This window comes from Eretmochelys imbricata, chromosome 2, assembly GCF_965152235.1.
Source record: "Eretmochelys imbricata isolate rEreImb1 chromosome 2, rEreImb1.hap1, whole genome shotgun sequence".
NCBI classification, from domain to species: Eukaryota; Metazoa; Chordata; order Testudines; family Cheloniidae; genus Eretmochelys; species Eretmochelys imbricata.
The window spans coordinates 146,693,731-146,982,088 of record NC_135573.1 but is presented as its reverse complement, the minus strand read 5'-3'; the positions used below and the strand labels follow the sequence as shown (position 1 = coordinate 146,982,088).

The window sequence follows — 288,358 nt, the reverse complement described above, 5'->3', positions numbered from 1 at the left end:
TGTGGTGAGATTGTAAAAATTGCTAAAAAATGAGAAAGCAATTCCTCCTCAGGAATTTCTTCTAAGAAATCTCTCAAGGTGTCCTCGGACAAAGCCATTTAGCATGATAGCCCCTGATCATTCGCTAGGTATCGGTTCCTGCCAATCACTCAAGAGGAGACAGTTGTGACTGATGACCGCTAGTAAGTAAGTCCACGTTCGAGCATCCTCCAAAAGCCTTTCAGATTCGTTCCTGGCGATCTGTTAAGGATGGGCTCATGAAAATTCTGAAAGAGGAGAAATCACGTAGCGATTAGTGGGAGTCATTCCAGCTTCAGGTAATCATCCTCTATCGTCCCTTCACAGGTGGTGCTGGTGATTTGGAAGCACTCGGTTCGTGAACACGACTAAGAAGGAGAACCTCAGTCCTCATCAAGTCTTCTGAGACATTGGCATGGAATCACCCACGAAAAAGCCCAGAGGATTCTCTCCTGGCGATTTGGTAGCGATTGGTTCGTGAGCATTACGAAAAATCAGAGAGGGATTACTGCTCAGCGGTAGGAATTCGCAGCTCATGGATCCATCCTCCAAAGACCTTGTCGTTACACTCCTGGTCATTTGGTAGAGACAGTTTGTGTAAATTACTCACAATCAGACAATCACTACTAATGAGTGCTAGCGATTGATGTCTTATGCACTCTTCCTCTCATTGCCATTCGGATTCTCGCCTGACCAGGTGATAGAGAGCGGTTCGAGACTTACTCATAATGAGACTTCCTCATAATGAGACATTCATTTTTGACAAGTGCAAGTGACAAGTTCATCGTTGACAAGTCCTACTCATCAAGTCTCCAGCAGTCATCTTCCACCAAACGTTTCCCTTCCCGGCTGGGGAGTTGGAAGAAATCATTGCCCGAACGTTTCTGAAAGAGAGCAATCATCGTGCAAAAAGCCTTTCGGAGTCACTTCTAGTGAATTGCCAGTGATCGATTCATGGAAAGTCCAAAGGATGAGAAAGCAGTGACCGACCGGGGTAATCGCTCATTCCTCCTAATCTCATCCTCTCTCGTGCATTCAGATTCCCTCCTCGGAAGAAATGGGGCTGTGAATACTCCGACCAATGACAAGGAATTCCTCCTCTGGGTTTCTAGTAAATTTCTCTTGACGACACGCGGCATGTTCCTTCGGTGTATCCCCATGTCATTTGGCAGACACCGGTTCGTGAACATTTCCAAAAACGAGCAGGTTCTTGCTGATCACGGCTGGTAACTAACGCCATAGGGAATCAGCCTCCAAAATCCTTTCCGATTCTCTCCTGGCGATTTGGAGAACTAGCGGGTCGTGCAAAAGTGCTAGTCATGAGCAATTCATTCCTCCTCAGTCTCGTGATACTTTCTCATGCAATCATCCACCAGAAAGCCCATTGCAATCTCGCCTCCTCGTGAGGCGGAGATCGGTTCGTGAAAATGACTCGGAGTGGGAAACTCTGGATTGACAAGTGCTAGCGTAAAATCTCCAGCTTCCACCAAAATTTTCCGTTCTCTGCTGCTGAGGCGGAAGAAATCATTTGGTGAACACATCTCAGAAGGCGAACTTCATCATTGTTTTGTGTGCGGCTGACAACTTTCTCAAGGAATCTTCCTGCCAGCCCGTGGCAGGCTTGTTTGGTCATGTGGTGAGATTGTAAAAATTGCTAAAAAATGAGAAAGCAATTCCTCCTCAGGAATTTCTTCTAAGAAATCTCTCAAGGTGTCCTCGGACAAAGCCATTTAGCATTATAGCCCCTGATCATTCGCTAGGTATCGGTTCCTGCCAATCACTCAAGAGGAGACAGTTGTGACTGATGACCGCTAGTAAGTAAGTCCACGTTCGAGCATCCTCGAAAAGCCTTTCAGATTCGTTCCTGGCGATCTGTTAAGGATGGGCTCATGAAAATTCTGAAAGAGGAGAAATCACGTAGCGATTAGTGGGAGTCATTCCAGCTTCAGGTAATCATCCTCTATCGTCCCTTCACAGGTGGTGCTGGTGATTTGGAAGCACTCGGTTCGTGAACACGACTAAGAAGGAGAACCTCAGTCCTCATCAAGTCTTCTGAGACATTGGCATGGAATCACCCACGAAAAAGCCCAGAGGATTCTCTCCTGGCGATTTGGTAGCGATTGGTTCGTGAGCATTACGAAAAATCAGAGAGGGATTACTGCTCAGCGGTAGGAATTCGCAGCTCATGGATCCATCCTCCAAAGACCTTGTCGTTACACTCCTGGTCATTTGGTAGAGACAGTTTGTGTAAATTACTCACAATCAGACAATCACTACTAATGAGTGCTAGCGATTGATGTCTCATGCACTCTTCCTCTCATTGCCATTCGGATTCTCGCCTGACCAGGTGATAGAGAGCGGTTCGAGACTTACTCATAATGAGACTTCCTCATAATGAGACATTCATTTTTGACAAGTGCAAGTGACAAGTTCATCGTTGACAAGTCCTACTCATCAAGTCTCCAGCAGTCATCTTCCACCAAACGTTTCCCTTCCCGGCTGGGGAGTTGGAAGAAATCATTGCCCGAACGTTTCTGAAAGAGAGCAATCATCGTGCAAAAAGCCTTTCGGAGTCACTTCTAGTGAATTGCCAGTGATCGATTCATGGAAAGTCCAAAGGATGAGAAAGCAGTGACCGACCGGGGTAATCGCTCATTCCTCCTAATCTCATCCTCTCTCGTGCATTCAGATTCCCTCCTCGGAAGAAATGGGGCTGTGAATACTCCGACCAATGACAAGGAATTCCTCCTCTGGGTTTCTAGTAAATTTCTCTTGACGACACGCGGCATGTTCCTTCGGTGTATCCCCATGTCATTTGGCAGACACCGGTTCGTGAACATTTCCAAAAACGAGCAGGTTCTTGCTGATCACGGCTGGTAACTAACGCCATAGGGAATCAGCCTCCAAAATCCTTTCCGATTCTCTCCTGGCGATTTGGAGAACTAGCGGGTCGTGCAAAAGTGCTAGTCATGAGCAATTCATTCCTCCTCAGTCTCGTGATACTTTCTCATGCAATCATCCACCAGAAAGCCCATTGCAATCTCGCCTCCTCGTGAGGCGGAGATCGGTTCGTGAAAATGACTCGGAGTGGGAAACTCTGGATTGACAAGTGCTAGCGTAAAATCTCCAGCTTCCACCAAAATTTTCCGTTCTCTGCTGCTGAGGCGGAAGAAATCATTTGGTGAACACATCTCAGAAGGCGAACTTCATCATTGTTTTGTGTGCGGCTGACAACTTTCTCAAGGAATCTTCCTGCCAGCCCGTGGCAGGCTTGTTTGGTCATGTGGTGAGATTGTAAAAATTGCTAAAAAATGAGAAAGCAATTCCTCCTCAGGAATTTCTTCTAAGAAATCTCTCAAGGTGTCCTCGGACAAAGCCATTTAGCATTATAGCCCCTGATCATTCGCTAGGTATCGGTTACTGCCAATCACTCAAGAGGAGACAGTTGTGACTGATGACCGCTAGTAAGTAAGTCCACGTTCGAGCATCCTCCAAAAGCCTTTCAGATTCGTTCCTGGCGATCTGTTAAGGATGGGCTCATGAAAATTCTGAAAGAGGAGAAATCACGTAGCGATTAGTGGGAGTCATTCCAGCCTCAGGTAATCATCCTCTATCGTCCCTTCACAGGTGGTGCTGGTGATTTGGAAGCACTCGGTTCGTGAACACGACTAAGAAGGAGAACCTCAGTCCTCATCAACTCTTCTGAGACATTGGCATGGAATCACCCACGAAAAAGCCCAGAGGATTCTCTCCTGGTGATTTGGTAGCGATTGGTTCATGAGCATTACGAAAAATCAGAGAGAGATTACTGCTCAGCGGTAGGAATTCGCAGCTCATGGATCCATCCTCCAAAGACCTTGTCGCTACACTCCTGGTCGTTTGGTAGAGACAGTTTGTGTAAATTACTCACAATCAGACAATCACTACTAATGAGTGCTAGCGATTGATGTCTCATGCACTCTTCCTCTCATTGCCATTCGGATTCTAGCCTGACCAGGTGATAGAGAGCGGTTCGAGACTTACTCATAATGAGACATTCATTTTTGACAAGTGCAAGTGACAAGTTCATCGTTGACAAGTCCTAGTCATCAAGTCTCCAGCAATCATCTTCCACCAAACGTTTCCCTTCCCAGCTGGGGAGTTGGAAGAAATCATTGCCTGAACGTTTCTGAAAGAGAGCAATCATCGTGCAAAAAGCCTTTCGGATTCACTTCTAGTGAATTGCCAGTGATCGATTCATGGAAAGTCCAAAGGATGAGAAAGCAGTGACCGACCGGGGTAATCGCTCATTCCTCCTAATCTCATCCTCTCTCGTGCATTCAGATTCCCTCCTCGGAAGAAATGGGGCTGTGAATACTCCGACCAATGACAAGGAATTCCTCCTCTGGGTTTCTAGTAAATTTCTCTTGACGACACGCGGCATGTTCCTTCGGTGTATCCCCATGTCATTTGGCAGACACCGGTTCGTGAACATTTCCAAAAACGAGCAGGTTCTTGCTGATCACGGCTGGTAACTAACGCCATAGGGAATCAGCCTCCAAAATCCTTTCCGATTCTCTCCTGGCGATTTGGAGAACTAGCAGGTCGTGCAAAAGTGCTATTCATGAGCAATTCATTCCTCCTCAGTCTCGTGATACTTTCTCATGCAATCATCCACCAGAAAGCCCATTGCAATCTCGCCTCCTCGTGAGGCGGAGATCAGTTCGTGAAAATGACTCGGACTGGGAAACTCTGGATTGACAAGTGCTAGCGTAAAATCTCCAGCTTCCACCAAACTTTTCCGTTCTCTGCTGCTGAGTCGGAAGAAATCGTTTGGTGAACACGTCTCAGAAGGCGAACTTCATCATTGTTTTGTGTGCGGCTGACAACTTTCTCAAGGAATCTTCCTGCCAGCCCGTGGCAGGCTTGTTTGGTCATGTGGTGAGATTGTAAAAATTGCTAAAAAATGAGAAAGCAATTCCTCCTCAGGAATTTCTTCTAAGAAATCTCTCAAGGTGTCCTCGGACAAAGCCATTTAGCATGATAGCCCCTGATCATTCGCTAGGTATCGGTTCCTGCCAATCACTCAAGAGGAGACAGTTGTGACTGATGACCGCTAGTAAGTAAGTCCACGTTCGAGCATCCTCCAAAAGCCTTTCAGATTCGTTCCTGGCGATCTGTTAAGGATGGGCTCATGAAAATTCTGAAAGAGGAGAAATCACGTAGCGATTAGTGGGAGTCATTCCAGCTTCAGGTAATCATCCTCTATCGTCCCTTCACAGGTGGTGCTGGTGATTTGGAAGCACTCGGTTCGTGAACACGACTAAGAAGGAGAACCTCAGTCCTCATCAAGTCTTCTGAGACATTGGCATGGAATCACCCACGAAAAAGCCCAGAGGATTCTCTCCTGGCGATTTGGTAGCGATTGGTTCGTGAGCATTACGAAAAATCAGAGAGGGATTACTGCTCAGCGGTAGGAATTCGCAGCTCATGGATCCATCCTCCAAAGACCTTGTCGCTACACTCCTGGTCATTTGGTAGAGACAGTTTGTGTAAATTACTCACAATCAGACAATCACTACTAATGAGTGCTAGCGATTGATGTCTCATGCACTCTTCCTCTCATTGACATTCGGATTCTCGCCTGACCAGGTGATAGAGAGCGGTTCGAGACTTACTCATAATGAATGAGACTTACTCATAATGAGACATTCGTTTTTGACAAGTGCAAGTGACAAGTTCATCGTTGACAAGTCCTAGTCATCAAGTCTCCAGCAATCATCTTCCACCAAACGTTTCCCTTCCCGGCTGGGGAGTTGGAAGAAATCATTGCCTGAACGTTTCTGAAAGAGAGCAATCATCGTGCAAAAAGCCTTTCGGATTCACTTCTAGTGAATTGCCAGTGATGGATTCATGGAAAGTCCAACGGATGAGAAAGCAGTGACCAACCGGGGTAATCGCTCATTCCTCCTAATCTCATCCTCTCTCGTGCATTCAGATTCCCTCCTCGGAAGAAATGGGGCTGTGAATACTCCGACCAATGACAAGGAATTCCTCCTCTGGGTTTCTCGTAAATTTCTCTTGATGACACGCGGCATGTTCCTTCGGTGTATCCCCATGTCATTTGGCAGACACCGGTTCGTGAACATTTCCAAAAACGAGCAGGTTCTTGCTGATCACGGCTGGTAACTAACGCCATAGGGAATCAGCCTCCAAAATCCTTTCCGATTCTCTCCTGGCGATTTGGAGAACTAGCGGGTCTTGCAAAAGTGCTAGTCATGAGCAATTCATTCCTCCTCAGTCTCTTGATACTTTCTCATGCAATCATCCACCAGAAAGCCCATTGCAATCTCGCCTCCTCGTGAGGCGGAGATCGGTTCGTGAAAATGACTCGGACTGGGAAACTCTGGATTGACAAGTGCTAGCGTAAAATCTCCAGCTTCCACCAAACTTTTCCGTTCTCTGCTGCTGAGTCGGAAGAAATCGTTTGGTGAACACGTCTCAGAAGGCTAACTTCATCATTGTTTTGTGTGCGGCTGACAACTTTCTCAAGGAATCTTCCTGCCAGCCCGTGGCAGGCTTGTTTGGTCATGTGGTGAGATTTTAAAAATTACTAAAAAATGAGAAAGCAATTCCTCCTCAGGAATTTCTTCTAAGAAATCTCTCAAGGTGTCCTCGGAAAAAGCCATTTAGCATTATAGCCCCTGATCATTCGCTAGGTATCGGTTACTGCCAATCACTCAAGAGGAGACAGTTGTGACTGATGACCGCTAGTAAGTAAGTCCACGTTCGAGCATCCTCGAAAAGCCTTTCAGATTCGTTCCTGGCGATCTGTTAAGGATGGGCTCATGAAAATTCTGAAAGAGGAGAAATCACGTAGCGATTAGTGGGAGTCATTCCAGCTTCAGGTAATCATCCTCTATCGTCCCTTCACAGGTGGTGCTGGTGATTTGGAAGCACTCGGTTGGTCAACACGACTAAGAAGGAGAGCCTCAGTCCTCATCAAGTCTTCTGAGACATTGGCATGGAATCACCCACGAAAAAGCCCAGAGGATTCTCTCCTGGCGATTTGGTAGCGATTGGTTCGTGAGCATTACGAAAAATCAGAGAGGGATTACTGCTCAGCGGTAGGAATTCGCAGCTCATGGATCCATCCTCCAAAGACCTTGTCGCTACACTCCTGGTCATTTGGTAGAGACAGTTTGTGTAAATTACTCACAATCAGACAATCACTACTAATGAGTGCTAGCGATTGATGTCTCATGCACTCTTCCTCTCATTGACATTCGGATTCTCGCCTGACCAGGTGATAGAGAGCGGTTCGAGACTTACTCATAATGAGACTTACTCATAATGAGACATTCGTTTTTGACAAGTGCAAGTTATAAGTTCATCGTTGACAAGTCCTAGTCATCAAGTCTCCAGCAATCATCTTCCACCAAACGTTTCCCTTCCCGGCTGGGGACTTGGAAGAAATCATTGCCTGAACGTTTCTGAAAGAGAGCAATCATCGTGCAAAAAGCCTTTCGGATTCACTTCTAGTGAATTGCCAGTGATGGATTCATGGAAAGTCCAAAGGATGAGAAAGCAGTGACCGACCGGGGTAATCGCTCATTCCTCCTAATCTCATCCTCTCTCGTGCATTCAGATTCCCTCCTCGGAAGAAATGGGGCTGTGAATACTCCGACCAATGACAAGGAATTTCTCCTCTGGGTTTCTCGTAAATTTCTCTTGACGACACGCGGCATGTTCCTTCGGTGTATCCCCATGTCATTTGGCAGACACCGGTTCGTGAACATTTCCAATAACGAGCAGGTTCTTGCTGATCACGGCTGGTAACTAACGCCATAGGGAATCAGCCTCCAAAATCCTTTCCGATTCTCTCCTGGCGATTTGGACAACTAGCGGGTCGTGCAAAAGTGCTAGTCATGAGCAATTCATTCCTCCTCAGTCTCGTGATACTTTCTCATGCAATCATCCACCAGAAAGCCCATTGCAATCTCGCCTCCTCGTGAGGCAGAGATCGGTTCGTGAAAATGACTCGGACTGGGAAACTCTGGATTGACAAGTGCTAGCGTAAAATCTCCAGTTTCCACCAAACTTTTCCGTTCTCTGCTCCTGAGTCGGAAGAAATCGTTTGGTGAACACGTCTCAGAAGGCGAACTTCATCATTGTTTTGTGTGCGGCTGACAACTTTCTCCAGGAATCTTCCTGCCAGCCCGTGGCAGGCTTGTTTGGTCATGTGGTGAGATTGTAAAAATTACTAAAAAATGAGAAAGCAATTCCTCCTCAGGAATTTCTTCTAAGAAATCTCTCAAGGTGTCCTCGGACAAAGCCATTTAGCATTATAGCCCCTGATCATTCGCTAGGTATCGGTTACTGCCAATCACTCAAGAGGAGACAGTTGTGACTGATGACCGCTAGTAAGTAAGTCCACGTTCGAGCATCCTCGAAAAGCCTTTCAGATTCGTTCCTGGCGATCTGTTAAGGATGGGCTCATGAAAATTCTGAAAAAGGAGAAATCACGTAGCGATTAGTGGGAGTCATTCCAGCTTCAGGTAATCATCCTCTATCGTCCCTTCACAGGTGGTGCTGGTGATTTGGAAGCACTCGGTTCGTGAACATGACTAAGAAGGAGAACCTCAGTCCTCATCAAGTCTTCTGAGACATTGGCATGGAATCACCCACGAAAAAGCCGAAAAGGATTCTCTCCTGGCGATTTGGTAGCGATTGGTTCGTGAGCATTACGAAAAATCAGAGAGGGATTACTGCTCAGCGGTAGGAATTCGCAGCTCATGGATCCATCCTCCAAAGACCTTGTCGCTACACTCCTGGTCATTTGGTAGAGACAGTTTGTGTAAATTACTCACAATCAGACAATCACTACTAATGAGTGCTAGCGATTGATGTCTCATGCACTCTTCCTCTCATTGCCATTCAGATTCTCGCCTGACCAGGTCATAGAGAGTGGTTCGAGACTTACTCATAATGAATGAGACTTACTCATAATGAGACATTCGTTTTTGACAAGTGCAAGTGACAAGTTCATCGTTGACAAGTCCTAGTCATCAAGTCTCCAGCAATCATCTTCCACCAAACGTTTCCCTTCCCGGCTGGGGAGTTGGAAGAAATCATTGCCTGAACGTTTCTGAAAGAGAGCAATCATCGTGCAAAAAGCCTTTCGGATTCACTTCTAGTGAATTGCCAGTGATCGATTCATGGAAAGTCCAAAGGATGAGAAAGCAGTGACCGACCGGGGTAATCGCTCATTCCTCCTTTTCTCATCCTCTCTCGTGCATTCAGATTCCCTCCTCGGAAGAAATGGGGCTGTGAATACTCCGACCAATGACAAGGAATTCCTCCTCTGGGTTTCTCGTAAATTTCTCTTGACGACACGCGGCATGTTCCTTCGGTGTATCCCCATGTCATTTGGCAGACACCGGTTCGTGAACATTTCCAAAAACGAGCAGGTTCTTGCTGATCATGGCTGGTAACTAACGCCATAGGGAATCAGCCTCCAAAATCCTTTCCGATTCTCTCCTGGCGATTTGGAGAACTAGCGGGTCTTGCAAAAGTGCTAGTCATGAGCAATTCATTCCTCCTCAGTCTCTTGATACTTTCTCATGCAATCATCCACCAGAAAGCCCATTGCAATCTCGCCTCCTCGTGAGGCGGAGATCGGTTCGTGAAAATGACTCGGACTGGGAAACTCTGGATTGACAAGTGCTAGCGTAAAATCTCCAGCTTCCACCAAACTTTTCCGTTCTCTGCTCCTGAGTCGGAAGAAATCGTTTGGTGAACACGTCTCAGAAGGCGAACTTCATCATTGTTTTGTGTGCGGCTGACAACTTTCTCGAGGAATCTTCCTGCCAGCCCGTGGCAGGCTTGTTTGGTCATGTGGTGAGATTGTAAAAATTACTAAAAAATGAGAAAGCAATTCCTCCTCAGGAATTTCTTCTAAGAAATCTCTCAAGGTGTCCTCGGAAAAAGCCATTTAGCATTATAGCCCCTGATCATTCGCTAGGTATCGGTTCCTGCCAATCACTCAAGAGGAGACAGTTGTGACTGATGACCGCTAGTAAGTAAGTCCACGTTCGAGCATCCTCGAAAAGCCTTTCAGATTCGTTCCTGGCGATCTGTTAAGGATGGGCTCATGAAAATTCTGAAAGAGGAGAAATCACGTAGCGATTAGTGGGAGTCATTCCAGCTTCAGGTAATCATCCTCTATCGTCCCTTCACAGGTGGTTCTGGTGATTTGGAAGCACTCGGTTGGTGAACACGACTAAGAAGGAGAGCCTCAGTCCTCATCAAGTCTTCTGAGACATTGGCATGGAATCACCCACGAAAAAGCCCAGAGGATTCTCTCCTGGCGATTTGGTAGCGATTGGTTCGTGAGCATTACGAAAAATCAGAGAGGGATTACTGCTCAGCGGTAGGAATTCGCAGCTCATGGATCCATCCTCCAAAGACCTTGTCGCTACACTCCTGGTCATTTGGTAGAGACAGTTTGTGTAAATTACTCACAATCAGACAATCACTACTAATGAGTGCTAGCGATTGATGTCTCATGCACTCTTCCTCTCATTGACATTCGGATTCTCGCCTGACCAGGTGATAGAGAGCGGTTCGAGACTTACTCATAATGAATGAGACTTACTCATAATGAGACATTCGTTTTTGACAAGTGCAAGTGACAAGTTCATCGTTGACAAGTCCTAGTCATCAAGTCTCCAGCAATCATCTTCCACCAAACGTTTCCCTTCCCGGCTGGGGAGTTGGAAGAAATCATTGCCTGAACGTTTCTGAAAGAGAGCAATCATCGTGCAAAAAGCCTTTCGGATTCACTTCTAGTGAATTGCCAGTGATGGATTCATGGAAAGTCCAAAGGATGAGAAAGCAGTGACCGACCGGGGTAATCGCTCATTCCTCCTAATCTCATCCTCTCTCGTGCATTCAGATTCCCTCCTCGGAAGAAATGGGGCTGTGAATACTCCGACCAATGACAAGGAATTCCTCCTCTGGGTTTCTCGTAAATTTCTCTTGATGACACGCGGCATGTTCCTTCGGTGTATCCCCATGTCATTTGGCAGACACCGGTTCGTGAACATTTCCAAAAACGAGCAGGTTCTTGCTGATCACGGCTGATAACTAACGCCATAGGGAATCAGCCTCCAAAATCCTTTCCGATTCTCACCTGGCGATTTGGAGAACTAGCGGGTCGTGCAAAAGTGCTAGTCATGAGCAGTTCATTCCTCCTCAGTCTCGTGATACTTTCTCATGCAATCATCCACCAGAAAGCCCATTGCAATCTCGCCTCCTCGTGAGGCGGAGATAGGTTCGTGAAAATGACTCGGACTGGGAAACTCTGGATTGACAAGTGCTAGCGTAAAATCTCCAGCTTCCACAAAACTTTTCCATCCTCTGCTGCTGAGTCGGAAGAAATCGTTTGGTGAACACGTCTCAGAAGGCTAACTTCATCATTGTTTTGTGTGCGGCTGACAACTTTCTCAAGGAATCTTCCTGCCAGCCCGTGGCAGGCTTGTTTGGTCATGTGGTGAGATTGTAAAAATTACTAAAAAATGAGAAAGCAATTCCTCCTCAGGAATTTCTTCTAAGAAATCTCTCAAGGTGTCCTCGGAAAAAGCCATTTAGCATTATAGCCCCTGATCATTCGCTAGGTATCGGTTCCTGCCAATCACTCAAGAGGAGACAGTTGTGACTGATGACCGCTAGTAAGTAAGTCCACGTTCGAGCATCCTCGAAAAGCCTTTCAGATTCGTTCCTGGCGATATGTTAAGGATGGGCTCATGAAAATTCTGAAAGAGGAGAAATCACGTAGCGATTAGTGGGAGTCATTCCAGCTTCAGGTAATCATCCTCTATCGTCCCTTCACAGGTGGTGCTGGTGATTTGGAAGCACTCGGTTGGTGAACACGACTAAGAAGGAGAGCCTCAGTCCTCATCAAGTCTTCTGAGACATTGGCATGGAATCACCCACGAAAAAGCCCAGAGGATTCTCTCCTGGCGATTTGGTAGCGATTGGTTCGTGAGCATTACGAAAAATCAGAGAGGGATTACTGCTCAGCGGTAGGAATTCGCAGCTCATGGATCCATCCTCCAAAGACCTTGTCGCTACACTCCTGGTCATTTGGTAGAGACAGTTTGTGTAAATTACTCACAATCAGACAATCACTACTAATGAGTGCTAGCGATTGATGTCTCATGCACTCTTCCTCTCATTGCCATTCAGATTCTCGCCTGACCAGGTCATAGAGAGTGGTTCGAGACTTACTCATAATGAATGAGACTTACTCATAATGAGACATTCGTTTTTGACAAGTGCAAGTGACAAGTTCATCGTTGACAAGTCCTAGTCATCAAGTCTCCAGCTATCATCTTCCACCAAACGTTTCCCTTCCCGGCTGGGGAGTTGGAAGAAATCATTGCCTGAACGTTTCTGAAAGAGAGCAATCATCGTGCAAAAAGCCTTTCGGATTCACTTCTAGTGAATTGCCAGTGATGGATTCATGGAAAGTCCAAAGGATGAGAAAGCAGTGACCGACCGGGGTAATCGCTCATTCCTCCTAATCTCATCCTCTCTCGTGCATTCCGATTCCCTCCTCGGAAGAAATGGGGCTGTGAATACTCCGACCAATGACAAGGAATTCCTCCTCTGGGTTTCTCGTAAATTTCTCTTGACGACACGCGGCATGTTCCTTCGGTGTATCCCCATGTCATTTGGCAGACACCGGTTCGTGAACATTTCCAAAAACGAGCAGGTTCTTGCTGATCACGGCTGGTAACTAACGCCATAGGGAATCAGCCTCCAAAATCCTTTCCGATTCTCTCCTGGCGATTTGGAGAACTAGCGGGTCTTGCAAAAGTGCTAGTCATGAGCAATTCATTCCTCCTCAGTCTCGTGATACTTTCTCATGCAATCATCCACCAGAAAGCCCATTGCAATCTCGCCTCCTCGTGAGGCGGAGATAGGTTCGTGAAAATGACTCGGACTGGGAAACTCTGGATTGACAAGTGCTAGCGTAAAATCTCCAGCTTCCACAAAACTTTTCCATCCTCTGCTGCTGAGTCGGAAGAAATCGTTTGGTGAACACGTCTCAGAAGGCTAACTTCATCATTGTTTTGTGTGCGGCTGACAACTTTCTCAAGGAATCTTCCTGCCAGCCCGTGGCAGGCTTGTTTGGTCATGTGGTGAGATTGTAAAAATTACTAAAAAATGAGAAAGCAATTCCTCCTCAGGAATTTCTTCTAAGAAATCTCTCAAGGTGTCCTCGGAAAAAGCCATTTAGCATTATAGCCCCTGATCATTCGCTAGGTATCGGTTCCTGCCAATCACTCAAGAGGAGACAGTTGTGACTGATGACCGCTAGTAAGTAAGTCCACGTTCGAGCATCCTCAAAAAGCCTTTCAGATTCGTTCCTGGCGATATGTTAAGGATGGGCTCATGAAAATTCTGAAAGAGGAGAAATCACGTAGCGATTAGTGGGAGTCATTCCAGCTTCAGGTAATCATCCTCTATCGTCCCTTCACAGGTGGTGCTGGTGATTTGGAAGCACTCGGTTGGTGAACACGACTAAGAAGGAGAGCCTCAGTCCTCATCAAGTCTTCTGAGACATTGGCATGGAATCACCCACGAAAAAGCCCAGAGGATTCTCTCCTGGCGATTTGGTAGCGATTGGTTCGTGAGCATTACGAAAAATCAGAGAGGGATTACTGCTCAGCGGTAGGAATTCGCAGCTCATGGATCCATCCTCCAAAGACCTTGTCGCTACACTCCTGGTCATTTGGTAGAGACAGTTTGTGTAAATTACTCACAATCAGACAATCACTACTAATGAGTGCTAGCGATTGATGTCTCATGCACTCTTCCTCTCATTGCCATTCAGATTCTCGCCTGACCAGGTCATAGAGAGTGGTTCGAGACTTACTCATAATGAATGAGACTTACTCATAATGAGACATTCGTTTTTGACAAGTGCAAGTGACAAGTTCATCGTTGACAAGTCCTAGTCATCAAGTCTCCAGCAATCATCTTCCACCAAACGTTTCCCTTCCCGGCTGGGGAGTTGGAAGAAATCATTGCCTGAACGTTTCTGAAAGAGAGCAATCATCGTGCAAAAAGCCTTTCGGATTCACTTCTAGTGAATTGCCAGTGATGGATTCATGGAAAGTCCAAAGGATGAGAAAGCAGTGACCGACCGGGGTAATCGCTCATTCCTCCTAATCTCATCCTCTCTCGTGCATTCAGATTCCCTCCTCGGAAGAAATGGGGCTGTGAATACTCCGACCAATGACAAGGAATTCCTCCTCTGGGTTTCTCGTAAATTTCTCTTGACGACACGCGGCATGTTCCTTCGGTGTATCCCCATGTCATTTGGCAGACACCGGTTCGTGAACATTTACAAAAACGAGCAGGTTCTTGCTGATCACGGCTGGTAACTAACGCCATAGGGAATCAGCCTCCAAAATCCTTTCCGATTCTCTCCTGGCGATTTGGAGAACTAGCGGGTCGTGCAAAAGTGCTAGTCATGAGCAATTCATTCCTCCTCAGTCTCGTGATACTTTCTCATGCAATCATCCACCAGAAAGCCCATTGCAATCTCGCCTCCTCGTGAGGCGGAGATAGGTTCGTGAAAATGACTCGGACTGGGAAACTCTGGATTGACAAGTGCTAGCGTAAAATCTCCAGCTTCCACCAAACTTTTCCATCCTCTGCTGCTGAGTCGGAAGAAATCGTTTGGTGAACACGTCTCAGAAGGCGAACTTCATCATTGTTTTGTGTGCGGCTGACAACTTTCTCAAGGAATCTTCCTGCCAGCCCGTGGCAGGCTTGTTTGGTCATGTGGTGAGATTGTAAAAATTACTAAAAAATGAGAAAGCAATTCCTCCTCAGGAATTTCTTCTAAGAAATCTCTCAAGGTGTCCTCGGAAAAAGCCATTTAGCATTATAGCCCCTGATCATTCGCTAGGTATCGGTTCCTGCCAATCACTCAAGAGGAGACAGTTGTGACTGATGACCGCTAGTAAGTAAGTCCACGTTCGAGCATCCTCGAAAAGCCTTTCAGATTCGTTCCTGGCGATCTGTTAAGGATGGGCTCATGAAAATTCTGAAAGAGGAGAAATCACGTAGCGATTAGTGGGAGTCATTCCAGCTTCAGGTAATCATCCTCTATCGTCCCTTCACAGGTGGTGCTGGTGATTTGGAAGCACTCGGTTGGTGAACACGACTAAGAAGGAGAGCCTCAGTCCTCATCAAGTCTTCTGAGACATTGGCATGGAATCACCCACGAAAAAGCCCAGAGGATTCTCTCCTGGCGATTTGGTAGCGATTGGTTCGTGAGCATTACGAAAAATCAGAGAGGGATTACTGCTCAGCGGTAGGAATTCGCAGCTCATGGATCCATCCTCCAAAGACCTTGTCGCTACACTCCTGGTCATTTGGTAGAGACAGTTTGTGTAAATTACTCACAATCAGACAATCACTACTAATGAGTGCTAGCGATTGATGTCTCATGCACTCTTCCTCTCATTGCCATTCAGATTCTCGCCTGACCAGGTCATAGAGAGTGGTTCGAGACTTACTCATAATGAATGAGACTTACTCATAATGAGACATTCGTTTTTGACAAGTGCAAGTGACAAGTTCATCGTTGACAAGTCCTAGTCATCAAGTCTCCAGCAATCATCTTCCACCAAACGTTTCCCTTCCCGGCTGGGGAGTTGGAAGAAATCATTGCCTGAACGTTTCTGAAAGAGAGCAATCATCGTGCAAAAAGCCTTTCGGATTCACTTCTAGTGAATTGCCAGTGATGGATTCATGGAAAGTCCAAAGGATGAGAAAGCAGTGACCGACCGGGGTAATCGCTCATTCCTCCTAATCTCATCCTCTCTCGTGCATTCAGATTCCCTCCTCGGAAGAAATGGGGCTGTGAATACTCCGACCAATGACAAGGAATTCCTCCTCTGGGTTTCTCGTAAATTTCTCTTGACGACACGCGGCATGTTCCTTCGGTGTATCCCCATGTCATTTGGCAGACACCGGTTCGTGAACATTTCCAAAAACGAGCAGGTTCTTGCTGATCACGGCTGGTAACTAACGCCATAGGGAATCAGCCTCCAAAATCCTTTCCGATTCTCTCCTGGCGATTTGGAGAACTAGCGGGTCTTGCAAAAGTGCTAGTCATGAGCAATTCATTCCTCCTCAGTCTCGTGATACTTTCTCATGCAATCATCCACCAGAAAGCCCATTGCAATCTCGCCTCCTCGTGAGGCAGAGATAGGTTCGTGAAAATGACTCGGACTGGGAAACTCTGGATTGACAAGTGCTAGCGTAAAATCTCCAGCTTCCACAAAACTTTTCCATCCTCTGCTGCTGAGTCGGAAGAAATCGTTTGGTGAACACGTCTCAGAAGGCGAACTTCATCATTGTTTTGTGTGCGGCTGACAACTTTCTCAAGGAATCTTCCTGCCAGCCCGTGGCAGGCTTGTTTGGTCATGTGGTGAGATTGTAAAAATTACTAAAAAATGAGAAAGCAATTCCTCCTCAGGAATTTCTTCTAAGAAATCTCTCAAGGTGTCCTCGGAAAAAGCCATTTAGCATTATAGCCCCTGATCATTCGCTAGGTATCGGTTCCTGCCAATCACTCAAGAGCAGACAGTTGTGACTGATGACCGCTAGTAAGTAAGTCCACGTTCGAGCATCCTCGAAAAGCCTTTCAGATTCGTTCCTGGCGATCTGTTAAGGATGGGCTCATGAAAATTCTGAAAGAGGAGAAATCACGTAGCGATTAGTGGGAGTCATTCCAGCTTCAGGTAATCATCCTCTATCGTCCCTTCACAGGTGGTGCTGGTGATTTGGAAGCACTCGGTTGGTGAACACGACTAAGAAGGAGAGCCTCAGTCCTCATCAAGTCTTCTGAGACATTGGCATGGAATCACCCACGAAAAAGCCCAGAGGATTCTCTCCTGGCGATTTGGTAGCGATTGGTTCGTGAGCATTACGAAAAATCAGAGAGGGATTACTGCTCAGCGGTAGGAATTCACAGCTCATGGATCCATCCTCCAAAGACCTTGTCGCTACACTCCTGGTCATTTGGTAGAGACAGTTTGTGTAAATTACTCACAATCAGACAATCACTACTAATGAGTGCTAGCGATTGATGTCTCTTGCACTCTTCCTCTCATTGCCATTCAGATTCTCGCCTGACCAGGTGATAGAGAGTGGTTCGAGACTTACTCATAATGAATGAGACTTACTCATAATGAGACATTCGTTTTTGACAAGTGCAAGTGACAAGTTCATCGTTGACAAGTCCTAGTCATCAAGTCTCCAGCAATCATCTTCCACCAAACGTTTCCCTTCCCGGCTGGGGAGTTGGAAGAAATCATTGCCTGAACGTTTCTGAAAGAGAGCAATCATCGTGCAAAAAGCCTTTCGGATTCACTTCTAGTGAGTTGCCAGTGATCGATTCATGGAAAGTCCAAAGGATGAGAAAGCAGTGACCGACCGGGGTAATCGCTCATTCCTCCTAATCTCATCCTCTCTCGTGCATTCCGATTCCCTCCTCGGAAGAAATGGGGCTGTGAATACTCCGACCAATGACAAGGAATTCCTCCTCTGGGTTTCTAGTAAATTTCTCTTGACGACACGCGGCATGTTCCTTCGGTGTATCCCCATGTCATTTGGCAGACACCGGTTCGTGAACATTTCCAAAAACGAGCAGGTTCTTGCTGATCACGGCTGGTAACTAACGCCATAGGGAATCAGCCTCCAAAATCCTTTCCGATTCTCTCCTGGCGATTTGGAGAACTAGCGCGTCGTGCAAAAGTGCTAGTCATGAGCAATTCATTCCTCCTCAGTCTCGTGATACATTCTCATGCAATCATCCACCAGAAAGCCCATTGCAATCTCGCCTCCTCGTGAGGCGGAGATCGGTTCGTGAAAATGACTCGGACTGGGAAACTCTGGATTGACAAGTGCTAGCGTAAAATCTCCAGCTTCCACCAAACTTTTCCATCCTCTGCTGCTGAGTCGGAAGAAACCGTTTGGTGAACACGTCTCAGAAGGCGAACTTCATCATTGTTTTGTGTACGGCTGACAACTTTCTCAAGGAATCTTCCTGCCAGCCCGTGGCAGGCTTGTTTGGTCATGTGGTGAGATTGTAAAAATTACTAAAAAATGAGAAAGCAATTCCTCCTCAGGAATTTCTTCTAAGAAATCTCTCAAGGTGTCCACGGACAAAGGCATTTAGCATGATAGCCCCTGATCATTCGCTAGGTATCGGTTCCTGCCAATCACTCAAGAGGAGACAGTTGTGACTGATGACCGCTAGTAAGTAAGTGCATGTTCGAGCATCCTCCAAAAGCCTTTCAGATTCGTTCCTGGCGATCTGTTAAGGATGGGCTCATGAAAATTCTGAAAGAGGAGAAATCACGTAGCGATTAGTGGGAGTCATTCCAGCTTCAGGTAATCATCCTCTATCGTCCCTTCACAGGTGGTGCTGGTGATTTGGAAGCACTCGGTTGGTGAACACGACTAAGAAGGAGAACCTCAGTCCTCATCAAGTCTTCTGAGACATTGGCATGGAATCACCCACGAAAAAGCCCAGAGGATTCTCTCCTGGCGATTTGGTAGCGATTGGTTCGTGAGCATTACGAAAAATCAGAGAGGGATTACTGCTCAGCGGTAGGAATTTGCAGCTCATGGATCCATCCTCCAAAGACCTTGTCGCTACACTCCTGGTCATTTGGTAGAGACAGTTTGTGTAAATTACTCACAATCAGACAATCACTACTAATGAGTGCTAGCGATTGATGTCTCATGCACTCTTCCTCTCATTGCCATTCGGATTCTCGCCTGACCAGGTGATAGAGAGTGGTTCGAGACTTACTCATAATGAGACTTACTCATAATGAGACATTCGTTTTTGACAAGTGCAAGTGACAAGTTCATCGTTGACAAGTCCTAGTCATCAAGTCTCCAGCAATCATCTTCCACCAAACGTTTCCCTTCCCGGCTAGGGAGTTGGAAGAAATCATTGCCTGAACGTTTCTGAAAGAGAGCAATCATCGTGCAAAAAGCCTTTCGGAGTCACTTCTAGTGAATTGCAAGTGATCGATTCATGGAAAGTCCAAAGGATGAGAAAGCAGTGACCGACCGGGGTAATCGCTCATTCCTCCTAATCTCATCCTCTCTCGTGCATTCAGATTCCCTCCTCGGAAGAAATGGGGCTGTGAATACTCCGACCAATGACAAGGAATTCCTCCTCTGGGTTTCTAGTAAATTTCTCTTGACGACACGTGGCATGTTCCTTCGGTGTATCCCCATGTCATTTGGCAGACACCGGTTCGTGAACATTTCCAAAAACGAGCAGGTTCTTGCTGATCACGGCTGGTAACTAACGCCATAGGGAATCAGCCTCCAAAATCCTTTCCAATTCTCTCCTGGCGATTTGCAGAACTAGCGGGTCGTGCAAAAGTGCTAGTCATGAGCAATTCATTCCTCCTCAGTCTCGTGATACTTTCTCATGCAATCATCCACCAGAAAGCCCATTGCAATCTCGTCTCCTCGTGAGGCGGAGATCGGTTCGTGAAAATGACTCGGACTGGGAAACTCTGGATTGACAAGTGCTAGCGTAGAATCTCCAGCTTCCACCAAACTTTTCCGTTCTCTGCTGCTGAGTCGGAAGAAATCGTTTGGTGAACACGTCTCAGAAGGCGAACTTCATCATTGTTTTGTGTGCGGCTGACAACTTTCTCAAGGAATCTTCCTGCCAGCCCGTGGCAGGCTTGTTTGGTCATGTGGTGAGATTGTAAAAATTACTAAAAAATGAGAAAGCAATTCCTCCTCAGGAATTTCTTCTAAGAAATCTCTCAAGGTGTCCTCGGACAAAGCCATTTAACATGATAGCCCCTGATCATTCGCTAGGTATCGGTTCCTGCCAATCACTCAAGAGGAGACAGTAGTGACTGATGACCGCTAGTAAGTAAGTCCACGTTCGAGCATCCTCCAAAAGCCTTTCAGATTCGTTCCTGGCGATCTGTTAAGGATGGGCTCATGAAAATTCTGAAAGAGGAGAAATCACGTAGCGATTAGTGGGAGTCATTCCAGCTTCAGGTAATCATCCTCTATCGTCCCTTCACAGGTGGTGCTGGTGATTTGGAAGCACTCGGTTCGTGAACACGACTAAGAAGGAGAACCTCAGTCCTCATCAAGTCTTCTGAGACATTGGCATGGAATCACCCACGAAAAAGCCCAGAGGATTCTCTCCTGGCGATTTGGTAGCGATTGGTTCGTGAGCATTACGAAAAATCAGAGAGGGATTACTGCTCAGCGGTAGGAATTCGCAGCTCATGGATCCATCCTCCAAAGACCTTGTCGCTACACTCCTGGTCATTTGGTAGAGACAGTTTGTGTAAATTACTCACAATCAGACAATCACTACTAATGAGTGCTAGCGATTGATGTCTCATGCACTCTTCCTCTCATTGCCATTCGGATTCTCGCCTGACCAGGTGATAGAGAGCGGTTCGAGACTTACTCATAATGAATGAGACTTACTCATAATGAGACATTCGTTTTTGACAAGTGCAAGTGAAAAGTTCATCGTTGACAAGTCCTAGTCATCAAGTCTCCAGCAATCATCTTCCACCAAACGTTTCCCTTCCCGGCTGGGGAGTTGGAAGAAATCATTGCCTGAACGTTTCTGAAAGACAGCAATCATCGTGCAAAAAGCCTTTCGGATTCACTTCTAGTGAATTGCCAGTGATCGATACATGGAAAGTCCAAAGGATGAGAAAGCAGTGACCGACCGGGGTAATCGCTCATTCCTCCTAATCTCATCCTCTCTCGTGCATTCAGATTCCCTCCTCGGAAGAAATGGGGCTGTGAATACTCCGACCAATGACAAGGAATTCCTCCTCTGGGTTTCTAGTAAATTTCTCTTGACGACACGCGGCATGTTCCTTCGGTGTATCCCCATGTCATTTGGCAGACACCGGTTCGTGAACATTTCCAAAAACGAGCAGGTTCTTGCTGATCACGGCTGGTAACTAACGCCATAGGGAATCAGCCTCCAAAATCCTTTCCGATTCTCTCCTGGCGATTTGGAGAACTAGCGGGTCGTGCAAAAGTGCTAGTCATGAGCAATTCATTCCTCCTCAGTCTCGTGATACTTTCTCATGCAATCATCCACCAGAAAGCCCATTGCAATCTCGCCTCCTCGTGAGTCGGAGATCGGTTCGTGAAAATGACTCGGACTGGGAAACTCTGGATTGACAAGTGCTAGCGTAGAATCTCCAGCTTCCACCAAACTTTCCGTTCTCTGCTGCTGAGTCGGAAGAAATCGTTTGGTGAACACGTCTCAGAAGGCGAACTTCATCATTGTTTTGTGTGCGGCTGACAACTTTCTCAAGGAATCTTTCTGCCAGCCCGTGGCAGGCTTGTTTGGTCATGTGGTGAGATTGTAAAAATTACTAAAAAATGAGAAAGCAATTCCTCCTCAGGAATTTCTTCTAAGAAATCTCTCAAGGTGTCCTCGGACAAAGCCATTTAGCATGATAGCCCCTGATCATTCGCTAGGTATCGGTTCCTGCCAATCACTCAAGAGGAGACAGTAGTGACTGATGACCGCTAGTAAGTAAGTCCACGTTCGAGCATCCTCCAAAAGCCTTTCAGATTCGTTCCTGGCGATCTGTTAAGGATGGGCTCATGAAAATTCTGAAAGAGGAGAAATCACGTAGCGATTAGTGGGAGTCATTCCAGCTTCAGGTAATCATCCTCTATCGTCCCTTCACAGGTGGTGCTGGTGATTTGGAAGCACTCGGTTCGTGAACACGACTAAGAAGGAGAACCTCAGTCCTCATCAAGTCTTCTGAGACATTGGCATGGAATCACCCACGAAAAAGCCCACAGGATTCTCTCCTGGCGATTTGGTAGCGATTGGTTCGTGAGCATTACGAAAAATCAGAGAGGGATTACTGCTCAGCGGTAGGAATTCGCAGCTCATGGATCCATCCTCCAAAGACCTTGTCGCTACACTCCTGGTCATTTGGTAGAGACAGTTTGTGTAAATTACTCACAATCAGACAATCACTACTAATGAGTGCTAGCGATTGATGTCTCATGCACTCTTCCTCTCATTGCCATTCGGATTCTCGCCTGACCAGGTCATAGAGAGTGGTTCGAGACTTACTCATAATGAATGAGACTTACTCATAATGAGACATTCGTTTTTGACAAGTGCAAGTGACAAGTTCATCGTTGACAAGTCCTAGTCATCAAGTCTCCAGCAATCATCTTCCACCAAACGTTTCCCTTCCCGGCTGGGGAGTTGGAAGAAATCATTGCCTGAACGTTTCTGAAAGAGAGCAATCATCGTGCAAAAAGCCTTTCGGATTCACTTCTAGTGAATTGCCAGTGATCGATGCATGGAAAGTCCAAAGGATGAGAAAGCAGTGACCGACCGGGGTAATCGCTCATTCCTCCTAATCTCATCCTCTCTCGTGGATTCCGATTCCCTCCTCGGAAGAAATGGGGCTGTGAATACTCCGACCAATGACAAGGAATTCCTCCTCTGGGTTTCTAGTAAATTTCTCTTGACGACACGCGGCATGTTCCTTCGGTGTATCCCCATGTCATTTGGCAGACACCGGTTCGTGAACATTTCCAAAAACGAGCAGGTTCTTGCTGATCACGGCTGGTAACTAACGCCATAGGGAATCAGCCTCCAAAATCCTTTCCGATTCTCTCCTGGCGATTTGGAGAACTAGCGGGTCGTGCAAAAGTGCTAGTCATGAGCAATTCATTCCTCCTCAGTCTCGTGATACTTTCTCATGCAATCATCCACCAGAAAGCCCATTGCAATCTCGCCTCCTCGTGAGGCGGAGATCTGTTCGTGAAAATGACTCGGACTGGGAAACTCTGGATTGACAAGTGCTAGCGTAGAATCTCCAGCTTCCACCAAACTTTTCCGTTCTCTGCTGCTGAGTCGGAAGAAATCGTTTGGTGAACACGTCTCAGAAGGCGAACTTCATCATTGTTTTGTGTGCGGATGACAACTTTCTCAAGGAATCTTCCTGCCAGCCCGTGGCAGGCTTGTTTGGTCATGTGGTGAGATTGTAAAAATTACTAAAAAATGAGAAAGCAATTCCTCCTCAGGAATTTCTTCTAAGAAATCTCTCAAGGTGTCCTCGGACAAAGCCATTTAGCATGATAGCCCCTGATCATTCGCTAGGTATCGGTTCCTGCCAATCACTCAAGAGGAGACAGTAGTGACTGATGACCGCTAGTAAGTAAGTCCACGTTCGAGCATCCTCCAAAAGCCTTTCAGATTCGTTCCTGGCGATCTGTTAAGGATGGGCTCATGAAAATTCTGAAAGAGGAGAAATCACGTAGCGATTAGTGGGAGTCATTCCAGCTTCAGGTAATCATCCTCTATCGTCCCTTCACAGGTGGTGCTGGTGATTTGGAAGCACTCGGTTCGTGAACACGACTAAGAAGGAGAACCTCAGTCCTCATCAAGTCTTCTGAGACATTGGCATGGAATCACCCACGAAAAAGCCCACAGGATTCTCTCCTGGCGATTTGGTAGCGATTGGTTCGTGAGCATTACGAAAAATCAGAGAGGGATTACTGCTCAGCGGTAGGAATTCGCAGCTCATGGATCCATCCTCCAAAGACCTTGTCGCTACACTCCTGGTCATTTGGTAGAGACAGTTTGTGTAAATTACTCACAATCAGACAATCACTACTAATGAGTGCTAGCGATTGATGTCTCATGCACTCTTCCTCTCATTGCCATTCGGATTCTCGCCTGACCAGGTGATAGAGAGCGGTTCGAGACTTACTCCTAATGAATGAGACTTACTCATAATGAGACGTTCGTTTTTGACAAGTGCAAGTGACAAGTTCATCGTTGACAAGTCCTAGTCATCAAGTCTCCAGCAATCATCTTCCATCAAACGTTTCCCTTCCCGGCTGGGAAGATGGAAGACATCATTGCCTGAACGTTTCTGAAAGAGAGCAATCATCGTGCAAAAAGCCTTTCGGATTCACTTCTAGTGAATTGCCAGTGATCGATTCATGGAAAGTCCAAAGGATGAGAAAGCAGTGACCGACCGGGGTAATCGCTCATTCCTCCTAATCTCATCCTCTCTCGTGGATTCCGATTCCCTCCTCGGAAGAAATGGGGCTGTGAATACTCCGACCAATGACAAGGAATTCCTCCTCTGGGTTTCTAGTAAATTTCTCTTGACGACACGCAGCATGTTCCTTCGGTGTATCCCCATGTCATTTGGCAGACACCGGTTCGTGAACATTTCCAAAAACGAGCAGGTTCTTGCTGATCACGGCTGGTAACTAACGCCATAGGGAATCAGCCTCCAAAATCCTTTCCGATTCTCTCCTGGCGATTTGGAGAACTAGCGGGTCGTGCAAAAGTGCTAGTCATGAGCAATTCATTCCTCCTCAGTCTCGTGATACTTTCTCATGCAATCATCCACCAGAAAGCCCATTGCAATCTCGCCTCCTCGTGAGGCGGAGATCGGTTCGTGAAAATGACTCGGACTGGGAAACTCTGGATTGACAAGTGCTAGCGTAAAATCTCCAGCTTCCACCAAACTTTTCCGTTCTCTGCTGCTGAGTCGGAAGAAATCGTTTGGTGAACACGTCTCAGAAGGCGAACTTCATCATTGTTTTGTGTGCGGATGACAACTTTCTCAAGGAATCTTCCTGCCAGCCCGTGGCAGGCTTGTTTGGTCATGTGGTGAGATTGTAAAAATTACTAAAAAATGAGAAAGCAATTCCTCCTCAGGAATTTCTTCTAAGAAATCTCTCAAGGTGTCCTCGGACAAAGCCATTTAGCATGATAGCCCCTGATCATTCGCTAGGTATCGGTTCCTGCCAATCACTCAAGAGGAGACAGTTGTGACTGATGACCGCTAGTAAGTAAGTCCACGTTCGAGCATCCTCCAAAAGCCTTTCAGATTCGTTCCTGGCGATCTGTTAAGGATGGGCTCATGAAAATTCTGAAAGAGGAGAAATCACGTAGCGATTCGTGGGAGTCGTTCCAGCTTCAGGTAATCATCCTCTATCGTCCCTTCACAGTTGCTGCTGGTGATTTGGAAGCACTCGGTTCGTGAACACGACTAAGAAGGAGAACCTCAGTCCTCATCAAGTCTTCTGAGACATTGGCATGGAATCATCCACCAAAAAGCCCAGAGGATTCTCTCCTGGCGATTTGGTAGCGATTGGTTCTTGAGCATTACGAAAAATCACAGAGTGATTACTGCTCAGCGGTAGGAATTCGCAGCTCATGGACCCATCCTCCAAAGACCTTGTCGCTACACTCCTGGTCATTTGGTAGAGACAGTTTGTGTAAATTACTCACAATGAGACATTCACTACTAATGAGTGCTAGCGATTGGTGCTCCCCAGACCTCCTCCCCCACCCAAACTCCCTCCCAGAGCCTTGGGCAGGTGCATGTGGCGGGGGTGGAGTTTCGACAGGGGCGGGTTCTGGGTACCACGAAAATTTATACAGACCTACCACCCCTGACCCTGTCTTAACCATGAGCGCATGGCCACAGTACAGGGGAAGAGCCACAGAAGCAAGAGGGGGACTAGTGGCATAGTGTGCCTGGGGCGACACCTGTTTTTTGGTCTGTCTCAGCCTCCCCCAGCCTGCGATACCTGCCGCTCATGTAACCGGCCTTGCTTCAAAGCTGAAACTGAGAGGAAATTTTTCGCGGCCTCAGTTCTTCAGAGCTGCACGCGGGAAGGTGCCGCGACATCAGTTTCCTGCCTCAGCTCTTCCCTTGCCAGCTCTGTGTGCACGAGCCCCTACCCGGCACGAGCGCAAATGGAAACAACCACTCCCCGTGGCCTGATCCGCTGACTTGGGGAGTATTTTCCTTTGTACTGATGTCATGTGACTTTGTACCACATTTCACCAAATAAGTGCTCATGACAACTTTACTGGAGCTCCCAACTTTCCTGGCCCGTGGTCTCCCGTCTTTAAGAAAACCTTAAGTTACAAAAAGACACAAAAACAGGAATATACATTCCATTCAGCACAACTTATTTTATCAGCCATTGAACAAAACAGAATCTAACGCATACCTGACTCGATTGCTTACTAACTCTTTACAGGAGTTCTGACCTGCATTCCTGCTCTGGCCCAGGCAAAAGCATCACACAGACAGAGAGACCCTTTGTTCCCCCCCTCAGCTTTGAAAGTATCTGGTCTCCTCATTGGTCATTTTGGTCAGGTGCCAGTGAGGTTATCTTTAGCTTCTTAACCCTTTCCAAGTGAAAGGGTTTTTCCTCTGGCCAGGCGGAATCTAAAGGTGTTTACTCTTCCCTTTATATTCATGACAGGGGGTGTTGGTGAAATTCAGTGGGGGTGTAGGGAAATCCCTGCAGCCACTGGGGGAACTGGTGGTGGTGACTCCATCACAAAGGCTACCAAACATTTCCTTTTCTAACCACTATCTTTCAATTGCTTATGCTTTTGCCAGACTTCGAAGGCTTGAGCTGAAGCTTTCTGTTTGGTCTTAGGCTCAGGCATAGTTCTTTTGGAGAATATGGTGTTGGGTTGGGTCACAGAGACCCCCTTGAGACTGCCATCTGATGTGCTGAGACTACCTCTGATCCCATTTTCCCTGGAAGCAGTACCCAGTCTTTTTGAACCAGATACGCTAGCCTGCTGCAAACACAGACCCAGGTCTGAACCACATCTCCCAAAAGCTATAGGCTTAACTGAAAACAGCTTAAGAATTGCTCCTGTCTCCAGCACGCAGATACCCAGTTCCCAATGGGGTCCAAACCCGAAATAAATCCGTTTTATTCTGTATAAAGCTTATACAGGGTAAACTCATAAATTGTTTACCCTGTATAACACTGATAGAGAGATATGCACAGCTGTTTTCTCCCCCAGGTATTAATTACTTGCTCTGGGTTAATTAATAAGTAAAAAGTGATTTTATTAAATATAAAAAGTAGGATTTAAGTGGTTCCAAGTAATAACAGACAGAACAAAGTAAATTATCAAGCAAAATAAAACAAAAACATACAAGTCTAAGCCTAATAGAGTAGGAAACTAAATGCAGGTAAAGTTCACCCTCACAGATGTTCCAGTTTCACCCTCACAGATGTTCTTTCACAGACTAGACTCCTTCATAGTCTGGGTCCAGCAATCATTCACACAGCCCGTAGTTACTCTCATTTGTTCCACTTTCTTTCAGACATCTTTTTGGGGTGGAGAGGCTATTTTGAGCCAGCTGAAAACAAAATGGAGGGGTTTCCAGGGTCTTATATAGTCTTTCTCTTGTGGGTGGAAACCCCTTTGTTCTCCTGTGTAAAATCCCCTTGTTGCCGGCACCCAGTGCCGAGAGGCTGAACAACAGTTTGAGTTGGTTCGTTACCCGGTGTGCTACACCCAATAATCACAACGGGGTGGAGAAGCAGAAAAGTTTATTTGCAGCTGTAAAAAGGTACAGGAAGAATAAAATCTCAAATCCTGCACAACAGAGCAGGAATTTACACAGGCTTTTATACATCCTTTTTCCCAGCATACTTATCCAATAGCAAGCTGCCCCAAGTATCCATATAGCCAGCCAATCCAGTTCCCAGCTAGTTCCCTGATTCTCTGTATCATTTGTTAAACTATACATAAAGCTGCTTTATTCAGCATTGTTCTTCCATATCTCCCCTGTTTGGCCTTGCTTAGTTTCAGGCAGTCTGACTCTGCAACATATTGTTGCAGATTCTCAGCATAACTGCTGTGTGTGCCTCCAGGCGGGAGGGGCCAAGGACACTTGGGCCTAGTACGCAGAGCTGCTGTGAGTGCCTCCAGGCAGGAGGGGGGGGGCCAAGGACACCGGGGCCTAGTGCGAGGGAGCTTCATCAACACTCGTGGTCTTCCATCCCCTCGAGTTACCTAGTGGCCATGCCCCAGTGTTCCCAACAACTCCCCCCTTTGAGGACACTCAAAAGCCTTGGCTCTGAGTTTTCTCACTTGGGCTACTTATTTCTTTACAATATGACTTTGCATAAGCACTTTGTGATAGCCCTGAAGAGAATGACTTATTAACTTTTGCAAAAGGGCCCTGACACATGATACTGCACAGCATAATACCAGTAATACAAGCAATACAGGAAAGAGGATTTTCAATAGCAGGCTAAATAAACCACCAAGCCAAGACGACAAACCCCAGCCTGAAAACAAGGTTTGCAACCAATCGTGCTCTGGGGCAGTATAGGCAACCTGTGCTCCGGCTCGGGCATGGGCCTCAGCCTGTACCACCTTTTCATAGATCTCGTAACTGCTATCATTGACATATACACAACATCGGGGCCCGATGAGGGCACAAACCCCTCCTTGGGATGCCAAGAGATAGTCCAAAGCCAGCCTGTTTTGGAGGGAAAACGTCCTGAGCTGCTGTACCTCTTTATTTAATGTTTTTACTGCTGACCCTAAATCACTAACCGAGTCCTCTAACTCTAAGGCCACCTTCTCAAATACCATCTGCAGCCTTATAGTATAGCGGCCTATGCATGCCATGGCTGGCCCGGAAACCAGTGGCGCTATTCCCAGTACAGAGCACCCTACAAGCTTCTCGGTTGTGAGGGGATTCTTCATATTGCCCTCCAATGCCGTATTCAGTCTCCGCAGGGTCTTTTCTCATGACTCAACAGAGGTGTCTCGGGCATTTCTCATCTTTCCTTTGGGCAGTGTGGCAGTTATGGAAAGATGAGGAACTCCATGAGCTATATAACAGCTACCTGTCCAGTTGGCTGGCAGCACCTTGTAAGCCTTTTGGCCACATACAAAATAGTGACCCTGTAGGGCCCAGTAAGGACTGTTTCTTAAGGGGATTCCTGGGATATTTAAGGCTACTTTGGCTGCTTTTTTAAACAATTTACATGCCCCTAAGGGGGCATCCCATCCTCCTGATTGGGTACAAGTGGGGGCATTTCTAATTGTGCCGTTCAAATTACACTCGCCATAGGGACCACTACAAACCCACCATTGGCTTGCTACATTGGAGATATTAACTGGACAGCAAGTTACATTTCCAAACCCCTTTTTTTGTGGTAAGATTATTTGTGTTTCCCTAAAAGGGGAGGAACCATTACACCCACACTGTTGGCCTCCCCTGTTGGTCTTTATCCAATACCCATCAGCCCACTGTGTAATAACACAGGAGCTCTTTCCCACAGGATGCCCATAGTGATCAGATTGGTTTCGGGTAAAACATAATACTTCCTCAGTGCGTACGGCAACTGAATACTCCTGGTCCTGATAGGTGGCCTGCTGTAAAGAGGTCTTATTCCAGAACGGTGAGTCCGTTCTTTCCTGCTCTTTGGTGGTGGCTAATTCTGCTAGGGTCAAGGGCAGCATGTCAAGGGGCATTCCCGTTTTGGGGGATAGTGGAGTTGGAGCACATACCCAGCAATCAGTCTGGTTTGTTAAATTAGCAACATGGTGCGCAAGCAAAACAAAGGAGTTATGCTCCCGATATGCACAGTTTGGAAATACCAATACAGAGAATAACAATGTTACCCAATTAATTATGACCAGAGTCTTCCCAACCCTGGGTCTCCAGTATCTGGGTGGGCCCATTTTAGCATTAAAGTGCCCGCTATTTGTGTCTTTTAAACAGTAGTTTTAGCCCGAGATCGTCACTAGATGAGGAGTCAGCAAGTTGGACGGTCCACTGTCCTGCTGATGAGGGGGCGGTTACTGCCTTCAGACGAGAGTGATGGATCCAGTTCTTGTGTCCCTCGATCTTTGCCGCTGTATGGGAGATCAGCAGGACGCTATAGGGTCCTTTCCACTTTTCCTGGAGAGGCTCGTCTTTCCAGGTGTGAACAAGCACAGAGTCACCGGGCTGTAAGGAGTGAACGGGAGAGTCCAAGGGGAGAGGCTGGGAATCCTTGGTATACCTGTGAAGAGACAAGAGAACAGCAGACAGGGAACACATATACTGTGACAAAAAACCATTACCCAACTCCCATTCCCCTGACAGAACCGGGGTGCCATTCATAGGCCATGCCCTTCCAAACATAATTTCAAAGGGACTGAGCCCTAATCTACCCTTTGGGAGAACGCGGATACGGAGTAGGACGAGGGGCAAAGCATCAGGCCATCACAGTGAGGCTTCTTGGCACACTTTTGAGAGATGCCGTTTAAGGGTCTGATTGGTACGCTCCATTACCCCACTGGCTTGCGGTCTCCAGGGCGTATGGAGTTTCCGGGGGATCTGTAAGGCATGTGAGATGCTTTGAATGATTTTTGACGTGAAGTGTGTCCCGTTGTCAGATTCCATCCACAGGGGGAGTCCAAAGTGAGGAATGATCTCCTTAACAAACTTAAGGGCCACTGTTCTGGCAGTGCAGTTACGGCATGGGAAGTCTTCTGGCCATCCGCTGAACCGATCCACTATAACAAGGAGATATTTGAACCCTTGGGTCCGGGGAAACTCAGTAAAGTCTATTTGCCACACTTGTCCAGGGCCCGGAGTGGGTTCTAGGGCAGCTGGTGGCACAGGATGTCCCAGTCGGGGGTTATTCTTTTGGCAGACTAAGCAGTCCGCTTGTACCTGGGCAGCCAGGGGTCGGAGTCCGGAAGTGATAAAGTATTTTCCCATTAGTTGGATAAGTGCTTCCCTGCCAGCATGAGTGGTTTGATGTAGTTTCTGCAGCACTGGCCGGATTAGGCCCTTTGGTAAGAGGACCTTCCCTTCTGGGGAATGGAGCCATCCCTCCTTTCACAACAGCATAACCCGCCCTCCTTTGCCCATTTATTACAGTACTGCTACCATCAGTGTACCACTCATAATCTGCATTTGGGAGGGGTACATCCTTTAAATCCAGACGGCTGGAGTACTGGACATCTATGATCTCTAAACAGTCGTGTTTCTGTTCCTCTGTTTCTGGCAAGAGAGTGGCTGGGTTAAGGGAGGGGCAAGGCTGTAAGGTGACTTCAGAGTTCTCTAACAGCTTAGCCTGGTACCGAGCAATCCAAGCCTGGTTGAGCCAAAGCCCTCCCTTTGCATCCAATAAGGCTCGGACCATGTGGGGAGTATAGATTTGCATAACCCCTCCCAACGTTAGCTTCTCCGCTTCCTCAAGCAATAGGGCAGTAGCTGCGACCGCCTGTAAACATGCCGGCCAACCCTTTGCAACCTGATCCAATTGCTTAGAAAAATAAGCCACGGGACATCTCCATGCTCCTAACAGCTGTGTAAGCACTCCTAGGGCCACCCCCCTTCGTTCATGTACATACAACTGAAATGGCTTAGAGAGATCCGGCAGGTCCAGAGCTGGGGCTTCCATCAATTTTCTTTTCAGGATTTTAAATGCCCTATCAGCCTCTGGGGTCCAATAGAAAGGGTCATGATCTGCTCCTTTTACACAGTTGTACAGGGGTTTAGCCCACAGTCCAAACTCTGGGATCCATATCCTGCAAAAGCCTGCCATACCCAGAAATGCCCTGAGCCGCTTACAATTATTTGGAGAGGAACTTGACAGATAGATTCCTTTCTCTTTTTTTTCGCTTGAACGCTGACACTCCCCTTGCCTTAGCTGTAACCTGATCCCTCTCCACCTCAGACAACAGGGTTCTCAGGAGGATATTACAGTCGTCTCAATCGGCTTGTGACTACTGAGGCACCCCTCAAAGACTGAAATAAACCTGCTTGCGTTCTTTGAGAATTCCCCAGCCTGTGTTTTAAAAGCTGCTAAGTCTATTGGATTGAATGGCACATGGGTATACACTTGCATAGTGGTAGCCTGACGTCCGTCTGCCCCTGGGCAAGCCACAACAGTCTCGGTAAGCAAAGGATAGAGTCCCACCAAGGGGGCAATCTCTGTAACCCGAGGCATCCTACCCTTATACGGTGGGGGTGTGGGGGCCGAAGGGGACACTGGCTCTGCCATTATAGTGGGGGTGGGGGTCTGGGGACTAACATTAGCTGCTACTGAACCAGTCGGAGTCAGATTACAGCACTGTAAAATATCTGGTTGAGTACATAAAGTCAGAAACAAATGCGTCTACATATGTTCATTTCATTTCCTTGTTTTCTGACAGAACAGGAGTAACTGAAGGATCATGTTGTAATTAATTGACCCTCCTGGTGGCCACCACTCCTGGTCCTCTAGTTGATATTGAGGCCAGTCAACTGTACAGAATCGTTTTAATTGGCTCTTAGTCATCGGATCCGCACCAAATACCTTCCAGTTTGCTAGAATGCACTCTAGGGGCATACACCGTGCCCTAACCTCTGAGCTCTGTCCCTGTCCCATACCTACAGGGTAACTCTGGGCGTCCCCAGGTTCCAACAGAGCATATAATCCGGATTTTAAAAGGTTCCTACCTTATCCAAGGGACCGGTTCTTCACCGTGGCCTGCAGCTGCTCCTCCCCCATATCTAAGGGACCAGTTTTTCACCGCCGTCCACAACAGCTTCTCCACTATATGAGTGCATTGCACCGTTGTGCCCTCTGGGGTCGATCAAATCGCTTCTCCTCCGAGGCCCCCGATGAACTCACCGGTGCGCGCTGGGCGTCGGTTCTTGCCGCAATCCTCGACCTCCAGGAGGGGTCCGGGCAAGGCTAAATTGCAGCCTCGTCGCCCACCCAGGGATGCCAAAAGCTGTTGCTGGCACCCAGTGCCGAGAGGCTGAACAACAGCTTGAGTTGGTTCGTTACCCGGTGTGTTACACCCAATAATCACAACGGGGTGGAGAAGCAGAAAAGTTTATTTGCAGCTGCAAAAAGGTACAGGGAGAATAAAATCTCAAATCCTGCACAACAGAGCAGGAAGTTACACAGGCTTTTATACATCCTTTTTTCCCAGCATACTTATCCAATAGCAAGCTGCCCCAAATATCCATATAGCCAGCCAATCCAGTTCCCAGCTAGTTCCCCGATTCTCTGTATCATTTGTTAAACTATACATAAAGCTGCTTTATTCAGCATTGTTCTTCCATATCTCCCCTGTTTGGCCTTGCTTAGTTTCAGGCAGTCTGACTCTGCAACATATTGTTGCAGATTCTCAGCATAACTGCTGTGTGTGTCTCCAGGTGGGGGGCCGGGGGGGGGGCAAGGACACTTGGGCCTAGTTCGCAGAGCTGCTGCGAGTGCCTCCAGGCAGGAGGGGGGGGCCAAGGACACCGGGGCCTAGTATGAGGGGGCTTCATCGACACTCGTGGTCTTCCATCCCCTCGAGTTACCTAGTGGCCATGCCCCAGTGTTCCCAACACCCTCAACAAGATGGAGTTTTCAGTCACCTGGGCAAGTTACATGTCTATGAATGATTCAGCTTTTTGCAGGCCGATGCCATTGTTAGTTTGAACTTTCCCAGGAAAACTCAGATGTGGATTAGCATCTCCCAAAGTCCATTGTCAGTTAAGTGTCTTGATTGGGCACTTACTGGGAATAGTCCTTTCTCAAGAAGTTGACCAAATGCTTCACTGAAGCTACTTAGACTCAACCAAGTACATAGCGAATATTCATAACTTCGAATACAAAAATGATACACTCATACAGACAGCATAATCATAACCAGCAAACTACAACCTTCCCATACACAACCCACTTGGCCTCCTCTGAACAAGACCTGGTGCAACCATAGGCCCCTGGTTGCAACAATGATCTATACAGTCACAGTTTATGTCAATAACATCACAAGTATCACCAGGAATGTTTCAGCCACTTTGGAGAATGAGGTTAGGGAAGTAGGTAGTTTTTCTGATGTTAACCAATTTGTAAAGAGCTCCAGAGTTGGGTTAGAAACTTCAAAATTAGTGAGAGTCTTAAATTCAACATGGTTCCTTCTGCTTTCTCCATGAAAATCCTTTTGGCTATGTTACAAGACACAAAAATTTGAACATGCATAGGAGAGCTTGTTAGAGGTTTGCTACCAAAATTAACTTCTATTTATGCTGTCTTTCAGGAGCTCCTGCAGAAGATGCTAGTTGATATAAATGGCTTGTGCAGCCCTGCTGAAGTGGGGAGGGCTAAGGAGGAATGGTGCTCCGAGTGCAGGAGAACTTCATAGGCTTCTCTACAGCATTCACTCAGGAAGGAGATACAACAGCTCTCTCCAAACTTGTCTCATCTTATCCCAGACTAAATCTTCTCCCTAACACTACATGACAACCTTGGGCAGGTACAGACCACAGGCACCAGGTTCCTCCTTTCTTTGGGGTTGCTCAACCCCCTGCTCTGCCCCAGGCCCCGTCCCACCTCTTCCTGCCTCTGCTCCACACTAGGCCCTGACCCCACTCTACTGCTGCTCTGCCCCACTTCTTTCCTCCCAGTTCCTCCCCCTCCCCTGATCACCTCCCATCCCTGCTCCTCCTCTTGCCCCAGCACCACCTGCATGCTGTGGAACAGCTGATCACTGTGGGCAGGAGGTGCTGGGAGGGAGGGGGAGGAGCTAGTGCTAAGCACCCATTCATTTTTTTCCTGATATGCTGTCCCTTGGCTGTTTTATGTGCAGAACCCAAATCGTATCATCTCTGCAGGTGAGATAGGCAAAGGAATGCCTAGTTTCAGTATCCCACTGTGGCTATGACTGTAACAAGCAACTTGTTAGCTGTGGGAGCAACTTCACTACTTATCTGGCATTGTGCATGTCTACCAGCAGATACCTAGACTGCACGGCAACTTTAGGTGCCGACAGGTTTAGGTGGCAGCTGAGAAGGGGTTTGAGAATGTCATTGGCACCTAAATGATGGATGTAGGTGGCTAAAGGGGTTACAGATGTAAGTCCTTTTGTAGATCTAGCCCCTAGTTATCAAGGGACGCACATGGCGGGGGGTGCCTCTGGGCAGCGTGGGCACCCTGCAGCTCCCGGCCGCCGCCGTGCAATGGGGGTACCCTGCAACTCCAACCTACAGATAGCAGGGGACCCTACCTGCTACCTGTGAGATTGTTTTAATTACATGTATTTTTTGTTATTTAATTGTATAAATATTTAAATTATCATTTATATTTCTTTTCATGTCATTTTTTCTGGAAAACACAAATGTCAGTTGTAGGCAGGGGGAGCACTGAAGATGCTGTGCTTAGGGGCATGCAAGATATAAATCTGGCCTTGTCTGTCTTAGGTATCTAACTCCTGGAGAGGGTTCATGGCTCAGACTTCCAAGTGGAGGGAGGAGTCTAAGACCCAGATCAATGAGGGTTAGTTGCCTAAGTACCTTCTGAGGATCTGGGCTCAACATTGTAATGCCTAACTTTTAGCCATCTTGCCATGCAATGGAATCCCCTGCTGAGGGTTAGGCGCCCCAGGCTCTTCATACAATGCATGGGGCGGGGGAGTCAGTTGCCTAAGAATGAAATCCACAAAAGCCAGAATGCTAAGGGGGGAACCCACCTAAAATAGCTAATAGGATATCCAAAGTGAAGGGTGGTTCCTAAGCCCCACCCTTCAGAGGGAGTTGAATGCATAAGTGTGAGCCAGATGGAAGTGCCTGTCTTTTCTCAGCTGTGAACTTGGAGTTAGGCGCCTAAACCAATTCTCACAAAAAATGCAGGAAGAGCAGATCCCCCCCAACCTCCCTATTCTGTCCCTTTCAACATTTAGCCCAGTTGTTAGGGCAGTCTCCCAGGATCAATTCCCCTCTCTTCCTGAGTGGAAAAAGGATGTGAACTTGTTTCCCACCTCTCAGAAGAATGCCATAACCACTGGACAGTGGAGTATTCTGGGCCAGGTCTTTCTCAATCTCTCCTGTTGAAGCTGTTCCACTTTTTTATAACTAATTAAATATTCACGGAGAGGGAGAGTGACTGCACCCTAGTGGTTAGGGCACTCACCTGAGATATATGTTCTAATGCACCTGCTCCAATGCCTATTTAATTATTTATACACAGTGGAATAACTTTAACAGGAGAGGCTGAGACCCACCTGCCCCAGAAAACCCCCGAGCCCAGTAGTTACTGCTCCCTCATGGGAGATTGAAGACCGAAGTTCACATTTCTTCTCCACATCAAACAAAGGGAAAATTGATCCTGTGTATCCCACATCCCAGGTGAATGCCCTAACCCAGTGGTTCCCAAACTGGGGTTCGTGAGCCCCTGGGGGTTCACCAAATGTTACAGTGGTTTCTCGAGGAAAAAATTTCCCTAATGGCGGACAGAACTGTCCATAGGGGCCCCAGGCAGCACGGGGCCAGCAGCACGGAAATTTGGGACTTCCAAGAGCTAAGCAGATGAAAGCAAGCATATCTATCACACTGAGGAGCTTTAAACTTCAAGACTCCTTATACAAAATAGAAAGGGAGGTGGATATTTTTTGCTGTTTTTAAAATTAAATAGGCTGCTAGTGTTGTTTTCAAATTATTATGAAGAACAAGTTTAAGCTTTGTTGTAATGTGCATTGTTTGCCTGGACTGCTCAAGACCTGAATGCTTGTGTAGGAGGAACTCTTTGAGTTGGCTTCTTAAATACCTTCGTGCTGTTTCACATCTGATACTCCTTGATGAAACATAGGAGTCAGAGATGCCAGTACAGGAGGGCAACAAGGGTCACATGCCACCCCAACATTGGCACCCCCCCATGGGTCCCTCCCTTTTTTTTCCGGCAGCCCCCATGGACCCACACACACACACTTTTCCGGCAGTGTCCTCCCCCCCCAGACCCTGGGGTGTACAGGGGCTTCGCCCCTGCACCCCTTGTTTCTACTGGTGCCTCTGATAGGAGCCTTGTCTTATAACAGACTTAATCAAAAGTGATACAAGCTACAAGTGAGATCTTGGAAGAGTGTTGCCGTTTTCATAATGTAATAAAAATACTGTAACAATAAATAATAATTAATAAATAGTGTGTAATAAGCATGACATAAAAACAAATGTTATATTTCCAAGATCACTGCGTCTATCATTTGTGTTTAGATAAGGGAGAAAATCCCTGGACATATTCCTTTTTAGGAGGGGGTTCCTGAGACTTTTTAGTGAAAGGGATTCATGGGTTGTTAAAGTTTGGGAACCACTGCCCATTGGTTAGCAATGGTCTAAAAATTATAAAGGGGACACTTCGTCCAGCTGTTTTGTCATTGTTTAGGCATTCTGTGACACAAAATTATTACGCTTAATTCACCATTTTGGGCTTTTTTATCCTCCATATTGGTTCTCCTCCTTGTTGCCTTGTTGGCACTCTGTTGTTAACCCTTGTTGTTAATCTGATTGGGCGAGCCTGGGAAGATCTGCCTAGCAACCGAGATAGTGGCTGGAAACCTAGAAGAAAAATGGAAAGGGTCACCTGACCTCAGAAAAAATCTGCCCCTTGATAGAAGCGTACTTCAGGGCTCTGCACAGTACAAAGGGTGCTATCCGCCCCAGTGGCTGCCTGTGCTTGCCTTCAATTTCATCAAAGAAGATCAGAAGTAAGAAGATCCCACAATACCTGTTCCTGACACCTACTTTGTTCCTGTCACCTTCACTGTTGTCCTCGCTGTGGTTCCTATTTCATTGGTCTTGTGTGTTTCCCCTGGTTCCAGTTTCAGCTCCCTACAGTTTATGCGAAAGATTGGTGAAGTAAACTGTTTGCTTAATACCTTTTGTAACACACTTTTGTTAAGTCCTGGGTCTGGGCTTCATGCCTATTTGGGTGTTAACCACTAAGTGTTTTATAAGTGTTTTGTTTGTACCCTATTTCTTGTGTTATTTTTAAAGTGTTTGTTCACCTCCTCCCTCTGCCAGATAGAATTAGGACCTGCAGGCGTAGGTCAAGGGGTCAGAGCAGTGTGTCAGACTGCTGGCACCACGGGTTCAAATCATGTGTGTGCCAAAGTAGCCAGTGTCTCAGCCTCTCCTCAGAGGTGGCTCATCTCTCTTCCTCAATGTGTGTGAGTCTGTGTGTGTATTTGTTGATCTCCCACCCTCCCCTCTCCGCCAGGTAGAACTATTCTCTTCTGGGGTAGGTTAAGGGGTTGCAACAGTGGTTTCAGACTGCTGGTCTTGTGGGTTCAAATCATGTGTGTGCCGTAGTAGAAATCATCTTGGAATCTCTTCACAGGTGGCTCCTCTCCCTTCCTCAGTCTGTGTGTGTCTGTGTTTATTGACCTTCCTCCCTCCCACCTCTGCCAGTTAAGTTTAGGCCCTGCAGGCGTAGGTCAAGGAGTCAGAGCAGTTGGGCCAGGATGCCAGCCACACAGGATCCAATCATATGTGTGCCAGGGTAGCCATCGTCTCAGATTCTCCTTATGGGTGGCTCCTCTCCCTTTCTCAGTCTGTGTTTGTGTTTGTTGACCTCCCTCCCTCCCTTCCCGCTCTTCCAGGGGGAATTAGGCCCTGCAGGCATATGTCAAAGGGTCTCAGCAGTGGGGTCAGACAGCCAGCCTCATGGATGGCTCCTCTCCCTTCCTCAGTCTGTGTGTGTGTGTATTGACCTCCCTCCCTTCTCTGCCAGGTAGACCTGTCTGCAGGCATAGGTCAAAGGGTGGCAGCAGTGGGGTCAGGCTGCCAGACTTGCAGATTAAAATCATGCGCTTCCCACGATAGCCATTGTCTCAGAGAATAGTCATGGGTGGATCCTCACCCGTCCTCATTTGTGTGTGTGTGTTTGATGATCTACCTCTCTCCCTTGCCCCTCTGCCAGGTAGAACTAGGTTCTGCAGGCGTAGGTAAATAGGTCAAAGCAGTGTGGTTCAAATCGTCTGTGCGCTGAGGTAGCCATCGTCTCAGAATCTCCTCATGGGTGGCTCCTCTCCTTTCCTCATTGTGTATGTGTGTGTGTGTATTGACCTTCTTCCTTCTCTGCCCAGTAGAACTAGGCCATGTAGGTGTAGGTCAAGTGGTCACAGCAGTGAGGTCAGACTGCCAGCCTCGTGGGTTCAAATCATGTGTGTGCTGGGTTAGGCATCATCTCAGAATCTCCTCACCAGTGGCTCCTCTCCCTTCCTCAGCGTGTGTGTGTGTGTTTGTAAACCTCCCTCCCCACTCTGACAGGTAGAACTACAGCCTGCAGTCGTAGGTCAAGATGTCATAGAGGTGGGGTCAGGCTGCCGGCCTCACTACTTCAAATCATGTGTGCGCCAGGGTAGCCATTGTCTCAGAATCTCCTCACTCCCTTCCAAATTGTGTGTTGACTTCCCTGCCTCTTGCCCCCCTCTGCCAGGTAGAACTTGGCTCTGCAGGCATAAGCCAAGAAGCCGCAGCACTGGGTGCTGGCTGCTGGCCACGTGGATTCAAATCGTGTGTGTGCCAGGATAGCCATTGTCTCAGAATCTACTCATGGGTGGCTCCTCTCCCTTCCTCTGTGTGGGTGTGCGTGTGTTTGTTGACCTCCCTCACTTCCCCCTCTGCTAGGTAGAACTAGGCATACATCAGTGGGTCGCAGCAGTGCACTCAGTCTGCCGGCCTTGCGAGTTCAAATTGTCTGTGTGCCAAGGTAGCCATCATCTCACAGTCTCCTCACAGGTGGCTCCTCTCCCTTCCTCACAGCGTGTTTGTGTGTGTCTGTGTGCTTTTTGACTTCCCTCCATCCTGCCTCTCCTCTCTGCCAGGTCGTAGGTCAATGGGTCGCAGCACAGGGGTCAGGGTGCTGGCCTCTCGGGTTCAAATCATCTGTGCTGGGGTAACCATCATCTCTGAATCGCCTCAGGGGTTTCCTCTCCCTTCGTCTGTGTCTATGCTTGTTGACCTCCCTCACTGCCTCCCCCCACCCCGCCACCTCTGCCAGGTAGAACTATTCCTTGCCAGCGTAGGTTAAGTGGTTTCAGGCTGCCAGCCTCATGGGTTCAAATTGTTTGTGTGCCAGGGTAGCCATCATCTCAGAATCTCCTCACAGGTGGCTTCTCTCCCTTCCTCACTGTGTGTGTATGTGTGTGTGATGTTCCCCTCTGGTGTTATCTGGACCAGAGATCTGCTAGGTCCCTCCAATCCTTTACTCTGGAAGCCAGCCTTACCCTGCTCTGCTGTGAGAACCCCCACTCCTGGGCTGTTCACACACAGCCTCTGACATGTAAGATGCTCCTTGGATTATGCAACTGAATGACACTAGACAATATGTCTGGTCCCAGACACAACCGTAGGAGCCTCCATCTTGCAGTGTCCAGTTATCCCCGCTGAACACTGCAAGCTTATATGAGTTTGTTGATTTAACAAAGAAATTGATATGTACCAGGCTTGTTATCCCAAGGGAGTCTCTGGTACATTTCAAACCAAACGCACTGCTTCAGGTAGAATAAACAAACAGATTTATTAACTACAAGAATAGATTTTAAGTGATTATAAGTCAAAGCATAAGTCAAATTTGGTCAGATGAAATAAAAGCAGAACGCATTCTAAGCTGATCTTCACACTTTCAATGCCCTTACAAATTTAGATGCGTCTCACCACAGACTGGCTGGTTGGCCTTCAGTCTGGCTCTCCCCTTTGATCAGCACTTCAGTCACTTGGTGGTGATGTCTGTAGATGGAGGTGAAAGAGAGAGGAAGAGCATGGCAAACATCCCTCTCCCATGTTCTTTCTTCCCTCTTGGCTTCCCCCACCCTTCAGAGTCAGGTAAGCATGACCTCATCGCAGTCCCAAACTGACCAAAGGAAGGGAGATGACTCACTCGAGAGTCCAACAAATCCTTCTGTTGCTGCCTAGGCCAGCCTCCTTTGCTCCTGTGAGGCTGGGCTGGGTTTGTCCCAAACATGCCCTGATGAGGTGTGAACTGCCCCTGTACTTTTGGAGAGTTTTTGCTTTAAGCCATGACATTTTCAGCCTCATAACTATATACATTAAATTATAACCTAATAACATTTCTGTAACAACAATTACTATAACATCATTATAACAACAATGCTCAGTGCATCATGAGTCTTCCAAAGACACCTGATATGGCAACCTTTGCATTAGATACCACACAATTATATTATAAGGATGAACATGGGGGTGCTGGGTGTTCCCCTGGGGTACAGAAATCACACATCCCCCCTTAGTTTACTGCAAGAGGGTTAGTCACTGACAATCTCGAAGGCAGTTTGTGTTATGGTTCTTTTGGCATCCAGCCATTAAGGTCATGAGGTGGTGTGCCTCAGTTCCCCATTCACACACAGTAAAACAGGTTTTTTATGGTTTCTCTACTTTTATAAGCTTTACACCTGTTTACAGGTATTAACTGAAAAGTAGCATTATCATAAGGTTTAACATTAGTAACAAAATTCTTACCCCAAAATTTAACATTAATACCAAGATTTTTCTCACAGATGGGTGTTTACAAGTATCTCTATGGTAACACATCCTCTATTCAGGTAGTGTAGTATGAGGTAAGTTTGTTACTACCCATGGTGTCTTTTGATGCTGTCCCATGTAATCAGTCACTGGCTTTTCTTTCCCTCCAGTGTTTGCTTCTGTATGGGCTCTTAATTTAATCATGTTTCTGGCATTTTGAAATCTCAGGGTCTGGCAAGACAAGTGTTCAGGGGGATCCTGCACATTGGCTGGCTTTTCGGGAGCAGTCTCCCAACCCCAGGACTGTACATATGCAGACAATTCAGCTCCCCTTTTGGGGTTACCCTGTATCTCCCCCTCCCAGCACTGAGTCCTTCCCTGCCCCCTAGAGGGCTGTGATCTGTGCTCTCTGGGCTAGGTGTGTTTACCCTTTGATCAGATGCACTTTTTCCCAGCACCTGTTCCATAACTGCTTCCTGTCTCTCACCAGCCTGGGGGACAACACCCCCTTCTCTGTCAGTTGTGTCATTTGTGTTCTCACAAACTACCACCTGCCAATTTCCTGGTCTCAACTCCTTTGCTCTCACAGGCATTGGAGCTGCATCTTGATTTAAAGACACACAGTTGTTTTCCAAAAATTTATCAGAAATAGCACTCGGAAAAATTTTGACCTGGATTAGGGTACCTCTGCCACCACTTTCTCTATCCCTGAGAAGTCAGTTATGTGATTGCTCCCCTCCAGGAGGTCAGTCCTTCTCAAAATCTGGGTCACAGGCTGAGTGCTGTGAGATGCTAGCTCAGCCATCCTCCTAGTGTGCTGGGCATCCTGCCCCAAGTGACTAGTGAGGAGATATTCCTGTACCCCCACTATTCCTACCCCAGTTTCCTCCTCTGGGCCCCCTCCTAAGACACATTTGTCTGTGCTTCCTAGGAAGGGTTCTGTCTCTTGTTCAGCTAAAGCTCTGCCAACTAACAACTGGGACAGTTTCCTTAATCACTGACAACACTTCTCCTGCCTCTGCGCCTAAGGGCATGTTGCCTTCTGCTGGAAAGAAGCTAGTCTCAGCCCCTCCCATACTTGGAAGCATCCTGCTTCCCTGTGTTACATAGTCACAGGAATCCTCACCCACCTCAGTGGTTTCTGAGCTCCCCTGCCCCTTCTCTGGGCTCTCCTCTGGGACACATTTCCCTATGCTCCCTAGAGCCAGTTTTGCCTGTGGTTCAGGTGCAATCTGCAGGCAATTAACAACCTGGACAGTTCTCTCCCTGGCAGGCATTACACCCCCATCCCTTCCTGATGTGGTGTTGCCTCCAGCTGCAGTGCAGGAGTTGGTCTCAACCACCCTCCCACCTGGAAGCATGTGTCTTCCTGCACTGTAGAAGAATAAAGGAGACTCTCCCATTCTCTCAGCAGTTCCTGAGACCTTACCCTTTCCCTCGGGGTCCCAGAATGAAATTCAACCCTGCTGCAAGCAAGTACTTTAACTTGAGCTACACAGAAAAAAATCATTACCAAGAAGCAGGTCAACTAGGAGGTTTTCTATTACCCCCACAGTTAAAACACTTTCCAGATCTTCCCACACCACATGGATTTTAGCTAGTGATATGCGGAATCTGCTTTTGCCCACCCCGCACAATCTCTGCCATTTGGCCAGGTAGCTTACAGGCCTTTGGGACCACGCTCCGCTCAACCAGAGAGATCTGTGCCCCTGTATCCCTCTGCCCCAAGTATTCCCTGCCATCAATTTGGACTGCCTTAATGTGCTCCATATCTGGTTCTGCAGAGGCTAATCTCACAAACCAATATGATAGATTTCAATTGCTTGGGGGGTATCTGTGTTGAGGACAGCAGAACTAACATGAGCTATTGGTTGCCTGCTTCCTCGTAGCCCAGGGCGTTTATTCTTCTGGTGATCAGTGGAATTACGTTGATAGCACCTTTTGGGCTCTTCTGCTTTTACAGGAGATTTGGGATGAAGGTTAGCGGAATGTTTTTGGGTAAGAGAATGTTTAGGCTCAGAGTCATTTTTAGGTGCATGAACAAATTCACGAAGAGAGCTGTTGGTGAAAAAGGAAGTGGATTCTCAAGCAATTTTCTTTCCTGTATTTGATCATAAACTTATACTTTTGGTGCTTTCCCATGGAAAAGGAATTTGTTAAACTATATTTACTTGGAAAATCGTTTTTGGGAGAGAGATGCGTCAGTCATTTTTTTGATGAGGCATATTAGCAAAACATAGTACTTTTACTGAAACACGCTTTCCCAATGAGAAATAATACTCTTGAAAATGAGTATATTTTATGAGCCAATATTTTGGCAGAAAAATATCTTTTTTGTCTGAAAAGCTCATTTTTGTCCGCAAAGAAAATCTTGATGTTTTTGATCACAAAAAGTATAGGTGTTGCTAAAATCTGTTTTCCTTCGAATGAAACCTCTTTTCCCCAAGCTTCTTTGCTGCACAAAAATTTTTGGCTGGGGGGTAAAAATTTTGGTGAAAAGTTGGTTCTTTTCGACTAAAGGCGTCCTCAAAATAGTGATTGAATCATTTTCTACCAAAAATGGATTTTTCCACGAAAATATAATTTTACACTTTCCCTTTTCTTTGGCAAACACAGAATTATCAGATTTTCACTTTACCCATATTTTTCAGCGCAAATTTGTTCGTACACCTAAAAATCGCACTTGACAGCTTATTATTTATGTTTTCTTTTGAGCAATAGGTTTTTGGGGTAGATTTAGTTTGAATAGCTGATTATCTTTCCCCAAAGAATTTGATTATATTTTTGATCAAGTTTTGGCCAAAATGAGTTTTCCTTCGAATGCAAACTCTTTCCCCCAGGATTTCAACTGCCAAAATTATTTCTTGAAAGAAAAAATATAAATGTCATGAAAAATTAATTTATTCATGAAACACTTGATGAAAAATTGTTTTTCCGTCAGGAAAGAATTTTGGAGGATGAGTCCCTAGGATTCACTTCTCGTCATCTTGTACAGATCTGTTTGTGAAAAATAATCAAAGTGAGAAATTCATGATTGACAAGTACTAGAGAGAAAGTCATACCGCATCAGGTCTCCTGATATATTTCTCATGAAGTCATCCACCAAAAAAAAATTATATTATCTCTTGAGGACTTGGTAGAGATCGAGTAATTAATTACACATGGAATCATCCTCCAAAATCCTTTCCTGGTGATTTGGGGAATCATCCACGAAAAAGCCCATAAGGTGTATTCCTGATCGTTTGGTAGAGATCAATTGGTGAAAAGTACTAAAATTGAGACAAGTATTACTGATCATTCGTAGTAATTGACTCCATATGCAATCATCGTGCAAAAGCCTTTCGGATTCACTTCTAGTGAATTGCCAGTGATCAATTCATGGAAAGTCCAAAGGATGAGAAATCATTTACCAATTAGGGGTAGTCAGTCATTCCTCATGAAATCATCCTCTATAGTGCATTCAGATTCGCTCCTTGGAAGAAATCGGTTGTGAAAACTGCTAATAATGAGAAAGTAATTCCTCATCAGGGTTTCTAGGAAATTTCTTTTGAAGATACTCGATATAGTCATTAGGTATATCCCCATGTCATTTGGCAGATACCGGTCAGTGAAAATTTCTAGAAATGAGCCAGTTATTATTGGTCACGGCTGGTAATTATGCAATCATCCTCTAAAAGCCTTTCCGATTCTCTCCTGGTGATTTATTAGATATCTGTTTATGAAAGGTCTGAAAGATGAGAAATTATTTACTGATTGGGGTAGTCAGTCATTCATCATGTAATGATCCTCTGTTGTACTGTCAGATTCGCTCCTGGTGATTTGGAATAATCGGTTCGTGAATATTACTAATAATGAGACATTAATTCCTCATTCTGATACATTGTAATGGAATCCTCTATTAAAAGTCTACTAGGATTCTCGCCTGGTGATTTGGTAGAGATTGGTTCGTGAATAGTACTAAGAATCAGACATTTATTACTGATCACTGATAATAAATAGTACCTCCTGGAATCATCTTCCAAAGACCTTTTAGCTACACCCCTGGTTATTTGGTATAGTTTGTGTAAATTACTAACAATGAAACATTCATTTCTAAAGAGAGCTAGCGATTGCTGTCTCATGCAATCTTCTTTTAAAAGCAATTCGGATTCTCGCTGATCATTTGGTAGAGATCAGTTCTAGAAAATTACTCATGAGAAATTCATTTTTGACAAGTACTAGTGATAAATTTCTCTTAGAATCATTCACCAAAATGCTTTCGATCCTCTGATGGTAATTTGGAAGATTTCAGTTTGTGAAATATACTAAAAATGAGAAATTATTCATTGATGTGTGTGACAGATAAATTTGAGATGGAATCTCCCTGAAAGCCCCTAGGATTCACTTCTAGTCATATAAGGATCAGTTCCTGAAAATTACTCAATATGAGGAAGTCATTCCTCATCAATTTCTTGATATATTTATCATAAAATCATAAACTGAAAACCAGTTATATTATCTCTTGGGGATTTGGTTGAGATTGATTTGTAATCATTACTAGAAAATGAGAAAATAATGCCACATCAAGGTTTCTAATAAATTTCTTTTAAAGAGAGCTGACAAATTCATGAGGAGTGTTCCCATATCATTTGGTAGATATTAGTGCATGAAAATTACTAAAAATGAAACAGTTATTACTGATCACTGAACTTAACTCCATATGGAATCATCCTCCAAAATCCTTTTCAATTCTCTCCTGGTGATTTCGAAAAAAAATCGGTTCCTGAAATGTACTGAAAATGAGAAATTATTCATTGATGTGTGTCAGATAAATTTGAGATGGAATCTCCCTGAAAGCCCCTAGGATTCACTTCTCGTGATATGGTACAGTTTATTTCGTGAAAATTACTCAATTTGAGAAAGTCATTCCTCATCAGATCTCTTGCTATATTTCTCGTGGAATCATCCACATAAAAACCAATTATATTCTCTCTTGGGGATGTGATAGAGATCGATTCATGAAAATTACTAAAAATGAGACAGTTATTTCTGATCTATGCTAGTAATTAATTACACATGTAATCATCCTCGAAAATCCTTCCCTGGTGATTTGGAAAAAATTACAGTTCATGAAAATTACTAAGAATGAGAAATTCATTCTTCTTCAGTCTTCTGGGAAATTGCACATGGAATCATTCACCTGAAAACCAATTGCAGTATCTTGGTTATTTGATACAGATCGGTTCATGCATATTACTCAAAATGAGAAAATCATTATTTTCATGTACTTGTGATAAAGTCTCCAGCAATCATCTTCCAACAAACTTTTCCATTCTCTGCTTGCGATTTGGAAGTAATCGGTTCGTGAAAGTTTCTAAAAATGAGAAATTCATCATTGATGTATGCGATTAATTAATTTCTGAAGGAGAATGCTCATACGATTCACTTCTGGTTAAGTGGTGCAGCTCAGTTAGTGAAAATTACTAAAATAATGAGAAAGAAATTCTTCATCAGGGCTTCTAAGAAATTTCTCATGGAATCATCCGACAAAGCCATTAGGATTGTCCCCTGATCATTTGGTAGGTATCGTTTACTGAAAATTACTAAAAATGAGAAAGTTACTACTGATCACTGCTAGTAATTAATTCAACATGGAATGGTGGAATTACAGATAGTCTTAGGGTTGCTATGGATTTGTGCCCATGCCATGGTGTTTGCGTTCCTACAGCTAAGCCACTTGGATGCGGGATACTGTTTGCCTCTTTGGTAGACCACTTTGAATTAGGGTTATTGTTTCTGTCAGTAGCGCTCCCTGCCCGAAGTGTAGGGTTCCTATGGGTAGTGCCCTCCTCTCTAGGGTTAGGGGTACTGTGGATAGGCTACTTGGCATTAGGGTTAGTGGTTCTAAGGCTAGGACTTCTCTCTCTAGGCCATTTAAAAGGAGAATGGACAAACACCTGTCAGGGAGGATCTAGGTTTACTTGGTCCTGCCTCAGCGCAGGGGGCTGGACTTTTGTTCTTGAGGTCCCTTTCAGCCATACAGGTCTATGATTCTGTGTTGATTGGTATGAATTATATTGCCCTCTTTTAATTCTCTATCAATGAAATCCTCTATCATCCTCTCCCTTATCATCCCTCAGATGGATGTCAGGCTGAGAGGCCTATAATGACTCTGATCATCCCATTATACCCAATTTAATACCAGCTGCCAAGTAGACTTAGCTGAGAGAAGAGTACATGCTTCGGGAGGCGAGTGTCAGGCATACGTACACAATGGGCATTTGGTATTTCATGACCTGCACTTCTATACTACTGCTGCTGGCTGTAGAGAGAATTTTTTAAAAAGCCACTAAAACTCTATTTGAATCTCTCATTACAAGTTGCAACACTGACAGATCCTTGTGCCACACACCGGCAGCAAGCGTGATGGGTCTTTGCTATTTAGCATTTAGCCCTTTGGGTTTACTTCCATGTTTTTATGAAGTTTAATATCTTTTTAAATAAGGACGAAAGAGTGTGGCCCTGGCTGGCGCAGCCAGAACCAAGAGAATGGGGTGAGATTCTGGCTGTTTTTTGGTAATAAATAGCAGCTAAAAACTGCAGGAGAGGAACAAAAAGTTAAAAGACAGTACACCTCTGAAGCAAAGGGAGGGGGTGAAATGTACAAAAGAAGCAATGCCAGAAACACTGAGCCTTAAGATGGCTCTGAATAATCAAACTGTCACAATGTTAAACCTTGGGGTAAATGCTCGTGAGTAACCCTGTAAAATATGTATAATGTGTATGATTTGGGGGGGAAAATTTTAAGCATGCTAAAAATGGTAATTGAAATCAAAACTCTTGTTCAAAGGGCTCATGGCAATACTGTCTCTCAGCTTTTACCTGTGAATAAACTTAAAGTCTGGCATAGCAGACAAACCGTTACAAACCTGGTCTGTTGTACAAAAGGGGAAACTGAGGTACACCACTTCATGCATTTCATGGAATAACTCACTAGTCTGCCTATAGAACAAAACACAGGGTTGGGTATATGGAATCTGGGGGACAGTGGGGTAACCAAGAACTGATAAGCCAAAATATAAAACTTCAGCAGCAAATCAATGAGCTACTGGCACAGCAATTGTCTGTAATCGCAACGGGATGGTAGAGGGCAGCAGAGGTGAACCTGCGGCTAACTCAATGGACAAGAAACCTCATGACATGGGTGGATGATGGCTTCAAAAGGCTAACTTGGGAAGGGGAGGTGTGTATGGGAATACAAAATGCTCAACTAGGAGGCTAGCACCTGTGTAACAGTTACCATGGTACCTTGGCAGGGGATGGCAACTAAGGTGGTCCCCATGAGTCCTATGGAAATAATGAGACAGTGAGGAGCTCGCTGGGAACCACTTGTGGGATAGATGGGAAGGATGGAATGGTGTAAAATGGACAATAATTCAGTTAAGTAATAGTTTGTCCAGAGAAAATATTTGAAGGTGTCCCTCCCAATTGCCAGGGAGGGGCAGAATTAATGGCCTGTTGCCAATGGGAGCCATTTGGGGTGATGTATATGGGTTATGGGGTGTTTTGCTGGGAATGTACACAATACTAGGGGGCAAAATTACACCAGCACATGACCAAGTTACACACATCTACACCTTGCCATTGGGACTTTGGTACACAAATGGAACTGTGGCACTCATTGCTGTGAAAAATCAAACCAGCGCAATATTATCTGATTCCATACCAAGCGGTCAAGCTGGTTTGGACAATACCCCGTTTTTTGTGTGAATATCCAGTGGACTTATGATATGGACAAGAGCACATGAACACTGCCGAAGCAGCTCACTGCAACTGCCAACAACTGGACACATTTAAAATATACACTCCAGAATAGTGTTACAAGATCTTACCCCTGTCAAAGGAGGAGAAGCAGTGTTTCTGGTGGTGACCTGGATGTTGGACTATATTACAATGGTCAGGGCTCACAATATTACTGTGCATCATTATGGCTGTTGGCCTATTATTAAGTAACTGCTCTGCAGCATCAGAGCTGGGAATGGGACACTGGGAAACAAGGCTCTCTGGCGTCAGAGTTATGGTATACGTTTGCTGGAAATTAACCCCAATAAACATTGCATTGCCTGCATTTTGGACTTCTGGTCTTCTGCTTTCTGCCTATGAGACAAGAACCAGAGGAGAGGTTGAAGGGAAAGCCCTCTAACATTCTCCATGAGGTATTTCTGGAGATGAATTTCCTGCCCTTCTCTGGTATGGCTGGGGAACTATTGGCAGATACTGCACCTTGCCATGATGTGGGCTTTCCCAAGACAGTAGAGGCAGCGCTGGTGGTCGTTGCTGACTAAAAAGGACTAAGACGAAGACAGGAAGTGCTGAATTTGAAGCCCAGAGTTCTGGGCGTAGTCCAGTACCTGAGCGGGGAACAGGAGTGGTTTTCCCCCTAAGGGAGTAAATCTAAACACTAAGATCTATAAAACACTAACTACACTATAAACTATAACTCCTGCACAAAGTGTTAAAACTATTTACAGAGCTAAATCTAAAAAACAAACAAACAAAAAAAAAACGGTTGCCCACCTTTTGTAACTGTTGTTCTTTGAGATGTGTTGCTCATGTCCATTGCATTCTAGGTGCATGCGTGCCCACGTGCGCGGCCATTGGAGATTTTTGCCTTAGCAGTATCAGTAGGGCTGGCCGTGGCGCTGCCTTGAGTGCTGCGCCCATGCGCTGGTATATCAGGCACCACTGGTCCTACGCCCTCTTGGTTCCTTCAGCTCCGACAGAGGAATAGGAGAGCGGATAATGGAATGGACATTAGCAACACATCTTGAAGAATAACAGTTACAAAAGGTGGGTATTTTTCTTCTTCAAGTGCTTGCTCATGTTGATTTCATTCTAGGTGACTCACAAGCAGCATCAACGGAGGTGGGCTCAGACTTCACAGTCTTGCAGCTTGCAACACAGCTCTGCCAAAGCCAGCATTGTTTCGAGCTTCCTGGTCAGTGCATAATGCGATGCAAACGTGTGGACCGACGACGAGATAGCGGCCATACAGAGCTCTTGGATCGACACCTGTTCCAGGAAGGCTGCTGATAATGCGCCTGTGCCATTGTTGAGTGCGCTGTCACGCTTGCTGATGGGGGCATCCTTGCCAGCTCATAGCAGTGACAGATGCAGGCTGTAATCCAGGATGAGATTCTCTGGGCAGACACTGGATGACCTTTCATTCTGTTTGCCACTGCAACAAACAATTGCATTGATTTAAAGAACACCTTTGTTCTATCTATGTAGAATGCCAATGCCCTCCTGATCTCCAGGGTGTGAAGCCTGCGTTCCTCGTCAGACACATGGGACTCTGGAAAGAAGACCGATAAATATATGTCCTGGCCAGTATGAAACTGAGAAATGACCTTGGGTAGAAACGCCAGATGTGGGCGCAGCTGGACGTTCTTGTAGAAGACCGTATAGGGTGGCTCCAAGGTGAGCGCTCTGATCTCAGACACCCTGCAAGCTGACGTTATGGCAACCAGGAACGAAACCTTCCAGGAGAGAAGCAGGAGGGAGCAGGAAGCCAGAGGCTCAAAGGGAGGTCTCATGAGCCTTGACAGCACAAGATTCAGGACCTGGGGGGACTGGGTCCCGCACGTGTGGATAGAGGCACTCCAGCCCCTTCAAAAACCACACCATCATAGGATGGGCGAAGAAAAACCTGCCTTGGAACAGAAGATGAAATGCCAAAATGGCAGCCAGGTGAAACTTGATTGAAGAGAGGGACAACCCTTGGAGTTTGAGGTGTAGCAGATAATCCAATATGTCCTGCAGCTAGGCCTGCTTGGCCCTAAGACGCTGCTATGAGGCCCAGCACGTGAACCTTTTCCATTTAGCCAGGTAGGTTTCCTGGTGGAGGGTTTCCTGCTACCCAGCAAGACCTGTTGGACATGGGTCGAGCACGCCCGCTCATCCATGCTTAGCTGATGTTGATAAGGAGGACGAGATCATCCCACAGCCAGTGGCCCTGGGTGCTCAGCTTGCCCAGGCAGGTCCCCAAGCCCAGATCTGAAGCGTCGGAGACCAGGGTCAGCGATGGGATTGCGAAGGGAATTCCCTGCAGCACCAACTTGGAGTCCAACCACCAATGCAGGGAGGACGAGACATGGTTCGGCACCCTGACCACCCAGTCCAACCTGTGTCTGTTGGGGATATAGATCAAGGCCAGCCATACTTGCAGAGGTTGTAGATGGAGTCAAGCATGGGTGACCACGTACATGCACGCAGCCACGTGGCCCATCAGACATAGGCAGGTGTGGGACGTAGTGAGCGGGTGGTTCTTTAAATGGGAGATCAAGTCCGACATGGCCTGAATATGTGCTTCCGGAACGAAGGCTCTGGCTCCCGTGGAGTTGAGGATCGCCCTGATGAATTCTATGTGCTGGAAGGGCGTTAATGTGGACTTTTTTGTTTTATTAACAGGCCCAGATCATGGCAGGTGGAACTCACCAGATCAAGGCTCCTCTGTACCTGCACCCGAGACCTGCCCTTGATGAGCCAGTCATTGAGATATGGGAAAATCTGGACCCCTCAATGTGTCAGGTAAGCCACCACTGGTGCCATGCATTGTGAACATCCTTGGGGCCAAAGACAGGGCAGTGCCGTAAACTGAAAATGGCTCCCGCCCACTATGAAGAAGAGGAAATGCCTGTGACCCGGGAATATGGAAATGTGGACATAAGCATCCCGTAAATCGAGAGGATGATGGAGGCCAGGGAAACCATGTGGAACTTCAACTTCTTGAGAGACTTGTTGAGGCAATGGGAAGAACTGGGACTAGAACCCCTTCCCTTTCCTGTCCCGAGGAACCTCCTCTACCACCTCCAGCCACAGAAGTTTCTCAGCCTCCTGAACGAGAAATTGCTCATGAGAAGGGGAGGGGGATAGAGGGAGGGGTAGCCAAAAATTGCAGGGTATAGCCCAGATATACCGTGTCCAGTACCCAGCTGTCCGAGGTGACCCATGACCAGGCTGAACAGTAGCGAGGAAAGATGGTTGAGGAAAAGGAACAGTGGATCCGGGGATTGGCTCCAGACTGTTTTGCCAGGCCAGGCTGCGCAGGTGAGCAGGAGGTAGAAGGGCAAAGACGACTAAACCGAGTGCCTCTGTCCCTTTTTCTAGCAGACCCCAGACAAGGCCTTGGCGGCAGAGGCGGCTGGAACTGCTTATGAGCTGACTGCAGCATGTACATGCCCAGCGAGCAAAGGGTGGCTCTGGTGTCTTTCAGCCCATGCAGAATGTTCCCATTGAATGGGAGGTCTTGGATGACGATCTGCACCTCCTTGGGGAGTTTGGTGGTTTGAAGCCAGGAGCTGTGCCTCATTACCACCACAGACGCTACCACTCTAGCTGCCACGTCCGCCGCATCCCATGGCATTTGCAGGGAGAACCGGACCACCGCAGAGCCTTCCTGTACCAGAGTATCAAACTGTAGGGCCAAATCCTGCAGAAGGGACTCCTTAAACTTACGGAGGGAGTTCCATAAATTAAAGTTGTAATGGCCCAAGAGGGCCTGATGGTTCGCCACCTGAAACTGTAAACTGGCGAAATAATAAATTATCCTCCCACACAAATCCAGTCATTTGGCCTCTTTATTTTTTGGGGTTGACCTGGATTGTGCCTGCTTTTCTTTTTCATTGGCTGCTGAGATCAGCAGCGAGCCGGGGGAGAGTGGATATACAAGTATTCAAAACTTTTGGCTGGGACAAAGTATTTATTTTCAGCCCGTTTTGAGGTGGGAGGGATGGAGGAAGGGGTTTGCCAGATGGACGTGGCAATTTTGAGGACCCCGCCATGCACCAGTAGTGCGATGCAGGCCGAGGTAGAGGCCGAAAGGATGTTGAATAGGGTGTCCGTCAGCTCAGCCATCTCCTCCACTTACGGTCCCAAGTTCTCAGACACCCGATGAAGCACGGCCTGGTGATCATTAAAGGTCATCCGGTGGACTGGCTCTGGAGGGGCATGTGACTGCCTCATCTGAGGACAAAGGCTAGGACTGTACCGCAGGCAGGGGGCCTTTGTCCTCCTCCTTCGTGGGGGAGGGCGGCTTAGGAATGGGGTCACATCCTCCTCAGCCTCGGCTTCTGGGTGTGCTTCCTGCACCGAGCCTGGTGCCATCAGTGCTGCCAGCTGTTGCTCCGAGGCAGCAGCCGACGAGTGGAGCAATGGCTGCATAGCCATGACCGGAACTCCCCATGCGTTCCAAAAAGGTCACTGCATGGGCCACTGACCCGGCTGCCATTGCGCTGTTGCTGTTGTCTCTGTTGCCCAGTCGTGCTGTTGGTTTCTAGGCAAGGGGCTAAACCATCCCTCAGTACCGGAGGAACCACCTTCCAGGGACCACGGAGGGGCCGCAGATGCCTGGGTCTGCTTAGAGACCCACAGTTAACAGTGGAGACTGGTGTTGGTACTGGGGAGACCAGAGGCGGGACGGAGAATGCTCCCGCAGCATAGGTGAACTGGATCGGTGACGAGACGCAACCAACGGGGAAGCAATCGGTACTGGTAGTAAGGGGATCTACGCCTCCCTCTCGGTGGTAGACATCGAGATGATGGGGACCATGATCACAGTGCCGATGATCGCTGGGAAGCCCCAGATGATTTCGGTGGTGGATCTGGTGACTGGTGGTGTGGAGGTGGAGAGTGCGTCATTGCCTCGGGGATCAGTGGCACTCCACTGCTTTCTGAGGAGTTTTATTGGCTAACTTGCCCTCTGAAGGAGCCTTTGCTGAAGCCTGCAGCCCCTGCTGCGTCGGCGGCCTTTGGTTCCTTGATGCCACGGGCGTACGCAAGGGCATTGGTGCCGGCAGGGGATACTGCTCACAGGAGTCGGAGGAGGACCTTTCACGGGGCTAACGTCCCCAACAGGAGAAGGCCACGGGACTCTAGACTATAAGGATGTCCCTAGGCAGGTCTTTTGCCCGCTGCCACATGGTTCTTCTTTCCTGGCCCCAGGGAGCCTTGTTTCTCTTTTTCAGTACTGGCGACAGGGAATGGCGCTGAACGGAGCTTGGTGCTGGGGGTGTACTTCGCACTGATGCCAAGATGCTTGGTGAATCATGCCGAAACGGCTTGGAGGCCGGACAGAGGGCGGACTCTATCAGAAGAGCCCGGACTCTATCAGAAGAGCCCAGTCAAATGTCCAGCTCTTTCAGCTTACTGGGACAAAAGTTTTTGCAGATTCGGCACTTGTCTTTTACAAGTGCCTCCCCCAGCACTTGAGACAGCTGCTGTGGGAGTCACTAAAAGTCATAGGCCTGTTACAGTCTACGCAGGGCTTTAACCCCGAAGACTGGGTCATGCCCCGCTAGGGGCAAAGTCCCGTTGGGACTCTAACTACTAACAACTAAACACTTAACAGGTACTTAACACTAACTACTGAAGAATCAACTATATACAAAGCCTTAAGGCATGCAGTCCAAAGGAGAAAAAACCACTAGGCCTTGCTAAGCAAGGAAAAGCGTTCCGACTAATCACCACGGACAGTAAGAAGGAACTGAGAGGGAGTAGGGCTGACTGTGCTGGATATACCAGCGCACGGGCACAGCACTCAAGGGGGCACCATGGTCAGCCCTTCGGATAAATCTCTGACAACCATGCACATGGGTGCGCACACACCTAGAATGGAATCAACATGAGCAAGCACTTGAATAATCCTATTTTGTAGGATAAAGGTGAAGCTACAGACAGTGGAGGTTCCAACCCAGACCATGAGGCGGTGAGAAGGAACTGGAGAGTGAGTTGGTTGGCCTCCCCTTATCCTCTGGGTTGGAGGCACGAGATGAGCCAGGGCGCATGTGTAGACCAATGAATCATAGAATATCAGGGTTGGAAGGGACCTCAGGAGGTCATCTAGTCCAACCCCCTGCTCAAAGCAGGACCAATCCCCAATTAAATCATCCCAGACAGGGCTTTGTCAAGCCTGACCTTAAAAACTTCTAAGGAAGGAGATTCTACCACCTCCCTAGGTAACGCATTCCAGTGTTTCACCACCCTCCTAGTGAAAAAGTTTTTCCTAATATCCAACCTAAACCTCCCCCACTGCAACTTGAGACCATTACTCCTTGTCCTGTCCTCCTCTACCACTGAGAATAGTCTAGAACCATCCTCTCTGGAACCACCTCTCAGGTAGTTGAAAGCAGCTATCAAATCCCCCCTCATTCTTCTCTTCCGCAGACTAAACAATCCCAGTTCCCTCAGCCTCTCCTCATCAGTCATGTGTTCCAGACCCCTAATCATTTTTGTTGCCCTTCGCTGGACTCTCTCCAATTTATCCACATCCTTCTTGTAGTGTGGGGCCCAAAACTGGACACAGTACTCCAGATGAGGCCTCACCAATGCCGAATAGAGCGGGACGATCACGTCCCTCGATATGTTCGCTATGCCCCTACTTATACATCCCAAAATGCCATTGGCCTTCTTAGCAACAAGGGCACACTGCTGACTCATATCCAGCTTCTCATCCACTGTCACCCCTAGGTCCTTTTCCGCAGGACTGCTGCCTAGCCATTCGGTCCCTAGTCTGTAGCGGTGCAATGGTAACGACATTCAAATTTGCCGACTCTGGGCACATGGTGTGCATGCATAAACCACAGTGGAATACAATACGGGGGTCATCACTCAAAAAAGGATCACAGATTGTGAGACTTGTGATAAAATCTTGGAGTTAGCAAAAAATTATTCTTAAATGCTACATAAATAGCAGATAATCCCCTCTCTCCCCTCTCCTTTTGGTACGGAGCTCCCCCCCCCAAAGTGTTTGTTTAAAAATGTTGACATGGAGGAAGAAAACTGCACCTGACATTTTAGAATTTGAGGCAAGACCCCCCCCTCCTCCCCCGAGATGTTCCATTCAAATATTTGCCTCCCTACGGCATTTTAAGACCCTCCCAATATATGTATGCCCACCTAAAAGTTTTCAAACAACTACAAAGCATAGCAATTGAAACTTAATTTTATTACAGCTTTAGACAGTAAGTCACCTATTACACCACTAAACTTGAAAAGATTCAAGTGATATAGATATATAGCTGTCACCAAATAACTTATTAAAAGAGTGTTTTAGAGCAATGTTCTTTTGCTTACTTCATCATGAGGCACATATTGTAAAACTGCCACAAAACAGTGGTCTCCATAGCTAATTTACACAGCAAGGATTTTAGATTATGCACAGATTAATGTACATTAAGCACGGAATAATTGGAGCACTTCTTAACACATTAAACTATTGAACAGTTACACAGACCCAATGCCAAAATTCTACCTGTATTTTATATACAATAATTTAAAAACATTTGGTAAAGTTAATGTATTGTAACCAATTTGCTGTTCCTCAGAGTTTACTTCAAAGACAATCTGTTTATTGTAATGTACTCAATACAGAACAATTTACAAAATACAGTATTGTTCTGAGACCTGTGCAATGTAATTGACAGACCAAGGATGGAATACTGGCTCCACTGAAGTCAATGCCACTGACTTCACTCTTTTTTCTCTTAGATAAATAGACTAAGAGCCAACTCAGAATAAGAAGAAATACAAAATGGTATATTAGAACAGCATTCCCATTAGGCACACATATGCAGTAAAATGATCCAAAGCAAACCAGAAGGGAGAACACCACAATTAAATCTAGCCGAATTCATTTTTAAAGCTGGAAAATTATACTTTGGAAAAAACTTGTTTTGGTATTGTTTCCCCAGAGAAGTGTATGAATGATTTTTTTAATGGAACTATTACAATAAGAAATTTTCAATAAACATTTGTGTGTCAGTGATTTTTAAAAAGCTGTTGTATAGGCTTTGACCTCCTTGGTATTAAAATAGGCTTAGACATATGTGAATATTCACAACTGAGCAAACCTTTTGTTAGACATTTCATAAGGGGCATTATGATTAATCCGTATATATGAATTCACAATATTTATTAGTCTTATTTTGCAAACTGAAAATTCCCTATTCTTTTGATTAAAAGCTGGAAGTATTAAAAGATCTATTCAGAACCTGAACATCTTCTAGACTACTTCTCATCAGCCTCACATTTAAGTTGCAAATCATAATTTGTTAAAAATACCAAATAAAGTGCATGAACTAGACATACTGCTATGAAAACCTCATGCAAATTTCAAACAAGTATGTAGGTGATGTTTTAGCTATTTTAAATGAAGTCCTGTGTTAAAGTAAATTACTGTAGGGTCAAACTATGGGCCATACTGCAAACCCTCATTCAGTCATGCAGTGACACTGAAATAAATGAGACTCTTTCTCACATGTTAGGCCTACTTAGTTGTGTAAGTGTCTGCAAGATCACACTTCTAGAAAGATGCTGAGCAACCTATTCATCCACTGAAGTCAGCAGAAATTGAAAACATTAAGCACCTTGCAAGACTAGGGCTCAACTTGCTTAAGAATTTTGTGCACTGTCATGCCAAACCATAACAGCTAGTTCATTTAAGATTCATTCATTAAAAAAGGTTGATTTCTGTTCACCAAATGAAAGGAAAAAGGTAAAGAAAATTATTTTCATTGTATGTGAAACTCATTGTATGAAGACACTCACACACAAAAAAGATCAACAGTCCTTGACAGTGTTCTTTTAAGTGGGGAAAATGTATCTCAAACATTTAATTAGAAACATATTACATTGTGTTGTCATTTCCTAAATGAAATAAGTTTTGAACACATACATCAACAAAAAGCCATAAAAACTGTAACATCTTGACAATGTAGAATATTACAATTGTCTAAATCAATGTGTTGTGATACATACCCACCCGAAAATGAGCCTCTGTGGCTAATGGCCCTCAAAAGTTCCACAAGCTCTGTGGGACATGCAAACAGAGGCTGCCCCTGAGCACAAAGAGCTGCACAAAGAAATAACTTCTAGGCCTGTGTGCAGTCAGGAGGGGTGAGACAGACAGAGCATAGTGTGAGGAGTAAGGAGCTTATTAGCATAAGGGGCCAGATCCTCAACTTGGGTAAATTGTTGTAGCTCAAGTGAAGTCAATGGAGCTATAACAATTTACACTAGCTAAAGATCTGGTCCACTAGCATCTTCCCCAGAAAGGTCCTCAACTCTCCTTCCTCATGAGGACAACCATTAATGTGAAACAATCTGAAATCTAGGAGACTGTGTTGGCAACTGAATTGTGTAAAGAAATATATATATATATTAAAGCAATATATTTAAAGTGTAATGTGATCATTAAAAGGCTGTTTTCATTGAGAGGGATATAACATACCAGACTTTCTTATGAAGTTTTCAAGAATTGCTGCAAACTCAACCCATATTCCAACACAAGCCTAGCACAAACCTACTGCTCTAATCTTGTACTGAGGAAAAGATTAAACTAGCGAAGTCAGCAGTTTAATCCTAGACATATGATTCAATCTCTATGGAACATCAAAGCCATACGTGGGGTTCTGACTGTTCAAGAGTTTGAATTAATTTTTTTTTTCATTTTTACTTTAATCCCTCTATTTGGTTTAAATATACAAACTAAATAAAACACAAAGAAAACTAAACCATTATTCTTTTACTTAATAAAAACCCACGAACAAACAAACGACATTTTTCCTCCTCCACCTCAAGAACAAGAACTGGAAAGTACCAAAATCCTCAAATGCTAGCGAACATGAGATGCACTCCCCATTAGCAAGTGTCAGTGTGCTAAGCACTGGGAATATGTAACATATTGTAGAGTTGAGCTAAATTTTTAGTTTTATTCCATGTGTGAATAACTCAGATACTTCACTCCCAAATTCGATATATTTGCAATAGAAATGGAATGATTAAAATCACATGAAAACTCCTTGAAAATATATCCATTAGGATTATATGATAGCGATCTGTGATTTAATTGTTGTTTTTTAACAATATAGTTGGATCCCTCAGTATAAATCTTTGGAATGTTTGCCACTAATATCACTACCCCAATAGAATCAGTTTAATTACCAGTTTTTTCAGCTACAAATTAATGGATGAGCAGGTTCACATCATTAAAGATATTCTGATTCCAAACAAAAGAAAAATCTACCAGCCTGAGATGAAAAATACCTGCACCTGCAACTTATGTAAAAATATGCAAAGCAGCTGAATATTTGCAGTAAAATTTAAAATATCAGTTTCATTGATATAAAAAAATGATAAGCCATATTCTGGCTTTAGATGAACGCATGCAGTTCTCAGTGCATTCAATAAGAGCTGTGCACATCCATCTGAGATCAGAATTTGGCTTTTAAGAGCTTATCTTGCAATATTCAGAGCTCATATTTTAGTTAATTTCTAGACAAAGCTATTTTGCTCATAAACTTAACTGACCCATGCTTTTTTACTATTTTAAACTTTGAATATATTGAATAGTTAATCATTTAATTAGCCACAAAGCATCCTGCATGATAGATCTGTATCTTCACTTCCATTTTTCTAAATAATATTTTAAGATTGATCATTTCAGTCTTGGACATCAAAGTAGTCAATCGCTGGCTCCGCTTTTAATGTTTTCTGCAAGCCACTGTTTCCATTATTCCTGAAATTAAAACCATAAAATATTACAGAACACAACTCTCAGTTAAATGAAAGATACAGTTACATAAGACAGGATTACACACTGACTTTCTCAAACTAACAAACGGATACAAAAACACCATAACATCTCATGGTATATTATGCCATTGGACAGCAATATCAATAAACACCAGGCATTAGAAGTTACAAAGTTTTACAGAAATCAAATAAATCTTGTATTCACTCTAATGTACATTTCAGTGCCCACTGAACAAATAGCTTTTATTAACTGTGCTTTTCATAAATACTATTAGCAGCAATTCAGCCATTCCAACATTAAGATAGAATACCACAAGCAATTTATCTACAACACAATGAAATTTAGGTAATTTATTTTGCAAGTGAAAACTTTGTTACAGACAAGACAATGTTCTGAATATTGTCTTTTTCAGAAATATATGCAAAAAAGCAAAAGACTATCTCTGAAGTGAGGGATAGTTGCAGGTCAAGTTTCAGCTACATATAAAAACAAAGGATAAAAATGAGTGAAATCACGGACTGTGTAGTATAGATAATTATTCAAATATGCTATTTAACTGTCATCAGAAGACAGTCAAGGTATGTGAAGTAGTATCTTTTATTGGACCAAGTTCTGTTGGAGAGACACAAGCTTTTGAGCTTGTCCCCAACAGAAGATGGTCCAATAAAAGACATTTCCTCACCCACCTTGTCTCTCTAATACAGAAGTGGGCAAACTACAGCCCGTGGGACCGTCGTGCCTGGCCCCTGAGCTCCCAGCCGTGGAGGCTCGCCCCAGCCCCTCCCCCACTGTCCCCCCTTCCCTGCAGCCATGCTGCTGCGCGGGCAGCACAGCTTGCGCCCAACCCACCTCAGGCTTTCATATAAGCCTTCCTGCCGCTCTGAGCGGCAAGGTAAGGGGGTTGGGGGAAGGGGGGTTGGGTAAGGGGCAGGAGGTCCCGGGGGGCAGTCAGGGGACAGGGGGTGGTTGGATGGGGCGGAGACAGGAAGCAGGGGGGTTGGATGGGGGTGGGGTCCTGGGGAAACAGGGGGGGGGGGGTTGGGAGTGTGGATAGGGGTTGGGGCAGTCAGGGGACAGGGGGGTTGGATAGGGTTGGGAGGCCTGTCAGGGGGTGGGGGTGTGGATCGGTGTCAGGGCAGTCAGGGGACAAGGAGCGGGGGGGGGTTGGATAGGTGGGGGGTTCTGAGTGGGGCAGGAAGTGAGAGGGGGTGGGTGGGGGCCAGGCTGTTTGGGGAGGCACAGCCTTCCCTACCTGGCCCTCCATACCGTTTCACAACTCCGATGTGGCACTCGGGCCAAAAAGTTTGCCCACCCCTGCTCTAATATCCTGGGACCAACATGGCTACAATACCACTGCATATATCTGAAGACAGCGACATGAGGGCTTTCAAAAACTTCTTTGTTTCCAATAAAATTTCAATGTTTCAATATTAAATGAATGCTTTATTTACAAATAATTCTAATCCAGAGGTGAAGAATTTCAAACCTGGCCACCTAAAATTAAGCGCCTAAATATAAGCAGGCTGGTTTTTCAGGAGGTGCTAATTTCCAATGAATCCCACTGAAGTAAATGGGAGATGAAGGAGCTAAGCACCACTGAAAATCAGGTTACTTTTATATATGCTCTTAAGCATTGATTTAAGAGCCTTGTTTTAGGCATGCCTGCAGGTGGTTTAGGCTGGATTTTAATCTTGAATCAGTTAGTTTACATGCTGATGAACTGGATCTTCTCAAGGAATGAACTGCCTATTATCGTTAATTCATTTGTATTCTGGTAGTCCCTGAAAGCACCAAGCAGAATTAGGCCCCTATTCTGTTAGATACTGTCAAAATCTAGAACAGAAGACATTGCCTGCATGTAAAGCCTGTGGTTTCCCAATATCCTTTTAAGAGTGGTTTCAGAGTAGCAGCCGTGTTAGTCTGTATTCGCAAAAAGAAAAGGAGTACTTGTGGCACCTTAGAGACTAACAAATTTATTTGAGCATAAGCTTTCGTGAGCTACAGCTCACTTCTTCGGATGCATTCAGTGGAATGTGTGAAGAGTGTGAGCATCTTAAATCCAGATTCAGCAAAACATTTTGAGACCCAAAATTGAACAAATACAACTCGTGGTTGTGAAGCCCAGAATGTTAAAAGCCTATGCACACTCAAGGCCACTGTGTCTTACAAACACAGGAGCTGATATGTTAGATAAGACCATACAGCGAAAGAGTCTGGTATCTTGCCCCAGCAGCAGTCAGTACCCAAGGAATGTGAAGTCCCCACTTTTGCCCTCTTTGGCCACTATAGAGGAAACAATATTTAGTGACCCCCACAGACAATCATTATATGCCATGAACTAATTACCCATATCTCAGTTTGCAAAGAATAGTTAGAAATAGTTATAAAAGTATCCAGTCTTTTAAAAATCTAGCTACAGAATGTGTGTCTACCTCTTGCAACAATAAATTACACGGATTGACTATATAGCATAAGAGCAGTATTTATTTTTGCTGACAAAACTTATTCCCATTTTATTTCAATGAGTGACCCCCTATGCTCATTATGAGAAAGGTAGAGAGAAGGGTCAATTCAGTTAAATTTTAATTCTGAATAACTCCTTTCCATGTTAAATAGACACAGTCTCTGCAATTTTGGGAACTGTAACTAGGTAAACAGCTAAGATTTTTCACTGCTTTGATGCATTTTTCCCCCATTTACTCTATACCTTTCTTCTGATGAGGCAACCAAACTTGGACACAAGATTCATGTAGATTACATTTTTGTATAAAAGATCTTCTATCCCTTTCTACTGCTTCCATACATTCTATTTGTCTGTTTTTTAAAAAACTGCTGCAATGATGTGGGCGGACATGTTTAGTGAGCAAATACCTTTGATTTCTAGTTTTTTCCCTCCCAGAGGATCTTTGATGTTCAGAATGCATCAATATATACAAGATCTTTCAATAATTGTTTATTGCACCAAAGTAATAAATAATATGCCACATAGTGTAAACACAACAAAAACACTCATGTAACGTTTACTACTGCTCTTGATTAAAAACCAGAGTGGTATATACAGTCTCTAATGAATGTATTGAGTATGGCAATTCAAAACTGAGATGCCCTGACAAAATTGTGAGGGCTCTGGCCCTCATACTGTCACTTTATTAAACATTAACTTAACAAAAACATTTAAATAACTAAATAGTTCTTACTTATCTGTTTGTCTGTAGTGAGGAATAGGTGGTGGAGGCCTTGTCTGCATTTCCCTCTCTAGCACAGATGTTAGGGTATTACTTGGACAAACGGATTTCCCTCTAAAGGATGAGAATGTTGACAAATATTATTTGTGATGTTATTGTCTACATGTTTAAATAGAAAAATCATGCACTATATTAAAAAAATCAAGACAAATATTAAGATTTAAATCTAGTGTAAATGACAGTTTGAGACTTGAAGATCCAATGTTATCTCACAGCAAATCCAATACTGAGGTGTTAGAAGAGCTTCTAACACACTGTGACTCAAAGCAGCCCAGCATTCTGATTTAATGATTTTCTTCTTTGCCTAAAACAATCTACACACACACACACACACACACACACACAAGCACCATTTAAACTGAACAATGGAGACAGTAAATAGAGGAAATAGATTATTTTTCTTATTATAAATATGTCTTAACGTAAGAAGATACCCACTAGTCTGTAAGCTTTCAGGGTTGACTAGGCTAATAAAAGCCCATAGACAGTTCCCTGCAAAACATTCTTGGTGCTTGAACTGCTCCCTTTATGTGAGCCTGTAAAGTGGATCAAAGTGCAAACTTACAACACGTAAACCCTAAAACTACAAACGTGTTGTGACGTTGCACTCCATATGTTTTATGGAAATATGCTTATAAGTATGAATATGATATAACTGGAATATGCCTTAGGCAAAAGGTCTCTTGTATGGTATCATTACAAGGCTTATAATCTATTGATCATGTTCATCCTATTTGTATGCATGTATCATTTTTGTATTTGAAGCTAAAAATATAAAATATAATTCTGAGGTCCTATTGTAATTTTGCAAAGTGTGGGCCATTAATGGTGGTTTAGAATCTTGATGGTGCCCATTGACTAGGACAATTCGTTATAAATGGCTCTGTTTACTTGCAAGCCTTCCTATGTTCCTGGAGCCAGCCCAGGAAGAGTGGAGGCTGGGGTCTCACAGGACATGTGAACATGTCACCTGATACTGGAATCCATCTTAAACCTGGTGCTTTTCCATTTAGAAGGAGGGGTGGCGACCCAGAGAGACAAAAGATTCCCGCCTTGTGCCAAAGTTATAAAAGGGGGTGGAACAGGACAAAGGGGCTGTCAATCATGTGAACACCCCTGCTTTCCACCTAAGATGTTTGCTGGAACTAACAAAGAGTGTACTGGGGAAATGATTGGGCCCAGACTAGGAAGGAGTCTAGTCTGTGAAAGAAGCTTAGTGGAACATCTCTGAGGGTGAGATTTTACCTGTAATCAGTTTCTTAATATATTAGGCTTAGGCTTGAGTGTTTTTGCTTTATTTTGCTTGGTGTCTTACTTTGTTCTGTCTGTTATTACTTGAAACCACTTAAATCCTACTTTTTATACTTAATAAAATCACGTTTGTTTATTAGTAAACCCAGAGCAAGTGATTAACACCTGGGGGTGCAAACAGCTCTGCATCTCCCTCTATCAGTGTTATAGAGGGGGGACAATTTATGAATTGACCCTGTATAAGCTTTATACAGAGTAAAACGGATTTATTTGGGGTTTGGATCCCATTGGGAACTGGGTGTCTGGGTGCTGGAGATAACCAAAAACTGCTCAGCAGGTCACCTAAAACCTGCAGCTTTGGGGGTGTGGACCAGACCTAGGTCTGTGTTGCAGCAGGCTAGTGTGTCTGGCTCAACGAGGCAGGTTTCTGAAGTCCCAGGCAGGCAGGGAAAATGCGCTCAGAGGTAATTCCAGCATGTCAGGTGATAGCCCCAGGGGGGTCTCTGTGACTGAATCCGTCACACATGTATATACAAGGGTGGGAAAAATCCAGATGAGTGAATTTCCTGTTATGAGAAGTAGGAGTAAGCTGTCTTTCTCATATATACTACACTGGAGGACGATTGGAAAGCAGCAAGCAATATGACCAGAAAAAAGGGAGGGACAGCAGAGCTGAGACAGGACAAAAGAAAAATAGTGGATGGTATCTATAGACCAAAAGCAGTATCTGCTAAAAATGCAACATCGACTTTGTAGTCATGTCTGGTGAAGGAACAGAGATTTCCAAGTAGTCCATCTGCAGACTTCCTCATAAGAAACTTTCTTTTTGCCTAAAATGTGAATGCAGACTTCACTGAATGTGCTGAGGCTTTCAGGAGGAGTTTTTTTGGCTTACTTATATGCTTCTGATATAGCTGCCAAGATCCACTGACAATTTTGTTTTTTAAAGAGTTCAGATCTGTGATTTTTCCCATTATAAAGCAATAATTAATCCTGTTTAATTAGGATTTGATTGATCTGCAAACAGCTAGATGATGGCATCTGATTCATGAGGATGAGTAGGTTTAATAAAAAACAAAATCTAAAAAGTGATGTATTGATTGAGATAAGACAGAAGAAGTTCCTTAAATACAAAGTCTGGGTTGGTGCAGAATATCAACTCTGGAGAAAAAAGGAATTTTTAATTGACAATGCATTTAATTCACTAGTCATCCTAACAGAAATGGTTGTGATTAGAAAGGCAACTATAAGAGAAAGGAAATACAAGGATGTAGAGGCCAGATTCAAAAGGGCTGCTCCATCAGTTATTCCAGAGCTAAGTTAAGCATCCCGCTAACAATAGAAAATTCAACAGAACAAAGGAACTTCATTACTGTCTTGATGAATCATGAAATATGAGGTGCTGCTGAGTACCTGTGGGTACTCAAAAAGCTCTAACTGAACCTATGAAGTGGTATGGCTGAGCCCTTTATTAAAGTCATAAAACAGGAAGCTGAAATTGACTTAACATTAAATTGAGAACAGTGGTGTCTGAAGATTTTTCCAGTTGTTGCTATAAAAATGTAGATATAGAATCCTTCCTGGATTGAAATTTAACATCTACTGGTTGATCAAGGTATCTAAGTCAGAGCTTCATCCATTCAAATTCCAAAAGGTAATCTGAAGCCTGCCTGGATCCTGACTTTATATTAGCAGAGCTTATTTGTGGGTAGTTGCCAGGGAGGACATACAGACATCTCCTAGAGCTAGGTCTGCAAGGCCAATAAGGAGCTATGAGAATTACCCTTTGCTGTCTATCTTACGTCTAATGTAGAAGCATTTTCCCATCTTTTCCTGAAGCATGTGCAACTCACTCTGATCTGCAGTTTCACTGACAACTGTGTCCAAAAAACCTGTCCCAAAAGCCCATTCAAATGTTGCTTGAAGTAGGCCAAACCTGAAAATAATGCCTACATCCCAGGAGCATAACAAAAGGAGTCGCCTAACTATGTCGGAACAGAGGAGAAAACAGGCTGCATCTAAATATATTTAGATACTTAAACAGAGAAAGAGTTCTTTTGGACAAGCAGTTCTTTTGCCTTTTGTAATGTAATGTGATGAGGGTTTCAAAGGAGAAGCTTGGATTGGGGTGACCATTATGGTAGGCATAGTTTGGACATCCAAAGGCACCGTAGGTTCACAGGGGCAGGTGGACTCTCTTTGGCGAGTGTCTGGCCATATGCCCCACGGCCCCTAAAGTAGCTCAGCTCCATTGACTGTTGATCCATAGTCTCAATTGACCATTGTCAAGCTGCAAAAGTCAACTCTATCATTATGTGGATACCCTCAAGGGTGGAGCCTTTAATAGCCTGTTCACTTATGAGCTAAGAAGTGCCTCTTTCTCCACTGGTCACTGTGACTCCAGGTCGGGGTGAAGGATAGTGTAGAGCCATGCTGTCAGAGGTGACAGTCACAGGCTTGCAGCACACAGCAATGCTGACTACAATCAATTTCTCCTCTCTGAGGTCTGGAGGTACTGGGGGACGAGGTGAGGAAAAACTTCAACTGTCACAAAACCGTAAAGGTCGGTGGCCTTCCCTCGGAGTTCACAGGAGAAACATACAGAGAACTGCTTCTGGAGAGACAGAGACAGGAAACTGAGCCTGAGACATTTTTTTCCCACGCTCATACAGAGAGAGCACAATCAATACTCCAGATTCGTAGATTTGTTGTGCATGAAAACATATCAAAATATTCTTCTTAATCACATCAAATCCTTCTTTTAAATGTGATTTCAGATTCATTTCAAAATGGTCCACCTGGCATAGTAGAAAAATTGGAAATGATTCCAAAATCTGTTGACAATAGGGATAAGGAAAAATTTTCTTACTATTAAGTGCGTTTGTGTGCACGCGCACACTTGTTATCAATCACAAGAATTCTGAACTCAGGGTCACCTACTTCATATTCTCTTACTTTTTTTTTTTTTTTTGCAAATGCCTTGAGAATTCTATAGTACTGAAATTTCATGCTGTCAGACAAGCAAGAAAATGCACCTTACCACTAAATCCCTGCTTTAAAAAAAAATCAACATTCATATTTTCAATCAATTCTCCAAATAAGATTGTGAATTCTTGTGAATTTTAGGGTTTTTTTTTTAAATATAAATTTTCAGGCTCTCCTAGTAGACCAAAAGCCCACTATAATATACAGTCTCTACCCCATATATAGCATGATGATTTTGAATCAGAAACTGATTATTTGTTCAAATGATGTAACAATGCAAAAGCATATGAGCAGCAGAAATCCTTGTAAAGCCAGAGATGAACAAACCCCAAAGGTTGAGCATTTGATAAATATCCTAAAATACAGATGCTTCCCTAAACCTATGGAGGTAACTCATCTACAAAAAACCAAAACAAAAACCAAAGCCAATCAACCAAAAATTTCCCATAAACAAGGCTTGGTTTCCCCTGCACTAGAAACTTTAATGACTTGGTTATCCACTTCCAGAGTTGGCCTGATCCCTTCTGTGGCATCTTTATGAGGCAACTCCCTTTTGTTTTTCACTCAATTTCTCTCCCTTTCTCTGATCCTAGTCCCTCTCAGGTGTTGCTCCCCCCTCATTTTTCACCTTAAGACTTCCCTTCTTTTTGCCCCCATTAAAAGTTCCTCCCATTCCTCCCTGCATCTAGCTGATGCCTCTTCCCCTTCTCTTGAAAAGATAAAACAGACAGTGGGGAAGCTGGCAAGAGAGAAAGTGATCATCATCAGGAGCAGGAGTTCATGCCTGTGGGTTACTCAGCAGTAGTGAGAGCAGCAACCTCTCGTGACCGGAAGTAAGAACTACAGCAAAAACACAGCTGGGAGTCAAAGGAACTATAATTGGATAGTCTTGTCATACTTAAAAATGGGAGACTGAGGTGAAATCAGAAGAAATACCCCAAACTGATGGAAATACAATCATGTGAGATTATGCATCCCTTCCACCCCAACCATTTAAAAGCTGCTTCTATAGAACTTACAAAGTATAAAGGATGTATTTTGCAAGTTGTAAATAAAATAAACTCAGAACAAAATATAGAAAACACAATATTTGTATCTACTGAATGGATGTTAATTACTTTGCAAACTAAAATAAAAAAGATTAATATAACATACTTCACTGCAGTGATAACAACATTACGCTTTGGTTCATTGTCATAGCTCACGCTTTCAATGCCATAAATTTGAGCTAACTCATGGATGATTCTGCGGTGATCTCTGTTCATGGGTGCATAACAGTGACTCTTTTTTGAATGCTTTCCCTGAATTTAAGAGAAAAATAAATGGCATGTTTATGATTATTTTCATAGACAAGATTACAATATATGATTTATTGTCTATACTTCTCTAACAGTGACAAAGTCAGTTTGCAAGCACAGTGAGAACTAGATACTGTTGATGAAAACCATGTGCATACAGAATTCCTATTAATTCACATTATACACACACACACACACACTCACTCTACGTTGGTTTGCACAGCTATAATTTTTAGATTCTGAAAATGCATGAGGAGACCATGAATGGTTTGACAAAATCTTTTTTTTTTTTTTTTTAAACCATATTCCATATCCCTGCAGGGCTAGAACAACACATTGGAAGATAACTGCAGACTTGGTATTAGATTGGACAATTTTTGTTTATTTTTATTTTGTTTTTTCAATGTATATGCTGTATATAAAGAGGATTTGCCATATCCCTGTTGGTTATATCCCTTTTACAAAATATAGCGACACTGACATCTGATAAAACAATACTGTGTCAACAGGAAATAGACAAATGGATTAGCTTTTAGTTAAAGGTAAACAAAAAATTACCCAGTTGAACAGATGTCTTCTGAAATGTATTATAGTAGCTGTAATTTACAAATGCAAGTGCCTAATTAGCATATAGATTACACATTGAAAAGTGGTGTGCTAAAAGGTAATGGCTTTACAAGTGATGTAAAAATTCTTGTCTAAATCGTTAAGTACTAGCAGAGATACCTGTTTTTCAAATAATGGGCAAAATATTATGACAAATCTGAGGACACAGCCAAAACACTAGTGCAAATCTAGGCAAAATTAATTTGTTAACTGTGTTAATTTTTAGTTAATTACAGTTTTGCACAACCTCCAATTTCTAATAATCTGGGAAGCATTCAAATCAAACTGTTCAATCCACAAATTTCCATTTCTATATAAGATAAGGTAGAGCAATTCCATAGCTAATGAGAATCAAATCTTTGGAAGAGATGTTTAGACAATTATGCTGTAAATATTAACAGTTAAATTCTTAAATCTGTGCACTTTGAACTTTGCCTCTGATATTTAATTAATGGAAAAGACTTCTCAACAGCAATCTTATTTGTCATAGTCTTGTCTTGTCTTTGCCCATCCTATCCAGAAACAGATATGATGATCAGTAGATGTAGCAACTGGTGGAATCCAGAGATGAGGGAGCACTTGGAGTACTGCTCTACCAAATTCAGAGTCTACCACAGACAAATTCCACTGACAGTAGCAGATAATATATGTGAAGCAGAAGTGACTACATGGCTGCTTTGCAGGAGAGATACCTTGGCTCTCAAGCCCACAAGATAAATAATTTAGGAAGGATCTGATAAACTGTGGTCAAGGTCTTCCAGAAGCTAAGGTTTTCCAGTTTTAACATACTCTGTCAGGAAGCAGTCTTTTACTCACCAAGAGAAGGCAATCTGCCAAGGCTTGCCTTAGTTACAGTCCTTGAAGCGAAAAACAGAAATGTCTGGATGACAGACCTATAGAACTTTTGTACCCATTTTACTTTAAAGGAATGAAGTTTCCTTTTGAGAAAGTGAATGGCTTGAGGTATAAGGCTCAGAAAAGCGAGGTGAGTTTCTGACCATATGCAAAGGGCTTCTGGAAGGAGATGGGAATGCCTCCTTTTCTGTTCACACACCATTGCTGAACAATTGCTGCAATGCATTAGGACATGGTGGTGGGCTGACAGAGGCTCCCAGACAAGCAGAGTCAGATAGATAATCTATAGCTAAGAATAAGATTATGTCACAGAGATTATGGATTCTGTGATTTACAGACACCTCTGTGACATTTTCCGCTTCAGCCCCAGGGTGGCAGAGCCAGAGCGGTCAGTTGGTGGGGACAGCTCTCAGCATACACAGACAGTAAGTGACCCCCCACAACTCCCAGCCACCGGTCCCAGAGCTGTGTGCCACTACCGGAGGCAGAGAACACAGAGCTGTGAGCCTCTGTGGGCGATGTGGAACCTTGAAGCTGTGAGCCACTGAGGGTGGCGGGGAAACCTTAGAGTTCCGAGCCCCCACCCCGCAGCAGGGTTTGGGCTCTCATCCCCCGCCCCGCCCCGCACCTCCCCGGGTTTCAATCAGCTCCTGTCAGCCTCCCCCACCAATTTTTTTCAGTAAAAGTCACAGACAGGTCACAAGCTTCTGTGAAATTTTGTTTATTGCCTGCAAACTGTTGGTTATTTTTACTAAAGATAACCATGACAAAAATCTCACCTTACCTATTACTCAAGCACATTGCTGCTACAGTTCCTCAATTTTTTACTGATCCTTTGTCCAGGTGAGATGAAGCAAATTTCCCAAAGGGTGCAAAAACTATAAATAAAAGTTATTAATGGGTAGTACAGATAAGAGGAGGTTACTCACCCTGTGCAGTAACTGACATTCTTCGATATGAGTGTCCCTGTGGGTGCTCAACTTCAGGTCAAGGTGAGTCCCAGCGCCTTCTATCGGAGATTTCTACAGTTGTACCCCTACGGGCTGCGCACGCGCTGTGCCTGCCTCTTGAATAGGGTGTGCACAGCCTGGGCTCCTCAGTTCCTTCTCTACAACGGAGTGCGTTACGAATTCCAAAATAGAGGGGAGGAGGGGGGTAGTGGAGCATCTCGAAGAATGTCAGTTACTGCACAGGGTGAGTAACCTCCTCTTCTTCGAGAGAGATGTCCCTGTGGATGCTCCACTTCAGGTGACTGAAAAGTAGTATTCATTAGGATGGTTGGGATTTCAGATGAGGCAAGAAGGCTGTTGACAAGACAGCACCACCCAATCTGGTGTCGGACACTGCAGTGTGGATGAGAGCGTAGTGATTAGCGAAGGTAAGGTTCGACGCCCAGGTAGCTGCCTTGCATATGTCGGACACTGGGACATTACGGAGCAAGGCCGTGGAAGTGGAGAGAGCTCTGGTGGAGTGTGTCCTAATTGATGTAGGAGGTTCTATTTGCCTGAGTTGGTAACAAAGGCGTATGCAGTCAGCAATCCTTTGGGAAAGTCTCTGTGTAGAGATAGCATTTCCCTGTGAGCACTGAGAAGTAGATACAAAAAGTCCGGGGGGTTTTCTAAACGGTTTTGTTCTATCCAGGTAAAAGGACAATGCTCTGTGCACATCAAGAGTGTGCACTGTTGTTTCAAAGGTGTTAGCATGATGTTTTGGGAAAAATGTTGGGAGGTGTATAGGTTCATTGAGGTGAAAAGAAGAGTGTATCTTAGGTAAGAACTTTGGATGTGTGCAGAGTGTGACCTTATCGCGGAAGAATGTGGTATACGGAGGGTCCGCCATAAGCCCCCCCCTTTCTCCTACTTGTCTGGCAGACATGATTGCTATGAGGAAGGCGGTCTTCATGAATAAGTGGAGAAGAGAGCAGGTAGCTATCGGTTCAAAGGGTTTATCCATCAGGGCTTTCAGGACTAGGTGTAAATCCCAAGGTGTAGCAGGCGGTTTCACGTCTGGGTATAACGTATGGATGTCCTTCAGGAACCTTTTGGTGACTGGATAGGCAAAGACCGTAATGTTGTCAATCTTATGATGGAAGGCGATGACTGCTGCGAGGTGGACCTTGAGTGAGCTTGTAGAGAGGCCAGATGTTTTAAGGTGTGTCATAAATATAAAGGGAAGGGTAAACCCCTTTAAAATCCCTCCTGGCCAGAGGAAAAATCCTCTCACCTGTAAAGGGTTAAGAAGCTAAAGGTAACCTCGCTGGCACCTGACCAAAATGACCAATGAGGAGACAAGATACTTTCAAAAGCTGGGAGGAGGGAGAGAAACAAACGGTCTCTCTGTCTGTCTATATGCTGCTTTTGTCGGGGATAGACCAGGAATGGAGTCTTAGAACTTTTAGTAAGTAATCTAGCTAGGTATGTGTTAGATTATGATTTCTTTAAATGGCTGAGAAAAGAATTGTGCTGAATAGAATAACTATTTCTGTCTGTGTATCTTTTTTGTAACTTAAGGTTTTGCCTAGAGGGATTCTCTATGTTTTGAATTTAATTACCCTGTAAGGTATCTACCATCCTGATTTTACAGAGGGGATTTCTTTACTTCTATTTACTCCTATTTCTATTAAAAGTCTTCTTGTAAGAAAACTGAATGCTTTTTCATTGTTTTCAGATCCAAGAGTTTGGGTCTGTGGTCACCTATGCAAATTGGTGAGGCTTTTTATCCAACATTTCCCAGGAATGGGGTGGGGTGCAACTGTTGGGAGGATTGTTCATTGTTCTTAAGATCCAAGGGTCTGGGTCTGTAGTCAGCTAGGCAAATTGGTGAGGCTTTTTACCAAACCTTGTCCAGGAAGTGGGGTGCAAGGTTTTGGGAAGTATTTGGGGGGAAAGACGTTTCCAAACAGCTCTTCCCCAGTAACCAGTATTTGTTTGGTGGTGGTAGCGGCCAAACCAAGGACAAAGGGTGGAATATTTTGTACCTTGGGGAAGTTTTGATCTAAGCTGGTAAAGATAGGCTTAGGAGGTTTTCATGCAGGTCCCCACATCTGTACCCTAGCGTTCAGAGTGGGGGAGGAACCTTGACAAGGTGTAACAGGCAATCCAGTATCAGTGGGAGTGAAGCAGAAGCTGGAGAGGTCTGTTTGTCAGCGCACCAAGATGTGAACCGTTTCCGTTTATGCAGGTAGATAGTGCATGTGTTGTGTGTTCTGCTGTGTAGCAACACAGTGCGTGCTTGGTCCGAACATGTTAACTCCGCATTACAGAACCACTGATCAGCAAGGCCCTCAGATGTAGACGTTGTATGTCGGGGGTGAAATAGTTGTCCCCACTGTTGTGACAGGAGGTTGCTGAGTGGGGGAAGGATGGGAGGCTTGATCGACATGCGCAGGATAAATGGGTACCACGGTTGTCTGGGCCATGCTGGGGCTATGAGAATGACGTTGGTTCTGTCTGTTTGTATCTTCTGAATTACTTTGTGAAATAGAGGCATTGGTGGGAACACATATGAGAGTTCAGTTCATGGGAGCATAAAGGCGTCCCCCCGTGAGCGTTTCCCCAGGCCTGCTCTGGAGCAGAATGTCAGGCATTTTTTGTTTGTTGCTGTGGCAAATAGATCCAGTTGGGGATAACCCTAGGTCTGGAAAATGTTGGAAAGAATGGTGTCATTGAGTTCCCACTCATGTTGTATGGGGAACGATCGGCTGAGCTTGTCTTTGGTGGTATTCTGAGAACTTGGCAGGTATGAGGCGGAGATATGGATATTGTGTTAAAGGCACCAGTTCCAAAGTTTTACCGCCTCTGTGCAGAGGGAGTGTGACTGGGCTCCCCCGTCTGTTGACATAAAACATGCACGTGATGTTGTCAGTCATGATTCGAATTCTGTGGTTTTGGATGATGGGAAGGAAATGGAGACAGGCATTGTGTACGGCTCAGAGCTCTAGCAAATTTATGTGAAGCTTCATTTCCGAAGTGGCCAAGAGACCCTGTGTGGTGAGGTGGCCGATGTGTGCTCCCCATCCTGTGAGGGATGTATCTGTGGCGATGGTAATCGAAGGGGGATCTTGTCGGAAGGGAATCTCAGTGCAGAAGCTGATGGGAGAGGTCCACCACAGAAGTCAGTCCTTGACTTTCTGGGGCATTATTATTAACTTGCTTCGCCTGTGCTTGTTTGGTTTGTATACCATGGCTAGCCAACCCTGAAGGCATCGCATGTAAAGGCCAGCATTTGCGATCAAAGATGTGCAAGCGGCCATATGTCCTAAGAGCTTTAGGGAGTCTCAGACTGTAGTCTGTGGGCTGGCACATATCTGGGTAATAAGGTTGCCCATTGTGTGGAATCTGTCCTGGGGGAGAGATTCAAAACCGATGGTGGAACTGAGGTGGGCACCGATTAAGTCGATTTGTTGGGTAGGCTGTAAGGTAGATTTGTTTTTGTTTATTTGCAGGCCCAAGGTGTGGAAGCAGTGAAGGGCTGCAAGAGTTGCGTGGTTCGCTTCTGAGTGGGAGACTTGAGGAGACAGTCGTCCAGGTAAGGAAATATGAGGATTCCATTTTTTTCTGAGATGTGCTATTATAACTGCTACCACCTTGGAGAAGACATGTGGTGTGGTGGAGAGACCAAATGGGAGGACTCTGTGTTGGTAGTGTTGTGCTCCCACAGCAAACCTGAGGAAACGTTGATGGGAAGGGTGGACAGAGACTTGGAAATATGTGCCTGGGAGATCGAGGGTTGAAAACCAATCTCCTTGCTCCAGCGTCGGAATTATCATTGGGAGAGTAACCATCCGGAATTTCTGTTTCTTGACGAACTTGTTCAAACGTCAAAGATCGAGGATAGGGCACCAACCATCATTTTTCTTTTCCATGAAGAAGTAGGGGAAATAAAACCCTTTCCCTCTGTGTTGAAGGGGTACCTCCTCTATTGCTCCGAGATGTATGAGGTGTTGTATGTCCTGACAGAGCAATTGTTCATGAGAGGGGTCCCTGAAGAGGGACGGGGTTGGAGGGTGGATGGGAGGTAACGAGAGAAAGGGGATGGCATAACCCGATCTGATAATTTCCGTACTTATGGTTTTCCAGTTGGCCAGGAACGGCTGCAAACGGTGTCCAAAGAAATGGTTGATTGGAGTTGGCACTGGAGAGGGTGCGAGTTTTTTTATACCCTCGACCAAGACTTCAAATTTGTTTATTTGGGTTAGGAGGGTGGGTCGCCGTTGATTGTGGAGGGTGACATCGTTGGTTCCTGGGCCTATGTCGTTGTTGCGTATCATATTGACTTAAAGGTGGATGTCGTGCAAAGGTATGGTAATGTGGTCGTTGGTATGGCTGATATCTATATGGTCTCCTCTTTGAGGCAGGTGGTTGGATGTCTAAGGATCGGAGTGTGGCATGTGAGTTCTTCATGGAGTGAAGGACCTCATTAGTCATAGAGGCGAAGAGCTTGTCTCCATCAAAGGGGAGATCTTCGACCGTATACTGTATCTCCTTCGGAAAGGAGGAAGAAACAAACCATGATGCCCACTGCATGATGATGGCCGTGGATCTGGCGGCTGCGTCCGGAGCATTGAGGGCGGCTTGAAGAGCTGTGTGGGAGATCAATTGGCCCTCGGACACCACTGCTTTGAATAGTTGTCGTTTATCCTCTGACACATCAATAAATTGCATTCCCTGAGCATAATTTTTGTGTTCATATTTTGCTAAGAGCACCGCATAATTCGCTACTCTAAACTGCAAAGTGAAAGAAGAATATGCTTTTGTGGCCGAAGGAGTTCAGTCTCTTGTTATCTTTGTCCGATGGGTTGGATCGGAAGTGTTGGTATTTGTTTTTCTGATTGGCCGCATTGACCAGTAGCGAATTAGGTGAGGGATGCGTGAATAGAAATTCAGAACCCTTAGATGGGGGGGAGGGATAGCTCAGTGGTTTGAGCATTGGCCTGCTAAACCCACGGTTGTGAGTTCAATCCTTGAGGGGGCCATTTAGGGATCTGGGGCAAAAATTGGGGATTGGTCCCGCTTTGAGCAGGGGGTTGGACTAGATGACCTCCTGAGGTCCCTTCCAATCCTGATATTCTATGATTCTATGAAATATTTGCGGTCCAGTCTCTTGCTAGTGAGTGTTATTGTGACTGGGGTCTACCAAATAGTTTTAGCAGGTTTCATAATGGCCCTATTAATTGGTAGGGCTATTTTGGAGGAGGTCATAGCTTGCAGCATGTCGGTCAGCTCATGGTGTGTTTCAGGTACCTCCTCCAGGGTAATCTTGAGCTCTTCTGCCACTCTCTGAAACAACTCTTGAAAGTGAGCGAGCTCATCAGTAGTGGGAGGTGGTGGGGGAACTGTGGCATCTTGTGGTGTTATTGCTGGAGAGGAAGTGTGCGGGGTAGTGTCCTCTGTAGGGGTGGTGGCCACTTCAGGTATTATCTGGGTTTCAGTGTAAGCCGGCAGTGGGGAGTATCTGACAGCTTTCCTCCGGGCAGCCCGCGGAACACCTGAGTGTGGTGTGGTGTAGGTCCATGGAACCCAGTGTGGCCATTGCCTCGGGTGGGGGGCATAGGTGGTCCCATCCAGGGATTGCCATACTAGTGTGGATAGCCTTGAGGATATGGACATCATGCTGTAGTGCATCTCCCACTTGTAGGTAACTGAATCTGGGGAGAGTATTGAGAGGAAAACATCTGGTCATCGTATTCCTCTTCCTCCCACACTTCATTGGAGGGGCTTGAAGGTAGGGTGCTAAAGGTCTCAGTGATAAACTGGTGCCGAGGAGACTCAGGAGCATGGGACACCCTTAACTCCTCTGGCTGTAAAAACTGCGGTGGAGCTGATGGAGGCAGAGTCCGCTGGGGCATCTGCTGATGCCGGGGGTGCAGGTTGGCTCTGCGGAGTAGGTGCCCCTGTGGCAGGCACTGCAATAAACGCTGGAGACCTCAGGGGGCTTGGTGCCGAGAGCAGTGGCTGCAAAAGCAGTGCGCAAGATCAAAGGACGGTGCCGCAGCTGCCACTTGTATTGTTGGCACCGTAGCAGCTCTCGACACTGTACTGAGAGAGGTGGCTGAGGGAGAGCTGAAAGAGGTGGGCAACTGAAAGCCCTGAGTCTTGGCACCTTGTAGAGGGGCAGCCGACTCACAGTCGGTGCCTGAGGTGCTTGCAACGTGAAAGGTGCTGAACTGTGGAGCAGGAGTTACCGGTTTTAACTTTTCCCCCGCGGAATGACTCCTGAGGGGAGGGGAAGCTGGCTGTTTTTTTTGCTTTTGCTTTGCCTCTGGAGAGTGTCACAGAGGTTTGCTGGCCAGGGTCAGAAGCAGGTCTGAGGGAGTTTTCCTGGAACAGCATTTTAAGCCTGAGCTCCCTGTTCTTGCGGGTCCGCGCTTTCAATTTGCTACAGTGGATGCCTTTTTGGGGTACATGAGACTCCCCCAAACAGCGTACACACGGTGAATGCCCATCTGAGATGGGGATGGCATCCTTACAGGAGGCGCATCTCTTGAAGCCTGGGGAGCCAGGCATGTCCGTAACGGCAGAGTTTTTTTTCCCCCCAAAAAATAAATGTAACAGGTAATGCATCTTTTCTAAATAGTAACTCTAATGACTAAAAACTATCTAACTAAACAGAGAAACAAACTAGCTAGCTAATCTCAAAGAGCACTGCTGAACTCCATCTCTAGCCAGGGATGGTAGAGAAGGAACTGAGGAGTCCGGGCTGTGTACGTGCTATTCAAACACTGACAGCTTGAGAGGCAAGCACAGCGCGTGTGCAGCCCGCAGGAGTACTGCTGTAGAAATATCCGATCGAAGGTGCTGGGACACACCTTGACCTGAAGTGGAGCATCCACAGGGACACTTCTTGAAGAACACCAAGATCTGGACAAATGGAAATATAAAAGGTATGTATCCTTCTGAGCAAAGGAAACCACCTCGTGCATGGCCTGAAGGATGGACCTGAGAGTTTTCACATGAAACCTCTCTTTCCAGACTCTCAGACTGAGAAGGCACAAATATAGAATTCTTCCATGCATTTATACTGTGAAGCATCAGGAATAAAATCCCCATGCCAGCCAAAAAGGAAAAACTACAAAAATACCTTCCTTTGGCCAGCATTGTATTGGCTACAGTAAGGAATTTTATCACTTTTACTAAAATTTGCAGAGGACACAAAGAATGTTGGAGTGGTAGGGGAAGTCATTTGGAGTAATCTGGATATTTTGGCAAGGTGGGCCCATTCAAACAAAATGCATTTTAATATACTCAAATGCAAGTTAATACATTTAGGAACAAAATGCAGGTCATAAAGAATGGGATATACAGTGACTCTCAGAAGGATTTAGAGGTTATAGTGGACAGACAAAATGGAACAGGAACTGCTAGTGCAATGCTGTGGCTGAAAGGACTAATGTGATCCTTGGATGTGTAAACATGGGATTAATAAGGAAAAGTAAGGAGGTGTATATAGTATTGGTGAGACTGATATTGGAATACAGCATTCATTTCTGATGTCCACATTTTAAAAAGGATGTAGAAAAATTGGAGAGGGTACAGAAAAGAGCCACAAAAATGATTTGAGGGCTTAAAAGAATCCCTTACAAGAGACTTAAAGAGTTCTTACCATTTAGCTTATCCAAAAGGTGGACAAGAAGTGACTTGATTATAGTGTAGAAATATCTTCATGGGGAGAAAATACCAGATACTAAAGAGTTATTAAAGCTGGCAGAGAAAGGAATAACAAGAGCCAATGGCTGGAACATAAAGCCAGACAAATTCAAATGAGAAATCAGGCACGTTTATTTATTTATTTAAAACAAAAACAAAAACAGAGAAGGGGATTAACTATTGGAACAAATTATTAAGGAAAGATATCTTCAGATCAGGTCTGAGTGTCTTTTTGAAAGATATTCTTTGGCCCTGTCGGTACTGAGAAACTTTGAGGGGCAAAGTCCTGAAAGAAATTTAATGAAATATCCTAGGGAAATCCCCTTCTGTGGCAGGCACAAAAGATGAATGCAAGGAAGAAATGCTACAGTGGCACAGCTGCATCCATGCCACTGTAGCGTTGTAGTGTAGACACTTACTACAGTGACAGAAGGGGCTCTTCAGTAACTCCACCTTACCAAGAGGCAGTAGCTAGATTGGTGGAAGAATTCTCTCAATAACCTAGCAGTGTCTACACTGGGGCTTAGGTTGGCTTAAATGCATCACAAGGGGTGTGTGTGTGTGTGTGAAATTTTTCACAGTCCTGAAAGAGGTAGTTAAGATGTCCTACCTTTGTAGTGTAGATCAGGCCTTAAGTGCTCTATTTAAATCCTCGAATAGTTTTAATCCCCTAAGGGCCAAATCAGTTTAGACTTCGAACCCTCCACAGCCTCTCAGGGCTTGGCTACACTTACATTTTATAGCACTCTAACTTGCTGGCTCAGGGGTGTGAAAAATCACCCTCCTGAGCGCAGCAAGTCAGAGCGCTTTAAAGTGCTAGTGTAAACAGGCTCGGAGCTAATTCCCTCGTGGAGATGGATTACTAGGAGTGCTGGGAGAACTTGCATGCGACCACATTCACAGTTCAAAGTGCTGCCACGGGAGCGCTCCTGTGACAGCGCTTTGAAGTTTCCAGTGTAGCCATGCCCTCAGTCTTATATGTCTACAACCCACTGTACAAAGACTGTCTGGGTGTCATCAAAGACATAACATACAAGTAGGAAGTGTTATAGGTGGCAATCAAACAAGATGCCAGACCTTCATGATTAGATCTTAAGGAAATTGGATAAAAGCTGAAACCCTCTACCTGTAGTGTCCTGGAAATGAGAACTGCATGGATGGTGAATGAGTGGAGGGATGAAGGAGGTCCAGAGACCAATACTGGCAGGGCCAAGCAGGGGCCACAAGGAGAACTATCCCCTGATCCCAGCAGATTTTGCAGAGGATCTGGGGGAGTAGGGGAATGGGCGGGAAGGCATAACGGAGCTGGTCAGTCTTGAGAATGAGAAGGGCATTTCCCCGCAAACTGGGACTGAGGGCTCCCCTGGAGCAGAAGAGTAGAAGTTTATGGTTGGTTGCTGTGGCGAAGAGGTTCCAGTGAGGCGTTCCCCACTCATGAAAGATGTAGCGTAGCATAGGATCGTGGAGTTCCCACTCGTGATTCACATGGAAGGAGTGACTGAGCTGGTCTGTGAGGGAGTTGCTTGTGCCCGGAAGGTGTACGGCGTGGAGGGTGATGTGCTGGAGGCACCAATTCCAAAGGAGGATAGTCTCCAAATAGAGGCAGAGGGATCGGGCTCTGCCCTGCTTGTTGACATATACGACCACCACCATGTTGTGGGACAACACTTGGACAGGGAGGTGGCAGAAACAAACTGCAAGCACAGCGCACACTTCGAGGACACTGATTGCATCCTTGCCTCGCGGTGTGACCAGAGGCCCTTGGCCGTCCAAGTGGGCTCCCCAGCCCACCAGTGAGACATCGGTGGTGAGAGTAGTGTGGGACATGGGTGGTGCGAAAGGAATACCTGCGAGGACTACGGACGGATTGCACCACCAGGTCAGGGAGGCAAGGATGGAGGGAGGGATGAGTGTCCGTCTGTGGGTTGTAGACTGAGCAGAGACACAGTTGGAGGCAGCGCATATGCAAGCAAGCGAATGGCATGACCGCGGTGTAGGCAGCCATGTGGCCCAGGATAGAGAGGCACAGGCAGACATGCGTGCTTGGCCGATGGCACAGGTGTGTGATGAGAGTGCTCAGGGCTGCAAAGCGGTCCAGAGGGAGAAAGGCTCAGCTGAGTCCAGACATGAGCCAATAAAGGTGAAGGTGCACATGGGGACAAGCACCAATTTGTCTTTGTTGATACAGATGCCCAAGTAGTCCAGGAGGGCACAGGGGGTCCGGATGCTGTTGAGGAGAGTGGTGTGCGAGAGTGCAACTAGAAGACAGTTGACAAGGTAGGGAAAGGGGGAGGGCCCTAGTCGATGCATATAAGGTGCCACAGCTGTGAAGACTTTTGTGATGATGTGGGGGAGCAGTGGCAATCTTGAAGGGGACGACCCAAAACTGATAATGGGAGGCGCCCACCATGAAATGTAAAAATATGCGATGGGCAGGATGGATGTCTACATGAACGTAGGCGTATTTCATATCAAGAGCTGCAAAGCAGCAGCCACAGGGAAGGCATGGGAGGATAATGGGGAGTGTGACCATATGAAAATGGAAGTTACAAATGAATTTGTTCAGAGAGCGGAGATCCAGGATGGGGCAGAGGCCACCCCCTTTCTTTGGTATGAGGAGATAGGGGGAGTGAAGGGACTCATCAGTTTTATCATTGAAGAGTTTTTAATTGTTGAATGGGAGGCCCTCAAGTGTGGTTTGGACCTCCTTTGGGAATCCACTGGACTGTAGCCGGGAGTCAAGCCAGAAGCCAGGGAGTGGGAGGCGGTATCAGCAGCATCGACCGTGGTCTGAAGGGCCACCTTGGTGACTAATTTGCCCTTGTCCATAAGGTGTTGAAAATCCTGCTTTTAATTAGGGGGCAGGAAAGCTTGAAAGTCTGCAATTTGTGTGTAGGAAAGGAAGTTGTATTTTGCCAGAATGGCCTGGTAACTGGCAATGCGGAACTGAAGGCCCACGGAGGAACAGACTTTATGGCCAATAAGGTCAAGCTTGTTCACCGCCTGGTTCAGGAGGGTGGAATGCAGATGTTGTTGGCGGGCATGTTCTGTGGCCACCTGAACCACCCAGGAGTTTGGAGGAGGGCGGGAGAACAAGAAGTCTGTCCCCTTTGCTGGGACAAAGTACCTGCACTCAGCTCATTTTGGAGTAGGGGTGGAGAAGGCAGGGGTGTGCCAAACAATTTGTGCTAGTAGGAGAATGACATAGTGTATGGGCAAGGTGGTAGGGGAGAGTCCAGGGGGCTGCAAAATGTCTATGAACTGATCGTGGGGGTCTTGGACATCTTCCAAAGGGAGGTTAAGGGACGTTGCCATATGGTGGAGAAGGTTCTGGTATTGAACATGGTCATCTAGAGGTGAGTGCAGCAGGAGTTTGCCTGGGACTGGTAAGTATCCGAGTGTGTGTTTGTTTGCTTGCTGAGGAAGTATCCGAGCGTGTGTTTGCTGGGAGGGCAGTGTGAGAGCCTGAGTGAGTGTCTGATTGGCTGCTAGCCTGCAGGGGGCGGGCAGTAGGGTGTCTGTTGGTTTGCGTCAGGGAAGCCTGGCTGTTTAAAAATAGCCAGAGCTTCGCGAACCAGCTGAGCAGCGGCGAACCAGCTGAGCAGCAGGGACAGCAGAGCAGCTCACAGCAGGAGTTTGCCTGGGAGTTCGCCTGGAGTGAGCCCAGTGAGGCTTACGTCTTGCAAACTGCTCTGAGGAAGCTCATAGTAGGAAGGTGATATGGAAGGGGGGGGGGGTTCAGCTGTTGTGACCTGCACTGGATGTGCCATGTTTGTCTTTCTTCCACAGGACAGAAGCGACTTTGTCTGTACAAAGTGCAAGCTGGTCTCCATATTGGAAGAGAAGATTGAAGGTCTGGAGCAACAGATAACGACCCTGCGTTGCATACGAGAAACTGAGGATTTTCTAGACAAAACTCAGGATAGGCTTCTAGGGGCACAAAGCTCTAAAGATATAGAACAGGTTGCACAGAGGAGCCAAGAGGCCAGTGAAGAAGCTTGGCAACATGTGACCTCCAGAAGAGGTAAGCGGAATGTCCGGGTTCCAGTAACACAGACACAGGTAACTAACCGCTTTCATGTTCTCTCCGCAGGTACCGTTGCGGAGAGTGGACCAGATGATATGTCTGGGGCGAGAAAGCAGAAGGAGACTCCGCTGGTTGGAAGGCATGAGATGCGATGTCCTGAGGTTGGGGGTTCCACGACCACCACTCCCAAGAGGAGAAGGCGGGTGGTGGTGGTCGGGGACTCTCTCCTCCGGGGGACTGAGTCATCTATCTGCCGCCCTGACCGGGAAAACCGAGAAGTCTGCTGCTTGCCGGGGGCTAAGATTCGCGATGTGACGGAGAGACTGCCGAGACTCATCAAGCCCTCAGATAGCTACCCCTTCCTGCTTCTCCATGTGGGCACCAATGATACTGCCAAGAATGACCTTGAGCGGATCACTGCGGACTACGTGGCTCTGGGAAGAAGGATAAAGGAGTTTGAGGCGCAAGTGGTATTCTCGCCCATCCTCCCCGTGGAAGGAAAAGGCCTGGGTAGGGACCGTTGAATCGTGGAAGTCAACGAATGGCTACGCAGGTGGTGTCGGAGAGAAGGCTTTGGATTCTTTGACCATGGGATGGTGTTCCATGAAGGAGGAGTGCTGGGCAGAGACGGGCTCCATCTTACGAAGAGAGGGAAGAGCATCTTTGCCAGCAGGCTGGCTAACCTAGTGAGGAGGGCTTTAAACTAGGTTCACCGGGGGAAGGAGACCAAAGCCCTGAGGTAAGTGGGAAAGAGGGATACCGGGAGGAAGCACAGGCAGAAATGTCTGTGAGGGGAGGGCTCCTGCCTCATACTGGGAATGAGGGGCGATCAACAGGTTATCTCAAGTGCTTATATACGAATGCACAAAGCCTTGGAAACAAGCAGGGAGAACTGGAGGTCCTGGTGATGTCAAGGAACTATGATGTGATTGGAATCACAGAGACTTGGTGGGATAACTCACATGACTGGAGTACTGTCATGGATGGTTATAAACTGTTCAGGAAAGACAGGCAGGGCAGAAAAGGTGGGGGAGTAGCACTGTATGTAAGGGAGCAGTATGACTGCTCAGAGCTCCGGTACGAAACTGCAGAAAAACCTGAGTGTCTCTGGATTAAGTTTAGAAGTGTGTGCAACAAGAGTGATGTAGTGGTGGGAGTCTGCTATAGACCACCGGACCAGGGGGATGAGGTAGATGAGGCTTTCTTCTGGCAGCTCACGGAAGCTACTAGATCGCATGCCCTGATTCTCATGGGTGACTTTAATTTTCCTGATATCTGCTGGGAAAGCAATACTGCGGTGCATAGACAATCCAGGAAGTTTTTGGAAAGCGTAGGGGACAATTTCCTGGTGCAAGTGCTAGAGGAGCCAACTAGGGGGGGCGCTTTTCTTGACCTGCTGCTCACAAACCGGGTAGAATTAGTGGGGGAAGCAAAAGTGGATGGGAATCTGGGAGGCAGTGACCATGAGTTGGTTGAGTTCAGGATCCTGACGCAGGGAAGAAAGGTAAGCAGCAGGATATGGACCCTGGACTTCAGGAAAGCAGACTTTGACTCCCTCAGGGAACGGATGACCAGGATCCCCTGGGGGACTAACTTGAAGGGGAAAGGAGTCCAGGAGAGCTGGCTGTATTTCAAGGAATCCCTGTTGAGGTTACAGGGACAAACCATCCCAATGAGTCGAAAGAATAGTAAATATGGCAGGCGACCAGCTTGGCTTAATGGTGAAATCCTAGCGGATCTTAAACATAAAAAAGAAGCTTACAAGAAGTGGAAGGTTGGACATATGACCAGGGAAAAGTATAAAAATATTGCTCGGGCATGTAGGAATGAAATCAGGAGGGCCAAATCGCACCTGGAGCTGCAGCTAGCGAGAGATGTCAAGAGTAACAAGAAGGGTTTCTTCAGGTATGTTGGCAACAAGAAGAAAGCCAAGGAAAGTGTGGGCCCCTTACTGAATGAGGGAGGCAACCTAGTGACAGAGGATGTGGAAAAAGCTAATGTACTCAATGCTTTTTTTGCCTCTGTCTTCACTAACAAGGTCAGCTCCCAGACTGCTACGCTGGGCATCACAAAATGGGGAAGAGATGGCCAGCCCTCTGTGGAGATAGAGGTGGTTAGGGACTATTTAGAAAAGCTGGACGTGCACAAGTCCATGGGGCCGGACGAGTTGCATCCGAGAGTGCTGAAGGAATTGGCGGCTGTGATTGCAGAGCCATTGGCCATTATCTTTGAAAACTCGTGGCGAACCGGGGAAGTCCCGGATGACTGGAAAAAGGCTAATGTAGTGCCAATCTTTAAAAAAGGGAAGAAGGAGGATCCTGGGAACTACAGGCCAGTCAGCCTCACCTCAGTCCCTGGAAAAATCATGGAGCAGGTCCTCAAAGAATCAATCCTGAAGCACTTACATGAGAGGAAAGTGATCAGGAACAGCCAGCATGGATTCACCAAGGGAAGGTCATGCCTGACTAATCTAATCGCCTTTTATCATGAGATTACTGGTTCTGTGGATGAAGGGAAAGCAGTGGATGTATTGTTTCTTGACTTTAGCAAAGCTTTTGACACGGTCTCCCACAGTATTCTTGTCAGCAAGTTAAGGAAGTATGGGCTGGATGAATGCACTATAGGGTGGGTAGAAAGCTGGCTAGATTGTCGGGCTCAACGGGTAGTGATCAATGGCTCCATGTCTAGTTGGCAGCCGGTGTCAAGTGGAGTGCCCCAGGGGTCAGTCCTGGGGCCGGTTTTGTTCAATATCTTCATAAATGATCTGGAGGATGGTGTGGATTGCACTCTCAGCAAATTTGCGGACGATACTAAACTGGGAGGAGTGGTAGATTCGCTGGAGGGGAGGGATAGGATACAGAAGGACCTAGACAAATTGGAGGATTGGGCCAAAAGAAATCTGATGAGGTTCAACAAGGATAAGTGCAGGGTCCTGCACTTAGGACGGAAGAATCCAATGCACCGCTACAGACTAGGGACCGAATGGCTAGGCAGCAGTTCTGCGGAAAAGGACCTAGGGGTGACAGTGGACGAGAAGCTGGATATGAGTCAGCAGTGTGCCCTTGTTGCCAAGAAGGCCAATGGCATTTTGGGATGTATAAGTAGGGGCATAGCGAGCAGATCGAGGGACGTGATCGTCCCCCTCTATTCGACATTGGTGAGGCCTCATCTGGAGTACTGTGTCCAGTTTTGGGCCCCACACTACAAGAAGGATGTGGATAAATTGGAGAGAGTCCAGCGAAGGGCAACAAAAATGATTAGGGGTCTAGAACACATGACTTATGAGGAGAGGCTGAGGGAGCTGGGATTGTTTAGCCTGCAGAAGAGAAGAATGAGGGGGGATTTGATAGCTGCTTTCAACTACCTGAAAGGGGGTTCCAAAGAGGATGGCTCTAGACTGTTCTCAATGGTAGCAGATGACAGAACGAGGAGTAATGGCCTCAAGTTGCAGTGGGGGAGGTTTAGATTGGATATTAGGAAAAACTTTTTCACTAAGAGGGTGGTGAAATACTGGAATGCGTTGCCTAGGGAGGTGGTGGAATCTCCTTCCTTGGAAGTTTTTAAGGTCAGGCTTGACAAAGCCCTGGCTGGGATGATTTAACTGGGAATTGGTCCTGCTTCGAGCAGGGGGTTGGACTAGATGACCTTCAGGGGTCCCTTCCAACCCTGATATTCTATGATTCTATGAGTGCAGGTGGAATGATGACATCATCACGTGATGAAGAAGCCCCAGTTGGGACTGAGAGAGCCAATGGTGCCGGCAATACTGGTGGTATGGAGGGCACTGGAAGAGTTGAAGCTCCGTGGGGATCCTCCTAGACAGAGGGTGGGTCCACAGAAGGCAAAGATGGGAGGTGGCGTGGGCATGAGGAGAGGCCACGGCGGCAGTATGGGTCCCAGGCGGACCAGTAGGCAACGCATAAGGGTTGCCTGGCATGGGCATCCCTGTGGATAGGTGAGCCATGGTTCGGCTTTTGGGTCATAGTGAGGCAGACAGGGCCGGCAGTGGGGATCTGGGCTGTTGAAATGAGCTGGCGAGAAGGCTGGGTCCTGTTCTGAGGACCAGTCTGACACCAAAGATGGATCTGGTAGAGGCAGGGCTTAATTAATACCTGTAAACAGATTTAAAGCTTATCTCAGCAGAGAAACCATAAAAAACCTGGCTTCCTGTGTGTGGGTGGGGAAACTGAGGGACACTGCCTCATGGCTTTAATGGCTGGATGCCAAGAGAGTTATAACACAAACTGCCTTTGAGCTAATCAACGACTAACCGTCTTTCAGTAAACTAAGAGGGGAGGCGTGACGCTTGGGGGGACATCCAGAACCTCCATATTCATCCTTGTAAAATGACTGCATGGTATCCAATGCAAAATTTGTCGTGTCGGGTGTCTTTGGAAGGCTCATGATGCACTGAGCATTGTTGTTATAGTAAGGTTACAGGTTATAATTTCATGAATGTAGTTATGAGGTTGAAAATGTATCCTCATGGCTTAAAATAAGCCCAGGCAAAAAATTCTCCAAGAGCTGAGATGCAGTTCACACCTCATCAGGGCATGTATGGGACAAACCCAGCCCAGCCTCACAGGAACAAAGGATGCTGGCCTAGACAGCAACAAAAGAATCTGGGAGACTCTCAAGGGAGTCACCCTCCTTCCTTTGGTCAGTTTGGAACTGCAATGAGGTAATGCTCACCTGACTCTGAAGGGTGGGGTGGAGGGGCCAAAGCCAAGAGGGAAGAAGGAAAATGATAAAAGGGAGAGACGTTTGCCATGCTCTTCCTCTCTCTTCTACCTACATCTACAGACACCACATCAAGCTACTGAAGCACTGATCAAAGGGGAGAGCCTGGCTGAAGAGCAACCAGCCAGTCTGTGGTGAGAAGCATCTAAGTTTGTAAGGGCACTGAAGGTGTTGAGATCAGCTTAGAATGCATTTTGCTTTTATTTCATTTGATCAAATCTGACCCATTATGTTTTGACTTATAATCACTTAAAATCTATCTTTATAGTTAATAAATCTATTTGTTTATTCTACCTGAAGCAGTGCATTTGGTTTGAAGCGTGACAGAGACTCCCCTTGGGATAATAAGCCTGGTGCATATCAATTTCTTTGTTAAATTGACAAACTCATATAAGCTTGCAGCGTCCAGCAGGCATAACTGGATACTGGAAGACGGAGGTTCCTAGGGCTGTGTCTGGGACCAATGGTATTGGCTAGTGTCATTCGCTTGCAAGTAACTGGGATGAGTTTACAGGCCAGAGGCTGTGCGTGAACAGCTCAGGAGTGGGGGTTCTCACAGCTGAGCAGGGTAAGGCTGGCTCCCAGAGTCAAGGATTGGAGTGACCTAGCAGATCACTGGTCCAGACAACACCAGAGGGGAACATCACAGGGAGGTTGAGGTTGGATATTAGGAAAACCTATTTCACTAGGAGGGTGGTGAAGCATTGGAATGGGTTACTTAGAGAGGTGGTGGAATCTCCATCCTCAGAGGTTTTTAAGGCCTGGCTTGACAAAGCCCTGGCTGGGATGATTTATTTGGGGTTGGTCCATTGAGCAGGGGGTTGGACTAGATGACCTCCTGAGGTCTCTTCCAACCCTAATCTTCTATGATTCCAAGGCCAGAACGGACCATTGTAATCATCTAGTCTGATCTCAGGCCATAGAACCTCCCCAAAATAATCCCTAGCTTTTAGAAAATAATTCCTAACTTTTAGAAACACATCCAGTCTTGATTTAAATATTATCAGGGATGCGGAATGCATCACAAAGCTTGGTAAATTGTTCCAATGGTTACTTACTTTCACTGTTAAGAATTCACACCTTATTTTTAGTCAGAATTTTTCCATAGCTCCAACCATTTTATCGTGTTATATCTTTCTCTGATAGATTGATAAGATGGGTGAACTAGAGTGCCTCGTGTTAAAGGAGGATATTGATATAACAGGCATCACAGAAACCTGGTGGAGTGAGGACAATCAATGGGACACAATCATTCTGGGGTACAAAATATATCGGAAGGACAGAACAGGGCATGCCGGGGTGGAGGGGGTGGCACTATATGTGACAGAAAATGTAGAATCAAATGAAATAAAAATCTTAAATGAATCCACATGTTCCATAAAATCTCTATGGATAGTAATTCCACGCTCTAATAAGAATATAACAGTAGGGATCTATTATCGACCACCTGACCAGGACAGTGATAGTGATAATGAAATGCAAAGGGAGATTAGAGAGGCTATCAAAATAAAACTCAATAATAGTGGGGGATTTCAATTATCCCCATATTGACTGGGTACGTATCACCTCAGGACGAAATGCAGAGACAAAATTTCTCGATACTTTAAATGACTGCTTTTTGGAGCAGCTGGTACAGGAACCCACAAGAGGAGAGGCAACTCTCGATATAGTTCTGAGTGGAGCAAAGGATCTGGTCCAAGAGGTAACTATAACAGGACTGCTTGGAAATAGTGACAATAATATAACAACATTTAGCATTCCTGTGGTGGGAAGAACACCTCAACAGCCCAACACTGTGGCATTTAATTTCAGAAAGGGGAACTATGCAAAAATGAGGAGGTTAGTTCAACAGAAATTAAAAGGTACAGTGACTAGAGTGAAATCTCTGCAAGCTGCATGGACACTTTTCAAAGACACCATAATAGAGGCTCATCTTAAATGTATACCCCAAATTAAGCAACACAGTAAAAGAACTAAAAAAGAGCCACTGTGGCTTAACAAGTATGTAAAAGAAGCAGTGACTGATAAAAAGGCATCTTTTAAAAAGTGGAAGTCAAATCCTAGTGAGGTAAATAGAAAGGAGCAGAAATACTGCCAAATTAAATGTAATAAGAAAAGCCATAAAGGAGTTTGAAGAACAGCTAGCCAAAAACTCAAAAGGTAATAACAAAAATGTTTTTTAAGTACATCAGAAGCAGGAATCCTGCTAAACAACCAGTGGGGCCCCTGGATGATCGAGATACAAAAGGAGCACTTAAAGACAATAAAGTTATCGCAGAGAAACTAAATGAATTGTTTGCTTCAGTCTTCATGGCTGAGGATGTTAGGGAGATTCCCAAACCTGAGCCGCCTTTTGTAGGTGACGAATCTGAGGAATTGACACAGATTGAAGTGTCACTAGAGAAGGTTTTGGAATTAATTGAGAAATTTAACAGTAACAAGTAACCAGGGCCAGATGGCATTCACCCAAGAGTTCTGAAAGAACTCAAATGTGAAATTGCAGAACTATTAACTATGTTTGTAACCTGTCCTTTAAATCAGCTACTGTACCCAATGACTCTAAGATAACTAACGTAACGCAAACATTTAAGAAGGACTCTAGAGGTGATCCTGGCAATTACAGACCAGTAAGTCTAACGTCAGTACCTGGCAAATTAGTTGAAACAATAGTAAAGAATACAATTCTCAGACACACAGAAGAACATTAATTGTTGCACAAAAGTCAACATGGTTTCTGTAAAGGGAGATCATGTCTTACTAATCTATTAGAGTTCTTTGAGGGGGTCAACAAACATGTGGACAAGGGGGATCCAGTGGACATAGTGTACTTAGATTTCCAGAAAGCCTTTGACAAGGTCCCTCACAAAGGCTCTTATGTAAATTAAGTTGTCATGGGATAAGAGGGAAGATCCTTTCATGGATTGAGAACTAGTTAAAAGACAGGGAACAAAGGGTAGGAATAAATGGTAAACATTCAGAATGGAGAGGGGTAACTAGTGGTGTTCCCCAAGGGTCAGTCCTAGGACCAATCCTATTCAACTTATTCATAAATGATCTGGAGAAAGGGGTAAACAGTGAGGTGGCAAAGTTTGCAGATGATACTAAACTGCTCAAGATAGTTAAGATCAAAGCAGACTGTGAAGAACTTCAAAAAGAACTCAAAAACTAAGTGATTGGGCAACAAAATGGCAAATTAAATTTAATGTGGATAAATGTAAAGTAATGCACATTGGAAAAAAGAACCCCAGCTATAAATACAATATGATGGGGGCTAATTTGGCTACAACTAATCAGGAGAAAGATCTTGGAGTCATCGTGGATAGTTCTCTGAAGACGTCCATACAGTGTGCAGTGGCAGTCAAAAAAAGCGAACAGGATGTTAGGAAGCATTAAAAAAGGGATAGAGAATATCTTATTGCCCTTATATAAATCCATGGTACGCCCACATCTTTAATACTGCAAACAGATGTGGTCCCCTCATCTCAAAAAAGATATACTGGCATTAGAAAAAGTTCAGCAAAGGACAACTAAAATGATTAGGGGTTTGGAATGGGTCCCATGTGAGGAGAGATTAAAGAGGCTAGGACTTTTTACCTTGGAAAAGAGGAGACTAAGGGGGGATATGATAGAGGTATATAAAATCGTGAGTGGTGTGAAGAAAGTGAATAAGAAAAAGTTATTTACTTGTTCCCATAATATAAGAACTAGGGGCCACCATAATGAAATTAATGGGTAGCAGGTTTAAAACAAATAAAAGGAAGTTCTTCTTTCACTCAGTGCACAGTCAACCTGTGGAACTCCCTGCCTGAGGAGGTTGTGAAGGCTAGGACTATAACAGGGTTTAAAAGAGAACTGGATAAATTCATGGAGGTTAAGTCCATTAATGGCTATTAGACAGGATGGGTATGGAATGGTGTCCCTAGACTCTATTTGTCAGAGGGTGGAGATGGATGACAGTAGAGAAATCACTTGATCATTATGTGTTAAGTTCACTCCCTCTGGTGCACCTGGCATTGGCCACTGTCAGTAGACAGGATATTGGGCTGGATGGACCTTTGGTCTGACCCAGTATGGTCATTCTTATGAAGAGTCCATTATTAAATATTTGTTCTCGGGCGCAATCACTTGAAAAAGAAATTTCAGTAACAGCAGATAGAGCATTTTCAGAAAGATTGAACTAAAGATATTAGTTTGTCTCTGCTATACTATTCATCTTCTTTTGGCATACAAACAATAAACATTCTGTTAAATAACATTTTCCAAATGTCAAGTAAAGATGAGACAAAATATCACCAAAATGTTTCAGAATTTAGAACAAAGGCTTGACATACTGAAACCAAGAAACTATTAGATTAATTAAATTTAGCATTAGGAAATAACAGAGTTCAATATTGCAAATAAGCAAAATGAAATTTATTTGAATTTTGATAAAAACTTGCTGAAAGAGCAAAATTCGGTAACCATAAAAAACAAAGTCAAAGAGTCTAATGCTCATATTCATTGAAATGAAAATATACAATTATCATTACTTGATTATTTCCCTCTACCGCACAAAAATTATATTAAAATTCATGGATTTTTAAAACCAGAAGCAACCATTATGATAATGTAGTCTGACCTCCTGCATAACACAAGCCAAAGAATCTCACCCAGTGATCCCTGCATCAAGTTCATAACTTTTGGTTGCACTAGAGCATCTTTTAAAAACATATCCAATCTTTATTTAAAAGACTTCAAGTGATTGCGAATCCACCCTAGGTAAGTTATTCCATGGGTTAATTACCCTCACTGTTAAAAATCTGCACTTTATTTCTAGTCTGAATTTGTCTAAAATTCAATGGTTGGAAGTTGAAGCAACGGTGTCATTAACATCGACTCCAATAAACACACTAATTTCTTTTAAATGAACACTCTGTGTAAAAAAATTCTTTGGCCACCAACCTTATTTACAGCTTCCACGAGTGTTCTCATTTCCTTCTCAATATCACTGACAAACTTTAAATCTTTCCTGAAATAATAAAGAATTATAATTCACCTAGTATACAAGATAAGAGATAAATGTAGCATTTACCTACCACATATGTACATTGATAAATGCAATACCATTGAATAAATTAGGAGGGAGAGGGTTAGAGTGAACAGCCAATCAGCACAGGGCAGAGAATGTTCAGGCAGAACTGTAGGAAGTACTGTGTTCGGAGGTATCTGCTTTGCGTGCTTCTGCTCCTACAGGCTGGAATGTATGGCTGGCTCTTCTCTTTAAAGGGGCACCACCTGGGTCCTATTCAACCATGGAGGGAGGGAGGGTGTGGTGTGGTGTGGTTCCCTTGCACAGTTCTGGGTCCAGTAATGGATGTACTCTGGCTCTCTTTAGACACAGTCCCCACTGCCTGAGAAACCAGGGAGATGCCTGCTGAAGGATGTCTCCTTGGTTTAGGCTGTCTGTGCCGCACCCTGTGAAGGAAGGGGAGCTAAAGTGAATCCTGCTCCAGAGAGATCTATTGTGCGGGACCCTGTTTTCTGGTTGCAGAAAATACAAAAATTTCTGAGAATATGTCTACACTATGAAATTAGGTCAATTTTATAGAAGTAGATTTTTAGAAATTGATTTTATACAGTCAATTGTGTATGTCCCCACTAAACACATTAAGTTGGCGGAGTGCGTCCTCACTACCGTGGCTAGGATCAACTCATGGAGCGGTGCACTGTGGGAAGCTATACCACAGTTCCCACAATCTCCGCTGCCCATTGGAATTCTAAGTTAAGCTCCCAATGCCTGATGGAGCAAAAACATTGTCGCGGGTGGTTTTGGGTACATGTCGTCAGTCTCCCCTCCCTTCCTCCCTCCCTCTGCGAAAGCAACTGCAGAAAATCATTTCGCACCTTTTTTTCTGGGTTACCCATGCAGACGCCATAGAACGGCGAGCATGGAGCCCGCTCAGCTCACCATTGCTGTTGTGAGCATTGTAAACACCTCGTGCATTATACTGCAGCATGTGCAGAACCTGGCTAAGAGATAGCAGCACATGGACGATTGTGAGGAGGACATGGACACAGATGTTCCTGAAAGCACGGGATGTGGCAATTGGGACATCATGGCAGCAGTGGGTCTGGCTGATACAGTGGAACACTGATTCTGGGCGGGGCAAACAAGCACAGACTGGTGGGACCGCACAGTCTTGCAGGTAGGGGATGATTCCCAGTGGCTGCGAAACGTTCGCATGCATAAGACCACTTTCCTAGAGCTCTGTGAGTTGCTTTCCCCCGCCCTGAAGCACAGGAATACCAAGATGAGAGCTGCCCTGACAGTTGAGAAGTGAGTGGCGACAGCCCTGTGGAAGCTTGCAATGCCAGACAGCTACCGGTCATTCGGGAATCAATTTGGAGTGGGCAAATCTACTCTGGGGACTGCTGTGATTCAAGTAGCCAATGCAATCACTGACGTTCTGCTATCAAGGGTAGCGACTCTGCGAAATGTGCAGGTCATAGCGGATGGCTTTGCTGCAATGGGTTTCCCTAACTGTGGTGGGGCGATAGACGGAACGCATATCCTTATCTTGGCACCGGACCACCTTGCCAACCAGTACATAAACTGCAAGGGGTACTTCTCAATGGTGCTGCAAGCACTGGTGGACCACAAGGGACGTTTCACTGACATCAATGTGGGATGGTGCACAACGCTCGCATCTTTAGGAACTCTGGGCTGTTTGACCAGCTGCAAGAAGGGACTTACTTCCCAGACCAGAAAATTACTGTTGGGGATGTTGAAATGCGAATAGTTATCCTTGGAGACCCAGCCTATCCCTTGCTCCCATGGCTCATGAAGCCATACACAGGCAGCCTGGACAGTACTAAGAAGCAGTTTAACTATAGGCTGAGCAAGTGCAGAATGGTGGTAGAATGTGCCTTTGGATGTTGTGACAGACCCAGAGCAGTGGGATACAGGAGTCTGGTAGAAGGCAAATATACTGGCCACTGGATGAATAGTTTTCTGTTCCCTGAGTGACCAGAGCAGGGGCTGACCTAGAGCAATCAGGAACCTGCTAGAACCAATTAAGACAGGCAAGCTAATTAAGACACCTGGCGCCAATTAAGAACTTACTAGAATCAATTATGGCAGGAAGGCTAATCAGGACACCTGGTTTAAAAAGGCCTTCCCATCAGTTAGTCGGAGGGGGTACGCAAGGAGCAGGGAGAGAGAAGGTGTGCTGCTGGAGGACTAAAGAGTACAAGCGTGATCAGGCATCAGGAGGAAAATCCTGCAGTGAGGAAAAAGGAGATGCTGGGGGAAGGCCATAGGGAAGTAGCCCAGGGAGTTGTAGCTGTCATGCAGCTGATACAAGGGACATTGTAGGCAGCTGCTATCCACAGGGCTCTGGTCTGGAACCCGGTGTAGAGGGTGGGCCTGGGTTCCCCTCATCCCTACAACTCCTGATCGGACACAGGACAAGTTGACCTGGTCTGTGAGAAACACCAGAATGGAAGGTGTATTTTGGAAAGGGATCTGGCCTGTCCCAGACCCACTAGGTGGTACACAAAGACTGCGGGGATTGTTCTCCATTTCCCCAATGCTGGCCAGTGAGGAGGTTAGCTGAGTGAACGGCAGGTTTGAGCCTCTAGCAGAAGTGGCCAAACTGAGGGCTGCTGTGAACCTCTGAGGCGAGCAAATCTGCCAAAAAGCGCAGGACCCACCAAGGCAGAGGAGGAACTTTGTCACAAAGTTCAAAAGCTTGCTGGCACTGTTTGCTGATTAGGTTAGACCTCAGCACAACCAATATTCCCATTGTTATTACTGCTTGCTGTGTGCTCCATAATATCTGTGAGAATAAGGGGGAGATGTTTATGACAGGGTGGGAGGTTGAGGCAAATTGCCTGGCTGCCAGTTTTGAACAGCCAGACACCAGGGCGATTAGAAGAGCACAGGTAGGCACGCTGTATATCAGAGAGACTTTGAAAACCAGCTTCATGACTGGCCAGGCTACAGTGTGACAGTTGTGTGTTTCTCCTTGATGCAAACCCGCCCCCTTTGTTGATTTTAATTCCCCATAAGCCAACCACCCTCCCCCCTTCGATCACAGCTGGCAAAGGAAATAAAGTTACTATTGTTTTGAAACCATGCATTCTTTTTTTATTAATTTAAAAAAAAAGGGGGGGGGGGGAATAACTGATAAGGTAGCCCGGGTGGGGTAGGGTGGGGTGAGGGAGACGGGGAGGAAAAGGGCACATTGCTTATTGTAGCCACACTGCAAATCAAAACTGTTTGAATGACAGCCTTCTGTTGCCTGGGCCATCCTCTGGAGTGGAGTGGCTGGGTGCCCGGAGCCTCCCCCCGCATTCTTGGGCACCTGGGTGAGGAGGATATGGAACTTGGAGAGGAGGGCAGGCGGTTGTACAGTGGATGCAGCAGCGGTATGTGCTCTTATTGGCTTTCCTGCAGTTCCACCAGACGCCTGAGCATGTCCGTTTGCTCCCCCATTAGCCTCAGCATTGCATCCTGCCTCTTCTCATAGTGCTCACTTAAAGCTTTCCTGAACTCTGCTACTGAATGCCTCCATGAATTCCGCTATGCCCTATCAGTGTGGAAGGACTGCATGAGCTTGGAAAACATGTCATTGCGAGTGCGTTTTTTTCGCCTTCTAATTTGCGATAACCTCAGGGATGGAGGTGATATGGGGAACACGGAAACATTTGCACCTGCAGGGGGATAAAAAGAGAATGTAAAATTTAAGATGATACTTTTCTGAGAACAAAAGGGAGACTCTTTCACAGTGAATCAAGCAATTCACAGCAGGCAGCACATGTGCTTTAGGTACAAGGTCACATTTGGCCTTTTATATTGAGCGCCTGCTGGTATGGTGACACATCACACACAGCTGGGCAACAGAATTCGGTTTCCAGGCAGCCATGGTAAGCCAAAGGGTACTTGGCTTCTAATGCCTTCATAACATGTCGAAATGTTTTCAAACTGCAGTGCCTTGCTTTCCCATAGCAAGCAATGCTGGTTGGGTTTGCCATTTAAAAGAAGGGGCTGTGGTTTTCGGGAGGATGTGCAGCACACACTTCCCTCAACCCCTCTGCGTGGCTATTTGGGATGATCCCTTCACCCTTCCCCCACTGCGTGGCTATGGGATGATGCCTTTTAGCCAAGCACAAATAGCCCGGCATGAACGGGGTCCTTTTACTGTTCCCTTACAAAAATTCCCCTATTTCAACAGGTGACCATGAATGATATCACTCTCCTGAGGCTAACACAGAAAGATAAAGACCGAATGCTGCTTGAACGTGATCAAAACCCAGGACCATTTGCTGCTATGCTTTGTGCTGCAACGATTCCAGACTACTACTGGCTTGGCATGGTAAAGTGACCTACTGTGGAGGACAAAATAAGTCAGCCCTCCCCTGAAACCTTCTGCAAAGGCTTTCAGAGTACCTTCAGGAGAGCTTTATGGAGATGTCCCTGGAAGATTGCCACTCCATCCCCAGACAAAGTTAACAGACTTTTCCAGTAGCTGTACTAGCTGCGAATGCATCCCAAGTCTTCAGGGCAAATCAAACATGAAACACTGTTGCTTTTAAACCCTGTACTGTAGTTACAAATGTGTACTCACCAGAGGCGCCTTCTCCGCCTTCAGGGTCGGGGATCCCGCCTTGTGAGGGTATTGGTTCCAGGGTGATGAAAAGGTCCTGGCTCCCGGGGAGAACAGATTCACCACTTGCCTGCTGTGCTTTCTCCTCCTCCTCGTCCTCTTCCTCATCCACAAAATCTTCCTCTGTGTTGCGTGAGACTCCCCCCTTGCAGGTGTCCATGGACAGCGGTGGGGTGGTGGTAGGGTCCCTCCCTAGAATGTCATGCAGCTGATCATTGAAGCGTCATGTATGGGGCTCTGACCCAGAGCGACCGTTTGCCTCCTTTGTCTTTTGGTAGGCTTGCCTGACCTCCTTGACTTTCACACGGCACTGCTGTGTGTCCCTGTTGTAGCCTCTGTCCATCATGCCCTTTGCAATTTTGGCATATATATTAGCATTTCTTCTTTTTGATCAGAGTTCTGTCTGCACAGATTCTTCTCCCCATACAGCAATCAGATCCAGTGTCTCTGTTCGCTCCATGCTGGAGCTTGTTTGTGATTCCTGCGGGGACTGCATGGTCACCTGTGCTGCTGAGCTTGCCATGCTGACGAAACAGGAAATTAAATTCAAAAGTTCCTGGAGCTTTTCCTGCGTACCTGGCTATTGCATCGGAGTTGAAAGTGCTGTCCAGAGCGGTCACATTGGAGCACTCTGGGATAGCTCCCGGAAGCCAACAACATCTACTGGCGTTCGCACTTCCCCAAATTCAACCCAGCAAGGTTGATTTTAGCACTACTCCCCTTGCCAGGGAGGAATACAGAAGTCAATTTTAAGAGCCCTTTAGGTCGACGGAACAGGGTTGCTTGTGTAGACGCATTCATTATAAAATCGACCTAACATGGCTAAATTCGACCTAACCCTGTAGTGTAGACCAGGGCTGAGTGTAGAGGAATCAGTGCAAACTTGTGGCTTGTTCTTTCTGGGTTTATAGTGCAGTCTGTGAACATGGGTGGGGTACCTAGCAATGAAATTTTTTTTCCTCGTCTAATGCCACCTGGGACCCATTGTGCTCAGGGAAGTAGATGCTGAGGTAAACCCTGCCTATAACAAGGCTGCATCCTATCTTTGTCCACCAAGCTGCACTCTGTGAAACAGAGCAGGGACTGAGGCCACTGAGTTCTCAGCCAAAGAGAAAGGATGGATCTATTTCCGCTAAAAAGGACAACCCTTGGGCAGTACAGCAGTGATGAGGCAAAGTTAAGTTCTCACAACCATCCCTAATTCGGCACTTATTTTTTCGGTGTTTTTACTTTGAAATCTTAATTGTTTGAATATTATTTTAAAATTCGTTTCCACACACATTGACTATCCATCACATTTAACAAAATGTTAAATTATCTTCTTTCCCTTCTTGAAAAAAAATCTAAAATGGTATGGTTCAAATAACGTTACCTAAGTGAAATACAATATATGAATTTAAAAGTTATATTAGATCTCCACTCTTTGCGTCATGCCTTACTTATGTGATTGAGTGTGGAATGTTTCAGAGCTCAAAATTCAAGCTATTAAACTACTTCAATAGCAGCTGGTGTGTTTACCTGCATACTAATGAGGCATAACATGGTTAACTGCTTCAGTCATCCCTTTGTTAGGCAAAACAAGACACAGAAATTACATCCCCAAATCTGAGGGAAAGGTGAATGAGTGGATGGGAATCCTAGAACTGCATCCTGTGAAGTCTCAAGTGCCCTCCCAGTGGGAGTTGAGGGCATCTTGCAGGCTTGAGCACATAGTAACCAATATATCTTCTAAGAACAAGAATTACGGTAAGTAATTTTCTTTTTTTCAAGGAAACTCTGGGGGGTGTCTGGAATTAGGAAGACAGCAAAACCAGCAATGGTGTCTACAAATCACAGTGTGACATCAAATAGCAAGTAATAGACACAAAACTATAAAAATATTCTCTCCACTCAAAATTATGTACACAAAAGGCTAGAGAATGGAAATATTCATAACATAAAAAGGGGTTTGGAACACCAATACACCACCGATAGGCCAAACTTGGATTCTTGATATGACAGTGAGTAGTTCCTTAAAAGCATAATACAAAACAACGAACGTCCCATGCTAATCTCATGAAAAGGAATTGATCTGAGGGGTCCAGTTGGTAGAGTAAGTACTTTTTGATCTGCAAAAGGTATACCTAGTATTCAAGGGGAGATTCAATAAAGCAGATCAGTCATTTGGTATTTGATTTGGGGATTTAAAACTGGGAATACAAATGGAATGAATACAGAAGGAGATTATGGGAGACAGGAGGGAATTAGGGAGGCAGTGGGGGATTGATATTTTTCTTTATGAAAATTTACAAGCAGATGTTTGTGTCATATGCACATATACAGTTATGAAAACAATACACTTAATAATAGGACATTTGCCATAAAGGGTTTATATGATCAGATAGCCTCTTCATGTGTTTAATGCCCAAGGATTGTCTATGATCCAAAGCTCACTCAGGTGAATGGAAATACTTCCATTGACCTCAACAGGTATTGGGTCAGGGAAAAAAGTTAGTTGGTCTGATGATTTTAGTGATAATCTATTCAAGATCAGACCTAAGGTGTATATAATGTGTATGTAACTGCCCCCCCATATTTACATTTTGGATATGTCAAATTATTACCAGTTTAAAAGAGAGACACACCGATATCTTTGAATGTTAAAGGATTGAACTAATGTAATAAGAAAAAAAAAGCACTCTTGGAACTAAAAATACCACTCTTATTATATTACTTCAAGGACTAATTTTCAGAAGGGGCACATTGTAGACATGGAGAGCAATTCACAGAATTCCAACACAAAATAGGTTAGTGCTGCCCTTGTTTCCTTGCCTATCTATCCTAATAACTTAATAGTTAGGCTGCTGAAGAGAACTGCACCCAGAGGAGCAAGATTATACATTTTATTCACATGTACATCATTTATATTTAATGTCTACAAAAAAAATTACCATTTAAATCAGAGAAGGTTAAGTGCAATAAATTAGGATCTCAACAAGAATGTGCATCTTTGCTTCTGAAAGAGGATATTTTATATTTTATTTTAAAAAATTGGAAAAATAGTCACGACAATAGGACCAACTGACTTGGACTGCCTCTAAGACCAACATATTTAAAGTTCTATGAGTTATTGGCTATTGTTTTGGAACTATGGGACAAGACTGAAAATCATCTGAACAGTATCATGTTGGGGAAACTTGCTTGAATTTTGTTTAAGAACTGAACTTTTGCTATATTTCAGATTGTGTCAAAATTGCTTAAAGTTACCTTGATTTTGAGTTAAGCCTGTCTGGGGAAAAAGAGCTACTGGAAAACTCAGAGGATGGCTGTTTTTTTTTTTGTTTTTTTTTTTAAAAGACTCCAGGTAATTGGTATCAAGCCTAACGAATCACAGGGAATGTTGTTTTTGAGATTTTATCAATATACCATAACCAGTCCTACATTTGATTTTGTCTGATCAGACACTGGCACCTATCACTGTGAGAGGGTACTTTGTCCAGCAATGGTCCTGGACACCCAATCCAGCTTTTCCAAACTGACCTCAAAGAGATCAAGAGATCTTGTCTATACAAAGAGAGGTCCACAACTCCATATTTACCTTCCTCTGAACCAAAAAGACAATTTAGTCTCTTTTCCCTTCTCCTATCTTCCGTCTGTTTGGTAGGGGAAATTGTCTTGCAAAACAGTTTTGTAAATAAGATTAGGACATTTTAGTTGCAACTTATTATTTCAAATGGAGGTTAAGAAATAAAACTGGTTTTGTAAACTTCCATTTTTTTCTGCACGCTTAGGTTAATTAACTGCTGAAAAACTTCATGAATGCATCAGTATTAACAATGAAAAGCTAAACAGATTTTCACACTATAACTTGGTTAATATGTAAGTTTTCTATATACATAGTCCAACTTTTTCAAAAAGAGGGCCCTAAATTTAGGCTCCCTTAGATTTGAGGTATCTAAGAGAGGTTTTCAAAAGCATTTATGTGACTTATGAACGTAAGTCCAAATGATCTGAAGGTACAAACCCTGATGAATGGCTGTAGCCTAGATAAAGCATTCTTGACTTTTGGAAATTCAATATATTGGAAGGGATATTGATTGGAAATATGGCAGGTGCTACTGCTTGTCAATTTTGTGTCTCTTTTGTATTGTTCTCACAGCAAGGGTGTTAATGAGACCCTGGACTTGTCTTTTTTAGCATAGATGACCATTGGGACGGATAGCTCAGTGGTTTCAGCATTGGCCTGCTAAACCCAGAGATGTGAGTTCAATCCTTGAAGGGGCCATTTAGGAATCCGGGGAAAAAATTGGAGATTGGTTCTGCTTTGAGCAGGGGGTTGGACTAGATGACCTCCTGAGGTCCCTTCCAACCCTGATCTTCTAAGATTCTATGATCTTAATGATTGACCTCACTCCTCCCCCACTCTCAGCACTGTGGCTGTGGCAGGTAGTGAGAGATGCCCAGTCTAAGTTCCCTGCCCAAGTCACAGCAATGGGCACTTGTGGCATGTATGGAGCATGTCCACTGTCAGCTCCCCACCCCATAGCAGTGACCTCAAAAGGAGGCAAGCTAACTTATTCATGTGCTTTTGTCAATTCCACTAGGTGCCTGTTTGTATACCTGAGTCATGGATTTTAAAGCACTTTCAAGCATTGTTTCTTAAGTTTGAGCAAAACTTCCATGTTAACTGTAGTATGACAAGGGCAACCCCATAACAAATTACAAGGGTTAACTGAATAAATATACATAGTTATGTCAGCCTATTTAATAAAACCTTAACACACAGTGACAGCTATGGGGTGCAAAAGCAACAATGTTGTAACCATGTATTCCAACATATACCTTGCATCTTCTTTTAAATTATCACTGTATTTTGATCCAGAAGAACGGATATTAAAAGGGTCAGAATTATCACGGATATGGAGAGCTTCAGCAAAGCGTCTGCAATTTAGAAAACAAAATTTTAAATGTAAAGATGGCTTTTCAATGACCAACTTATCCACTACAGAGAGGGACCAATGCTACAGATAAACAGCTTTTTGCAGGAAACTTCCTAGTTGATATATTTGGAGCTATTTCATTAAATTAGAAATAATTTGAGAAGACTTTTGATGGGAAAGGTGTAAGATTTTAGAACATGTTTCTAAAATTAATAGTTTATTGATCATCTAGTACAGAATACTATGGGGATGATCTTGACATTTTATCAGTTCTCTGCTTCACATGGAAAAATGATCTTTTTCATACAGTTTAGATACATCCAGTTAATACTTTTGTGAAAAAGCATACCAACCCACCTGTTCCTTTCAAGGGCGAAACACTCTTCATTACACTGCAACCTGGATTATCAAAGAAAAAAATAACATTAAAACATTTCTGTATGCTTTTAAGTAACCTTTCAAGGCGGGGAGATATCTCGGTGGTTTGAGATAATCCAGGGTTATGAGCTCAATCCTTGATGGGGCCATTTAGGGATCTGGGGCAAAAATTAGGGATTGGTCCTGCTTTGAGCGAGGCGTTGGACTAGATGACCTCCTTAGGTCCCCTCCAACCCTGATAGTCTACGATTCTATAATGACCCAATAAAATCAATCATGTTTTTATGGCAAGATTATTTGGTTACATTCACACAATTACAAGCAGTTAAAGGGTCTGAGTCAATATCCACTGAAAACAATGGAAAAGTTTCCCTTGACTTCAATGTGTATTGAATCAGGTCCTAAACAATTAGCTCCTTGCTTCTAATCTAAACAAACTTTTACATTTAAACAAACACACACACATACACACTCTCTCTCACTATGCTAAAAGAAGATTAAGGTTGCAAAGTTAAGGGGCTCAAAATTTAAGAAATGCTAGAATTAAAGTTGACTATGGAATCTTCATTCAGCTCCCTTGTGTGTATTTCTTAAGGGCATGCTTCTGCAAAGCCTATGACAGAGTCCTATCCAATACAACACAGGAAGTCTGTGACAGAGCTAGGAATAGAGCGCAGCTATTGTGCATCTCAGTCTGTGCTACCTACATTCAACCTAAAGATTACCCTGGACTCAGTTCATAGGTAACTGTGAAATTCTATGGCCTAGGACATATAGGAGATCAGTCTAAAGAGCATTATGTGTCTCTCTGCAAAACTAAACTGGTCAATCTCATATGTAAGAGCAGGCATAAAATGAGAATAGGACTAACATTGGTGAACAGATGGCCTTGCTGTGCTGCAGAGTCCGGATGTGAGGTGGCAAAGTTTCTCAGTGCTCTGCTGATGTTGTCAAGATTTGGTGGCTTTCACATTCATACAGATAATAAGCTTCATGAATCAGCTCATGATTTGATAGTCACCAAAGGCCTCTGTCAGGTAGTTATTGGTTTAAATGGTTGTTGCCTTTAACCTAGTATTTGGGTTGGGACTATGGATGAGGAAGTTAGCTACTCTATCTCTGTATCATTACCTCCGAAGGTTTAGACCTGGGACTTTGTTTTGATGATCCACCCTCTGAAACTGATGGATCCAGATCACACTATCAACGGCTTCTTTCTCACAGGTCACATTGGGGGTTTACAGAAGATCTGTGACTGATGAAGCAAGAAGGAAGATGAATTCTGGTAGCAGATATCTTAGCTTGTCTCTGAACCCTCTTCAATTTATCATCATCATTCTTGAACTGTAGATATCAGAACTGTATACAGTATTCCAGCAGCGGTCACACCAATGCCAAATATAGAGGTAAATAAACCTCTCTACTCCTACTCAAGATTTCCCAGTTTATTCATCCCAGGATTATTCATTAATTTTTTTGGCCATAGCATCACACTGGGAGCTCACATTCAGCTGATTATCCACCATGATCCCCAAATCTTTTTCAGAGTCACTACTTCCCAGGATAGAGTTCCCCATCCTGTAAGTATGCCATACACTCTTCATTGCTAGATATATACATTTAGCCATAGGAAAATCCATATTGTTTGCTTGTGCTCAGTTTATCAAGCAAATCCAGATTGCTCTGAATCAGTGACCTTTCCTCTTCATTATTTATCACTCCCAACCAAACCAACCCTGATATATTGGGGTTTACAATAGCGGTCACTGGTCAGTGTGATCAATTTGTTGAAAGAGGTAATTGATTATATAACTGACGATTATTACTTGTGCAGCCATATAGTTCCAGAATTCTTCAAGGTATCGACAAAGTCACATCATGTCTTACTCTTTCCATCTGTTTTGTTTTTGATTCACACATTTCAGTTCCACGTTTCAATACATTGCCTTTTCACAAACAGTTTTCCTGGCAGTATCTGAGAGATGCCAACTTTAGCAGCAGCTTCCTGATAATTACTCTTTTGATCACAGTATCCAACAATACTGATAGTCTCTAAGGTGCCACAAGTACTCCTTTTCTTTCTGAGGAGAAAAGTGTGTGCTTCCTCAAGCAGTGACCCAAAGCAGGCAATGGTTCTCTAACAGACAAGCAGCAGTGCTGCAAACTTCCTCAGGAGCAGTGTCTGGCCCAAAGCAGGCACTGTCTCCGTAATAAACAGACTCTCCTGCTGAGAGGAAAGAGGGAAAGAAGCTCAGTGGCCTATCATGCAAAAGACTTGTTACAATATCTAACTTTCCTTTCTTCCACATAAAAGAAGAATGAGATTGTTAACTTGTACAGATTTTTTCAATAAAAACCATTATGCTTCAAAGATTTCTATGGTTAATTGCCAAGAAGTCAATTAGGGCACTCCCCAAAGCTCATTTGTAGACCACCAATGGTCTGCAGATTACGGGTTGAGAATCACTGCCCTAATAAACTAGACAAAAAGTTAACTATATGCAAATGTGGGAATAACCCAAACCAGAGGTTTCTTCAGTTCTGAGAGGACACATTTGCAATAAGATCAAGTTGTTTGTTCTCACATACTGAAAATTTTTTTTGGAGACTGATGAGAATTAGCAAGCAGTCCATCCAAGAAAAAAAGAAAAAAGAAAAGGTTGGGGAGGGAAAAGAAAGAAGGAAATGAGATTTCAAGGGAAAATAGCAGATTGGAGGACCCAGTGACCAAGTGCAGTATCTGAAGAAGCCGTTACATATACTTTGTATTGCTTTGTACGTAGAAATTACCAGCTGGGTTGTGCCCAAGAAGCAGAGAGATCTTGTGAAATATTCTCAGACTAGACACTTTTTACCTTTTGCATAAACAGACTAATCTGGAGAGGGTTGTCCCAGTACTTTGAGTGTGTTCTTTCCAGCAGAGAAGACAAATATCTGATTTTTGAAAAGGTTTAGTCTTGTCCAGGTACAATTTGATTGCTCTTTAACATTCAAATGCTGCAATCTGATCTCTTTAAGATGAAAAAGTTTAGGATAAAATGTGAGAGAATGTGACCCTGATGAGGAGTTTTTCTTGGACTGTTGATTACTCAATACCTTATGCTTCTGCTATTAGAGTCAGAATATCTTGAAACTATTTGAAATCTTCTAAGGGAGAAACTGGAGTACTCTATCATGCTATCCTTGGGAGAAGAGAAGGAATTCTGAGGATTCTGGCCTACAGGCACTGCTCCAGTTTGTTATCTAAACAGGAAGATCCTGTGTTCTCTACCTGAGGTGCTGATGAAACCATGACTGATGTTATTCTTAATACCACTGGAGCTGAACCTACTATGGTTTATTTATGAACTGTAGGTGCTGGAGGTATAATTGCTCTAGGGTTCTTTCAGTGATTGTGGTTCAGAAATTTTGCATTGGTTGAGGCTCACGAAAGCTTATGCCCAAATAAATTTGTTAGTCTCTAAGGTGCCACAAGTACTCCTTTTCTTTTTTCATAAGAGAGTAGTTAGTCTGGGGGTTCCTATGAAGGAGGGTCCATGCTGGCAAGACACCCCATCGAGGTCCACCTCCATAAGGGTAAGGCAGGGGGAAAAGCTCTTACAGTGGGTAAGGGTAAGGAGATGAAAATCACATCAAATACCTGGATTCAGAGTGAGGAACCAAGTGGTTTTTTTTTTTTCAAAGGTTGAGATGCTTTGGAACAGGAGTCAGAGGTGCGGACAACCCGCACATTCGGTGTTGTATGTGAATTTTCAGAACTAATGAAACTATAGGCTTTGGTTTTGGGGTGAACTGAAATTTCCTCCTGTGAAACAAAGGACTCATTTGGATCATCAAGACTGGTGGTTCCAGGTAAGGAACGGATCTGAGAACCTATGCTGTGGTAAGAGATTGAGGCAAACCTTGCAACAGTACGGAGTTCAATAAATGCACCAAAGTATACTTCCATGCGGGGGAATACCTTCCACTGCAAAACCAGAGGCAACAATGTGAGCACCAGCTTGTGTCTTGGTGCCAGCAATAACAACTTGCTCTATGGCACTCGGGCCCCTTCTGTTTCCAAGGTATTTACAGTTCCAGCCTCCTTGGAATCATAACAAGGAGCCTTTACTATCTGTCTGACTTCCTCAAAAGAGGAGAGCCTCAGAAGTGAGACTGTCAAAATCCAAGAGTCAGCAAACAAAGCTGCAGTAAAAATCTGCTCACTGTGCAAAGAAACAGCAGACAGGCTGCCTCCCTGCGGCTCAGCAGGCACCACAGCTGAGAAACAATTTATGCAATCCCTACACCCTGGCCAGATAGGTGAGAGTACAAATAAGGTGTGGTGAGGGGGCATGTGAGGAGTGTAAATTGCCTGACACTTAGTAGCCCTGGGCTGCAAAAAAATTCTGACTTTTTTTTTTTGGTGCTCTTAGGCTGGTTTTTTAATGACTAAGTGACAAACCCAGTTTTGAGATGACCACAAAGTTATCCGTCTGGGGTAAAAAAAACCAACACAGGAAATGTTAAATGTGTAATTTTCAGGAGCACACATCCTTTGTTCCATATCTGAAATACAATTCGGACAGCAGCATGCCTGCATTCAATAAAGTAGGGAAATCATTCTATATAGTAAAAAAAAACCCAAAAAATGAACAAACCCTACAAAAAAAGATTTGAAGATTCTTATGGAAACTGAATGAGAATCCTAAAATACCAGTATTGTTAAATACAGACAGGCTGTTAGAAGTTTTCCTGATTTTATTTGGGACTTTACCCATAATGCTGCACATTTTTTCAGCAACACAGAATCAGAATATCAGGGTTGGAAGGGACCTCAGGAGGTCATCTAGTCCAACCCCCTGCTCAAAGCAGGACCAATCCCCACCTAAATCATCCCAGACAGGGCTTTGTCAAACCGGGCCTTAAAAATCTCTAAGGAAGGAGATTCCACCACCTCCCTAGGTAACGCATTCCAGTGCTTCACCACCCTCCTAGTGAAAAAGTTTTTCCTAATATCCAACCTAAACCTCCCCCACTGCAACTTGAGACCATTACTCCTTGTTCTGTCATCTGCTACCACTGAGAACAGTCTAGATCCATCCTCGTTGGAACCCCCTTTCAGGTAGTTGAAAGCAGCTATCAAATCCCCCCTCATTTTTCTCTTCTGCAGACTAAATAATCCCAGTTCCCTCAGCCTCTCCTCATAAATCATGTGCTCTAGCCCCCTAATAAATTTTTGTTGCCCTCTGCTGGACTCTTTCAAATTTTTCCACATCCTTCTTGTAGTGTGGGGCCCAAAATTGGACACAGTACTCCAGATGAGGCCTCACCAATGCTGAATAGAGGGGAATGATCACATCCCTCCATCTGCTGGCAATGCTCCTACTTATACAGCCCAAAATGCTATTAACCCTCTTGGCAACAAGGGCATACTGTTGACTCACATCCAGCTTCTCGTCCACTGTAACCCCTAGGTTCTTTTCTGCAGAACTGCTGCCTAGCCATTCGGCCCCTAGTCTGTAGTGGTGCATGGGATTCTTCCTTCCTAAGTGCAGGACTCTGCACTTGTCCTTGTTGAACCTCATCAGATTTCTTTTGCACCAATCCTCTAACTTGTCTACGTCCCTCTGTATCCTATCCCTACCCTCCAGTGCATCTACCTCTCCTCCCAGTTTAGTGTCATCTGCAAACTTGCTGAGGGTGCAATCCACACCATCCTCCAGACCATTTATGAAAATATTGAACAAAAACGGCCCCAGGACCGACCCTTGATACTAGCTGCCAACTAGACATGGAGCCATTGATCACTACCTGTTGGGCCAGCTTTCTATCCATCTTATAGTCCATTCAACTAGCCCATACGTCTTTAACTTGCTGGCAAGAATATTGTGTGAGACCATATCAAAAACTTTGCTAAAGTCAAGGAACAACACGTCCACTGCTTTCCCTTCATCCACAGAATCAGTTATCTCATCACAGAAGGCAATTAGATTAGTCAGGCATGACTTGCCCTTGGTGAATCCATGCTGACTGTTCCTGATCACTTTCCTCTCCTTGAAGTGCTTCAAAATTGATTCATTGAGGACCTGCTCCATGATTTTTCAAGGGACTGAGGTAAGGCTGACTGGCCTGTAGTTCCCCTGATCCTCCTCCTTCCATTTTTAAAGATGGGCACTACATTAGCCTTTTCTCAGTCATCTGGGACCTCCCCCGATTGCCATGAGTTTTGAAAGATAATGGCCAATGGCTCTGCAATCACATTTGCCAACTCCTTTAGCACCCTTGGATGCAGTGCATCTGGCCCCATAGACTTGTGCTCATCCATCTTTTCTAAATAGAAAAAGCTAATGTACTCAATGCTTTTTCTGCCTTTGTCTTCAAGAACAAGGTCAGTTCCCAGACTACTGCATTGGGCAGCACAGTATGGGGAGGAGGTGACCAGCCCCCTGTAGAGAAAGTAGTAGTTCAGGACATGCACATTTCAGTTCAACATTTATAGATTGCTAGAATCCCTCCCATGCTTGATTCTTCATGATTACCTTGTTTGCTTCATTTCTTTTTTGGTAATCAGCCTACTAATTTCCACTGAGTCTCCAAGTTGCAGGTCTGTTAGTTTAGTGGCTATGGATATAGCAGCTATTCTGGAAGGAAAAAAAATTGGATTTTACTTAATTCGTATGCAAAAAGATCACTTGTCAAATAGCATGGAACTACAGACTAGTAGTCCAGGTGAGACACCAGAGAAATAAATAAGTTCAAGGAGCCTGCTAGTGTACTCCATACCACTACTATGGAGTGTGGAAAAGGCAAGACTTTTTAAACTGTGTGGCCAGCTGAGATAGTAGGGGACATACACCAGCATAAGAGTCAGAAGCATTTGTGGGAGTGGGAAGTGGTGGCTGACATGCAAGACTCTAAGCTATACAAGAACAGGACTCCACTCCTAACTACCCTTTGTAGAGAAAACACCAAGAGAGAGAGACGCAAACAAGGAATGCATGCAGAAAAGCCGAGGAATGAAAGATGTCAGGGAAATCATCATTTTTGTAGATTTTACACAAAATGCATTTATGTTGCATCTTGGTAAAAATGTAATGTGTCAACTGGGAAGATTGCACAATTACATTCTAAAGCTAAGTTGGATGAAGCCTGGTTTGTGCTTTGATTGAAGATATCAAAGGAAACCCGGGTGTTCAGAAAGTGGTGTGGGAGATGCGGCAGATGGCATGCTATTGAATACATGCTACTGGAGGTGTTAACTTTAAAACATAATGTAAAACTAAGACTCTTACCAGAGTCACTTAAATACCCCATGGCACTTTGCAGAAGAGTAAAGAAGTTAACCCACTTTCTGGTCAAATGTCAGTATCATTTTGGGGGAGGGTTAGCTCAGTGGTTTGAGCATTGGCCTGCTAAACCTAGGGTTGTGAGTTCAATCCCTGAGGGGGCCATTTAGGGATCGGGGGCAAAAAATGGGGATTGGTCCTGCTTTGAGCAGGGGGTTGCACTAGATGACCTCCTGAAGTCCCTTCCAACCCTGATATTCTATGTTTCTATCTGCCTAACTAATATCCCTACAGTTTCATTTGTGAAAAAAATTCTTCATATCCCTGTTAAAAAAAAGTGTAAAACAACTGTCACATTTCAACCCTCATAACACTATATTTTAATTGTGAATAACAAACCCTGAAAATACAGTTAACACCACACTTTGGAAACATTTTAGGAAGAAAAGCATTACACAAACACTAATGAAACAGTATCAACTCTATAGGTAAAAGTTCGAGACAATTTCCATTCTAATCCTAGTCTTGATCACCCTGACCACCAATATCTAACTTTCTGTGAAGAAAAAACAACACTGATTTTCTTCCTGAAATTTCTCATGTTTATAGTGAATCTTAACAGGTGAATTTCTGAAGAAAAATTGAAGTTAATATGGCATGCCAATTTTAAAATAAATTTGAAAGGGAAGAATTTTGTCTTACTTGAGAATTTTCTCTCTTGCCACTCTTCATGTCAGACAGTCTCCACAGTGGAGAGCCACTGTCAGACTATCTGAGATGGAGGGCCCTAGAAAGAAAATACTCAGATAAGAGAATTTTCCCTTCTTCATTTCCTTCATATGGCAGTTTTCACAGAGGCATGCAGAAAGAAGTTAATCATCCTTAGGGAGGGAGGGGAGGATACAACTCAATTATGTAAAAAATTAAGACACTGGGAGGCACCATGTTCCATAACAGACTTCTACTAAATGCATCAGCAGAGGAAAAGATGTTGATTATACTATTTTGAGGAAGTATGGATGGAAGGCCATATAATGGCCCTTACAGACCTCCTCACCCATGAAATTGCTGCTCCTTCCACAGAGTAAGCAGTATTGGAAGGAGCTTTGAATGCCTTGCGTATACCCAAACACCTTTACCCCACTGACAGCCTTTTCACATCCAACTTAATGCTCTTCCATTACCTTAGAATAGGTGCAGTCAATTATTTTTTGTCAATGTCCAAATTTCTTGGTCAAGGTCCAGACTCCACAGAAAATAATAAAAAAAACCCTAACAATGATAAGTAAATGAAAAGGTTTTGGGGTCTGTTCAAAAGTGTCTGGTGGTCCAAATTTTGCCTGCAGTCCACCTATTGACTACCCGTGCCTTAGTGACTACCAGAGTGACAACACCACTTTCTATTATAGGAGGAAGATGATGGTGACCTTGGAAATGAATTCTTGGTCAGTTCAAAGAACTATCATGTTTGACAAAATATGTGTAACTCATGTATCATTGAGAGTTCAAAATCCCCCGGCCAAGGAAAGTGGTTCTTAAAGGGACAGCAAAATGTCTATACCATCTGTAAATCAGGCTATCCTCTTGCCATTAGGGCTCCCCTTGAAGTCTTAAAACCCCTCACAAGTTGTTCTTCCCTGAAATATCTTCTAAAGAAAGGAAGAAACGTTTAAATGAGAAAGATACCTCAGGCTCTCAGAATTTAGTGCAGATGGGAATCTAACTTTGTAGGTTTGTGTGTGTTGTAGAAAACAAAACTTCTTGTTGAGTTGCAGAAGAGCTGTCTAATTCTCTCTTCCCTGTCTGGTTTTATGAGGATGTGAGTAAGATTCAGGAATCCTGCTTGCACCCAAAGGACCAAAAGGACTTAATCACCAAGTCTAAGGTTGAGCCTAATGCAGCCTCCTTCATAAAGGAGCACAATCATACCATCCTGCCAAACCCACATATAAAAGAATTAATCAGACAAAAGTTGGATACAGGGGCCTTAGCCCTGGGAGTGTTGACTGTGACCTCTTAATTTGTAGAGTGATTCTCAATTGGGAGCATACAGGAAAAAAAAAATGAGAACCTAAATAATATCTACTTGAAACTGGATTTCTCTAACTGCTTCTTTTGGGATTTATGCTTCACCTGACTCTTAAGATTTACTGAATGTTCAAAATTCTAATGTAGTTGCCTGGGGACTACTGCAGCTCCACCTGCAGAAACTGGACTTGCAGACTGACACCCTTCCACATATTCTATGAGTAAAATCTTTGGGTAGTATATAAACAAAACTGTCATTGAGTCTGTGAACAAGGGAAATATCCCCTTTCTTCTTCCAGTCAGAGAATCTTCAGACAACCTTGCTTCAGTAGGTTTTTCCTTTTGAAGCTGCTGCTGCTCCTCCAGAAGCTAGTGTAGCGATTATGCATTAGGAAGAGGCTGATTTCTGAAAGTTGGAAAATCAAGGCTGGGTTTCTCTGGAAAATCATCCAACTCCCAAAGCCTCTCTTGACTTTGAGTTTTCATTTCTCAAACCAGTGGAGATCTTCCCCGGCATCACTCTCTCTTGATAGTCAGTCACCTCAAGAAAACTAATACTTGAGAAGATCAGAAAAAGGATATTCTATAGAATTCACTCACTGAATCCAGAACAAGTTTATTCTTTCCCTAACGTTAAAATAAACAAAAACAATATTGTCAGCACCAAAATCCTTTGACACATCAGAAGATGAAGGATGAAATAGTCTATCTCCTACACATCACAACAACAAAGCCAGTTCTGTATAGAGAGAGATTTTGGAAAGTGCATAAGATGCTTTGTGGAACAAAGAGAAAAGATCACATGCAGGCCATTCTAATTCTCAAGAAGTATGTAAAGGGATTAATATTCCAGATGGAAATAGTGAAATTCATCATTACTGCATTGCTCTCCCAGGACTTCAGAATATGAAGATAAACCTCCTGGAGGTCTACTGAAGATATGATCAAAGAGAGTTTCCACAGACACTTCATCTTCTGCTACAGCAGGAAACTTTTTCACTACAAAGACTCAGCTTCTTGTACAGGTATTTCACAAAGATCATGTTATCCCTCCCTTTAAGTGAAAGGAACACGTGATTACCCTTGTCTGGATGGCCGTCTTCTAAGGTCCGATTCACAGGTCAGTACTATGCATGGTCTAGCACCTCTGCTAAATACCTTCAGGAACATGACCTTGAGCAAACTAGAAACAGCAAGCAAATGTACTGCCCTCACAAAGTTGCATTATCTACAGTATGCACTGGTCATTGTCCAAGACAAAATCTTTACTTCAGAAGAGAGAGTAGCGAATATAGTTGTCACTGATTTGTCAAACAATAGCACACCTCTCCTACGGTAAACTTCTTTACTCCTGGGCTAGTCATGCATGGATACTCTGCATGAGCCATATATAGGGTCCTTCAATTCCTTCTTGCCGGCATTGCTCCGACAGAGGGGTAGGTGAGTGGGTCTTGGAATGGACATGAGCAATACATCTCGAAGAACAATAGTTATGAAAGGTAGGTAACCATTTTTTCTTTTTTGAATGCTTGCTCATGTTGATTCAAATTAGATGACACCCAAGCAGGAACTTGGAGGTGGGGTTGGAGTTCATGGATTCACTAATTGAAGCACCGCTCTGCCGAAGGCCGCATCGTCCCTAGCCTGCTGGGTAATGGTATAGTGAGAGGTAAAAGTGTGGATTGATGACCACGTTGCAGCCCTGAAAATTTCTTCGGTTGGAACCTGGGTGACGAATGCCGCTGAAGATGCCTGCACCCTCGTGGAGTGCACTGTCAGCAATGGGGCAGATACTTTAGCCAGATTGTAGCATGTCCAGATATAGGATGTGATTCATGATGAAATTCTTTGAGAAGAGACTGGGAGCCCCTTCGTTCTGTCTACTACTGCGACAAGTAGTTGCTTAGATTTTCAGAACAGCTTTGTCTGTTCGATATAGAAAGCTAACGCCCGGCGAACATCCAAAGAGTGGAGTTTTTGCTCCCGGCTATTTGCGTGTGTCTTAGGATAAAAAAACTGGAAGAAAAATGTCCTGATTAACATGAAACTGGGAGACAACCTTCAGGAGGAAGCTGAACGTTGTCCTTATAGTAAGTAGGTTCAGATGTTAAGACTTTAAGCTTGGGAACCCTGCTGGTAGAGGTTATTGCCAGCAGAAATGCTACCTTCCATGAGAGAGAGCGCGCGCGCGCAACAAGTATGTTGCTAGTGGTTCAAAGGGGGGGCCCATTAGTCTGGAAAGAACAAGGTTAAGGTCCCAGGCTGGGATGGTTGTCATATAGCCTTTCAAGTCCCTTAAGAAAGTGTCCAACTATTGGGTTGGTGACAGCCTATCAGCCAGATGTGCCTGAGTGAAAGGCAGAAATGGCAGCCAAGTGGACTTTTACTGATGACACAGAGAGCCCCTGTTGCTTCAACTGCAGAAGATAATCCAAGATATGAGGTATTGATGAGGGCATAGGAGACGTGTCTCTCTGCGATGACCAAATCGTGAATCTCCTCAATTTGGCTAGGTAGGTAGCCCTTGTAGACAGTTTTCTATTGCTAAGGAGGACTTCCCTAACTGGATCAGAGCAAGCAAGCTCAATCGGATTTAGCCATGGAGCTTCTAAGCCGTGAGGTGGAGAGATTTGAGGTTGGAATGCTGAGGGCGGCTGTGGTCCTGGGTTATCAGGTCCGGGAGCAGTGGCAGAGTGATCGGAGTTGTAGTAGGAAGAGAGCATGAGACATAAGCCCTTGTATCAGAGGCCTGGTATGAGGCAGGACCTGCTCACAGAATCTGGCAAGAACAGGGCTGATATTACAGGAATACACATTCCTAAGAAGTGCTAGTCACAGAGTACTCACACAAACATTTCCAGATATCAAGTGGTACCAGAACATCCTGATATCAAAGATGGTATAAAAACATTCCCCAAGGATAATAGGATAACACTGACCCCTCCTAAAAGATAAGGTCAAGGATGACAGTACATAATGCAGATGTTTTGATCAAACCATCATGTACAAGATGATGAGTGATAACTAATGAGGAGGCAGTAACTACTGTAACTACGTCAGAGGGGCAGTACTCACATGATTGTATCAAGATATAAAGATGTATCTCAGAGGGAGTATCTTTGTCTAGCCTAGGGAGGAATGGAAAGTCCCACTGTTCACTGAGCTGGTCCATTGTTACAGGCATACATGTATTAGTGGTTCGGTAGAGTCTGCGGGATACTAGTACTATGCTTCGTAGACAATAAATCTGGCTTGGTGCTTTCATCCCTTAACGGATCTTGTGATCATTGGGTGGTTTGCTTGAGCTCTGCCATGCTAGCTGTCTGCGCAGGGCTGGGGCAGCACACAAAGGGAACACACACACACACAGCCGAACATCTCATCATAGGAGTTTCTACTGACAGCTCCAGAAGAGACGTGTACCAGTGCTGATGTGGCCAGCCTGGAGCTACCAATATCACAGAGGCTTCATCCCTCCGAACCTTGAGTAGCACTTGTGAACCAGTGGAATGGGTGGAAGTGTGTAAAGGAGGTGGTCTTTCCAAGGGAGAAGGAACACGTCCACGATCGAGCCCGGGCTGTGATTCAGGAAGGAGCAGAACTGTGGACACTTCCTGTTGTTTCTTGTCATGAACAAGTTTATCTGGGGAGTTCCTCACTGTTGAAAGATGGTGTTCATGATGTCTGGGTGGATGGACCACTCGTGGTTGTGAAAGGACCTGCTGAGATGATCTCCTAACTCATTCTGAGTTCCAGGGAGATAAGATGCCTCCAAGTGTATCGAGTGGGCTATGCAAAAGTCCCACAGTTTGAGAGCTTCCTGGCACAGGGGAGAGGAGCATGCTCCCCCTGTCTGTTTATATAAAACATCGCTGTTGTATTGTCTGTCATGACTGACACACATCTCCCCTCCAGGTGAGTTTGGAAGGTCTGGCATGCCAGACGGACTGCCCTCAGCTACCTGACATTGATGTGAAGTGAGAGCTCTGCTTGGGACCAGAGGCCGAGTCCTGAGCTCCCCCAGATGTGCTCCTCACCCATCGCTGATGGGTCCGTGACCAGGAAAAGAGGTGGTTGAGGTCTGGAGAAGGGAATCCCTGCACACACAGCTTGCAAGTTGAGCCACCATAGGAGAGACTTGAGAACCAGCTGGAAAAGAGTAACTACGTTGTCTAGACTGTCCTGGTTTGGTCAATACACTGATGCTAGCCATGCCTGAAGGGGTCAGAGCCTCAGTCTGGCATGTTTCACTGCATAAATACAGGCGGCCATATGGCCGAGGAGCTTCAGGCAATTCCTTGCCGTGGTGGTATGAAATCGTCCGATACCTTGTATGATGCTGCAAAGGGTCTGAAACCGTGACTCTGGTAGGAATACACTCACCTGTCTTGAGTCCAATACTGCCTTTATGAACTCTACCCTCTGAGTGCGGAACAGGATTGATTTCTGCACATTCAGTAGAAGGCCAAGGTTATCGAAAGTTGATCTTATCAGGCTCACACGCAACTCCACTTGTGTTTCGCCTTGAAGGTCTCAGGCGTGGAGGGTGCCTCCAAAGCCTCTCCGTGACTCTCATGGGGAGGGGAGTCCTGCGGAACCAGACTCGACTGACCCCTTGGTAGAGCAGGAGTCAATTGTGCCGCGGTAGGTGGTGCAGTACTTGAGTGGCCCAATGCAGGTCTCACTGTGCTTGAGTCTTTCAATCCCAGACTCAGTGTGGGTGAGTCTCGCTTCTTATTCTTGTGGAGTGGTGCCGCGCACTACCATGTGCGGAGCCCCTGTGTAGGGAGCCCTGCCAGTGCCGAGTTTCTCTATCAGAGTCATTTCTTGGCTCCGAAGTTTCCCGTATTGATGCCAGAGCACTGCACACAGATGTTGAGGTACTAGGTGTCAGTTCAGCTGAACTTGGCTCTGAGTGGGGACAGAGGGTGGCCCCCCTCATAAGGATTTTTAACTGTTGGTCTCTTTCTTTTTGAGTCCTGGGGCGGAATCCCCTACAGATCTTGCAACAGTCCTTCTGATGTGATTTACCCAGACACTTCAAGCAGGAAAAGTGAGTGTCACTGCTGGGCATAGGCTTTTTACAAGCCGCACAGGGTTTAAACCCTGGAGACCGAGGCATACCCTCATACCGGGGAGAGAGTAGGGAAAACGGGGGGTAACCCCTAGAACAATTCCTTATTGGGATTCTAACTATACAATGACTAAACTAACTACAACTAACTGATTTAACTATTTACAGAGCACAGTCTGAAAAGCTGGACGTGCACAAGTCCATGGGGCCGGACGAGTTGCATCCGAGAGTGCTAAAGAAACTGGCGGCTGTGATTGCAGAGCCATTGGCCATTGTCTTTGAAAACTCGTGGTGAATGGGGGAAGTCCCAGATGACTGGAAAAAGACTAATGTAGTGCCAATCTTTAAAAAACGGAAGAAGGAGGATCCTGGGAACTACAGGCCAGTCAGCCTCACTTCACTCCCCGGAAAAATCATGGAGCAGGTCCTCAAAGAATCAATCCTGAAGCACTTACATGAGAGGAAAGTGATCAGGAACAGTCAGCATGGATTCACCAAGGGAAGGTCATGCCTGACTAATCTAATCGCCTTCTATGATAAGATTACTGGTTCTGTGGATGAAGGGAAAGCAGTGGATGTATTGTTTCTTGAGTTTAGCAAAACTTTTGACACGGTCTCCCACAATATTCTTGTCAGCAAGTTAAAGAAGTATGGGCTGGATGAATGCACTATAAGGTGGGTAGAAAGTTGGCTAGATTGTCGGGCTCAACGGGCAGTGATCAATGGCTCCATGTCTAGTTGGCAGCCGGTGTCAAGTGGAGTGCCCCAGGGGTCGGTCCTGGGGCCGGTTTTGTTCAATATCTTCATAAATGATCTGGAGGATGGTGTGGATTGCACTCTCAGCAAATTTGCGGATGATACTAAACTGGGAGGAGTGGTAGATACGCTGGAGGGCAGGGATAGGATACAGAGGGACCTAGACAAATTGGAGGATTGGGCCAAAAGAAATCTGATGACGTTCAATAAGGATAAGTGCAGGGTCCTGCACTTAAGACGGAAGAACCCAATGCACAGCTACAGATTAGGGACCGAATGGCTAGGCAGCAGTTCTGCAGAAAAGGACCTAGGGGTGACAGTGGACGAGAAGCTGGATATGAGTCAGCAGTGTGCCCTTGTTGCCAAGAAGGCCAATGGCATTTTGGGATGTATAAGTAGGGGCAGAGCGAGCAGATCGAGGGACGTGATCGTCCCCCTCTATTCGACATTGGTGAGGCCTCATCTGGAGTACTGTGTCCAGTTTTGGGCCCCACACGACAAGAAGGATGTGGATAAATTGGAAAGAGTCCAGCAAAGGGCAACAAAAATGATTAGGGGTCTGGAACACATGACTTATGAGGAGAGGCTGAGGGAACTGGGATTGTTTAGTCTGCAGAAGAGAAGAATGAGGGGGGATTTGATAGCTACTTTGGAACCACCTCTCAGGTAGTTGAGAGAGGATGGTTCTAGACTATTCTCAGTGGTAGAAGAGGACAGGACAAGGAGTAATGGTCTCAAGTTGCAGTGGGGGAGGTTTAGGTTGGATATTAGGAAAAACTTTTTCACTAGGAGGGTGGTGAAACACTGGAATGCGTTGCTTAGGGAGGTGGTGGAATCTCCCTCCTTAGAAGTTTTTAAGGTCAGGCTTGACAAAGCCCTGGCTGGGATGATTTAATTGGGGATTGGTCCTGCTTTTGAGTAGGGGGTTGGACTAGATGACCTCCTGAGGTCCCTTCCAACTCTGATATTCTATGACCACTATGGAGAAGGTTTGCCGAAGCAAGAGAAAATGAGTGTTTCAGCTAACAGGTGGTAAGAAAGAACTCAAGTGGCAATGAGTTGGCAGGACCCTGTATATGGCGCCATGGAGGCACAACTCCACGGAACACCTGAACCGAACCGACTCAATGGGAACCGCGAGGGAAAAACACTTCCAGCTACTGTGCACGTGGCATGGACACACCTAATTGCAATCGACACGAGCAAGGACTCCAAGAAGAACTGTTGCTCTTTGAGATGTGTTACTCATGTCCACTCCATTCTAGGTTTGTGCATGCCTACATGCACCGCTGTCAGAATTTTTTGCCTTAGCAGTATTCATAGGGCCGGCTCTGGTGCCCTCTGGAGACCCATACTCATAGAATCTTATAAGATTAAGGTTGGAAGAGACCTCAGGAGGTCATCTAGTCCAACCCCCTGCTCAAAGCAGGACCAACCACAGCTAAATCATCCCAGCCAGGGCTTTGTCAAGCCGGGCCTTAAAATCCTCTAAGGATTTTGATTCCATCACCTCCCTAGGTAACCCATTCCAGTGCTTCACCACCCTCCTAGTGAAATAGGTTTTCCTAATATCCAACCTAAACCTCCCCCACTACAACTTGAGACCATTACTTCTTGTTCTGTCATCTGCCACCACTGAGAACAGCCGAGTTCCATCCTCTTTTGAACCCCCCTTCAGGTAGTTGAAGGCTGTCATAAAATCCCCCCTTACTCTTCTCTTCTGCAGACTAAATAACCCCAGTTCCCACAGCCTCTCCTCATAAATCATGTGCCTCAGCCCCCTAATCTCCAATTTGTCCATTTCCTTCCTGTAGTGGGGGCCCCAAAATTGGATGCAATACTCCAGATGTGGCCTCACCAGTGCCGAATAGAGGGGAGTAATCACTTCCCTCGATCTGCTGGCAATGCTCCTACTAATGCAGCCAAATATCCAATGAGCCTTCTTGGCAACAAGGGCACACTGTTGACTCATATCCAACTTCTCGACCACTGTAGTACCCAGGTCCTTTTCTGCAGAACTGCCTCTTAGCCAGAAGGTCACCAACCTGTAGCAGTGCATGGGATTCTTTCATCCTAAGTACAGGACTCTGCACTTGTCCTTGTTCAACCTCATCAGATTTCTTTTGGCCCAATCCTCCAACTTGTCTAGGTCACTCTGGGCCCTCTAGCGTATCTACCTCTCCTCCCAGCTTAGTGTCATCTGTGAATCCATCCCATCATCCAGATCCTTAATGAAGATATTGAACAAAAACGGCCCCAGGACCGAACCCTGGGGCACTCCACTTCATACCGGCTGCCAACTAGAGATCAAGCCATTGATCACTACCTGTTGTGCCAGACGATCTAACCGGCTTTCTATCTATCTTACAGTCCATTCTTTAACTTGCTGGCAAGAATACCGTGGGAGATTGTATCAAAAGTGTTGCTAAAGTCAAGGTATATCACATCCACCGCTTTTCCCATATCCACAGAGCCAGTTATCTCATTATAGAAAGCAATCAGGTTGGTCAGGCATGACTTGTCCTTGGTGAATGTTGACTGTTCCTGATCACTTTCCTCTACAAGTGCTTCAAAATGGATTCCTTGAGGACCTGCTCCATGATTTTTCCAGGGACTGAGGTGAGGCTAACCAGCTGTAGTTCCCCGGATTCTCCTTCTTCCTTTATTTTAAAGATGGGCACTGTATTTGCCTTTTTCCACTTGTCTGGGACCTCTCCCAATCGCCACGAGTTTTCAGAGATAATGGCCAATGGCTCTGCAATCACATCAGCACCCTCAGATGCATTGACTTCTGCAATACCAGCTTTTCCAAATAGTCCTTAACCTGTTCTTTCACCACTGAGGGCTCCTTCCCATATTGTGTTGCCCAGTGCAGCAGTCTGGCAGCTGACCTTGTTTGTGAAAGCATTGAGTACTTCAGCTTTTTCCACATAATCTGTCAGTAGGTTGTCTCCCCCGATTCAGTAAGGGTCCCACACTTTCTCTGACCTTCTTGTTGCTAACATACCTGTAGAAACCCTTCTTGTTACCCTTCACTTCCCTTGCTAGCTGCAACTCCAATTGTGATTTGGCCTTCCTGATTACATCCCTGCATGCTCGAGCAATATTTTTATACTGCTCTCTAGTCATCTGTCCAAGTTTCCACTTCTCGTAAGTTTCCTTTTTGTGTCTAAGCTCACCGAAGATTTCTCTGTAAAGCCAAGCTGGTAGCCTGCCATATTTGCTATTCTTTCTGCACATTGGGATGGTCTGTTCCTAAGCCCTCAATAAGACTTCTTTAAAATACCATCAGCTCTCCTGGACTCCTTTCCCCCTCATATTAGTCTCCCAGGGGTTCCTGTCCATCAGTTCCCTGAGGGAGTCAAAGTCTGCTTTTCTGAAGTCCAGGGTCCATGTTCTGCTACTCTCTTTTCTTCCTTTTGTCAGGATCCTGAACTTGAATATCTCATGGTCACTGCAGCTCAGATTGCCACCCATTTCTACTTCCCCTACCAATTCGTCCCTGTTTGTGAGCAGCAGGTCAACAGAAGCATGGCTCCTAGCTGGTTCCTCCAGCACTTGCACCAGGAAGTTGTCCCCAAAACCCTCCAAAAACTTCCTGGATTGTCTGGGCACTGCTGTATTGCTCTCCCAGCAGATGTCAGGCGATTGAAGTCCCCCATGAGAACCAAGCCTGTGATCTGGAAACTTCTGTTAGTTGTCCGAAGAAAGCCTCGTCTACCGCATCTTCCTGGTCTGATGGTCTATAGCAGACACCCACCACGACATCACCCTTGTTGCGCTCACCTCTAAGATTAATCCAAAGTCTCTCAACAGGCTTTTCTCTAGTTTCATACTGGAGCTCTGAGCAATCATATGGCCCTCTTACGTACAGTGAAACTCCTCCACCTTTTCTCCCCCGCCTGTCCTTCCTGAACAGTTTATACCAATCCACGCACTGGTATAAGGGGCACCACTGTCCCTATGCCCTCTCACTTTCTTCTTGCCAGTAACTCTGACAGAGGAGTAGCGGGGGAGGGGGGGTAATGGAAAGGACATGAGCAACACATCTCGAAGAACAACAGTTACGAAAGGTAGGTAACTGTTTTTTCTTCTTCGAGTGCTTGCTCATGTTGATTCCATTCTAGATGACTCAGACGCAGCATTCCTGGAGGTTGGCTCAAAGTTCACTTTGTGCAGGTTGTGCAGCTTGCAACATTGCTCTACCGAAGCCAACGTCATTGCAGGCCTGGCTGAGTGATCATGTAATGGGACGTGAACGCATGGATGGATGACCAAGTAGCAGCGGTGCAGATGTCTTGAATAGGCAGTTGGGCCAGGAGGCTTGCACTCCGGCTGAATGGGTGGTTATGATCACCGGCGGTGGCACTTTGCCTGCATCAGGTTTTGCTATGAACAGGCGAGTGATCCATGATGAAATATTCTGAGCAGACACACGAAAGCCCTTCATTCTGTCTGCCACCATGATGAAGAGCTGCATTAACTTATGGAATGGTTTAGTCCTTTCATTTTAAAAGGTTAGCGTTCTCCTGACCTCCAGAGAGTGTAGTCTATGCTCCTCATTTGACTTATGAGGCTTCGGAAAGAAGACTGGTAAAAATATGTCCTGGTTAGTATGAAACGGTGAAACAATCTTGAGCAGAAAAGCTGGTTGTGGCTGCAGTTGAACCTTGTCCTAATAAAACACTGTGTAGGGTGGCTCTGAGATAAGTGTTCGAATTTCAGAGACCCTATGTGCTGACGTTATCGCCACCAGAAAGGAGACCTTCCACGAGAGCAGCAGAAGGGAACAAGAAGCCAATTGCTCAAAGCAAGGACCCGTGAGCCTTGACAGCACAAAGTTCAGGTCCCAAGGTGGGACAGAGTCATGGACTTGCGGGTAGAGCCTGTCCAGACCTTTTAGAAACTGGACTGTCATATCATGAGCAAAGGCTGACCTGCCCTGAACTGGAGGGTGGAAGGCTGAAATAGTGCCTTGTGAACTTTGACTGATGAAAGAGACAGGCCCTGGAGCTTGAGGTGCAAAAGGTAATCCAGGATCGACTGGAGTGAGGCCTTTTTGAGCAGAAGATTTTGGTCCAAGGCCCAACATGCGAACTGCTTCCACTTGGCCAGGTAGGTTGTGCTGCTGGAGGGCTTTCTGCTACCCATGAGAAAGCCTGTTGAACGCGGGCAGAGCATGCCTGCTCCTCTGCAGTCAAACATGCAGCAACCAAGCCATCATGTGTGGAGCCACTAGATTCGGGTTCAGTAGCCAGCCATGGTTCTGGGAAGTCTGGCCAGAGTGGTAGTTGTAGCGGAGCCGCTACCAAGAGCTCCAGCAGTGTGCCAAACCAGTGCTGGAGAGGCCAAGCCAGAGCTATCAGGACTACCTTCACCTTATAGCCAATGATTTTAGTTTATTATGCATTTATTGTGTAACGTTATAATTAATCAATATGTTATATTACATATATTCATTGTATGTTAATTAGAGTTAGTTCCTTTTAATACTAATCAATCTTGCGCTTTTATAATCATACAAATTAAGTATTAGACATGAGGAAGACAAGCTGAAATGCAAGAACCTGTAGGTTGAGGCCTACAAGACTTTAGCTTAGCTATTTTAGGCCTTGGAGACAAGAAATAATGACTTAAGCCAATGACTGAGAAATAACCCAATGCTTTAAGATTATGGGAAAAGTACCACCAAGGGGTAATATTGCGCAAAATTACCCAAATTAATATTAGATCATAAAAAGGCACATCTGTTTCAGACATGTCTTAACCACGGGATACAGGTTGTGCGTCAGTGCTAAAGAGAACAAGGGAACTTACACAGCCTATAGAAAATTTGGGTCCCCTAAGTTTCCAGGGCACACAGACCAATAAGAGAAAAAAAGAGAGTTGACACTTTTATGGACATGCAGAATGTAGGTATAGACAGAATCACATTATAAAAAGGGAATGCTCAGAAAGGGAAAATTGAGCTCCCTATGGGACACTCCAGCAGGAACCACTCTCTACTGATGATCAAGCCATGGAAGACCCATCAGACCCTAACACTATTGTTAAGGATGTGAGTATAACTATATTTGTAACTTGTGCATAGGTCTGAATAGAATTTATATATGCTTGGGTGATCCTAATTTTGATAAAACTTGTAAAATAGACTAGACTTTGTACTTATGAATGTACGTGTGGTCACTACCCTTGGTCTGTGTGTGTTCCTAGAGACTAACTCTGAAGCAAGTAGCAGAGGTAACTTTCACCCTTTTTAGCTTGGAACTTTAGCCGCCAGAGCCGAACCCACGGTGATGTAATACTACATTACAAAATTCTCTTTAAATAAAATAAAAGGCTACATTCTTGTCCTGCTTGATCTTCATGAGGACTCTCTGGATTATTGGCACTGGTGGAAAGGCATACATCAGAGCCCCTGACCACAGGAGCAAGATGACATCAGACAGGGAGCCTCTCTCAATCCTGCTAATTGAGCAGAAGCCATGCACTTCCTGTTTTGCCTGGATGCAAATAAATCCACCTGGTGAGTCCCACCTCTGGAAGATCACGCTTACCACCTCTGGATGGAGTGATCACTCGCAGCAAGACGAGAAAGTCCTGCTGAGGTGATCTGCTAACGTGTTCCTGGCCCCTGGCAGATGCGAGGCTACGAGATGAATGGCATCCTGAACACAAAAGTCCCACAACTTTGCTTCTCTGCAAAGGGTCTGACAAACAGGCTCTGCCTTGCTTGTTGATATAAAACACTGCAGTGATATTGTCTGTTAGGATTGTCTGTCAGGTGAGGCAGGAATGCCTGGCAGGCCAAGCGCACCGCTCTGAGGTCTCTGACATTTATGTGGAGAGAGCAATCATCTTGCGACCAGTGACACTGCATGCTGAAATTGCTGAGGTGAGCTCCCGAACCTAGTCCCAAAGCATCGGAGGCCAGAATCACTGATGGGGGTGAGGCCACGAGGGGAACTCCCTCTAACACCGAGCTGGTGTCCAACCACCACTCCAGGGATGACCAGGTATGATTTGGTACCATGACTGACCAGTCCAGATTGTGTCTGTTGGGGGTGTAGACTGACGACGCCAGCCATGCTTGCAGGAGTCTGAGATGAAGCCACATGTACCATACCACGTAAGTACAACTTGAGGCACATGCGGGTGGCAGTGAGCCCTCATGGGAGAGATCAGGTTGAACACAGTCTGGAAACGGGCCTCCAGGAGAAAGGCTCTGGCCTGTGTAGAGTTGAGTATTGCTCCTATGAACTCTATAGACTGCACAGTGATCAGAGCTGATTTCTTTTGGTTTATTAATAGACCCAGATCGTGACGGGTGGAGCACACCAGATCGAGACTCCTTTTCATCTGGGCCTGAGAACTTTCCGTGATGAGCCAGTTGTTGCGATATGGATAAACCTGTACACCTTGACTCCTCAGGTAAGCGGCCACTGGTGCCATGCACTTTGTGAATACTCTCAGGGCAGATGAGAGGCCGAGGAGTAGCGCTGTGAATTGGAAATGGCGCTAGCCCACCACAAATCAGAGAAACCGTCTGTCGGTGCCCTGTCGAGGGGGCCCCCAGGACGTGGGCAGAGGAGCCAGCTGGAACTGCTTTTTTGCAGCTTGCGGCATGTAAAGACCTAGTGAATGCAAGGTGGCCTAAGAGACCTTCAGGCGACGCAGCCTCGCATCTCTCTGCTCCTCCTCTTGGGGCATCTTGCTTTGTAGCTAGTCCATGTAGCTTTGGGAGAGGTAAGGCCTGTCTCCCTCTCAGCTGACCTGTCTCTGTTGTCAGCAACCTCTGAGGTGGAGTAGCCCTCCTATTCACTGCCTCTTCCTGTGGCAGATTTCTGTTTTTAAGCTCCCCCCTTTTCCAGGCAGAACAAGTCTTACAGGTTGCCTCATTAATGCTGAACAGGCCCAGAACAGCTCGTTAGTCTCCTCTCCAACAGAGTGAGAGCATGTCCCTTCACACCCTGCCAGTATGCTAAAAAATGTCTTTCCAATTTACATATATTGATTTATAAATCTCTTTGCACCTGTACATTTTCTCTTATATTCTTTCCAGATGAGAAGAGTGTATTATTATATGTCTCCTTACCTGTTAAAGGCATGTGTGTATTATTATCAAAGTATTCCTTTGTCAGTTTCATAGAATAGGAGTCACTCAGTAACAAACCACTAGATATTCAGATAGTTGCAGTTTCTTGTCCCTAATAATCAATTCATATCAAACTGATGCATGCTTTGATAATGTCACTGTTCTGACTTTGGTATGGGTTATTTTGTCTATTAAAGTGTTGGTGATAAAGGTAACAGTTGCTGATAGTTTTTGCAGTGTGAGAATGGAATGTGTAATCTTTTCCTTGTATATTATATTCTCTCCAACTACTGGTCCAATGCCACAACTAAAAACACGTGGGAGATGATCCTGTGATCCTTCAAGGAAGCAATTGCGATCACTAAGACAGATGACCCTGGCATGTGACACACCATTCTGGACAGTGATCCATTATAAAAAGCTGGGGACCTGATTCAACACATAATCTTTAGCATATGAGTAGTTTCATTGAAGTTAATGGGACTAATTAAACAATGTTCGGCACACGCTTGCACCTTTTTGGTGGTCTGTGTGACACATACTGTATTATGAAGTACAGGGACTGGCCCCGCAGCCTGTTCCAAGAGCTTCATGGAGACTTGATCTACATGATGACTGGGAACTACATGCTCCTCTTTCTGAAGACTGCAAAGGCATCTAGCTTTTCCACACACTTTAGGGATCTCTTCCCCATGCATTTGACCTGGCAGTGAGGGAAGAAGCTACACAGACACAATTTCCACCCCTTTATTTTTCAAGCCTTGTCATGGTCTTGAAAGGAAGAGAAAAGAGTGCTGCCCAGCAGTAATTGTACCTTAGGATTTAAAAAGTCCCCAGTCTCCTGTTTTTTCTAGTGTAATCCAAATGTAAATAAATAAGAGAATGAAGAAATTTAGAAGTAATTTAGAGCCAAGGTCGTTGTTATAAATGAAGACCTCTAGTCTGCATCTAAATAGTTCTGGATGACTACAACTTTGTACAGTTCCAGGGATGGGAGATCCTAGCCCTGATATGCAACCAAAGTTCTGCTCTACCTCCAATCAACAATGACAGAAGGAATATCTTTCAGTATATACTCGTGAGCATATAAGTTCAGAAGACTAGGAGGGGAAAAAAGAACTATAGGGTAGCTCATTTAATTTGGGGAAAGTGTATATAACAGGGCAGGTGAATCCAATAGGTTACCATATAAAAGGCAAACTCAAAAACCCTAACTTTGATGAACTGTAGAAGAAAGTAAGTCGAGAAAAGGACAAATAATAAAATAACCAGTACAAACCTTTGATATGTACTAGATGCTTCTGAACAAATCATACTCTCCTTTCTTCTGCCACATTCACACTGAAGATCAACCTGTTATGCCATAAAAGCAGTAAATCAATTTTTTCTCCTTATTTGTAACAAATACATTGGAAATCTAGTCTTCCAAAACATTATACTGACTTAATAAAATGCTAATATTGAAAACTTGGTTTTTTTACTAAAAGTTCAATTGATTTCTATATACAGTTTCTATGGTAGACATGAGCTAAAGAAAGAAAACAAAGATTACTTACCTTCTGTAACTGGAGTTTTTCTTCAAGATGTGTGGTCCCTATGTGTACTTCACTGTGGGTAGACATGCGCCCCAAGTGACCAAGACTGAAGATTCTTGCTAGTGGCATCTGTTGGCCCGTGCCTGCACTCTTGCTTGCCTCATGCTCTGACCCGAGGGCATAAGAGGCGGTACGGACCAACTATCTCTCCACTTCCTTCTCTACCACACATTGTCTATGCCTTGTAGCAGAGGGGAAGGAGGACAGGTAATGGAATATAGAGAGGGACCACATATTGCAAAGAACTCTGGTTACAGAAGGTAGGTAACCATTCTTTCTTTGAGTGCTGGTCCCTATGTGTATTTCCCTGTGGATGACTGACAAATAGTACTCAAGAAGAAGGGGTGTGTGAGATGGTATTGAGGCTCGAAGGACCATGGTCCCAAAGGATGCAACAGCTGAGGTGGTGTGCACCAGGGTGCAGACTCCTGTGATGGTATGAACAGAACTTCATGTGGCTGCTTTACATAAGTCAACAAGAGGTACGACCTTAAATGAAGCTACTGAAGCAGCATTTGCTCTGGTGGAGTGGGCCCTCACTCTGTGCAGTGGAGGAGTTTTCAGTAACTGGTAACAGAGCAAGGTACACCCCGATATCCACTTCATCTTTATAACGAGATCGCTTGCCTTCTCATGTGTTCTGCAATGCCAACAAAGAGCCTGGGTGACCTCCTAAAGGATTTTGTTCTTTGAAGATACAATACCAATGCCTGAGACACATCCAGAGAATGGAGTCTCTGTTCCTCATTGGTGGTATGAGGCTTAGGGACAAACACAGGTAAGCGTATGGACTGATTCATGCAGAAATTGGAGACTACTCTGGGGACAAATTTAGGGTGGAGTCTTATGGAAACCTTATCTTTATGGAATATGGTATAAGGTGGATTGGCTATGAGGGCCCCCAATTTGCTTACCTTTCTAGCTGAAGTGATGGCCACCAGAAAGGTTTGAGCAAACCTTTCAAAAAGCAACCAGTAACTGGATGCATGAAGATGGATCAGTTGCTGATTGGAGGGTGGCAGGAACTGATCACTGCCAGATGAATGCATAGCAAGCTAATGGAAAGCCCAGAGGATTTCACAGTCAGTAGACAGTCCAAAATAGTAGGAATATTCATTTCCCCTTAGGACATAAGATGGTGTAGGGCCCAACCATAGAATCTTTTCCACTTAACGAAGAAACACCTGCTGGTGGACTCTTTCCAGCAGTTACTAAGAATGACTAACAGCTGCCCAACATTTCTACTCTAGGTTTGATGCCTGTCTAAATACTGCACTGTGAGTGCTGTCCCTGGGTTTGGGACAAGCTGTCCCTGGATTTGGATGTCTGAGCCTGCTCTTGTCCTGATTCAGGATATTTCGGAAAGGTTGAACGCTGACTGGCGGATGGGATGACAGCTGAAGAACGGGAAACCAAAATTGTCTTGGCTACCTGGTAGTGATGAGGATGATTGCCTCATCCTCTCAGATCTTCCTGAGAATTTGAAGTAAGAGTGGGATGGGGGGAAACGCGTACATCAGACTGCCTAACCATGAGATTAGAAGGGCATCATTTCTGGAATTCTGTCCCTTCGCCCCCTTGAGCAGCACATTGATTGTTGTCCTGCAACACAAACAGGTCTAGAAATGGGGATCCCCATTGTTGGAATATGCATCCTACCACTGAGTCATGAATCTCCCAATAGTGTTCTGTAGAAAAGTGGCAGCTAAGGCTTTCTATTAGAGTATTGTGTATTTCAGAAAAGTGTACTGCTGACAGCATAATTTGGTGATGAATACACCAATTATTGGTGGACCATCTCTATACAAAGGGGTGCAGATCTTGCTCCCCCTGCCCTTTGCTTGTTCATATAGAACAGTGTTTCCCAAACTTGGGATGCTGCTTGTTCAGGAAAAGCCCCTGGAGGGCCGGGCTGGTTTGTTTACCTGCCGTGTCCACAGGTTCGGCCGATCGTGGCTTCCACTGGCCACGGTTTGCCGCTGCAGGCCAATGAGGGCTGTGGGAAGCGGCCAGTGGGAGCCGCGATAGGCTGAACCTGCGGACACGGCAAATAAACAAATTGGCCCAGCCCACCAGGGGCTTTTCCTGAACAAGCGACGTCCCAAGTTTGGGAAACACTGATATAGAATGCAGTCATGTTGTCCATTACCTGAACATGTTGGGAGAGGATAAACGGTCAGAACCATATGCAGGCCTCCTGAACTGCTTTCAGTTCCAGGAGATTTATATCAGAGGGGCAGCCATGTTAGTCTGTATCTACAAAAACGAGGAGTCTGGTGGCACCTTAATGAGTAACAGATTTATATGCATCCTTGACTCATGAGGGGTCAATATTCCTTGTACTGTGTGTTTGTTCAGATGAGTGCCCCAGCCTTTGAGATAGGCATCTGCCATCAATATCTTCTGAGGAGTAGGGAGTGAGGGAACTCCCATGCACAGCTGTTCTTTGTCCTGCCACCAAGCTACAGAGTCATGTACGCTGTGAGGGATCATAACAAAACTTGTCCAGGCAGTGCTTACTTGGCATGTAAACTGTCTGAAGCCAGGCTTGTAGGCAGCAGAGTTTTAATCGTGCAAAGGGGGTCAAAAGTGCAAGATGCCAAGTGACCCAGGAGGATGAGGCATATCTGAATCAATGTCAGTGGACTCTTTCTGAGCTGATTAATCAGAATGTTCATGAACCTGTCCATGGGGAGATAAACTCTGGCTCTGAGTAAGTCTAGAGTTGCTCTGATGAAATCTATGGTCTGTGTTGGAGTTAAAGAGGACTGAGGGTGCCTTCTGACAAGACTTTCCCATAAAAAAGATGGGCTATTGAGTTCTGCTACTACTGAATATGGATATGGATGGAAGTGTGCTGCTGCTACTGAAAGCATTTTTAGGAATATTCTGGGTGTTGTTGCTAATTCTAAGGGAAGCAACCTGTGTTGAGAGTGGTTCGTACCTACCACTGAAGAACCTCCTGTGGGACAGAAAGATGTCTATGTGGAAATAGGCACCCTTGATGTCAAGAGTTGTGAATCATTTGTTTCTGTTCAGACAGGATTATTGATGCCAGAGTGACCATTCTGAATCCTAATGTTCAGACAAAGAAACTGAAGTGATGGAGGTCTAACTTGGGTCTCCATCCTCCTGTTTTCTTGGGGATCATGGAACATTTGGAATAAAAATGGTTTCCCTCGTGCTGAGGTGGCACCTGCTCTATGGACCCTTGATGAAGTAGAGAGTGTACTTTCTGTAAGAGTGCTCTCTCATGAGAGTGGTAACTGAAAAGGGAGAGGAAAGGGGATTTTGGAGGGGGAGGGGAAAGGAACCATTGTGTAATCAAAGCAGATGACATAGAAGACCCTTCTGTCTGCTGTGCTTGCCATATATGGAAAAATTGGGCCAGTCAGCCACCAAATAGAATTTCAGGGGTGGGAGAACATGGCCTCTGGGTGAGTTGGCTGCTCTCGGAGGTCCTGTATTTCTTGACTGACAGTTGAGGGTGGAGTCTGGAAGAAGCAGCATTCTGCTTGGGTCTTTGCATATACTGCTTCTTTTGTGGCAGTTTGTACCCTTTCCAATGGTACAGGGGCTGAGCTGATGGTCTAGGTTTGTAGAATTATTTGCTATATTTCCTTCTGAGAGCTGGTCTATATAAACCCAGGGAACAGAGGGTTATCTTCAAGTCTTTTAATGGGGGTAATGACTCATCAGTCTTTTGTCTGAATAAGTTGTCTCCTTCAACTGTAAGTCCTCCACAGTGGCCCGGATTTTTCTGGGGAATCCCGAGGAGTGAAACCAGTTTTATCCTCACACCACAATGTTGGTAGCCATTGACCTAGAAGCTGTATCAGTCATGTCTATCGCTGCCTGGAGGAATGATCTAGCCACCAGTCTACCTTATTCAATAAAGGGCCTGGAATTGCCCCCCCAAGGAAGGCAGAGCACTTGTCTCTGAACTCCTAAAACTTGGAATAGTTGGCAAAATGACACTTTTCCAGAAGTGCTTGGATACTGGCTATGTGGAATTGCAAGCTAGTTGATGTAAATTCCCTCCTTTCCAAAAGGTCCAGACATTTCACTTCCTTTTCTGAAGGGGCAGATCTGCTTTGCTGTTGTCTACTCCTTTGTGTGGCAGCTTGCACCACAAGCAGTTTGAGGCATGATGGAGTAAAGAAGAACTCTGCTCCGTTAGATGGGACAAATATATTTTCTCTGCCCTTTTACATGTAGGTGCACATATAGTTGGAGTATGCCACACCACCTGGGCTGTCTCTAGGATAGACTCATTCACTGGGTTCACCATCTTACTCCATCCAACACTCTGGAGAATATCCAGTAGTTTGTGGGATAACTCCCTCCTCCTGAGGGAATCATCTCAGCCACCCTTAATAGGCTCCTGGAACCATCTGTGGTCCTCTGATGGAGAAGACAATGACACAGCGACCACTTTGTTAGGAAAGGAAGATGATATACCCAATGGGATGGGTAGTACCACAAGATCCAGTTCTTCTCCCCCCTTCTTCCATGGGTTCTAGAAGGAGCTCAGGCTGGTCTCTTGTGGAACAGGGGTGGGGGGAATGATGTGATTCTCTATGTGACTGCACTGGCTCTGGATAACGGGTACATGGGTTCCATGGTCCCCATTATGGACAGTGATAAGGATCCATTATGGGTTGGGGTAGTTCCGAAGGCATGACCAATAGTCCTGGTGAGGTATGCCACCTTATGGTCTAGTGGAGAAACCCAGGAGGTCTGGATCCTGTGTCTGGGGTAACCTACCTCAGTGGGGGTGATGATGGTCTTTGCTCAATGTTTGACACTTCCAATGAAAATGTGGGGTCCATTTCTAATGGCGGTGCCCTTGGTATCATTGATGGTGGATGGTAGCAGAGAAGGATCTCTGTCCTTGTAGCAATCCTGCACCAATGTTGTCAACATCTCCCTGTTGAGAAGCAGTGCTGAAATGATGGGAGAATGTGGACTGGACTAGATAGTGATATGCTCGGTAGTGATATACTTCTTTCCAGATGGAGGATTATGGTAACTTGTCTCCTCATACTTGAGCTGGTGTAGGAAGTCTTTTGGAAGTCTTAGATTCCAAATGCAAACATGACAGTACCATCAGTGCATATAGCTCTTAGAATTCTTTGGTAGTGGAGGTCGAGACTCATGGCATTTTTCTTTGCTCAGTACCAATGGCAAAGTGGTAGTGGCCAGAGAAGTGTTAGTCTTCTGAGCCTCAGAATAAGTATGATGGGCCTTTGGGGATTTGGAACCAGAGCATGATGATTCAAATGACAGCTGGGGAGGGGACTTTGAGGAAGAGTATTCTCTCGAGCATAGAGATTGCTTCTCTTGAGTGGAGGAGTCCTTAACTGTATTCCTATTCACCCAGGTATCAAAAATGATGGTAACTGGGGACGTGCTTTGACCAATATATGGGAGGGCTGTCTGGCCTGCATCAGACTAAGGTCTCATTGCCTGCTCCATAAAATGTACTCTGAGCCTGAAGTCCTGCACCTGGCAGGTCCAGCTAGGAAAGGAGCAGTAGATACTGTACCTGGTAGAGAAATATACTTCTCTCAGACAGCATACACACCTCTGATGATTTACTGACCAGGAAGGCTCATGGGCAGGAGAGGCAGTTTTTGAATCCCAGTACTCCCAACATAGTTCAGTCTTCATGCTGGGAAGAGGGTGGAGAGATAAGGTTGAGGGAAAGTCTCTAAAGGGGAAAAAGGGCTCCCCATTCCCTAACTAATTATACTAAAATAATACACTATCTAATAAAAAATATTTTAAAACTATTTACAGATAAAGTTGAAGAAAGAACTTTGAGGACACTAGAGTGTTCCGTCTCAGACCACGCAGCAGTAAGAAGGAAACAGAGAGGTGGTTGGCTGCAGGGTCTCTTACAACATAGGTTCAGAGCACGAGGAGACAAGAGTGCAGCTACGGACCAATGGACACTAGTAGCAAGATCTTCCAATCTCAGGCTCATCAAACACATGTACTCACAGTGGAATACACATAAGGACCAGAACTTGAAGAACCACCATTTTTAGTGGGAGATTTGGGTGATTATTTTGTTCACATCTACTATAGTGAAATATATACAGTTTGATTTTCCCTGCTTCTGAGCAAAGATCAGATGATGTGGGTGTGTGAAGGAGTCTGTTCTATGTGGTTGCCCCCAGCAGGCTGCTCTATGTTATGTCACTAGGTTAAGGTCACTACGATTTTATATCAAGCGAGGACAGATACAACTCTCCTCCGCCACATTTCCGTACCCATACCAAATCCCACAAGCAATAGAGAGCTAGCTTATGCAGGAGCAAAAAGTGAATGGATCACATTTGAGGATCTGGGACAAATATTTTAACAGATAGAAATCTGGCAGGTACTTTTGCTCAAACTACTAGCCATTCTAATAGTGGTAATTTTGAAAAACAAAATAACCATAAAATACATAATGCTTTATCACATTAATATAATAATTCATATCAAAACTTGCATACTGATAGTATTGCATTATCTTGAAAGTTTCAAAGTCAGTATTTTAATTTTTTTTAATCTTTCATTATTGACTGAAACCTGTTAGTGTACAATTTGTCTGTCTGTGAATTATGTTCTTTGTTCCAGAGCCATTACCTTTGTGTTGCAAGAAGTTGTAGGACAAGGTAAAGACGGATGGCATGGAGCCATACAGGGATGATTACAGTATAGTCTCAGATTAGTACATGGCTGTTTGCACTCTTCATCTATGAGACACACCCCTTTGTGACAAATCCTTTTACATTTGTGCATTCCACATTTTAACATTTGATTGCAGCGAAGACCACAAGAGATGTCAGTGAGATGACAGGGAATATTGTTCCGCAGCTGGAAAGGGAAAAAGACATCATAACTAACAGTGAATGTGTTATTGTAAAGTGTGTATTCTCAGATACTTTTAATCATGTCCATATTTTAATAGAGCATAGATTTTTAGAAGAAAATTATCTATGGTTTTGCACTAAGCTCTTTGAAATCTATTTTAAACACAAACCTGAGTGTGTGTGTGTGTGTGTGTGTGTGTGTGTGTATGATATGTTATACCTGGAAATACTGGATCAAGTCTGTACACATGTGGTCTAAAGAAAGCAAAAGTGCATCTCATCATTTTAAACTGCATGAAACAAACACTTACAAACACCTACAAACACCACCAGCATAGTTTCTGTGGGTATCAAATTTTGTGGCTACTTGGGGAGTAGCCTTAGAGAAGCAAATATCAAGTCACAAAGTAACATGTAGTTTAGAAATAACAGCCCACATAAGGCTATCGCTCATTTGTAATGAAAAATGTCATTGTAATTTGCTCAATAGCAGCCACACTTACTTCATGCTTGCCCATACACCATTTTTGAGTGAGGTATGTACAGGGTGGGCACTTCTCTTCACTATGACACGTATGGTACACTGCAGACATAGGAATATAAAATCAGGAAACAATTCTTAAATACTTTAGTTCACTCAGACATTTTATATTACAGAGCCTTTTATATTCTAATTTCTTCTTTCAGAACCACACAATTTATGTTTCTGTGGTATTCTATTATGTTTAAATTCTTTAACATCAGGATGACTTTAGCTGCATAGACATTCCTTCCTTCCTGGAGTTCCTGTGCTGCACGGTAGGACATTCTGAGTATTAGCTTTAAGAGCCGTGGTTTTCAACCTATGGTCCTCGGACCATCAGGGGGTCTGCAGACTATGTCTAAGATTTCCAAAGGGTCTGCAAATGAAAAAAGGTTGAAAACCACTGTTCTAGAGCATGGCATAAGAAAGCATTTGTCAGTAATTTGATCAATTTGTTCTGTACTATGCTTTGTATCAATTTGCTGCTGATCTACTACTAATTATAGTAGTCCCAAATAATAAAATGAGATATTACAGTTGTAGTGAAGACACATTCTTCTCATTTTTTACAAGAAGGGGAGGTCACCATGTGCTTACTTTTCAGAATATGCTATTTAAACTCAAGGTTAAAATGAGATTTGATTATTTGAATGGCTAAAAAATTCTTCAGACACTTTGGATGGTGTGTAAAACCCCAACAATTTTACTTGGAAAAAAAGTAACATATTAATGGAAAGGAAAGGTTTAAATATACCTAATCTGGTTCATCTTTCGAACATCAAACAATAAAGCTGAGAACACAGAAAAATGTAGACACTGGACAATTTAAAAATGTTATGTGGGTGTACCTATGACTTACCTGGATGATCACATTCATGTGGTCTGGTACATGAGTTTTTACATTCTGGTGGCTGAGTACCACAAGGAACAGGAGGATAAATTACCGACTCACCACAGTAACAAGTTAGCTCATCAAAACCTGACAAAGCAAAACAAACCAAACAACTAATAAATACAGTTCAAGTTTAGTCACTTAGGATTAAGTTTTGAGTTGCTTAAAAAGAAAAAAAGCAAATGTTTTAACAAGTTGATATTAGAGATTCTATTTAGCATAAAGCATCCTAAAAGCCAGAACTCCTACATCATAAAAAAAAATATTACCTTGGTTAAAAAAAAAATCCAGTTTAAGAAAGTTAAAGGAACAATAAAAAAATAAGAAATTATGTAACAAATGGGAAAAAAAGAAAAAAATTGTAATTAATACAAATCAGTTAAAAATATAGGCAATTGATATTAGAAGTTAAAGGTATCAATATACTTATGGCCAATATGGTTAAAAATCAGTAAGAAAGGGTTTTACAAAAATCAGGAACAAAACATGTCAGCAATTATATAGATCCATTACTAGATGAAGATAAAACTGAATAAGGAGGTACACAATACAAACATGTTCAATAAATATTTCTGTTCTATATTTGGAGTCAAGCTGGATAATGTATTCATACTATATAATGATGACGTCCTTTTTAATCCAACAGTAACTAAAGGGCATGTTACACAGCAGCTACTAAAGTTAAAGATTTTTAAAATGGCAGGTCCTTTAAATTAGCAGAACTTACACCCAAGAGTTTAAAAGCTTTAGTAGGGGTGCTCTCCAGACTGTTAATATTCACTTTTTAATACATCTTAGAAAACTGGTCACAGGAAAATAGGCCCTGAACAAAAATTTTAAGTATTGTACTCATGTTAAGACCTAAGGCAAAAGGGAGAGGCTAAGGGGAGTTTGAGTAGCAGCTGCAGAACCTGCAATTTGCTTTGACATAGTGAGTGTATGTTTGATCTGTTTGTCTCTCTATGGGCCATGTGACTGGGGATCTTGATCCTTTGTTCAGGCTATGTGATTGAAGTCTGAGCTGTTAATCCTTCCCTGTGTGACAAAGTTCCTCCTCTGCCTTGGTGGGTCCTGCGTTTATTGGCGGATTTTCTCGTCTCAGAGGTTCATGGCAGCCCTCAGTTTGACCACTTTCGTGGCTCAAATCTGCCGTTCACTCAGTTAGCCTCATCACTGGCCAGCATAGGGAACGGAAGAAGAACAATCCCCGCAGTCTCTGCTGATCCACCTAGTGGATTGGGGAACAGGCCAGAGACCTTCCCCTCTGGTGGAACCCACAGTCCAGTTCAACTCCTCCGGTATCAAGTAGGGAGTTGGGGGGATGGAGGGATAGGGGGAACCTGGGCCCGCCCTCTACTATGTGTTCCAGCCCAGGACCCTGTGGATTGCAGCTGTCTACAGTGGCTCCTGTAACAGTTGTGTGACAGCTACAACTCCCTGGGCTACTTCCCCATGGCCTCCTCCCAACACCTTCTTTATTCTCACCACAGGACCTTCCTCCTGATGTCTGAGAATGCTTGTACTCCTCAGTTCTCCAGCAGTATGCCTTCTCACTCTCAGCTCCCAATGCCTCTTGCTCCCAGCTCCTCACACGTGCACCACAAACTGAAGTGAGCTCCTTTTTAAACCCAGGTGCCCTGAGTAGGCTGCCTTAATTGATTCTAGCAGCTTCTTGATTGGCTGCAGGTGTTCTAATCAGGCTGTCTGACTTAATTGTTTCTGGAAAGTTCCTGATTGTTCTGGAACCTTCCCTGTTACCTTACTCAAGGAAAAGGGACCTACTTAACCTGGGGTAATATATTTGCCTTCTACCATTCTCCTGTAGCCATCTGGCCTGACCCTGTCACATATCCCCCCCTCTGCTCAACACCACAGGATTGGGCAACTTGGGACGTCAGGCAGTGTACCCGTGACAAGCCATCTGCATTACCACGGTGGCTTCCAGCCCGGTGTTGTATGGTGAATTGGAAAAGTTGTAGGGATGGGAACCATCTGGTCACCCTTGCGTTCTTCTCTTTATTTTGTTGCATCCACTGGAGGGGTGCATGGTTGGTCACAAGGGTAAACCGTCGTCCCAGAAAGTAATAACGTAGTGTTTCCGTGGCCCATTTCACAGCTAGGCACTGTCTTTCAACAATGGCATACTTCTGATCTCTTGGAAGGAGTTTCCTGCTGAGGTAGAGGATTGGGTGTTCATCTCTGACCATCTGCAATAGGATGGCTCCCAATCCTACTTCAGATGCATCTGTAAAATGAATTCTTTGTTGAAGTCTGGGGCTATAAACATGGGGTTACTGCAGAGGGCTGTCCATAGATCCATGAATGCTTTCTCTGAGGCATCTGTCCACTTCACCATGTCTGGACCCCGGGCTTTTATCAGGTCTGTCAGGGGACTCGCTCTGGTAGCAAAATGGGGAATAAATCGTCAGTTGTACCCCACCACACCCAGGAATGCCCGGACTTGCTTTTTCCAATTAGGCCAGGGCCAATTTTGGATAGCCTCTAGTTTGTTTAGCTGGGGCTTAACCATACCCCTTCCTACAATGTAGCCAAGGTATTTAGCCTCGGCTAGCCCTATAGCACACTTGGCTGGGTTGGCTGTGAGGCCAGCCCGTCTTAGCGTGTCCAGAATCGCTTCCACCTTTTCCAAGTGGGTTTCCCAATCGGGGGTGTGAATAATCATATCATCCAGGTATGCCGCTGCACAACTGGTATGGGGCTGTAGAAGCTTGTCCATAAGACACTGGAAGGTGGAAGGTGCCCCATGCAGTCCAAAAGGAAGAACAGTATATTGAAACAGACCCTCTGGGGTAGAGAATGCCCTCTTTTCTTTCACATCTTTGGCAAGGGGAATCTGCCAGTATCCCTTTGTTAAATCAAGGGTGGTCAAAAAATCGGGCATTGCCCAGGCGGTCAACTAACTCATTGATACGGGTTATGGGGTATGGATTGAATTTGGATCTCTCACTCAGCCGGCGAAAGTCATTACAAAACCTAATGCTGCCATCGGGTTTGGGCACCAACACAATTGGGCTTGACCACTGACTGTGGGACTCTTTGATGACTCCCAGCTCCAACATCCTTTTTACCTCTGCCTTGATCTCCTCGCTTTTTACTGCTGGGACCCGATAGGGCCTTAAAGTTACCTTTGCCCCAAGGTCTGTGATAATGTGGTGATATGCTTCGGTGGCCTGACCTGGTTTGGTTGAAAACATGTCCTGGTATCGGTTGATCATCTGAGTTACCTCCTCCTTCTGGTTTGGTGTCAGATCAGTGGATATCCTGATCTGCTCCTGCATGTTATTTCCCTGGATCGAGGTCTCTTGGACCACTACACATGCCTCTCGTTGGTGCCAAGGCTTTAAGAGGTTAATGTGATAAATTTGTTCTGGTTTCCGGTGTCCTGGCTGCCGCACCTTGTAGGTTACTTCCCCCATGGGTTCAACCACCTCATAGGGCCCCTGCCATTGGGCCAAAAGCTTGCTTTCTGCCGTGAGTACCAACACCATCACCCGATTCCCTGGTTGGAACTGTTGGACTTTTGCCTGGCGATTGTAATGGGTTCGCTGAGCCTTCTCCGCCTTTTCCAAATGTTCCCGTACCAAGGGGTGACCCGGGCTATCCGCTGTCGCCTCTGCAACACATGGTCAATTATATTTTTCCCCTCATTGGGTTCCTTTTTCCAGATTTCTTTTGCAATATCTAGTATGCCATGGGGGTGGCATCCGTATAATAACTCAAAGGGGGAAAACCCAGCTGAGGCCTGAGGTACCTCCCGGATTGCGAACCTAAGGTAGGGTGTCCCAATCCTTCCCGTCCCAACTTACCACTTTCCTTACCATTGTCTTGAGGGTTCGGTTAAACCTTTCTACCAGCCCATCGGTCTGCGGATGATAGACTGAAGTTCTAAGGTATGGATATGGGGCAGCGTACAGAGGTCCTTCATTAGCTTCGACATAAATGGGGTACCTTGGTCTGTTAATATCTCCTTTGGTAGCCCCACTCGGGCAAAGATCCCCACCAACTCTTTAGCTAACGTTTTAGAGGCTGTGCTTCGCAGGGGGACGGTTTCTGGGTAGCAAGTAGCATAATCCAGAAATACAAGTATATATTGGTGGCCCCAGGCTGTCTTCTCTTCTCGAATCGTCGCACGACCCATGCCAGGGTCTTCTCTACCCCCAAATGCCCCCCAAAAAGAGGACTATGGCCAAGACTTAATACAGCATTCTGCTGTTTTTGAGGTACTAGGATCTGCTGTACCGTCTGCCCCTGTACTGGTGCAAACCGGTATAAGAGATTCTTCTTCATTATGAAGTAGGGTCCTGGTCCCTGGGTTTTCACTTCAACAGGAACCCCATCTATTTTGGTCACCTCCTTCCTAACGTTATAGTACATTGAGTCTTCAGCCTGGTCCAGTCCAAAATTTCCTCTCCCGCGGTAATCTGCCAGAGATCTAGGGGGCCAGTCTCTGTTGCCTCTACTGGTTCAGAGGCATTAGGATGTGGGTCAGACTTGGGTGCTTCTCTCTCCTGGGTGGCCTCCTTTTCAGCTGCTCGGGTCCACCTACCTACGAGAGCAACCCTCTGGCTTTGGGTCAGTATTCGGGTTCCCAAGGCCTTAGCTGCCCTCCTTTCCCTTTCTGACTTTCTATCCTGTCTGGGAGTGGAGAACAAATCTGGGGATATTTCAGAGAAGACTGGGGGTTGACAGTCTAGTGTGGATGCCTCACTGACTTCAGGGTTTCCCCCTTTCTCCAATTCCCTTACCGGGAGTAAGTCTCCAAACCCTGGGAAGTCCCTCCCTATGAGCCCCGGGTATGGGAGTTTAGGGACTACACCTGCTGCTACCTCAGGAGCGTTCCCCTGAAACTCGGTTTTTACTGGGATGGTGGGGTAATAACCAACTGTCCCATGGACGCATGTTATCCCCATACGCTTAGCCCACGACAGCTGACTACGCTTCACGAGCTTCCCCGAGACCAGCGTGATAGCACTCCCCAAATCAGCCAGTGCCGTGGTCTCTACCCCATTTAGCTTCACTGGTCTGGTGTACATATGTGGGGTTAGTGAGACCCCCCACAAGGTGGATTAGGGAGCATGGGACTGCCCAGTTCCCCAGGTTACACTGCATAGGCTCCTCAGCATTGGGACACTGTGCAGCTATGTGTCCCCACTCCCAGCAGGCATCTGTATGGGGCCCTAGGCGTTCCCTGGTCTCTTGGTTTGGGCAGTCTAACATCATGATCCTCTTCCCCCTCCATGCGCCGATTTTTTGTGGCTTCTGGTGGGCCTTTCAGCCCCTCTCTTTTTCCACCTGGGCTCTCCTGGTGGCCCAGTCACCCGAGCTCTAGAGCTTGGTGCTGCTAGTTTAATGCGGGGTGCTTCTTCCTTAACTGGTCGGGTCAGCTCCCTCGCTGTCCTTCGCCTCTCTACCACTGTGACAATCTTGTCGTAGGTGGAGGGTTCGTTCTGGCTAATCCAGGCATGAGGGTCTGGCGGTAGTCCTCTCATGTACCGGTCGAAGACCAGAACCTCTAGTATCTCCTCCAGACTCCGGCACTCAATTCGCAACCACTTTTGTGTGAGATGGATGAAATTAAACAACTGGGAAAGCGGGGTTTTGTTTTCCTGGTACCTCCACTCGTGATACTGCTGGGCTTGCAGTGTGGTCGTTACCTCAGATCTGGCCAGGATCTCTGCTTTCAGCTGGGGGTAGTCTGCTTCAGCTTCCTCAGGCAGATCATAGTAGGCCTTCTGGACCGCTCCACACAGGAATGGGGGGAGGATGCCAGACTACTGATCTTGAGGCCAGGCCTCCTGTAGGGCTGTCCTCTCAAAGGCCAGGACATATGCCTCAATGTCATCCTCCCCCATCATTTTCTGCAGCCAATTGCTGGCCCGTATCATCCGCGTCCCATCATGGCCGTGGTTCAACTCTGTAAGGGCCTTCCTTCACTTGATTTACCAGTTCCCACAACATAGCCTGGTCTTGAGCAGCCTGGTCCATCAGCAGGCGATTAGTCTTTTGCTGCAGCCACACTGCCTCCTGTTGGGCGGCTGCCTGGACGTGGGTAGCCTCCTGCTGGGCAGCCGTGGCTTGTATCAGTGCCTGCACTACCTCCTCCATTGTGGTGAAAAAAAAAATAAACCGTCTTTCTCTCTCTCTCTTTTTTTTTTAAAACAACCACCTCCTTCTTCCGCCACGCTGTATACACCAAATCTCACCCCGACACCAATTGTGACAAAGTTCCTCCTCTACCCTTGGTGGATCCTGCGCTTCTTGGCGGATTTTCTCGCCTCAGAGGTTCACAGCAGCCCTCAGTTTGGCCACTTTCGTGGCTCAAATCTGCCGTTCACTCAGTTAGCCTCATCACTGGCCAACATGGGGAAAGTAAGAAAAATAATCCCCGCAGTCTCTGCTGATCCACCTAGTCGATTGGGGAACGGGCCAGAGACCTTCCCCTCTGGTGAAACCCACAGTCCAGTTCAACTCCTCCGGTATCAAGTAGGGAGTTGGGGGGATGGAGGGATAGGGGGAACCTGGGCCCGCCCTCTACTATGTGTTCCAGCCCAGGACCCTGTGGATTGCAGCTGTCTACAGTGGCTCCTGTAACAGTTGTGTGACAGCTACAACTCCCTGGGCTACTTCCCCATGGCCTCCTCCCAACACCTTCTTTATTCTCACCACAGGACCTTCCTCCTGATGTCTGAGAATGCTTGTACTCTTCAGTTCTCCAGCAGTATGCCTTCTCACTCTCAGCTCCTAATGCCTCTTGCTCCCAGCTCCTCACACGTGCACCACAAACTGAAGTGAGCTCCTTTTTAAACCCAGGTGCCCTGAGTAGGCTGCCTTAATTGATTCTAGCAGCTTCTTGATTGGCTGCAGGTGTTCTAATCAGGCTGTCTGACTTAGTTGTTTCCAGAAAGTTCCTGATTGTTCTGGAACCTTCCCTGTTACCTTGCCCAGGGAAAAGGGACCTACTTAACCTGGGGATAATATATCTGCCTTCTATCACTCTCCTGTAGCCATCTGGCCCGATCCTGTCACACCTATTAACAAGGAACCATACTGACCTGCTAGGTATATAAACTAGTTGCAAAACAGACTCCTGAGTGGGGAAACACCACATGCTAACAGGAGTCTGAGGCCAGGTCTACACTACCCACTGGATCAGCGGGTACCGATCCATCTATCGGGGGTTGATTCATCTAGACGTGATAAATCGATCCCCCAAGCGCTCTCCCGTCGACTCCTGTACTCCACCGCTGCGAGAGGAGCAAGCGGAGTCAACAGGGGAGCGGCAGCAGTCGACTCACTGCTGTGAAGACGTCGCTGGAATGTCTGTGAGGGGAGGGCTCCTGCCTCATACTGAGAATGAGGGGCGATCAGCAGGTTATCTCAAGTGCTTATATACGAATGCAAAAAGCCTTGGAAACAAGCAGGGTGAACTGGAGTTCCTAGTGATGTCAAGTAATTATGACGTGATTGGAATAACAGAGACTTGGTGGGATAACTCATATGACTGGAGTACTGTCATGGATGGTTATAAACTGTTCAGGAAGGACAGGCAGGGCAGAAAAGGTGGGGGAGTAGCACTGTATGTCAGGGACCAGTATGACTGCTCAGAGCTCCGGTACGAAACTGCAGAAAAACCTGAGTGTCTCTGGATTAAGTTTAGAAGTGTGAGCAACAAGAGTGATGTAGTGGTGGGAGTCTGCTATAGACCACCGGACCAGGGGGATGAGGTGGATGAGGCTTTCTTCTGGCAGCTCGCAGAAGCTACTAGATCGCACACCCTGGTTCTCATGGGTGACTTTAATTTTCCTGATATCTGCTGGGAGAGCAATACAGCGGTGCATAGACAATCCAGGAAGTTTTTGGAAAGCGTAGGGGACAATTTCCTGGTGCAAGTGCTAGAGGAGCCAACTGGGGGGGAGCTTTTCTTGACCTGCTGCTCACAAACCGGGAAGAATTAGTAGGGGAAGCAAAAGTGGATGGGAATCTGGGAGGCAGTGACCATGAGTTGATTGAGTTCAGGATCCTGACACAGGGAAGAAAGGTAAGCAGCAGGATATGGACCCTGGACTTCAGGAAAGCAGACTTTGACTCCCTCAGGGAACAGATGGGTAGGATCCCCTGGGGGACTAACATGAAGGGGAAAGGAGTCCAGGAGAGCTGGCTGTATTTCAAGGAATCCCTGTTGAGGTTACAGGGACAAACCTTCCCGATGTGTCGAAAGAATAGTAAATATGGCAGGCGACCAGCTTGGCTTAACGGTGAAATCCTAGCGGATCTTAAACATAAAAAAGAAGCTTACAAGAAGTGGAAGGTTGGACATATGACCAGGGAAGAGTATAAAAATATTGCTCGGGCATATAGGAATGAAATCAGGAGGGCCAAATCGTACCTGGAGCTGCAGCTAGCGAGAGATGTTAAGAGTAACAAGAAGGGTTTCTTCAGGTATGTTGGCAACAAGAAGAAAGCCAAGGAAAGTGTGGGCCCCTTAATGAATGAGGGAGGCAACCTAGTGACAGAGGATGTGGAAAAAGCTAATGTACTCAATGCTTTTTTTGCCTCTGTCTTCACGAACAAGGTCAGCTCCCAGACTGCTGCGCTGGGCATCACAACATGGGGAATAGATGGCCAGCCCTCTGTGGAGAAAGAGGTGGTTAGGGACTATTTAGAAAAGCTGGACGTGCACAAGTCCATGGGGCCGGATGAGTTGCATCCGAGAGTGCTAAAGGAATTGGCAGCTGTGATTGCAGAGCCGTTGGCCATTATCTTTGAAAACTCGTGACGAACGGGGGAAGTCCCGGATGACTGGAAAAAGGCTAATGTAGTGCCAATCTTTAAAAAAGGGAAGAAGGAGGATCCTGGGAACTACAGGCCAGTCAGCCTCACTTCAGTCCCCGGAAAAATCATGGAGCAGGTCCTCAAAGAATCAATCCTGAAGCACTTACATGAGAGGAAACAGGAACAGTCAGTATGGATTCACCAAGGGAAGGTCATGCCTGACTAATCTAATCGCCTTCTATGATGAGATCACTGGTTCTGGGGATGAAGGGAAAGCAGTGGATGTATTGTTTCTTGAGTTTAGCAAAACTTTTGACACGGTCTCCCACAATATTCTTGTCAGCAAGTTAAAGAAGTATGGGCTGGATGAATGCACTATAAGGTGGGTAGAAAGTTGGCTAGATTGTCGGGCTCAACGGGTAGTGATCAATGGCTCCATGTCTAGTTGGCAGCTGGTGTGAAGTGGAGTGCCCCAGAGGTCGGTCCTGGGGCTGGTTTTGTTCAATATCTTCATAAATGATCTGGAGGATGGTGTGGATTGCACTCTCAGCAAATTTGCGGATGATACTAAACTAGGAGGAGTGGTAGATACGCTGGAGGGCAGGGATAGGATACAGAGGGACCTAGACAAATTGGAGGATTGGGCCAAAAGAAATCTGATGACGTTCATTAAGGATAAGTGCAGGGTCCTGCACTTAGGACGGAAGAACCCAATGCACAGCTACAGACTAGGGACCGAATGGCGAGGCAGCAGTCCTGCGGAAAAGGACCTGGGGTGACAGTGGACGAGAAGCTGGATACGAGTCAACAGTGTGCCCTTGTTGCCAAGAAGGCCAATGGCATTTTGGGATGTATAAGTAGGGGCATAGCCAGCAGATCGAGGGACGTGATCGTCCCCCTCTATTCGACATTGGTGAGGCCTCATCTGGAGTACTGTGTCCAGTTTTGGGCCCCACACTACAAGAAGGATGGGGATAAATTGGGAAGAGTCCAGCGAAGGGCAACAAAAATGATTAGGGGTCTGGAACACATGACTTATGAGGAGAGGCTGAGGGAACTGGGATTGTTTAGTCTGCAGAAGAGAAGAATGAGGGGGGATTTGATAGCTGCTTTTAACTACCTGAGAGGTGGTTCCAGAGAGGATGGTTCTAGACTATTCTCAGTGGTAGAAGAGGACAGGACAAGGAGTAATGGTCTCAAGTTGCAGTGGGGGAGGTTTAGGTTGGATATTAGGAAAAACTTTTTCACTAGGAGGGTGGTGAAACACTGGAATGCATTACCTAGGGAGGTGGTGGAATCTCCTTCCTTAGAAGTTTTTAAGGTCAGGCTTGACAAAGCCCTGGCTGGGATGATTTAATTGGGGATTGGTCCTGCTTTGAGCAGGGGGGTGGACCAGATGACCTCCTGAGGTCTCTTCCAACCCTGATATTCTATGATTCTATGATCTAAGTATGTAGAGTTCAGCTACACTATTCTCGTAGCTGAAGTTGCGTATCTTAGATTGATACCCCACTCAGTGTAGACTAGGCCTGAGTGTGTAGAAGCTTTTTCTCCAGGTACAATTCTACGTAAGCTGACCAGTGATGGAATAGTTATTATGACACATCCCTTACAAGCCACATTTTGTTTCCTGCCTGTTGACAGAAGAGGCTTTCTGTGCATAAAGTTCAAGTTGTTGGCTGCGTTAGAGAAAAAGATCTGTTGTCTTGGTGTGTAGCTGATAACCCACTGTACTAAGAGAGACAGAAGAATTGCTGGACAACTGAGGGCAGCACCACCACAGATCCACTAGAGAATGAACTGGTTTTAAGGGAACATGAGAGTGTGGAAAATAGAAAGGATAATCAGAAGACATTCATCCAGTTTATGTCAAGCAAAGAAAGAGAAACAAGAAAGATTCTGTACAGACAGAAGCTAAGACATTCTCTCCTGCTTCTGACTCTGTAGAAAGTCTCCTGCTGCTTGCTTTTCCCCTTCCTTAGAAAAGTGATATCAAATTACTTTGACAAGATCTTAAACAAGACTACAATTCTGGTTGATACAAGTTCATCAAGTACATTCAATATCTGGATTTTGGCTGTGACCAGAAGGGAATTAAGGGGATACAGGAGAGAGACTGAGGGAGATCCAGAGAAATGCACAAAGGGAAGTTACTTACCTTTATAACTGGAGTTTTTTGAGATGCATGGTCCCTATCTATATACCACTGTAGGTATACAAGTGCCTGAGAACAGAGAATTCTTGCAAGCAGTGTCTGTTGGTCTATGCCCAAGCCCCTGCTATCCTTGTGCTCTGTACTGAGGGTATAAAGAATGAGGCAGGGCAGACCAACTGGCTCTTCTGTTCCTTTGTCTATGGCAAAGCCAGTCATGATCGGGGGGAAAGATAGCTCAGTGGTTTGAGAATTGGCTTGCTAAACCCAGGGTTGTGAGTTCAATCCTTGAGGGGATCTGGGGCAGAAACTGGGGATTGGTACTGCTTTGAGCAGGGGGTTGGACTAGATGACCTCCTGAGGTCCCTTCCAACCCTGATACTCTATCATCTGAAGGAGAGTGGGTAGTGGCATATAGATAGGGACCACATACCTTGAAGAACTCCAGTTACTTCCCTTTCTTCTTCGAGTGCATATTCTACTGTGGGTGACTGACAAAATAGTACCTAGAGAGGAGGAGGGTGCAAGTATGTTTGTAGAACCACTTCCACAAAGCATGCGTCAGCGGAGCAGTCTTGGACCAAGGCATAATGTCCCATGAATGTGTAGATGGAACTCCATGTAACTGCACCGCAAATATCAAGCAGGGATTCCTCTTGAAGTGATGCCTCTTATGCATATGAGCCCATACCCCATACGGGGAGGGAGTTGTGTCAACTATAGAGTACAATACAGCCAGAGACCGACTTAGAGATTCTCTGGAAGGATACAGCTTGACCTTGAACTCGTTCTGCTATGGCAACCAACAATCTATGAGTATGTCTACATTGTAATTAAACACCCACAGTTGGCCTGGTCAGCAGACTTGGGCTGAGGCTATGGGACTGTCTAATTGTGGTGTAGATGTTTGGGCTCGGCCTTGAACCCTGGGACCCTCCCGCTTCACAGGGTCACAGAGCCAGGGTTCCAGCCCAAGCACAAACATCTACACCACAAATTAAACAACCCTGTAGCTGAGTCAGTTGACAAGGGCCAACAACAGGTGTTTAATTTCAGTGTAGACATACCCTAGGAGGCTTTCTGATCTGTTTTGTTTTCAGCAGGTAAAAATCACACATCAATGAAATGAAGAATCCTCTCCTTGCCAGAAGCATGGGGCTTCACCCTTCAGGGGAAAAAAACCAAACCACCCCCCCCAAAACAGGTAGGTGAACTAGCCAATGTAAGTAAATTAACCTAGGAGGGAATTTTGGGTGTAGTCACAGCAAAAATTTGTCCTCATGGAATATTGCATATGAAGGATCAGTTGTGAGTGCCCCTTGTTCGCTTACCCTTCTGGCCAAGGTGATAGCAATGAGGAATGCTACCTTCATCAAGAGGTGAAACATGGAACACATAGCTAGTTGTTCAAAGGGTGACTTAGTGAGTGCCAAAAGTACTAAGTTAAGGTCACGTTGAAGATTTTGTTTGTTTACTGGTGGAAAGGTTCTCATCAGGCCTTTCAAGAATTTGGTTACTGGCTGGGTAAAGATCTGATGGCAGGTGACACATGCTGATTGCCACCAGGTGGACTTGCAGTGAATTAAGGGAAAGAACTGATGCCTTCATGGTAAGTCTAAAACAGCGGGACTATCTGCTGTCTCTGAAGATATATGCTTTTGCTGGGCCCAGATAGAGAAATGTTTCCACTTAGCTAGGTAGCATTTTCTGGTGGAGTCATTTCTGCTATTATTAAGAATGGTTGCATGGCCCCACAGCAGGTATTTTCTAGGCTTGACACCCATCCAAATGCCAAGCCATGAGATGAAGTGCTTTCAGATGGTAGATGCTATCATTCTCATGAGTCAAGAGATTTGGAAAGGATTGCATGCTGATTGTTGGATGGGGTGACATCTGTAGGAGGCTTAGAAACCAGAACTGTCTGGGCCATTTGGGAGCAATGAGGATGACTTGTGCTTTGTCTTGCTAAATCTTCTATAGAACCTGAGGTGGTATCATGATGGGAGGGTAGGCATAGCTCAAGTAATCTGACCAGATCAGAAGGAGAATATTGCCTCTGGAGTGCTTTTCTTGAGCTCCCCTGGAGAAGTACATGTTGCATTTCCTGTTCGCCTGCCCAAAATGGGGGTTCCCCACTGAGTGAAAATGCTGTTCACTACTGGCTAAGGCTGTCTTCCAATTAATTCTGGATTTCTGGAGAGTACACTGTCAATAGGGTAATATGATTTTTGATCCAACAGTTCCATAAGGTGACAGCTTCTACACACAGGGGGATGGATCTCACTCAACCCTGTTTATGGTGAAACTGAATGAACGGTAGAAAGGCGTCACAAACTTTCTGGACTGCCCGGAAGTCCACAAGACTGATGTGCATTCTGGGCTCTCGAGACATCCAAGTCCCTGCACCATCTGACTGTTCACGTGAGGTCCCCAGCCTATCATGGAGGCATCTGTAATGATCATCTTTTCAGGTGTGGGGCTAGGAAAGGAATACCTACACACACTTATTCAGGATTTTTCCACCAATTAATGAGGTCCTCATCCAGGTAGAAAGTGTCACTATGGTGTTCATGCTGTGACTGGTTGGTGTATATACTGTTTGGAACTAAGTCTGTGGGCAATGGAAGTGGAGACTGGTAAATAGTGTGACATAAGTCCATGATGCATTCCGGGAGAGAAAGGAAAGTCTGAAATTATGTTCAAGAGGCACACATTACCTGGTCTATCACATTACTCATGGTGTGAAATCTATCCATCGGGAGATAAACGCTCACCCTGACTGAGTTGAAGATTGCTCCTATAAATTCTGAAGTCTTAGTTAGAATCAGGGTAGATTTTTCCATGTTCACACAGACTCCTAGGGATGAGAGAAGGTGAAGCAGAGATGATGTTGATGTAAGGGCTTTTTCATGTGTCCTTTCAACAAGATGCCAATAGTCTAAATACAGGAAAACAGAAGCTGCTGCATCTGAACTATGCTGCTACTACTAGAAACAATTTGAGGAAGATGCTGGGTGTGGTTGCTAGGCCAAATGGATGTAACCTGTATTGGTACTGGTCAGGACCCACCATAAACCTGACAGAAATCTTGTGTGGAAGGGGTCAATGTCCACATGGAAGTATGCATCTTTCATATTGAAAGCTGTGCTCCTTTTGAGGGATGAAAATATTGATGCCAGTGTAACCATATGGAATTTTAGTTTGCAAATAAAAAAAAAAAAAAAGACACTGAGTTGGTGCAGATGGAGAGTGGGTCTCCACCCTCCCCTCTTTTTGGGAACTAGTAAACATTTTTAACGAGGGATTCTACCTCTGGGCAAAGGATCTCCTCATGAGAATGGTCTCAAAGAAGGATGGGGAAGGGCATTTTGGATGGGGGTAAGAAGAGAAATGTATTGGTATAGCCAGAATGGATGATATTCAGCACCCAACTTGTCCACTGTTATTGCACTCGAGTTGCAGAAAAAGAGCTACCAAAGCATATGTGAGGATTGGGTGGAGATGGTATCAATAGTGCCTGGGAAATAAGGTTGGATTGATGTGACGGATGTGTAGGATGTAGGTATCGTGGCTTTTGTGTACACTGCCCTTCACAAAGAGGTTCATAGAATCACTGATGGCAAAATGGTTGAGGCACAGCTCTTGTTTTGTCAGGATGTTCGTGGATCTTTGGGGCAGGTGTATATATACCCAGAAAATGGAGGGTTGCCCTGAAGTCCTATAGTGAGGGCAAAGACTCCTCAGTCTTTTTGCTGAAAACGTTGGTCTTGAAGGGCAAATACTCCATTGTGTTATAGTTTCTCTGCAAATGCAGTTCTGGACACCAACCTGCCTTCATCAATAAGGGCCTGAAATTGAGCCATGTCTTGCTTGGGGAAATTTGTTCTTAAAATCCAAGAACTGTCAATAATTCAGAAAATCATACTTGGCCAACAGCACTACATAGCCTCCAGTTCAGAATATTGAACTAGATGATGTAAAAACCTTCCTTCCCAACAGGTCCAGTTACTTGGCCTCCCTAATTTCAGAGTGGGTGGCTACATCTTCCTGTGGCAATCTGAACAAGTAGGGAGTTTGGTGCAAGGCGGCTAAACGGAAACTCTGCTCTCTTAGCTGGGACAAAGTAGTGCTTCTTAGCCCTCTTGGGGGTAGAGATACACATTGCCAATATATGCTGGACATATCCGGCTTCATTCACCAGTACTCTCTGCCTGGACCCTATGTGATGTAGGATGTCCAGGAGTTGTGTTGAGTTGTGTGTCCTGAACCTTCTCCAGGAACATCTGGAGCTCCTCTGCCACCCTACGTAGCAGCTCTCAAAATTGCTTATGGTCACCCAGAGGGAATGGTGAAGCTGGGATGACTGCCTTGGATAACCTTGCCAGTACTGGCAAAACTAGCGGATCCAGCTCATGGGGATCAAGTGGAAGCTCTAATTACTCTCTTGCAGTAGGGAGAGTGATTCCCTGTTAGACTGCTCTGACCTGGAGTATCATGCTTATGGGTCCCATGGGCTAGGGCCAGTAAGAGGGATTGAAGGTGGGCTCAGGATGTCCCCATGCATGGATTGAATCGTGCAAGCTGCTGTGTACACTGATCCCTTAGAGACAGCAGACCTGATATTTCTGGGAGTGTTCAGTGGATAAGGGTGACTGGAGTGCATCTATTGTTAACCTGCAAAGCAAAGTAAGGGCTAACATTGCCCAGAGGAGAGTGTTTGGGTGATATCAGGAGAGTGTTTGGGCTAGAGGGGTAGCACCCAGATAAGCATAAGGAAGGCATCCTCATGCTGGAAGGAGGGAATTAACAAGGTGACTTATGGTCCTGGGTACCCTAATAACCTTCATAATGATGTAATTGCCAGGATTTACACAGTTTACTGGTTAGCTAAGGATCAGACCCCAAGCACTTGTAAACTAGATTCTAAGAGATTCACAAGTGAGAAGGTTAGGGAACAGACAAATAAAAGGTTACAGTTAGTTATTTTCCATTAGTTTATTTCGGGTAAAGAAAAGAGAACTAAAAGTAAAAAATGAGCCGGCAGGATAAATGGTCCAAAGATCAGACTGATGCAATAAAAGGTCCTAAGGGCAAAGGCTTAGAAAATCAGCCTAAGGCAGCCATCAGCAGAACAGCCATGAAGTTACAGTTGGCCAAGTTAGAGGTGGCAAAGGAACGAGAATTCCAGATGTAAGCAGCCAAAGAGAAACAGGTAGCACAAGAGGAAGCCCACCAGAGAACCCTGTAGGCGGAAAAGGAAAAGTGGGAGTCAGCGGAAGCAGCACACCAAAGAGCCCTGGAAGCTGAGATGCAGAAACAGGCAGCAGAAATAGCTGCACATTAGTGAGCCACAGAACTAGAGGACTGGAAGTGGGAGGAGAAATCATGAACACAGGTTGCTGGTGCTATGGATACAAAACCCTCAGGCAGCAAGCACTCCTCTCCAAGGATCATGACTGGGACAAATTCTACCCTAGTTACAAGGAAACTGATTGCACTGAGGAATATTTGACCATCTTTGAAAGGATTACTAGGCTACATAACATCCCTGAGGGCCAGAGAATAACTGTCCTGCTCTCTAATTGACAGCAAAAGCATTACAGGCGTTTAATTTGTACATGTAACTGAAGCTATGACAGGAAACAAAGGGTAGGAATAAATCATCAGTTTTCACAACAAAGAGCGGCAAACAGCGGGGTACCCCAGGGATCTGTACTAGGACCAGTGCTGTTCTATATATTCACATGTTCTGGAAAAAGGGGTAAACAGCGAGGTGCAAAGTTTGCAGATGACACAAGACTACTCAAGATAGTTAAGTCCAAAGCAGACTGCAAAGAGTTACAAAGGGATCTCATAAAACTGGGTGACTGGGCAACAAAACAGCAGATGAAATTCAACGTTGATAAATGCAAAGTAATGCACATTGGAACACATAATCCCAACTATACATACAAAATGATGGGTTCTAAATTAGCTGTTACCACTCAAGAAAGAGGTCTTAGAGTCATTATGGATAGTTCTCTGAAAACATCTGCTCAATGTGCAATGGCAGTCAAAAAAGCTAACAATGTTAGGCATCATTAGGAAAGGGATAGGTAATAAGACAGTAAATATCATAATGCCACTATATAAATCCATGGTATGGTTATACTTTGAATATTGCATGCAGTTCTGGTCGCTCCATCTCAAAAAAGATATATTAGAAATGGAAAAAGTACAGTGAAGGGCAACAAAAACAACTGGGGGTATGGAGCAGCTTCCATATGAGGAGAGATTATGAGGATAGGGATTTTTCAGTTTGGAAAAAAGGCAACTAAGGAGAGATGATAAATGTCTATAAAATCATGAACGGCATGGAGAGAGTGAATAAGGGAATGTTATTTACTCCTTCACATAATACAAAAACCAGGGGTCATCTAATGAAATTAATATACAGCAGGTTTAAAACAAACAAAAGGAAGTACTTCTTCACACAACGTACAGTCAAACAGTGTAAGTCATTGCCAGGGGATGTTAAGGTCAAAGCTATAACTGGTTTCAAAAAAGAATTAGATAAGTTCATGGAGGATAAATCCATCAATGGCTAATAGTCAAAATGGTCAGTAATGCAACCCCATGCTCTGGGTGTCCCTAAACCTTTAACTACCAGATGCTGTGACTGGATGACAGGGGATGGATCACTTGATAATTGCTGTCATAAATATAAAGGGAAGGGTAAGCACCTTTTTGTATACAGTGCTATAAAATCCCTCCTGCCAGAGGCAAAACCCTTTCACCTGTAAAGGGTTAAGAAGCTAAGATAACCTCGCTGGCACCTGACCCAAAATGACCAATGAGGGGATAAGATACTTTCAAATCTGGAGGGGAGGGAACAAAGGGTTTGTCTGTCTGTGTGATGCTTTTGCCGGGAACAGATCAGGAATGCAACTTACAACTCCTGTTAAGTTAGTAAGTAATCTAGCTAGAAATGTGTTAGATTTCCTTTTGTTTAACAGCTGGTAAAATAAGCTGTGCTGGATGGAATGTATATTCCTGTTTTTGTGTCTTTTTGTAATTTAAGGTTTTGCCTAGAGGGATTCTCTGTTTTGTATCTGATTACCCTGTAAGGTATTTACCATCCTGATTTTACAGAGGTGATTCTTTTACGTTTTCTTTAAATAAAATTCTTCTTTTAAGAACCTGATTGCTTTTTCGTTATTCTTAAGATCCAAGGGTTTGGGTCTGTGTTCACCTGTACAAATTGGTGAGGATTCTTATCAAGCCTTCCCCAGGAAAGGGGGTGTAGGGCTTGGGGGGATATTTTGGGGGAAGACGTCTCCAAGTGGGCTCTTTCCCTGTTCTTTGTTTAAAACACTTGCTGGTGGCAGCATACGGTTCAATGACAAGGCAAAGTCTGTACCTTGGGGAAGTTTTTAACTTAAGCTGGTAAGAATAAGCTTAGGGGGTCTTTCATGCAGGTCCCCACATTTGTACCCTAGAGTTCAGAGTGAGGAAGGAACCTTGACAATTGCCCTGTTCTGTTCATTCCCTCTGAAGAATCTGGCATTGACCACTGTTGGAAGACAAGATACTGTGCTAGATCCTGGTCCACTGGTCTGACCCAATATGGCCATTCTTATTTTCTTATGTTCTTAAAGATGGTGGGTTGTGGAATGGACATATGCAACACAGCTCGAAGAACAACAGTAAAGAAAGGTAGGTAGCCATTGTTTTCTTTGAGTGATTGCACATGTCCATTCCACTGTGGGGGACTCACAAGCAGTTCAAGCTGGAGGTGAGTTCAGAGTCTACTTGAACAGGGATTGCAGGACCACGAATCCAAATCTGGCATTGTCTCTAGACTAATGAGTGATGGCATAGTGGGAGGTAAATGTGTGGATTGAAGACCAGGATGCCACCTTACAAACATCAAGGATAGGCACCCAAGCGAGAAAGGCCGTGGAAGCCGCCACTGATCTAGCTGAGCTAGTCACCACCTCAGATAGAGGTTCTGGATCCACAGAACGGTAGCACAGACATATACATATAGACATACACATCCAGAAATCCAGGAGAAGACTATCTGAGTGGACACTGGGTGGCCCATTACTCTTTCTGAAATTACAACAAATAGCTATGAGGATGATCTGAATGGGCTAGTCCGATCCATACAAAAAGCCTAGATCCGACTAACACTTCTAACATCTAGAGAATGGAGTTTCTCTTCCCACCTGCTTGAATGAGGCTTTGGAAAGAAGGGTAGTAAGTAAATTTCTTGACTAATGTGAAAATATCAGAAACCACTTTAGTCAGGAACTTTGGATAAGATCGAAGGAAAACCTTATCTTTGAAAAATACTGTGTAGGGAGGTTCTGACACCAGGGATCATAGCTCTCCTACTCTCCTGGCCAAGGTAATCATGACCAAGAAAGCCACTTTCATAGATAGGTGTAACAGGAATATGTTGCTAGTGGCTCAAAGGGTGGAGCCATCAAACTTTAAACTGCAGAACTAAACTGCAGAATTGGGCTATGGGTCTGTGGGTATAGCGCATCCAATACCTTTAGAAATCTAACGGACATAGGGTTTGAAGAGAAAAGGGTTGAAGGTGGAAAACTGAGACAGCCACCAGGTGGACTCTGATGGAATTAAAGGCAAGTCCTTGCTTCAGGAACAGGAGATACTCCAGGATATGGGGAATTGAAGCTTGGGCTGGGTGGATACCTCTTTGCATAGGCCAAACAGAGAATTTCTTCCATTTTGGAGGGTAAGTAGACCTGGTTGAAGCATTAACATTCAGGAGACTTTCTTCTACTTTAATAGAGCAACACCATTCAGAGGAAGTCAGCCATGAAGCATCCACGCTGACAGGCCTATAGATTGTGATTGAGGATGCAGCTGTTGTCCTGGGAGATGACATATGCATCTCTCAGGAGCGACAGAGGGGGTCTGACCAATTGGGCTAGTAGAGATGAAAACCAATATCGTCAAGGCTACACTGGGGCTATTGGTATAATGTGAGCACAATCTTGCTTGTCCTTGGACAAGACCTTGTAGCAGAACTGGAGGGGAGGGATACAGCAGGGCTTTGGACCAGTTTAGGAGGAAATTATCCCACCCAGGAACAAAAGAGATATTTTTTGTTTTCATTTGTTGTGAACAGGTCCACTAGGGGAGTACCCCACTATTGGAAAATGGCCTTGGACACATCTGGATGAAGGGACCATTCATGGTGGCCTGCAAACAATCTGCTTCCATGGTCTGTCAGAATGTTTTGAACCCCTGGATGATAAGCCACTTTGAGGCTGATGCAAAAGCTCCAAAGCAAGACTGCCTCCTGGCATAACTTTGTCGACCGGGATCCTTGTCTATTTACATGAAACATGGCTGTTGTGCTGTCATTAAGTATTAAAGCTCTGCCCCACGATATGTGGGGGGAAGACCATGAAAGCCAAACAGCTGGCCCTGAGTTCTCTGATATTTATATGGAGACTTAGGTCCTGGGAAGACAAAAGCTCCAGAGTTTGACAGGGACCTAAGCGAACTCCCCAACCTAGATCCAATGAGTGTCTGCTGAGGAGGAGCAAAGGGGACTCCTGTGCCAGCGACTGATGGGTCTATCGATCAGTCATTGGAGGACAAGACTCAAGCAGGTATCTCAACTACTGTATCCATATGATGGTGGGCTGAAGAGTATACTGAGGTGAGCCAGCCTGTAGTTCTTTGAAGTGCAGTCCTGCATGCCAAACTATGTGCCCTAGAAGTTTGAGGCATTTTCGAACTGTAGTGAGAGGATGAGCATTTAGATCTAGTACAATGAGCTGCATTTTGGTATCACAGAGACATCGGGGTGATGCTCTGGAACTACTCCATACAAAGCCAGTCAGAAATCTGGGGGAACATGCCTCCTCTCTTGGAGCATACTGTCTCCAGGGCAAGAAGCTTACACAGCTTTGACCTTCTTGGGTCTGACCTCGGAGCATTCAGTATCCCCTTCCACACCGTGCGCTTCCCGCAGCAAGTGTGCCTGGGTGGGGCTCCTGGGGAAGCCAGGGGGCCCTGCACCCCAACTCCACAGTCAGACATGACTCTCTGCCAGCCAGTAAAACAAAAGGTTTATTAGTTGACAGGAACACAGCGTAGAACAAAACTTGTTAGCACAGAAATCTGCGACTTTCAGCCAAGTCCATATTGGCGGGAGGGGAGCCCAGAGCCAGGGCTCCAGTCCTTTCACTGCGCCCCAAGCCAGCCGAGGCTGACTCACTTCCAGCTGCCTGGCCCCTGCCCTGCCCATTGCTCCTCCTCCAGCCTTTGTCTCGCTTCCCGGGCCAAGACTCACCTGGTCGCATCCCCCTCCTGGTCTCAGGTTACGAAGGGGTGGCCATAGCATCTGTGCAGGCAGCTGGAGCAGCCACTGCAAAAATCACACATCCCACCACCTAGACATTGATGCAATACACAGGGAAACTGAGGCACACATAGCATTGATGCAAAACAGTAAGGCTCACATACAACATAAGGGAAAATCCCCACTTCGTCACACTTGGACCCTCTTTTGTGGCAGGAATGCACTGGCCAGTGTGGTGTCCAGGAGTAGAGAGGATAGATTCTTGTTCAGAGAGTAGAGTCAGGATAGATTTTTCTGCGCTGATTAGGAGTCCTAGTGTGTGGAAGGCTGACTGGATAGTCGCCTTGCTGGAGAGTATCTGGGACCTGTACTGGCCTCTCAATAGCCAATCATCCAGGTAAGACAACACATGGATTCCTTACTTGCGCAAGAATGCAACCACTACTGCCATGCATTTTGTAAACACGGGAGGGGCTGTTGACAGGCCAAACGGGAGAACTGTGAGCTGGTGGTAGGATTCATTGTCCATGAATCTGAGGAAATTTCTGTGCTGTGATGAATTGCCCCATGAAAGAAAGTGTCCCTTAAGTCAAGAGCAGCAAACCAGTCCCCAGTCTCTAAGGAAGGGATATCAGAAGTAAAAGAATAACCATCAAGAATTTTGTTTTCTTCAGAAACTTGTTTAGTTGCTTTAGATCAGTGGTTCTCCAACTTATTTGATCGGGCCCCCCTTCTCTGTGTCTGTAGTCGTTAACTCTCTTCCTTCCCCCAAGTACATATACCGAGCCACTCAGTTTTGAAGGCAGCACTGACCAGCAGCAGTACGGAAGTAAAGGTGGCAATGTGAAAAATGATATTCATCAATATCACTTTTCACAGCAGACTTAGAAGTAAGGATGCAGCAACACAGAAGTAAAGGAGAGAATGTGAAAAGTGATATTTGTCATCATTTTTCATAGCAGACTTAGTGCCGCATTGCCACCCTCATTTCTGCACTGCTGCTGCCACCGTGGGGAGTCCACCCCATAGTTTGAGAACAGCTATTTTAGATCTAAAGTAAGCCGGAGACCCTCCTTTGCCTTCAGGATTTGGAAGTATCAGGAATACAATCCTCTTCCTCTATGGCCCCCACAAAGAGGAGAGACTGAATATCATGCTCTTGTGAGTGTGATTCTGAAGAGGAACAGGAAAGGGGTGTGTGAAGTGGGGACAGAAGTAAAGGGTGTATCCCTGTATCTCTGTGCTTAGGACCCACTGGTGACAGGGGACCAAGCACTTAGTAAGTGGGATAGGTGATTGGCAAAAACAGGGAAAGGGAATGATGGTACTCTGGTAAGTGATAGGCTGCTTTCAACCAACAGGTCAAAATGATTGCTTTGATGATCTGTTTTGTCTCGAACTGGCAGTTGCAGAGGAGGAAGAAGGCAGAGGCCATCTCTTATAACCTCTAGCCTTCTTCTCGACAGATCCTGACTATGAGGAATGAATGGTGGAACCACTCTGATTGCTGCAGGAAGAACGGCTTGCTCTTCACCGCCAGCATACAGGTTCCCAAGTGTTGCTCTTAAGTCCTTAAGGCTATGAAGCCTCTCATCTGTCTTCTCAGAAAAGAGCGAGGAGCATTCAAATGGGAGGTCCTGTATGGTTTGCTGCATCTCTTGGGGTATTGCAGCCAAGATGAACACTGCATGGAAATGGTGGAAGCCATAACAAAAGCCGCTGAGTCAGCCGCTTCCAGCGTGATCTGGCCACTAATTTGCCCTCATCTACCAGAGTGGTGAACTCCTGCTTAGCCTCATCTGGAAACTTGTCAAACTTTAGGAAACTTTCTCACAAGTTAAAATCAGACTGACTCAGCAGAACCTGCTGGTTCGTGATTCTCAGTTGTAACTCTCTTGTGAAATAAATCTTCCCACCAAGAGGTCCAGCTTTCTTGCTTCTTTCCCTGTTTGCAGCAGACACTATCATCGAACCAGGTGGTTGTAAAAATATTCATATCCATAAGAAGGGACATATCTCCTTTCCCCCCTTTTAACAGCGAGAGGAAAGGAGGATGGGATATGCCATAAGATGTTGATGGGCTCTAGGATAGCCTCATTTATAGGGAGAATTACCCTAGAGGGCCCCACAAAGGTCAAAATGTCCACCAATCTGTGTAACTTTTCTTGCACCTCCTCTGGTTGGATAAGCAGAGCCGCAACCACCCTTTTTATTAAGTCCTCGTGGGCCCTGAAATCATCTGAAGGGGGCGAGGTAGACTCCGAGAGTACTGCCTCATCTGGTGATGAACAGAAAAAGACCAATGGGTGTTAAGGCAGATCCTCATCTAACAAGAATTGGAGAGGGAAGTCCTAAGTAAGCAATTGCCCTTGCATATCCCAGCAAAGGGGGAATGGAGACCATGTTGTACATGCTTCTAGTGCCTACTCAGTGTGGGAGGGCAGGAAGGAAATAGGGATGCTGTAGAGCATATGGGGATGACTCATGGACTCCAGAAGAGCCAATTAGCATGGTGGTGGGACCCTGCTATGCACTGGCCGTTGGTCCTTTGGCTGAGATCTGGAGCAAAGTGGGTAGACACTCCACTGGGGCTGCTCTAGTCTGGAGGCATGTTGCTGAGAGTCACAGTCTTGCATAGCACTTGCATGACGATGTCCCCTATGTGCATTTTCCAACTCCAAAATGATTTCCCACTGGCCAGTAGCAATCTAATGTTGCTGTGTGTCAGAGGGTGGACACTGAAAAGTGTCACGTGGGTTTGTGGGATTTTAATAAAAAGACATGAAAATTATAGGCCATGGATGTCATTACGGGATGGAGAAAATTACATTTTGGGGACTTGACCCCTAAGTCCCAGACATCCTGGCATGACTCATTTCTACCCCACAACACATGGTTCACATTTTGCAAAAGGAATTATGCCAGAAAGCAATGCATAGTGCACTGGCATACCTACCTGTGGTGCACTGCACTTTGCATCTACACATCGATGTGTAGCACTCCTGGTAAGTACATCCAGTGCCAGTGCAAGCAACTAAGTATGCGTGTGCCTGAGGGATATGCAAACTTCTCTTACTGTACGCCGACATAACTTGGGTCAACCGAAGTTTTTAGTGTAGACATAGCCTTAATAACAGAGGTCTGTCCTGTGGTCTATAGGTTCTGATTCTGCCGATAACCCATGTTGTATGGCTCTACATTAAATAAACTCTTTTTTAAGAAATCAAGCAAGTTACACACAAAAAGCCCTACGCTAAAAGAACATTATAAAGGTTGCAAAGTCAAACACTCAGAAGTTAGGATATGCCAGAATTAATGCTGCCTGAACATTAATTTATCCCACTGCTGTGCATGTATTATGATACAGTCTTTAATTACATGATCAGGTGCTATTTTTCCCCCCACAGGATCCCTGTCATAGTGCACAGGATTTACAGTGCTCAGGGAATGAATCAGGGTTATTCAGTGAATAAGGCTGTTGACCTGCATCATTTGTTGCAGAAGTTGAAAGGTGTGTATGAACAAGGGAAGGAAATGCTGGAAGAGAAATCATGGTCTTGTGTTTTAGACAAATGAGAATGCTGCCCTGCAGATTTGGATTCTATCCCTGCCTCTTTGTCTTTTCCCCTCAACCCCCACCTCCCTTCACCAGGGTATTTTTAGTAAAAGTCAGGCACAGGTTGCGGTCTTCCATGAATTTTTGTTTATTGCCTGTGACCTGTCCCTGACTTACTAAACATACCCTTGACAGAATCGTAACCTTAACATAAGGAAAGAAAGGGAAGGATTGTGCTAAACAAATATTTGAGATGAAACTATTAGGAAAGGGAAGATATATTCACAGTTTACAAAGAAGTGATGCCCTTATCTCAAATTTGTCCTTTGGTTTTAGATCAAAGGAAAAACTTAAATGAAGTGAGAAATAAAATAGCTGCCAGTAGGTAGGTAAAGCACCATCAATGAAGACACAGGATTAAAAAGAGATTACATTATACTCAGGTGAACAGGTAAGACGATACATGGCCAAATTGAAGGAGGTGAACTGCATGATCCTTCCCCTCCTGCCCCAACTTCTATAATTTCGATTTGTAAGTAAATAATGGTAAGTTAAAGATCTTTTGGTCCAGAACAATTTCACACAATGCAGCCAAGAGAAGATGAGCACCATCACTATGAGGAGACATTGGAGATGGATCGGCCATGTGCTTTGGATGGAAACTGATTCCATCACCAGAACAGCAATACACCTGAAGGCAAGAGAAAATGTGGTCCACCGTAAACAACATAGAATCATAGAATATCAGGGTTGGAAGGGACCTTAGGAGGTCATCTAGTCCAACTCCCTGCTCAAAGCAGGACCAATCCCCAATTAAATCATCCCAGCCAGGACTTTGTGAAGCCTGACCTTAAAAACTTCTAAGGAAGGAGATTCCACCACCTCCCTAGGTGACGCATTCCAGTGTTTCACCACTCTCCTAGTGAAAAAGTTTTTCCCAATATCCAACCTAAACTCCCCCACTGCAACTTGAGACCATTACTCCTTGTTCTGTCATCTGCTACCACTGAGAACAGTCTAGAGCCATCCTCTTTGGAACCCCCTTTCAGGTACTTAAAAGCAGCTATCAAATCCCCCCTCATTCTTCTCTTCCGTAGACTAAACATTCCCAGTTCCCTCAGCCTCTCCTCATAACTCATGTGTTCCAGTCCCCTAATCATTTTTGTTGCCCTCCGCTGGACTCTTTCTAATTTTTCCACATCCTTCTTGTAGTGTGGGGCCCAAAACTGGACACAATACTCCAGATGAGGTCTCACCAGTGTCGAATAGAGGGGAACGATCACGTCCCTCGATCTGCTGGCAATGCCCCTACTTATACATCCCAAAATGCCATTGGCCTTCTTGGCAACAAGGGCACACTGTTGACTCATATCCAGCTTCTCGTCCACTGTAATCCCTAGGTCCTTTTCTGCAGAACTGCTGCCTAGCCATTCGGTCCCTAGTCTGTAGTGGTGCATGGGATTCTTCCATCCTAAGTGCTGGACTCTACACTTGTTCTTGTTGAACCTCATCAGATTTCTTTTGGCCCAATCCTCTAATTTGTCTAGGTCCCTCTGTATCCTATCCCTACTCTCCAGCGTATCTACCTCTCCTCCCAGTTTAGTGTCATCTGCAAACTTGCTGAGGGTGCAATCCACACCATCCTCCAGATCATTTATGAAGATATTGAATAAAACCGGCTCCAGGACCAACCCTTGGGGCACTCCACTTGATACTGGCTGCCAACTAGACATGGAGCCATTGATCGCTACCCGTTGAGCCCGACAATCTAGCCAGCTTTCTATCCATCTTATAGTCCATTCATCCAGCCCATACTTCTTTAACTTGCTGGCAAGAATACTGTGCGAGACAGTGTCAAAAGCTTTGCTAAAGTCAAGGAACAACATGTCCACTGCTTTCCCTTCATCCACAGAGCCAGTTATCTCATCATAGACGGCAACTAGATTAGTCAGGCATGACTTGCCCTTGGTGAATCCATGCTGACTGTTCCTGATCACTTTCCTCTCCTCTAAGTACTTCAGAATTGATTCCTTGAGGACCTGCTCCATAATTTTTCCAGGGACTGGGGTGAGGCTGATTGGCCTGTAGTTCCCAAGATCCTCCTCCTTCCCTTTTTTAAAGATGGGCACTACATTAGCCTTTTTCCAGTCGTGCAGGACTTCCCCGGATCGCCATGAGTTTTCAAAGATAATGGCCAATGGCTCTGCAATCACATCCGCCAACTCCTTTAGCACTCTCGGATGCAACGCATCCGGCCCCATGGACTTGTGCACGTCCAGCTTTTCTAAATAGTCCCGAACCATTTCTTTCTCCACAGAGGGCTGGTCACCTCCTCCCCATGCTGTACTGCCCAGTGCAGCAGTCTGGGAGCTGACCTTGTTCATGAAGACAGAGGCAAAAAAAGCATTGAGTACATTAGCTTTTTCCACATCCTCTGTCATTAGGTTGCCTCCCTCATTCAGTAAGGGGCCTACACTTTCCTTGACGAAGAACTGTGGAAGCTGAGCTGAAAAACCTGGGGGAAATTTCTGGGGAAATACTTGCCAGAAAAAGACAGGAGTGGAGGCGTAATGGGTACTACCTAACTAACTAAAGAGTCATTTCTGTAGCAAAATGCATTTAAATACAGAAAGATGGAGACTGGGTTTATGGGGACAAGGAAGAAGATGAAAACCTTGGATATGGCTACACTATGGAGATTACACCAGCATACCCATGTTGGTATAGCTATTCATGCATTATCCTGTAACAGACACAGCCTACAATGACAGAAAAGGTTCTTCTGTCTATGTGGAACACCACCTCCTTGGATGTCAGTAGTTACATTGATGGAAGAAGCTGGATCTACACTGGGAGTTAGGTTGGCATAGCTATGTCGACCATGGGTGTGGGGTTTTTTCACACTCCCAACTGACACTTATTTATGTTGATCTAACTTTTAAATGTACATCAAACCCCATCACATACAAGACACCTGTCTGAATCTGTAGGATTTTAGTAATCACCAAAAATTGTTACTATTTGATGGCTGTGTGTTGGTCTCAGTGCAGTACCCAGTGGACAGGTGTTGATTCCACAGAAGTTTCCATAATTCAACATCTGAGCAGAGAGTTCAAGAATTCAAGAGGCATGGAGATGACATAACTTCCATTCCTACTGGTGCTCCCACTCAGCTAGGGTTAAGGTACATGATTGGGCCAGTATGGGGGGGGGGGGGAGGATAGCTCAGTGGTTTGAGCATTGGTCTGCTAAACCCAGGGTTGTGAGTTCAATCCTTGAGGGGGCCATTTAGGGATCTGGGGCAAAAATTGGGAATTGATCCTACTTTGAGCAGGGGGTTGGACTAGATGACCTCCTGAGGTCCCTTCCAACCCTGAGATTCTATGATTTATACAGTCTGGTTCTGTAGCTAAACAAAGACTTCAGTCTGCAACACTTTCAATTTGACACGTTTTAAAATAAATCTAGTGCTTGTGAAAAGAAACTGGTGAAACACAACTGGGACCTTAATTCTTATGAAGAACTGCTTGTGTTTATGAAGTAAATCTTGTTCCTAAATGACTGCAGGATCAGGGCCTTGAACTGTAAGTAAAGTTTACTGAAATTAATTTTTTTTTAATATAAATTCTGTAGTGAAATTATTAAATCTAATTAATAAAATAAATCCATATAATTCAATTACACAACTTTGTTACCCATGGCAAAATACGACAATCATGATCATCTCCATAACTGAGTATTTGAATTTTTATTATATAAAAATAATGCACTTTCAATAATACATCTAGTAAGAGAATAAACCTCTTAAGGGATCAGAGTTTAAAATGTCTACAGCGCACTAATCTTCTAAACATGAACATATGTAGTGCAGTATACTCACTTGTCTGCCAGCATGTTTGACAGTTGCCACGGTGACAAGGTTCTTCACATCTATGAAGGCTACAATTGAGTTTGCGTCCACAAACCAAGGGACACTTATGTTCTTTGTCCTGGGAAAAATATTTATGAAAAATTACTACATTATCAATGCTTTCCCCCCCATAAAATGCCCCCCAAAATGGCAAAATATGATTAAAATCCACTACTGGCCAGGGCCATATTACTGTACCCAAGGATAGAAGAAATTAACAGTCATTAAGATTCTTTTCATACCACATGCTGAGCATCTATGACTAAGTGGGAATTTTCTCCAATATTTTTATGAAGACTATGTATACCTCAGTTTCCCCACATACTGCAGTGTTACCTAGTTTTTTTTTTTTTGGGAGGGGGGGAGAAGAAGAGTCTGTATGCTCTCAGGGCAGACTTAAGAGACAGGTGTTAGTGGAACCTTTTAACCTGCTTGTCAGCAGCCTAGCTGTCTGGGACTAAAGTGGGCCTTAATCCCTGTGACAGTGGAGAAACCATAAAGACAACAGCAAATCACCGGGATATTGAAACCTGGCAACCAACGACCACAGATTGTCCCACCTGTCTGCAGGAAGCCAAGCAGCATTTCCTCAGTTCGGGAACAAAGGACCGGGGCGATGTGAGATGGGAGCTAAGTGCTAGAGGGTGAAGATCTCCCTGCAAGCACAGCGGTGCAGGGGAAGAGCAAGTCCTATCCCTCCCTAGCCTGGCTGGGACTAGCAGCCCCCAGCTAGGGCACTCCCAGTAGCACAGGGGAGATCAGACCCATCTCCACCTCCGGAAACCTCCTGTGGCTGCAGGAAGCTCCAGGGGTGCTGCCTTCAGAGCCCAGCTCTGAACGCACTGCAGAAGTGAGGATGGCAATCCCGTGACCGCCCTACAACAGCTTTGTAACCTCCCCAGAACCCCCTTTTGGGTCTGGATCCCCATGGCTACAACACCATGAAATTTCAGATATAAACATTTTAAAAAGTGAAATTGACCAGATTGGACCATGAATTTGGTAGGGCCCTATTCATTTCTCTTTGCTAACCAAGGTCTTCCTATGCTGCATTCTAGTCAACTATTAAACCCTACAGTTTGATAACACTGGCTGAGTGTCACTGCAGATGCTGGTGGAGGTGCACTGCTCCCTAAGATTGTACAAGTCTCCCTCAGGGGTCTGTCTCAGTGGGACTCGCTAAAATGGAGCTCATGGTGTGATGAAGGCCCAGAGGTCAAGTCTAAGGAGGCAGTGAAATCGCATGGCTTACCCTGGAGGAAGAATGAGACCCCAAGGGGGTCTGGCATACTGAAGGGATCCTCCCTGAGACTACTCCAAAGCTGGGGTCATAGCACCAATCCTGTAGATCTATGAGAGTCTCTCATTGATCAACTGGAATTTTATCAACCTAGGACTAGTATACACAAAGTTTTGTGCTGGTATAGGATTTGTATTTGGTTAGGGGAGTGTTTTTTTTTTTTAAAAACCAAAGTTATTTTGTACAACCTCTAGCATGGTCACAGTTATACTGATATATAGATGTCTTACATCAGTATAGTTTACTCCGCTTCCCATAAGGGAATAGCTATACTGGCATAAAGCACATTTATACTGGTATAATTGTATCCATACTAAGGGGTTGTACTGCTTTAAGTATACTAACATAGTTAAAGTGGTACAGCTTGTGCGTTGACAAGCTCTTAGTTCAGTGGTTCTCAACCTATTTTCATATATGCAGCCTAAAATATGTTACCTGGGCTGCAGGTTAAGAACCACAGTGTGCCCCCCCCCCCCCAAACTCCTTCACAGACCCCTATTCCCAGCAACCCCACTCAGAGACCCCTCCAGAAAGTGGGGCCAGGAGTGGAACCCTGAGCTTGGGGCCGGGCGCCAGCCCCATGGCTGAGCAGCCAGGCCCCCAGAGCCGGCCCCGTAGCGGCCAGGTGGCAGTGCAGCTGGGACCCGAGAGCCCGCCCTGTGGGGCCCGGGCAGCAGGGCAGCCGGGACCCGAGCCCTAGGGCCTTTAGCACTTCTCTACACTGCAGCGGTGTGCTAATTGGGATGCATGTGACCTGCGGGCCATGGGTTGAGAACCACTGTCTTAGTTACACAATCACACTTGGGTGCACAGCATTAATCCTAAAGACTTTTTGAACAAAGTGCAAGGATGAATATTTTACATTACAAAACAGGGAATCTACATCTCAGCAGCCTTTTCACATACTATTTAAAAAAAAAAAGAAGGTATAGATGTAGCATTTTACACTGAACCATTTCTTATACTGTATAAATGAACTTACCACACAGCAAATTTCATTACACTTGTGTCGTCCACATGACCGTTTCTTGTTACATCGCTTGTCACACATAAATGTAATATCAGCTGTTCCAGTAGAAAAAATGTGTTTATATTTATTTAAACATTCAACCTTTGACTACATATTATACGATTGCAATAAGTAAACGTGTGTAGCAAGACCACACTAAAAATAATATGATGAAATGAAGAAAAGAGAGTACATTCTTACAGAGGCAGCACAAATTACTGTATAGAGAGGCTAATATAATGAGACACTGGACCAAACTGTCTTTTATAATTAGTTTGAGATATAAGCCTGGTGGTTGTATTTTGGCTTCTTGCTTAATAGCGTCAGTATTAAAATGACCACCACTAGTCTTTAATTAAGGGGAACGTTCCTGGTAAGAAAATACCACCATTTGATTCTTAGACAATTCAAACTGGTGACAGATTATAAACTGACAATATACTGATTAAATGTTCGGAGCAAAAAGTCCCTGTAAACAGCAAGTTACAGGAGAAGTGGAGTCACTTGTGAGGTACCTCCAAAGTGGGTGCATTTCAGTTTACATCCAAATACCTACAGCAGTACCTAAGCATGCTGCAGAATAGTGACAAGTACTGATAAAAACATAATTTGGAAGTTTACATTAACATACTTAGAACTACTTAAATATATTAAGAAAGTGGTTTATGAAACAGCTAATAGATTTTAAAAATCTGAAAACTTGACCATCTTTATGTTGCTACATAAAGTAGGGAATGTTAGTTACCGGTGACACTGTTGTAGTCTCCTCAACTCCCATCCTACAACACTGAATTCAAAGACAGTGTTATGGTGACACCTACTGGAAGCAGTGAGGCAAAGCATTCTAAAGCCCTGCCCCTGATTCCATAAGTCTCAGCCACAACTGCATCCCATCAGGAAGAGAACTTCCAGATCTATAGAGAAGGAAACAGTATGAAAGACAGAAAGAAATAAAACAAGTAGCAAAACAAACCCAAAGGGGAGGTGGATGAGATATAGTATAGAAGAGGAGAAGACAGACAGAATTACTGGTAATTTTTGCCTTTGTTGTATGTCTCTCTCTTCTATCCTACAACACTGGATTAAGGCACAAAAAGAGGATGCAGCAAGCAGTAACCTGAGGAGGTGGGACTACCTTAACATGCCACTATCAGGTCCTTGCAGCCAAAGGAAGTATCCTGAGAAGTGGAGATACCTAATTGATAACAATTTATAAAGGAGGTGAGGAGATGATCATGTTGCTGTCTGACACACCTTGTTCATGAAAGCTTCAGCATGTTCACTGCTCATGAAGATTTATCTAGCTACGTGGAATCTGACAAGTTTATCTGACAGTCTGGTCATATGCTTTAAGAATACAGCACAAGACCCACCTAGCAAAAGCTATGGTAGATGCAGCATTACCTTTGTAACCCTGCTTTGACTTTCTAAACTCTCAGAATAGGATTAAAGTTGACAACATGCTTAACATCCAATAAATGCAGCTTCTAGTCATGGGTGGGGAATACTAGATTAGGATTGAAAGGAGAATAACAATAGATAGAACTTGGTATGCATCTTGTGAACAAATTCTGAACAAAGCCAGAAAATATCCTTCTGGAAAACGAGGGAGATAAGGAGGAGAGAAGATGGGAGTTCAACTCATTCACTCACTCTGGAAAGAAAAACCATCTTAAAGGAAATAATTTTGTCCTAAGGCCTCTCATGAGAGTTGGTTGCATCAAAATTGACGTGGATGAGGATCAAGTTCCATTGAGGATCACAGGATGAATCACTCATCTTTGAAACCATTTCTTGAATGGCGACAGAGGCAAATCCAAAATATCTTGGTGCCACATCAGGCCACAAAGCATTTCCAGCTCAGAGCAGGAGAGCATACATTCTGCTGCTTTCCAGACAGTGGAGAAGCCTCACTTTGAGAAATGGCTCCCTTCAAGCTGAATGAAGCCAGATAGAAATGAATGCAAATGTAAAACAGGATCTGGAGAAAATAGGATACTGGGAAGGATACTGGGAAGCACTAATCACTAATAGGCTCATCAAATCAAAACCAGCAACAGAAGAGTGATTGTGAAACAGAATCACAAATCCAGTTCATCAGCCTGAGCAGCAGGAAAAGCAGCACTACAATTTCCTACTCTACCTCTCGGTTGAGGGACACAAACACATGCAGGGGACAGGCACAGCCCCAATGGATAGGGCAGGTCAAAAGATTTCAGTCTTGTGCGCATGTGAAGAACAGTGGTACTGCCGTTCTTTTTTATTCTAATGGTCCCTTGGCACTAAGTAAGAACACTGCAGAACTCTGCGGCCTACTGGACAATCCAGACTCCCTGAAAACCAAGAATTTTTCAGCACTGGACTTTGGAGTCTCCTAAGGTTGAAAGTGTGCAAAAGAGCCTGGAATCAGTTCTTATTCTGAACCTGTCCTCAAAATTCTCATGGCTTCCTGTATCACGTGGATCCTAGCTGGGACATGCAATGCTTCTGACAAATGAAAATCTAGAAAAAGCAGCACTAAATTGGCAAAGGCCAAGCATGTCAAGAATTGAATACAAGTGTCTGAAATGGGAAATGTTGAGCCACAAGATGAACAGCCTTCACTATTCCTAATGGTTAAACACCAGTGACTAAAGCCTCCCCCAACACAGGAAATTTCCTCTAATAAAACAAAGAGAAGATTAAAAGATTGAAAAGTTAAAAACCGCTCTATTGGTCTAAAATCGACCATTCAGTAGAAATAAAAGGGTAGACCCATTACCAATAAGCAATTGGCTAGACGTATTCTGTGGGTTTTTTATTTTTGCCTTCCTCTGAAGCATTAGAGATGGGGTGGACCAGTGCTCTGAGGTGGTACATAGAATTCATTCTAGAAAACTGACTAGTGTCTCTTGCTCATAATGGTCAGTGTTATACTGATCATGAGATTTGGGGTTGGGAAGGAATTTTTCTCTAGGTCAGATTGCAAGGGACCTTGGTTTTTTTTTTTTTTTTGCCTTCCTTTGTAGCATGGGGTTCACCTGCTGGAATCATCTGGGCAGATCTCACCTAATCAATTCCCTTCCATTGCAGGGGCCTCTGCCACTGGTGGCAGCTTGGTCTCTCCTGTTCTATGCCTGTGGGACACAGTATAGTCTGCTGAGGACTGAAACGTTTTGGACTATATGAAGTCTTTGGGCTTAATATGGATTGGAACTACAATCCAATTAGAAAATACTGCTTATGGAAACTTGAAACATTAAGAATTTCAGGAGGAGAAACAAACTCAGATACATTTTATGCTGCACACTTTGTTAACTTTTTTAAACAACTATTCTGATCTAAAACACTAAACTTAGGGTTAAGATTGCACAAGTGCATTTGACACAACGGTGAAAATGCTAGAAAAAGGGGGAAAAACTTTAGTAAATAAGGTTAAGTAAGTGGTGGTGACTTTTTTTGTCTGAAAAGTTCTAACGGGCTTCCCCTCCATGAGGTCACAAGTATAGATTTAATAAAAGATCTATTCAGAAGGAGAATAAACCAACTATTTGCATTGGAAATTTCCAACACTGAAAGCACATAGAAAGGTATATTGATGTATTTACTATTATTTGAATCCTTCTACCAATTTGATGAATCAGCATATAAATATATACACACCCATGCTTTGATTCCAAAGAATTTAAAGATTTTGACCCTATTTAAGTGAACAAGAGTGTTAAAAAGAGCAATCAAAGCAAATAATATAGTACAAAAAGGTAGCAAAAATACGTAAAACCCAAGACCACCAACTTTGCACATGAAATCAGAGTATTGTGTAGTGGATGAAATTGACACTATACTTCATACAACCTCCACCGGCATCTGATCTCTTCATCCACATACTTTCATTCAATATATGAAGTAACAAACACAAAAAATACATCAGTTTGAGTAGAATGTTTTTAAAGCTTCTATTTCACGGTTAGTATATTACAACTATTTACCTTTATTTTTGAGGAGGGCACATGGGACTTCCTAAGAAACAGATAGGAAAAGATTAAATCACAGCAAATGATATGTAGTGAGAGCTTAATGTTCTAGAAAGCAAACAACTACAGACAGTATATCAAATGAAAAAAAAAAGTCAAGCAATTGGTTTTTAGCTACTACAAATATTCGCATACGCAGTAAGTGGGACAAAAAACCTGATCATAAAAGGAGGGGAAAAAATGGAGGCTACTGACCTGTAACAGGATGGTCTGGTCTCTATCTGTATTCCACACAAGGGTAGGTGTGCACACCATGTGCTTGTGATCAGAGATTTCTAGCAAGTAGTGCCCATTGGTCCTGCAAGTTTTTCTCCTCATGCTCCGAACTGATGGTAGGGGCATCAGACCAATGCCTCTCCAGTTCCTCTCTTACCACTAAGCAGAAGAATTTGAAGCAGAGGGGAAAGAGGCTGCGTAGTGGAATACAGATAAGGACCAGATATTTTGAAGAACCTCCAGTTACAGGTCAGTAACTTCTATCTCTTCTTGGAACACGAGTCCCTATGTGTATTCTACCTGTGGGTGATTGATAAGCTGTGTTTAACAGGAGGGGGTATGAGGATGCAGTTGGTATAGATGCTTGTAATACCACAGTCCAAACAGCTACATTTGTAGAGGATGCTTGAACTAAGGCCTAATATTTTGTGAATGTATCACAGAACTCCAGGTGGCCGATCCATGGATGTCCAGTATAGGTACTTCTTGAAGAGATGCTGTCGAGGTTGCTTGTGCTCTTGTGGAATGGGCTCTTACCACATTCAGGGGAGAAGTGTGTAAACTGGACAAACAGAATGATGCAGCCAGAGATCCAGTTAGAGAGTCTTTGAGCAGTTTATACCTGCCCTCGCAACCATTCCACTATAGTGCCAAACAGTCTTAGTGATTTATTAATTGATTTTGTCCTTTGCAAGTAGAACACTACAGCTTGTCTGATGTTCAAAGAGTGAAGTCTCCTCGTCTCTTAGGAAGTATGAAATTTTGAAAAGAATGCCATTAAGCAGATAGGTCAATTGATGCAAAGCTCAGAAATTTCTTTAGGGATGAATTTCAGGTGAAGGTGAAGGCAAAGGGAAACCTGCTGATGAAAATAGCAAAACCACAAGTGCTCCCAGTTGGCTCTGGCTTCTGGCCAATGTGATAGCAACTAAAAAAGTGATCTTCATGGGAATGTGCATCATACAACATGTTGCTAATGATTCAAATGGTGACTTGGTAAGTACTGACTGTACAAGGTTGATGTCCCATTGTAATGGAGTTTTCACCACTTATGAGAAGATCTTACCTAGACCTTTCAAGAATCTAATTGTTGTTGGGTCAGTAAGAATGGAATATCCTTTTACTGGAGGACAGAAGGCATGATTGCTGCTTGTTGGACCCATAGGGGAGACACTAAGATTTACTAAGATTAAAAACTCAAACAACACTAAAATATTAAAGCAAAACTATGTACAATATATTTACAGGTTTGAAGAAGAAAGCAGCACTGAGAAATCTGTGGATATAGCAGATTCTGACTCAAGCCACGCGGCAGTAAGAAGGAAATAGAGAGTTGTCAGTCTACCCCACCATTTGTGCACTTGATTCAGAACACGGGTCAATTGCACAGGTGCGGGCCAATGGACACTACTTGCTAGAAACCTCCAATTTCACGCACATGGGGTGGACGTGTACCCATATGTGGAATACACATAGGACAAAGCAGTCAAAGAAGAACCTCAAAATACCCATTTTATTTTATGTTTACATATCACACCAATTTTTAACTACTCTTTTTCTTACAGGTTCTTCAACACAAACAGTAAAGTAGTGCACCGTTTTTTTACCTCCTCACCTCATTCCCAAAGAAATATTAGCTATATTAATGGTGACAACATCTATGAAGGGAACAGACAGACACTGCAAAGCAAACACTAGCAGAGCATCCCTTTTACCTATCCAGAAGAATATTTTATTTTCCTGCTTCTAAAAAAAAGCTAAAGCACATCTGACTGTTTTTGTCTATTATTTTCAAAGATTCAAGTGATAAATCCAAATCCATTTTTTAAAAAACTAATGGGGGAGAAAATGGAAGAGATATTTTGCACTTTCACCGGAGATCTATTAATAATAATAAAATAATGCACTAATTTAAAAAATTCTACTGTAATCTGTTGCGGTTATTTTGCTTCAGTACCATTTTGCTGCACTGTTGGGAATCCTATTACATATCCCAGAACAAAAGTTTCCATTAATAGTCAATTTAAATCTTACCAGAAATCTGACATCTCGTAACAAGAAATTCTCAAGTCTGAAATTCATGACTGAAGGGTTAACCACACCCGTATGTCCACAGTGGCAATCAATATTGTCAGAGTTTTGTTGCTTGAACTACCTCCCATATGCACCCAACAAAAGCATCATAGTCCAGTAAAAAAACTTTCAAATAAGTTGTGATAATCTTTAAATTGTCTACTCTCATATTAAGTCAGAAAGCCATGCCAGATGCAGTAGCAAGCAGTCTATCAAGAAAAGAAGGGATGGGAAGCAGAGGCGACGAGTGGGGAGGGGGCATGCTGGGTCATATACTACTCCCCCCCCCCTCCCCCCGAGATTGCTCGGTCACATGGAGCAGTGGGCCTCCCTCCCTGTGGAGCAGCTGAGCTTCGCCAGGCAGGTAGAGGTAGAGGCAGAGGCAGGAAGCTGCCTGGAGAGGCCGCTGCTTTCCTGGAGAGGGGAGGGTGGCCATGAGGGTGGGAAGGGGGTGTTCCAGGGCTGTGTCCCCACACTGTCAGCAGGCTTGGGTTGTCTATGAGGAGAAGAGGGGATCTCTTTTCAGAAGATGCTCTAATTCTTGCTACCCCAAGAAACAGATGTTTGGAATGAGAGAAAATGGAGACTTAAATGGGAGAAAAGAAACAACTTGATCATTATCCCTGCTATTGAAGGGATAGACTCATAGAATATCAGGGTTGGAAAGGACCTCAGGAGGTCATCTAGTCCAACCCCTTGCTCAAAGCAGGACCTAATCCCCAACTAAATCATCCCAGCCAGGGCTTGTCAAGCCTGACCTTAAAAACCTCTAAGGAAAGAGATTCCACCACCTCCCTAGGTAACGCATTCCAGTGATTCATCACACTCCTAGTGAAAAAGCTTTTCTTAATATCCACCTAAACCTCCCCCACTGCAACTTGAGACCATTACTCCTTGTTCTGTCATCTGCTACCACTGAGAACAGTCTAGAGCCATCCTCTTTGGAACCCCCTTTCAGGTACTTAAAAGCAGCTATCAAATCCCCCCTCATTCTTCTCTTCTGTAGACTAAATAATTCCAGTTTCCTCAGCTTCTCCTCATTAGTCATGTGTTCCAGTCCCCTAATCATTTTTGTTGCCCTCCACTGGACTCTTTCCAATTTTTCCACATCCTTCTTGTAGTGTGGGGCCCAAAACTGGACACAATACTCCAAATGAGGCCTCACCAATGCCGAGTAGAGGCGAATGATCACGTCCCTCGATCTGCTGGCAATGCTCCTATTTATACAGCCCAAAATGCCGTTAGTCTTCTTGGCAACAAGGGCATACTGTTGACTCATATCCAGCTTCTCGTCCACTGTAACCCCTAGGTCCTTTTCTGCAGAACTGCTGCCTAGCCACTTGGTCCCTAGTCTGTAGCAGTGCATGGGATTCTTCCGTCCTAAGTGCAGGACTCTACACTTGTCCTTGTTGAACCTCATCAGATTTCTTTTGGCCCAATCCTCTAATTTGTCTAGGTCCCTCTGTATCCTATCCCTACCCTCCAGCATATCTACCTCTCCTCCCAGTTTAGTGTCATCTGCAAACTTGCTGAGGGTGCAATCCAAGCCGTCCTCCAGATCATTAATGAAGATATTGAACAAAACCGGCTCCAGGACCGACCCTTGGGGTACTTCGCTTGATACCAGCTGCCAACCAGACATGAAGACATTGATCACTACCCACTGAGCCCGACGGTATAGCCAGCTTTCTATCCACCTTTTTGTCCATTCATCCAGCCCATACTCCTTTAAATTGCTGGCAAGAATACTGTGGGAGACCATATCAAAAGCTTTGCTAAAGTCAAGGAATAACACATCCACTGCTTTCCCCTCATCCACAGAGCCAGTTATCTCATCATAGAAAGCAATTAGATTAGTCAGGAATGACTTGACCTTGGTGAATCCATGCTGACTGTTCCTGATCACTTTCCTCTCCTCTAAGTGCTTCAAGACTGATTCCTTGAGGACCTGCTCCATGATTTTTCCAGGGATTGAGGTGAGGCTGACTGGCCTGTAGTCCCCAGGATCCTCCTCCTTCCCTTTTTTAAAGATGGGCACTACATTAGCCATTTTCCAGTCATCCGGGACCTGCCCGATCACCGTGAGTTTTCAAAGATAATGGCCAATGGCTCTGCAATCACATCTACCAACTCCTTTAGCACCCTCGGATGTAGTGCATCCGGCCCAATGGACTTGTGCTTGTCCAGCTTTTCTAAATAGTCCCGAACCACTTCTTTCTCCACAGAGGGCTGGTCACCTCCTCCCCATGCTTTGCTGCCCAGTGCAGTAGTCTGGGAGCTGACCTTGTTCATGAAGACAGAGGCGAAAAAAGCATTGAGTACATTAGCTTTTTCCACATCCTCTGTCACTAGGTTGCCTCCCCCATTCAGTAAGTGGCCCACACTTTCCCTGACCTTCTTGTTGCTAACATACCTGTAGAAACCCTTTTGTTACGCTTAACATCCCTTGCTAGCTGCAACTCCAAGGCTGATTCGGCCTTCCTGATTTCACACCCGTATGCCTGAGCAATATTTTTATACTCCCCCCTGGTCACTTGTCCAATCTTCCACTTCTTGGAAGCTTCTTTTTTGTGTTCAAGATCACTTCTCCCCGGCGAGGGGAGTAGCACTAAAATCGACCTTGCTAGGTTGAATTTGGGGTAGTGCTGACTCAAATAGACGGTATTGGCCTCTGGGAGCTATCCCAGAGTACTCCAATGTGACCGCTCTGGATAGAAATTTGAACTCCGATGCACTAGCCAGGTATACAGGAAAAGCCTCAGGAGCTTTTGAATTTCATTTCCTGTTTGGTCAGCGTGGCAAGCTCAGCAGCACAGGTGACCATGCAGTCCTCCCAGAATCGCAAACGAGCTCCAGCATGGACCAAAAGGGAGACACTGGATCTGATTGGTGTATGGGGAGAAGCATCTGTGCAGGCAGAACTCCGATCAAAAAGAAGAAATGCCAATATATTTGCCAAAATCTCACAGGGCATGATGAACAGAAGCTACAACAGCGACATATAGCAGTGCCACATGAAAGTTAAGGAGCTCAGGCAAGCGTACCAAAAGACAAAGGAAGCGAACGGGTGCTTTGGGTAAGAGCCCCACACCTGTCGCTTCTATGATCAGCTGCACGGCATTCTAGGGGGGACCCTACCACTACCCCTCCACTGTCCGTGGACACCTGCAAGGGGGGAGTTTCATGCAACAGGGAAGAGGATTTTGTGGATGAGGAAGAGGAGGAGGAGGGGAATGCGCAGCAGGCAAGCGGTGAATCCGTTCTCCCCAGCTGCCAGGACCTTTTCATCACCCTGAAGCCAATCCCCGACCCTGAAGCCAGAGAAGGCACCTCTGGTGAGTACACATTTGTAACTACACCACAGGGTTTAAAAGCAATACTGTTTCATGTTTGATTTGCCCTGAAGACTTGAGATGCATTCGCGGTCAGTACAGCTACTGGAAAAGTCTGTTCACATGTCTGGGGATGGAGCGAGAATCCTCTAGGGACATTTCCATGAAGCTCTCCTGGAGGTACCCTGAAAGCCGTTGCAGAAGGTTTCTGGGAAGGGCTGCCTTATTTCATCCTCCACAGTAGGACACTTTACCAAGGCAAGCCAGTAGCAAGTATTCTGGAATCACTGCAGCACAAAGCATGGCAGCGAATGGCCCTAGGTTTTGGTCGCATTCAAGCAACATTCGGTCGATATCTTTCTGTGTTAGCCTGAGGAAAGCGATATCATTCATGGTCAACTGGCTGAAATAGGCAAATTTTTGTAAGGGAACAGTAAAAGGACCCCGTTCATGCTGGGCTGTTAGTGCTTGGCTAAAAGTGATCATCCTGGAGAATAGCCAAGCGGCGGGGGGGAGGGGTGAAGGGATCATCCCAGAGAATAGCCATGAGGTGGGGTGGGGGGAGGTGTGTGCTGCACATCCACCCAAAAGCAGCAACCCCTCCTTTTAAAAGTGAAACCCAACCCATTGCTTGCTATGGGAAAGGATGGCGCTGCAGTTTGAAACCATTCCCACGTGGTATACATAAGAAGCCAACCCCGCGTACCCTGTGCCTTACCATGTGTCACAGGGGTCCCTCCCCACGCTGAACTCTAGGGTACAGATGTGGGGACCCGCATGAAAGACCCCCTAAGCTTATTTTTACCAGCTTAGGTTAAAAACTTTCCCAAGGCACAAATTTCGCCTTGTCCTTGAACAGTATGCTACTACCACCGAGTGATTTAGACGAAGAACAGGGAAAGGACCACTTGGAGTTCCTATTTCCCCAAAATACCCCCCCCCAAGCCCTTACACCCCCTTTCCTGGGGAGGCTTGAGAATAAACAAGATGAGCACAGACCAGCCTTGGATTTTTAAGATTCAAAAAACCCAATCAGGTTCTTAAAAAATAGAACTTTATTATTAGAATAAAAAAAAGATAAAGAGAACAACTCTGTAAGATCAGAATGGAAGATAGTCTTACAGGCAGTCAGATTCAAATCATAGAGAATCCCTCTAGTCAAAACCTTAAGTTACAAAAAGGCACAAAAACAGGAATACGCATTTCCTCCAGCACAGCAAATTTCACAAGCCAAAACAAAGAAAACCTAATGCATTTTCTAGCTAGATTACTAACTAACTTTACAGGAGTTGGAGGGCTTGCATCCTTGATCTGTTCCCGGTTCCCAGCAAAGGTATCACACAGACAGACAAAAGCCGCCTCCTCCCCTCCCCCTTTATATTTATGACACCATGGCTGCCTGGAAACCGAATTCTGTTGCCCAGCCGTGTGTGATGTGTCACCATACTGGCAGGCTCTCAACATAAAAGGAAAAATGTGACCTTGTACCTAAAGCACATGTGCTGTCTACTGTGAATTGCTTGATTCACTGTGAAAGAGTATCCCTTTTGTTCTCAGAAATGTAACATCTTAAATTTTACTCTCCCTTTTTATCTCCCCACCACCCCCAGGCGCAAATGTTTCTATGCTCCCCCTATCATCTCCATCCCTGAGGTTATTGCAGATTAGAAAGCGAAAAAAATGCACATGCTCATGATGACATGTCTTCCAAGCTCATGCAGTCCCCCCGCACTGATAAGGCACAGCTTAATGCATGGAGACATTCAGTGTTAGAGGCCAGGAAAGCATTAAGAGAGCATGAAGAGCAGAGGCAGGAGCACGAAGAGCAGAGGCAGGAGGCGATGCTGAGGCTAATGGGGGAGCAAACGGATATGATGAAGCATCTGGTGGAGCTTCGGGAAAGCCAACAGGAGCACAGACCCCCACTGCATCCATTGTATAACCGCGTGACCGCCTCCCTAAGTTCCATATCCTCCTCACCCAGGTGCCCAAGAACGCAGTGGGGGGAGGCTCCAGGCTCCCAGCCACTGCACTCCAGAGGATGGCCCAAGCAACAGAAGGCTGTCATTCAAACAGTTTGATTTGTAGCGTGGCTACAAAAAGCAATGTGGCCTTGTCCTTCCCTCCCACCCCACCCAGGCTACCTTGTCAGTTAACTCACTTTTTTATTTTATTAATAAAGAAAGAATGCATGGTTTCAAAACAATAGTTACTTTATTTCGAAACGGGGAGGGACAGTGGTTTGGTTACAGGGAATTAAAATCAACTAAGGGGAGCGGGTTTGCATTAAGGAGAAACACACACAATGGTTGCACCCGTAGCCTGGCCAGTCATGAAACTGGTTTTCAAAGCCTCTCTGATGCGCAGTGCGCCTAGCTGTGCTCTTCTAATCACCCTGGTGTCTGGCTGCTCAAAATCGGATGCCAGGCAATTTGCCTCAACCTCCCACCCCGCCATAATCGTCTCCCCCTTACTCTCACAGATATGACGGAGCATACAGCAAGTAGCAATAACAATGGGAATGTTGCTTGTGCTGAGGTCTGACCTAGTTAGCAAACAGCACCAGCGAGTTTTTAAATGTCCAAAGGCACATTCTACCACCATTCTGCACTTGCTCAGCCTATAGTTGAATTGTTCCTTACTACTGTCCAGGTTGCCTGTGTAAGGCTTCATGAGTAGGCTGGGTCTCCAAGGATAACTATTAGCATTTCAACATCCCCAACAGTAATTTTCTGGTCTGGGAAGTAAGTTCCTTCTTGCAGCTGCTTGAACAGCCTGGAGTTCCTAAATATGCAAGCATCATGCATCTCTCCTGGCCATCCCATGTTGATGTTGGCGAAATGTCCCTTGTGATCCACCAGTGCTTGCAACACCATTGAGAAGTACCCCTTGCAGTTTATGTACTGGTTGGCAAGGTAGTCCGGTGCCAAGATAGGGATATGCGTTCCGTCTATCACCCCACCACAGTTAGGGAACCCCACTGCAGCAAAGCCATCCACCATGACTTGCACATTTCCCAGAGTCACTACCCTTGATAACAGAATGTCAATGATTGCACTGGCTACTTGGATCACAGCAGCCTGCACAGTGGACTTGCCCACTCCAAATTGATTCCTGACTGACCGGTAGCTGTCTGGCATTGCAAGCTTCCACAGGGCTATCGCCACTCACTTCTCAACTGTCAGGGCAGCTCTCATCTTGGTATTCCTGTGCTTCAGGGCGGGGAAAAGCAACTCATAGAGTTCAAGGAAAGTGGCCTTACGCATGCGAAAGTTTCACAGCCACTGTGAATCATCCCATACCTGCAACACTACGCGGTCCCACAAGTCTGTGCTCGCTTCCCGGGCCCAGAATTGGCGTTCCACTGTATCAACCAGCCTTACTGCCACCATGGATGTCCCAATTGCCACAGCCCATCCTTTCACGAACTTCTGTGTCCATATCCTCATCAAAATCGTCCTTGTGCTGGTGTCTCTTAGCCCGGTTATGTATATACTTCAGGATAACACGTGAGGTGTTTACAATGCTCACAACAGCAGCAGTGCCGGTGAACTGAGTGGGCTCCTTGCTTGCCGTGGTATGGCATCTGCAGGAAAGCTGAGTTGCAGCAGAAGCAGTGGATGTCGACAACATGGAGAAATTTGCTATTGAGACTGAGCTCATTTACAAGAGCAGGAGAGTAGAGTTGCAGCGGAAGTGGTGGATGATGACGGTTAGCAGTTGCACCGTCTGCTAACAACAGCACCCAGGACACAACAGCGGTGACGGTGAGCTGAGCAGGCTCCATGCTTGCCGTGGTATGGTGTCTGCACAGAAAAAAGGCGCAAAACGATTGTCCGCCATTGTTTTCACGGAGGGAGGGGCGACTGACGACATGTACCCAAAACCACCTGCAACAATGTTTTTGATGAGTTTCATGAGGTATGGACATGTTGGACTGCCAGTAAAGGAGGTCCATATGAATTTAAAAGAGATAGGGGGAAGAAACATGGAATGGAATCTATAAGGTTGGGCAGAGACTATAGCCTTAGAAAATAGTAAGAGTAAGAAATGTACACAACAGGCCACAAAATTGGCAGGGCAACTAACAGAAGAAAAAAAAAAAAAGAAGCAAGAGAAGCAACAGAGATCTGAAATGCTTCTGCTCTCCTAGCAGGGTGGCAAGCAGTTCAGAGACATTATATGTTACAGAAAGTACAAGAACAGAATAAAATGTTGGAAATAGCTGTAAAGAATCTTCAAAAAATAGAAGTGCCATCCCCGGTTATAAATATTGGTCAGCAATGGGCTTCGGGTACCTATATAGTGCCTGAAGAATGGAAACAGAAATGGAAAAAGGTGGCCTGAGAAAAATTAAAAGATGTAACATGGAGTGATTGGAATGGGTGCTGCAATGGGGACATTGGGAATGACCCAAACTGGCCACAGGCCCTTGCATTGTCTGATAAAAGCCAGGTTCCACTAAAAGCTAAACTGAGTCCTAGACTGGTGTTTGTCAGAACAGGAAAAGTGCACAGGAGGGAGAAGTAGCAAACAATACTTTCACTGGATTGGTAAATCAGATGAAGGAAAAAATGGAACAGTTCACAGAGCACATTAGGAAACTGGAGCTGCGACTTTATCATGGGGGAGTAGACAAAAAAGAATTTCAAAGTGAAATACTGAGAGTGAGCAGTTTAATACCTAAAATTGATGCATTAATACATAGAGTTGCCCCAAAACAGTTAACTGTAGCAGGCAAGGGCACTCTTGCAATCTATTTGGCATGAGGACAAAAGCAACAGACACTGGGGGAACAAATTCAGATATTGCAAGAGCAAGTAATGACCCCTACTCTCATCTCAGAGCCAGGATAAAAACCAGGGGTGCAGGTTCCCAACTGCTTTAACCCACGGAGCCTCAGCTCAGAGCTAATAATATCATCTTCTTTCTCAAATATTTTTACTTCAGTTAAGTTTTCCCTTATATCCTCTCTCAGTTTGCTAAACTCACTGCTGCTGCCTGTACTTTAAGATAATCTGATAGAGTTAATCTCTCTTGGCTCAGGTATCCCTCCCTTCCCCTGCACTCCCCGCCTCTTCTCACTTCTGCTTTCTCTCTCTGTTTTAAAAGTTAAAAGTTATAGTTATTCCAGAAACCACCATTGCTAAAAAAGACAAAAACAACTGAAAACAGAACAAAACAACAGAGAAAATTAGGTAAAAGTTTTACTTTAAATAAATCCAGTAAATTAATTATTTACACTCTTCAGGAATCAACAGCTGGAATTACTCCTAATTTTCTTGAAGATATGGTTGCCAAGCAACAGAAATGCAGACTCTGCTTCTAATTCTGACCACTGACTAATATTTGAAACATTTCCATATAGAAGAGTTTTTAAAGTAAAGTAATATAAAGAAATGGAAAATGCCTTAACTTATTAATCTAATACAACAAAGGGGGAAAATAACTTCATATGAATTTTTATCAATACTTATTAAAAGGTTAAAATGAAACGGTAATAACTTGCTTATTTAGATCTTTAACTCTTTTACTCACCTGTTTATTTTCTATAATGCATTGCTTTAATACCTAAGGTTCTTAATGCCTTATCTTGTATAGTTATAAATATAATTCTGGTGCCATTCATTTTTAATTGTAATTTTGTCCTGTATATCTTGTATGTTGCTCTGTGCTGTGTGTCACGTGACCACTTTTTTCTTTTATTTTGTTACAACAAGAGTCACTTTTATACTTTTTAAAAATATAAATGGTACCACATTTTAATATTATGGTTGGGGTATAACCATCGTAACAGTATTAACCAATTAATTTTTTTTGCAAAAGCTCAAAAAGGCCTCAGTTATAAATATATGTACATATATTTCTGCCTCAACAAATAATGCAATTGCAAACAAAAAGAATTCTCTTTTAGTAATCACAAGGGGATTTTTTAGTCAAAGGAAAAAATGTAAAGGGAAACATCACCAGTAATTCAACAACAGTAATATTAACAAAATGTCAATTTCTTGTTTGGGTTTTTATAAACTTCTTTGCACCTTTATTAAGTATTAAAATATAGTTATAAGAATGTTATAGCAAAAATGGTAAAAAAGATATCAATATAAACTATGTCTGGTTATGTTCCAAAATGTTAAAGCTAACCAAATAATTTCAACACATTAACACCTTTTTTTCCCCAAATACATCTAAGCGTTATAAAAGTTTAATACTCTCAACGTGTTTTCATAGACCAGCATTTAAAATTCAGTTTGGTTTAATGTTTACACTCTTTCTTTAATGTTATGTTAAAGGGAAGTAGTGGTGGTTAAAGTTTGTGCTTCTAAACAGTTAGCAGAAGTGGAATTGGTATCACAAGCAAATTAACTCTAGAAAGCTTGGATAAAAATTCTGTTACTAACTCTTTTGCTAAAACAGAGTGCTCAGCAGGGGAGAGCAGTACTCCCTCTCACAGAAGATCATGTACATCTATTTCAGCAGTTAAGCACTATATTTAGTATATAAAAAATTAATAATGCACACTAAGTTAATCTGTGTATTAAATCTGGGTTACTGAAAAAAAGAGGAATGTAAAAACTTTATTCTGTTAATCAACTTAAGCTGTTTATGGTTGCATCCCACTGACTGAAGATACCAGAAGACATCAGTACACAGTGAAGAAACCCCCAGGCATCAAGAAAAGAAAAATGAAGTGCTTTATAAACAACAGACCAGCCAACTACACCTCAGTCTACTATATATGGACAATTAGGTAGGCAATCAGCTAAATACCACTAGCTGGACCAGGTCTAACTGTCATTTAAATTGTATATTATTAAGCAAAGTGAGTTCATGTGCCGGTGGTTTTAAATCTTTACCATTGAAATATGAATGAATTTAGCTACTGTGTAAACGCCATTGCTAAACTGTTTAACCAACACACAGGTAAAAATTAAACTAATGGCAGCCAACAACAAAGCAAGGAAACAACAAACCAGCAAAGAAGTTATTTGTACTGTTTATGGAAGTTACATAGTAACTACCATAACCAACTCATTAGGAAATATTTTCCTTTTTTAATCACCTAACCTCATTAGTAACAAACAGCTAGCTGGCATTGGCATTGCTGGTGTATAACAAAAACAGTAATGAGTTGGCAATATGTCAAATTATGCAAACAAATTCCCTGTTAGTAACAGTCAAAATTTGGGGTCAGTGACACTGCATCCTAAATGAAGCAGGTTATTCAAAACATTCTTGTTCAGTGTCTGGTTAACAATTAAATTCTGACACAGCAATATTTGGTAAATTGGTTACTGTCCATTCAGTAGGTTTATCTGGAAGACAGCATCTATAAGAAATAACTGGATCTACGTCAACTACTGGTGTATCAGAGGTATGCAACCAATGGAACACAGAAGCTAGCTGTTCCTGTTTCCTGCCTAGAGAAGCTGATCAGAGGATTATTCCTGGGGGAATTCTATGCCACTGCAAACATGCAGAATTCGTGTCTGATGCAGAATTCATGTCTGATACAGAATTTCCCCCCTACCCCCTCGAAAATACAGTCTGCTGAAAAAGTGCTGCAGTTCCACCTTTCGCCCACCAGAGGCCGCTGTGGCACCAGAACAGCCAGCTGACCAGCAGTAACAGCTAGCCGCTGCTTTCATCACAGCAGCCTGCCTGTGGAGCCAGGTTAGGAAGCAGAGTGGGGCCCACAGGGCTGCTGGGAGATCACAGACTGGGGTTCAGAAGGGCTAGTGGGGGGAGCGGGACAGACTGGATCATGGGCACAGGAGCTTGTGGGGTGACAGTATTGAATCAGGGGATGAATGGAGGGGCACAGGGAAACAGTGGGTGCAGGCCCACTCAGGGACAGGGACAGACGTGTCTGACTGAATGGAAGAGCCAGGGTCTGCATAGTTGGGCTTCCCAACTCCCTAGCAATCCCTCCAAAAAGAAAATGTTCCATACTTCTCCTATCCACACCCAACAACCCTCCTGGTTCACTCCCAGGCTCCTTCCTTCTCCCTCAGTTCCTCCATTACCTCCGACTCCCCCGAGCCTTTGTACTTCTTCTGAGGGGTGCAGGAAATAAGTTTCTTTTTTGTAGTTTAAATTAATTACTCAAAGTTCTGTATTAACATGCCTAGTAAGGAATCTATTTGTTAAACACACATTTCCTGAATCTTTTTTGTCTGTATTGTTACAGACGTACTTGCTGACAAGTATTTTGAAATAAAATTACCAAAATATTGAAACTCGTGTGATTATGTTATTTTGACAAATAAAATATGCAGAATTTTAAAATAGTGTCCACAGAAATTTTTAATTTTTTGGTGCTGAATTCCCTCAGGAATAGAGGGTGACAACCAGCAGTAAGGGTAACCTGTAACATGGATGTACAGTATTGTGTAGTTAGTAACTAATTACAAAATATTTATATATAAAGGCCTCATTTGTGATGTGTCTACTCCAAACTTCTGTTTTACTTCTTATATACATAGCACTGTGGGACACCCTGAAATAATGCCTATCCCAGTATTCCAAAACACTCATCCTACTACTAATGATAATACAGATGGTAACTGTAATTGCCCTAATATGAGTGTGTTGCTATCTGCAGAACCAAAGTAAAAGGGCCAGACGACAACAGCAGATTAGAAAAGGATTGTGATGCTCAAATATGAGGCAGTGTCACATGTACACGTTGGGGGGGGGGGGGGCACGGCAGGGATACCTCAGTGGTTTGAGCATTGGCCTGCTAAACCCAGGGTTGTGAGTTCAATCCTTGAGGGGGCCATTTAGGGATATGGGGCAAAAACTGGTTGGATGATTTAATTGTGGATTGGTCCTGCTTTGAGCAGGATGATCTGCTGAGGTCCCTTCCAACCCTGATATTCTGTGATACTATACATATATTCCCATATATATAATATGGGTATGTGTGCCCAAATCTCAAACATAAAATTACATTCCTCAAAGTTCCTGAGCTAACATTCCCAGGCCCACCATAAGGGACTAAGACATAACTGGAACTTAAAATCTGTCCACCAGTCATACGAGGGAATGTGCAGACCAAGGAACAGATGGGGAATGAATGTGGAGAAGGTAAAATAAGGTGGCCCTATAACAGTGTTTAGCCCACTGGGACATCTTCAGTCCATGCATTATGCTTTTTCCGTGACAATGGTTAAAATATCTTCCCCATAAAAAGGCAAAAAGTGGGGGAATGTAATAGAAAGAGAGAGCCTGAGACATGAGGCCTGGTATAAGGGCCTGGTGTAAGACCTAAGGCCCAAACAAAAGTCAAGCCCTGCCCTGTTACAAAGCAGATGCCGGCTTGCGGGTTCACCGTCCAATACATGAACTTGGCAAGAACAGGGCTGGCGTTGCAAAAACATAAGCACGCCTAGGAACTAAGTAGTCATGTAAGCACATTCTAGAAGGGTAGTGCCAGAAAACCCCAATACAAGGTTATGGTGTAAACACACTCCCTGAAGATGGTACAGGGACTTACTGACCCCTCTTAAAGATACGGTCAGGATCATAGGATGATGGATAGAGATGCTTTGATTAAACCAAGAAATACAATGTAAAGGGTGGTAACTAACCACATCAGAGGGGCAATAGGTAATTTATTTGTATCAGTGTATAAAAGAGGGGTCACAGACAGGGTGTTATGTTTAGCCGAGGGGGGAATAGAAAGTCCCGCTGTTGACAGAGCTAAATCCATTGTAATGGGCATACATGTGTTAACGTACCTGTAACCATTGAGCCAGGACTCTAGGACAGTGCTTCGTGGACAATAAACCTGGCCAAGTTCCTTCACTACTGAATGGAGCCTGTGGTCTTCTTGGACTGGAGCCTGCTGGACAGGCTATCTGGCCAGAGCAAAAGCAGCACACAGCAAGAACACACACACACAGCCAATAACTGATGACACACATAAGGAGAGGTAACTCACCCTGTGCAGTTAAAAACTACTTTTTTGAGATGTGCCCCCCATAGGTACTCCACTTCGGGGGGGGGGGTGTTTGCACGCGTCCGTGCGCACCCCATGCAACTTCAATTGGAAATTTTTATTAGCAGCCACTTGGCCTGTGCATCTGTCCCATACATTCTTGTGCCCCACACAGAGGTCTGTGCAGGCAAACCACCCTCAACTCCTTCTCTACCACAATCTTCCATAGAGGAAACTCTGAAGCAGAGGGGAAGGAGGGTAGGTAGTGATCATCAACAGGGGGACAGAGCTCGAAGAACCACAGTTACTGCAAAGGGTGAGTAAATGGAGGTTACTTACTGTACCTGGAGATTTTTCGAAGTGTGTGGTCCCTATCCGTTGTATTCCACAAGTGGGTACACGTGTGCCATGTGCCCGAGTCCAAAATTCTTCAAAGCAGTGTCTCTTAACGCTCACATGCGCAACAGTTTCTCTCGTGCTCCTGACTGAGGGTATAAGAGGCAGTATGGATCAGTGCCTCTCCTATTCCTCTTTTTACAGAATCCAAAGCAGAGGGGATGGAGGGCAGGTAGGGGAATACAGTTAGGGACCACACATCTTGAAGAACCTCCAGTTACAATAAGTACCCTCTATTTCTTCTTCGAGTGATTGTCCTTGTGTTTATTCCACACGTGGTTGACTAGCAGAGAGTGCAAGGAAGCTGGTATGCAGTTGCAGCTTGAGTTAGAGCATAGTGTGTTATGAACATGTGGACAGACCTCCAAGTTGCTGCTCTGCAGCAGAACGTCCGATAAGGATGATGTGAAAGCAGCTTCTGCTCACATGGAGTGAGCTGTAATACCCCCAGGAGGGGGAAGTTTTGTTGTAGGTATTGTTATACATGTTTCCATAGGTTCAAAGGGTGGACTTGAGAGTGTTGTCTGGACATGGCCCTTGTCTCAGGCTCTTAAAATGCCATTTTCAGGACATGTGGTATTTCATGATAGACTTCAATCACATTGGTGATTTACCACTCTTACTTTTCAAGGACGGGATCTCGAGTTCTCTGAGGAGCTGCAAAAGCTAGAAGATGCTATGCTGGAACTCACAGCAGTAAGAGATAATCCTAGGCCTTTCACCCAAACATTTATCAGGAAAGCAAGTTTGCAGGGACCATATTGGACCTTGGTGGCAAAGTCACAGAAACATCAGATATACATGGTTTGAAGATACTACTGTGAACACATGAATGTCACATTCATTAAGGCTCCAACACTATCAAATTGCTTCAAAGATCGGGTTCCACACAATAATAATAAAACAATTGGCCTGTTACTGGCAATGTACAAACTGACAATCTGCTGGATCACTGTACAAATGTATAGAGTGAGGAAGAAATGGAGACTGCTAAACAAATGACTCCCCCGTAAGCCTTGCGGGAGCCCTAGGCATAACTAACAGTGTGAGCCAAAGGCTGTGAACCAGCATATGCCAAGCCTTGGCAGAATGGCAACACACTAGGTATTAGAAAGCACATTCCTGACCTGAGAGGATGATACAAAAATGCCCAGAGTTCTCAAGTAACTGCAGAAACACATTTCTAGGAAATGCTACACTCATGGACCCACAGACCCCTCATAAGGTAAGGAGGGAAGGACAGGAAAATGGATGAAGACGTTTTGTTCCAACTGACAGGTACAAGGTACAGGATTATAATGAAAAGCATATGGAATGTAATATGTAACTTGTCTGTATCAATATATGAAAAGAAAAGTCATGCAGGGCATCTTTGTACTAGTTTAGGAGACAGCATCCTGTTCTGTTGATTGAACTAGTACCTTGTAAGGGGTATACATGTTTAATTCCATGACTGAGCGCCTATGAGGCACTAGGACTGTACTTTGTTGACAGCAAACCTGGTTGAGTGTCTTTGCCACCAAACTGAGCACGTGGTCTTTCTTTAGGAATAAGACCGAGGTCTAATGAATCAATATGCTGCATTTTGTTCTAGTGCAGCTAAAATCAGAGCTCCAAGAAGAGCAGCCCTAGCAGCATTAATATGGCAGCACTAGCAACGTTCCACAGCACAAACACCACTCTCCAAAATTCCACATCAAATCACCATGCACATGACATACTTCTAACTTCTAATGCTTTTGGTGGAAGTAACATTAACTGAATTGTAGTAGTTTTGTGGGAGAAGATGGGTTTTCCACAGCTAAATTAATGAATAAAATCATGTACATATAAACTGAAAAGCACACTCCTGAACTTGATGAAACATATAAGTAAATGACCGGCATGTTGAGCTAGCTATTTCCTACTGGTTCTACAAATCTAGCAGTACTACTTGCTACTACAGTGTATAGCGCCTCCTTCCCCCAGATAATTTTTAAGAGAGCTTGTTACTAGAGATTAGTGTTTAAAGTTTTACCTTTGTTTTGAAGGCACACCTACAGTAAATATTTGATGTACGAGAGCATGGTCCACATTCTCCTTCATGGCAAAGATTTTCACATGTATGAATGAAATCTATCAAAAATGAAAATGTAAAAATGATTTGTAAATTAAACCTTTTAATTTAACATATTGGTACTTTATATATATGTCATATGAACATCAGTGGTCACACCGCGGCTTCTGCATGAGTTCGGAGCTGCAGGCACAAGACACTGCCTTCAAATCATCCTCCCTTCATATTTCTCATGGACATGTTACAGATTTTATGTTAAAAAAATAAAAGAATTAGGTGCATTATAAGATTTGCAACTTAAAGTTGTGTATTGCTTTGAAATATTTTAAAAAAAGGCTAAAATTGTGCTTGTTCATTTTAGTAAATCTATGGCCTGTAGAGTTTCAGTTCCACAATTTTTATACTAGTACTACTAAAAATAGACACTTTGCTAAACACTTTTCATATAAATATATAGAATCAAACTTGTGATTTAATGTGGTGTGATTTAACAAGATGAACAATTGAGGAGCACTATGTTAAAAACCATTTTAAACACAAGATTTCCCTATTGGTATAATCTGATTTTTTTTTTTTTTTAAACTGAGAAAAATTAAACTAATTCATTTTTCACTATGTATACTGACCTTCTGTAGGTTATTTAGCTTGGAAAAGGAAAACAAAAATTAGCCATTTCCCATCATATCTGTGGTTCTTCATAATGATTGCCTGCATGGATCCAAACTGTATGAAAGACATAGTGCTCGTGTGCATGAACTTGGCGCTCTTTAGAGAGATGCATCTACTGGAGAAAAAAGTTTGCCCAGCTCTAAAGAGCAAGTTGCTTCATGTGAAGAATACTGAACAGACACAAAAATGTATCTGAGTTTATCTGAAAATTTCCTCTCTCCAAATAATAAGGTCCATAGATCCGTTACAGTGGGACCCCAGCCTAATTTGCAGTTTGAAGACTAAATCAGACCTGTCAGTCACTGGAAGGAAATGATCCCACCCCTAAATAGCTTGCCAGTTTGAAATAAAATCCACAGCAAAAGATAACCAAACGGTCAGAAGACTAATAGGGAATTCATTTCAAGAATAACTATTTATGCACCTCATAGCTTAAGCAAAAACTTCAAAATTTCTCAGCTGAATCAAAAGATACAGTGAATCCCAGTTTCCAACAGAACATCAGCCCAAAGAAGTTCACAGATTGAATTTAAGTATTTGATACAGCTGAGGCTCAATCCACTAATTACTTTGAAAATTAGGGCCAATGACTTAAATTGGCATTGAAAGCTGACCAGGAGCCAGGGGATGTATTTGGTTCCTGATGTGCTCACAATAGCCTCAGCCACAGAACAGGCAAGTCCCAGCTAGAACCTATACATCATCTTCTGTCCCAGCTAGAACCTATACATCATCTTCACATTCAGTTCTAGATACAGTTAATTACAGTGATCTACACCCTCAGCAAGTTTGTGGATGACATTAAGCTGGGGGAAGAGGTAGATATGCTGGAAGGTAGGGATTGGGTCCAGAGTGACCTAGACAAACTGGAGGATTGGGCCAAAAGAAATCTGATGAGGTTCAACAAGGATAAGTGCAGAGAACTGCACCTAGAAAGGAAGAATCCCATGCACCGCTTCAGGCTGGGGACCAACTGGATAAGCGGCAATTTTGCAGAAAAGGACCTGGGATTAAAGCGTACGAGAAGCTGGATATCAGTCAACAGTGTGTCCTTGTTGCCAAGAAGGTTAGCATATTGGGCTGCATTAGAAGGAGCGTTGCCAGCAGATCGAGGAAAGTGATTACTCCCCTCTATTTGGCATTGATGAGGCCACATCTGGAGTACTGTGTCCAGTTTTGGGCCCTCCACTACAGAAAGGATGTGGACAAACTGGAGAGAGTCTTGCGGAGGGCAACGAAAATTATTAGGGGGCTGGGGTACATGACTTATGAGGAGAGGCTGAGAGAACTAGGCTTATTTAGTCTGCAGAAGAGGAGAGTGAGGGGGGATTTGATAGCAGCCTTCAATTACCTGAAGGGTGGTTCCAAAGAGGATGGAGCTAGGCTGTTCTCAGTGGTGGCAGATGACAGAACACAAAGCAATAGTCTTAAGTTGCAGTAGGGGAGGTCTAGTTTGGATATTAAGACAAACTATTTCACCAGGAGGGCAGTGAAGCACTGGACTGGGTTACCTAGAGAGGTGGCGGAATCTCCATCCTCAGAGGTTTTTAAGGCCCAGCTTGACAAAGCCATGGCTGGGATGATTTCATAGAATCATAGAATAAAAGGGTTGGAAGGGACCTCAGGAGGTCATCTAGTCCAACCCCCTGCTCAAAGCAGGACCTAATACCCAACTAAATCATCCCAGCCAGGGCTCTGTCAAGCCTGACCTTAAAAACCTCTAAGGAAGGAGATTCCACCACCTCCCTAGGTAAAGCATTCTAGTGCTTCACCACCCTCCTAGTGAAAACTTTTTTCCTAATATCCAACCTAAACCTCCCGCACTGCAACTTGAGACCATTACTCCTCGTTCTGTCATCTGCTACCACTGAGAACAGTCTAGATCCATCCTCTTTGGAACCCCCTTTCAGGTAGTTGAAAGCAGCTATCAAATCCCCCCTTATTCTTCTCTTCCGCAGACTAAACAATCCCAGTTCCCTCAGCCTGTCCTCATAAGTTATGTGTTCCAGTCCCCTAATAATTTCCGTTGTCCTCTGCTGGACGCTTTCCAATTTTTTCACATCCTTCTTGTAGTGTGGGGCCCAAAACTGGACATAGTACTCCAGATGAGGCCTCACCAATGTCGAATAGAGGGGAACGATCACGTCCCTCGATCTGCTGGCAATGTCCCTACTTATACATCCCAAAATGCCATTGGCCTTCTTGGCAACAAGGGCACACTGTTGTCTCATAGCCAGCTTCTCGTCCACTGTAACCCCTAGGGCCTTTTCTGCAGAACTGGTGCCGAGCCATTCGGTCTCTAGTCTGTAGTGGTGCATGGGATTCTTCCGTCCTAAGTGCAGGACTCTGCGCTTGTCCTTGTTGAACCTCATCAGATTTTTTTTGGCCCAATCCTCAAATTTGTCTAGGTCCCTCTGTATCCTATCCCTATCCTCCAGCATATCTAGCTCTTCTCCTAGTTTAGTGTGATCTGCAAACTTGCTGAGGGTGCAATCAGCGCCATCCTCCAGATCATTAATGAAGATATTGAACAAAAACGACCCCAGGACCGACCCTTGAGGCACTCTGCTTGATACCAGCTGCCAACTAGACATGGAGCCATTGATCACTATCCATTGAGCCCGACGATATAGCCAGCCTTCTATCCACTTTATAGTCCATTAATCCAGCCCATACTTCTTTAACTTGCTGGCAAGAATACTGTGGGAGACCGTGTCAAAAGCTTTGCTAAAGTCAAGGAACAATATGTCCACTGCTTACCCCTCATCCACAGAGCCAGTTATCTCGTCATAGAAGGCAATTAGATTAATCAGGCATGACTTTCCCTTGGTGAATCCATGCTGACTGTTCCTGATCACTTTCCTCTCCTCTAAGTGCTTCAGAATTGATTCCTTGAGGACCTGCTCCATGATTTTTCCAGGGACTGAGGTTGGCTGACTGGCCTGTAGTTCCCCAGATCCTCCTCCTTCCCTATTTTAAAGATGGGCACTACATTAGCCTTTTTCCAGTTGTCCGGGACCTCCCTCGATCACCATGAGTTTTCAAAGATAATGGCCAATGGCTCTGCAATCACATCCGCCAACTCCTTTAGCACTCTCGGATGCAGCGCATTCGGCCCCATGGACTTGTGCTCGTCCAGCTTTTCTAAATAGTCCCTAACCACTTCTTTCTTCACATAGGGCTGGTCACCTCCTCCCCATGCTGTGCTGCCCAGTGCAGTAGTCTGGGAGCTGACCTTGTTCGTGAAGACAGAGGCAAAAAAAGCATTGAGTACATTAGCTTTTTCCACATCCTCTGTCACTAGGTTGCCTTCCTCATTCAGTAAAGGGCCCACACTTTCCTTGACCTTCTTCTTAGTTGCTAACGTATCTGAAGAAATCCTTCTTATTACTCTTAGCATCTCTTGCTAGCTGTAACTCCAAGTGTGATTTGGCCTTCCTGATTTCACTCCTGTATGCCTGAACAACATTTTTAGACTTCCCCCGGTCATTTGTCCAATCTTCCACTTCTTGGAAGCTTCTTTTTTGTGTTTAAGATCAGCAAGGATTTCACTGTTAAGCCAAGCTGGTCGCCTGCCATATTTACTATTCTTTCTACACATCAGGATGGTTTGTCCCTGTAACCTCAGTAAGGATTCTTTAAAGTACAGCCAGCTCTCCTGGACTCCTTTCCCCCTCATGTTATTCTCCCGGGGATCCTGCCCATCAGTTCCCTGAGGGAGTCGAAGTCTGCTTTTCTGAAGTCCAGGGTCCTTATTCTGCTGCTCTCCTTTCTTTCTTGTGTCAGGATCCTGAACTCCACCATCTCATGGTCACTGCCTCCCACTTTAGCTTCCCCTACTAATTCTTCCCGGTTTGTGAGCAGCAGGTCAAGATGAGCTCTGCCCCTAGTTGGTTCCTCCAGCACTTGCACCAGGAAATTGTCCCCTACACTTTCCAAAAACTTTCTGGATTGTCTGTGCACCACTGTATTGCTCTCCCAGCAGATATCAGGGTGATTGAAGTCTCCCATGAGAACCAGGGCCTGCGATCTAGTAACTTCCATGAGTTGCCGGAAGAAAAACTTCGTCCACCTCATCCCCCTGGTCCAGTGGTCTGTAGCAGACTCCCACCCCGACATCACCCTTGTTGCTCACACTTCTAAACCTAATCCTCCTATTAACCTATTACAGACTGAAGCACCCTCCACCCCAAGGGTCAGCTAAAGACTAGACATTAATTTGAACTCTAAATAGGTCAGACGATGACCAGATGACCACTCCCATGATGCATGCTACCGCTCTTCCCCCAAGCCACCACTGCATAGAGCTGAAATTGCTCTGGCTCTTCTTAGGTTATTTACGCCTTTTGCCCCACCCATGTGGCAAGATAGAGAGGATTAAAGGAGGGGACTGTACTGTACAACGTATCAAGGAGTGAGTCTAAGGCAACATGCCCCGAAGGGACTTTGGACTGCAAAAGAAAAAAAATCTCTATCAATCCACTGAAGGATGCAGAGAAATTGATGCCGCTCATAGCTCATTCTTCTTTGTGTTACCCACCGTGAGGTTTAGCAGGAATACCAGACACTGCAGTTTATTTAGCATGCCTTTTTGCCAGCCTAATGACATCTGAGACCATTTGTGTGGTAAGGGGGTCAAAGGGTCCCCTGCTCAGACTGGCTGCTTGCAAAGGGTCTGTAATGTGTATTCTGTCTTCTTCCTGGGCTCGTCCATCAGATACTGCTCCATAAAGATAAGCATGGGGTCAAGCTGCTGAAGTCTCAGGCAAACACAAAGGAGGGATTTCCCTCTGTAAGAGGGCAAAACTGACAGCACAGTTTTAATGATTCTGCAGCTGAAGTTTAAAGATTTTTTTTCCTTTCGTTTTCTCCTCAGCAGCAGAGTGTGTCTGTAACTGCCTGCAGAGGTACAGGCAGAATAATAAAGAAAAAATGGTTGGATCTTCATGGACTGGGCCATACACCTTCTTGCCAGAGACTGGCAGGACTGGTTCTGCCTTCAAAATGACAAATAGGCTGATGACTTACTCTCCACAGATCTGTTATACTACGTAAATTTAAGTTGGCCTTCAAAAGTTCAAGGTTTATTGGGAGACTAATGGAGACAAACTCTTAAAAACCCTTGAACAGAACAGGGAGGAAGAGCGTGCCAACACTGACAACCATTTGGCAATAAAGGTAAGGTTGTCAGTAGCGTAAGTCAGTTACCTTTTTGCGTAACTGGTGTTCTTCAAGATGTGTTGCTCATGTCCATTCCACAATAGGTGTGCATGCTCGCCACGTGCACCGGTGCCAGAAGTTTTTCCCCTAGCAGTACCCGTAGGGGAGCGCCCCAGCAACCCCTGGAGTGGTGCCTCCATGGCGTGGTATAAGGGGAGCTGCGCGCTCCACCCACCCTCAGTTCCTTCTTGCCAGACAACTCCGACAGAGGGGAAGGAGGGCGCGATGTGAAATAGACATGAGCAACACATCTCGAAGAACACCAATTACGGAAAAGGTAACTTCTTTTCTTCTTTGAGTGATTGCTCATGTGTATTCCACAATAGGTGATTCCAAGCTATATCTGTTGGAGGTGGGTAGGAGTTCACAAGTTCTCAGGACGGAGTACAGCCCTGCCGAACCTGGCGTCATCCCTGGTTTGCGAGACGATTGCATAGTGCGAGGTGAACGTGTAAACTGAAGACCATGTGGAGGCCCTACAAATGTCCTGGATGGGGATGTGGGCCAGGAAGGCAGCCAACAAGGCTTGAGCTCGAGTCAAGTGCGCCTTCACAATCGGTGGCGGGGGAACACCCGCCAGATCATAACAAGTGCGAATGCACGAAGTGACACTGAGAGACACTGAGTGGAGATCGACCGACCCCTCTGTGCTCAGCTGAGGCGACGAACTGTTGGGAGGACTTCCTGAACGGCTTAGTCTGCTCAAGGTACAAACCCAGAGCCCTTTGCACGTCGAGCGTGTGGAGGCGGCATTCCTCACTGGACGCGTGAGGCTTGGGGCAGAGGACCAGCAGGAAAATGTCCTGACTGATGTGATAGGCGGAGACCACCTTAGGGAGGAACACAGTGTGTAGTCAGAGCCGAACCTTGCCCTTATGAAAACCGTGCATGGGGGCTCGGAGGTCAGGGCCCTGAGTTCCAAGACCCGCCTTGCTGACGTGATAACGACCAGGAATCTCGCCACCTCCCACGAGAGGTGGGACCAGGAGCACATGGCTAGCAGCTCAAACGGGAGCCCTGTGAGATGGGACACCACCAGGATCCGGTCCCACTGCGGGACCGGGGGCCTAGCATACGGGAAAAGACGGTATAACCCCTTGAGGAACCGGCCAGTCATAGCATGGGGGAATACTTGTGCCCCTGCACTGGCGGATGGAAGGCCGATATGGCCGCCAGATGTACCTTGACTGATGAGGGTGCCAGGCCCTGGGCTTTAAGGTGGAGAAGGTAGTCCAGGATAAGCTGGATTGGGGCGGCCACCAGGGAGACACCCTGTTCAGACGCCCATCTGGAGAACCGGGACCATCTTGCCAAGTAGGCACGGCATGTGGAGGGGCATCTGCTTTCCGGGAGGACGCGCTGGACCCCTTCCGAGCATGTCCTTTCAACTCTACTTAACCATTGAGCAACCATACTATGAGGTGGAGAGCTGCTAGGTTGGGGTGGTGGAGGCGACCCCGATCCTGGGAGAGCAGGTCTGGGTGGAGCAGCAACGGCTGTGGCAGAGCAACCACCAGGCCCATGAGGGTCCTGTACCAATGCTGCCTGGGCCACACTGGGGCAATCAGGAGGACCCGTGCCTTGTCCGTCTTTATTTTCTCTAGGACCCTGCTGATCAGTGGGAATTGGGGGAAGGCACAGAGAAACTGGCCTGACTACGACAGGAGGAAGGCATCAGAGACAGTGCTCCCCGCCTGGAGCGGAACTGGGGACAGCACCGGTTCTGCCACCTCGCGAACAGGTCCACCTGTCCCTGGCCTGGGAGAACTCTGAGGCCAGCCAGAGCTGAAGGGGCCTCATTGGGAGTCTGGTGTTGCGGACCACGTATGTGCACACCAACATGTGACCCAAGAGCTGGAGGCACGCTCTGGCTGTAGTCACTGGGAACCTTATGACTGTGTCAATGAGCCCTTTCAGGGTCTCGAACCTGTCTGTTGGGAGAGAGGCTGTGGCCCACGAGTTGTCCAGGAGCATCCTGATAAATTCTATGCATTGGACCAGGACTAACATGGACTTGGCGTCATTTACCAACAGGCCCAGGGCAGCGCACGTGGACAGTAGAAACATCAAGTGATCCCTCACCTGCGACCAGGAGCTGCTCTTTGTTAGGATATAGATATTCAGGCCTGTCTGTAAAGGCCTGTACTCTAAGAATTTAGGTGTATTCTTATCACTTGGCTAGTGATAGAGGTATAAAAGAAAGAATCAAAATCACTGTCTGCTGGTGTAAAGGCCTTCTCTTACTGTGACAGTCTGAGGCCCTGTTCTTAGGCTAAGGCCTTTGGCTAAGCAGCAGAGGCAGCCATAAGCTGGGAAGCAAACAGTTACATCCTCACATTCCAAACTAGTCACACTGAAATAAGGTGCTATTCGGCTGTTAGGAATACAATCCTGTCCTGATAGTTCCTATCACCTCCAGAGAAAGGGAAGTGCTTAGAAAATGTAAAAGGAAACTTAGTTTGATAGCATCCTGTCTGGCAAGAACTCACTTATCAATAGCTGGGATGTGAAATCCTCACTTCTGTATTGTTTTGTCATTATAGTTCCCACTTTGCTGTTGTTTATCTGTATAATCTCTGTCTGGTTCTATGATTGTTCCTGTCTGCTGTATAATTAATTTTGCTGGGTGTAAACTAATTAAGGTGGTGGGATATAATTGGTTACATAATCATGTTACAATATGTTAGGATTGGTTAGTTAAATTTCAGGAAAATGATTGGTTAAGGTATAGCTAAGCAGAACTCAAGTTTTATTATATAATCTGTAGTCAATGAGGAAGTGACTGGGTGTGGGTGGGGGTGAGCATGTGGGTGTGTGAGATGGGAACAGGGAATGGGGGTAAGAAAATTGGAATCATGTTTTGCTAAAGGGGGAGATGGGAACAGGGAATAGGAGTAAGGAAGTTGGAATCATGTTTGGCTAAGGGTAGGAATGGGAACAGGGACACAGGTGTAAGGCTCTGTGGTGTCAGAGCTGGGAAGGAGGATACTAAGGAAGGAAACTGGAATCATGCTTGCTGGAAGTTCACCCCAATAAACATCGAATTGTTTGCACCTTTGGACTTCGGGTATTGTTGCTCTCTGTTCATGTGAGAAGGACCAGGGATGTAAGTGGGTGAAGGAATAAGCCCTCTAACACTCTTGACCAGTCAATCATCCAGATAAGGAAAGATCTGGACCCCCCGGTGCCTGAGGTAGGCCACTACCACTGATATTCATTTTGTAAATACCCTGGGGGCAGTGGATAGGCCAAACAGGAGGACTATCAGGAGGTAGTGATTCTGCCCCACCAGGAAACGGACGAAGCGACTGTGCCCCTCGAAAATGTGAAAGTGGAAGTATGCGTCCTGCAGACTGAGGGCAGCGTACCAGTTGCCAGGGTCCAGGGAGGGGACGATGGAGGCCAGTGAGACCATGCGGAACTTACGCCCACCCTGGACCTGCGGGATCTAAACCAGTTCATGGTGAGGCTGGAGTCCTCCTTTGGCCTTTCAGCCATGACCACGCCGGGAAAAAGCACACAACCGATTGTAGAAGGGAAGCTTCATTGAGGGGGGAACCCTGGGGAGGACTGGCAGAGTGCCCCCGAGCGTCCCATCAAAACCGCCTTTTCCCTGCTTGTTTGCCCTTGGAGTACCCAGGTTGTGGGGCAGGCCGCCACTGCCTTTGAGGGTGCCTTTTATAGACCCTCGACTTGTTATAGGCAGCCTCGTACTTCGACTGGATGGCCTGATCGGGAGCCTGCTGCGGCCTAAACTTAGATTTGGCCGGAGCCAGGACACAGAGACCCAGAGTCTGGAGGGTCGTGTGGGAGTCCTTCATGCCATGCAGCTTTGTATCCGTTTGTTCCGTAAATAGAACTTTGCCATCAAACGGGAGATCCTGCATGGCAGCCCGTGCTTCACTAGACTGCCCGGACAGCAGGAGCCACAACACCCTTCTCATGGACACTGCCAAGGCCATGGACCATGCTGCCATGTCCGCCGCATCCGAAGCCACTTACAGGGATGGCCTGGCAGCCGGTGTACCCTCCTCCACCAGCGCCTTGAACTCTTTCTTATCGCGCTCCTGGAGGGAATCCTCAAACTTGGGCAGGGAACCCCACAAATTGAATTCATACCTGCCCAGAGGCGCCTGGTGGTTTGCCACCCGAAACTGAAAACTGAGAAAGAATAAAGCCTTCTCCTGAAAGAGACCAGCCTCCGTGAATCTTTTATTTTTCAGGGTAGGGGCTAGTTGGCCCTGCCGCTCCCTGTGGTTGACCGACTCGACCAGTGCAGAGGTACTCGTGCCCCTTGGTGGGTACAAAGTACTTGTGATCCGCCCTCTTAGAGATTGGGGCCAGCGAAGCTGGTGTTTGCCACAAGACATTTGAAATTTTGCCACCCCTTAATGGAGGGGCAAAGCTACCTGCCCGGTGCCAAAGAGGACAGCACATTGAAATGGGAGTAGGAGGGTTCCTCCAACTCCTCTACCTGGAGGTGGAGGCTTGATGCCACTCTTTTTAAAAGATCTTGATGGGCCCTAAAGTTCTCCTGCGGGACGGAGGGGGCGGGGTCATTATCACCTCACCTGGAGAGAGCGAGGGGGCCGGCACGGTGCTCTGGGTGTCCGCTGGCACCGGAGGATGCACCACTTGGTCAGACTCCAGGCATGGTGCTGAGGATGTATGTCCCACCAACCCCCTCCTCAGAGGTCTGGAGAGGGAGGCTGATGGTGCCTCTGAGGCTCCAGCTGCTGAGTGGGCCCCCATGGTGCCCACTGATATCATTGGGCGAGCCACAGAGCCCAGTGCCACTGCACTGGCTGTGGCACTAATGGGCCCGGTTGTTTGGCCTGGCTGGCCTGTCCCATGGAAGGGCGACTATGAGCAGAGGTTGGGCTGACAAACGACCTGCTGCTGTGTCGGGACTGGGAGGAACAGCGGTGCCGGAAGCGACGTTGCCCCAGGGACCGCGACCTCAATGTGGAGGACCGGTACCATCTGTAGCTGCTGCTTCGCGATCGGCTCCGACGGGCGGACCCATGACAGTGAGGTGCCGGCAATCAATGCCTTGGGCTGCAAAGGCGATGCCTTGGCGGAGTCTTAGAGCAGGATTCCGAGTGGGAACGGTGTCAACGTCCATGTTGTGACCGGTTGTGGTAATCCCTATGAGACGAGGACCTCTGGTGGGCTTCGGTCCCGTCAGTACTCACTCCGTGATGTGGAGCGGTGCTGAGAGTCTTGGTCGGATGGCACCCAACTAGACAGTCTGGTGGGAGTTGAGGGCGATCCGCGTGGACTACACGCTGAACTGTTGCTGGCGGCAAACGGCGTTGGGAATGTTCCCTGGACGAAGACCAGTGCCGAGCTGGAAGCGACTGCGGAGAACCCAGCGGTGGCTTGCCCTTGGAGCATGGTGCCGACTTCGGCAGCACTCCTGCTACATTCATAGAACATTTATAGAATCTTAGGGTTGGAAGGGACCTCAGGAAGTCATCTAGTCCAACCCCCTGTTCAAAGCAGGACCAATCCCTGATTTTTGCCCCAGATCCCTAAATGGCCCCCTTTAGGATTGAACTCACAACCCTGGGTTTAGCAGGCCAATGCTCAAACCACTGAGCTATCCCACCCTGCCCATGTACCAGAATGGATATGACGTCCCGGGCCGCCTGCAGGACCTCCGACGTTTCCGAAGAGGCCGGGCTACTCCACTCCACGTGAGTCGGAGGCCTAGAGGCTGGAGGGGATGGACCGAGGACCACCCGACATGGGTCTAGTCTCTGCCCCTGGTTTCCCTTGGTGCCCCTGCGAAGAAGGCATTTTCTTTGCCTTCTTGTGCCCCGTGGACGGGGAGCGGTACCGACTGGTCAAAGGCGCCGGAAGGTTGCAGCACACAGGAGGGCATCGGACATCCAGGGAGGCTTGGTCCGAAGTGGCTGGGCTACTCTGCTGTACGTGAGTTGGAGGCCTAGTGGCCGGAGGGGGTCGAGGACTGCCCGACATGGGTCTACTCTCTGTTCCTGGTTTCCCTCGGTGCTGCTGCAAAGAAGGCATTTTCTTTGTCTCCTTGTGCCCCGTGGACGGGGAGCAGTGCCAACTGGTCAAAGACGCCGGAAGGTCGCTGTGCACGGATGACGCGGTGCCCAATGCTGACTCGGAGCAGTGCACCGGATTCGGGGTCAGCACTGACACCATCAGAATAGCCCGGAGCCTAATCTCTCAGTCCAAGGTTTAAATGACTTGCAAATCTTGCAACGATCACTGATATGGGTTTCTCCCAAACAGCATAACAGTCTGCGTGCGGATCACTCCTTGGCATAGATTGCCTGCAAGTGTCGCATGACTTAAAACCCGGGGAGCAGGGCGTGCTCCGGCCCGGGCACTCAAACTAACTGAACTAACTGAACAGCTGAATAACTACAGGTACTAACACTGAATGAACAAAAAGTTCTGGGGACAAGCTACAACAAAGCTGGAGCAGAGTAGTTCCAATGCACCTTCACTGGCGGCAAGAAGGAACTGAGGGTTGGGAGAGCGTGTTGCTCCCTTTATACCGCACCATGGAGGCACCACTCCAGGGGTTGCTGGGGCGCTCCCCCCTACGGGTACTGCTAGGGGAAAAACTTCCAGCACCGGTGCACATGATGAGCACGCACACCTATTGTGGAATACACATGAGCAATCACTCGAAGAACTTCATCTTCCTGTTACACTGATGATAAAGAGGGCTGGAGAAGAGAATTGCTGGTGAGAAGGCTCTTAGGCAAAGGAGATCTTGCTGATATAAGCCTTTATTCCTCTCTCCTCTTCTGCACAATTGTCCTTGGGTCTTCTGCAATATGGGCAACTGCGCCCATGGAGCTCAACAAATCTAAGATAAGTCCACTATATCCATAGGGAATAAACCTATCTCTGGAGGGACCCATCAGCAAGGAGTCACTCAAGTAGTAGATGCTGCCGCACCTAATCCATGGTGAACAGAAGGATGCTCAATAAGTGATCTCAGAATGGACCTTGGACCCTAACCCTGGGAGCAGCGAGGCAAAAAGTGCAAGGCCCTCATCGGCAGGCCCATAAGAGCACCAGAGCTAATGCCATTTAAAAGTTTTATTTTTATTGTATATAGATGTTTGCCTATAGTTAACTTTTCTGTAAAGGATGAAGGGGACTGACAGGGAAATGACACACTGTAGAACTCAGCTGGCTGGCCAGAGAGATCTGGAGGCACTAAGGACCTGGGGACACAGGCGGGGTTCATATGCAGTCCCATTGGACACTTGTTTTCTAGAAATTTCTGCACTTGCCTCCCACAACATGTGTACCACCTACTGTGGGAATCCACAAAGGCAATGCTAAAGAAGCTGGTCAGTTTCATTTGTTTCTAGACAGCGGATTTTCTGGTTCTCAAGTACAATTATTCAAGATTTGGGTTGCAAATTCTACGGAGGTTTTTATAAATTCAACTTGACTACAACCACGCAGTCATGAACACTTTCTACTCATACTGGATTTTTGTTAATTCTGAATCTATTTTTTAAAGAAATATGAATCTGGACTACCTGCCTCTTTAATAATGGAATGCATTCGTAAGTGTTTAAAGCAGAAAGTTCTAGTTACCATGGCTCCCACAAGGTAGAGGTTTGCCACATGTTTTTCCACACGATGGGATCGGATCCGTGCACAGTTTACGCTCAGTACATCCTAGTTTTAGTAATCTGCTAAGAGGAGTCTGCCCACAAGGACAGCAGTGCACTACTTGGGGAAGTCGTGGACAAAGTTGGCAGGGCTCAGGATGGCATATCTGCATACAGCTGTGCCTTCCACAATTTAATTTTCTAAAAAAGAAATATATAAGGAATTATAAGGATATCACAGTCACTAAGTGTTGAATAAAATGTATTTTTTGCTTTAGGTTTTTGGGAGAAAGAGGATCTTACTTGTCACATGTCTTCTGGCAGGAGAACTTTCCAAATCCATCAGAAAACTCTTCATTTGTTCCACACAATACATCTCGAAAGGTACTCCCACAGTAGCAGACTAAGGGAGAACAAATAATAAGAAAAAGAAAAGAAAAAAAACCAGTATTACCACAAACAAGGAACGCTCAACACTCTATATGCAGGACAATACTAAATTTGAAAAACTGAACTTAAAAATTCAAAATGTATTAAAACAACCTTTAAAAGTGTACTTTAGTTGTTCTATTTAGACTTGACTTAGCTGTGTACATTTCTGTAGCTGTATACAGGCTGAGTTTCTATATTTCTTTTATTAGTGTCTTTTGCTAATAAAAATGAGGAGCAATTAAAAGGACAAACTATTTCAAAAGAGGGCTTAATCAAAAAATAATGCAAATTAATCTTGAATGAGAACTTTTATCTTAAACTAAACTTCAAAAAATTTACATCAAAAAGAAATGCAAGCATTTTCTTTGTAAATATCACAAAGAAATGTACCAATATTATACTGTACTAGACATCTGAACATCATAGGAGCCACATGGCCTATCAGATCAAAGGTAAAATACTTTTAGCCATTTGAAATGTGTGGGTGCTTATTTAAGTATGCTACTTTAAATGTGCTTTTATATAGGTTTTCTGTTACTTTTCAAAACTACTGATTAAAAGAGTCCTAGGGGTCACACATAAGTAATATTTTCCTATTCAAGAGTACATTAGTATTTAAAATATCCTGTAACAGTGGTATATCACCTGTTTTGATTTATAGAACCCTTGCAGAAGCATTTTTTTTTAAAAGTAAAAAAAATTAAAATTAAGTGCCTGTCTGAAGCAAGACTTCTCTCAATTTTGGAAGTAAACTCACTGATAAAAGATAAGGATGTATTCAGCCTTCAGATGGAAAGGTGTTTGCTGTACTCATCGTACATATAATTTATAGAATTACTAATTTATAGAACTTGCCATAATACCAAATCCTTTACAATATTAATTAAAAGAGGCACAGCACCAACCCCTATAATTAGGATGCCACTGTCCATTACAAAAAATTCTTTTGACTTTTTTGGAACCACTCAATCTTCCATAGGACATTAAAATTGTCAAGGGGATAGCCTTCAGGCAAGCTGTGCTTGACTTTAACAAAAGTGAAGATGTCTTTTAGGTTCCAATGTAATGAAGTAAGGACACTTAAGCAACGACAGTATAGAAACAACTTGAATGACAAAGCTAAACAGGTAACAGCAAAATGGGTTAGAGCATAAATATTGAGTGGAGCTGAGATTTATAAAAAGAAAACTCCTGTCCCATGAGTTAAAATGCTTGTCAGTGGGGGATTAGTATACACTTAGGGAAAAGAAGATCTCACTTTTAAGCAAATAGATAATTTTCCCTAAAAAGTTGGATGCATGTACCATTTAAAAACCTTTTTACCTTCCACATCTTCTGGGGAAGCTGACTTCCTTTGTCTCCTTCCCCTTGTTCATTTGTGCTCATCCCTAAAATTTGGGCCAGCAAGAAAAACTGGCCAAACTCACCATCACACCTTCTTCTTCACTGCAATGTTAAGTAGGAACAGGAGTTGCCGTGATGTAAGCAGGGGCAGAATGGAGACTGACTATTGGCCACTCACTGGCTGCTCTATCTGCTCCACTCTTGTCCACATACTTTTGGAGGTCCACAACAGGAGAAGGCAGGCTGTCTGAATTTCCCCAGCTGTAGAGCTCTAAAGATGCACTGAAGCAAAGTTCCCTACTGCCAATATTAAAGAGGATGAAAGCAGCTCTGTTTCCACCTTTTGGCACCATCAGTACACTTTTCGCTATGCAGAAAACTAGTTTGTGTATGTGCTAATTGCCTTCCTTAGCTGTGCATTTTACAAATTTTGTGGAAAACCAGTCTTTAAAATGTACTGCATATATTCAAGATTGTGATTTTAAAAAGGCTCATAACTTAAGGAACACAAAATCAAATTTCAGTGGAACAAAGGCATTTCTCTTTAATGTAAACTATTTCTATACTATAATTCAACTCCTACCATTTTTACTGTTGAAAGTAATCAAAATAATATTCCAGTGTTTTTGTTTTGTTTTTTAATTTTGTTTTTCCACTCTCAAAATTGGCTGAATCATTTTTTGCTTATACTTTCCCCAAAATATTTAACTTCAGGAAAAGATTGAGCCTGAAAAATTTAATCCCAAAAGGTGAAATTCAAGATGTTATAAGCAACTGAATGGTTACAAAGCTATGGCAGTCACCACTCCCACTATACTGGAAGAGACTTTATGCACTATCCAAATTTTAGATTAAAACCCAGCAGGTGAAGTGCCTAATTCTGGGTTTAACTGGAATAAATAAGTTCTTTATATAGCTGCATCAGCAAAAGGACAAACCTGAGACATGTTCCTGGGGAATATTAAAATGAATTTTAAGTTGTTTCAGTGTTCAGGAAATAATCACTAAATAAAAAGGTTTAAGATGTACTTGCATATATTAAGAATAAGGGCTAGTGACCTGTTTTAAATTAAGTGCAACTACAGTAGTCTTTTTTTTAAATCTTGGCCTTAATCATTACCTGTTATTTTGCTCACTATTATACTCTAATTTATTTGTTTACTTGCAGCTAGCTAACTTAAAGAAATTGAAAAACAGCTCTACTGAACATACAAATCTAAGTATATTTCCACATGTCTGATACCTACCTTGCTGTACTGTAAGCTGACAAGGATGACATTTTCCCACATGGCACACCTGGGCACAGTTATGCCTACCACAATTTAAAGTATTCCCACATACATTAGAACAATGAATTGTGTTGGACTGGCCGCAGCGAACTGAATGACTGTAGATAAATATGATACTGTAGTTAGTATAGTATCTTTTAGCTGGATTTAAGCATTTCACATATTTATATCTTCAAATAACCCCTTTACAATATATGCTGCAACATTCAAAGTAAACAAGTTCTATTTGTTAATGACAGATACATAATTCTGTTCAGGAATAATGCTGTGGCCTTAGACTCTTCTTACATCTCAACATAGAGAAAGGTGTTCGACATCACACTAACTGGGTGTAGTGTAGTATTTAAAATGCAGAATATGATTTTGCACTTGATTTGATATTCTGGGGGAAAACAGTGCATTACCTTAAGATATTTGAATTTCTTTGAAGTGTGGCCTTAACTCTGAATTTGATGAGTTTATAATGCATGGTTTTGGGATAGTTACAATATCCCTGTGTAGTCTAAGTATTTGCTAAGTAAAGCACCGGCATAAGTTAAGGAGTAAAACAATGAGCCTACAGGTCTACATCCTGTAAGACGTTCGCTTGAGCAGTTAGCATAAGGCTTTGAGGCCCATGGCCTTAGGAAGAGCAAGTTACCAGACAGTTTTGAGGGAACTCGGAAAGGTGTGTTTACAGGGAAAATTCGTACAAAATGATACCAGGTAACTGCAAGAACACTGAACTGATACTAGGCTTGGATATTTTAGGATTAAATTTTGGCAAATGCTTAACCGCAAGTTTGTCTTGACAATGACTTAACGAATATGGTAATAAGCTGAAACCATTAATATTATAACCTACGGAGTAAGAACACCCCACATTATTAAAGTGAGGAAATACAAATAAGGAAGAGTAGAGAAACCCTTACTGAATACGCATTAGGCATAGTGGCGTCACCACAGCATATTATAAAAGTTGTATACCAGTCTATGTGCTTGGAGAGGGAGAGATGTAGCCCTTGGGAGGTGCCACGATTACAGCCACTGGTGATGGTAACGAGGAATATAATGACTAACACTGCAGGTTGTTCTGCAAAGGATAGTGTAAGTATATGGATGCTCAGATGTACATTCCATCAACTTTGCTGGGTCAGCGTGTTGGTGACTTTGTGAACTGTACTAATCAAGCTATTACAAACCCAGAGGGGTATTTCTGCGAGTGTATGTTGAAATTGTGCACATCAGGGCTCCCAACTGAACAGTAATGTTAATACTAGGCCTGATCTTGGAACAAGAACCTATCAAACTTCAGAGCGTTAACTAGAAATTCTTAAGTAGTCAATATAATTAATACACAATCCATCAGGCAATATCTGTAATTTTTTTTTCTCTTAAATTAGATACATTCTCTAAGCTTTAACTTTTTGTCTGGGATACATGCAAAGGTTAGTAATGCTAATATTATAGTGTCCTAGTTGTAAAATCCACTGATTACAGAATTCTAGATGCACTGATTTTGCACAATTTGGTAACTGACTTTACGCTTACAGTCATCTTGAATCCATATCCGATGTCCAGATGAATGGTCATGTGTATAATCTTGTCATGAATATAGGGGAAAGGGTAGCAACCTTTAAGTATCCTTGGCAGCTGTACTGGACTGCCTTACCTGTAAAGTGTTAAGCAGTTCAAATAACCTAGTTGGCACCTAACCAGAAGGACCAATGAGGAAATAAAAGATACTTTCAAGAGGGGAGAAGGGGGAGAAGCCAAGCAGGTACAATATCTTCTGAAAATACATGTGGAATAATCCATCTAAAACCACAGAAACTGCGAGTAGGGCAATGAAATGCGTCAGGTTATTTTTTATTTTGGCTTGTGAATTTTCCTATCCTACAGAGGTAGTTTCATTCCTGTTTTTGTAACTGTGAAGCTGAGTCCAGACGGAAATCCTCTGTGTTTTAAATCTTTTTATTACCCTGTAAAATTACCTTCCATCCTGATTTTGCAGGTGTGATTCTTTTACTTATTTCTTTATCAATAAAGTTCTTCTTTTAAGAACCTGATTGATTTCAGTGTCCTGAAGACAAAGCGTCTGGTCTGTGCTCACATTGCTAAGGCAACTGGTTGGTAGTTTATTCTCAAGCCTCCCCAGGAAAGGGGGCGAAGGGGCTTCGGGGGATAGGGATTCCAAGTGACCCTTCCCTGAATATTTTGTGTAAATCACTTGGTGGTGGCAGCAATATCAGTCTAAGGAATTAGTGCCTTAGAGAAATTTGTACCTAAACTGGTAAAATATAAGTTTAAGGGGTCTTTCATGTACCCCAGAGTTCAGAGTTGCAGGGGGGAGAAGGGGGATCCTGACAAAACATTTTTTTTTTAAATGGCTAGGTATAGTACCACAGGAGCAAGCTGCAGGCTGGACAACTTGAATACTGAAAGAGTACAGCGTGTCAGAAAAACAAATAAAATGGATCTGGAATTCTGAGAGTAAAACAGTATTTCCAATACTGTTTATAACTCCCCAGTGAAATTAATGTTGCTATAGCAAATGTAAGTGAATTACACATCCCCTTCCAGGTTAGCCTGCTAACAAGCTGACCTCAAACCCTGACTACAACTGTATCCACAGAATGGTAGCTGTTTTTAATCTTTTCTTCCATCTCAAAAATAATCACTTTTAAATCATGTTTGCACATGCACTCTGTGTTCTGGATGCTGAGATGACAGTCTGAGAATGCTAAACTTTACATGACTTTATATGCTGACATAAATAGTGCAAAAAAAAACAAAAAAAAAAACAGCGACCTGGTATCATGAAATCCAGGACTGATCATATCCTTCCTAACCTTTAGTACCAAGCTGGAATAAAATTTCTTCCATATTTCACCCTGTAGAGTAGGTTCAATAGCATTTTGTGAGAAGGAAGTGGATTTCCTGTGGTTCCCCCCAAAAAAATTCTGCAGTATTCTAGTGCATTCCTAGACAAATTGGAGGATTGGGCCCAAAAGAAATCTGATGAGGTTCAACAAGGACAAGTGCAGACTTCTGCACTTAGGAACGAAGAATCCCATGCACCGCTACAGGCTGGGGACCAACTGGCTAAGCAGCAGTTCTGCAGAAAGGGACTTGGGGATTACAGTGGACAAGAAGCTGGATATGAGTCTGCAGCGTGCCCTTGTTGCCAAGAAGGCCAATGGCATAGTGGGCTCTATTAGTAGGAGCATTTCCAGCAAATCAAGGGAAGTGATTATTCCCCTCTATTTGGCACTGGTGAGGCCACACCTGGAGTACTGTGTCCAGTTTTGGTTCCCCTACTACAGAAGGGATGTAGACAAATTCGAGAGAGTCCAGTGGAGGGAAACAAAAATGATTAGTGGGCTGGGGCACGACTTATGAGGAGAGGCTGTGGGAACTGGAGTTATATAGTCTGCAGAAGAGAAGGGTGAGGGGGGATTTGATAGCAGCCTTCAATTACCTGAAGGGGGGTTCCAAAGAGGATGGAGCTAGGCTGTTCTCAGTGGTGGCAGATGACAGAACAAGAAGCCATGATCTCAAGTTGCAGGGGCGGAGGTCTAGGTTGGATACTAGGAAAAAACGATTACTTACCTTCTCGTAACTGTTGTTCTTCAAGATGTGTTGTTCACGTCCATTCCACATTAGGTGTGCGTGTGTCGCGTGCGTGAGTGTCAGAAACGTTTTCCCTTAGCGGCTCTCGTCGGGGCCCTCTGAGTGGCGCCACTGCACCGTTCATATATACCCCGCCGCCTGACCCCCTCCTGTTCCTTCTTGCCGGCAACTCCGACAGAGAGGTAGGAGGGTGGGTGGTGGAATGGACGTGAACATCTCAAAGAACAACAGTTACGAGAAGGTAAGTAACCGTTTTTTCTTCTTCGAGTGCTTGTTCATATCCATTCCACATTAGGTGAATCACAAGTTTACCTCTGGAGGAGGGTAGGAGTCATGAAACAACTGATTGGAGGACCGCTCTGCCAACTGCTGCGTCCTCTCTGGCCTGCTGGTTGACCACGTAATGGGTCGTGAAGGTGTGCACCGAGGACCAGGTGGCTGCTCTGCGGATCTCCTGGATCGGGACCTGTGCCAGGAAAGCCGTGGAAGTCGCTTGCGCCCTGATCGAGTGGGCAGTGACTGCCGGGGCTGGAACACCTGCAAGCTCATAGCACGCCCGGATGCCGCTTGTAATCCAAGACGAGATCTGCTGCGCCAACACCAGGAGGCCTTTCATCCTCTTGGCTACGGCCACGAACAGCTACGTGGATTTACGAAAGGACTTGGTGCGCTCCAAATAGAACGCCAGCGCTCGATGGACATCCAGGGTGTGTAGGCTGCGGTGGCTCGGGTCCGTATGGACGTTTGGAAAAAAACCCGGCAGACAAATGTCCTGGCCCAAATGGAATTGCGAGACCATCTTAGGGAGGAACTTGGGGGGTAGTCGGAGCTGCACCTTATCCTGGTGAAACACTGTATACAGTGGCTCAGAGGTGAGAGCCCTCAGCTCAGACACTCTTCTGGCCGAGGTAATGGCCTCAGAAATGCCACCTTCCAGGAAACATGGAGGAGGGAGCAGGTAGCGAGGGGCTTGAACGGAGGTCCCATGAGCCTAGAGAGAACCAAGTTAAGGTTCCAAGGAAGGACTGGGGGGCGTGAGTATGGAAACATCCTCTCCAATCCTTTAAGGAACTGTACCACCACTCCGAAAACACCGAGCCCCCCGAAAACCCTGGATGGAAGGCAGAGATGGCTGCCAGGTGCACTCTGAGTGAGGACGGGCCAGCCCCTGCTGCTTGAGGTGCAGGAGGTACTCGAGGATGGCTTGCACCGGGGCCTGGCACGGCCGCACCTGTCGGGGCTCACACCAACACGAGAACCTTTTCCACTTGGCCACATAGGTAGCCTTGGTAGAGAGCTTCCTACTGCCAAGCAGAATCTGCTGCACAGGAAGGGAGCACTGGCTCTCTAAGGCTTTTAGCCACAGAGCTTCCATGCCGTCAGGTGTAGTGATTGCAGGTCGGCGTGGAGAAGCCGCCCGCCGTCCTGCATGATGAGATCCCGGTGTAGGGGCAGGATTACCAGGGCCTCCACCGACAGCTCTAGAAGTGTTGTGTACCAGTGCTGGCGGGGCCACGCCAGGGCGATGAGGACCACCGCCACCCTGTCCCTGCATACCTTGAGCAGGACCTTGTGTACCAAGGGGAGCGGGGGAAAAGCATACATCAAGCCCCCTCCCCACGGAATTGCAAACGCGTCTGCGACTGAGCCTGGGCTGTGGCCCTGGAACGAGCAGAACCGCGGGCACTGGGCGTTGGCCCTGCTGGCAAACAGGTCTACCCGGGGAAACCCCCACCTGCGGAAGAGCGAAAGCACGACATCCGCTCTAAGCGTCCACTCGTGCATGTGATACGACCTACTGAGGTAATCCGCCAGCTCATTTTGCACCCCCGGGAGATACCACGCCTCGAAGTGAATGGCATGGACTATACAAAAGAGGAGAGGCCTTGCAACAGAGCAGCGAGGAATAGGCCCCACCCTGCTTGTTTATATAAAACATGGCAGTAGTGTTGTCTGTCAGAACTGTCACGCTGTGACCACTCAGAGTGGCGTGAAAGGTCTGGCAGGTTAGACGAACCACCCTGAGCTCCTTCAAAATGATATGGAGCGACCGCTCCGCTCTGGACCACAAGCCCTGAGTCCTGAGGTCCCCCAGGTGAGCGCCCCCATCCGTGGTCTGACGTGTCCATCACCAGAATCAGGTCCGGTTGTGGGGCGGCAAAGGGGATGCCTTCACAAACCACAGGCTTGGACTGCCACCACAGCAGTCCCTTGGGGCTGTCACTACCAAGTCCAGGGGGTCCCTGCCTGGGCGGTACACCGGAGCGAGCCACGCCTGCAGGTCCTGAGTCTCACTCTGGCATGCCTGACCACATGCGTGCATGCTACCATGTGGCCCAGCAGCCGCAGGCAGTACCTGGCCGTTGTCTTTGGAAACTGGTGCAGGGAGGCCACCTCTTGCTGGATAGCCCGAAATCGGGATACTGGAAGGCTTCCCCTGGCCTGCACCACATCCAGGACCGCCCCTATGAATTCCACTCTCTGAGTTGGCACCGGGGCCAACTGGAGGGTGGACTTGGGGACATTGACCAGGAGCCCTAGCTCATGGAACAATCAGAGGGCCACCTCCACGTGGCCCCGCACTTCCGCTTCGGATCGACCCGCCAGGAGCCAGTCGTCAAGGTACGGGTACACCCGGAGGCCGCCACCACCGCCATGCATTTCGTGAACACCCGTGGGGCCGCAGCTAGACCAAACGGAAAAACCGCAAACTGGTAATGGCCCACGGTGAAGCGCATGAACCGCCGATGTGCTGGGTGGATGGCAATATGAAAGTACACGTCCTTCATGTTGAGGGCAGCGTACCAGCCTCCCGGATCTAGGGAAGGGATGATGGTGCCCAGAGAAACCATGCGGAACCGGGCCTTGACCAGGAACTTGTTGAGCCCACGCAGGTCTAAAATGGGACGAACGCCCCCTTTGGCCTTGGGAATGAGGAAGTACCAGGAGTAGAAACCTTTCCCCCTTAGGCTGTACGGCACCGCCTCTACAGCCCCCGCCTCTAGCAGCAAACATACCTCCTTCTCTAGGAGATGCTCGTGAGAGGGGTCCCTGAAGAGGGACGGGGAAGGGGGGTGGGTGGGAAGAGAATTGCAGCAAGTACCCGTTCCGTACCGTGCGTAAGACCCAACTGTCTGATGTAATGCTGGACCATGCATAGGAGAAACGGGACAGGCGGTTCACGAAACAAGGAGACAGATCTCATGACTAATCTGGTACGCTGTCCTCGAGCGCACCTTCAAAAGCCTGGCTTAGTGCCTGGCTGGGATTTGTGCTGACCTTGGTTCTGACCCGGCACATTATTATTATTGTTATTGCGCCGTTGCCTGTTATCCCTGCCTTGACTACAGTAAGGCTCATGCCTATGACGAGGCTGGTACTGGTGCTAAGGGGGAGGCTGCGGCTTAAAGGGCTTTCTTTGTGTCACCGGGGTGTGCATACCCAGCGACTTAAATATAGCCCTCGAGTCCTTGAGGCTATGCAGCCTCTCGTCTCTCTGGTCCAAAAGGAGCCCGGACCCTTCAAAGGGGAGGTCCTGAAGCGTACTCTGGACATCAGACGGCAGGCCAGACTCCTGCAGCCACGCCGAGTGCCTCATAACCACCCCTGACGCGATTGTTCTGGCCGAATCCAAATTGTCTGCTGAATCCAGGGAGGCCTGGAGAGAGGTCTTAGCTACTCCCTTGCCCTCGTCCACCAGGGCCGCAAACTCCTGTTGGGAACCTTGCGGGAGGTGTCCTTAAATTTCCCACTGCCACCCAGAAGTTAAAATTATACCTGTTGAGGATGGCCTGCTGGTTAGAAATCCCCAACTGAAGGCCCCTCATGAGGATACCTTTCTGCCAAAAAGGTCCAGGCGTTTTGCCTCCTTGGCCTTAGGTGCCGGGGCCTGTTGTCCATGGAGCTCCCTTTTGTTCACCGCGGAGACCACCAGGGAGCATGGACTTGGGTGGCAGAACAAGAATTCGTAGCCCTTTGACGGGGCAAAGTACTTGCGCTCCACACCTTTGGCCTTTGGAGCACTGGAGGCCGGGGTCTGCCATAAAGTCTTATAATTCAATTGGATGGTCTTAATGACTGGAAGCGCTGTTCTAGATGGACCTTCAGGGATCAAAATGTCCACCATGGGGTCTTCCTGCTCAACCGTCTCCTTGGCCTGCAACCCCAAGTTCTGGGTGACCCTACGCAGTAGCTCCTGGTAGGCTCTGTGGTCTATGGGTGGAGGGCTGGATGCCGCTGTTTCCGCCACTGCCTCATCCGGGCATGACAAGAAGGTTAGCAGCTGCTCATCCCACTCTGGCTGGTCCTCCTGCTCCCCTTCTCCCATGGGAGGGGCCTCCGGCTTGGACCGGTGCGGGAAACCTTGGGGCGGCACCGGACTCAGTGCTGGTCTCTCCAGTTTATCCTCGGGGGATGCTGGAGGCCTGGATACTGTAGCTTCCAGTGCCGCCGGATGTCGGTGCGGGGATCAGGACCACTGCACCGAGTAGCTCACCCTGGATGGGGCCCTTTGGCGCTGTTGATAGGCCCAAGGAGTCCAGAAGGGCCAATGACCTGGCGGCCCCCATTGGGGGTGCCACCCCATCTGAGGGTCCTTGCTGTCCAGGGCACGTTGCGAGTAACTGTAACGGCTGGAGTTGGCACTGGACTGTGGCGACACCGATCGCAAAGGCCACGGCGGTGCCAACAATCTGTGCTGGCGGGAGGTCGACGAGCGGCTCCTAACGGAATGGGAGCAAGACCAGCACTGATATTCCTGGGACTGGGATCAGCGCCGGCATTCTCGGGACCAGGACTGGCGTCTGCGGGAGTCCTCCAGCAAGGGCCGTCTCGACCCCTCCCGGTGCCAGTCTCTAATCAGTGCTAGAGAGCGTTGTGCCTCTTCTGTTACTTCCTCGCGCCGAACGACTCCCGGTACCGCGACTTCCTTTGAGCCGCAGGTAACTGGGAGTCCGCAGACATGGAGCTTGACTGGGACCAGCTCCGGGAGCAACGCCAGGACGGTGTCCTCAAACAGCACACCATTGCTGGCTTACCCCTCAAAGGCACCTGTGGCAAGGGTGCCGGAGGATTCTCCCTGTACAGGAGGGGGCTCGTCGCCGACAGCTCAATGAGGTCCTTTGCTGCCTCAAAGGTGCCAGGAGTGGAGGGCTGATCCATTAAGTCCTCGAGCCCATCGTTTGCACTGAGCTCACTTAGGCCTGGGCTCAGTGGGACTTGTGGTGCTGCAGCCATCGGTGCCAGCGCCGGTACAGTGGCCTTCCCGCTCTTATCGGTGCTCGGGGCCTTGGAAGATGCTGGCCTCCTGTGCAGGGAATGTCTGCATCTTCCTTTTGGCCGTGCTGTGGGCCGTGCCGGGGAGGACGAGCGGTGCCGGGGCCTAGTCTGGAGCTCTGGGGCCGACAGCTTTCGGTGTTTAGCCGGTGCCAGGTCTCCCAACGACTCCGCGGCACTATGCACCAAGGAAGCTGGAGCTAACGTCAAGCACTCCAGGCCTGGTGGCTGCAAGGTGGCTTCCATCAACAACTGCTTCAAATGAAAGTCTCTTTCTTTCTTTGTTCTCGGCTTGAACGCCTTGCAAATCTTACACCGCTCAAGTTTGATGTTCTTCCCTCAGGCAACATAGTCACGAGCCATGGAAGTCACTAACTGGCATAGGCTTGTGGCACAAGCCTTAAACCCGTAGGCCTGCGGCATGCCCCACGGCCCGGGGCGGGTTCTGGAAGCCTCCAAGCACCTAATCACGTAAGTGTCCACAACAAAGGTATGCTAACTAACTGATAACAGCTATCTATGAGAAAGGCTAAGGGACTGCTCTCATACAAGAGAGAGAGGTTGTTCCAATGCAGCCACGGACGGTAAGAAGGAACTGGACGGGGTCGGGTGGCAGGGGTCTATGTGCATGGAACAGTGGCGCCACTCAGGGGGCTCCGCTGGCCCGAAGGGAGCTGCTAAGGGGAAAAGTTTCCGATGCTTGTGCATGCGTTGCGTGCACACCTAATGTGGAATGGACGTGAACAAGCACTCGAAGAAGAAACAATATTTCACTAGGAGGGTGGTGAAGCACTGGAATGGGTTACCTAGGGAGGTGGTGGAATCTCCATCCTTACAGGTTTTTAAGGCCCTGCTTGACAAAGCCTTGGCTGGAATGATTTAGTTGGTGTTGGTCCTGCTTTGGGTAGGGGATTGGACTAGATGACCTCCTGAGGTCTCTTCCAACCCTAATATTCTATGATTCTGTGATTATAAGAGCTGTCTCAAGCGGGACAATTTGACATGACAATTTGGTGAGACTTTCAAAACTAATTTGTAGCTTTGCACACAGGAACATAGGACTAGAAGAGACTTCCTGGGTCACCAAGTCCAGTCCCTCATGATCAGAGGTAACCCCTTCATGTAAGTTTATGAATGGGATTATCCCTCCTTAAAACCAGTTAAGTGCTTTGCCCCCCACTACTCCTTTTGAAAGGCTATTCCAGAATCACACTCCTCTGATGGTTAGAAACCTTCTAATTACCAGCCTAAATGTATTCATGACCAGTATATACCCATTATTTCTTGTACCAAATTGGCCATTGTCTCAAACAGGTCTTCTCCCACCTTGCTGTTTATGCTCTATAAATACATCAGGGTGTAATCATATTTGGAGCAAGAAGTGCCATGCAAATTTGAAGCATAGGAGACAGGCTTTGTCCCAGGACAGTGATTTGACCAGCTACAGATGAAGTGTCTGTGTCACCAATACAGACAAAGTTGTGAGGTGACAGATTCATCAGTTTGCATGAGATGAAACTGAGGCTGGGATTCAGGGATCTGTACTAGTAAACACTGTTAGAACTGAAAGAAAAGGAGTACTTGTGGCACCTTAGAGACTAACCAGTTTATCTGAGCATAAATTGGTCTCTAAGGTGCCACAAGTACTCCTTTTCTTTTTGCGAATACAGACTAATACGGCTGCTACTCTGAAAACTGTTAGAACTGGAGTTACTGGAGAGTTTGAAAAGTCGACAGTAAAAATCAAGGTTAGAAGAGGTATGGCTGAAAGAATCAAGCAAGTCTGGCCAACAACCCAACACATCCACTTCTCCACAGTGGCAGCAGCTGTGAAAGGGCATTCACCTGACATTAGGGGTGGAAAAAGTTAGAAGCAATAGGAAGTTGTTGTACTTGCTCCGAAGATATATGCTGTCCACTAATGATGTGGTGGAACAGCTCTGGAGTTCTAAAGCTACAGAACTTTCAGTCATGAACTAACTAGAAGCCCAAATCTTGGTTCTGATTAGGATTTTTACTACTGAAATGCCAGAGTATATATTAACATCTAATTCTTACTTCACAAACACAAACTTTAAAAAAAAAATCCTAAAAACTCTTGTACACATTTTGTTTCTCACATTGAGCGTCATGACAAGATCTTAGTAATGCAATTTTGTTAAAATATGGCACTAACTGAATTTTTTAAAAATAGCAACACATTTTTTGCTTCTACTGAAATTTTAAAGACTGTTTACAGGGTTTGGAGCAGTGGTTCTCAAACTGTGGGTCAGGACCCCAAAGTGGGTTGTGACCCTGTTTGAATGGGGTTGCCTGGGCTGCTTAGACTTGTCAGGGCCCAGGGCTGAAGCCCAAGTCCAAACCCCACCACCTGGGGCCAAAGCCTGAGGCTACAGCTTTGCCCTTCCAGGGAAGTGGGGCTCAGGCTTTGGATCCCCTCCACCCACCTACCATGGGCAGCAGGGCTCGGGTGGGCTCGGGCTTCGATCCCCACTCCTGCGGGTCATGTAGTAATTTTTGTTGTCAAAAGGGGGTCGCAATGCAATGAAGTTTGAGAACGCCTGGTTTAGAGCAACATGTTTACATCAACTAAAAATTACCTCAATCGTTTACCTAATACAAATAATATTTAAGATTACTGTAACAATTAGAATTTTTTCTCTGTATATATCAATTTCAGTTTCCATTCCCTGTTTCTGTGGATCTCTCATACAAAAAAAGGGAAGAGAATTTAAAAATATATGAAAATGTAATTGTAAAAATGAAAAATTACCAGGATGACTCTATTTCAGTTATTATTTCTGTCCCTATTTAGATTTTTTAAGAACAGAGTAGATTTCAAATATATTGCATCTAGTTTTCACTAAAGTTGTAAGAAATAGCTTTGGACATTCCCAATACACAGACTGGAAGTATACCCCAAAGAATGGTTTCAGAGTCGCAGCCGTGTTAGTCTGTATCCGTAAAAAGAAAAGGAGTACTTCTGGCACCTTAGAGACTAAATTGCCACAAGTACTCCTTTTCTTTTTACCTCAAAGAATGGAAATTTATTACAACTTGTATTTATAAAATTCCCTCTTATTGTTTGTACAAAAAATAATCAAAATAATCTCACCTTGTTTGCCCACATTCACATGTTTTTGTCATAAAGGCAGGGCATGATGGGCAAGGACCTGGATGGCAGAGGCTTAAAAATGAAAACATTTTAATAAGTCACAAAAAATGTATGGTATCTTTATTTTTAAACTTGTTTCACTTGTCAGAGAAAAAGTTTCTACAGTCTGCAGCGTTACAAAAGGCTTCTAAATTTAAAACACAACAGTACATTATCAGAATATTTGTATATTAATATTTTTCCTAAAGTGTTTTACAAAGTTATATTTACACTAACAAAAACTTAGTGACAATTCAGGATCTACACCACTCACCCAAATCCCTGAGAGAATGGAAATAAGTTAAGGGCTAGGTCTCCAGTATTCTTTGCCACCTTCACATCAACTACAACACAGTTGATGATACACTCCTGGACTCTAGCAAAAGGTGTGCCCACCTTTCAAATCTTCTCTTCTGTGACATCAACCCTCTAAACTTTTTAGACATTTGGCATACATTTTAATAACATTTTATTTCAGACTCCACAGTTGTTTTTAACTCTCATTAACATTTACCTTTGGGTATGTGTGTAATGCCAACACATCATAGGCAGGCGGGATTGAACCCGGAATCTCTGAAGTTTCGTGTATGAGCCTCTACTGCATGAGCTAAAAGCCAGATGGCTATAGCTAAAGCTGTAGCAGACTCATCAATCTCTAGCTGGCCTAGGTGCCACTAGACGGGGACAGAGTGCCACACCCAAGCAGGCCTGGGTAACGTGTACACTAAAATTGAAGTGAAGAGGTGATTTCAGACTGTGTAAAGATACTTAGTCTAGCTTTAATCTAACTCACTCATAACATGGCTAAAAATAGCAGTGAAACCATTGCAGCACAAGTTTCAGCATAGGCTGTACAAGCCCACCTGGGACCCTGGCTATATTCTTACATTCCTAGCATGCAATGAAGCTCTTGCCACCATGGCAGCACTGTTATTTTTAGCTGTGCTAGCTAAAGTTGTGTGGGTTACACACAAGCTGCAATCACACCTTTGATTGGAGTGTAGGCATACCCTTTGTGAAATCTGTTTTTAACTTGAAGGCTCTATCATTTAGCTCAAAGAACAGTAGCTGATTCTTTTAAATCCAGAAATCCAGGATTCTTTCCATACAGCTGTCCTGACTAGGGGCATCATTACACAATGCCAAGTTACTAAGGAGGTCAAAAAGCCATGCTGTGTCATTGTAGATTGTACGCTTGCTTTGACAGGGAACCTCTCATTCTGAAGTCCAAATGACCATAGCACTTTAAATCCTATAAGCAGGCATGAAAGAATTAGATTTGTATCTGTAAATTTCAGTAAATATTGACTTCACTGTACTCACACAAACTGATGGAAAAATATTTCCATCATAATAATGAAATTTACTGATAGACATTTACAGTAAAATAAATGCTGCTTGAGAACTTTGTTTGATTTAATATTTATTGTATATATGTTGACATATGATCTTGACAGTTTGTGTTTGAATTTCAACACCTACTGTCATTAAATAATTGTTGTTGACCCATCCCCCATTATCCGACCGTCCTATAGTTTCCTGCATCAGTGAAAGTTTAAATAAAATAAAAATAAAAAATAGAATGCTTTAAAACTCATAATTTTGCACAACCATGAAAATTTAAAATCAATACAAATTAAAAATGCTTAAAAACAAAAATCAAATTCAGCCAAGCCCACCTGTGTCTGTAGGGATTGAAACAGGGATCTCTGAATCTAAAAGTATGAATCTCTAGTGCTTGAAATACAGAACCAGGTGCAGACTCAAGCTACTAATTGTGATCTAGTCCCTAAAGGTCACTAAAGACTACACTTTGTCAGGGTGGGTTACAACATCGTCTTCTAAAGTTCTCTAGTATACTTGGTGCACTATGTTCTCCTAATCCCTCTGCCGTTGTGGAAATAATGCTAATGTTATAATTATAGCTTGTGTCCTCAGCAACACTGTGTCAACATTAACTTCCATGTTAACCATTATATGTCATCGGTAACAATGACAACCTTGAATAGTAACACTATGTCAATATCAACATTCAAGACAACTTTTATATTTAAAGTTTAAAAACATGTTGCAATCTTTAGCAGGCATTTTTCTAATGTATTCAGAGAAAAGTGTGACAAATTAAAGCATTAGATTGTAGGAAAAATTTTGTCACATGGCATATTTTAAAAACAGTCAAAACTAACTTTGTTAGTTGTTTGTTTTATAACAATGCAATGTTAGAATTAGAAATTAAAATCACAAAGATAAGGAAATGCAAAAGCTCAATGTCTCAGTGACATTAACTGATCTCCAGTGCACATATATGTTTTTGATTAGCAATTAGACGCTTAAACACTCACCCTTAACTGGAACCCACTTAGACTGACAATTCCTCATGTACTGAGGTTGCTGCTCTCCAGGGGAGGAGAAACTCTTGGGAGACTAAAGAAGGCCATGGTCATAGGAGATATGGGAATATATTGGGTATAAGGTGACTGAGAAAACAGTTGGGAAACTTGCCTGCCTGTGAGAAGTCTGTGGACATCACAAGAAACCTAGATGGACTTCTGATGATTGTTGTGGAGAATCATAGAATCATAGAATATCAGGGTTGGAAGGGACCTCAGGAGGTCATCTAGTCCAACCCCCTGCTCAAAAGCAGGACCCATCCCCAATTAAATCATCAGAAGTCTGTGGTCATGTTACTTGAGAAATCCTGGAAGCTAAATTTAGACTACTAGGAAGAAGGTTTACATCCAAGGCCTCCATGGAAGCCTTCTCTGAAATGCTTTCAAGTCCATGCCTGGTCCAACTAGGCACAGAGAACTTCAGTGTAAAGAGGACAAGTTTAAGTTTACTAGGCACTTGGGAAGATTTTTTGGAAGGGGAAGCTTGTAGAGAAGGGATGGGGGCGCCACTTTAATTAAAATGAAACCAGACTGCAAGCACGTAAAATAGGATACTGGAGGAGCGTTTAAACTATGAGGTGGGGGAAAGCTAACAGGAGTTAAGGAGCACATCGATGGACAGGGACACAGTACAATTGCATCCGTATATCCAATAAAGAATAGGAAGCAAAATTACAATTGAACTAGAGGATAAGAACAGGACAAGAATACATGAAATTTCAGTAAAATCATCAAGCTGTCAGATTAGGCAGTTAAAACAGATGCTTGGTAAAAAATAAAAATGACAGATTAATTTCTCTACACGAACATGACTCTAAAGCAAAAATTAAAAGAACAAGAATATCTTTCGCTGGCACTGTGGAAATATGGTGGAATGTCAAAAATCAGTTGGATACCATAATACCTGGTTACAACACAGTAAAAGACAGACTAGGCCAAATAAATGAGGGAGCAATATCTAAATATTAGGAAAACCTTTTTCACGAGGAAGGTGGTGAAGCACTGGAATGGGTTACCTAGGAAGGTGGTAGAATCTCCTTCCTTAGAGGTTTTAAAGGTCAATCTTGAAAAAGCCCTGCCTGGGATGATTTAGTTGGGGATTGGTCCTGCTTTCAGCTGGGGGTTGCACTAGAAGACCTTCTGGGGTCCCTTCTAACCCTGATATTCTATGATTCTAAAGGATTCCCTAGAATGTTACCTCTGTTCTTGGGGAACCAGGGCATAGCACCCAGCCTGTCTGAGTCATGAAAGACACCCCCCCGCCCCCCAGCCTCTGCTTGAACCAAATCTGCATCAGAAGAAAGACTTACAAAAAGCAATGAAAAGGCAGTAGGAGACACACCTAAATCCCTGGGACAAGGATGACAGGATTAAGGAAACTCCCCTAGCCTCATTTGCATCGAAGATGGGACAAGGAGGCATCTCCAGTAGCATACAGAATGGAGAACAGAGATTGCAAGCCAAGAATCCCATGGAATTCTGGGACCAGAAAAGCAGGGAAGCATTGCATGATGGGCAATCTCTGCTCCAGATATTAATGAACCCACACCTACACACACCCAGCTCAGTAGTTATCAGACCAATTCTAGTAATAAATCCTTTACTGGTATCCAAAATAGCGAAGCTCCCTAATTGCATTGTGAGCTCCCTCCAAGGAACGCCGCCCAAAGCCAGGAATGATCAGCTCCCATGGTATGGCCTGAACACAACAACTTTGGTATACTCCCTTGTTTACACATAAACATAACTAGTATTCTCCCTTGAACCATTGTTTCTTCTCTACAAAAACCACATTATAGTAAAAAACCTTCCCTTGCTTCCCAGGTCACTCTCAGCAGCGAGATACCTTCCAGGACAAACTCCTGTGGAAATTGTGGGGACAGTGTTCAGTATAGGGGCTCCCTGCAGCTGTTGGCTCTCCCCAAGGCACAGAACCCCAGAGGACAGTATGACCGTGAAACAATCAATCAGTCTCCCCTGCCTCTGTGCTTACTCACCATTTTGGGGCTCCTGTGGGTTATGTGCGCTCGCTTACGGACAGGCAATTTCTGCTACTGTGCTTGTCTTTAAGTACAGCCGAATCATTGATCTGTCTGGTGTGAACAATGCTGCCTCTGTTAAGTGTTGCATTTTGGCTTTACAGATGCAACCTTGAGATCCCAGCTGTCTTTGTTATCAACAGCCAAAAGACTCCGAAGAATCAGGAAGCATATTCAAAAAACCAAAGAGGACATGCTGCATGAAGTGATGCAGCAGTCCATTAATGAAAATCAAAAAGTGCAGGGGTGGCGGGAGAGCGAAAGGAGGATCTGCCAGCAGAATGAGGATCGCCAGCATCAAATCACGGAGCAGCTGATAAGCATAACTGAACACCAAGCGGACTCAATACAGGCGCTCATAGCAATGCAGGTGGAGCACTTCCACGCCCCCCCACCCCCCATGCAGCCCTTGTCCCAAAACTCTTTCCCTTGTGCTGCTATGTCACCGCCAACCCACTTTCCCCAACATCCGGGTTCTTATCATCACCAGCTGCTTTCAACACCTGTGGCTTCACCACCCAACCCTGCAAACTACGACCCTTACCCACTGCCACTCAACCCCCATTACTATGCATTTTAGCCAGCCTGAAGTGTAGCACTCATTGCGCGGCACTCCAGACAGAAAGACTCATTATTATAACAGAACATATGCAAATCTGTGATGTCCCATTCCCCACCGCACCCCCTTCCCTCATCCCACACAGCACAGATGTGTCATGCCCTTTCTGTTTCCCAAGAAGTTTTGTTTCTTTTCAATAAATGAATTTTCTTTTCAATAAATGAATTTTATGGCTTTGAAAACATTCTTTATTATTGCATTAAGTAAAAGATACCGTAACCCATTAAAGCAACAGGCACGGCAAGTCAGTGCATCATACGTAGCAAACACAGATTCCTACTAACATTGGAACCACTGCACTTCACTCTTGTGCAGGGCACCAAACATTAGTGGTGGCTTTCAGCCTCAAATTGCTCCCTCAGGCATCCCTAATCCTTGCAGCCCTGCGCTGAGCCCCTCTAATAGCCCTGCTCTCTGTTCAAATTCAGCCTCCAGGTGTTGAACCTCCAAGTTCCATGCTGAGTGAATCTTTCACCCATCCCTTCACAAATGTTATGGAGGGTACAGCAGGCGGATATAACCGTGGGGATGTTGGCATCGGCCAGGTCCATCTTCCCATACAGACAGCGCCAACGGCCCTTTAAACGGCCAAAAGCACACTCCACAGTCATTCTGCACCGACTCAGCCTGTTGTTGAACTGCTCCTTGCTGCTTTCAGGGCTCCCTGTGTAGGGTTTCATGAGCCACAGCATTAAAGGGTAAGCGGGGTCTCCAAGGATCACAATGGGCATTTCAACTTCCCCTACAGTGATCTTTTCTGGGAAGAAAGTCCTGGCTTGCAGCTTCCTGAACAGGCCTGTGTTCCAAAAGATACGTGCGTCATGCACCTTTCTGGATCAGCCTGCGTTAATGTCAATGAAATGCCCACGGTGATCGAGAAGCGCTTGGAGAACCATGGAGAAATACCCCTTCCGATTAACTTGCTTGGAGGCTAGGTGGGCTGGTGCCAGAATTGGAATGTGCGTGCCATCTGTCACCCCTCCGCAGTTAGGGAAAGCCATTTGTGCAAAGCCATCCACAATGTCATGCACGTTACCCAGAGTCACGGTTCTTCTGAGCAGGATGTGATTAATGGCCCTGCAAACTTGCATCAACACAACTCCAACGGTTGACTTTCCCACTCCAAACTGGTTAGCGACCGATAGGTAGCTGTCTGGAGTTGCCAGCTTCCAGGCTGCAATAGCCACCCGCTTCTCCACCGGTAGGGCAGCTCTCAATCTCTTGTTGCGCCGCAGGGTGGGGGTGAGCTCATCACAGAGTCCCCTGAAAGTGGCTTTTCTCATCCGAAAGTACTGCAGCCACTGCTCATCATCCCAGACTTGCATGACAATGTGATCCACCACTCAGTGTTTGTTTCCTAAGCCCAATAGCGGTGAGCATGTCCGTGAATGCCACAAGCAATCTCATGTCGTATGCATTATGTGAGTCAACATCATCCTCGGACTCCTCACTGCTAGTTCGTAGCTTAAGGAGTAACTTGACTGCAATTCGTGACGTGCTGGCAAGACCCATCAGCATATTCCTCAGCAGTTCGGGATCCATTCCCACAGACCAAAAGGAAAGACAGAGCACGCAGTACAAAAAACGTTGAAAGATGGCGCCAAATGTGAACGGAAGCACAGGGATTGCTGGGATGCGAACCGATGCAACACATTGGGACAGGACCGAGAATGCCACACATCCTCACATCCCCTTCCCACTAGCCACAGTGCCAGAATGGAAAGAGGTGCTCTTTGGGATAGCTGCCCATAATGCACAGCTCCCAATGCCGCTGCAAGTGCTGCAAATGTCGCCATGTCAGTGCACTTGCAGCTATCAGTGTGGACATACTGCAACGCTTTCCCTTCTGCGGTCTCTGAGGGCTGGTTTAACCCACAGCGCTCTACATCTGCAAGTGTAGCCATGCCCTTAGGAACATGATTTGGATGGAGCTGGTGAAGTTGGGGGAGGATATGGGAAAATATGATAGTCAGCCCCTCAGCATTCTAATTTATGCTTAGTCTCAGATCATGCAGAGAACAGAGTTAATGCAGGGAGCCCTACTTGGCCCACTGCCCCAGTACAGAGTGCGTCCCCCACGCCCACTCCCTGTTAAAACCAAATCCCTGCCCTCTCTTCTGAGTGGAGGCTCTTGAGAGAGTCGGCCGATCAGTAGGTGTGCCTGGTTCCCCTGGGCCTCCCCAGCTGATCGCAAGACTTCAGTGTGACGTATGGGGGAGACCCACTGTGAAGGCTACAGTGGGAAAATCCAGGGATATTAGCCCAACTGCTAGTGGACACTGGAGCATCAGTAAACATTCTAAGTCCCCAGTGGCTCTCCAGAGGGAGACCCACCGCTAAACAGGTTCAGCTCAGCGGGTATGGGGGAGAAATCCAGGAAGCTCTGGTCTGGCAGGATGTTCCCTTGCGAATTGACAGACTACAGGGGCAAGTAGTATGCTGGACTCATGAGAGAAACGAGAAGGGAATCCTAAAATGTACCTTTCCTCTGAACATTTCAGCTAACTGTAGATCTAGCTAATCGTGTGTTATGGAGGTTAGAATGGGGGCCTGCAGAGATCTCTGCTGTGCATCGTTGTGCTACTATAAAGGCACCCACAGCGACCCTAACGTCATTAGTGATTAGTGGGTACAAGAATTTCCTACGGTATGGACTAAAAATAAGGCAGAGTGTGCAAAAATAGATGTTGAAGTTTTGATTGAGGGAAAAGATCCCCCTCCTCAAAGGCAATATAAGTACCCAGCTGCAGCAGAGGAAGGCATTACAAATACTAAAGACAGTCTCTTGGAACAAGGGGTGCTCGTGCCTAAGCAAAGTATCTGCAATTCACCAGTATGGCCAGTTCTTAAGGCGGACGGGGTCACTTATGGAATGACAATAGACTTCCGTACATTAAATGCAGTCACCCCTGCAGCAGCTCTTGTAGTAGCTAAATACAATGAAATCGTAGCAGCAGTAGCAGCTGACTCAAAATGGTTCTCTGTGATCGATTTGGCTAATGCTTTCATGACTATACCCCTCCATCCTTCATATTGGTATAAGTTTGCTTTTACCTATAGGGGACAGCAATATGCCTTCAGCTGGACTCCCCAAGGTTTCCATTCTTCCCCTAGTATTTGTCATGCCCATGTCACTAAAAAGTGGAACCATTTGTGCCCTGACCACCACTCACGCATAATTTCATATGTGGATGACATTTTAATACACACGCCCCACTTCGAAAATGATCAAGGAAATCACCAGGGAGGTGTTGACTATAGTGTAGGAAACCGGACTGAAGGTAAATAGAGAAAAGGCTCAGTCAGTACAGCAACAAGTGAAATACTTGGGGGTGTGTCTTGGGGAGGATGGCCGGACTCCCGATCAACAAAGGATAGAAATGATAGGAAAGCTACCTGCTCCCACTGACGCGCACTCCCTATGAGCTCTCTTGAATTTTTCCACAGAGTTCACTGAAATGTTCTCTTACAAAGCCAAACCTCTGTATCAATTATTTTAAAAAAAACAGGATTTGGGAATGGGGGCCAGACCAACAGGATACCCTGGCCACCTTGAAATAAGGTTTGGCTAGTGCTCCTACCCTGGCTTAACCTGACTCTGCCCTGCCCTTTGTGATTCAACTGGCCTCCTCAGAAACAAGTGTCGGAGCTACTCTCAACCAAAGGCAATGCAAAGAGCTCAGAGTTATTGCATATGCCTCCAGGCTCCTGGATCAAACAAAGCCAGGCTTTACCCCCTGTGAAAAGGAGTGTCTTGAATTGATCTGGAGCCTCATGCATTGGGAATTTATTCTTGGACGGTCAAGGTCATTGTTCAGATAGTGCAGTCCCCTCTCAACTACATCATACCGGGGAAAATAGAGGATGGCCAGGTCTCTAACCCACGCATTGCTCAATGGACCCTCACCTTAGTAAACCAAGGAGTCGAGTTTAAAAAAAGATCAAGGCATTTCACCAGCCCCAGGTGGGCTAATTATAGAAGGAGGGGAGCATACCTAACCCTTCCCCCAGTAAAACACCAGTCAAGGGAAGCATGAAGCTTGCAGATGCTAAACAGAAGGAGGTTGCAATTTGGTTTACAGATGGCTCAAGTTTCTACCATACGGGTCATCCCTGAAGAGGGTATGGAGCCATCTGTGTAAATGATGGAGAGATGCTCCAAGGACTAGTTCACCCACATTCTGCCCAAGCAGCCCAGGTGGAGGCAGTTAGAGCTGTCCTAGCTTATGAAACCTGGGACACTTCTGTTACTATTTACACTGACTGGATAGCCAGAGTAATCACTGCGTGGCTCCCCCTTTGATTGAATAGAGAAATGATAGCCACAGATGGGCGCTCCATTTCTCATTCAGACAAATGGAGACATAGCAAATCTGATCAAGGAAAGAACTGGGGACACCTTGCTGACGCACACAAAGGGGCATCAGAAAAATCACTCAGAAGAAGCACACTGGACCAATAGAGCTGATGTCTTAGCCAAAGCTGCTGCTACTCGTAACCACACTAGAGACACAGACCAGGTAGAACAAATAGAGGCAGTAACTACCTGGGGATAAAAATTAGGCAAAGGAATAGATACCTTGGACTTAAGTACTCTTCAGGATGGTGATACAGAAATCCTGTCCTTAGCCAAGACAGTTAAAGATCCCACAGGAAAATACAGGATTGAGCAGGTTGGAGATGTCCGGTGGGCAGTGGGTGCAGGTGGTCAAAGGCACTGGATAGTCCCCAGCCAGGTACGGGGGAACTTGATTCTGTTTGTGCAAGAGCAAGGGCATAAAGGAAAACAGGATACTTTAAATAAGGTTAAAGATACAGGGTGGGAGCCAGGCATGAAAGCCAATATAAATCAGTGGTGTGATAACTGTCTGCAGTGCACCATGGTTAATGCTAATCGCCAGGTTTGAAAAAATGCATTGGGGAAGCAAAGAATAGAGGGTCCCTGGTCCCAGATTCAGATAGATTACATAGGCCCTTTACCCACCACCAGTAGAGGGAATAAATACTGCCTGGTAATAGTAGATTTCTTCTCTAAATGGGTGGAAGCCATCCCTACTAAAACCAACATTGCCTCAGTCACTGCTAAGCAGCTCTTTAACACAGTTTTCTCAAGAGTAGGAATTCCCAGAGTAATTGATTCAGATTTGGGATTTCATTTTGTGGGAGATGTTATGTAAGAGCTATGTAAGAGTTTAGGCATTAAGCAACATTTCCACATAGCTGGACACCCTGAGTCCTCCGGACAAGTTGAACAAACCAATCACCCACTAAGGGAAACTTTAAAAAAACCAAAACCCCAAATAAAGAGCTCAGGGAGGGACTGGGATGAAAAACCAAGATGAAAAATCATCTTAATGGCTAAGAGGCTCTAAGGCGATACATGGGTACACTCCCTTTGAAGTTGTGACTGGAAGGCAAATGCGCATACCTGAAAGTTGGTGGATTGGGAGTGGCAACAGATGAATGGGTACAAACCTTAGTAGAGGTGAGAGCTGCATTACACAAGTGAGTGGCAGCACAGCTAGACATAATACAGCAAAATATGGACAAAAATTAGGCTGGGGAAAACCTCCGCTAATATGGGAATTAGGCCAACCAGTAATGTACAGGAAGTTTTCAGCAAAGGAGCACTCTTTGACACACACCTGGGATGGCCCCTGCCTTATTGTGAATCTGGCCAGCCCCAGGGTTTATCAGGTAGAAATCCTGAATGGAAAAAATGGGAAACCATGGCAGAAATGGTTTCATTCCACAGCTCAAAGAGCAGAAGGGTAAACCACTTGACCCTCAAGGATTATTATAACCGTCTTCTCCATCTTGTTAGCCTCCCTTCTTGGTTAGCAAGAAGGAATGGCTTGGGGCTGTTGGAAAATACGCGTCGGGTGGGTTTGTCAGTGCCTACCCCGATGTTGAGGCAGGAAAAGGCCAGAGAAGTCCTCAACTTATTATGGCCACCCTCACGTAGGTCACTGCTTCATATTCACCCTGCAATATTGGTTCAGACTCTCCCAGTATATACCAGGGGAGTGTGGGAGTTTGTTCTCTCTTCTCTTCCCCCTCACAGGTCCCAAACACGAGCCATGACATCCCACCTTTGCACCAGAACTCTGCTGTTCATAAGTGTCTGGAGTCCGATGCTGTCCAGGCTCTATGCTGAACCTGTGATCCCTCTGAACTCTGGAGGTGCTTGCCAGCTGGAGCCCAGGAAGTAAAATTGCTGTGCCACATGCATGGATTCTATAGGAATGGAAGCAAGCCCCTACGCTGTTAGCAGCTCCTCGGGTTGCCCCTGGAAAAGTGTTGCCAATTGTACGCAGAGTGCCACCAGGGAGTCACTCAAGTTTTGTTATGAAACTGAGACCACACCAGACTCCGTCCCATTCTTCTGTAAGCCACTGTGGTCTCGAAAGGGACATACACCATCAAACGCAACCAGTAACAGCTTCCCAAGTGGCAGGATAGTCCTGGTCTCCTCCGCTGTTTGGGGAGCAACCACGCCCCATGTGTCATCGTTGTCATCAGAACCCAGACACCTCCATTACCCAGAGATGAACTGCAGCAGTCTCTGATCTTGCCAGCAGGCAAGAATATTATCACATAGTTCCTCATAAACTGGGAACCGCTGAACTGAACTTTAGCTGGACATGACTTGATTCAGCCAGGTCCCCCAGACTGGGTAGTTCCATTAAAGGGCACACATTGTGATAAGCTCATGCCAACAATTTGGTTTAAATTCTATGGGCACACTGCCATTTCGGAGGGATTCCATGAGCCTGGATTGTACAGAATGGAATTGGGCCAACAACAAAAAAACATTTTAAATTTTGACCCTCTGATCACAAACCTCGCTCCCCTCTGACGTTTAAGAGCCCCAATTTCAGGACCCCTGTGTTAAAACTGGATCAACAAGACCATTTGGTTCTTCAACCTCAGACTTCTCTAAAGGAGGTTCAAATCCACTTAAAAGGCATGAATCTCTCTCACATAGCACCTCTATGCACTCCCTTGACTGGAACTAGCCATAAGGGTTGGGATGAATGGGTAAAAATATGGCACGGGGCTGACCATGTAAATAGAGTAAAAAGGGAATTAAGTGACTGGATTGCACTTGTAGGAAAAGGAATCTCTTTAGTTGACGCCGCAAACATAGACGTTCTGGCTAATAAAATATCTGATGCCACCGAAAATGTAGGAAAGATGGGAACCCCATTAATAGCATCTTTGAAACAATTCAGTGAGGAACAGCAATTAAGAAGTGAGGTATTTCCTGGGTGGGAAAGACTCATAGGAAAAGATGAAGAGTTAATGATGTCTGGTGTACAGTCCCTCCAGAATAATGTCACATTGACCTCAGCGTGTGAGCAAGCTCAGGCTCTTACCCAGAATATAATCATGGGAATGATTTGGCAAGCCAGAGCAGGACAAATTTCCATGGAGGCAATCAACTTGATTCGGCCTCATGTAACGGAGGAAGAATTAGTCCTCTGGCCCTGGTGGAGACTAGTTAATGCTTTGTACAATTACCACCAGCAAAGCTTTCAGTTATTCTTGATAACCGTGGCAGGTACAAGGAAATTAGAGTAATCCACCCAGTAGTCCCACTGGGATTACAGATTAATCATGGGTAGGCAAACTAAGGCCCGTGGGCCGGATCCAGCCTGCCAGTCATTTTAAGCCGGCCCTTGAGCTCCTGCTGGGGGGCAGGGTCTGGAGCTTGTCCCACTCTGGCGCTCCAACCAGGGAGCAGGGTTGGGGGATTGTTCCACGCGGCTCCTGGAAGCAGCCACATGGTCCTGCTCTGGCATTCTGGCCAGGGCACAGGGTCGGGGGTTGCTTCACGAGGTTCCTGGAAGCAGCCACATGTCCTCCCTCTGGCTCCTACGTGCTCCAATGGCTCCACTCCAAAGGCCCCCTCCAGCTGCAGGGGCAGTGTGCCAAGCTGCCTGGCCATGCCTCTGCATAGGAGCCGGAGAAGGGACATACCACTGCTTACGGGAGCCACTTGAGGGAAGTGCCACCCAGATCCTGCACCCTTGAGCCTCTCCACATGCTCCAACCCCCTGCCCAGCCCTGATCCCCTCCCACCCTCCACACCTCTCGATCCCAGCTCAGAGCATGCTCCTGCACCCCTCATCCCCAGCCCCACCCCAGAGCCCACACCCCCAGCCGAAGCCTGTACCCCTTCCCACATCCCAAACCCCTGCTCCAGCCCCGATCCCCGTCCTGCCCTCCAAACACCTCAGTCCCAGCCCAGAGCACCTTCCTACACCCCAAGCTCCTCATCCTCAGCCCCACCCCAGAGCCCTCACCCCCAGCCCGAGCCCTCACCCCTCACCTCACATCCCACTCCCCCGCCCCAACCTGGAGCTCCCTCCCACACCGTGAACTTCTCATTTCTGGCCCCAACCCCAAGCCTGCACCCCCAACCCCAATTTTGTGAGCATTCATGGCCCGCCATACAATTTCTATTCCCAGATGTGGCCCTTGGGCCAAAACATTTGCCCACCCCTGGATTAATGATAACTCAGTAATGTACTCCAGAGATCCTAACACTTGGGCCCGGAAGAAAGATAATCTGTGGAACACAGTAAATGTAAGGGGGTGTAGGAGAAACGAAGGTTTGGGCTATATCTGAGAAGACCAAGCATTAGAGGAACATGATGAATGCCTCTTCCCACAACCTGGGAAAAAGTCTCACCGTTCCTTTGATGCTATCCAGGAAGAGGGGTTCTTTTATTATCTGTGATGGTAAAGCATGTGTGTGTGTGTAAGAAAGATGTAATATTGCATTGATTAATGGACATTGGATTCAACGTACAGTACCTTATTAATCATGGTTTCTGTGATGTAACCACTATCGTTAGTTGTGATATTAAGTCTACTGTGCCTATATGGCATTTACAACATTTGAAAGCTTATCCTGAGCTCTACAAGGAGGTTTCCCCCATTTCCCAGGGAATGGGTCTCACTGCCATTGAGGAACTATTAACTCATCCCTCCTTACAAACTGAGCTGCAGAAGCTTAGAACTTTGGGGGAGAATGGCAAACTCAAGATTCAACACCACAACCAGAAGATCTCTAGGCTAGCAGTTACAGTTAGAAACACAGGCCATCACTCCTGGTGGGAGACTTTTCTTGGGTGGAGCCCTAGTGCAACAGGTCTTTTGAATATCATGCTTCACCCCATTGTGGTGATGATCGGTTTCCAAATTATACTAGCAATTGGTCTGGTTCTACTGGTTTGCTGGATCCAGCGACTGCAATGGATTGAAGATCAGACCCGGTACCACAGAGTAAGGATGTGACAGGGATACTCGTTCAGCGCAAGCACCTCATCAACGGGGAGACTAGTTACCTAGAAGCTCTGTGTTCTTGGGGAACCAAGGCACAGTATGCAGCCTGTCTGACTCATGAAAGACCTCCCCCCACCCCACCCCCAGCCTCTGTTTGAACCAAATCTGCATCAGAAGAAAGATTTACAAAAAGCAATGAAAAGGCAGTGGGAGACGCACCTAAATCCCTGGAATAAGGATGATAGGATTAAGAAACTCCCCGAGTCTCATTTGCAAGGAAGCATCTCCAGTAGCATACAGAATGGAGAACTGAGATTCCAAGGCAAGAACCCATGGAACTCTGGGACCAGAAAAGCAGGGAAGCATTGCATGATGGGCAATCTCTGCTCCAGATATTAATGAACCCACACCTACACACACTCAGCTCAGTAGTTATCAGACCAATTCTAGTAATAAATCCTTTACTGGTATCCAAAATAGCGAAGCTCCCTAATTGCGTTGTGAGCTCCCTCCAAGGAACGCCGCCCAAAACCAGGAATGATCAGCTCCCATGGTATAGCCTGAACACAACAACTTTGGTATGCTCCCTTGTTTAAACATAAACAAATCTAGTGTTCTCCCTTGAACCATTGTTGTTTCTCTACAAAAACCCCTACCTATCCTCAAATAAGTGTTCTGATGCCTGGATCCAAAATCTGTATCAGTTCCATAGGGACTTCATCTTCTCCTCACTAATCGTGCTGGGGGCTCTGACTGACTCCAGCACTCCGGACTCTCAGCCACCACCACCACCTGGGATCTCCAATTGATACAAGCTTCATGGAGAGGTGAGAATCCATCTCGCTCTCTCTCTAGGTATAGCCTTCTGACCCTGACTTGTGTGATAAGTTATAGTTTTGTAAACCTGACTTTTATCATCAAATTTAAGTTAGATTTAATATTATAACTGTTTTGTTTGTTTGGCTTCCCCATGGTTATCATCTGGCATGATTAAGCCGATTGCTTCTCTCCGTCTCTCTCTCCCACCCTCGTGGGTGTTTTTTGGTTTCTTCATTCACTCTGCAGCAACGCTCCTTGTACCTAAGCTTAAAGATCCCTGCAGCACTCAAAAATCCTGTGGGGTTTGCTCATCAAGTGGGTTACTTCCACAACAATTGTAATGTGAAAATGGGGATAGAGACATGCTGAACCTGGAACATATGAGGGTGGCATCTTGGAAGTGCTGCTCAACTCACTCTGCTGAGTCCAGGGGCATATGAGGGGGCAGACTGAAAGTGCTGCTCGACTCAGCCTGCTCAGGCGTGCTCTATTCCAGTGTGGGGCCCATAGCATATGAGAGTGACAGCTTGGAAGTGCTGTTTGACCCAGTCTGCTGAGTCCAGGGACTCCAGCTTGGGAGTGCTGATTAACCCAGTCCTCTCAGACACGCTCTGTTAATCTGTGCAAGCATGTTAATCTGTGGTTCTGTTGTGTGTGTGTGGTTGCTGGTGAGTATTTGCTTCAGGTTGGAAGGCAGTCTGTAAGCAAGGACTGGCCTGTCTCCCAAGATCTGTGAGAGTGATGGGTCATCCTGCAGGATAGGTTGTAGATCCTTGATGATGCGTTGGAGAGGTTTTAGTTGGGGACTGAAGGTGATGGCTAGTGGTGTTCTGTAATTTTACACACCACACAACAGAACCACTAACCCAGGAACCTATCCTTGCAACAAAGCCCGTTGCCAACTGTGTCTACATATTTATTCAGGGGACACCATCATAGGACCTAATCACATCAGCTACACTATCAGAGGCTCGTTCACCTGCACATCTACCAATGTGACGTATGCCATCATCAAGAAGGGTTTCTTCAGGTATGTTGGCAACAAGAAGAAAGCCAAGGAAAGTGTGGGCCCCTTACTGAATGAGGGAGGCAACCTAATGACAGAGGATGTGGAAAAAGCTAATGTACTCAATGCTTTTTTGCCTCTGTCTTCACTAACAAGGACAGCTCCCAGACTGCTACGCTGGGCATCACAACATGGGGAATAGATGGCCAGCCCTCTGTGGAGAAAGAGGTGGTTAGGAACTATTTAGAAAAGCTGGACGTGCACAAGTCCATGGGGCCGGACGAGTTGCATCCAAGAGTGCTAAAGGAATTGGCGGCTGTGATTGAAGAGCCATTGGCCATTATCTTTGAAAACTCACGGCGAACGGGGGAAGTCCCAGATGACTGGAAAAAGGCTAATGTAGTGCCAATCTTTAAAAAAGGGAAGAAGGAGGATCCTGGGAACTACAGGCCAGTCAGCCTCAACTCAGTCCCTGGAAAAATCATGGAGCAGGTCCTCAAGGAATCAATCCTGAAGCACTTACATGAGAGGAAAGTGATCAGGAACAGTCAGCATGGATTCACCAAGGGAAGGTCATGCCTGACTAATCTAATTGCCTTCTATGATGAGATTACTGGTTCTGAGGATGAAGGGAAAGCAGTAGATGTATTGTTTCTTGACTTTAGCAAAGCTTTTGACACGGTCTCCCACAGTATTCTTGTCAGCAAGTTAAAGAAGTATGGGCTGGATGAATGCACTATAAGGTGGGTAGAAAGTTGGCTAGATTGTCGGGCTCAACGGGCAGTGATCAATGGCTCCATGTCTAGTTGGCAGCCGGTGTCAAGTGGAGTGCCCCAGGGGTCGGTCCTGGGGCCGGTTTTGTTCAATATCTTCATAAATGATCTGGAGGATGGTGTGGATTGCACTCTCAGCAAACTTGCGGATGATACTAAACTGGGAGGAGTGGTAGATACGCTGGAGGGCAGGGATAGGATACAGAGGGACCTAGACAAATTGGAGGATTGGGCCAAAAGAAATCTGATGAGGTTCAATAAGGATAAGTGCAGGGTCCTGCACTTAGGACGGAAGAACCCAATGCACAGCTACAGATTAGGGACCGAATGGCTAGGCAGCAGTCCTGTGGAAAAGGACCTAGGGGTGACAGTGGACAAGAAGCTGGATATGAGTCAACAGTGTGCCCTTGTTGCCAAGAAGGCCAATGGCATTTTGGGATTATAAGTAGGGGCATAGCGAGCAGATCGAGGGACGTGATCGTCCCCCTCTATTCGACATTGGTGAGGCCTCATCTGGAGTACTGTGTCCAGTTTTGGGCCCCACACTACAAGAAGGATGTGGATAAATTGGAGAGAGTCCAGCGAAGGGCAACAAAAATGATTAGGGGTCTGGAACACATGACTTATGAGGAGAGGCTAAGGGAACTGGGATTGTTTAGTCTGCAGAAGAGAAGAATAAGGGGGGATTTGATAGCTGCTTTCAACAACCTGAGAGGTGGTTCCAGAGAGGATGGTTCTAGGCTATTCTCAGTGGTAGAAGAGGACAGGACAAGGAGTAATGGTCTCAAGTTGCAGTGGGGGAGGTTTAGGTTGGATATTAGGAAAAACTTTTTCACTAGGAGGGTGGTGAAACACTGGAATGCGTTACCTAGGGAGGTGGTAGAATCTCCTTCCTTAAAAGTTTTTAAGGTCAGGCTTGACAAAGCCCTGGCTGGGATGATTTAATTGGGGATTGGTCCTGCTTTTGAGCAGGGGGTTGGACTAGATGACCTCCTGAGGTCCCTTCCAACCCTGATATTCTATGATTCTATGTGCCAGCAATGCCCCTCTGCCATGTACATTGGTCAAACTGGACAGTCTCTACATAAAAAAATAAATGGACACAAATCAGACATCAAGAATTATGACATTCAAAAACAGTTGGAGAACACCTCAATCTCTTTGGTCACTCAATTACAGACCTAAAAGTTGAAGAATTGCAACAAAAAAACTTCAAAAACAGACTCCAACGAGAGACTGCTGAATTGGAATTAATTTGCAAACTGGACACAATTAACTTAGGCTTGAATAGAGACTGGGAGTGGATGGGTCATTACACAAAGTAAAACTATTTCCCCATGTTTATTCCCCACCCCCCACTGTTCCTCAGACTTTCTTGTCAACTGCTGGAAATGACCCACCTTGATTATCACTACAAAAGGTTCCCCCCCCCTCCCCCGCACTCTCCTGCTGGTAATAGCTCACCTTAAGTGATCACTCTCTTGTTACAGGGTGTATGGTAACACCCATTGTTTCATGTTCTCTCTCTATATAAATCTCCCCACTGTATTTTCCACTGAATGCATCCGATGAAGTGAACTGTAGCTCACAAAAGCTTATGCTCAGATAAATTTCTTAGTCTCTAAGGTGCCACAAGTACTCCTTTCCTTTTTGCGAATACAGACTAACGCTGCTACTCTGAAAACCTTTCAGAAGACAGATTTTCCTTTCATAATATGGGTTTTCCATTCCTTGGATCATCCTAGTAGCCCTTCTCTGTACCTGTTCCAGTTTGAATTCATCCCTCTTAAACATGGGAGACCAGAACTGCACACAATATTCCAGAGGAGGTCTCACCAGTACCTTGTATAACGGTCCTAACACCTCCTTATCTCTACTGGAAATACCTTGTCTGATGCATCCCAAGACTGCATTAGCTTTTTTCACAGCCATATCACATTGGCGGCTCATAGTCATCCTGTGATCAACCAACACTCCGAGGTCCTTCTCCTCCTCTGTTACTTCCAAGTGATGTGCCCCAGTTTATAACAAAAATTCTTGTTATTAATCCCTAAATGCATGACCTTTCACTTTTCACTATTAAATTTCATCCTCTCTCCTCAGGCCCTACACTACCAGCACTCCCAGGTATCTTCGAGATGCCACTGACTTCCTGAGGAAACTACAATCCATCGGTGATCTTCCAGAAAACACCATCCTGGCCACTATGGATGTAGAGGCCCTCTACACCAACATTCTACACAAAGACGGACTACAAGCTATCAGGAATAGTATCCCTGATAATGTCACGGTAAACCTGGTAGCTGACCTTTGTGACTTTTTGTCCTCACCCACAACTATTTCACATTTGGGGACAATGTATACCTTCAAGTCAGCGGCACTGATATGGGTACACGCATGGCCTCACAGTATGCCAACATTTTTATGGCTGACTTAGAACAACGCTTCCTTAGCTCTCGTCCCCCAATGCCCGTACTCTACTTGCGCTACATTGATGACATCATCATCATCAGGACCCATGGAAAAGAAGCCCTTGAGGAATTCCACCATGATTTCAACAATTTCCATCCCACCATCAACCTCAGCCTGGACCAATCCACACAAGCGGTCTATTTCCTGGACACTACTGCGCTAATAAACTATGGTCACAAACACCACCCAATACCGGAAACCTACCGACCGCTACACTTACTTACATACCTCCAGCTTCCATCCAGGACACACCACACGATCCACTGTCTACAGCCAAGCTCTAAGTTACAACCGCATTTGCTCCAATCCCTCAGACAGAGACAAACACCTACAAGATCTCTATCAAGCATTCTTAAAACTATAATACCCACCTGCTGAAGTGAAGAAACAGACTGACAGAGCCAGAAGAGTACCCAGAAGTCACCTATTACAGGACAGGCCCAACAAAGAAAATAACAGAACGCCTCTAGCCGTCACCTTCAGCCCTCAATTAAAACCTCTCCAGCGCATCATCAAAGATATACAACCTATCCTGAAAGACGATCCCTCGCTCTCACAGATCTTGGGAGACAGACCAGTCCTCGCTTACGGACAACCCTATTAAGATATAGATATTCAGGCCAGACTCTAAAGGCCTATACTCTAAGAATTTAGAATCAGGAATCATAACATTCAAAAACCAGTAGGAGAACACTTCAACCTCTCTGGTCACTCAGTAACAGACTTAAAGGTGACAATTTTGCAACAGAAAAGCTTCAAAGACTCCAGCAAGAAACTGCTGAACTGGAATTAAATTTGCAAACTAGATACCATTAGCTTGAATAGAGACTGGGAGTGGCTGGGTCATTACACAAATTGAATCTATTTCCCCATGTTAAGTATCCTCACACCTTCAGTCAACTGTCTGAAATGGGCCATCTTGATTATCACTACAAAAGTGTTTTTGTTTTTTCTCCTGCTGATAATAGCTCATCTTAATTAATTAGCCTCTTACAGTTGGTATGGCAACTTCCACCTTTTCATGGTGCGTGCGTGCGTGTCTTCTTACTATATGTTCCATTCTATTCATCTGATGAAGTGGGCTGTAGCCCATGAAAGCTTATGCTCAAATTTGTTAGTCTCTAAGATGCTACAAGTACTCCTGTTCTTTTTGCAGATACAGACTAACACGGCTGCTACTCTGAAACCCATCCTATTACTATTACTCTAGTTTACAAGGTCATCCAGATCTTCCTGTATGCTATCCCGGTCCTTCTGTGTATTGGCAATACCTCCCAGCTTTGTATCATCCGCAAACTTTATTAGCACATTCCCACTTTTTGTGCCAAGGTAATAAAAAGATTAAATAAGATTGGTCCCAAAACCGATCCCTGAGGAACTCCACTAGTAACCCCCTTCTATCCTGACAGTTCACCTTTCAGTGTGACCCATTGTAGTCTCCCCTTTAACCAGTTCCTTATCCACCTTTCAATTTTCATATTGATCCCCATTTTTTCCAATTTAGCTAATAATTCCCCATGTGGAACCATATCAAATGCCTTACTGAAATCAAGGTAAATTAGACCCACTGCATTTCCTTTGTCTAAAAAAAATCTGTTACTGTCTCAAAGAAGGAGATGAGGTTGGTCTGACATGATCTACCTTTTGTAAAACCATGTTCAAATTCAAGCTAATGGTATCTAGTTTGCAATGAAAGGTGACATTGTTGAAGGGATATTAGAGAAAGGGGTATTAGAGATGGAGTCCAAGAAATTATCAAGATTCAAAATGAGATTGGACATCTATATGGTTCATTTCTTGGCCTCCACAATTTCATATGGCAATAAGTTCCAGTCTAATTATGTACTCCGTAAAAAAGTATTTCTTCAATCAGTTTTGAAGTTGCCACGTTTTAATTTAATTGAAGGTCCTCTTATTCTTAAAGGGACAGAACAGAAGATCCTGATCTACCTTCTCTGTATCATTTATTTTATACATATTATCATTTGTCCTCTCTTATTAGTCTCCTTTCTAAGGTAAACAATCCCAAACCTTTTCACTCTCTTCGTATGAGAGTTTTTCCATGTCCCGAATCATTCTAGTTATTCTCATGCTCCTCTCTACAACCATGAAGGTTAGAAATTTACTTTTAAAATGAAAGCTGAGATTCTCAGGTAAAGAGAAGGTTATTGCTGAGAAGCTAAATGATTTTTTTGCACCATTCTTCTCTGGAGAGGAGGTTGGGCAGATACCTACCTCAGACCCGCTCTTTTCTGGTAATAAAGAAGAGGTGTTATCAGAGACTACGTTAGAAGAAAAGGTGCTGGAACAAGCTGATAATTTAAAAAGCAGTAAGGCACCAGGCCAGCTGGTGTACACCCAAGAGTTCTGAAGATGCCTCGATGTGAAGTGGCTTAGCTCCTAACAAAACTAGATAGTCTCTGAAAACAGTTTCAGAGGACCGGAGTGTAGCAAATGTATCTGTATTTTAAAAAATTCTAGAGGTGATCTGGGGAACTGGACACCAGTAAGCCTTACATTTAATACCCCGCAGAATGGTTGAAATGATCATTAAAAATAGAACAAAACATCTGGAAAAATCACATTATAATATGGTCTAACCAGCTTTTGCAAAAGGAACTAGTGTTTCTCTAATCTCTAATTATTCAAACATGTCAGTAAAATAATGGATAAAAAAAGAACTGGTTGACACCATTTATTAAAAATTACAGAAAGCTTTAACAAGGTCCTTCACCAGATAAGTAAAATCTCTCAAATCACCTGGGAGTCTATGTTAAAAAAAAAAAAAAAAAGAGCTATCAAGTATTTCTAAAAACAGTAAAAACCTACAAGAAATACATGATAGCAAATGGAGGCTATAAGATGAAGTCATGTTAATATACAGCGAAATGTTACCATAACATAGAACATTTTACTAAAAATCTAAGATAAAATCTGTGGGAATACTGTTCTGTAAACCATCCAAACCCTCACTGTATTTCATTCACAGTATTCAAAAACGACATAAGAAAAGCCTTCGCTTCCTCAGAGTAAAAAAAAAAAATTTCATTCTAATGTTGTGCATGTAAACGACAGCTTTAAACATTTAAACATTCACAACTTAAGAAATTATGAAACAAATGGGAAAAGATTGGATGTGGATGACAATGGATATAAATCAGAAGTTAAGAAATCTAAGCAACTGATAAGAAACATCTACTGTCAATAGAGATAAGGATAATTATACAGTAACTCCTTTCTTAACGTTGTAGTTATGTCCCTGAAAAATGCTACTTTAAGTGAAATGATGTTAAGTGAATCCAATTTCCCCATAGGAATTAATGGGGGGGCGCGGCGGGGGTTTAGGTTCCAGGGACATTTTTTTTTACCAGACAAAAGACATTGTGAAAGAGGGTGGCATACTTCCCAGGGAATGTCTTGCTTCTAAATGATGAACTAGCACTCTGCTGAGCCCTCAAGGGTTAACATGTTGTTAATGTAGCCTAACACTCGATAAGGAAGCATGAATGGAGGGAGGAGACACAATAGATGTATGGCAGCGGCTGCAAACATTCCCTGCGGAAACTGAATGTGATGATGAACCCATGCTATCCCACTGGAGCGCACCACTCCTTCCACTTTCCAAAGTGCTGGGAGGGGTGGTGTGTGTGTGTGTGTGTGTCAGACACACACACACACAGGTCACAAGTCTGCTGCTTGCCAGGAGCTAGGATTCACGATGTGACAGAGAGACCGCCAAGACTCATCAAGCCCTCGGATCGCTACCCCTTCCTGCTTCTCCACGTGAGCACCAATGATACTGCCAAGAATGACCTTGAGCGGATCACTGCGGACTACGTGGCTCTGGGAAGAAGGATAAAGGAGTTTGAGGCGCAAGTGGTCTTCTCAACCATCCTCCCCATGGAAGGAAAAGGCCTGGATAGAGACCGTCGAATCATAGAAGTCAATGAATGGCTACGCAGGTGGTGTTGGAGAGAAGGCTTTGGATTCTTTGACCATGGGATGGTGTTCCAAGAAGGAGGAGTGCTAGGCAGAGATGGGCTCCACCTAACGAAGAGAGGGAGGAGCATCTTCGCAAGCAGGCTGGCTAACCGAGTGAGGAGGGCTTTAAACGAGGTTCACCGGGGGAAGGAGACCAAAGCCCTGAGGTAAGCGGGGAAGTGGGATACCGGGAGGAAGCACGAGCAGGAGCGCACGAGAGGGCAGGGCTCCTGCCTCATACTGAGAAAGAGGGACAATCAGCGACTTATCTCAAGTGCCTATACACAAATGCAAGAAGCCTGGGAAACAAGTAGGGAGAACTGGAAGTCCTGGTATAGTCAAGGAATTATGATGTGATTGGAATAACAGAGACTTGGTGGGATAACTCACATGACTGGAATACTGTCATGGATGGATATAAACTGTTCAGGAAGGACAGGAAGGGTAGAAAAAGGTGAGGGAGTTGCACTGTACGAAAGGGGGCAGTATGACTGCTCAGAGCTCAAGTATGAAACTGCAGAAAAACCTGAGTGTCTCTGGATTAAGTTCAGAAGTGTGAGCAACAAGGGTGATGTCGTGGTGGGAGTCTGCTATAGACCACCGGACCAGGGGGATGAGGTGGACGAGGCTTTCTTCCGGCAACTCCCAGAAGTTACTAGATCGCAGGCCCTTGGTTCTCATGGGAGACTTCAATCACCCTGATATCTGCTGGGAGAGCAATACAGCGGTGCACAGACAATCGAGGAAGTTTTTGGAAAGTGTAGGGGACAATTTCCTGGTGCAAGTGCTGGAGGAACCAACTAGGGGCAGAAGGAACCAAGTGCCGGAGGAACCAACCTGCTGCTCACAAACCGGGAAGAATAAGTAGGGGAAGCTAAAGTGGATGGGAACCTGGGAGGCAGTGACCATGAGATAGTCGAGTTCAGGATTCTGACACAGGGAAGAAAGGAGAGCAGCAGAATACGGACCCTGGACTTCAGAAAAGCAGACTTTGACTCCCTCCAGGAACTGATGGGCAGGATCCCCTGGGACAATAACATGAGGGGGAAAGGAGTCCAGGAGAGCTGGCTGTATTTTAAAGAATCCTTACTGAGGTTACAGGGACAAACCGTCCCGATGTGTAGAAAGAATAGTAATTATGGCACGTGACAAGCTTGGCTTAACAGTGAAATCCTTGCTGATCTTAAACACAAAAAAGAAGCTTACAAGAAATGGAAGATTGGACAAATGACCAGGGGGGAGTATAAAGATATTGCTCGGGGATGCAGGAACGAAAACAGGAAGGCCAAATCACACCTGGAGTTGCAGCTAGCAAGAGATGTTAAGAGTAACAAGAAGGGTTTCTTCAGGTATGTTAGCAACAAGAAGAAAGTCAAGGAAAGTGTGGGCCCCTTACTGAATGAGGGAGGCAACCTAGTGACAGAGGATGTGGAAAAAGCTAATGTACTCAATGCTTTTTTTGCTTCTGTCTTCATGAACAAGGTCAGCTCCCAGATTACTGCACTGGGCAGCACAGCATGGGGAGGAGGTGACCAGCTCTCTGTGGAGAAAGAAGTGGTTTGGGACTATTTAGAAAAGCTGGACGAGCACAAGTCCATGGGGCCAGATGCGCTGCATCCGAGAGTGCTAAAGGAGTTGGCGGATGTGATTGCAGAGCCATTGGCCATTATCTTTGAAAACTCATGGCAATCGGGGGAAGTCCCGGATGTAGGGCCCATCTTTAAAAAAGGGAAGAAGGAGGATCCTGGGAACTACAGGCCAGTCAGCCTCACCTCAGGCCCTGGAAAATCATGGAGCAGGTCCTCAAGGAATCAATTCTGAAGCACTTAGAGGAGAGGAAAGTGATCAGGAACAGTCAGCATGGATTCACCAAGGGAAAGTCATGCCTGATTAATCTAATTGCCTTCTATGACGAGATAACTGGCTCTGTGGATGAGGGGAAAGCAGTGGACATATTGTTCCTTGACTTTAGCAAAGCTTTTGACACGGTCTCCCACAGTATTCTTGCCAGCAAGTTAAAGAAGTATGGGCTGGATGAATAGACTATAAGGTGGATAGAAAGTTGGCTAGATTGTTGGTCTCAACGGGTAGTGATCAATGGCTCCATGTCTAGTTGGCAGCCAGTATCAAGTGGAGTACCCCAAGGGTCAGTCCTCGGGCCAGTTTTGTTCAATATCTTCATAAATGATCTGGAGGATGGCATGGATTGCACCCTCAGCAAGTTTGCAGATGACACTAAACTGGGAGGAGAGATAGATACCCTGGAGGGTAGGGATAGGATACAGAGGGACCTAGACAAATTGGAGGATTGGGCCAAAAGAAATCTGATGAGGTTCAACAAGGACAAGCGCAGAGTCCTGCACTTAGGACGGAAGAATCCCATGCACCACTACAGACTAGAGACCGAATGGCTCGGCACCAGTTCTGCAGAAAAGGACCTAGGGGTTACAGTGGACGAGAAGCTGGCTATGAGACAACAGTGTGCCCTTCTTGCCAAGAAGGCCAATGGCATTTTGGGATGTATATGTAGGGGCATTGCCAGCAGATCGTGGGACGTGATCATTCCCCTCTATTCGACATTGGTGAGGCCTCATCTGGAGTACTGTGTCCAGTTTTGGGCCCCACACTACAAGAAGGATGTGGAAAAATTGGGAAGAGTCTAGCGAAAGGCAACAAAAATAATTAGGGGACTGGAACACATAACTTATGAGGAGAGGCTGAGGGAACTCGGATTGTTTAGTCTGCGAAAAAGAAGAATGAGGGGGGATTTGATAGCTGCTTTCAACTACCTGAAAGGGTGTTCCAAAGAGGGTGGAACTAGACTGTTCTCAGTGGTAGTTGATGACAGAACAAGGAGTAATGGTCTCAAGTTGCAGTGGGGGAGGTTTAGGTTGGATATTAGGAAAAACTTTTTCACTAGGAGGGTGGTGGAACACTGGAATGCGTTACCTAGGGAGGTGGTGGAATCTCTTTCTTAGATATTTTTATGGTCAGGCTTGACAAAGCCCTGGCTAGGATGATTTAGTTGTGGATTGGTCCTGCTTTGAGCCGGGGGTTGGACGAGATGACCTCCTGAGGTCCCTTCCAACCCTGTGATTCTATGATTCTATCATACTACCTCTGTACACACAACTGTGGTGAGACCGTTACTGGAATGGTATGTCCAGTCCTGGTGTCCACACTACATAAACGTTGAAAATTTGGAAAGGGTTCTGAAGAGAACTACAAGAATGATCTGAGGTCTGCAAATCCTGCCTTACAGTGAAAGACTTAAAAAGCTCTATCTATTTAGTTTACCAGATACAAGGTTAAAACATTACTTGATCATGTGTCGTAAGTACCTCCATAAGGATGTACAGGGCTCTTTAATACAGCAGACTAAGACATAATAAGTGCTGATGTGTGGAAGCAAAATTAATCTAATTTGAGGTTAGGAACAACGTACAACATTTTAACAATGAGGATAATTTCCTATTGGAACAATTTACCCAGCGATTTGGTGGATTCTCCATCACTTGAAATCTTTGAATTAAGACCAGCTTTCCAAAAAAAACATGCTCTACAAGATATGAGCTTGATGCAGAATTCCACCCAGAATTCATATGACCTGTACTATGCAGGAAGTCAGGCTAGGTGATCATAATGGTTCCCTTCTGGTCTTACAAAGGTATGAATTTGTACAAGACTAGGTATACACTGTTAAAAAGGTAATGAAGATATTTGATTTAATAATGAAAACCTAAACAAAGCTACTTAGTTTGTATTTCTATATAATCGTATATTAATTTTCCTTGTTTTCATTATTATGTATTACTTCTTCTTCAAATGCCCATATAAGATTAGGGATCCACCGTGCCAGATACCACACAAACACGTAGAAAGAAAAATCCTTGCCCCAGAAATTTACAAACAATATTAGATCACTAACACGTTTTAAATATTTGAGGCAACACTGGGTACACATTTGCTTTTATTCTCTTCTTCCCCATTATGTGTTCCTCTGAAAGTTCTTGAAACTAATGTGTTCAAGCTGGATCAGTTCCCATTATACAGAAATACCACAACGCTTTTAACTGGCTTCCTTTCCACCTTCTGAGAAGATCTCATATTACATCTGTATTGACATATAAGAATATTAGCGTGTGGGGAGGAGTTTTAGCCATTGTGTTCTCAAATAAATACAAGCAAAATATGAATACCATAATGTTATATAGAACAGAAATATTTAATATATTTTTAGTTCTTGATATTATTGGAGCTTTATTTTAGTTTTACTTCCAAGGTCACTTAAAGGGATATCATGCTTTTGGAAAATCACATTTCCATCTGATGTTTTGCACTCACTATTGTTATAAGTAACCCTTAAGATTACCACAACTGAGACAGACTAAAGAAAAATTTATTTAATCAGTGTATTTATTTATTCATAAGGTGCTGCTAAATGTAGAGTCAACATGACTGTTTTGATGATGGTGCATGCCTTTCCTTGGGCTCAGTCAGAGCAGATCTACTAGTAACAGCAGCAGCAAAGCTAAAACTAAAAAAGCAGCAGGCATTCTGGGCCTGCCCAAATGACCCTTTTAAATATCCCTACCTTTTAAAAAAAGAAGTTTCAGGAAATACTGTTTAAAGGTTTTTCTGGGAGAACATTTTAAAGTCAGTCAATATAAAAAAAGATTCAACTTGACAATATCTCTATAGCACACTAACTTGCATAGATAGTTTCATACATTTTAAAGAGAGAACGAAGCATTATGATCTCGTTTTTTGACCTCTGAACAACATAGGCCATAGAACGCCACCCAGTAAATTCTGCATGAAGCCCGTAACTTCTGTTCGAGAAGCCACACAGCAAGTCAGTGGCCAAGGTGAGACTAGAACCTAGGTCTCTTGATGTCCAGTCCAGCACCTGACCCACTGACCATCTTTCCTCACTTTTTAAGGGGAAACAAACCTGCAGCTACTAATGATCATTGTATTAGGAAGCTAGAAATGCCTTTTTCAAAGCAGTTTTAGAAAGTGGGGAAATTATAGATTTACCTACTAAGTTTATCTTTACAACAGTAAAGGGGCACACAATGGTCAACATTTTTAAGTTGTTTTTCTTTAATAAAACAGGGTGCACAATCTTTGATCTTGGTGGCAATACTTAAATGTTAAAGATACTATTTCAGCAGACTGGCCCAAAAACTAACCAATCCTAAAAAATTTGATTTTATTTTTCATTCCCAATACAAAAAACATATCAGTTCTATGAAAGATGGGCTGTTACACTTAAAATCCAAAATTTTCAGCCATAAGCACAAGCCTTTAAACAAAGATTAATATTTCTAAAAATTTCTATCATTTGTTATATCTGGTTACACTGTAATTTTATTTCTTTTACAACGAGATCAGAACTGAAAATTCATTTATTATTTCCCCTCTCTATAAAACAGAGTGAAGAGGAACAACAAGCACCACTATACTAACTTCCACGCTTCTACTGAAAAATATACTCAATCCGGTGATGTATAAAATGTAATAAATTTTATGCTCAGAATTAAAGACATTGAAAAAGTTTAAATTTTTACACTTTCCTAAAGGAACCTGAAAAATGTTTAACAAATAGTAGCTGGTATTAGTCACGGAAAGCCTGAAACTTTTTCATACTGGTAAAGAAAACCACATTCCATAGTAAGCAATTTCATACAAATCTTTTGTTCATTCACTAAACAGCCATCAAAACAGGGGTTTTAAGAATTAAGTGACCGACAAATTGAAAGAAAAATACAAATATCCAAATATCTGTTTCCACAGATTTCACAAATGCTTGTAGATCACTACAAAACATTCTGAAACACTCTTACTTACATATTACAAGAATGTGGACAGTCCTGACCTGGTCTTCTTTTTCTACAAAGCTCTCCACAGCTGTGTGGAATTTCATTTCTATTCCATTCAGGGTTGTTTACCTTACCTAAAAAGCAAAACAAAAACAAAAAATCTGATGCAGAAACAGCATTGTATACTTCAATATAAAAATGAACTTAAAGGCAAGATAAGGTAAACATGCTGAGAATGATGAGGGAGGGACCATCTTGGACTTTGAGGTGTCACTTTTAGTGAGGTGATATTCCACGTTTTTTAGAATATAGGAGGCAACTGTTCCAAGACAGGCTGATTTTAAGAAGTGGAAGCTGATTGAAGCTGCTCGGAAGTTTAGAAATTGAGTGTAAGTCTCAAACATAACTGCATACCTTTAGATATCTCATAATTCATTTATCTCATGATTCTGCAATGTTTTGTGCATCAGCCTACATATGGTAAAGTAGAGATCTAGGCTCTGGATCTACACAGGAAAGTTGCACCTGTTTAACGTAAATCTTTTCTTCAACTGATATAATTAGAACTAGTGCAAGCTCCTGTGTGAACACTTATTTCAGTTTAATTTAATCCCGTTTCTAATCAATTTAAATTAAACCAATAAAGCCACTCTTATGCCAAAATAAGAGTGTCCAAACAGGAGTCTGAATTGGTTTAACTATATTGGTTTAAATAATTGATGTAATTACCTGTACCTTAGAAACGATGTATGCTAGCAGTTTTCTAGATTTTTTTCCTACTAAATGTCTTCATATCAATACTGATTCCACAACATTCCTAATAAAGGTTTTATTTTAACATTTATCTAAATATTTGTTATACGTAATTTTTATATAGTAATGAAACATCACACAAATCAGGCAGTTATCTTCCAATATCATTAACAAAGTAGCCATGAAAGAGAGCTTTTGGGGATGTAAGAATAAGTTCTAATACTGTTGAAGAATCTATCAATTAAAGAATACCAACTGTAAATATGAAATACACTCACCACAAAAACAGGTGTAAGTAGTAGGAACTTGTGTTGAAGCATTTTGACAAGCAGGACATCTCCAGCCACTATTGCCATCTGTAAAGAAATTAATATACAAGAACTTAAAATATGTTTAAGACAGATGATAAATAATTTAGAATAGTGGCACAGGACAGAAAACTTTTTTTAGACTTTACTAGTTTCACCATTTCAAGTAATACTATACCACATTATCGAAATCTGATTTTGTAATGTGTCACATTCTGTTTAATAAGTTAGTGCTATACAAAAATTAGTCACTCATTATAAATAAAATAAAAATGAATGGATAGATCTCAAAACAGAATTGCTACTTCAAGATCATCAATGAGTGGTAGTGTTCTTACGGGGGTCCCGCAGGGATTAGTTCTCAGCCCAATGTTACTCTATTTTTAACAATTACTTGGAAGAAAATATAAACTCATTGCCAGTAAAGCTTGCAGATAAAACAAAGTTTGATAGACTGGTAAATACCAATGGGGACTGCATATTACCAAGTGATTTGGATCACTATTATGATGGATGCCAATCAAAATACATTTTAAATACAATCAAACACAAAGTCACACATTTAGGAACACAAATTACAGGCCATGCTTGCAGGATGACAGCCTTTATTCTGGAAAGCAGTATTGAGGAGGACTTGAGGTCAGAGTAAATAATCAATTGAACACGAATTCCTGACTTAGCAATGTGTCAAAATGAGCTAACATGATCACTGGATGTATAAACAGGATAGTATATAAGGAAGGTAGTAATCCCAGTACGTGGTATTGGTGAGACCATTATGGGAAAAACTGCATCCAGCTCTGGTGTCCAAACCTCAAAAAAAAAAAAAAAAAAAAGATGCTGAAAAACAGGAGAGGGTTCAGAGAAGAGCCACAAGTATGGATATGTGGTGTGAAAAAATACTTTATAATTAGCAATGGAGTTCAATACATCACTTTATTGAAGTAAAGGTTAGCAGATTACTTGGAAACATTTTATAAGCACCTAAACAGAGACAAACCACTGAATTGTAAAGAGCTCTTAAGCAGCTAAAGCATAACTAGATTCAGTTGGTCTGAGAAAGATACATGGGCAATGATGCTTTGGGGGTAAACAAGCAGCAATATGGTCTTCTGAACTCAGTTATCCCCAATAGCTTAGTGTATGACTGGAGTGTCACGTGACTGTGATATGGGCAACACCCTGAGTGGTAAGCAATATCACAGAACATAAGACCCAACTGTAGGTAGGTCACAGACCAGAAAAAATATCCCAAGGATTCAGTCCCTGTATGAGACTGAGTGCTTCCATGATAGCATGAAGGGTGTGAATGAAGGAAAACCAAGAGAAAGACTACAAAACCTTTCATCCAAATGCCACATTGGACAAACACTATATCCATTTTATAGTGCTTGATAAAGATGAGCACTGAAAGGCAGAAAGACACACAGCAAATTCCTTGAATTAAGCTGTGCGCTGTTCTAGCCAGCAACTAGCCAAATGCTTGACTTAGTGAAACCTCACAGAAGGGGAATCTTTTATCAACACTTTGTAGTCCTGAAAAGGTTCTTGAATATATCTGCCTAGAAATAGTGGATATGGATGCTTGTGCCCTCTCTTATATTCCCCATATAACCCTAAACTCTATGACTCAGTTGTGCAAAGCAGCACACGAGGATTGCTCAACTCTGACTCAGCAGGCCCACTAGTACATGTCTGAGCCAGTATTTTTCCAGACACATGAAGTGAGAGTATAAAATAAGGGACAGTGGCATCATGAGACCACCTCTCTCCACTTACGCTGAAGACAACAAGAACAGTGAGAAGACAAAGACTGAACTGAGAAGGCTAGTCCCAGACTGAGAAGGAAATGCAGCCTGTGCATTAAGAACTATAACCTACCTGCTACATTCAGTGGGATGAGAAAAACTATTTGATTCAACTCTTGCTTAGTTTAAAAATTTAGGATTTAGAACGCATAGTTACCTTTAGAAAAGAAAAAGTAAGCATCTCCAACCTTTATGCCTACCATTTATAATCACTTGAAATCTATCTTTTTGTAGTTAATAAACTTATTTTAACGTTTTACCCTTACCAGTGAGTTTGTCTAAAGTGCTTGGAGAATCTGCTCAGTTTACAAAGGCTAGTGCACATCCACTTTCCTTTGATGAAGTGGCCAACTAATGAGTTTGCACTGTTAAAGAGAAGGTCTTGAGCAGCTTAAGATGGTATATTTCTGGAGTGCAAGCATAGGTGCTGGAATTAGGGGTGCTGGCCAAATCCCCTGACTTTGAAGTGGTTTCCATCATAAACAGGGTTTACAGTTTGGTTCAATGGATCTCAGTAACCCCACTATACAAATTGTTCCAGCACACCTGGGTGCAAGGTTAGTGGCTTGGGAGATTTGCTGATGTTTCCCTGTGCATAGTTCATGAGTGACTTGGAGAACATGCATGCAATTTAGCTGGGTGTGCCTCTGCATGGTGGCGGCTGAGTAATAACAGCACCTAGAAGGGTTTGCTGCTTGACACTAGCAAAGCACTGTGAGAGACAACCCAGGCTGGAGAGTTATGGGTGCATAGCAGTCCCACAGTCCCAGGCTGTACTCAGAGGTCCCGTCACATACACCTTCTGCATGAGATGAATGCATCAATACTACATAAGACGACTTCCTGGAATCTGGTATTGAACAGAACCATTTTCCTGTATTATATCATTATTGGCTTATAGCACTAAACCTGACTAACATTGGTTATTTCATCTCTTGAATATATTTCATAAGGAACCAAAATGTAGTTAAGCGATTAACTAGACAATTTACCAACAAGCTACACCTGACATCGACCACACTCACTTTACCTGGAATATATGCAGATAATAAATGCATAGATAATTGTTGGTAGCAAGCTGGGATATGAAAGCACTCTATTAAAACACCTGTGCCCTGCTAATTCCATAATGTACACAACTATACATTGATGCACAGTAGAACCTGAAGACTCATGCAGCTCTTCCCTTTGCTCACACAGAAGGTGCAAAACATTTAACCACAACTCCATCACACAACTCAAAGTTATCTAGAAGTCCTCATATCACCAACACAACTTTACCAAGCAGGGCCTACTACTGCCTTCACCATTTCACATAGGTACACCTGACACACTGACTACACCTGGAATGTACGTAAATAAATTACCCCTAGCTGTTGCCACCTCCAGAGGAACAGAAAATGGCAAGACCAACCTTTTCCTTCCTTTTCTAATTTAACAGCGCTAGATGAAATCCTGTGGGTGAGTGTGAATGGGCTGTAAAAGGATGTGAACAGTGGGGTTGGCAAACTAAAGATGTGTGATGTTCGATGGTTTGGATGGTCTCACCTCAGTCACACAAAGGGGAGTCCAATTTTCCACTTGTGCATCAATTAGCTGCATCTTCCACGGTTTGTTCAGATGTTGTTCAATGTGGCACAAAGTTTGCATGGCAGGTTAAAACCAAGAGGGCAGCTTGTTGGGTCAGTAACGATGTGCTTGTTTGGAAGGTAGATGAGGTCCAGAACTTTGCCATTCCCTGGCCGGAGCCAAAGACATTAGGTGGTCATTAAATTTTGCAATTTCAGGCATTGTTGGGATATGTTATCCATAACCTACTGAATGGGAAGTTCTGGGTACTCTTTGGCACATTTAAGTTCTTGTCCTGTGGATATATCTCAGCAGATGGCAAACATTGAACCTCAAGCTAATACAGAAAGCCGTGGTAGAGACGTTGATTTTAAAAGTTCCCGTGATGAATCGTATGTTCTGATTCAGCTGCCCAGCCACAAGCTGGGTTCGGCAGATTCTTGTCTACACAGGTGCACAGTACTCTGCAAGTAGTACACTAGGGCCAAGACTGATGTTTGTAGCACCGAGGCAGTAGATCCACAGCTTGTTCCCACTAACTTCTGAATAATTTTGAAATTAGTCTTCGTGTTAGAGGCTACTTTCTTGAGGTGATTATGAAAGGTTAGTCTACAGTCAAGGATGACACCAAGATATGTTAGTTTTCGGTCATAACGCACAGTTTCGCCACACAACTCCACAGTTAGAGCATTTTGTGCAATTCTATTATCAAGGTGGAAAGTAGAGACTACTGATTGGCTCAGATTTGGTCTCTGTTGCCACTTCTGGAAGTACTCCTCCATGATCTTAAGGTCAGATGTAAGGTTCACTTCAAGTTCTTTAAATCTATGAGCCTGAGTTGCAAGTCATCAGCATACTCAAACTTCTGCGCTATCGTTTCATGCATATCACTGGTGTATTGGAGCTAGTACAGAGCCTTGTGGTAGCCCATTATTCTAAGTGCATGGCCTGCTGGTTTGATTTCCGAAGTACAAGCACATCCTTTGGCTACTAAGCATGGCACTCTGCAGCCTGAGAATCCACACACAGGGGATCCCTTCGGCCAGTTTCGGTAGCAGACCATCCTTCCAAACTGCATCTTTGCCACTCACAGATGGATAAAAGCAGTATTGGTCTCGAGTTTTCATCAGAATCCAGCCTCAATGTTTGTAGCAAGAGCCAGGACCTGATCACAGCAACTTCTTGGTGGTCAAAAACAAACTTGCTCCTTGAGTAGGCTGGCATCCATAGTGGGCCCAATTCAGTTCAAAATCATACTGACAAGCAAGACAAGCAAGGAGAGAAGTCATTTTTTGCATCCATAACTAGATAAAAAGGAACAGCTGCAAAAAATGGGTCCTTCAATTAAAGGGGGGTTTGAAGTATTTAGAAATTAAATACAGATGAGAAACAATCCTAGACCAAGATCTTTCACCCAAGACAACAAGGGAAGCCAACCCTTGTGCTTCTGGGGAAGGTCCTTGTAGTAGAAAGAGAGCACAAAACATGAGGCCTGAATTAAAGTAGTATTTTGGCCCTGCTGATATGAAACAAAGTTATCAAAAGTCAGGTTGTAAGCAGAAGTCAGGCCCTGTTATAAAACATGCCTGCTTGCAAGTTCAGAGAACTTGGCAAAAACAGGGCTGGTATTGCAAACACATACCCATTCCTAAGAAGTGCTAGGCACAGGACACTCACGCAACCACAGTCCATAAGGGTGGTAACAGAACACCCCGATATCAGGTGTGGTACAAACTCATTCCCCAAAGATAACAGGAACACACTGACCCCTCCCTAAAGATAAGGTCACGACAACAGTGTGATGGATAGAGATGTTCTGATCGAATCAACATGTACAAGGTAAAGGATAGTAACTAACTAGGTCAAATGGGCAGACTGGAGCACTGTCATGGATGGGCATAAACTGTTCAGGAAGGTCAGGTGGGGGAGAAAAGGTGGAGGAGTTGCACTGTATGTAAGAGAGCAGTATGATTGCTCAGAGCTCCAGTATGAAACTGGAGAAAAGCCTGTTGACAGTCTTTGGATTAATCTTAGAGGCGAGAGCAATAAGGGATATGTCGTGTTGCTATAGACCACCAGACCACGAGAATGAGGCAGACTAGGCTTTCTTTGGACAACTAACAGAAGTTTCCAGATCCAAGGCCCTGGTTTTCATGGGGGACTTCAATCACCCTGATATCTGCTGGGAGAGCAATATAGCAGTGCACAGACAATCCAGGAAGTTTTTGGAGAATGTGGAGGGACAACTTCCTGGTGTAAGTGCTGGAGGAACCAAATAGGGACTGTGACATGTTATTGACATGAACTGTGACCGTATAAATCATTGTTGCAACCAAGATCCTATAATTGCACCAAATCTTGTAAAAAGGAGACCAAGCAAGGTGTCTATGAAAAGGTTGTAATTTGCTGGTTATGATTATGCTGTCTGTATCATTTCTGTATGTGAAGTTATGAATATGGGCTATGTACTTGTATCTCAATGTGTTTGATTCTAACACATAGTGAAGCATTAGTGAAGCATTTGGTCAGCTTCTTGAGAAAGAATTATTCAGATTAGGTGCCCAATTAAGAAACACTTAATTGACAGTGGACCTTGGGAGACTCCAATCCATATCTGAGAACCTTCCTGGAGATGTTCAAGGTAGCATGTAAGCAATGGCTGCCACCTGCTAACTGAGGCATGCATGGATACGTGACTTGCTCATGTGACTCCAAACTCCATCTTGCGGCTGTGACTTCCCACAGTAAGAACAAAGGGGTTTCCTTCCACACGGCAGGGATACAAAAAGCTGTGGAAACCCCTCCATTTTGTCTTCAATCCTGCTTCTGACCTCTAGAGGAACTGTGCTTGAAACTCAAGCTCTGAACAAAGGACTGAACAACCCCTCCAATCTGGGATGTTTGTACTCAAGAGACTTGATTGGCTTAAATCAGCAGTAATCCCATCAAGCCTGAAACAAGCCTGAACTAAGAACTTGGCAATTGTTGTACATATTTGATTCCATTTAACCAATTTTAACTCTCATCTATATTTCTTTCTTTTTATGAATAAACCTTTAGATTTTAGATTCTAAAGAATTGGCAACAGCGTGATTTGTGGGTGAGATCTGACTGGTATATTGACCTGGGTCTGGGGCTTGGTCCTTTGGGATTGGGAGAACCTGTTTTCTTTTACTGGGGTATTGGTTTTCATAACCATTCATCCCCATGAGTGCCGCTGGTGGTGATACTGGGAAACTGGAGTGTCTGAGGGAATTGCTTGTATTACTTCTGGTTAGCCAGTGGGGTAAAACCGAAGTCCTCTCTGTTTGGCTAGTTTGGTGTGCCTTAGTCGTGAAGGACCCCCAGCTTTGGGCTGTGACTACCCTGCTCTAAGCAATTTGTCCTGAATTCTCAGTAGTGTCCCAGCAAAGGCCGCTTTGTTACAGGCCATGCTTCTCTTGACCTGCTTCTCACGAACAGGGCAGAATGTGTAGGGCAAGTAGAAGTGGGTGGCAACCTGGGCAGTAGTGACCATGACATGGTCGAGTTCAGGATCCTGACAAAAGGAAGAAAGGAGAGCAGCAGAATACGGACCCTGGATTTCAGAAAAGCAGACTTTGACTCCCTCAGGGAACTGATGGGCAGGATCCACTGGGAGGCTAATACGAGGGGTATAAGAGTCCAGAAGAGCTGGCTGTATTTTAAAGAAGCCTTATTGAGGGTGCAGGAGCAAATCATCCCAATATGCAGAAAGTATAGCAAATATGGTAGACCACCAGCTTGGCTTAAGAGAGAAATCGTCGGTGAGCTTAAACACAAAAAGGAAGCTTACAAGAAGTAGGAAATGGGACAGATGACTAGGAAGGAGTATAAAAATATTGTTCGAGCATGCAGAGGTGTAATCAGGAAGGCCAAAGCACAACTGGAGTTGCAGCTAGCAAGGGATGTGAACAGTAACAAAAGGGTTTCTACAGTATGTTAGCAACAAGAAGGTGGTCAGGGAAAGTGTGGGACCCTTAGTGAATGGGAGAGACAACCCAGTGAGGGAATTGGCTGATGTGATTGCAGAGCCATTGGCCATTATCTTTGAAAAGTCGTGGTGATTGGGGGAGGTCCTGGACGATTGGAAAAAGGCAAATATAGTGCTCATCTTTAAAAAAGGGAAGAGAGAGAATCCGGGGAACTACAGACAGCCTCATCTCGGTCCATGGAAAAATCATAGAGCAGATCCTCAAGGAATCCATTTTGAAGCACCTGAAGGAGAGGAAGGTGATCAGGAACAATCAACATGGATTCACCAAGGGCAAGTCATGCCTGACCAACCTGACTGCCTTCTATGATGAGATAACTGGCTCTGTGGATATGGGGGAAACAGTGCACATGATATACCTTGACTTTAGCAAAGCTTTTGATATGGTCTCCCACAGTATTCTTCCCAGCAAGTTAAAGTAGTATGGATTGGATGAATGGACTATAAAGTGGATACAAAGCTGGTTAGATCATCGGGCTTAATGGGTAGTGATCAATGACTTAATGTCTAGTTGGCAGCCAGTATCAAGCGGTATCATCTGGATGATGGAATGAATTGCATCCTCAGCAAGTTCCCGGATGATACTAAGCTGGGGGAAGAGGTAGCTATGCTAAAGGGTAGGGACAGGGTCCAGAGTAACCTAGACAAATTGGAGGATTGGGCCAAAAGAAATCTGATGACGTTGAACAAGGACAAGTGCAGTGTCCTGCACTTAGGACGGAAGAATTCCATGCACTGCTACATGCTGGGGACCAACTGGCTAAGCGGCAGTTCTGCAGGAAAGCGCCTGGGGACTACAGTGGACGAGAAGCTAGATATGAGTCAACATTGTGCCCTTGCTGCCAAGGTGACAAATGGTATATTGGGCTTCATTAGTAGGAGCCTTGCCAGCAGATCGAGGGAAGTGATTATTCCCCTCTATTCGGCACTGGTGAGGCCACATCTGGAGTACTGTGTTTAGTTTTGGGCCCTCCACTATAGAAAGGATGTGGACAAATAGGAGAGACTCCAAGAGAGGGCAACAGAAATGATTAAGGGGCTGGGGCACGTGAGTTGTGAGGAGAGGCTGAGGGAACTGGGCTTATTTAGTCTGCAGAAGAGAAGGGGGCGGGGGGGATTTGATAGCAGCCTTCAACTACCTGAAGGGGGCTTCCAAAGAGGATGGAGCTCAGCTGTTCTCAGTGGTGGCAGATGACAGAACAAGGAGCAACCGTCTCAAGTTGCAGTGCAGGAGGTCTAGGTTGGATATTAGGAAAAACTACTTCACTAGGAGGGTGGTGAAGCACTGGAATGGGTTACATTGGGAGGTGGTGGAATCTCCATCCTTAGAAGTTTTTAAGGCCCGGCTTGACAAAGCCTTGGCTGGGATGATTTAGTTGGAGTTGGTCCTGCTTTGAGCAGGGGGTTGGACTAGGTGATCTGAGGTCTCTTCCAACCCTAATTGTCTATGATTCTATGATACGTAACTTGTTTGTAACAGTGTATAAAGAGGAGTTTCAGAGGGAGTGTCTTTGGCTAGCCAAGATGGGGGAATGGAAAATTCTGCCGTTTGCTGAGCTGAGCTCATTGCAATGGGCATACATATGTTAGCGTACTGGTAACCATTGAGCCAGGGCATTAGGACAAACCTAGCCAAGTGCTTTCTCTACTGAAACAGGTCTATGGTCTTTTGAGCAATTTTATCAAGGTCTGCTGCGTCAGCTATCTGAGCAGAGTTGAGACAGCACACAGAAACAATACACACGCACACACCTACACGCAGCCAACGACTAAGTACAGTTCTGACTGAGGAAAAGTCTGTCATGGCTAGGAAGAATGATGATTGGTGAGAGAAACCATCTTGAACAAACCCTGAAGCCTGCTAAAATTAAGTTTTAGACTCAGGTGTGTATTTTCGCTTTTATTTGCTTGTTTCCCTTTCTAACTTTCTCTCTTATACTTGAACTCACTTAAAATCCTATCTTCTTTTGTTAAAGAATTTGTTTTACTTTTAATCTGAACCACCAGTACTGTATTTAAATTAAAGTGAATGTGGAAAGCTGCCAGGTTGTGTGCTTTTAGAGGAACAAACAAACCCTATTATTTCTCTGAACTGTCCAGGAGAGAGTTAGACATTACGAAACACATGGCTTTTGAAAAATTCATGATTGGGAGTGTGTTGGGGTCACCCTGCAAGCAGTACCCAAGCCTGGTGGAGACCAGGGAGAGCATATTTGGTGTGCTGCTGGCAGGCTGCTGGTACCAGAGCTTCTAAACCAGAGCTGTCTAGCCCGCAGACACTTAGGCTGTGACCTGCGTACTGACAGTTTGGCTGCGAGCATCCGAGGCTGGGAAATACAGCCGCAAAGCATTGAGAGCCACCTCAGGTTACAGGGTCACTGGTGTGGATTGCACCCCCAACCCCGTAACCCCTCTCCCCTTCAAGAAAACATTCTCATGTCTAATTTCTTCCCTCCAAAGATTTCTGTGGATGCAGGGTGGTTGGGGTCCATGGGCTGGGCTGGGAGATGCAGGGGGGTTGGGACAACTGGGGTGGCAGGGGTGCACTGGCAGAGTTGGGGTGCATGGTAGGTGGCACAGCTCTGTGTGCAGGATATTTGGGGTCCACTGGCATAACTGGGAGATGCAGGGCGGTTGAAGTGCACTGGCAGAGTTGGGGAGGTGCAATGCCTCCCTCACCTAAGCCCCCAACATCTCTCGCCACCCCTTAACATCCATTCCCATTTATCCTTCTCCCTAAAATCCCCCACCATTCCCTCACTCCTCCACCCCCTAGTACTCCTTCCCTCCCAAGAAGCATTCCCGTGTCTAATTTCCCACACCCACCACACACAAAATAGTATGATTACTACCATTTGTGAGTCAGGGTGGCAGTTTTATTTGCGGGAATGTAATGTCCAGCCACTCAGTTCAAAACTCCTTTTGTCTTAGATGAGGGCTTGTGATTAATTTAACCTTAGTTTAGTTAATGGAAGGCTGAGTTCAAAGCCATCGATGGTGACTTCAGTCATCAAATTCAACAAGGCATGTGATTCTACCAGTGATTAATACTTCTTCATTTAACAGTACAAGGAAGCAGAAGGAAGGTGGTGGGGGAAGGGGTTGGGGAAGGCCCCATAACTCAGGAATCCCAGAGTCAAATGACCTCAAATTTGGATCACTAATACACACTACCCTGCACCCCATCAGGCACCGCAAACTTTAAAGCAATCCAATTAAACATTCAGATTTTAGACAGCTTACAAGCTTTGAGTTTTAAACCATATAAAACGACAAGAATAGAAACCCTCTAGCTATTTTTCTGTATTGGTGTGTGCACAGTGCAGAAAATGCACATCTTAATTTTCTCAGGCTGCCATCACTACGTTGGGTAAATCTTAGCAGATTGACTCCATTCCGATCCACTAATCAACAGTTTGATCTCAAACGCTGAGTGGAAAAAAAACCCCACCCATAAGTTTCTTTAAAAATGGCTATTTTTTTCAGGGCTCATATTGCCAGAACACTACATACAAATGCCTCCAATATATGGGTGACTAACCCTATCCTGCACCCTCCTGAAGCACAGCAAATTTCAAATAAATCCAACTAAGCACGTCAATTCTAGAGAACTTAGAAAAGGTAACAGTTAAACAGATGTCTTAATGCATCTGTAACCATAGCAGTACTGGCATGCCACTATCATTCTCACACATACTTTCTCACTCTCTCTCTCTCTCCTGGAAGTTCATTCAGCCAAAGGTATAGAAAATAACATTAGCGTTGTAATGTGAAGAACCATAAAATTTGTCCATCTCTGATTTAAAGCTTGCTTTATTCAGAGGCAGTTGTACTAATCAACTTAAATGCACAGGTAATTTAGGACTAGAATTTGTCTTCTTCCACATACCATGAAAAATGTGAACTTCTACATCTGATAAGAAAATACCTACCTTCGGCTTGTGATGCTGGTGATCTTGCCCACTTCTTAATGCAGTTCAGATGAAACACATGATAACAATTCTGACAGCTCCATACCGGGGCTATTTTTCGGATCACCTCACAGCACACCATACACTCATATTTCTCTGTGGTCAGCTGCTCTATCAGAGAACCTGAAAAAAAAATTCAATACATACACACCTAAATTAATCAAGACAATATGCACAAGTTATTCACACTAAAAATGGCACCAAAATATGCTACACTTTAAATGCAATTTTAGAATTTATTTCTTCCTGTGGATATAATGCAAAGCTTTTTCTTCTGTTAGAAAAGCTGAAAGATTCCAATCCAAAAATCTGGTACAGATTTTCTGCTTTCTTGTGCGTCAGTCTCTTAAATTTGGGCAAAAGCAATAATAAATTGTTCAGGTGTTTCCTTTAAACCTATTAGTGATTCTTATTTGGCAGAAAAGAAAATTTTACAAGTCTTTTGTTCCAACTACCTTAAGTGGGAGAATTTAGCTTTTTTCTACTATTTAAAAAGAACACCGCAACATATACATCACTATACAAATCTCAATCTAAATGAAGTTAAAATCCTGTACCTGTGCATTATTTACAGACCAGTTGAATGATGCAGTACTAGGAACATACAGAAGGCTTCATACTCCACCCACAAGAGGAAGCATTTTCTAACTGGCTGTTTTAGGAACAGAGTGGTGGGCTCCAGACAGAGCCACATTCAACTACTCTAGCCCAAAGGGATGGTTGCCATAATGTGGGACCCTTTTAGTAGGCAAATTAGCATCAAAGACTACCCTGAAAACAAAGAGGGAAGTGCACCTCAAACACCAGCTGGAAGAAACTAAAAACAGATAGTGGGAAAAGTCTGAAAATACATTAAGGTGTGCAAATATAGTTAGGGCAGCCAAACAACCTTAATTCTGCCCTATAGCTAACCCATGGGAGTAGGGGGAGGAGAGAGAAGAAGAAAAAAAAAAATCAAGGGCATCTTTAGAAGTCAATTTAATCTAATCTGAGTCCACAAAACCTAAAATACTTAATCATAGTTGAGTGGTTTTGCACTGTCATTACAGGGCACATTTAAGGTTTCTTCTGAAGGAAAATTTACTATTTTTAAGTTATAAAAATAATGAGCAAAAATGACGATTAAACCTCAAAGAAATATTACAATGCTGCCAATGCACAGAATTTTAATATGGGAAGTTTGAAAAGTTGGTGACAGGGCAATAGTTAGTGTAATTTGAGTTCCCTAGCAGCACACACATACATGGTACTTTCACGTTTCCTTCTGGCCTATCTGATGATGGGATCCAGTCCAATGGGTGGCTTTTGAAGACATTTAGGATTAATGGTTATTTTTTACTTTATTTGTCAAGTTACCTGGCACGAAAAAATTTTCCCTTCCAAAATGACCATTTCCCACAGTCCTCTATGGGACTGATGTCACATCCTGCCCTTGGGGATGATGGTGGAATCAAGATGCTCAGTCCCACTGAAAACAGTGAAAGAGATATCCCTTTCAAAAGGGCCACCAAACACCACAATGGCTTCAATCTTATTAAGACTTCCTTCCCTCTTAAGTATTTTTATGTGGTTGTATAGAACACTGGCTCATGTATGGTAGGGTATCATCTAATAGTGGGTCTGCTTTAGAGGAGGACAGCCTGCTGCTGCAACGCCACATTTACACTACAAACTTTGGTCGACTCAAGTTATGTCAGCATAAAGCTGCCGCAATTCCAGTATGGCTGCTTGGGTTGATTCTACACATCCTCACCAGAAGTGCCCGTCCCAACACAAACTTCGGTGCATGAGAGGTACACCCAGGGTACTCTGCATCACCCTTCAGTGAAATACCTTTTGACAAATTGTTGCAACATGTTGTGGGGTACACACAAGCTGCATGGGCATTGGGGTGGCTGAGGGCAAGAGTCAAGCATACATCATTTAACTTTCTCCATCCCATAATACCATCCCTATTCCATAGTTGTTAAGCCTTTTTTAAATACCACAAACCTGCTGTGACAGGATCCCTAGGGCACAACCTGGAACTGGGGTACTGCTGTGCCCCCTTAACTCTCCAACCTGGGCCATCTCTCACAATGCTTCGCTAGTGACAAGCAGCAAACCCCTCAGGCGCTGCTATCACTCAGCACAACAGCATGTCGAGCGCCACATTCAGCTAGATTTCGTGAATGCTCCCAAAGCCACTCACGAATCACACAGAAAACGGCACCAGACAATTCCCCCCATCTCCCCAGCTTTGCACCCCAGAGCTGTAGTGTCTTGCCCTGGTCAGTGTAAGTTTATTACCCAGTCTGTCCCTCCCTCAATGTGGAGAGGACATACACCAGCCTTTGTAACCTGAGCTGAGATTTTCCCAAGCACCTCAACCAAAATACAGTTTTAGGTAAAATATAAAACAGATTTATTAACTAGAGAAAGATTGTAAGTGATAATAAGTGGTAGGTATAACGGGTCAGAAATAGTTACCAAAGAAAATAAAAGATAAGCACACAATCTAAGTCTCAAACCTTATTACACTAGGCAGTATTTAGATCAAGCAGTTTTCCCACCCCACTGGATGTTAGGGTTCTTAATACACAGGCCTCTCTCTCTCTCAAACCTGGGACCAGTCTCCTCAGTTGAAGTCTTTGTCTTCTCAGTATTCTTGTTGTTTCCAATGTAGGTGGGGGAGCAGAAAGACAAAGGCATGATGCTACTGTCCCTTATTTTATACCCTCAGTCCACTTGCCTGGAAAATACTAGCCCAAAACACGTCCTCGTGGGCTTTGCTGAGTCACAGGGTTGAGCGATTCCCCTGGTGTGGTCTTGTGCAACTGTCACTGAATTGTAAAAAACTTTTATTACAACTCCCCTGCTAATTAATGGTTGTGGAACATCCTCCTAGGCTGGGATCACATCCTTTGTATGTCACTAGCAAATTTACAGCATATTTCAGTAACAACCACTCAGCAAAGTCTCATAACTTGATGCACACTAACAATAGACATCGTTTGACAGAATGGGTTTCAGCAGATCATGACCCTTCATAAGGTATCTTACATGACATGCTTTGTGTGAAATATATCAATTATACAACAGGTGAATATGGGGGTTCCAGGGTGCTGCTTGGAGGTAAACTGTGCCACACCCACATAGCACTTTTTTCTGGCCCTCACCCTCCAGTGCATGAATACCAGAATAAGAGCTGCATTGACGGTTAAGAAGTAAGTGGCAATCACGCAGTAGAAACTTGCAAAGCTGGATTGCTACCAGTCAATGGGAAATCTTTTAGAGTTGGAAAATCCACAGCAGAGGCTGTTACCACACCAGCGTATATGGCCATTTAGCATCTCCTGTTACACAGGACAGCAATTCTAGGCAATATGCAGGACATCGTGGATGGATGTGCAGAAAAGGAGTTCCCGAACCATGTTGGGGTGATCGATCGCACACACATCCCTAATTTCGCACCAATCCATCTTGACAGGGTACATCAATGGAAATGGCTCCTTTCCTGTGGTTCTGCAAATGTTGGTGGATCATGGGGAATGCCTCACCGATATCAACATGGGCTGGTCAGGGAAGGTATGGGATGCTCACATCTTTAAGAACAACAGGACTGTTCACAGGAAGCTGCAAGCAGGGACATGCTTTTCCAACCAGCATATTTCACTGGCAATGTTGAAATGTCAATAGTGATCCTGGGAGACCCATCCTACCCCTTCCTCATGAAGCCTTACTCTGGCCACCCTGACATACCAAAGTTTCAACTACCAGCTCAGCAGGTGCAGAATGACATTTGAACGTGCTTTCAGCAGACTGAAGGGACACTGGCAGTGTTTACTCACTAGATTAGATCACAGTGAGAAAAATATCCCCCTCGTTATAGCTGCCTGTTGTGTCTTGCATAATATCTGTGAAGTAAAGGGGGAAAAATGCCACCGGGATAGAGGGCAGAGATGGAGTGGCTGTCTGATTACTTTCAACAGGCAGACACAAGGGCCATTAAAGATCTCATTGAGGATCTATGCACTGAAGGAGCACTTTAATGGTCACTCACAGTAATGTGCTGTGCTGGCCAGCGCTGGCCCTGGCCCGCAGTTTTAGAGGCTGCTAGAAATTGTGTACTGCTTGGTGTACCATTTATGAACATCACATGGTCTTTTAATGCATCTATGAATTTTGCCATGTTTGCTGTACATTTGTAATTAATATACTTAAAAAAAAAACTGTACCTATGAATTCAGTGGCCCTGTACATTTACAAGTAGTAGATGCTTTGAGTAGGACTAGGCATCCTGGAGTACATGCTGTGAAGTAATAAAGATGAACTTATTTTCAGTAAATAAAAATTTATTGCATACCAAAAAAAATGCAAAGAAGACAAAAAGTACAATTAAAAACAAATACAATTCAAACTGCTAAAATTATCAAAACAGAACTTTAAAATTAGAACAGTAGAAAACATTCCTGTCCATTTCAGCTACACGTACGCTGACTTGAGAGCGCCACGGGGGATGTATATGAAGTTCTGGTTGTCCTTACTGTCCCCAGGAATGAAGTAACAGGGATAGGGATTCAGCCCACGATGTCAGCTGGAATGTTGAGGGGTTGTAAGGAAATGCAGTGAGTTAGCGGTGGGTCCTCCCCCTCTGGGTCAGTGGGAGGCCATTCCACCTCACTACGTCAGTGGGCATCGCCCACAGTCAGAGAATTACAGTAAACATCTTAGGGCTCTGGCCCTTAGGCAGGGCAGAGCTGCAAGGATGTATGGCTTGGGCCTTTGGCAGGGCAGAGCACCAAACAGTCTAAAAGCTTCCACCCCCAGGCAAGGCAGGGCAATGAGCACTGTGTGAGCCTTTAGACAGAGGCAGAGCCGCAATTAGTCTCAGGACCGGGTACCAAACAGCCTCAGGCGAGGTTTCTCTGACCTCTGAGATGTGGCAGAGCAGTCGGCCGTTTATTGCCTGATGTCTTGGCTCAGGTAGATGGCAGACAAATGCAGGCCTCGTGGCCTAAGGTGGGGAGGCTGCCGGGAATCCGGCAGGGGGACCCGGGCCCACCCAACTCCACCGGGTCCCAGCCCAGTGATTGTTCCACCAGTGGGTCAGCGGGGAATCCAGCCACAACACGTTGACCAGGTTTCCAGCAGCAATGCAGCCAGACTGGGTCAGCTGTCCCTTGGCCACTTCCTCCCCTTGGGGCGTATCTGGATTCGTGGGAGTACACAGTTTCCCCAGGGTAGATGCTGGGACTGCCAGTAGCCGAGTCCTCAGTGCCTCGGTCAGCGAGCAGCTCTGGCCAGTCCTCAGCTCAGCAGGGCTCCTGTAGGGTTTCCAGCATCAGGAAAGGGTGGGGTGGGAGGCGTCTGTCTCCTCCGGTGGCTGCAGCACAACTGAGCTCCAGGACTTGCCCTTTATACTTTCTGTTTTGCCTCCTGACTTCCAGTGGGAGGGATGGGCACAGCCTGGCTCCACCCACCTGGGCTCAGAGAGTGGTCCCGCCCCCTCTGGCTCAGTGGGAGGCCACTCCACCTCCCTACAGGGAGATGCTAAAATGGAGTTCTCCACTGACTGCGCAGGGAAGTGAGCTCATGATTGTTGGACCTGTGGGTCAACAAAGGTCTGCTGCATTTGTATTTCCTGCCTAAAAAGACTCATGTCCCAGTGCATCTCCCTCTCCTTTTCCCACTGAGACTTCTGGGCTTTTCTATGCGGTCTGCCACATTCACATAGCAGACCCCCCATTCACAGTCCAATGCAGCACTAGCTTGGAGGATCTCAATGAACATATCCTCCAAAGTCCCCTTCTTTCAGTCCTCACCAGGGTCAGTCATTCCATGGGTGTGGAAGGGGTACTCCACAGGGCCCCAATAGCAGTAGCTACAGATAAAACAGACAATGTATCATTGGATTTACAGTCACAGTGGAAAGTGAAAGATACATTTCAGAACCCCATTCTCTTAATCCCATAAAACCATGCTTGTTGACACTTCAGCTTTGGAGTCCCTTTGCACACCCTAGCTCTCCAGTCCCAGGCATCGGGAATATGTCCCACCAAGGGCATAGAAGCTGGGGTGGGGGGGAAGGGTGAGGAGAAAAAATGAGGAAGGAACGTTTCCATTATATGAAACAATGAAACATCAACCTTTATTTCCATGGGTACGACCATAGGGCAATGGTACGGAGTAGTGGCACTAATTTTCCACAGGCGGTAGTGATTTTAGCCAATATCTCACTCCTGAGGGTAACAAAGGCACGGAAAGCACAGCTGCTACTGATGTCCCAAAGCTGCCCAGAACTATATGCCGCTAGCCTGTGAACTGCAATGGTGCCAGGCGAAGTCATTACAGAGTGGCATGGGAAACTGACCTACCATTGAGGAATAAATAAGGCAGCCACTCCTAGAAACCTCCAGGAGGGGATTGCAGAGTACATCCATGAAGTCTTCATGAAGATTTCTTTGTATCTTCCTGAGAGCATTCCTATGAACTGCTCTGCATGCCACTGCCGCCGCCGCCGCCGCCACCATACAGGGGATTGAGAAGCAGACAACTATCTGGTTGGTATACCGCTACCTCGTCTCATACAAGGAAAACAATGAAGAGTCAATACCTGCGTCTGGCTAACTTCATCAGGTTTCTCTGTGCTCAGCTGGCAGGACTGGCAAGTCTGCGATGGAGTATTGGAAGTACATGGCTCGCAGCATAGCTGGATTCCCCTACAACATCTCCCATCTCCACCTCGCTGTTGATCACATGGGTCTCTGTCTCAGGCTCCTCTAAGGTATCCACAGTGGTCTGCAGATGCTGCTGGGTTCTCTGCCAAGTATTGCATGTAACTCGTAGTAAAAGCAACAGGTGTGCAGCTTGGCATCAGCTCAATTGTCGGCCTCCATGGCCTTGTAGTATACCTGCTACAGCATCTTTGCTTTCCTGCAGCACTGCTGCTGCTACCTGCATCCCCTATGTAATGTTTTCATACATATCCATGTCTCTATGACTAGTCCATAGCTCTGCCTACACAGCCTCTTCTCCCGATACGTCTAGGAGATCCAATACCTCATGTCTACTGCAGGCAGACACACATGGAGCCGGCATGGTCGGTTGAGCAGCTGTACACAATGAGGGAAAACTGCCGAAGTGGGAAATGAGGAAAAGGCATTTTAAAGAATTGATGAGGATTTAAAAGGTGGGTAGACATGGCTTCCGGTCTCTGTGACCCCTGAGCAGTGGAGTTCACAATTGCGACCAGAGCGATCATTGCTGCTGAAGGACAGTTAGGGTCAAGATAGGTCACACAGCATTTACTCTCGCTCTGCATCAATCACAGTATGTCAAGCATGGCTCAATGCCATTTGGGCAGGGGTGTTAATATGTCACCCTTACGAGGGCGCATACACAGGTAGCAATCAAATTTGAGTTTAGACATACACACATGTAAGTCGATGCACGGTAACATCCAACCTATCTTTGTAGTGTAGGACAGGCCTGAGTGAAGGAGCTATTTCTTTAGATGAAAAATAGAAATCAGTGTTGTGGTTTTGGAGGGTAGTCAGTCCCCTCCACATCTGTTTGAGTTCCAAAGCCTGGAACTGAAGACATTCCACAAGTTCCACTACAAAGTCTGAACGCTGTGCTGGTGATCTACTTATTGATGGTCAGTGCCACACCTTTCCACTCCACTGTTTCAAAACTAAGGCATAATATCTTTTTTTGTATTTCCAATATTACATATTATTGGTACCATATGCTTGATCTCAACAAGGGGAGTCCAGCAATAGGAGTTTCATTTTACTCATCCCTTAATTGGCTCCTCTCTGTGTGCAACAAAACATTAGAAAACTTTTGCAACTTTGACAATAATTTCATTTAAGTATGCTCCAGCTTTAGAACACTTGTTCAAATCACTTCACGTTTTCCCCCCAATTCTACTCTTGTCCCTGACGTGACCTCCATTTTGAAGTCTGATTTACAAAAGATGCAAAATTCAGCTTTAAACAAAACCTGTGAAAAGGCTGCCACCTTTCTATAATGAAGTGGGAATTATGGAAAATCACCAGACACATAGCAAACAGATGCATTTAAATATAATACAGGAATGTTAAATATCCTTTGCATCCTTTGAAACAGACCCTGTGAGGTGTTCAGCAACTCCTGTGAAATGCCAACAATCTTCAACCAACAAACATCAATATCCGTTGAAACTGTTCATCTCACAGGACCAGACCGTTAATTTGAAGGTCTAAACCAGTCCAGGAAACTTACCTGTATGAGTTTCCTTGTTCCTTGGTACATTACTCTGCTTTTTCCAATACCGAGTCCAATTGCAGTGAAGGGAGGTTGTGTGTCCCACCTGCAGGTGAAGCTGTCTTCCACCACATTTGACTGATTCCCCTAAGTTTTGATCATTGTTGTGAACACCTGATTCTTTGCTCCTCTCACTAATTTTATCTTTTTGAGTATAAGTAAGAGGCGGCTTCTTAACTGCTTTTGTATTTTTACTGCGGTGAGTATCTTGTTTTTTCTGGATTTCTTTACCTAACTGGGGTTTACTCCACATGGACTTCCTGGAGTATTTCTTGTTCGCAAATGGATATCTTTTTTGTTCATCACTATTGCCAGCATATCCATCGTACAATGCTTTGCCAAAAGATGCTTCTGAAGAGTCAGACTGAGTCAGATCCAGAGATGGTATGTTTTCAAACATGCCATCCTGCTGTTTAGATGTCACTCTCTTATCCCGCTCATGTAACTGCTTCCCCTTCTCTTTGAGGCCTCTTCCAGATACAGGCATCAGGTGTGTTTTCTTTGGCTTTGCCCCTCTATTATCTGCACTAGATACCTCCTTGTCACTCTCTGACGAGCAAAAGTCATTGTATTCTTTAGGATTGACTCTCCACCTTGGTATTAATGTGGTATCTACAATTGTCATGTTGGTTGTACCATCAGATGATTGCCTTATCCGGTTTCTTGTATATGTCCTATCACTTCTAGATCTGTGCCATCGCTGGCTTTGAAAACTAGGATTCTTATGCGGTTTACTGGTACTAGCAAGCTGGAGAAAATCTTGCTGGCTACAGTACTGGCTTTCTGGACTATAAAAGCTGTGTTGCTTTGTGGAAAAGCTTACATAGTCTGTGCCTCTATCAGAAGACTGACTAGGAAGTGGTAGAGTATCATTTCTGTTCTGATTCCTATTGGATTCCAATCTACCCAGACTTCTCCAATTTACATCAGGAGTCTCTCTCTCTCTTGGAATGAAATCAGCTGCATCTGGATTGAAGTTTAATACACCTAAAAAGTAAAACAAAAAAGAGAGTTACTGAAGTTCAGAACTGCATAAAGTATTAAAATTCCTCTAATGATGTACCACAGCAAAATCTACTGCATACACAATGGGCCGAATAGTGCAGCTGCTCCAAACACTAAATTGCAAAATAAGGACCAATATCCAGAAATTCGATTTTTTCAGGGAGTTTTCATTGCTTATATGAAAACAGTTATTTTCTATTTGCCTTACAGGCATGTTAAATTTGTTCTGCACCTTCTCAGTTTTGGGCTGAGTGTAAAAATTTCACTAGGAAGAAAATTCTGCAGTCTTCTGAGTGCAGCATCCTTTAGCTAGCCAAGTAAAATACCAGATTTAAAGACTTTTCACAAGAAACCCTTTGTATTTCTGAAACCTCCTTTCTTCACCCCATGACTTCCATTCTTTATGTGAATGTCCCCTCTTTTCCCTACCCATTGTCCCACTTTGGACATTCACAACACCTCCCCACCCAACCTCACTTTGGGATTCTCCCCCCAGCCTTGTGTCCTCTTCTTCTAATCAACTTCCTTTCCACCATAGCCCCTTTTTCCTACCCTCTCGTTCCTCTGCCCTACCCAGTTTGTTGATTCTTCTCCCCACTCTTCCTCCTCCTCTCTGCCTGCCAGGTTCTGGTTCCTGGATGAAGGTGGGAGCGTAGTAGTAGTAGTAATAAAAACTTCCTTTTCCTTGTGCTTAGTAGTATGAGGCCCTTCAGCAATGGCAATGAGGGAGAAGTCTGGAAAGAAGATTCTTCTGATCCCAGTGCTGGGAGATTGGTGGCAGCAGGAATTGAGTGGGGTGAGGGAAAGAGACAAGGGGTGACCCACGTGGGCGGCGAGCCCTGGGAAGGACCCTGTCCTAAGCCAAAGCTGAGGGGCATTTTGGCACTGATGCGGAGGGAGGTAGGGTAGGGGCTCAGTCATTATCTCACTCTTCCACTCCATCCACTTTGACTTTAACTCCCTCCCAACCCTTTTATACCGTGGCAGAGCTATAGGCAGATTTCTTTGTTAATTTCTACAGGAGCTGTGGGTCCTTTGGGCAGGCAATATGTTTGCCACTCCTGTCTTATATGATGAAGAGATAGTTGTGTCTCTATAGTTAAAGTTGCAGCCATGTTCTATCAGAGATATGGCTGCCAAGCGATTAAAAAAATTAATTGCGATTAATTGCGCTGTGAAATAATAGAATACTATTTATATAAACATTTTTGGATGTTTTTCACATTTTCAAATATATTGATTTCAATTACAACACAGAATAAAGTGTTCAGTACTCCCTGTATATTATTTATTACAAATATTTGAACTGTAAAAATGATAAAAGAAATAGTATTTTTCAATTGACCTCACACAAGTACCGAAGTGGAATCTCTTTACTGTGAAAGCGCAATTAACAAAGGTAATTTTTTTTGTTATATAAATGCACTCAAAAACAAAACAAATATAAAATTTTAGAGCTTCAAGTGCACTCAATCCTACTCCTTGTTCAGCCAATCACTCAGACAAACAAGTTTGTTTATATTTGCAGGAGGTAATGCTGCTAGCTTCTTGTTTACAATGTCACCTGAAAGTGAAAACATGCGTTCACATGGCACTGTGGTAGCTGGTGTTGCAAGATACTTACGTGCCAGATGTGCTAAAGATTCGTATGTCCCTTCATGCTTCACCCACCATTCCAGAGGACGTGTCCACACTGATGATGGGCTCTGCTCATTAATGATCCAAAGCAGTGCAGACCAACACATGTTCAATTTCATCATCTTAGTCAGATATCACCAGCAGAAGGCTGATTTTCTTTTTTGGTGGTTTGGGTTCTGTAGTTTCCACATAAAAGCTGCTCTTTTAAGACTTCTGAAAGCATGCTCCACACCCCATCCTGATCAGCTTTTGGAAAGCACTTCAGATTCTTAAATCTTGGGTCGAGTGCTGTAGCTATCTTTAGAAATCTCACATTGGTACCTTCTCTGCGTTTAGTCAAACCTGCAGTTAAAGTATTCAACATGCAGGGTCATCATCCAAGACTGCTATAACATGACATATGTGGCAGAATGCAGGTGTAAAACAGAGCAGGAAACAGACAATTCTCCCCCAAGGAGTTCAGTCACAAATTTAATTAACGAGCGTCATCAGCATGGAAGCATGTCCTCTGGAATGGTGGCCAAAGTATGAAGGGGCATTTGAATGTTTAGCATATCTGGGACGTAAATACCTTATGATGCTGGCTACAAAAATGTCATGCAAACTTCTATTCTCACTTTCAGGTGACACTAAATAAGAAGCGAGCTGCATTATCTCCTGTAAATGCAAACAAATTTGTTTCTCTTAGCAATTAGCTGAACAAGAAGTCAGACTGAGTGGACTTGTAGGCTCTGAAGTTTTACATGGTTTTGTTTTTGAGTGCAGTCATGTAACAACAGCAAAACTCTATATTTGTAAGTTGTGCTTTCATGATAAAGAGATTGCACTATGATACTTGTATGAGGTGAACTGAAAAATACTATTTCTTTTGTTTATCATTTTTACAGTGCAAATATTTGTAATAAAAATAATATAAAGTGAATATGGTACACTTTGTATTCTGTGTGGTAACTGAAATCAATATATTTGAAAATGTAGAAAACATCCAAAATATTTAATACATTTTAATAAATTTCAATTGGTACTCTATTGTTTAACAGTGCAATTAAAACTGCAACTAATTTTTTTGTGTTAATCGCATGAGTTGACTGCGACTAATTGACAGCCCTAATCAGAGACATATTTCAGTCACACTAACTCTTGCTTAGAAGACTGGTTTAGTCAGAAAATTGCTAAAATTATTCTGAAGATAAAAGGGAATGTTTTTAAGAAGTATGAAGAAAACTCAAATTGTTTGATAATGTTACAGGTCATTAAGAATTTAGCCTAAAGTAAAAAATTCAAATCTGGGTGTCATTTGACTTTTTTAACCCTCCAGATTTACATATATGTATCTCCTTGAAAACTCATGCAGCTGCTTTATTAATTGAAGAAATCGGGTTGTGATTAAATAAGGTTAACAGCTATTTTTGTTGTGGGTGGTTTGGGGTGTAATAGGCAAAAATACTGATTTCCAATCCATGGAATTTTTTGTCATTGAATTCACTGGAGCAAGAGTGGGTAAAAAATTTGCACGAGCATATTGCAGCTTAGAACATTAAAAAAGGTCCTTCCATTGCTAAACAGAGAAGTGGTCAAGACAAGTGGCAGAAAGGGGTGTATTCTAAAGCTGTGGGTCTTGTCTTCTAATTCTATCTCTGCAGGTGTGTGCACTTTTGTTATGGAAAGATAACCTCTACACAGTTGAGGTTGAAGCAAGGGTCAGGTAAGGATGATTTTTAATTTCCTTTAATCCACCCTCCAGCGCAAAAAAAAAAAAAGCAATACATACTATGACATAGAGGCATGTGATCAAAATGGCCAGTGTCCCAGAAATTTACAGCTTAAACATTTCAGATACACAAACTCTGCCTAATCTACTTTCTTTTATGAAAGACCTGAAAGAAAAAAGGGCAAAAAAAGTTCCTTACTACAGTTTTCAGCTAATGAAGTATATTAACTTATTCCCCCACCCGCCTTGTGAAAGAGATAAACCTATGGGTTTGTTTTTAAACACACATTTAAGAATATTAAAGTTAGGTAACATTTGTAGGAGTTATTAGCTCATGCTTTACTCTAAAATGAAAACATCAGCTTCTTATGATTTAGGATGAAATAAGCTTGTATATTTTTAAACTTAGCAAATTGCAAGCCTTTCATTTTTAAAGAGCATTCCTTAGTATAATTCCTTTTTGCCAGAGGCTGGGAATGAGCAACAGCGAATTGATCACTTGATGATTGTCTGTTCTGTTCATTCCCTCTGGTGCACCTGGCATTAGCCACTGTTGGAGGACAGGACGCTGGGCTAGATGGACCTTTGGTCTGACCCAGTATGGCCATTCTTGTGTTCTTAATATGTTTAAGTCAACAATAATACACTATGTATGCATAAGTACAAAGATAATTTTTAAACATGCTCATTTCTTAAGCAGTAATCAGCTATTCAAACCATATATATTAAATAAGTGGCATGCTCAGAAAGACAAGACGATCATTACAAATACTTTTTACAGTGACCTAGACCAGGGGTTCTCAACCTTTTTCTTTCTGAGGCCACTGCAACATGCTATAAAAATTCCACAACTCACCTGCGCCACAGCAACTGTTTTTCTGCATATCCAGCAGATTAAAAGCCAGGGCTGGTGGCAGGGGATAGCAAGCAGGGCAGTTTCCCAGGTCCCCAAGAAGCTAAGTTGCTTGGGCTTTGGCTTCATCCCCGGGAGGTGGGGCTTCAGCTTCAGCTCTTTGCCCTGGGTCCCAGCGAATTTAATGCCAGCCCTGCTTGCTGATTTATTTTGGCAGACACCCTGTTACCTGCTCATGGCCCCCCAGGGGGTCCCCATTGGCATTAACAAGCACCTTAGGACCCGCTGTATCCAACTGGTCAATAAGTCATTTGCCACCATAATCAGTGCATATGCACCAACATTTAATGCTGAAGAAGAACCGAAAGAATCCTTCTACGTTGACCTTGATAGATTTGTCAGTCATCTATTCCAAAAACAGATAAGGTAATCCTCTTAGGGGACTTTAAAGCAAGAGTTGGCCAAGATTCTAATGTATGGAGTAGCTCTATGAAAAAAGGAGTGGGCAAGACCAATTCCAATGACATCCTTCTAATCAGCAAATGAGCAGAGCACAACCTTGTGATCACAAAAACCATCTTCAGACAAAGCAACAAGTACAAAACAACCTGGCAACACTCCCGCTCAAACCAATGGCACCTCCTAGACTAAGTCATTGTAAGAACACAGGCTCTAAGAGATGTCCAAATCACCCACATCATGAGAGGAGCCAACAATTAATGGACTGACCACCGCCTGTTGAGGTCAGTCATGTTCATCAAGATTGCATCAAAACATAGAAAGCAATCTAAACCATACATATGGCAATACAACGTCCAAAGACTTCAATCCACAGTGTGCCAAGAGAACTACCAAGCACTCCTCAGTGAAAAACTGACTATATGCACCCCTTGAAATGACAAACACAAGTGTCTAAGAAGACTGGGAAGCCCTAAAACAGACCATCCATGAGACTTATGAGGAATCCATCGGCCTTGCTATTTGTCGTCAAAGTCTTGATGGCGGCCAAGAACAAAGAGATCACAGCCCTTTTGGACCAGAAGAGAAAAGCTTTCTGCATCTGGCAAAACCATCTATTATCCAGTCTGAAGCAAAGCTCTTTCCATCAGCTCAAAGCTGAAGTTCAAAGGAGGACCCGAGAAATCAAAAACGACTGGTGGGAGGACAAAGTACAAGAAATCCAATCATTCATTGACAGACATGATATACGGAGCTTTTTTGGCGAGACAAAGACCTTTACAGACCAAGCTCATGTGGCCTTACACCACCGAGATCTGAAGATGGTAGTATCTTTCTTAAAGATAACGAAACCATCAAAAAGCACTGCAAGAAACACTATCAAAAGTTTCTAAATTGAGAATAGACTGTGACTGACAACACCATCAACTCCATCATTCAGCACCCAATCCGGGAAACTCTTGCCAACCCACCAACACCTGAGGAGGTCCGCAAAGCAATTAAGCAAATAAAGAACCAAAAAGCATCAGGTCCTGATGGAATACCAGCTGAAGTACAGAATATGAGGAGGAAACACTGACTAACAAGCTTCATTTGCTGCTGCTCAAAATCTGGCACACCAAAGAAATCCCTACTGACTTACGTAATGTTAACATAGTCATCATTTTCAAAACGGGAGATAGGGCCGTCTGTGGCAACTATAGAGGCATTGTCCTCCTCTCCATTGTTGGGAAGATTCTTGCTAGAATCTTACTGAATTGCCTGCTCCCTCTTGCAGAGGAAGTACTTCCAGAGTCCCAGTGTGACCTTGGACCATCAAGAGGCATCACCACCATGATTTGCGCAGCCAGGCAGATCCAGGAAAAATGTCAACACCAAGAGGAGCTGTATATGGCCTTTATCAATTTGACCAAAGCCTTCAACTCTGTCAACCATGAGGCTCTGTAGAAAATCATGTCAAAGTTTACTCATGTAAAAAGATATCCCCTTCAACAATCCTGTTGTGGGTACAAAGTGGAGAGGAAAAGGGTGGTCAGTGTAACTGGACTAATGGTCACTTACTATACACAGACAGCACACAAACTGCTTTGTGAAGGGCAAAGCACAGCAAGAAAAAAAGGCAATTTGAGAGTCAGAGCAAAGATTGATAAATCTGTGCTAGAGTTATTCACATGGATATGAGGACCAGTTCCATGAACGGCAAGGTAGTGTGAGCTCCTATGTATCTGTGGAGGGAAATCATGTATTTCCCCCATAATATGACTGCAAGGTTTGAAAAATTGGTTTCTGAAATGTTTCAGACATCCAACCGAGGATTGGGGAAAGTAAGTCTTAAAATTGGTATCTCTGCTAGATTTCCAAAACTTTACTTTGGGTTTGGCAACTATCAGGATAGGAAATATAGCTATCTCTCCCTTACTTTCATGTGTCATCCCTTTGTTACCATTATATGCCTAGGACTGTTTTTTAGGCATTAAATTGGAAGAATTTAAATTGTGGCTAGTGTATAACTACAATAATCTTCCCTGTTTATCCACCATTTTGAGTCTGTACCTGACATATGGCTCAGCCAAACAACATGTAGACTGACCGAGGCACTTCAATCTTAACTAGGAACAGCAGCTCATGCATCAAAAGGGAGAAAAGAGTTAAGGAAAAAGTCAAGATTTGGAAGCCAAGATGGATTTAAAAAAAAACAAAAAGATATCCTTTAGGAATTATTTTGGGGAAGTTCTATGACCTGCATCATACAGGAGGTCAGACTAGATGATCACAGTGGTCCCTCCTCGTCTTAGAATCTATGAAAGTTTGGAAATTACAGAACAACCAGATTAGAAGTGCTGGGCCTGGCAGCTGTTGATAATGTCAGGAAGGTAGGGAAAACTGAAGGCAGAGCAGAGTGAGAAATGGCAAAGCAAGTACAAAAGGGGATACTTCCACTCCGCTCGCTTACCAAAACACTAATGGCAACATTCGTAACAACTCAGAAAACTCTCTCTGGCCTCAAAGCTTGAAAAAACAGCTCCAGTCTGTCCATAGTATAATCAAACCTGCATATCTAGTACAGAAAGTTTTGTCAGTATTCCCCTCCTTCCTGACAAAATCTCAGCTGCCATCTCCACTGCCATGTCTGGATGCTGGGATCCCACGAAGATCTCAGCAACACCACTGACACACTGCAGTGCAGCTCTTCATCCCTCTGATCCACCAGTTTAAGAGAGCAGTTATTTTTCTATTTCACACTGCGTAAGTTGCCTCTGTGCTATCTTGTAGCATTTAGGGCAGCTTGGAAGTGCAAGCACTAAGGATTCTGTGTAGATTACTACAGAATAGATACATTTTCAGCCTCAAGCCAGAGCTGCTATTGTTGTAGGCCTTAAGTCTCTAAAGTATCTCTGTGCTGCTCAAAGTTATACGCCTCTCAGCTAATCATATTTTTATATACTAAAGTCTTGAGAGTGACAGTTCAGCTGGTCCTGATCCTCCTTATCTCCTCAGATGGCCACCAGCAACCAAACACTGGCTTCAGACTAGCTGGCAGTACACCAGTATGATGGTTTTCTCTGAGTAGCACTACTGATAGTAGCACAAAGTTGGAGAGAAAGGTACATGTCTTCTGGCCTGCTAAATCCTTCTGAACTCCACTGCACAAAGCAGTGGTATGACACCTGTCATTGCTGGAAGCAAAATGTGTTATAGACGTACTGTGAGTTCAAATTGTAGTTACTACATCAAGTATCTCTAGTGTAGACAAAACCTCTGGCATAGCTGTAAGATGAAACCACAATACAGAACTTGGGGGGGACCAGAGAAAAAACAATATGTTTCAGTTCAAGGACAAAGTCTAGTTACCTATGTGAAAAGTAAATGTGCTGCCACATCACGTGGCCCAACACTTCAAGCAAAACAGTTGTGCACGTTTGAGTACCCACAGTTAAATGTAATATTGTCAAATAATGTCTTTTTTTTTTTTAAATGTAACTTACCACATCTTTTCTGCTTCTTTTACAACTTCTTTCCCTTCCTGGTTTCACTCCACTTTCCTATTTCAGATCATGATTTATCTTTTCTTGAGCAGTTTCCACTATCATTTTTCTTTTCTTCCCACTCTCATCTTTCCCAACTTCGTGTCCTCTACCTCCTCCCTCGTATTTCCTGTATTTCTTCCTTCCTTCCCTCCCTCCCAGAATCTCCTCCCACCATTCTTATGAACATCTCCTTCTTCGAATCACGCATTTTTCCACCTCACAAACATCCACTCGTATACTGGTGAGCTTTTCAAGCCCTGTCAGCTAGATCTAAGTGTACTCCAGCAACATTCAGACTTAATTCACCAACAGTGAACCTCCACTAAATGCCAGAGCTCTGTGTTGAGTAACGATTCCACAGTGACAAGTTATAGATATCATTAAACCTACTACTCAACGTATGACACAAAAGATGGAGGAAGGAAAGATTTACAGGCAATGCACAGGTGATAAGCCAGCCACCATGCTCCCAAGCTGCTGGGACAAAATGAAACTGCTGGGACTTCTGCCAGGGAAATGTCTCTGGACCCTCACCAGGCTCCATCTTTCCATTAGACTCTGGCTAGAAGATGACTGAATTTGAAGCCTCCCTTTGCCTCTCGTCACAAGCTTTGGCTTCTAGAAAGTAGAAGGAATATTCTCTCCCATCCCAGAGCCCACTAGCTGCTACATAGTTGGATTGGGAGTGCCCTGTTTCACTCCTCAGCTTTCCAGTACTGCAAAAGAATGCATTCAACTTAGCCTCTGTTTTTGAGTCCTACTCTCCAGTGAACAGCTTGAATGCTTGTACCGTACTGTTCAAACTTTACCTAAGCAGCAGCAGGGGGAAATCTATCTGAATTCTGTCAGTTTCACTGATAGGCACAGGTTTTTGAACAGCAGGCAGTGAAATCAGACAACACAACCGTCAGTTATCACCAGTGCGGAAACTTAAGAAAACTAAGCACAGCACCAAAGGGTCTGGAGCTATTTGCATGCAGATTTAGAAATACAGCACTATATTAGTTCACACTTGGATTACATTTGTAATGTTATCTTTTCAATCTTAAGGGATGGACATTCAATTTATTTTAAAATGAGTACTTTTTACATAGTTTACTATTTTCAGTGGACAATAGAACTTTCCAGCCGCGCAGAACAAACATCAGACAGTAACTTTTTTTGAGATGTGAAACTGTCAATTTTTATAAAGTAAAACAACATGACCAAACTTTTAATACACTGACAACCACATTTTAAATGTTCAATAGCTCATGACCTTACAGGTTTAGAAACTCCTTGGTAGACTAGTACAAAAAGCTTCCAAACCAGTAAGCTTTTTACTGATTTTTCAGATTAGATGATAATAATAATAATCCCTTTCGAGCTTGAATCTATGATTCTAGGACAAAGAAAAATAAAAGTTTTCAGCAGCTGGGTTTTTCATAAGGTAATCAGAAATAATAAATATTTTTTAATGTAGTTGCAGTTCCTCCCCATCAAACCTTATAAAGGAGACACAGGTAAGAATTAACCTTCAACTACAATTCATAAAACAAGACAAATCATATTTTGTATCTTTACAAAAATCACACCCATCCCCAATTCCAAACTACAAATTGAAAATTTTGAATTAACTTCAAGCTTTAATTTAAAATTTTAATATATAATGTTCACAACATATCATACTCTATTGTTAATTGCTTTTATTATTAAAAGTTATAGTACCCCTTATAATAAAAAAATTACATTTAATTAAAAGGAAAAGAAGTGCCATTTTTAATTTAATTGTGATACTAATCAAAGTATATACTCATTCATAAACCAAATTTTTTTAGTAAAAAAGGGAAGCATCAGAGAAGGGGGTCGGCTAATGAACAGGTATAGAGAGGGAGAGGTGGGACACACCCCTTCCCCCCAACAGAAGGGGCAAGGAGAGGCAGCACAGCCAGCAAAGGCAGAAGGGAGGAGGCGGGGCCAGAGTCTCTCTGCTTCTGGCAACGATGCTCTCCCCCCAGCCTCCAAAGCAGCTGCAGCTCTGGGGCTGGCAGAGTGCGGCCGCATCGCCCAGCCCAGCCCGCCAAAGCAGGCTGCAGCTGCGCCACCCAGTCTATGAGAGCAGCTCCAGCCAGGCCAGAGACATTCTTCCCTGGCCCGCCCCAGCTAAGGTGGGAAGGGATGGGATGGGGAGACTGTGGGGGTCCCGGACTAGGGGTGGGGTCGTGTGGGGGGTGGTCACAGGGGTTACTCCCCGACCCCCAGCTTCTCTCCCCCCGCCCCCCAAAATTTCCCCACCAGTTGCTGTCCCAGCCCATCAGGGTAAGCTGTCGGTGGGCTGGGACACTTTGTTTACTTAGGCTTACCTCCATGCCTGCAGATGCTCGGGGTAAACAAACAGTCTCAGCCCACCAGCGGCTTATCCTGATGGCCCAGGAGCCAAAGTTTGCCAATCCCTGAATTATAGGGTCGGCTTATAAATGGGTCATAAAAATTTTCCATTTTTACTTATCCATCTTGGGGGGAGCGGGGCGGTGTCAGTTTATAAACAAACCTGCTTATGATCGAGTATATATGGTAATTGAGACAAAGTCATCAGGCCAGGTGTGAAAATGCAGAGTTTCTTCCCCACAGCAAGGAGTTATGTTTTATTTTAGTTGTTCATAATGCAAAATTCCTAATGGGAAAATTTTATTCAGCTTGTAGATTTTAAAAGATTGGATAAAATATTTTTGTATATAAACTTCCCTAGAAAAAGGTTTATTTTCCCTGATTTTCATATCTGTACTGCCTGCAAAGTATCCCACATATGAAGAAATATTCAGTTATGTGTTTTACTTTCTATATTTGCAGTAACATACTTTCAGAAAGTACATTCTCCCCATAGAATGATGTTGTTTTGGAATTTTTGTTTTTGCTGATACTCCTTTTGATACTGTTTGGAGGAAAAACTGCTAACTCATTTTGTAAGTTAAACACAAGTGTAATAAGGAAATGTTCAATATATACATATTAAACAGAAAACAAAAGTTATTCCATATTTTGGTTGACGTTAAGGCTATGGTGTGATTTTTGTGATGATATAATACAAGAAAAAAACAGTTGAAGTTCAATCCCTAATTTTGTGTTTCTTGAACCTTAAAGTTTGATGGAGATAAACCACAACTCAAGTTAAAAAACCTTTTGTTTCTGAATTTTCTTAAATTTTTAAGTAGAAAAAAGTATTAGTCATATAGAACACAAAACACATATTCCTTTATCTGCAAGGTATATTTTATTATTAGAATCATTTTGTAGGTCACTGCTTTGTAGTACCTAAAGTTCACAAAAGAGAGCGTTACTCACCTTGTGTAATAACTCTGGTTCTTCTAGATGTGTGTTCCTAAGGGTTCACCACACTAAGTGTATTCACGCCCTACGCCTCAGAACAAAGATTTTAGATAGCAATGTTTGTTCAACCTGAAGATGTTCTCTCCCAGTCTTGTGCCCTGCATCAGGGCTACATAACGCCACATGGGCAAACCATCCTCAGTTCCTTCTTTACTGCAGAGCTCATTGGTAAGAACTAGAAAGAGGGGAGGAGGGCAGGTAGTGGAGCACAAACAGAGACACGTATCTAAGAACCACAGTTACTGACAAGGTAAGTAACCCTCTCTTCTTCAAGTAAAGTCCCTATGGCCACTCCACTCTAGGTGACTCTGTACCCCTAATGGAGTGGTGGAGCTTCAGTCGAGTCTAGTATTGAGGATAAGACAGTGTAGCCAAATATGGCATTGGATGCGGAGTTATGGGTGACTGCACAATGTTCAGCAAATATATGAGCAGATGTCCAAGTCACTGCTCTGCATATTTTTGTGACCAGAATGTTCTTGACGAAGGCTATGGAAGTGGAGAGAGATCTCGTGGAGTGAATTTGAAGTCCAGAAAAAGAATGAAGGTCATGAGCGAGGTAGCAATAGGTAATGCAATCCGATATCCACCTAGAGAGTCTTTGTTTAGAGATTGAGGATCCCTTAGATCTGTCTGCAATGGGAAGAAATAGTCTAGGAGATTTCCTGAAGGTCTTAGTTCTACCCAAATAGAAAGCTAGGGCTCTCCTGACATCCAGTGTCGCCTCCCTTTTGTTCCAGTGCAGTTTTGGAAAAAAAAAAGCTGGGAGGTGGATAAACTGGTTTATATAGAAATCTGAAATCAGTAGGAACTTGGGGTGTGGTTATAATGTAACCTTATATTTGAAAAAGATTGTAAATAGGGGTATGCCACTAGAGCCCCTCTCTTTCCTGCTCTCCAAGCAGACGTAATGGCCACTAGGAATGCAGATTTCATAGAGAGGTGTACAAGAAAGCCTGTGGCCATGGGTTCGAAGTGAGGCCACATAAAGCACCTAAGCACAAGTCTGAGATGCTATGCCACAGTGAGACATCTGATTTGTGGGAAGAGGTTACTCACACCCTTCAGAAATCTTATTGTAGGATAGGCGAACACAAAATAACCATCTATCTTATGATGAAAGGCGGTGATGGCTGCAAGATGCACTTTTATGCAGCTTAGAGATAATTCTGACATTTTTAGTTGTAGGCTGTAATGTAGCACAAGTGTAGTAGAGAGGATATAGGAGTAATGTGCCTCAAGTCACACGAGAGCTGGAATCTCTTCTTCTTTTGAATATATGTGTGATGAGTAGTTTCCTGCTATGTAACAGCACAATCTTTATATCCTCAGAGCAGGTCATTTCCAAGATTTAAAACCATTGAGGAGCCATGCCTTGGGTCGGAGAACCTGTATATTGGATGGATCTGGCCAGCATCCTGAAAGAGGAGATGAGGAACAAGCTGGAGAGTGATTGGCGGACAAATGTTTGTCTTGCCCAGATGAGAGCTATAAGTGCTCTTTCTTCTTATCTTAAACAGGACCTTGGATATCAGAGGAACTGGCAGAAAGTCACAGAAGAGACTTGTGCTCCGTTGTAGGAGAAAGGCATCTCTGAGAGAGTGATGACCCAGGCTAGCCCTGGCGCAGAACTGGAAGCACTCCTTTTTCTTGGTTGTGGTGAATAAATCTATCTTTGGGACTCCCCAACATAGAAATATGCTGTGGAGAATGGAGGGTCTATTTCCCATTCATGAGCCTGAGAAAAATTCTCTTGGAGAGCATCCACTGTAGCGTTCTGTATGCCTGGGAGGTAAGCTGCTGAGATGTTGATGCGGTGGCAAATGCACCAGTTCCAGAGTTTCACTGCCTTGCCACACAGGAAAGGTGATCTTGCTCCTCCCTCACGGTTTATGTGAAACCTATCTATCTCTATATGCTTGCCCCTGATGAGCAGCAAGAAACATGAGCAGGCATTAGTAAGTTGACATGTAGTGTGAATTTGAGAGGGGAACATTTGCCTTGAATAGCGTGGGTGTCCATGTGGGCTTCCCATCCAAATAGGGATGCATCTGTTGTCAGTATTAATGTTGGGGGTGGTTGAGTGAAGGGAACCCCTGCACAGATACTGTGAGGGTCTTTCCACCAGTCAAGGGAGTTTTTCCACAGATGGGGGCATCAACAGAAGTTTGTTTCAGCTGTGTTTGCTTGGTACGTATGCTGTTCTGAGCCATCCTTGAAGGCAGTTCATGTGAAGTCTTGAATGATTTATTACAAAAGTGCCTGCTGACATATGTCCCAGTAGATGAAGACTGTTTCTGGCAGAGGTCTTATGGCTGGCCTGGATCGTTGAGATTAAGTTGGCTAAGGTGTTGAATCTTTGTGATGGAAGGCAGGCTTTGGCTGCTACCACTTCTAGGTAGGCTCCTATGAATTCCAGATGTTGTCCTGCACTACTGTGGACTTGTGGACATTTACCTATAGTCCCAGCTGAAGGAATAAGTCCATGGTCTTTTTTGTGGCCCTCAAAGTGTCGAAGGAGAGTGCTTAGAGCAGGCAATTGTCTAGATATGAGAATATCATAATCGCTTTTGTGCAAAGGTGTGGGGCTACCACAGAAAGGACCTTTGAGAACACTCTTGGTGCAGATGATAGACCAATGGGAGCATCTTGTATTGAAAGTGGTCGTGCACCAGATCGAACTGTAGAAACTTTCTATGGGATGGATGGATCGCGATATGCATAAGCATCTTATATGTTGAGGGCCAAGAACCAGTCCCCTTGGTCCAGAGATGGGATTATTGTTGCAAGAGTAACCATCTTGAAGCTTTGTATCTTTACAGATCTCGAGTGATTTTAGATCCAGAATGGGTCTCCAACCACCGTTCTTTTTCGGTATCAGGAAGAACTTGGCGTAGAAGTCCTTCCCTATGTGCGAGTGGGAACTGGTTCTACAGACTAGTGTTATACATGGCTAGAAAGGGTTAAACATTCTGCAAAATAAATGACCCTCAAAAGACATGTGGGAAGATAATGTCTGTGTTATTGTATATTTAGCAGCGTGGATAAAAATAAATTATTTTAAAAATGGGATTTTTTTAAATTTAAATCAGGTTTTTTCCTCAAAAATCAATCTAAAAATAGTTTTAATTAACATACATTATAGTTCAAAGATGTCTCATCATGGAATAGGGATTATAAATTCTAATTCTATAGTATGAGACAATATATTCATGTAATGTTTAAGAAAAGTTTTGTAAATGAGTTCCAGTAGTTCATGGATTAGGGACCCAATCTTATGGAGTTTCAGGGGCTTCTGAAAAGATTATGTAGGTTAATCTTTCTATCTACCCAATGGGACTCAGTGCTCACTCTGGAAGATACCATCAGAGATGCTCAGTTTTGCAGTTCTCAAACTGTGGATTTGTGTCTCCACAGATAACATGCTTGTTAACAGCAAAAATGTTTTAAAATAAATAAATAAATAAATACATAGAGGAGAGAAACAACAACGTTATTGTCCCTCTGCAAATTTGTGTACACAGAGTCAATCCCTTACCTCTCTCTAAAAGTGCAAAGTTTCAAAAAGTTCAATGAATAGAAGATTGTTTGGGGCTGAACAGATCTGGACAGGAAGTCTGGAGATAAATGTGAGAAGGGAGTAGGCACTAGAAACAAAAGTGAAACTGTTTGAACAGCATATTTCAGGAGTCTTGAGGTCTTTTCTGAGTGTAGCCTTCATTGATCTGAGATCTACCATACCATTCTCTAACTAGAAGGGAAAACCTATAACAGCAGCAGGCTGTAAAGAAGACCCAGTTTGGGAGTATTTTAATGAAGTTCCTCTACCTATGGGTAAAAACAGGCATGTGTCAAAATGAAAACAGCGCAGCAAAGAGATGCAAGGCCTAGCTGCCCGAGTGAAACAACATCATGAGAAGTGTACCTTCACAGGAGGCAGCTGAGTTGGAAAGGAACATGTCTGAACATGCAGGATCTTCAGGTTTGTAAACTTTTTTATTTCATACTTCTTTCTCAAGGATTGCCTGTCTTCCTTCTAGACTATTCTTGAATTCTCATGTTTGAGCAAAAAATATAGTTGTTACTCTATGGTACTATCATTTTAGCTACAGTTGTGATAAAAAAAAGCTGAAATAGGCAGATCTTCCTTTTACAATTTCACCTTTAAAGCAGTACTGAGTGTCAGCGAATACAATGAGTAATACCAAATGAGCAGTATGGTAATAATAATTAAATAACTACATTAACTTATTTTGTTTAGGAGAATCCATCCTCAACATACAGGATTCTGAAGACTATCCACCTTCACGATCACCGTAATTTTATATAGGTTTCAGAATAGCAACCGTGTTAGTCTGTATTCGCAAAAAGGAGTACTAGTGGCACCTTACAGACTAACCAATTTATTTGAGCATAAGCTGTAGCTCACGAAAGCTTATGCTCAAATAAACTGGTTAGTCTCTAAGGTGTCACTAGTACTCCTTATTTTATATAGTTTCAGAGTTATCTGCCAATGATAGTGTTTCAGTCACATTATGTATGTCACATAGCTACAGTATATCACCTGTAGCAAAAAGAATTAAAAAATCTCCATGATCCAGAAACAACCATAGATAAATTTGTGATAAGAACCAGCAGATTACAAAAAGAGGTAACTGGGTAGTAATTTCAGGTTTCAAAATTCTGAACATAATAATTCATTACCATAACAAATTCATGTATTTGTTTGCAGACAGAGCTAGCAGAACCTGATGACCTTCTACAGTCACTAGGACCTCTTCCCCAGAGGAGCATATGAGAAGTTAAAAAAATGATTTCACAAAAAACTAACTAAAAGCCATCTCCAATCATACCAAATTACAAGAGCTTTTGACCACCCCCAATCAGGTTTCAGACCAACACAACACTGGAACAATATCAGTTGTACTAGCTAATCCCTTTGTTCACTGACAGGAAGAGGACAGGAGTTATCATATGATATTGAACAAAAACGGCCCCAGGACCAACCCTTGGGGCACTCCGCTTGATACCGGCTGCCAAGTAGACATGGAGCCATTGATCACTACCCATTGAGCCTGACAATCTAGCCAGCTTTCTGTCCAGTTTATAGTCCAGCTTAAAGATTTTAATATTTTGAGCTTTACCTCCATCACCAGAGTCTTTTATTTTTTATGACCGTAGGAAACCAACCTAACTACTTACGTGCAACATAATATTAAAAACATAAAGGGAGAGAAATAACAACTAATATTTTCAGAATATACAATATAACTCTTCCATAGAAAGCTCAAAAATAACACCTAACACGAAATAAAATAAACTCACCCCACACATCCATAGGTTGCAAGACCAGAAGGAACCATTGTAATCATCTAGTCTAACCTCCAGTATAACATAGGCAACAGAATGTTGATAAAATTCCTAGAGCATATCTTTTAGAAAAGCATCCAATCTTTATTTAAAAGTTGTCAGTGAAGGAGAATCAACACTAACCATTGTAACAATTCCCCTCACTGTTAAAAATATACACCTTATTTCCAGTCTGAAGTTGTCTAGCTTCAACTTCAGCCATTGGATTTTGTTACACCCGTCTCTACCACATCAAAAAGCCCAAGCTGCAAAGCAGTACTCCTGAGGGAATTTTGCACCAAAAAATCAAAAATTATGCACACCATATTTTAAAATTCTGCAAATTTTATATGTCAATAAATAAATGTGGCTTCAGCATGGCAGTGGGGAGCATAGGCCACTGGCTGTATTTAGGTGGGAGAACACCAGAAGCCCCAAGGTACAGGGACTTGGCAGTGAGCCTGCCCCAGAAACACCCTGGGCCTGCCCCAGAAGTGGTTGGGCTGGCTCAGCCCAGCAGGTTCCAAGTGCAGAGGGGCTTAGTGTGGGGGGATACAGATGTGGGGTGAGAGATTTCTGCGTGGGGCAATCTGAGTGCAGGCAGCTCAGTGGGAGATCTGGATGTACAGGGGCTCGTTGGGGGGTTCTGGGTGCAGGAGCAATGGGATGCTCCATGGGATCCAGATGAAGGTGGTTGGGGCTTAGCGGGGGGGGGGGGCGGGAGGGGAAGGTGGCGGGTGGCTGGATGTGGGGAGATGGGGCCCAGTAGGGGGTCCAGGTGCTGGGGGAGTAGGGCTTGATGGGGTGGGGGTCCTGGTGCAGCTGCTTGGGGATCAGTGGGATGGGGGGTCTGGGCTCATTGGAGGGGTCCAAGTGTAGGGCTTGTCACGGTAAGGGTTCGATGGGCCTGCTGAAGGAGGGAGCCCCAGCTGTTGCCTAGGAGATGCCACATGCTGGGCTCCCGCTTCCCTGTGCAATTCTCCTATCCTCTTTCCTTCTCCATTCCCCTCCCCCATTCCACCCCTCCCCATCCCTTCCCTTTACCCCCTCACCCAGCCCCACCACCCACACTCATGGTTGCACTGAAAACAGGAAGGCTCCCAGGATACAAAAGGGGAGCACCACTGGCACTAGGACCTAAGAGGTGGCGTTCAGCTGCAGAGTCAGCAGCAGCCTCTTTCAGCTTAGCAGTTCTGCGCTTGCAGAAATGAGGGGGGGCAGTGGCATGTAACCCCATGCCTCGCCTCTGTTGGGGGAGCAACCCCTGAAAAAAACCTGCACCCATGGTTGTTCCCTCCCCCCCCAGCACGGGTTCCCTTTGCTTCCCTATTGTTTTCTGCAGGGAAGCACAGGAATTTGGGGGAGGAGGTTGTACATTTTCTGCAGGCATGCAGAATCCCCCTAGGAGTAAAAGTGGAGAGCTAGGCCCAGTCCCATGGGTCAGGATCTCCTGCTGTGTGGTAAGGATGAGTCAGTCTCCCTCTGCAATACAACCCCCGCCCCCCAACCTCTGCCCCACCCCCCAGGGCCTGCTCCTTCCACCCACCACCTCACACACATACACTCCCTCATATAGATAAAATTCCCAGATAATAAAACAAATATTTAAAAATGAATTTTAGTGGCCTTCACTAATACCTCACTACTTACTAGATTAGAAACAAATGTTTATCCCATCACGAAGAGGGACTGTCTTATGCACCAAGGTTGCTGTAAGAATAAGGACATCTGAAGATTCCGGACTTTGAAATACTCAGTTTTATAATTGTGTTCCTAAACTTTTGCATTTGTTTGTCTTTGCTTATGTTACATGGTGAAATCATGCTTTGTGCCCACCGATAAGATTTTGCAATACAGCAAAATTACAGTTAATTCAACTTTGAAAAAACTCACTTTTCCCCCAACTTGACTACAATTTTTTATTAGGAAAAAAATTGCTGGCAGGAGCTGTGAAGCGAGCTCAGAGGCGTAGAAATTGCTCTAGGAGACCAAATCACTGATCCCCTAATGCTTTCCCAGGAACATTTCTCTCCCGGCGCCGGGGCGCAAGGCCCGGTGGGGGAGAAGAGCCCTGCCAGGAGCAGGCTGCTGCTCGCACAGACCTGGGGAGGCGGCTTCGCTGGTGCCCGCGCGGACAAACCACCCCTGCCATGAGCTCGCGCAGCGCACAGGGCCGCGTGCCGGCCAATCTGGGTTCCCGCGCCGTCAGCGGGGCTGGTTCTGCCCCCAGACCCCGCAACGGGCAGGCTCTAAAGACAGACAGGCAGGCAGGTCCCCGAGCCGAAGTCCCGTCCCCAGCCCTTCCCCGGGGAGCGCCGTCACAGCCAAGACCCGGAAAGCCCTACCTGAGCCCGTCCGCGCCTCCGCCATGCCGGCCCCGCGCACGCGCCTAACCAAACGCCGTCCCACTCCCGGCCAAGGGAACTCTCGGCGCCACGTAGGCCACACCCACAACCCGGGGAGGAGGCAGGGCCAAGAGCGCGCGGCAGGGGCCTGGCCTGGCGTAGCTCTGAGACGGGAGCGCGCTGTCCTGGAGCCAGTTGTAGTGTAGGAAACGTGCTAACTGTAGCAGTTACTGATACGTAATGGATTGTAAGAAACTGCTATGGTAAAAAAAACTGCTATCTGATAGCAGTTTGTCCCCTGCACTCTTTTGTTGTCCCCCGCACTCATGGCAGGACAAAGTTATCTAGACCATCCTTGACACGTGTTTGTCCAACCTGCTCTTAAAAATCTCCACTGATGGAGATTCCCTTCCCTAGGCAATTTATTCCAGTGCTTAACCACCCTGACAGGAAGTTTTTCTTAAACCTCCCTTGCTGCAATTTAAGCCCATTGCTTCTTGTCCTATTCTCAGAGGTTAAAGGGAACAATTCTTCTCCCTCTTCCTTGTGACAACCTTTTATGTACTTGAAAATGGTTATTATGTTTCAGTCTTCCCTCATAAGGTCTAGAAAACTTGACCTTTAATCATTTTTATTGCTCTTCTCTGGACTTTCTCCAGTTTCTCCACATCTTTCCTGAAATGTGGTGCCCAGAGCTGAAAACAATACTCCAGCTAAGGCCTAATCATGGCTTGCTTAGGACACTCCTGCTAATACAGCCCAGAATGACATTCCCTTTATTTGCAGCAGAATTACACTGTTGACTCATATTTAGCTTGTGGTCCACTATGACCCCCAGATCGCTTTCCACAGTACTCCTTCCTAGGAAGTCATTTCCTATTTTGTATGCGTGCAACTGATTGTTCCTTCCTAAATGGAGTACTTTGCATTTGTCCTTATTGAATTCCATCTTATTAACTTCAGACCATTTCTCCAGTTTGTCCAGATCATTTTGAATTTTAACCCTATCCTCCAAAGCACTTGCAATCCCTCTCAGCTTGG

At 44.8% G+C, this 288,358-nt stretch overlaps 1 protein-coding gene across 6 annotated transcripts; it reads right to left on the bottom strand.

Annotated features, from left to right (window-relative positions):
* Positions 1-56,167: 56,167 nt before the first annotated feature.
* Positions 56,168-287,403, bottom strand: NFX1 (nuclear transcription factor, X-box binding 1). Of its 6 annotated transcripts, XM_077810828.1 has the most exons (24): positions 287,318-287,397; positions 267,023-268,051; positions 258,737-258,898; positions 247,386-247,463; positions 246,383-246,488; positions 217,098-217,169; positions 205,055-205,194; positions 202,335-202,434; positions 202,015-202,232; positions 188,488-188,585; positions 170,466-170,496; positions 166,471-166,553; positions 164,159-164,267; positions 135,418-135,537; positions 134,539-134,618; positions 133,809-134,039; positions 126,854-126,927; positions 108,875-108,976; positions 102,333-102,374; positions 101,878-101,976; positions 92,351-92,417; positions 68,394-68,539; positions 62,955-63,056; positions 56,168-59,739 (listed from the first exon to the last, which is right to left on the bottom strand). In XM_077810828.1, the coding sequence occupies exons 1-24, from the start codon at positions 287,340-287,342 to the stop codon at positions 59,664-59,666; spliced, it is 3,390 nt and encodes a 1,129-aa protein (XP_077666954.1). In that variant the 5' UTR covers positions 287,343-287,397; the 3' UTR covers positions 56,168-59,663. The 6 variants fall into 6 exon arrangements, 4 of the variants coding, with proteins under 4 accessions (XP_077666954.1, XP_077666956.1, XP_077666955.1 ...); XM_077810830.1 differs by lacking the exon at positions 108,875-108,976 and having other exon boundaries at positions 287,318-287,398; XM_077810829.1 differs by lacking the exon at positions 217,098-217,169 and having other exon boundaries at positions 287,318-287,398.
* Positions 287,404-288,358: the final 955 nt, after the last annotated feature.

What these genes read in the sequence shown, in the direction of transcription:
- NFX1 (XM_077810828.1), bottom strand. Translation starts at nt 287,342, where the DNA reads ATGGCGGAGGCGCGGACGGGCTCAG. An exon ending in GGTGTATGGGCAAGCATGAA is followed by an intron (nt 134,040 to 134,538) that starts GTAAGTGTGGCT and finishes TTCCCTTTCCAG; the next exon opens with CTGCGGAACAATATTCCCTG. An exon ending in TTCGCCCTTGAAAGGAACAG is followed by an intron (nt 101,977 to 102,332) that starts GTGGGTTGGTAT and finishes TCTAAATTGCAG; the next exon opens with ACGCTTTGCTGAAGCTCTCC.